The 288,358-nt window shown below is 44.3% G+C and overlaps 2 protein-coding genes, 1 long non-coding RNA gene and 1 pseudogene across 7 annotated transcripts; 3 read left to right on the top strand and 1 right to left on the bottom strand.

Annotated features, from left to right (window-relative positions):
* The first annotated feature begins 17,738 nt into the window (after nucleotides 1-17,738).
* On the top strand, nucleotides 17,739-19,013 carry LOC140215879 (uncharacterized; annotated as a pseudogene).
* A 52,070-nt stretch (nucleotides 19,014-71,083) lies between these two features.
* Nucleotides 71,084-192,706, top strand: LOC126539993 (tRNA-queuosine alpha-mannosyltransferase). 4 transcript variants are annotated; one of them, XM_055075773.2, is made up of 8 exons: nucleotides 71,085-71,495; nucleotides 95,951-96,016; nucleotides 102,056-102,286; nucleotides 112,408-112,517; nucleotides 137,783-137,954; nucleotides 142,905-142,975; nucleotides 172,428-172,519; nucleotides 192,495-192,706. In XM_055075773.2, the coding sequence occupies exons 1-8, from the start codon at nucleotides 71,143-71,145 to the stop codon at nucleotides 192,579-192,581; spliced, it is 1,182 nt and encodes a 393-aa protein (XP_054931748.2). In that variant the 5' UTR covers nucleotides 71,085-71,142; the 3' UTR covers nucleotides 192,582-192,706. The 4 variants fall into 4 exon arrangements, with proteins under 4 accessions (XP_054931752.2, XP_054931748.2, XP_054931749.2 ...); XM_055075774.2 differs by having other exon boundaries at nucleotides 71,086-71,495; nucleotides 137,810-137,954; XM_055075777.2 differs by lacking the exon at nucleotides 172,428-172,519 and having other exon boundaries at nucleotides 71,084-71,495.
* A 22,682-nt stretch (nucleotides 192,707-215,388) lies between these two features.
* LOC129387126 (uncharacterized) lies at nucleotides 215,389-217,530 on the top strand. Of its 2 annotated transcripts, XR_011892659.1 has the most exons (4): nucleotides 215,393-216,201; nucleotides 216,338-216,557; nucleotides 216,684-216,787; nucleotides 217,264-217,530. It is a non-coding gene; the product is annotated as an uncharacterized lncRNA (long non-coding RNA). The 2 variants fall into 2 exon arrangements; XR_008614429.2 differs by having other exon boundaries at nucleotides 215,389-216,201; nucleotides 216,684-217,530.
* A 45,667-nt stretch (nucleotides 217,531-263,197) lies between these two features.
* On the bottom strand, nucleotides 263,198-266,994 carry LOC140215878 (uncharacterized). Its single transcript, XM_072286226.1, has 4 exons — nucleotides 265,887-266,994; nucleotides 265,526-265,767; nucleotides 264,260-265,273; nucleotides 263,198-263,281 (listed from the first exon to the last, which is right to left on the bottom strand). Exons 1-4 carry the CDS (start codon nucleotides 266,992-266,994, stop codon nucleotides 263,198-263,200), a joined length of 2,448 nt encoding a protein of 815 aa, XP_072142327.1.
* Nucleotides 266,995-288,358: the final 21,364 nt, after the last annotated feature.

Raw genomic sequence — 288,358 nt, 5'->3', positions numbered from 1 at the left:
GTACAGTCCGATTTTTCAGACTCCCTAGGGGCCGCTACAATGTCCGAAAAAAATGAATGCATGTTTTTTACTGCCGTTAAGGGCCCAAATCGCCACAGGCACGTCCGAAAAAGCTCTGAAGGTCTGCCAGTACACTTATAAGGCATATAGGCGCTTGTACTGTGGCAGGAGACGGCAAGTGCACGTGTGTATAATAATATATGTGCTGTGTCCAATACACTTCACCTCGTAGCATCACTGTGCTGAGGCAAAGCTGCCTTTCGAAGACCAGCAATATGCAACGCGCCGTGCTTTACGAGGATTGCAGAGGCAGAGTGGGTACCATTGCTGACAGCGGTGAATTCTTTCAATCAAAAAGACAGCACCGAATGGCAAGAACCATAATAGCGTACCTAGGCCTAGCGTTCCCGCCATGGTGATTACAGTGGCCAGTAGATCTGCGTGTGAGAGTGTCAGTTCAAGGTGGTGAGATAACACGGCGGTGTTGGCTTTGATTAATGCCATTTCAAATCTGCAGTTGCAGCACATTTGGAGTGCGGATCAATGGTGAATATCTCGGTAACAGTGGGGGAAAATTACTAGTGATTGAGGACCCTAACAAAAAAGTGTTAGAGTGGGTTTGAAGATTAATATGCAGAAGACAATGTTCAAGAATTCACATCGCCAGTCAGCCTCTAGAGTCTGTACAGGAGTAATTTTACCTAGGGCAGTTGCTCGCAAGGGACCCTGATCATGAAAAGGAAATTTACTTAAGAATAAAAATGGATTGGAATGCATATGGCTGGCATTACCAAATAATGGCTGGGAGCTTACCACTGTCATTGAAAAAAATTAAATTATGGGGTTTTACGTGCCAAAACCATTTTCTGATGATGAGGCACGCCGTAGTGGAGGACTCTGAAAATTTCGACCACCTGGGGTTCTTTAACGTGCACCTAAACCATCGAAATGCGGCGGCTGTGGCCGATATTCGAACCTAAAACCTCGTGCTTAGCAGCCCAACACCACAGCCACTAAGCAACTAGGGCGGGTACAAAATTAAGTTCCTTGCCTACCCAAACAAAGATGTTTGCAACATGATGTGCATGGTATACCGTCCTTGGGAAGGCAAGTTTAATTGGTTGCTGTTGGCTTTGTGTCTTGCTTCACTCTTGAGCAGCACTTACTGACTGCACAGTAATAACAAGCTCCACCAAATGGCTAGATTACTTCTGTACTACTCCAAGTGTTCCAAAAAGACTTTTGGAACACGAAGCAGATAAAAAAATTCTGTTCCTAAACTGCTCCAGAATGACAACCTTGTGCTTGAAATCCTAAACTGTCTTGACCACCACTGAGGGGTTGATCTTCAACATCACGTATATACTTAAGATAAAATCTCGAGTAACACTTACTGGTTGTCTAAACATTTTGAAATGGTTTCACAGGTTCTAATTTAACACTTCTTATATGCACTTTTTAAAACATAACAGTGAATAACGATTTCGGTCTCAATTTGGGTAACATATTTCAGTATTCTACAGTTGATTTGGAGGATTATGCGCCATCCCTGGTCTGCAATTATGGAAGTTTAGAGAGAAAAATTGGGGGCAAGAATGCCTACGTTTTACACAATGTCGTTGTACAGAACAAAACCTATGCAACTTGCTATAAAACTGATTTATATAGTATTTGAAATTACCATAAAAGAGTATGTAAACAGCTGGGGTTTCATAGTTCTAGGTTCTTATGTTTTCGACTAGCACCTCCCTTTAAATGGCAGTAAAAGGCATGCATTAAGTTTTTTTTGGACTGCCTCATTTTCTAAATGTTTTGTTTTCGCAGTCCTCAGGGAACCACCCCCCCCCCGCCCCCAAGAAAAATCACGTTTGACTGTAGCAGTAATCAGTGGTTCGCCTAATTGGCAAACAGTTCAGGATGCCAAACAGTTTCGAGACAGTTGTACCTCTGATAGAAGGCACTAATACAGAGTGCAATGCACTGTTTCTGCACTCTAGACTGTGGGATTCTCACCCCGTACTCTTGGGTCAAAGGAACGACAGTACAGTAGTGCAAACAATCACAAAGGCATTTATTGCACCTTTCATAGACCAATGCCTGCTAGCCGAGTTGCTATGCACCAAACATGCCGCTGGGCGCGCGACAAATCGTGGAAATCCGACTCACCGCGACCGGATAGCGAGAGAATATGTTCGCCCCTTGCTGGATCCCAACGCCTGGTCGTTCGCGCGTATGGTCACGCGGACGGTGGCTCTTTCGCACGAGGCCTCACGAGACGGTCTTGCAGAAGCATGGATCGGCGCACGCGCGGCACGTCCATGCTGCTTGCCGTCCCGAACCAAAGAGGAAGCGTGTTGTCCCTTGCCCCCCAAGTAACTCTGCCGTAAGGCAGCGTTAGCAGCGCAACACTCGCGCCATCTCTCGCGTGGCCTGGGGCCCGCGGCGAAGCCGCAATGCAGGAGACGGAAGCTATGCGGGAAAAACAACATATCAGGGGACGCGCGACAGTCGCGCATCCCCACAAGACAAATGTGATAAGGGTTGTATTATGTGACCTATTATAACTGCGTGGTGACAATACAGGCAGGATATGCAGGGCATGTAGTGATGAGGACAGTAGCAATGGAATGATATCACTAGTGTACAGAGCGCTGAATTCATTCTTGCTCTGTTACTGATAATCGAGAAATGCATGAAATAAAAAATGCGAGATAAATTAAGAGAACAATCATGTGTGAAGGAATACTACTCATCATATCTATTGCAATTATTCTCAGACAGCATTCCCTCTTTTTTGCTTTTATTATTAATGCATTTACATAGTACTGCTCACCTGCTGTTTAATGTGTTCCATCAACGCATACACAATCAGTTCCAAGCCTCTTGAAAAGCGCCTGTTGTGGTGTGGTCATGATGACTAGCATAAAATCTCTGTCATCGAAAAGGTCCTCATTTTTTCTCTAAAAAATGTCACTTTTTGTCAGGTTGTCCTTGGTGTTTAAAGAAGAGCAATGGGTTCTCCTTTTTACTATGCATCCTCTCAACCCAGAGTTGCACGCTCACATAGTCATTATCACGCAGCCGCTCAGTCTTTGAGACTCTGGCATCCCTCATTATGTTGCGGAGATCCTGCTTGCTTAGCAGGTTAATGCGGTGGAATGTCTCATCCACGTTGGACCGCACATTATCCAATACTGCATCCATGGACACGCCTTCTCGCAGCTTGTCTTGAGAGAGTAGAGAGAAAGTGTATATTAGTTGAAGCATAAGTAAAAATTGCCGAGCATGCAAGGAAGTGAAATGGGCACTGATGAACATTTTTAATATCATTATCTAGAATTACTTTAATTGAATAATGAGTTACATTGACTAACAAAAACCTTTTGCAATGGTGTGTGTTAAATAGTTCAAGCTGTCGCAATTTTTGTTCTTTTTAGGTCAGCTCGTTGCAAGGACATGGTGCTATGCAGCCTTCAGCTGCTGAAGAGGCAAGATTACATTTCTGAATTACACTACACGATTACATTACATTTGAAGAGGCAAGATTACATATTTAAGTGTTTAAATGTTTGATGTCATTATTAAACCGTCATAGGGATTATCTGCGCCAGTGTTATCAGATACGTAAGTGAAGAAATTTATTGTGTGTACTAAGTTTACAGCTAGGCTGCCAATTTCATCCTTCACTGTTGGTAACCTTGTTCACACAAAATTCATTACTGAACCATTGTGAAAGCATTGCACTGGACTGGACATGTGAAGATTGTGGTTCAGATCCTACCCAGGGCAAAAATGTCTTCCACGTTTATTTTCTTTACTAAATATTGCCATTATTTACAATTTCTATCCTTCAGTTAGAACTTCATTTTCCAATTACATTCCATAGCATAAGTTATTGCCACTTCCATAGTGGCATGCCACAATAGAAGGTCAAAACAGAGTCGGCAATCGAAAACATGTTCAGCATTTCCAGATTAACTTAAATATAAACATCACTGTTACTGACTGCATTGATGCACATAATTTGATTAATGTCAGTATAAAAATTGTCAATTAAAGCTTTCAGGAATTATTTATATAGTTGATTTATCAGTCATTCATTCATATTTACGGAGCAGACACACCTGTGAACGTATGCTTTGAAGGCTATGCAGTCATCTGGGTTTTTGAGTTAAAGGTATTATTTCAGTCAAGTAGAGTACTGACTGGACACTTGAAGCTGTTTTACGAGTTCATGTCTAAGCTTAATTATCGTGATCGTTCCAATCATGTTTCATTCACATGGCTGATTCATGAGCATTCAAAATATTTAGGTACCGTATTTTCCAAACCATAGGTGCCACCATTTTCTTTTAATTTTCGTCCAAGCGTTTTATAGAACAGTGTAACTTATATATGCAAGACCAACATGAGACATTCTTTTTCTCCAGCAATGTACTTGCAGTTTATTTTGTCTGCTAGAATGTGCGGCTCATAAAATTTTTTTTACTGAAGTTTAGTGCCCTGAAATGGGTAAGTACATTTTAGGATAAGTGTATAAACATGCACAAACGCATTTCACGATGCTGACCCAAGTTAAGATAGATGCATCTTATACAATGAGTTATATACACATATTTTTTCTTTGAAAGTTGTGAAAAGAGGGGGGAAAGGGGGTGTCTTGTACAGCAGTTCAAATTATAGTCCAGAAAATATGGCACATGGTTTGTGAGCCCTACATATAGTAGAGTAAAATACAGCTTGAGCTGATGAAAGTTTCACATGGAAAGCACATCTGCTGTGGATGACCTACAGTAGTGGCGAGAGGTCGCAGTTTCATCGATGTCTGTAATACTTGCACCTCAGTTTAGGCAAAATGGCAGACATAATTATGTACAATTCACCTTAAGTAATCCCATGTGGAAATTATTCCAGCTTACTGCTATTTTGAGACATTGAATCCCACTAGGATCATAAGTCATACCAATCCAGTTAACTGCAAGCCTGAAAATTCAAGCAGAAAGAGGAAAAGCCAGTCTGCTGCGTGGCCTACAGTGCACCAGGAGGCACTACACCTTCCTGCTTGGTACATGAAGTGATGCAAACAAGTATAAAATAACTAAAGTCGTTGCCTGCAATAATAATAGCCATATAGGTCAAATAAAGGCCATTGGCTGTGCCAAGGTAGTTCTTACCGCTGGGAAAGTGGAGAACGGTTCCCTTTCTTCTCTCTCTCTCCCTGAGCCCTTGAGGCATTGATACAATGTAGCAAAATGATAAACATGTTTATGATGTGATTAACTATAATGCCCTGCAGTCTGTAAAGGTGGCCTCGAATTAGGTGGACATTATGTGGCATTTGGCAGCAGCGGCAGTGGAATACAGACGGCAATCTAACGTGGCTCTGCAACCTTTTACAGATTTTTCTCTGCTGCGCGCCTACCGGCTTGGGGCCATCTTTGTGATCTGAAGACAGTATTGCCGCACCACGTGGATGGAAAGAGCATGCGCAACATAATCTGCTACTCCTCGTGCCTAAAGACTGGTTCATCTACCTGGCGCCTGGCTTATCCTTCACCGTGAATCACGTGCATGCTGCGGATAGGTCACAAGGGTCCCCTTCTGCTGCTACTTAAATGGGTTGCGCTGTGTTCTCCTGGTCATTTGGCAGCAGCGGCAGCGGAATATAGACGGCAATCTAACGTGGCTCTGCAACCTTTTACAGGTTTGTGCTTCTTACACATGGTCTTTTTCTGTTAATTGTGTACACGTTCGGTCGTACTTTTTCTTGTTGTTGCTGCTGCTGCCATTGAACAATCTTTGTGATTGAAACTTGTGCCTTATTTTCCTGCATTTATATAATCACTGATTGCTATTTGTCATCATGGGTCCTTCAAGTGAATCGGAGTGTGGCAGGTGTCGCAGTGCCTTTAAGGACGATGACCAATTTATGGAATGCTCCGAATGTTCAGCCTATTATCATATTGGAACTGCATGCTCCGGAGTTTCTGAGAGCGCGTACCAGTGTAAAGGGGAAGACTATACGAAATCTTGGCGTTGCTCGTCATGTCGTAGGGGCAAAGTAGGATAGAGCTCGTCTGTGCCAAAGGAAACTGCTGGCAAAATAGCCACGATGCTGGTCGAGATAAGCAGGAAACTAGATGAATTACTGCCCCTCAAGCAAACGGTAAACGATATTGAGGAATCCGTGAGTCTGTTATCAACCAAGTATGACAAAATTCTTGAGGCCGTTGGGAAGCATGACAATGAACTAAAGGCGCTCAAGAACAAAGTTTGCAAACTAGAGGAGCAAAACATGAGCGCAGAATTGCTTTCAGTGCGCTCCTCGATAAATGAACATGAGTACCACAGCAGAAAAATAAATATTGATGTTCACGGTGTTAATCAAGGCAACAACGAGTGTCTTATAGATAAAATGAATGTCATTGCATCAAAACTGCAACTTGCCCCTTTGACTGAACAAACTGTTACCTCGATTCACCGGCTTCAGACCAGAGGCGACAGGCCTCCCGGCATTATCATACGCTTTTCCAACCAGTCAACAAGGGAACAATGGCTGAACAAAAAGAGAGTTTTGTCAGGTGCTCAGCATGGAATGTTTATTACGGAAAACCTGACTGCGCAGAATCGAATGCTCCTAAGAGCTGAGAAAGAATGGGCGCAGGTAAATAATTTCCGCTTTGCATGGCACCGCGCTGGAAAAGTGTTCCTAAGAAAGAGTGAGGGCGATCGCGCATACTTGATAAAGTCGCCTGCAGATCTGGATAAGATCGTTTTTGAGCATAGGAGTGAAAGTAAGTTGCAGTTAAATTGACGATGTTGGGTCACTCGAATAAAATGCGTTCGTCGGATCTTCATGATAATGCAAGCTCACAGAATGGTGGATTGATTAGATGCATACATATCAACTGCCAGTCAGTGAAAAATAAAAAGGATGAACTTGACATTTTTTTTCAGCAGCCTAAACTTACGTTTTCATTTCATAATGCTTTCTGAAACGTGGTACAGTGATTGTACGGTCCCCTGGTGTCCGCCAAAGTACGAGTGCTTTGCAAGATCAAGAATGAACTCGCGCGGTGGCGGGGTTAGCCTAATTGTGTGCGATTCATTTAATGTCAACTGTGTTCAAGAATTTTCTTGTGTTAACGATGACTACGAAGTATTGTCTGTGTTACATGCGCGCACTGTTTATTCTGTTGTCTACAGACCGCCGCGAGGTAGTCTCCAAGGCTTTTTTCTCTTTTTTGAGAAATTATTAAAATACATTGTTCAATTACAGTATAAATTCATTTGTGGTGGCGATTTAAATATAAACATGCTGGTTGACTGCAATATCACACGTGGTTTTGAATTGCTTTTAAAAACGTATGGGTGTTCCAATGTTATAAATACTCCTACCAGAATTACCTGTGATACGTCCACATGCCTTGACTTGTTCATTACTAACTACGGATCAAACAGTGTTGAATGTGGCGCTATTTCATACAGCTTGAGTGATCACATGCCTGTATTCCTCACTGTCAAACGGCAAGATAAAAGATCACCAGAACGAGTTTGCTTTTCGCAAATTATAACTCAAGAACGGTTAGAGTGTTTTCGCGATGACTTACGTCACGTAGTGTGGGACAGTGTTGTTGCTGCTACAAGTGCTGATCGCGCTTACGGTGCTTTTCTGGAAACGTTCATCTCTTATTATGTTAAACATTTTCCTTCCGTTCCTAAAGTGTTCGCTCCATAGTAACCCAGGATACGTAAACCCTGGGTTACTATTCAATTATTTAAAAAGATAAAAGAAAAGGCTAGGTTATTCAACAAATTCATCACATCTCGGGATCCTGATGATTTAAGAGTGTTTAAATCATTTCGATATGGCTTATCTAAGGAATTACGTGCTGCGAAAACTACATTTTATAAGCAATCCTTCGCATCTTGCAGCCATGACAGCAATAAGATATGGCATTGGCTTAATTCTTTGCTGAATAGAGTGCCCAATTCAGCGGCAGGATTGCGTATAATTTCTGATGTAGCGGAGATACCTGATGAGAAATTGGCCGACTGTTTTAATAATTATTTCACTAATCTGCCTAAACGCAATGTGAATGAAAACGCCTGCCGTTTCATTACAACGAACTGTGTGCATTCAATTCTTTTGCGTCCCACAAACACTCAAGAAGTAATTTTACTGTTCTCCGCACTAAACAATAGCAATTCCTGCGATGCTGATAACATTAAAATCAAGCCTGTGAAATTTGTAATAGATATAATCGCTTCAGTACTAGCCCATATTTATAATATCTGCCTTTCTACCGGTGTGTTCCCGTATAAAATGCAGATGGCAAAAGTAGTTGCATTGTTCAAGAAAGGTGACAAAACTGCCTTACCTAATTATAGACCTGTGTCTATTCTCCCTATATTTTTGAAGTGCTCGGAAAAAAATATTTTTTGCTGAATATCAGACTTTCTGGACAAGCACAACTTGATAACTAAGCATCAGTACGCTTTCCGGAAAAATATGTCAACACAGTTAGCTTTGCTTGAACAGAAAGAACTCATTCTAAATAATTTTGAGGAACGTTTGCTAACATTGGGGGTATTTGTCGATTTTTCAAAAGCCTTCGATTCTATAAATCATCATCTCTTGCTTAGTAAGTTAAACCACTACGGTGTACGCGGCAATACACTTGACTTGATTAGGTCGTATCTTGGTCATAGAAAGCAGTTTGTACAAGCAAATAGCTTTAAATCTGAAGTTCGGTCGGTCAATGTAGGTGTACCCCAGGGCAGTATTTTAGGGCCCCTCCCCTTTAATATCTTTATTAACGATTTAATAAACATTGATGTTGATACGCGTTACGTAATCTATGCTGATGACACTACGTTATTCTTTTCATCTAACCGCCCTGCCGAATTGATGATAAGAGCTAATGCAATTTTGAATAAACTATACACATGGTCATTTGACAACGGTTTGACTATCAATTCGCAAAACACTAAGGCGGTGTTATTTCGCGCTAAGAACACGCAAATTACTCTAGAGGAAGATTTGCTAATGAACAATTCTAAAATTGAACTTGTACACTAGGTAAAATCACTAGGTGTATTTTTTGATCATACTATGACGTGGTAGAGCCATATACATCTTCTTGCTAGTAAGCTTTCAGAAATCACTGGAATATTTTATTCCTTGAACTATCTTCCTCGCTCTATTAAGTGCTTCTTATGCAATTCACTTTTTCTCAGCCATTTAAATTATTGTTGTTCTGTCTGGGCTACCACTTCTGACTCAAATATCAACAGGCTGTACATAATGCAAAAGAAGGCTCTTCGCGCTATTTGCAATAAACCATACGATTTCTCTTCAGCTTATTTATTTCATAAACTTAACACACCGAAAGTACAGGCCCTTTTAAAGTATCGTTTAGTGCTTGCATATAAAAATGAATAGAAAAAGAACATAAACTACATTACTTTTATGGCTAACTTAAAACTACACGAAACTCCATACAGCACAAGAAAGCCAGAGTACTGGCACGTACCGAAATCGCGCACAAACTATGGATCACAAATGCTGTGCTCCAGGCTACCTCGGTTATTAAACGATCTTATTGTTAATAAAATTGATATTGCAACTTGTTCTCCTCCTGATATTCTTGATTTTATGTGAGTTGTACAATGCCTATGTGCTTTTGAAGTGCAGTGAGATTTTGTGTTTTTGCTTGCTTGCTCACATCTTGCTTTTGTTGTATTTTCTTCCTCGCCTGATTTGCGATGCATATGCATGATATGTTGTAGTGCTTGAATATGTAAGTACTTGGGAAAACTGTATTTCCGCTCTGCTGCTCCCTTATTTTTTTGTATTAAGGGTATTTGGGGCTGGTCAAGCTGCTACGAGCAGCTTTTTTCCCTACTTTACCCCCGTAAAGCTGTATTTAGTTTTTGTGGAAATAAAGCATACATACATACATACATACATACATACATACATACATACATACATACATACATACATACATACATACATATATATACATACATACATACATACATACATACATTATGAATTTCAAATGCACTAACATGTGCTCCAAGTTCATTGCATGGTCTGGCATGAGTACTGCCTTGTATTTAGGATGTTGAAAACTCAACAACCACTCTTTATGTATTATAAAGCAGAGCAAAAGCGGTTTCTTACCAGCAATAGCAGCTCTTTCCGACTTGGACAGAAAAACACGACCCAGTTCAAAGTCGTGGCCTCTGTGCTTGAATTGGAAAACCACATACACACCTGTGTTGTCTTCAGTCACAGCCATTGCCGCAAAACATCTTTTTCCACACTTAACACTTGAAGGCCGCTTCAGCTTTTGTTTACTTGTAGCTGTGGAAAAATATAATCGGGTGGTTTATTCTAACTTAAGCACTGGACTTCCAACACATGCTTAGTGGTGGTTCTACTGCACCATTTACACCATTTAGCTACAATTCAACTTGCCTGAAACCTGGCTACGCGAACTGCGCAAAGGTGCGGTATTTTCACGCTTTCAGGGCAACGCAGCGTTTTCAGCAGGGGTGTGTGAAGACTTAAATATAGGAACCAAATAGTGAATGTGCAACTAATTCAGTTTGAGATGGATCATCTACTAGACTTTTCTAATATTGAGTATTATTTGCAGTAATGCAATGGATTGCCCGAGGTCAATGCATTGCATGCAGCATTTCAAGGGCACTTGGTTTGTCTCGAAACAAGAACACAAATAAAACAAATCTGGGTTTTTACATGCCAATACCACGATCTGATTATCAGGCATGTCTCTCTCAGTAAAAGCTTCGTCCTGGCTGTCAACACCAATCGAAGCAATTACTATTTGCAATGCTAGCAGTGTATGGTGACAAAAGCAACATTCATAGCAAGCACAATGGCATGCGCTAAGATAAGACCCATTGACCACTGGAAGGCACACAGTTTGCATTGCATACATGTGTTCTTGCACATGGTTCAGAACTGTATGGCAATTTGTGATCCTTTAAGTACAGGAACTAACTTCTGTGCACAGTTGTGATAGTTGCTGACTTGTGAAAAGAGGGGGAGGTTACTTGTGCCAGGTTCAAATTATTGTCCGGAAAATATTGTATATGGTTTGTGAGCCCTGCATATAGTAGAATAATATACAAGTTAAAGTGACGAAAGCTTCCCATGGAAAGCAGATCTGCTGTGGATCTTGTGGACTCGTACAGCAGTGCTTCATCAGTTATCAAAAACCCGTACGAATGATCTCGGAAACAATCGCCAATTACCCAATCGTACCAATATATGAACACCAAGCTTCCTGCGACTGCTTGCAGCCCATATCACAATCACCGAAAGCTAATTTCATGGCACACCACCCTGACCATTGGCCCTAATCAGCACTGCTTCGTCAGGTCAGTTGGGTATCGGCAACTAAAGCTACAGTTAGCAGATGAATCGACTCATATCTATTTGCAGAGAAAATTGAGTGCATGGAATGGAGCAATGTTGTTTGTGTCCACCACTGCCATCTTTGCGTCCATTTGTGCTATGGCACCTCCTTCTGGACGCCGTTCATAGCCTCGCGGCAGTCTCTTGTCGAGCTTCTTGCATTGTTATCGGGTGTAATACACTTGTGCATATGCCATAGTGCATATGAAAGCACAAGTGTCATTTGCAATGCACATAAGACATTCACCTTCACATCTTTTCTTATGTGTGACAGAGCTAATTGTTCTAGTGCAGTTGTAACTTCTTGCCTCTCCGACGCCTAGGCACACAGCTGCTTTCATTAGCCCACACAATTTTTATTTAATTGTTTACAAAGGCTTTCTACCTACTCAAATAAAAGTATTCGCAACATACTGGCATGGTACTAATTGGCTGGTTCTGGGTGTTAAAATTTTCTTATATGTGTAAGCATTTCTATGCTTACCAAACGTCCATCACGCAAGACAAAAATGTGGGCCGATCCCAGAGATAGTGCAATACTGGGCCGACCCACGGCGGAGGTGAACAGCCTTCAAGCACTCAACAAAGTGAAAAGTGCATACAATATAGATAGAGCATGCAGCAGCGAGTGGCTTTACCTTTGTTCTGCCTGTCGCTAACACGAGATCGAAGCAGCGCTCGCACCCTGCCCCTTTCGCAGATCGCTTTCAAGATATGAGCCCGCTCTTCAAGGCAAAGCGACGAGGACACGGCCTTCAAGATATGGTCCACGCGGCTCATAATGGTTTGGCGTGGATGGATAAGGCACTAAAGAGCAGCACCAGCTTATAAAGATCAGAACGTCGTCAGCACACCTGGCGCCGCCGTCTGCAGCAGTCCGTGTTACTGCGACGCTGCTCTTTATACCGGTCATATTAAAATTCCATAACACTCTTTTTTGTTCAAGTACCCTAAAGAGCCCAGGAAGCATAGGGGTGGGGGATGTTACGATTGGCCACCGGGGATAGTGAACTTCTGGCTTCGCTGCAATGAATCGCTTCGTGAAGCCAACAACACGCCCCCTTCGAATAGCCCTTCGGAGCCAGTAAGGCTAGACACGTTTGGCGGACAGGATTGTTAGCTGGTTCGCTGTCACCTTCAGGGACCAATTGGAGCAAGAAAACGCCTGGAAATGTTTGTTCTATGGCGTTCCCCCATGTACTCTGGTAATAGTCACGGTCATGGCAGATTCAGCAGCTAACTTCAGAGTCAGCTCAGGAACCAAGACGTGCCAGCTTGAGTCAAGCGTGAGAACACCTGTCTATGAGGCCCCACTCGTTTTGGTGTGTTCAGTAAAACAAAAGTGCAAGAAAGTGTGTGAACCTTCGCCCTCAAAGGCGGGTTCTTCGACGACTTTGGGCACTTTGATTGGATGAAGGTTGGATGGCAGCTTTACCTGGCCTAGGGATCTAGTAAGGACAGAGAGTGTTTAAGCAGACATTTTCGGCTGTTCAGTGTGCATTTCAATCATGCTAGACTGATCAGATGTAATGTTCTCCACCCTTCATGTAGATATTGTAAATAAATCCCCTACTCCTTGTTCTTAATGAGAACAAGTTCCTCCCTTTAACAACATCCTTGGCATGAATGAGTCGGACGATGATATGGGCCAGGTACCCCTTTTTTCATGGCAGACACCAACTCTTACAGGGATTACAATGAAAGGAGCAAGAAATACCAAAGTACACAACTAAACAAGAAATATGAATTGGAACAATATGAATTAGTGCAAAAAATGACTTATTACAGGGTATGTACAATATGTGAAAAAACATATAGTAATGATAAGGTTCAAGGTTCCTAAAATACTTGACTTATCACAATGAGCTGTTTGACATTACAAAACAATGGAATAAAATGTAAGTATACATTACTAAACAGGAAAGCAAAATTGCATATTAGATAAGAACATAAAGAAATGCAACTGGAACGGAACAGCAAGGTAAGAGGTAGTTCAGATTTCTAGGAACAACTTCAAATTATGTACAAATGAGTCGTGACAGAGAGCGAGGAGGAGAGGTGAGTGGAAAAACGGATTAGTGTGGGCGAAGATGGGTGCGATATTAAGTTGGTGATCAAGCCGTCGAGACACATGTCACAACCTAGTCTGATATTTAGAGTAACGTGGGACAACCAATTGGAGTAAAGTTTATAAAAGAAGGACAATAGTGTCAGAAGCCTGATTATATTGAGAGGGGCTAAATTAATTTATTGTTTGATTTCCGTAACTCTAGATGTATGCGAGTAGTTTTTTGTGATGAAGCGAGCAACCTTATTTCGCAGAGTCTAGTTTGTGTTCGAGTTAGGACTCATGTGTGCATTCCAAATTAAGAAGGCATATTCGATTTTAGAGCATACGAAGGTGGTGTAAGCGAGAAATTTCGTCTCGGAGTTAGCCGAGTGCAAATAGTGCCTTATGAAGCCAAGTGATCTGGTTGCTTTAGTAGAGTGTTCTAGTTTGCTGTTTTTGCACTCCGCTAAGCAGCTGAGCGTAGCGGAAGCGCGAATGCACATGCGCCCTCCGCTTAGCTGCAAGCGGGCTGGCGGAGTCAGAAACACGGTCCGCTTACAAGCTGCCTGAGCAGAAGGTTACTGCCCTTTTTTCCTAGCAAGGGTGGTCGATGCACACACCCGCTCTGGCACGTGCATCGAGGCACCTTGCCTGCCTTGCTCTTTACAAGATAGATTTGCACAGACGAAAACTTATGTCTGCTAGAAGGTGCACATGCTGACCCATTTGAAAACCTCGCAGCGCGGGAGTATGTGATGCGTGCTGTGCAGCACGTTAGCATCAGAAAGGATCAGATTGGATGTAAAATGCAAGCTCACTGGCTATCACGTGGCATTCCCCAAGATGAGGCTTTATTTTCCACTGGATAAAATGGACAGGTAACGCATTACAAGTTCACGTTTAGATGCTTTGTGGACAAATAAGCTATATATATTCGTTTTACTTATAAAAGTGTTACCTATAAGCTTTACCTATAGGTGCTTTAATTTTGTTTCATTAACCTGAATTCGGCCAGAAGGCACTGCAAATACGAAAGCAACATCAAGCGGAAAGCCAGAGAGGCCTAGATAATCTCGTGGGTGGCGGCAATGGAAAATAAACCTGCTTTGAGTAACTACTGAAGAGGAAATAAGGATATCAGGAAAGAAACAATCTATTATAACTCAAAGGAAAGCTTATTACTTTCTGAAACGAGCTCAGGATGCCTTAGAACATGCACTTATACAGCAAGATATAAGAAGGAAGAAGAAGCATGTGCTTGCTGAGGTAAAGCTAGGGAAACAATGGAGCATGTTTTACTAGAATGTGAAATATCTCCCCGGCAGTAGATTTAGGCACCAGTGGCCTGCTTGAAGCCCTTGGGTTCAGCAAGAGCAGGGGGAAAGTAAAGATGTATGCAGTAAAGATTGGTAAGCGGCGAATGGAAGATTGGTGGACAAAAAGTTTGGAAACAACAAACAACAGAGGCTTGCAAAAACAAAGTTCAGAAAGTTTGGTTATGGGAATTCATCGTGGGTTTTCTTTTTCTTTGTTAACATAGGTAGAACATTAGGCAATACAAGAGCTTCATGGCGCAACCCACACCTCTTTCAAAAGGGGACACTCGTAGCACCTATCCATCCATCCCTCTGCTCCGCTAGGCTAGACATAGAACTAAAACGTGCAATCACCCACCGCTCCACCATGTGGCTTAGTGGGGCAACTTGGAGCGGGGAGAACCGTAAAGACGCTAAACTAAAACACTCTAGTGAAAATCACATCTACGCGAGTGTTCCATGGCAGATCGGATGACAAATGAAAACCCAGATATTGTGAATACAGAGGCTACGGGCATGTTTTATAATTATGTAATTGCATAACACGGGTTTCGCTGTAGTCCCGAATCTGATAGCTTTTATATTAATGTTGGTTTCCGCTTGCTTACTGCCCCACTTACAGAGATTGTCTAGGTAAGATAGAAGGTAGCAGGTATTCTCAGGGTTAATAGATCACGCAATCATCAGCAAATAGTCTATGAAACGCCTACCATTACTGAACTGAAGCGTGGCAAAGTTATCCCAGTTTTTAAAAAAGGCGACAACTCACAACTGCACAATTACAGACCTATTTCCATTCTGCCGTTCTTTGGAAAAGTTATTGAGAAACTAATTGAAATACGGCTAACAAAATATCTTTCTAAATTTAATATCATCTCTGCATGTCAGTTCGGTTTTCGCCATGGGTATTCCACAGAGCTGGCACTTATTCATCTTACGGACCAACTAAAAAAATTTATTGACGAGGGATTTATTGCCGCCTCAGTTTTCATCGATCTAACGCAAGCATTTGATAGCATTAACCATCTTATCCTGTTTTCTAAGCTCGAAGCAATTGGCATTTGCGGTCCTGCCCTTTCACTACTAAAAAGCTACTTATATAACCGGGTTCAAGTTGTTTCTGTTTCCAGTGCTTATTCTCGACAGCGAACTACTAACATCGGTGTACCTCAGGGCTCCATCCTTGGGCCACTCCTGTTTTTAGTTTATATTAATGATTTACCTAATTGTCTTTCTTCGACAAAATGCATTCTGTACGCTGACGATACCACTATATTCACTTTTGATAAAGATATCTCATCTCTCGTTAATAAACTAAATGCTGACTTAGAAAACATTCTAAGGTGGTGTAAGGTAAACATGCTATCTATTAATGCAACTAAGACTAAATTTGTTGTATTCTCTTCACATCAGCGAAACATAGCTTCCATTCCACCTATCAGTCTTGGTCCCCACTGCCTTCATCCCAGTTCGTGTTCATCTTTCCTTGGCGTTCTACTTGACTGTAATCTGAAATATCACAATCATATTGCTCACATAAAAAAGAAAATAGCTTATGGTATACGCATCTTAATTAAAGCACGCCCTTACTTCACACGTACCACAATGCTCTCACTTTACCACTCTTTCGTCCACTCTCACATTACTTATGGTATCATATGTTGGGGAAACACCTATAATATTCATATTACATCTTTACAAACAATTCAGAACCGAGCCATCAGAATAATTACCTATAGTTCATGCTTTTCTAATGCCACTTCCTTACTACACGAGAATAACATCCTTACTATTTCTGGGCTCACTAAATACAACCTATGTATTTTTTTCTACAGATTTCTACATAATGAGCTACCATCGATCACATTTTCATCATCTAACCTGACAACTAATAGTAGCACCAGATTCGCGTTGAATAACAATTTTCTTTTACCACGAATCCGTACTAACTACGGTAAACAAACCGTGGAATTCACTTCCATATCAATATGGAACACTCTTCCTCTCATTATGAAAAATATAAGATCTTTACACCAATTCAAAAGGGAACTCAAAATGCATTTATTAATGACAATCTAATAAGAAAATTTACTGTAACCGTTTTTTTTTTCGTTCTTTTTTTTCTTTTTTTTTCTTGTTTGTTTTTGTTCTTGTAAATAAACTACTGGTATTTTCTTCACATGCAACTCTTTATGTTATTCTTTGTAATGAATTCTGTATTTTGCTCTGTTAACGTTCATTTCCTGTTGCTTATGTAATACCTTATTATATGCTACTGTTGTTTGAGATGTCATTCATCATAACTATTCTTGTACAGGAGGTCCCGATACAGTCTTTGACTATGGGACCTCCTCCTGCATACTAAATACTTGTAATATGACCCAAATTCTAACAATAAATTCTGATTCTGATTCTGATTCTGATATCGTTAATATAATCTAAAAAACAAAATAGGCCTGAGCATGGAACCTTGCGGTACTGCAGATTTGACATGATTTAATGGAGACAAATTGTCATTGATGAAAACTGATTGCTACCGGTTAGTTAAAACGTTGGTAGTCCACCTAGTTATTCTCACATGTATGTTCAGATGTGACGTCATCCCGATACGCCCTGCGTGTGCCTGAGCCACAAACACGCGCTGAGATAAGCGCTATGCTTTCATTTCCTTTAATCAGTTCTCACACAAGTCATGTGACCATTCTGGCTGTATATATTTCACGACTGTACATTAAAAAGGATTCATTCTTGGTCATGGGACGAAGAGCGTCTGTCTGACTGTCTGACATGGTGTCACAAGTGGCTATCTCAAAGCTGGCTACGATGTAGCGCTGCAAGAGCCCGTCAAGAAGCGAACGAGCGCCTGCTTCCACAAGAGCAAGTCCTTCCGGTGACAATCGTCAAGCTACGCTTCAGCATGGCAGGAGTCAAGCCTCCTAGGCCTTTCGACTTCCAGAACGCTGCGGACTGGCCCGCCTGGATGGACGAATTCGACGACTACAGATTCGCATCCGGACTACATGAGAAGCCAGACGAAGTACAAGTAAGGACTCTTCTCTATACAATGGGCAGAAAGTCACGGGAGATTATTCGGTTGCTAAACATCAAAGACGAAGAGACCTCGTAAAGTCAAAATTTAAGGGCTATTTCGTCCATACCAAGAACACAGTCTACGAGAGTGCTCGCTTTAATCTGCGCCGCCAACAACTGGGAGAAACAGTAGACCAGTTTGCAACAGAGCTTAACAGGCTAGCAGACAGATGCGAGTTCAAAGAAATGAAGGAACGCCTAATAAGAAACCGCTTCGTAGTTTCGAGACCAGCTTTTCTCGGAAGAACTACAGATGGATCCTAATCTCGCGCTGAGCACTGCTTTGGCAAACGTGCGTACAAGCGAAACGGTAAAGAAACAGCAAGCCGAGCTAAAAGAGCACGAGGGCGCCATCCCAGAAGCTTGCGTCGCCGCAATACAGCCCGAGAAATCCCTTGGAAAGAGCAAAAAGTTTACAAGCGGCCACAAGCCAGCTTATTGTGGAAAGTTCTGCAGTTTCTGCGCCGGACCATTTCATCCGAGAAGCAGTTGTCCAGCGAAACAAGAAAGATGCAGCTTTTGCCGAAAGTTAGGCCACTTCGAAAAGCCGTGCAGAAAAAAGAGGCAAGCAGACGGGAATCGTGACGACATTGCCGAACCTGATAAATTTCTTGACACGGTCGAGCAATCGGCGAACACACCGTCTGAGCACTTCGTCACGGTACTGATAAACGACCATAAGCTCCGCATGAAAGTAGATACGGGAGCCGAAGTGACAGTCGTCGGGGAAAATTTTCCTTTACTTCCGCGTTCTCTGGACAAAGCAGGTGATCTTAAAGGACCGAACAATGCAAGCATCCGTACGATCGGAAAATTTGACGCTCAAATAGCTTGGAAAGACAACTGTTCGAAGCAGACCATTTACGTTGTGCATAACTTGCGCACACCCTTGTTGGGACTACCAGCTATCAAAGCCCTAGGAATCGTTCGCTTCCTAGATGACTTAGGAACTGCGGACGACATCGTAAGCAGGTATCCTAAGGTATTCCAAGGCACAGGTTCCATATCTGGAGAGCATACCATACGTCTCGTTCCGAATGCAACACCGTACGCCCTGTCTACACCCAGACGGATTCCTATTCCCACGAAGGAAAAAAGTTAAGCAAGAACTGGACAGGCTAGAACGAGAAGGAATGATACAAAAGGTCGAAGAACCGACAGAGTGGTGCGCTCCTATTGCACCCGTAATGAAGCCGTCTGGAGCGGTAAGGATATGCGTCGACTTAATTGAACCAATTTCTCAGACGTGAGCATCATCAGCTACCGACGGTAGAGCAAGTTATGGGAAGCTTCCAGGAAGCTAAGGTCTTTTCTAAACTGGACGCGAATTCTGGATTCTACCAGATACAGCTTTCCGAGGAGTGTCAAAAGCTCACCACTTTTATAACGCCGTATGGGCGGTACTGCTACCGCAGGTTGCCGTTCGGGATCACATCCGCACCAGAAATTTTTCAAAGAAAGTTCTCGCAGGTCGTCGAAGGCCTAGACGGCGTACTGAACTACATGGAAGACATTCTGGTGTACGGCAAGAACAAAGTGGAACATGACAACCGCCTTCGTAACGTGCTCGACCGACTGGAACAAACAGGAGTAACCCTTAACAAGGAAAAATGTTGTTTCGCTGTTGAGGAAGTAGCATTTCTGGGCCTGATCTTTGAGGCCAATGGTGTGCGCCCAGATCCTGAAAAGATCAGAGCAATCAAGGAGTTGCCTCGACCCCAAAACATCGCTGAGGTTCGTTCCTTATTAGGCATGATGAACCACCTCGCAAGGTTTCTTCCTGATGCTGCGTCTATATCTGCGCCTTTACGCAGCCTCCTCAACAAAAACAGCGACTGGTGTTGGGGAACTCAACAAGAGGAAGCTTTTGAGAAGATCAAGACTACTCTCAGCTCTAATAGATGCCTGGCAATGTACAACCCCATGTACTCGACAATCGTTTCGGCGGACGCGTCTTCGCAAAGACTTGGCGCCGTACTACTCCAGGATGAGCCATCTGGCGAAAGACGTCCAGTAGCATATGCCTCCAGATCGCTCATAAAAACCGAGCAGAGGTATTCACAAATCGAGAAGGAAGCGTTGGTTCTGACCTGGGCAGCAGAACGCTTCGACGAATTTCTGAGAGATCTTACGTTTTTAAGCCCCTCCTTCCGCTACTGGTTCACGATCCTCTCAATTCTCTTCCACCAAGAATCCAAACGTTCAGAATGCGTGTTATACGGTAATCGTTCACGCTCACACACGTCCCGGGTAAAACCATCGCTACAGCGGACACTCTTTCTCGAGCCAGAGGGATGAACACGGGACTGTCTATCGGGGAATTGCCTGAAGCTGACGTCTCGGCTCACGTGGATGTAGTCGTCAGATGACATGCTCGAGTGCATACGCTCAGAGCAGGCAACGGACCCCGAGTGCGCATCGTTGCTCGAAGCTTGCATGCAAGGTTGGCCCGCAAGGGATCGGCTACCGCAAGTTCTTAAACCATTCTGGGCGCATCGTGGCAACATAACGGTTTGCAAGCACTTGCTTCTAAAGCACGCCAGACTAGTAATCCCAAGATCTCTGCGGAAAGAAATGCGTCATAGAATCCACGAAGGGCATCAAGGCATTTCCCGCTGCCGCGCAAACGCTGAGGAATCAGTCTGGTGGCCGGGAATGAGCCAGGAAATTGCAACAACCGTAGCCAAATGCCAAACTTGTGCTGCAGAGCGCACGCAATTTTCCGAACCGACGATCCCATCTGAAACAACGGAGCTTCCATGGGAGAAAATCGGAATTGATTTATTTGAGATGAAAGGAGCTGTCTATCTTGTTGTCGACTACCATTCCAGGTATCCTGAGCTGGCCCTGCTGGATCAAGGGACATTGTCACAGGTGGTCATCGTGCACCTGAAAAGCATCTTCGCCAGACACGGGATACCGAAAACGGTAATATCTGACAACGGACCACAGTTCATCGCATTTGCTTTCATTGATTTTGCAAGAAAATACGGCTTCAAGCATGTCACAACGAGCCGTCGTTACCCGCAAGCTAACGGGGAAGCCGAGCGCATGGTAGGGACTCTCAAAAGACTACAGAAGAAAGCGCCGGACCCATACATTGCCTTGCTGAATTACAGAAACACACCGGGCCCTACCAGCTATAGCCCAGCGCAACTGCTAATGAGCCGCCGCTTACGCTCACGAGTGCCATGCATGCCATCCGCTTTACAACCGCGAGTGGTAACCGTTTCTTGGAAAAAGCAGGACGAAAAATGCAGACAGAAACAAAAGATATATTTTGACAGACGTCATGCTGCGACACCTCTTCCCAGTTTATACGCAGGCAACCAAGTATGGCTGAAAGACAGATGCGCCGAGGGCACAGTCCTTCATTCTTCCTCAACACCAAGATCCTACTGGGTCCAGACTGCAGGGGGGACCGTATGCAGAAACAGACGCCATCTGTTCCTCCTCCCAAACGGAGGAGAAACCAGTCCCGTCCCTGCCGAACAGCCTCAACAAAGCAGCCTGCCAACGGACACAACCGACAACGCGGACATCATGGCTAAGCAATCGTCCGACACTCAAAAGACCCTTCCACCGAACGAAACTTCGAGACCTGAGCACTAAACGACGCGATACGGTCGCGTCGTACGAGCGCCGAAAAGACTCGGCATTGATGACTGATTTGCAAAGTGCTTTCCTTTCTTGGTAGGCACACAGTGCTTGTAAAACGGGGAAGATGTGACGTGATCCCGATACGCCCTGTGTGTGCCTGAGCCACAAACACGCGCTGAGATAAGCGCTATGCTTTCATTTCCTTTAACCAGTTCTCGCACCAGTCATGTGACCATTCTGGCTGTATATATTTCACGACTGTACATTAAAAAGGATTCATTCTTGGTCATGGGACGACGAGCGTCTGTCTCACTGTCTGACATGTCAGTTTATGAATAAGCCAGAATTGAGGAACCTTGTCAAAAGACTTCGCGAAGTCTACAGATATTACATCGATTCGATAAAAAGAATGAGTGCAGTTATGCAAGTCATTAATTCAAATCAATCGTGTAAAAGTCCATGCCGATTGATAAAGAAAAAGTTATGTTCTATAAGAAACTTCTTTAGAGCAGATGAAATGATGTCTTCGAGAAATTTGCAGCACATGCTGGTTAAAGAAATTGGTCTGTAATTTGATGGGTTAGACGAATCACCATATTTAAATATGAGAATTATGCAAGCTGCTTTCCAATCATTTGGGACGCATCCCGTGTCAATACATTGCTGAAAAAGCTTGGCTAAAATGTGACATATTGCAGGTTTGGATATATTAAGAAGTTTAGGGCAGATGCCATCACGACCAGGAGCAGAGTTATTTGGAAGACAATCGATACAGGACTGTACTACTTCAGAAGCGATATCAATGTTGTGCATGCTTGAATGCAAAATAGGGGCCTGAAAGCTACTAGGTACAGGAGTCTCATCCGTGAAAACGGATGAAACAAACTTGTTGAATTCAATAGCAACACGTGCCGGAGAAAGAATGTTACCATCCTTAGATAATGGTACCGTCAAGTTTGATAAATAATTTGGGTTTCCTAAATTTTTGTATCATTGCTAAGCATGTCTGAAATGTCATGGTTGAAAAATTTATCTTTGGCTGTTGTTGTTACGGTCCTGCATAAGTGTGCGTGCTCACGATAGGGCCTCAAATCTTCCACAGATGCTCATAGTTTAGCTCTGCAATGTAAAGGTTTCACATGCGTCGCAAACCAAGTGCTTTCTGTACAGGCTGTTATATGCCAAACTGAGTTTTCCGAAAAGGCCGTTTTTTTTTTTGAATTTTGGAATATGCTTTTCTTTTAAGTGTGATCAGCCCATCATGAAGAAGTACCCAGTTTGTGTTTATGTTGCAATGAGGGAATGACTGCAAAAAGCCGACAGAAAAGGTGGAAAGGTCACTGACAAGCCCGCTGACATTCACGCGGGTGTAATCAAATATTACTTTCTATTTTCACGTTTTTTCAGGGCACCTATAAATTCACAATGCAAGATATTGTGGTCACTGATACCATCCAATACATTTTCCGTAACATTATTTGGTTCTGTGGCTAGTATGAGGCCAGAGTGAATCACCATGAGTGGGAACAGAAACAATTTGATACAAATCGAAAGTTGACAGCATGTCAGGAAAATATTGGCATTGACGTTTTTCTTGTGCCATACAGGGGTCGGCATCAATGCTATTCAATATTGGGATAGTTGAAATCGCCGACAAGAAATATTGGTGATATCGGGTGCCTGTTCTGGACAAAACTTAGACATGTTTAGATAATCCGGAAAGTAGTGGGATGAATCAAGTGGACGATACCAGACTCCAATGACAGAGGTAGAATGTGTGGACAGACAGAGACAAACCCTTAAAATTTTGAGGCAGGAATTAGTTTCAATAACGCAAGCTTCCAAACCAGATTTTACTGCGATTAACACACCGCCACCTCTCGATTCAGTTTTATGTTTTCTAAATAATGAAAACTGACGAGACAAGGACGACCCAAAATGTCGAATGACAACCAAGTTGCGGTGCCTAGAACGTCTGCTGAACAGGATTCAAGATAAGAACAGAGGTGATCTTGCTTACGAAATAAGCTGCGGAAGTTTGACACAAGAATTGACACATATGCATCACAGTGTTCATTTTTACATCACTGGGTTTTCGCGAGGACGTGACGTTTCGGGAGGGCACTTACTTCATTAGTGGTATAGTCAAAGACAAATCGTGTTGTCTAGTAGAAGCTTGTCAAACAGAAGTTTGAATCTTTCAGCGGGCTTCTGTTTGGAACATCCGAAATCTCGGAGTTTCTTCCTAATGGACTGCATCCTCATTGAAAAATCCTTATCAATCCACACCGGGACACGAGACGATTCAAACCTTTTTTAGTTTAAATGCATTTTTCAGTATGTGTTTTTTCTTTGAAGTTTAGGAATTTCACAATTATCAACCAAGTATGGCCTTGTCTTTTCTGTCCTATTCTATGCGCACGCTCAGTTTCACCAGCTGCAATGCCTAAATATTTAGAAACTAACTCAGTTACAAGCCCTTCCTTTTTCTGCCATGTCTCTGAGTCTTGCTCAATAATTGCTTTAAAGATAAGGTTGTTGTGACGCAATCTGTTACTGAGGTCGTCTACCACCAAATTTGTGTTGCAATTGTCCTGATTTTATGCTTTCCAGTTTGTCCTGGGTATCCTTAAGCATGTGAATTACCTCGTGACGCCAGAGGTTCCTTCCATTTTGGAAAGACGTTCAGTAACATTCGTTTGGACGTCTTTTACTTTCCCTAGGATGTCTTTCTGAAATTTTCCATTACAGGCTGCCGTATCCTTGAAAATGGGTTGATAATGACATTGGGCTGCGTGGAGATGAGCAAGTGGTACAATGCTTAAGCGTACTTAAGTCCCAGAGGAGTTTCTGCATAATTTTTTCAATTGTTTATGAAGGTTTCTTACCTATTCAAAGAAAAGTGTTTGCAACATACTGACGTGGTACTAATTGGCTGCTGCTGGCTGTTGGCCTTGTGTCTTCCTTTGCTGTCGAGCAGCATGTACTGAGTGCATAGTAATAATGAGCTGCACCAAATGGCTACACATGACTGCTGTACTACTCCAACTATTCCAAAAGGGCCAATTTTTCTGCTCCAAAATGCACCACGACTACTTATTTCCTAGTCCAAATCCTTAACTGGCTAGGCCACCACTGCATGCTGACACACCACCCACTGTGGGTGTGGGCTGTATTAGCTAAATCTCAGTAAGACAAAAATAACTGTGGCACTGTTCTTTTTGATTTTCCTTATTTAATGAAAAGGCTTTGAATTTGGGCCACCAGTGCCGCAATAAAGTATTACTATTCCAGCCGCCCCACTTGTTAGAGCTGCATGCCGCCTGCACTACTAGCTGGGCCAGTCACTTGAAATCAGTGGACTATAAGGTTAGAGTAGAATCAAACAGAAGAAATTTTTGTGATATACTGGCTTTGGACGTCCCCAAATTTTTGGGATGGGCCTGCTATAAATTTTACGTATTCATAACATGGGAAGGTTATGACGACATGTAACCCAGGCAGGCAATGCTTTTGGAAACGAACTTTAAATTTTGCCACTCCGACAGTGGTGAATAGTGTTCTGTTGTCATGTTGAGCAGTACTACTTGCATCTGACCGCTGGATGTATTGTGTCACTGTTCATTATTTATTACTTGGCAGTGAACATGTGCTCCAAAAAGATGTTCCAATCATTGGTGCAATCTACTAATACCAGCTACTTTCACAATGTCTCTGTAGGCATCTCTTTAAATCCTTTTATGTCTAACACGATACGCAACGACTCCCCTGCAATCACTGACACAGAAATAGTACAATGTAGTTATAAAACAAATGTGCTTAACTCATATTGGTGACAACAAATAGTTTAACATTGGTGCTGTCATAGGTCTGGTTTGTGATTACGGCCGATGTCTTGTGGTTGATTAAAGGAGTTCTTTAACAGCAAGGTCCAGCATTACCAGAGCTTTGTTTAAAGGTCAGACACTTGGACAGTTGTACGCTTGGACTCGGGTGTAAGTAGTTTAATATTGATGCATAGGCTTTGAGGTGACCAGGGTCAGGCTAGTGTGTACAATTTTTATCCTGTTCTATTTTCTTTCGCATCACTCACACTTCATTCAGTGTTACTGCCTAGATGGTGCGTTGAATGATAGGAAGGAAATAGAATGATATGTATAATTTTGGCCAAGATGGCCTTGGAGTATGTTTAAGCCCAACTTTAGGCATACATGATTCCCAGCGTGGGTGAGCATACCGAGATAACTGTCCAGGTTGAGGTTCATTCCGATATGCTGTTAATGCTTCTTTGAGTAATCGTATAAACATGACTGAACAGAAATCTCTGTAGTTTTTAAAAACCGATCAAAGCCAGAGACTCAGACTGGTGGTCGTGATACGGGCATTTCACGATGTCTTGTGAAGCATAACTTCCAGACCGGTGATAGACGAAGTAGAAATGCTTCTTTTTCAGGTGGCCGCATGTCTTCGTACCTGTCCTTGCAATGAAGTGACTGCGAGTGTATTTCTCCACCTTTTCCTTCTATGACTTGAAAGCTGATCAGGATAATAAAATAAAGCAAATGTTACATGTATGCAGTGTGTCAAAAGGGAATCAGTTTATTGTAAGCCCACGTTGGCTCTGCAGAATATCTTATGGAGTAATTTAGAAGAAAAAATAAGAATAAGTGCCCTGGACACTTGTATGTGCAGTATGCATTTCAGGATGTGTAATGCACAGAACTAGCGTTACAAAGTTGAATCATAGACATGTTGTGGAACTCAGTAGTTAGGAAGAAGAGGTTCAGTGACATCTTTTCTCTATTCTTGATGAGGATCAAGCATTTGTTTTTCTCAGGGCAAAATTTTAGAACGAAGCATAATGGAATTAAAGAAAAAGAAGATATAAAATGTAACAAGAATGATGTTGCTTCTTGTACATTTTTAAACTATGCTTTGTTTGAGTACATTTTGCAGCTTTCATACAGAGATCAAACTCCTTGAAGAAAAAAAACCGTCAGAAACACAAAGGACAACAGGAGAGGTTCACACCACAACGACTGGCCTTGCAAACTTGCCTCGCCATTGCAATGAATGTGGTTGTTATCCTTTGTTCTGCAATGTAACGATTCTTGGTAGGGGCAAGGGCAAAGAAGAGCGAGAAATCCTGGAAGCGTACTACATCAGTTTATTAGGTGATGACTGCGTTAGTACGACCTCGGTGAGCTTACTTGAAAAAGAATTTGCATTTCTAGGTCGGTCACGATAGAAGCGATTCTTGTCTTTTCATGCTCTGTGATTTACGATGATGCGGCCTTGCTGGGACTACACCGATTCTAATAAAGCTCAGTTGATAGTCCAGTCGTTGTGGTGTGAACCTCTCCTCTTGTCCGTTGTGTGTTTTGACTGGTTTTTTTTTCAAGTATGTACCAACTGGCCCAGACTTCAACCCTTCATCAAACTCCTGCGAAGGCAGTATGTATAGAAACTGTAAGCTAATTTGCTTTATTAATTTGAGGTTGACACTGTGACATGGCGTCTAATTATAGCAGCACAAAGTCACTGGCATCAAATTTTTTTTCATGAGCAACGCCAAGAACTGCATGAAATGACAACTGAAAATGACAACTCTACATCTTACAGTCAAATTTCCGTTCTGAACGAGAAAGAAAATACAGAGAATCATACCTTATCCATAAGTTCAAGGCATTGCAACAAATAGGCATAAACGTTTCAAAAGAAGCTTTAGAATCTATCCGCTATGCTAAACTTCAAGCTATATGCAACAACACTTAGTTTGGTTTCTTGGAGTATCCTTCCTTTTTTCTTTCCTCCTCTTTTTTTTTTCTCAGCCGGCGTGTCAGACGCCGTTGACATGCCGGCTAACACGCGTGCGTTGGCACGTGGTTGACACCATGTTTTCGCCGTGTTTTAACTGAACAATTAGTGAGATTTAAATTTTTTGCACATTGGGGATTCAGGAAATATAAAACTTCGACAGGAGCTATCATTAGAACTAGTGTACAGTACTTCTAGCACTTCTTTATTCAAACAATGCAAAATTTGCGCTTTGGTTGACTCAGCTTTTACTTGTGTTAAGATTGATATGAAGTGCTACTTTATTTTTTTCTGCTGTGTGTACATGTTTGTAGACGCAATCCTTTCCGTTGTATGGAGTTGTCGCTCACACAAAGCCATGCAGTCGATTGCAGAGCGACCTTAGGCAGAAGTGCGATCTCCTACCTGTGCATTTGCCTCTATTCATTACTGTGCAATACCGCGCAAGCCTGTGCATAACTATACGACGACTGTAAAGCATATGAAAGCTCCAGCACCATTTTAAGGCACAAGATTAGACCAGATTTCTTGAACAGAAAAGCTGATTTAACACATTATTAATGTACAAGGAGGCTTCTCCATGCTACCTAACCTGACAACTATTGCTTCTAGACCCTAAATAATGCAGTAAAAAAAACTAGGTGCTTGCCGCAATGGGGAGAAACAAATTTTTCCTGTACCACATTATAGGTGCTTACCCATTTTAAAGTTTGCAAAGCGAGTGCTTTCCTGCATGGCATGGCCACCACTATGGCTAATATTCATGCTACCAAATCTGAATATATTGTATCGCATGGTTTACCTTACAGAAGTTCGGAACTAGAAGCAGGGTTCATACTTTGTATATTTGTTTTCTTTCTTTCATTAGTTATAGTAAAAATAGCAAATCATTAACTTCATTCATGCTCCTCCAGTCACTTTTTTTTAAAAATGTATTCTAGGGTTTTATGCGCTAAAACCACGATTTGATTATGAGGCATGCCATAGTGGCGCAGTCCGGATTAATTTTGACCATGAGGGGATCTTTAACGTGCCACACAGGCGTTTCTTGCACTTCGCTCCCATTTAAATGCGGCCGCCGCGGCGGGTACATTTTCTTAAATCTTAAATATGCGATTACTAAAAAAAATCCGTCAGCAATTATTCTGCGTTGCTTCGATTCAAAACGGCAATGATCAGCATACAATTTAATGTATGACGGTATAAGTTGCAGCTAGTGCATGGTCAGATAAAATGTTAAAGCATGAAAGCACCATAAATGAGCACATTTCAAGCAATAAGTGAACAAGTGAATTGTTCACTCTGCAAGCCCGTAATGCAAAAATAACAGGTGCAGCGGTAATTGCGCGTTGCTTTGAGAGAATAAGGAAGTGTCTTACCTGGCATTGTCGGAAAGTGATACCTCTCATATTCCGGCTCGAAGAAATGCACGCTGATATAGTGGGACTCCAGTTCTGTCAAAGTCAGGGCTACTTCACACTCGTCGCAGTTGTACTTCGGGTGAGCGATTTTGTGCACAAGTTTTATGTGCCTCTGCAGATTGTGATTGTTCGCTAACCGCCGGTCGCAGTACTGACATTCAAAGGAAGCAACTTTCGCCATTGCGAGACCGCAAAGAGAAGCATGGGTTTCCTAAAAACCGATTACGTAACTATGCTCAGTGCGTGCGAGCGGGCCTTTTATATCTGCGGGTGCTTTGACCATGGAGGAAAGAAAAAGCTGAGAGATGCTGCCGTCACTCTTTTCGAAGCATGAGTGACGTCGGAAGGCGTGGCAGATATCCTCTCTTGTGCATATCTCTCTCCTCCGGCCCGCAACCGCGCACGAACCGCGTGGGCTGCGCGGGCGCGCGCGCGCCTGCAGCAATCCGAAAGCATCTACTATTCTGACAAAAGATGCAATCACGATGTAATTTTGGCGAACTCTGAGTATTCTGCCCTGGCATTGAAACAAGTTCAAAATAAACTCCTCACATTAGACCGTCACGTCGGACTCCGCATATTTTGCGGGATTTTGTGAAAAGCAATATGGTTTATTGGTCCAGCCAACTGTTCTGACGGCTTGTAGACCCACCATGTTGTATTAGTGGTTTTGGCGTTGCGCTGTGAAAGTGAGGTTGTGGGATAACATCTCGGTCGTGGAGGCCGCATATCGATGGGGTTCGACGAGGTAAAAATGCAACGCCCATGTACCGTACGTTGAATGCATGTTAACGAATCCCGCGCGGTGAAAATTAATCCGCAGTTCACCGCTACGGTGTGCCTCATTATCAGATCTTTGGCACGTGAAGTGTCAAAATTTATATGTTTGATTAACCGCAGATACGGTGGCTGGCTAGTTCCTGCGTCATTTTAGATTACCTTTATCGTTCATTTCTACCTTCGTTTCCTCTGTTTGGGCTCCCTGGGGCTAGACCATAGTGGTTATGGCTAGACGCGGTGATGAAAAAATGGACGAGTCTAGAAGCATTGCAAATTTCGGTTCCTTAAAGTCAACTTTGCCATAATACACTGCGGTGAAGTATACCACGAATGCAAAGGGGCCACTGTGAGGGGACACAGCACGAGTTCCTTCATTATACACGTGCATTCCAGTTTACTGTCACAGTATGAGCACGGAGACAACTAATAATCAGAACTTTATTTCTAAGAAGTTACAATTTGTTGGGGTCCTTCAAGCGAGAAGCTGTTGCAAACAGCTTGAAAGTGCTTGACAGCACAGCAGTCAGTGTAGAAGAAAATAAAGCACGCATATAATCATATATTATAATAGTGATATACTACATACTATATTAGCTCGTGCGTAACAATTGTAATTGCACAGTTAAGAAATAGTAAAGAGGGGTGGACAGTGCAACTCTATGTCTCAACCGAAACTAACATGAACGCTGTATATATATATATATATATATATATATATATATATATATATATATATAGAGAGAGAGAGAGAGAGAGAGAGAGAGAGAAAGAAAGAACAGCGCATTAGTAACTCCCAGTTACGGATATCCATACATTTGTTCCCGCGCGCAGGCATCATGTAAGGAACGATTGTAGACCAAAAATTATTTCGCGTTTCTTTCCAGATTAAGACATGAACATTAATAATGCCTTGGTTTTCATACTTAATAAGTGGTTAAGGAACATTACTGGTTAGCGATTGCATTAGATAAATTGTTAGCCTTTTGGTCACGAGCCATCTATCCTGGCTGTAGTCCCGACAGTGATTTTACAAGTGAAGAGACTTTGTTAGAGGAATAAAATATGAATACAGTAAAGGAAGGCCATGCACATCTGGCATCTGGATGGCGTTAAAATTGGTGAAAAGTGGTGATGTGTGGAGGAATGGAACGTTAGCAATAATTCCGACGTGCGCGTTTCTGAAGAAAAAGCTTGCGTTAGTGTTCACAGTGGTGCCCCACACACGCATGCAGTAGTTAATGTGAGACGCAAATAGTGCCTGGTAAATTTGTAATCTCAACTTTTCTGGAAAGAAATAATATTTTTGAGGCCGTTGTGGCTGGACCATCCCAAATGAAGTGGAAAGGAACGCGTTCGCTTTAGGAATGACATCGCAAGCCTCCAGACCAGAGACAAACAGGCTGGTATCATCCACATATAGAATGGTTGTTGCCTCGCTTTCTGCGAGGGTTCATCGAGCAATAAGGTTCCCGAAGAGCTCCAGCCGCACGGGAAGGTGCGAGGTGAAATCCGGCAACACTCATGCACGCGGCTGTTCCCCCACTCTTCATTACCCCCAGCCGTGCTTCGCTTCGCTGCACCGCTCATCCTTGGCTCAGCAGCCGTCCGATATGGAGGTTCCCATTGTTGATCCCTCCAAGTACGAGATTCGTTCCGTAATTCACTTTTTGCATGCCAAAGTGACTCCACTCGTGGATATTCATCATCAGTTGACAGAGGTGTATGGCGACAAGTGCATGTCCGTTCAACACGTCCAAAAGTGGTTCAGGGAGTTTAGTGCCGGTTGAAAGAAAGTACATGATGAAGAAGGGAGTGGAAGACTGTCAGTTTTGAAGGTGGTTATCAAGATGGCCCAACGCAAAGTGCTTCAAAAGAGGAGGATCAACATCCGTGAACTTATTGCTTAGATTCCTGGAAGTTCTTACGGTACAGTGGAAAGAGCTTTGACTAAAGTATTGGGGTATCAGAAGTGTTGTGCTCAATGGATACCGCGGCTATTGACATCAGACTACAAGGTGAAACGCCTTGACTGTGCTCGCCAGTTTCTTAAAAATTGTCAAGAAGATAAGGAAGGATTGTAGGACTCCATTTTTATCGGAGACGAAAAGTGGGTGTTTCATTTCACTCCTGATATTAAACAAAAATCCAAAGAGTGGCATCACCCAGAGTCACCAGTCGCAAAGAAGTTAAAACTCCTTCTACTGGCAAAGTCATGGCCACTGTTTTTTGGGATCATAAGGGCGTACTGCTGATCGATTTAATAGAACGTGGGACAACAATCAGCTCTGAAAGTTATTGTGCAACACTATGAAAACTCAGGCAGCTATCCAGAACCGCCGGCGAGGACGACTGGCAGCCAGTGTAACACTGCTTCACGACAACGTCCGACCTGACGTCTCCTGTCAAACCCAGGAATTTTTGACTAACTTTGGGTCGACTGTCATGCCCCACCCACCATACAGTCCGGACCTCGCCCCTAGTGATTATCACTTGTTCCCCAAGCTAAAGGAACATTTGAGTGGCCAAAGCTTTCGGAGCGATGAAGAAGTCGAAGAGGTGAAATGCTTCCTCAACGGGTCGGCGGCAGATTTCTATGACACTGGGATACAGAAATTGGAGCACTGTATACAAAAATGCGTAGAAAAAGATGGCGATTATGTAAGTTTCATCTTTCCAATAATGTAAATTTCTATGAGAATAAACAATATTGTCTATTTCTAAAATTGATGGGAACGTTATTTCTGGATCAACCCTCGTATGTCTATCATGTCATTAACGTGATGTCGAAGGGGACCTAAAATGCTGCCCTGTGGGACACCTAACAATATTGCCCTGTCGGAGGAAATACTATTTCCGATCACAACGCATTGCCTGCAATCAAGCAGATACGAACACAACAAAAGAATATGTCATTCCATGTACACCGTTGGCAGTCAACTCTGTTATAAAATATTGTGTTGTAGACTGTTAGCCTTGCTGTAGTCAATAAATATCCGGACTACTAGGTTTCATTTTTTCAACTTCTTGATTAACACCTGCTGAACAAGCAGTGCAGTTTCGGTAGAGCAGGTCATCAAAGCTGTTTCTCCATCGCCAGGGCTCGTGTCATGCTCTGCAACCATGATTCCTTGCTCCTTTGTGCCCTCCAGAGGGGCACGGTCATGGCCCCCCAAATAAGGGGCTTAAATCACAGCAATGAAATTGCAATTTTTCGCTTTTAATATGCTTCAATGCAATACATTGCATAAGCTTTCCTGCTTAACTCAACTGTAGTGCGGCAGAGGTGACTTTAGGAACACTTTCTAGTCATGCCAAACAATATGCGCATTCTGGTCGGAACTACACCTGACTTAACATTCCGACACGTCGGCATATGGATGGACCCTGTGCAGTTTAAGAGCACGAATACACATGCTGGTTGTGGCTTGAGGAAATGTAATTTCTTAAACAAGTTTCAATGCCAATGCCCTAGACTGAGCTTCACCGCAATGCAGTTGTGTTATGCACTGGAGCTTCTGTAATGTATTGTTGTCCATCACTGCAGCAACGTCAGAACCAGCTTTGAATGGGTGTCAGATGAGTTATTAGATGTCTCGGTGCTCATACTGTGATAGATGACGGCACATGTGTGCATGTATAGTCGGGGACATGTGCAAGGCTGCGTTGCACTCTCGTATACGGAGCTTGCAAGATGGGCGAAGCAAGGGCCCGAATCCCGATAACCCTACCAGAAATAGCTCTAAATCTCTGCCTGTACACTTCTTAAGGGTCTCGGTGCTTTTACCGTAACCAGAGATTGCACATATAATACTATATTTTCAAAACTGAGCTCAGTGGAACATCTTCCTGCTCATGCTACGCACACAAAAATGAGCAATAAGAGAAAAATTATGGAGATCCCACACCCTGGGGGAATTGGTGTAAGTGAAGTGATGCTGGATGCTCTGATTGACGATAATTAGAAGTGCTGACGGCTAAAGCTTAATTTCTTTAACGTTTAGGCTAACACGAGATTGGCGAATTGATGTTAAACGTTACCTTGTGGGCACCACTGCTGTTTGTCTACATAATAGGCAGAACACACAGGGAGAGGTGTTTGCATGAGGCATTGTTGTGGGCCATATCTTATAACCCCTGAGAGGGTAGAGTGTTGTCATTTCCTCATATGGCACATCGCGTTATGGCAGAAGTATTAAACTTGAATTGGATTATGGGGCTGTACGTGCCAAAACGACACTCAGATTATGAAGCACGGCATAGTGGCAGACTCCAGATTAATTTTGACACCATGATGTTCTTTAATGTGTCCCAAAATCTAAGTGTACGTGGGTTTTCTATTTCGCCCCCGTCGAGATGTGGCTCCCGCGATTGCGATCAAATCCATCACCTCTAGCAATGCCATAGCAGCAGAGCTAATGCGGCGGGCACAGAAGTGTTGATTGGACGGTCAACCACTTCTGTAGTGTTTCCTGGATGCTGCGGTGCGCTTTAATTAATGCGGCTCTGCTTCTGCACGCCCTGTGTGAGTTGCCCGCTTGACATATTTGCATGGAGTTTATTTTTTCAGAAATAGCAGCAACGTATTGTATTGTGCCTTGAACATAAGCACCCCACAACCGCTGTTGTATGTTAGTAGAGTTTCCTTGCCTTCTCACGTCACTTCCCCCGTCTTATATGGGAACTGCCTCTTCTCCTCCCTCTTCTTCTCTCTACAGTTCTATCTGTGTCCGCTCTCGCCTCGCACGTAAGCGCTGCAGTTTCTTCAGTGCTTCTGAGGGAAGTCACCGATAATTACAGCTGTCAGGTGGCTAATGTGACAATTGTAACCAGCGTGAGTAACGACACGCACACCAAGGCGAGTGCTGAACAAAGACTGACTTAATTGCAACGCACGCCGACGACTCGAGAGCGCGCAACAGCCTCTTGGGAGCTCAGGGTTGCCGGCTGGGCAATGCGCTCCCGCTAGGCTGGGCTACGTTACACCTCCCTCACTCCCACGTGAGGGTCCAGGTTCTTGCTCGAAGTTCTCATCGTAAGTTAGACGCACTCGCGGGTTCCTTGCCCGCACAGGGCGGCGCATGGGAGTTGCTGCGTCGTGCAGGCCAGAGGCTGGTGGACGTTCTGGGGTGCCTGCAGGGCTTGTTTCTTGGCCGCTGCCATTAGCTTTCTGAGGATGGTGGGGGCTGCCCGCTGTGTCACTAGGCGAGTGGAACGGCTCTGCCATCCGCAGGATGTGCTGCCGATTTTGACGCAGTAGGCTCCCGTCTTCGGTTTCCATCAAATATGATCGTGGTGTGACCTGCCGCGTTACTTTGGCTCTGCTAGTCCAACCCTGATCTTCTAAAAGGCGGGCCGTGTCTCCTGTCCTCAGTGGCGGTAGTTCCGGCCTTGGCCGGTGCCTTTGTGTCTGCTTCTTCACCTCGGTTGCCTGAGGGGTGGAGAAGTCTGGAAGACGGCCTCGAAGTTGTCTTCCTATCAGCAGCTGCGCAGGGCTCCTTCCATCCTCTAGTGGCGATGACCTGTAGATTAGAAGTCCAAGCCACAGAGGCTCATTAGCATGCTTTGTTTTCTTCAGGAGTCTTTTGAACACTTGTACTCCTTTCTCGGCTAGCCCATTTGCCCTTGGAAACCTCGGACTCGAAACCACGTGTCGAAAGTCGCATAGCTTGGCAAACTCTAGGAACTCCCTCGAGGAGAACTGCGGTCCCCCATCCGTGCACACTTCTAAAGGTATCCTATGCCTGGCAAACCACATTTCCAGTTTCTGGATGACTTGGTGGCTCGTTGTTTGAGTCAGCTGTTCTACTTCTGGGTAGTTTGAGTGAGCGTCATAGCCCACTAAGTAGTGCACTCCCGCATGCTCACACAGGTCCAACCCTATTCTTGACCACGGCGACAAAGGGACAGGCTTCATTAGCACTGGCTCTGATGGCTGCCGATACGCGTAGCGACAGCAGGTCTCACATTTTGACGTTTTTTCTTCAATGTCCTTTTGCATAGCCGGCCAATACATTAGGGCTCTAGCTCTCGCCTTTGCCTTGTTCACCCCGAGGTGCCCCTCGTGCACGCGGTCCAGCATTTCTTTCCGTAGCTTCTTAGGTATTATTACTTTAGCGCCTCTCATAAGGATACCATTCACAACCGACAACTCTGCTGCCACCGGCGATAACTGCCCTTGAATGGCCTCACGATTCTCGAGAGCGGTCATCACTCGCCTGAGGTCTTCATCTTCAGCCGTCGCTGGCTGCAGCCTCTTTACCATGGCGTTCCTGAAGAGGGATGAAAGTACGTTCACAGCATGTATGGCTACATCTTCATATTCCTCTGCCCGAATTGAGTCTGGTGGGATCCGCAGACGCGACAGCGCATCCGCCAGTAGGAGCTGCTTTCCAGGCACGAACTGCAGGGTGAAGTCGAACTGCATCAGACGCAAGAAAAAACGCTGAACACGAGGGGGCATTTCATTCAGTCCCATTTTCGCAATAGCTAGAAGGGGCTGATGGTCTGTTTTTATGGTGACATGAGACCCCACGATGAATTCTCTGAAGCGTTCGCAGCCGAATGTTATTCCTAGTGCCTCCTTCTCAATTTGAGAATACCGGGTTTCCGCTTGCGTTAGAACACGCGAGGCATACGCCACCGGTCTCCAACCCCCCTCATGTAGCTGGAGGAGAGCAGCACCCAAGGCAAAGTTGGACGCATCGGTTGACACTTTAGTGGGCCTCTGAGTGTCGAAAATGGCCAACAAGGGGGCAGAGGATAGCATGCCGCACAAGTTTTTCCATTCCTTGTTATGCGCCTCTGTCCACTCGAATTCACTGTCCTTCCTCACGAGGGAGCGTAGCATGTGTGTTTTTTCAGACAGACAAGGCAAAAACTTTCCGAAATAGTTGACTGCGCCTAGGAGTCTTTGCACCTCCTGTTTGCACGTGGGTGAGGGCATGCTGGCTACGCATCGCACCAGATCCGGATCGGGCCGTATTCCTTCTTTAGAGAGGACATCCCCTAAGAAGTTGACATGACATTGACCACAGACATTGTCCTTTACGCAGACGATACAAATGTTTTTTTTTACATCTAATAACCTTTCGTCTCTCACTCGTACTGTTAACTTATGGCTTCAAAATTTGTCCTGCTGGTTAGATGCAAATAAACTCTTATTGAATGTTAGGAAAACCAAATACATTGTCTTCTCATCCATTAATAAACCAGTTCACCTTGATAGTTCTATAACGTTTAGATCATGTTCATTAGAGCAAGCCTCAGAATACAAGTTTTTAGGGGTAATATTTCATGAAAAGCTTCGATGGACAAGTCACGTGAATTTTATAAAGGGTATCATTGCTAAATCAATTGGAATGCTAAATAGATTTCGGACGTTGTTGCCAATAAGATTAAAACGGCAACTTTATTTTAGTACTGTACATTCCCGTATACAATATTGTCTACTAGTTTGGGGGGTTACATCAAAGTATAATTTGGAACGACTATACATAATGCAGAAGAAAAGTATACGATTCATTCAAAACCTGTCCAGTCGTGATCATACATCCCCATACTTTGCCGAGAACCGGATACTTCACATAGAAATGTGATATAAATAGCGTTTGTTGGAATTGATATTTCTCGAAATAAAAGCAAATCGTGAGCTGTTTTTTCATACATATACAAATACGGAGACACCATATTGTTTCAGAAATAAGAACTTTGTAAAGATTAAAACGAGAACTAGATACGGTGTGCAATTATTAAAATGGCAAATTCTGAACCTACTGAATTGTTATCCATCGTTTTTAGATACAATGGAGAGTGCTCCCTCCTTGCTTGCTTTCAGAAAACTAACCAAAATGTATTTCCTCCAACAGTTGTAATTTTGTTGTACATTTGTTTTGTTCTCTTCAAATACAATTGTAGTCCATTGGCCTTAATAGTTCTGTGTCTTGTTGATGATGAATGTGTTGACGACTAATTCTGTCATTCTTCCTTATCTTCCTTTATCGTGTTTGATACTCTGTACATGCATTTTTATTTGTATGTGTTTGATATTATGCAGTGTGTTTTGAAGCATGTTGCGCTCATGTTGTGTGCTGCGCGTGCTGTCTGGTGTCAAAGGCCTAGTCAGGTGGCTTTTAATGCCGCCTTTTGCCTTGGCACCAAGACAAACCGCTCTTGAGCGTTGTTTTGTCAATAAACAAATAAACAAACAAAAACAAACTTGATCTTGTCAGCGGCCACTGCACACTTCTCCGGGTTAAGGGTAAAGCCTGCAGTCTCAATTGCTCTGAGCGCCGCCTTCAGTCGGGCGTCGTGCTCCTCCCTGGTTGCTCCCCATACTAAGATGTCATCTATGTAGACTCGCACCCCCGGGAGGTTGTCCAGGGCATCACTCATGGCTTTCTGAAAAACCTCCGGCGCTGAACTCAGCCCAAATGGAAGCCTCAGGAACCGGTACCTGCCAAACGGCGTGCTAAACGTGCAAATGCAGGACGTATAGTCATGTAGAGGTATCTGGTAGAAGCCTCTATTAGCGTCCAGTTTGCTAAAATACCTGGCTCCGGCCAGCTCTGCCTCAATGTCCTCTCTTCGGGGCAGCTCGTAGTGCTCCCTTCGGATACCCTCATTCACACGCCGCGGGTCCATGCACACTCTTAATCTCCCATTTTTCTTAGTTACGATGACAAGCGGGCTTACCCAATCAGTTGGGTCCTGCATCCGAGTTATAATGCCCTCCGCCTCCATGCGGTCCAACTCCTGGCGCAGGGGCTCCTTCAGTGGGTGTGGCACCCTCCTCGATGGTAGTGCTATAGGTCGCGCATCATCTTTCAGGCTGATCCTGTATTTCCGCCTCGTACATCCTAGGCCACGGAATAGAGCGGGAAACTCTTCAATAATCCGCTGCTTGTCCATTCCTTCCTCTTGTGACACTGACCGGACTCGTGCTATAAAGCCGAATTTCTCACATGCCTCAAGGCCGAGTAATGCCTGTTTGCCCTTCTTCACCACATAGAAAACCAGCTGTTCGCATTTATCGCCCACTTGAAGAGACAGCACCGTTGTACCAACATGCTGTATAGCATTGCCTCCATAGCCTGAAAGAACAGTCTGGCTGGGGCGCAACGGTGGCTTTCGCTTGAGTCTCCGGTATAAAGATAACGGCAACAAATTCGCCTGGGCTCCCGTGTCGACCTTCATGTGCACTGTATCTGTGTCAACTTTAACCGGGACGATCCAATCGTTCGAGCTGGCGACGCCGGCTATATGCACGTCTAATATTTCAAAATCATCTTATGACTTTTCTTCAGGGCACTCAACTTCTTGAACGCTTCTCTTCGCTCTGCAGCCCGCCGCGAAGTGGTTCAGTTTTCGGCACACCACACACCTCTTTCCCCATGCCGGACATTTTCGCGGCGGGTGACAGCTGCCGCAGAAGTTGCACCGCCGCAAAGTCTTGCTCCGAGCCGGCCCGAGCGAATTGTAAGATCGGGCCTGCGCAGCCGCGCCATAAGCAGCGGTCGCTCATGTACAGATGATAATGCTTTGCATCGAGAGGAGGCAGCATCATTGACCACATCTACGTATGACGTCTACCTAACTGTTCCGTCTACCACTGTTCAATTACGTCACGTAGAACAACACGCATTGGCCAATGCTCATCTTTCATGAAGCAGCAACATCATCCAAACGCACCATGATATAGAAGGAGTGAACAGTGCAACTACTGGCCTCTGCTTCATACTCATGCTGGTTGGTCTCAGTTTAACGTTTCGGTGTTGCAACTGCGCTTCTCCATTTCATGATTCTTTCGTGGCGTTTCTCGCAATTATATGAAACGCAGCAGCATATGACGACAAAACAGTAGGTGATCAGTAGCAAATGCTTATCATGCTTAAATTGCTTATGCTTAAATGCTTAAATGATGCTTATGCATCATTTAGATAACTCCCATAGGATACTCTGCATGCAATTTTATCTTTTTCCACTGTCAGTATGCTTCAGCGCTATGGTATGCTTGACCGCGTAACATTGCTATGTCCAGTGTCTGTGACCCTTTCCCACTGTTGGTATACTTCATCACAATGCTAAGTGATGGTTGAATGCGTAACACCACTGTATTGGGATGAAGCTAACTTATGGGTCTGACATTATACAGTTTTAATTTAGCGTACGCAACTATAGCGTATGCTATACGGTATAGCATAGCGTACGCTATAGTATATATAGCGTATGCTAAGCAGCGCACATTTTCTTAGTTTTAGTTGGCCTGTGAGATGTTCAGATCTCAGAGGCCATGTACCGTCATTGCGGCTATCTCCCGACTGTAGCTATAGGTGGTGCTAACATGTCGGATGTTTCTTTCGTTAGGCTTCGACTCACTCGAAACGAGAAGCGATCTCGAAAACATCACAAGGTTATCCATAATACTCTGTCGTCGAAGCAGCCTGAGACTAAGCGAAAGCCATTTACACAGTCAGTTGTTAAGAACGAAGTCCATTTTACAAAAGCAACGCCAAATTCAATTCGAAGCGGGCAGCCGGGGCCGCCGCCATGTTTCACGCAAATTTCGCAAACCACGCAAAGACGCTAATGCTAAATCTGAGAAATAGTGTGCGTACGCTATACGCAATGGGTCGTTTAGCGTTCTGCGCATGCGTATTGATGACCCGCTATTTTATAGCGTACGCTAAACTAAAACTGTCTATTATGCAGCACGTTTTAGATGCTTGCTGGTTTTAAAGTCCAAAAGCTGAGATACAACAGCGTCACACCCTATCACGGGAGGAAAACACACTATCACGTCCAGGCACGCTCACATCGACGGCCTACTCACCGCACTTTTGTGCATTACAGGGCGCTGTCATCAACGCTGGCTGCTCTGAACACTCGACGCGACTACCAGTGCCTGAGCTAATCACCAGGTTGCTGGAATCAGATCCCGCCAAACTGGAATCAAGGCAGGCCTCCTGCGTCACTACTGCTGCGCAGAGGCCTTCGATGATGCAACGGGGAGCATAAAAGCGTGCTTCACACTTCAACAGAACCATTGCTGTCGACGGTCCAGGCACGCTCACATCGACGGCCTACTCACCGCACTTTTGTGCATTACAGGTTTGTAAAACAAATTCATTAACTAAATATTAGCTTCGTGCCTGGGTCGTCCTGCAACTATGGGAGATGAAGGATCTGATGCGGGGAGCAAGAATACGGGCGAAAGGGTCTTCGCAAAAACGCCCACAACGGTGAAAGAACTTGCTGTGTTGTTTTTGAAGTTGAGTGCAAAGATTGACAACATAGATAAGAACCTAAACCGTGACCTTGCTTCCCTTAAGAAATCTGCAGATTTTATGAGCGAAAGCTTTGAGGAATTAAAGTAAGCACTTGGTAATGTGCTTTCCCAATAAAGAAAGGCGTCAGGCAGGGAAATACAATCTCTCCAGTGCTATTCACAGCGTGTTTACAGGAGGTATTCAGAGACCTGGATTGGGAAGAATTGGGGATAAAAGTTAATGGAGAATACCTTAGGAACTTGCGATTCGCTGATGATATTGCCTTGCTTAGTAACTCAGGGGACTAATTGCAATGCATGCTCACTGACCTGGAGAGGCAAAGCAGAAGAGTGGGTCTAAAACTTAATCTGCAGGAAACTAAAGTAATGTTTAACAGTCTCGGAAGATAACAGCAATTTACAATAGGCAGCGAGGCAGTGGAAGTCTTAAGGGAATACATCTACTTAGCGCAGGTAGTGACGGCGGATCCGGATCATGAGACGGAAATAATCAGAAGAATAAGAATGGGCTGGGGTGCGTTTGGCAGGCATTCTCAGACCATGAACAGCAGGTTGCCATTATCCCTCAAGAGAAAAGTGTATAAAAGCTGTGTCTTACCAGTACTCACCTACGGGGGAGAAACCTGGAGGCTTACGAAAAGGGTTCTACTCAAATTGAGGACGACGCAACGAGCTACGGAAAGAAGAATGATAGGTGTAACCTTAAGGGATAAGAAAAGAGCAGATTGGGTGAGGGAACAAACGCGAGTTAATGACATCTTAGTTGAAATCAAGAAAAAGAAATGGGCATGGGCAGGACATGTAATAAGGAGGGAAGATAACCGATGGTCATTAAGGGTTACGGACTGGATCCCAAGGGAAGGGAAGCGTAGCAGGGGGCGGCAGAAAGTTAGGTGGGCGGATGAGATTAAGAAGTTTGCAGGGACGGCATGGCCACAATTAGTACATGACCGGGGTTGTTGGAGAAGTATGGGAGAGGCCTTTGCCCTGCAGTGGGCGTAACCAGGCTGATCACGATGATGACGAATGTGCAGAGGGAATTAGGCGAGGTGAAGACGGAACAAAGTCGACTTAAAAGTGAAAACAGCTGCCTCTCTAAAGAGTTGCAGGTTACTAGACATGAACTGATGGAACTACAGCAATACAGTCGTAGAACAAATCTTGAAGTGAAAGGTATCCCCAGGGTACCCAATGAGTCACTGCCGGCAGTTGTTACCACTTTAGCAGCAAAGGTTGCTGCGCAGGTGACAATGGCTGATATTGATGTCGTACACCGTGTTCCAACAAAAAAACAAAAATCAATCTAACATCATTATCAAATTAAAGACCTGCGCCGCCCGTGACAACTTGCTTCAATGTGCAAAAAAAGCCCGTCTTACTGCAGCCGATTTTGGCCTGACAGAACGTACACCAGTGTTTATAAATGAGCACTTATGCACTGAGTACAAACTTTTACTGGTAAAAGCGATTGCCACAAAAAAGCAACAAACTGAAAATGTGCTTGGGTATCAAGAGGACGAATATTAATGAGGAAAGCAGAAAACTCCGATGTCCTCCGCATCTTCACGGAGGCTGACCTAGACCGTGTGGCATAATATCCCCAGTATGCTGACGACCTCTTCTGTTGATAACTTTCACAGATTACATAAACCACACTCACTGCTTCAATGCAATGTGAGAAGTTTAGGAAAAAATTTTGATGCTCTTCTTACGCTGTTGGCACAGCACAATAACATGTATGACGTCATAGCCGTCATGGAAACTTGGCTGAAGCCTGGCGAAAGTTATAACATTCCAAATTACGTTTTCCTCTCGTGTCCTAGAATTGCTGCAAACAGGGGGGAGGAGTGGGATTCTATATTAGGAACTCGCTCGGGTACAGGCTTTATTCTCTTTGAATAGACCTACTAGCAGACACTCGGAGATGTTTTTTGTAGAGTTGAACAATGTCATCATTGGTGTTGTATATCGTCCCCCGCATACTCATTGTAGCATGTTTTTGAATGACCTAGAATATGCTCACATCCATCTGACCGAAAATAATAAGAAAGCTGTTATAGTGGGCGACATGAATATTGACACTCTTAGTAGCAGACACACTGAATATTCAAACTTACTGTCTTCGTATGGGTTCAGTAATCTTGTCACTGGTCCCACGCGAATTACAAGTCATACCTCCACTTGCCTTGATCACATTTTATGCAACTTTAATGCAACTGAAAGCCTTTATGGAGCCTACGATACAGGTCCTGCTGACCACTTACCGATTGCGTTCCTATGTTGTCTTGACGATACATATTTTAACCAGACAAATTTTTCCGGTACAACAAAGCGAATTGATCAAGAAAAGCTGTCACTGTCACTTTCCAACATGTAATTCTCCGACTTGGACGACTTAAACGCTAACATGCACTGTTCTATGCTAATAGAAAGACTTAAAGGTACAATTGCAGAGTGCACTCAAATAAAAGTAAATACACGATATACGCAACCAATATGTCCATGGATGACACAGAGCGTACTGAACTTAATTAAAGCGCGAGATTACTGGCATACTAAAGTGAAACAATATGGAGGAAACACGTACTACTTTAATCAATACAAGGAGCACAGAAACAAAACATTGGCAGCAATGAGACTACAGAAGAAGCTTTATTACAGTAACCAGATCAACACGTCATCTCACAATCCGAAAAAATTATGGGCTACTATAAACTCTATTATTAAACCTACAGTTTCAAAACGAATTCTTCCATCAATAGCTACGGGATGCGATGCTTCATCAGTAAGTGAAGAATTTAATCATCACTTTTGTACGGTTGGAACCCAACTTCTTTTTGGCATGCAAAGTAGGTTCGAGCCATCTTTGCCTGCTTGGAATTCATGTTCCTTTGGCTACATAGATATTTCAATCCAGGAAATAATAGCAACTGCAAATCTATTAGATAGAGGAAAGGCACCTGGTTTCGATGGTATTGCGGTGTCCGTAGTGAAAAATAATATGAAAACCTTGGCACCTACTCTCGCTAAATTGTTTAACAAAGCATTTTACACGGGCACATACGCGGACGTATTGAAAATAGCAAGAGTGACGCCTATTTATAAAAGTGGAGACCCCTACGATTTCGGTAATTATCGACCTATATCGGTATTGAACTGCATAAACATAATTTTTGTGGAACTACTGGCTAGTAGAATAAAAAAAATTCTGTAGGCCGATCTAGCACAGCTGTTATCACCTTTGATGGCCCCATCCTCTCCAAGCAAGTTTTGTACTACGGGGGAGAGATGTGGTGTTATCCATACAGACCAACGCGGCAAGTTTGCTATATTTCTTGCCAGCAAGGTCACCGGTCAGACGTTTGCCCGACCCCCGGAATCAGAGCTTGCAAGCAATGTGGCCAGGAAGATCCGGAAGAACATCATCAATGTACACCCAAGTGTCTGCTGTGTGGGGGCTCCCACGCGGCGGGCACAAAGGACTGCAAACAACGCCTAAAGTCGACAAACGAACTACGATGGGGACCCCAGGGCCAACAGCGGCGGGGACGCAGCAGGAGCAGAAGCGGAGCAAGGCGACCGCGCTGGTTCCGGAATGAAGATCAAGAGCGACGGAGCGACTACTGGAGTGAATCCAGGAGCCGCAGCCGAGGGCGCAGCCACAGTCAAGGCCAGGGCCGAAGCCGGGAGAGGGACGAGTCCTACCCACCCCTGGGCGGCGCGGGCCAGCAGACCTGGTCGAAGCCAAATCAGCAGAAGAAAAGCGGAGGAGCTAAGGTGAGCTGGGGAGCCGGCCCTCCCAAAACGCTTCTTGCTCCGCACAACAACATAACCAATAACACAAGCATGCAGACAGAAAACGAGAAGAGGCTGTGTGCCGAAAACAGTAATCTTAAAAAGGAGCTTGAGCTCTGCCGCGAAGAAACCCGGCAGCTCAGGAAAAGAATAGACGACCTAATTCAGGAAATACAAGAGATGAGAAAGGCAGGTTTCTCACCAGTTAGGGCGCCATCACCGCCGCAGCAACATATAGAGAGCACGCAAACTAGCGAGGGGAACACCTCAATTGAAGACCTCAAAGCTTTCATGCAGCAAATGCAGCAGCAAATGCAAAAGATAGCCCTGCAAGACCAGAGCTTCCGCAACTACGTAAAGAATCAAACTACACAGAGAACAGTAAACGACGCCAGAGACGGCCTCTACAACGAGCGCAGGTTTGGATCAGAATCCCAGGGAACAAATAACAACACCAATACATCAACATGGCAGGACCAAACCAACTAGAGATTTGGCAGTGGAACTGCAGGAGCTACAAGCGCAAGCAAGGGCTCCTGCAACAGTTCATTAACACTAGAGGAAATCCACCAGATTTAATACTACTACAGGAAACAAATTGCATCCCAACCCTAAAAGGATATACGTGTCAGGAAAATGGACGAACAGCGACTTTAATAAGCAACAAAATAACAACCATAACACATAAGGAACTAGAAGACACACAGCTAGAACATATCGTGACCGAAGTGATTCCAAAGCGGAAAAAGAAAGCTAAGAGCACCTTCGTAATCAATCTATATAGCCCACCTAAAAAGAGAGGAAATTTCATTAAGCTTTTTGCGGAAGCGAAGAAGCTTGCAGGGCAAAACACCCTAATAATAGCAGGAGACTTCAATGCCAAGAGTCCGCAGTGGGGCAGTAGAATCGAAGACAAGAAAGGGCGCAGTATCTGCACAGCTGCAGAAAACATGGGCTGCGAGCTACTCACAGATGAAAGCCAACCCACCAGACAGGGCAATAGCGTAAACATGGACACGTGTCCCGACCTAACCTTTGTCAGGGGCGCTAAGCAAGTCGAATGGGAGAACTTGCAAGAAAACCTCGGCAGCGACCACTACATCATCAGGGTCAGCACAGAGGCAGAAATCATCAGGAGGAAGATTGGCAAGGCAAGTCTAACAGACTGGGATGCCTTTCGAGTCCACTGTAAACAGCTAAAAGGGGACATAACCTCGGCAGAGGATTGGAGCCATCAACTCAGACAAATAAGAGATCTCTACACAAAAGAAGTGGAACGAACAGAACAAGCACCAGAAGTGGACAAACGACTCCTCAGGCTATGGGAGGCACGACGACGCCTAACCCAGCGGTGGAAGCGTCAGAAGCTAAATAGAAAGCTTAGGAAGAAAATTGCCGAAATAACTCAGCAAGCAGAGGAGTATGCAACGCAGCTGGCAAGGCAGGGGTGGCAGCAGTTTAGTACCTCACTGAATGGCACCCTAAGCACAGCCAGAACATGGCATATCCTCAGAACACTCATGGATCCGAGCAAGAGCAAGGCGGAAAGCAGCAAATCCATTCAGAGAATAATCCACCAGTATGAAGGAACAGAAGAACAACTGCTCCAAGCAGTACGGGAAAAATGCTACGGAAAGATCTCGGTAGAAGGCTACCGAGGCGACTACCAGGGTCAAGAAAATTCAACTACAGACCGACCCATCACAAGAGAAGAGGTCGTCGAGGCTGTAAGGGCTACAACGAAGAACACAGCAGCAGGGGCGGACAAAATCCGAAACTCGCTAATTCGAAACCTCAGCGACGAAGCAATTGATCAGCTCACCCTCTACCTCAACAAACTATGGGAGGAAGGCAAAGTACCAGCGGAGTGGAAACACGCCGTAGTGGTGATGATTCCCAAACCCGGCAAAAAACTCCAAATTGAAAATCTCAGACCAATTTCGCTTACATCATGCCTAGGCAAGCTGTACGAAAGAATAGTAACCCGAAGAATCCAAACGCATCTTGAAGACGGAGGATGGTACCCCAACACCATGTTCGGCTTCAGGGCAAACTTGTCTACCCAAGATATCTTGCTACAGCTAAAGGAAGAGGTACTCGAGACAATGCCGAAACACGGGGAAAACGTGGTCATGGCCATCGACATCAAGGGAGCCTTTGACAACGTGTCCCACGCCGCCATTATGGAGGGGATCAACACCACTAATTGCGGGAAGAAAGTCCATGACTATATCAGAAGCTTCCTAACCGACAGAACAGCGACAGTAGGCCTGGGAGACCTACGGAGTGACGCCTTTCAAACGACATGCAAGGGCACTCCACAGGGCTCAGTAATCTCGCCAGTACTCTTCAACATAGCGATGGTCAACCTTACCAATAAACTTAGCAAAATCCAAGGAATCAGTCACGCAATGTACGCGGACGACATAACGATCTGGACTACTCAAGGCTCACTAGGGGATAAACAAGAGGCACTACAAGAAGCTGCCACCTGCATCGAAGAATACACAAAGCAAAGAGGCCTCAGATGCTCCACGGAGAAATCTGAACTCCTCAGGGTGGGCAGACACCCCACTGATGCCCCGCTCGAAGTAAGGCTAGAAGGACAGAACATCCCGGAACAAAAGATGATTAGAATCCTCGGCATGTGGCTGCAAAGAAGCCGGAAGTGCAGCCACACAATCTGCCTGCTAAACAAAGCAGCAGGACAGGTGGGCCGAATGATTAGCAGAGTGGCACACAAGCGATATGGCATGAAAGAGGCGGACACACTCAGGTTGGTCAACAGCCTGATAGTCAGCCGGGTCACATACTCACTGCCGTACCATGCAATCACCAAAACCGAAAAAGAGAAAGTGGAGATCATCCTCCGGAAAGCGTATAAAACAGCTCTCCACCTCCCAAGGAACACATCCAACGACAAACTCATGCAACTTGGAATCAGCAACACTTTTGAAGAACTAAGGGAATGCCAGCTCAACGCACAAGTACGAAGACTCAGTAATACAACAACAGGAAGGGCGCTCCTGACAAAGCTAGGTCGGGAAGTAGAAAAACCACAAAGTAGCAGGGCCACAATACCAGACCCACTAAGAAAGAAACTACGAATACAACCTATCCCTCGCAACATGGACCCAAACCTCCATGCGAGTAGGAGACAGGCTAGAGCAGAGTTTTACGAAAAGACGATGGGACATCGGGACAATACAGTCTTACCGACGCGTCGCTATACTCACAAGCACACAAAAACAACGCGGCAGCGGTAGTAGTAAATAATCAAGGAGAATTAATCACAGGACTCACGGCCGAGGTGGCTAACATAAACGAGGCAGAGGAAATTGCTGTCGCACTGGCAGCGGAAGGTTATAGAACAGGAATATCCCTCAATATTCTAACAGATTCACAAGAGGCGTGCCGGAGCTATATAAGAGGCAGAATTAGTAGCACGGCGCTCAAGATCCTCAGCAGAGTTCCAATCGCTGAGGGACAACCCACACATAACATTATCTGGATACCAAGCCACGCAGGGATCAGGGGCAACGAAGGGGCGGACAGCCTAGCTCGAGGGATGACCAGCCGAGCAGGAACGTCAACCGCCCCAGAGGGGCCACGGATCAACTGCGGGAACAGCTATTCGGAGCTATTAAACCTCTATAAGGGGCTAAGATATCAATATCCCCCACCACATAAAGCATTAACAAAGGAGGAGGCCGCAGGATGGCGGAGACTGCAAACGGGCACCTTCCCAAACTTACACATACTAAGTAGGATGTTCCCCACGCAGTATAGCGCAACCTGTCCGTGGTGTGGAGCTAAACCAACATTATACCACATTACATGGGAGTGTACAAGAAACCAGGCATTCCACAAACACAAAACACCAAGTGCGGAGCAATGGGAGAGCTGGCTCACCAGCCGCGAGCTAGAGGCTCAAAGAGCTCTAATAGCGCACGCGTGCGAGGCGGCCCGGCTCAGTGGAGCCCTGGACTAGGGGCCCATCCATGGCTGAAGAGGACCCAAGCTTCAAGAATGAAGACTTCGGCCTCGACCCGTTAAAACCTTAAAAGACCCAATAAAGTTTTCCATTCCATTCCATTCCATATACAAAAATACCATCCTTTCCCCGCGTCAACACGGCTTTCAGAAGTCCCGAGTCACAACTACGGCTATTCTGTCTTTAACTAATGTAATCAATGAAGCCTTCAACAACAACGAAATATCAATAGGAGTATTTTTAGATATAATAAAGGCATTTGATACTGTCGAGTATCGCATATTATTCATGAAACTGGAAAGACTTGGATTTCGAGGCATTTCCTTAGACTTTTTAAAAAGCTATCTCGATAACCGTAAACAAGCAGTGGTCATCGATGAGCACACCTCAAGTCTCTCTGACATTACTATGGGTGTACCACAAGGATCGGTACTTGGGCCAATATTATTTACAATGTACATAAATGACCTTCCGGACGGCCTAAATGAAGCACATGCCTTCATGTATGCTGATGACACAGCTCTTGTGGTCAGTAGCAAATCTTTAAATAATGCTGTTAAAACAATCAACAATGAACTTCAATATATTAGCAAATGGTTTGAAAGTAATCGACTTTCCTTAAATACAAATAAAACTAAATTTGTTATTTTTATGTCCCCATTTAAGAAAAAAACCTTTTTGAGGAGCCATGCCGCATTACGATTGGCCGTGATGAAATTGAAAAAGTCGACTCAGTGCTCTACTTAGGGGTAACCCTTGATTCCGCTCTGAACTGTAAGCCTTATATCGATAGGCTGTGTGGTAAGGTCTCTTCCGCATGCTTCGTACTCACAAAGGCGCGGAATAATTTCAGTTTCGAAACGTTGAGAACCTTGCATTTCTGTCTCGTTCATTCTCACTTAGCCTACTGTATTGAAGCCTGGGGATCTACATACAAAACATACTTGGAGCCTGTAGTACGGCTTCAGAAGAGGGATTTGCGGATAATCAACTACGCCAGCTTTGCTACACCGTCAAGAAATCTTTTTCTTGCGAACAAAGTCATGTCATTATCGCACCTGCGAGATTACCGCGTTGCATTATTAGTGTGCTCGATAACGAGATGCAACACGCCATTTCCTGCCACTATCTTCAATGAATCGACATTTAACAGTCGCTCAGCCTCCCTCGAGAAATTTCTCGTGCCGATATGTCACAACCAGTACGGCCAGCGACGCATGCATTATATAGGTGTCAAAATATGGAACTCGCTTCCTGCAAACATTAAGCAGTCAGCAAATTTTAATACTACTGTAAAAGAATTCTTTCGTTCCGATCTAAGCTGATTAGTCTTTAATGAAACGTATAATGACGTATAATGATAATAACAGCGTTGCTGTTAAGCTTTTTTGTTGTTTATACGTACGTATGTGTTTATGGATGTATAGTAACGTAAGTGTCAATGCCGATGTACCCTTGTTTTTACTCGACACACCGTGCATCAAATGTATATATGGCATATCGGTGTGCATTCTTGCTGCATTGAGTGGATGATAGTTGCATGTTGCCGTTTTGCTGACGGCTGGAGTCGCGGGTGTTCGGCCGGTTTTTTTTTTTTTTTTTTTTTTTTGTATGGCCGTTTCATGTGTTCTTGTCGCGGGCATGTATGTGTGCGAGCTGCCGTGGTGGGGAGGCCATGGGTCGTGTCTTCGATGCGTGCTGGCTCACTGGTGGTGTGGGGCTCCTGTCGTGGGTGACAGCAGTTTGGACAGAAACTGGGCCTTTTCGCTTCTGGGTGCCGCCGATGGCTGTGTCCTCGGCATGCGGGGAAGGGCGCGCGTAAGAGCCGGCGGGGGCCGTGGCTTTGTCCCTCCTGCGGTGGTCTGCGCCTTGCTTTATTGGTATTTGTTTGGTTGCATTTCCTTCTTTCTTTTTTCTGTTTTTGTTTTGTTTGTTTTATCCAAAACAAATGATTGGTCTGAATCGTTTACTTTTTCTTTGTATAACTGCATGGATCCATAACTAGCCTATGGCTAAGGATCCAGACGTTTTCGCATACCATTTTTGATTATCTGAATAACGTTACTGTTACTGTAAAAAAAAAACCGCTGCATGGAGCAAGTAGCGTCAGCATAAGCACTAGATTACAGTCGAACAGCTCTACAATGAAGACCACAATTAATTTGCGTGTAAAACAAAAACTTATGTGTACCTGGCGGCTGATTTATGTTTATAAAACAAATGCCGCACCAGTGCCGCCACTGCCCCGCGAAGATGTCACCAGGGTAAGCTGTGCGCTAGCGCTAACAGCAGCGTATTTGAAGAGCGTGCTATTACTAGTCCTGTTGCCCTGCTCCAGGATTCACTCACCTCGTATGCTACTTGTAACGGATCAACGGCTGACGAATGCATGGATAAGCCGCGAATGTCAATGAAGGCGACCAAAAATTTTGCAGCAAGGGAGGCTTAGGGGCACTAGACAATCGGGGGCTTTGCTTTGCATGGCTGCTGCATTTGGTTGGAGAGCAAGCTGGGAACCTCGATGGAGCATAGGGTGGCTACAGTAGACCATGGTGTCAGGGATATTTTCAAGTAAAACTCTTGCTTGGGCTAGTTGGTTCATGCTTGAAGTAGTAAAGGCAAGGCGCAGAAGACCAGGACTCAGGAAGAAGAACACCTGTTCCTGTCGTTTGTGTTCTTCTTCCTGAGTCTTGGTCTTCTGCGCCTTGCCTTTACTACTTCAGGGATATTTTGCAGAGAAAAATTAGCGGTCTATTTAATTAAGTCTCTCTTGAATTCTTGTTAAAGATTTTCTTTTGGTGAAATTGCTTAGCTATTATGAGCAGTGAGCTGCGCAACCTTTAGAACAAAGTGACCTGCATAGCGAAGGATTTTGAAGGTGTGAGCACTTTGTTAAAAGGCGTTTGACTACGTAGATACATTCAGAGCAGCGCTTTCTACCCTTTAGCCCATGCAGAATTTCTAGGTCCTATTTGCGCCACCAGGATCTGTCGATGTGTTGCAGTGAAGCCTTTAATGTGTCCCAATGTCCAGTGCTGTGGAGTTCAATATATCCATTTAATGTCTGAGCAAGTTTGATGTATGAAGTTTCATATACATGTAATTCTCTTGGTGATTCACCACCTGTTATTCAAGCAATAATTCTATTTATCATTGTTTCATATAACAAGGTTCAATTGTAATGAATTATTGCTATATGACATTCTTCCCATTATTATAACTAATACTCTCAAGCTTGGAACCTCCCAGCTTCCTCATACAGTTGGCCAATGTGACAGTACACCTGACACAACAAGCCATGTCGTACACTTCCTCTGTGCATATTCATAGCCCATGCAAGCTTGTGCTGAAAGCTTGTTGCTGCTTGCAGAGGTAAACATTTCATTTGACTGTTGTAATGATCTCGCTGACTATGGGATGGAATAAACAGTTACTCCACAAGAAAACATAGTATCAGGCCATTTTGTAAACATGAGTTTGAAGTAAAACTGTGCCATGCATCGTCGAAAAACACATTACAGGGAGCATAGTTATCGTGGGCTTGTGTCTATAGCTTTTATGTCTTGCTTTGTCCACATTATGCTGCACAGTTTTAGTTGAAGCGGTTATTGGCTGGCAGACGTCTTTCCATCATGTTACTACGAGTTTTGATTAAAGCAGTCTTGGCCAGCCTCTCTACCCCTGGTTCTCTGGCTTAGGTGCGGGTGCCTCCAGTAATTCAGATTTGAATGGGTGCAAATTAATTTTCCCTCTCAGTGAAATCATACCAACTTTCCCATGTTACCTGGATTCTACAGTTCCTCCTAAGTTGGACTTGTTCAACAGCTTTACCGAGTATTTTAAGTAGGCAGTGTATTCTATGTCGTAGGGCAAACAGAAGATTAGCATAAGCACGCTTGCTTTCAGGCTGCCATGGACTTCGAGTTAAAAGTGCAGTCCAGATCAACATGTCCGACCTTGATCCTTCCAGCCTATGTACCAGCCTTCCCTGTGAGCCACTACGTGTGCAGGTGAACATACTTTCTTTGTTCCATGCAAAAAAATTTGTTAACTGTTTCCAGGAAAAAGTAGTTCAAGCATAAATGGCTAACACATGCTCTTCATACCAGGGTGCCATGGATAATGGAGACGATAGGAAAGTACAGGCCAGCGTCACTGTCCCAGATCCATCCGGCAGCTTCTCTGTCACAGGTCCATGTGTCCTAACTGCTGGTCTTCAATGGGCGTTGACACTGTCTTCTTCTATAGGAGGCGTTTTCTGACATGCTCTTCTGTAGGAGAATGCCACACTGCTTTTCATTCAAGTGTGAGAAAAAAAATTAAAGTGAACATTTTTTAACACATTGAATGCAGTCAAATTTTCTTTCTGTTATGCTTTTCTTAATTCAAAGCAAAAATAAAACCACAAATCTAAAACAAGAAGCAAAACAGAAAGAAAAATATCTCAGTATAGGGCGAGCATCATTGCACAGTGTTGTGAAACCAGATGTGCACGCCTGTGAGGGTGATGATTGGCCAAGTGTGTGCACTATACATTCAGTGATGTTGCAGGCACGCACTCTGCTGTTTGCGTTTTATTTGACGCTGATAGTACATCCACACAATGTAGCCACAGGGACAAGTGAGCAGTCAAGTGAAGCTTTTTGAGATCATGTTTAGTTGGATCATGCAAATAAAATGCATTAATTAATCATAAGCCATGGAAGATACAAGCACAAGTACACAAATTACTGTGCATGACAGGAGTGGCTGCGAAGATGTATAAGGCTCACACAAAGGCTGCACAGCTGACAAGGGACGATGATATTTAACTAATTTCGCCAGGAAAAATGAGTTCGAAGTTTCTGCATTAAGTACGAAGAAAATCCTAGGACACCTAAGCACTTATGAGTTGTGAATACTTTAATGTCCAACTGAACGCCACTGAGCAGTCCGAGTTATGAACTCCTCACGGGCAAGCAGGCACGTTAAGACGCTTGGCACATATTGATTTAGCCTTACCGAGGCGCAGTTACAACACACACAAGAGCTTGTAAACAAGGAACAGGTGGTAACACAGGCTTGCGAGAGGGAAGGTGATGTGTTGTCATAGCAATGCACTCTCTCCTCGCAAAGTAGCGCGGCAGCAGACGTTCCCCTTCGCTCGCTTTCCTCTGCTGAGACACGAGCCAGCAAGTGCAAGCTAGTGTCATGAGCGCGCCTCGTGCGCTCGCATGGTGTCAGTCACAGTCAAGGGGAAATTAGGCACCGTTTTGCTGCAACAGATGCTGCCGGCTTTTTCACTGAAGGAACCATTTAACACTCTCGGATAAAAAAAAAAAAAACCTGTCACTGAGCACATAATAAAGAGCAATAAAGAAATTCAATTAAAAGTATTGCATCATATCAGCTCAGAGCACGAAAGATTGACCAAAACTGTCAGGCTTGGCTGCTGAAAATTAATGTATTGTAGCAAGGTTTAACGAGCACAAATGATATGCAAGAATACTCAGAATGGTGTGAATGCTGAGATGCTAAGCTCTGCTCTTGTGCAGGAGCTTGGTAAAGCAGCTGGCATAAATGCCAGTCTTCTGACTACTACTCTGGTTTCATGAAAAGTAGGTTATTCTGGCAATAGTATCACTGCAACATCACTGCAGTACACTTTTACTTCACTGTGTCAGATCAACAAGTCCACAGACGTCTGAAGTGGTTCAACCACAATTCACAGCCGGAGAACAGGATAGCAACCGTAGAATTTGGCGAGAAGATTAGACAACAGGCAAAGGAGAGTGGACAAAAGTGGGAGGTGAAAGCTGTTCTGTTTGACTGTGACGAGGTGTATTGGAGTCGTCAAGCAAGAGGCAATGGCGATGGTGCTTCCTAGCGTGCTGATATTGGTCTGGCTGCAAGGCACATAATGGTGATTACTGCATTTTATAGTGTCCCATTTTTCTTTAGATGACAAAGTATTTAAATTCGTGTATTGGTTACATTTGCAGTGACATCCAAAATCCAGATTCTTACTGGGCAAAGACAATACTTAAAAATTAAGTTCAGTGGTTTTACATGCTAAAATCACTAAATGATGATGAGGGATGCAATAATGAGGAACTCTGGATTAATTCTGACCACCTGGGTTTAACGTGCACCCAATGCATGGCGCACAGCATTTCTTGCATTTTGCCCCGATCGAAATGTGGCCGCAGGGGCTTGGATTTGATCCCACGGCCTTGGGCTTAGCAGCCAACACCAAAGCCACAGCACCAGTAACATTAAAACAAAGCAGTGATTTGATAAAGCGTGTAAGAGCACAACGGTTTTTAAGCATTGCTTCATGCTAAGGTCTAAGTTCGGTACTGTCATACAACAGCCACATTAATGAGATGAACAATGGGGGTAAAATGCCAAATTAAGCTGCAAAATTATGAAGCAAAAGCCTTTGAAGCTGTGAAGTTCTTTAGGAACTTCGAAGGTGTGGACATCTGGACATGCAAAGGATTAGTCTTTGGAAACAACTTGCCAAGTTAATTAGCTGTTTTTTACTAAAGCAATACTTCATCACAAAGCAAATAGCTATAATTTCAGTATGCTCCAAGACTGAATGCCCTATGATGAAAATTTCTATTGCATTTCTAGCAAGTTATATGGAGCAACCAAAGGTAAGAGACATTTGATGCTAGTGTACAATAAATTTCAGTTATTAGGCAGCACTCGTCCGGTGCCCTTCCGTGTGTGTTCCATTCTTTCCGCACTGATTAGTAAGTATGATGCTAGTGACTGCAATAGAATACGCGAAGGCCGAGAAAATAGCAATGGTAATGAAGAGCTATTGCTTGAACAAAAAAAAAAGCATAGGTGTAGTGCCAAAGCAGAAAGGAAAACATGAACGAAAAGTATATGCAAAGTCATGCAGACAAGAGAAAGCAGCAGGCATTCTGTAAGAGCCCACCTAGTGGATTGTCCATTTCGGCCGCTACTGATTGGCTAGGCCTGCTCGTCTCATCCCTCTCACACAGCTGCATCCAATCAGCAGTGGCCGAAATGGACAGTCCACTAGGTGTACTCTTACAGAATACCCCCACCCCCCAGTAGAAAATGATGAGATGGATTCTTGCCTTGTGAAGTGCAGGAACTGTTTTTTTTTTCTGTTCAGAGCGAACGTGAGTGAGACTGGAGATGTAATGGTGATATGAGGCTTTGATGTGGAGATAAGATGTCTGGGATGAAGCACAATTTTGGTTTCCAGCTGTAGATGAATTGCAGACCCTGCATATACAAGTTTTCTTTAGCAATTAATGATTCATGTATCTGGCGAAGGAAATCATTACAGTGAACATGCGGCATAAGCAATAGACAGCCAGGCACATATAGCAAAAGACAGTGGCACTGTAGAGGAAAGGCGGCAGGGAAGACCAACAAAAAGTGATCAAGCATGTGCAGGGAGAAGGGTACAGAAAAAGTACAAGGGATCACACGAAGGAGATCAGTGTGACAGTGACGACAAGAGCAGCACTTAAGAGCACAAATTTCAGAAGAAAGTAGCAAATCAATTGGGTCATCAGTTGCCAAAGAGCAAGCATTTTCTGTCACAAATGTTACTGATGCCAAGCATCAGTCCTGGCGCTGTTAAGGAAGTGAAGGCGCAGTTGTGGCAAGGGATAGCAGCAGCAGGTGTCTCATAAAAATGGCAGTACCGGGCAGCACTGGGCTACAGTGAGCCAAGTGTACCAGCCTGTGCTTCTGGAAGTCTGTCACCTATGTCGAGTTGAAATGTACTACTAAAGTGGGTGTACGTCGGAAAGACTTTCTCGCCCGTGCGGCGTGCGGAGTCGGTGATGGCGGATTATTGATTTAATGAGCCATCTTTCGTCTCATTAAAGATGTTTTGTGTCTCTTCCCGGGGGAGGAGTAGGGGCCATAGTGTAGACCAGGCATGCTCTCCTGGAGCAGTACCTTCGCTCGTGCAAGGCTTTTTGTATGCTGCTCTCCGTGACGTTTAAATAGCATTTTTGAATGGTCCCCTTCGATATTGATAAAGGTTCTTCAGCAAAACCATCTGCAATAAATCGGTAAGCGGGAGCCGCAGAGCTAGCGAAACGGAAGCAAAGCAGGCACGTCGGACGTACATACATTTAGACAGAGCGTTATCATAAGCTCAGGTGCTCTCGTGAGGGCTCCGTTTGCCGGTGACGTATGCCGTCCTGTCGCAGTACTGGTAAAAATCCATTATATCGTCGGGACGAAAAAAGCACCCTGCCACTTCTATAACACCAGTCGGAACACTGCGGCCGCCATCACCTTTTAGAGTGGTCTACGGCCATAAATTGCATAATGACTTTCGCTTTACCTAGCTACAGGGTGCTAAATGTGTTTCAACATGCAGACATGCATGTTCACGCGAATCTCTTGAAGGGTGCAGTATGCACTGATAACCAACACATTATAGACACAGCGTAATGCTTTGGCATTAAAGTTATCCGATTGGTCCTCGATATCACAGGTTCACTGATCAATCGTACAGAATCACTGATTCCGTCGCACGTTCCGTATGTTACCGTTGCGACAAAAAGTGCAACAAACCTACCAGCAACATCCAAGGAGACGCAGGAGGAAAACTTGTGGACGACGCACGGCCCGCACGGCTTCGTCAAGAAGGGAGACATTGATGTGAAGGCATCGCCAGCCGACACACGGCAGAATGCCGGCTCGCCTAGGGACAAACGCATACAAACCGAGCAAAGAAACTTCTCCGTGGTACCTAGGCAAAGGGAGAAATTTAAGGCGCAAACGCCCCCAGATTTTCTCTCTCACAGCACTGAAACGACTGGCGATTCCTCAAATGACCGTCTCGTGGCTTCAAGGAGGCCAGTGGTGCCTAAATCGACCGCTGGGTAGACGTCTTCACATTCTAAGAAAATATGCTCCGTCGTTTCCCTAGCTTTGTTGTTGTTGTTGTTGTAGCCTGTGGCACGTGTGGCTCCTACCCACGATGGGGGATTGGCCAAGAAATGGGTGGATTATTCCAAAATTATATAGAGCATAAATTTCCTAATATCTATGGGAATAGCATTGAATAGGGTTGAATTACCGGCTAAAATAAAATCAGGAAGGTGCTGTTGAATGAGTAATAATTAATTGAAAAGTAATAAAAAAATTGAATTTAGCAGGGCATTCGTTTAGATTCTGTAAGGAATGTTTGGACAGCGAAGCATGCATCCCTGTGGCTGAATCCCAAAGTGGACGCCCCGAACGAAAGAATTGCAGGTTCTGTCAAGTCCAGGCCAATTCTCCGAAAAAGTATCTCCAACAATCTTTTTCTTAACGCAGCAAAGCGGCGACAAGATAGAAGAAAGTGCTGTATCGTCTCCTCCTCTTCACAAAAAGAACAGAGGGGAGAGGGAACCAAACCCGACCTGTGTAAATAGAAATTTAGGGAGGGAATGCGGCAGCGTCATTTGGTGAGGCAGACCTCAAGCATCTTTGTGTAACAAGATTCGCTATGCCAGGGAAATGCCAGGTGTTTATACTCTGGAGAAGCTGTCAAATGTGGGTTTGATAAGGCTAATCTAATTGATCTCATCCGAAATCTTGCCGCCGTGATCTGTGCTGTCACTGGTAGAATAGGAAGAACAGGGCCGGATAGTGATGCATGTGCCAGTGAATCGGCAGTTTCATTAAAAAACAAACCTTTATGACCAGGCACCCAAATCAAATGAATACATTGCACATGGGCCGGAACTAGTAAGTGGAAGAGTTTTAGCATGGGTGACTCATTAGTCGCGGTAAGGCAAGAGCATACAGAAAGGGAGTCCGTAAGAATAGCAGCCGTTGTAATCATTTGGTCTAATTTACGTAACGCTAGGATTACTGCTAACAACTCGGCCAGAAAAATAGGCACAAAATCAGGCAATCTTAAAGAAAAAGACCAGTCGAGCGCAGGACAAAATATTCCAATGCCAGCTTTTTCCACACACTGTGAGGCATCTGTTGCAATGATAATGTTTGTTTCTAGGGTGCTTAGGTGGTCTTGCAACATGGCGTTTAAGATGCCGTAAGGGAGTAGTTTCGCGTGGTTCGGGAAAATGTCGTCGAACCTGATCTCTGGGTAACTTGAATGCGTATTATTAGGAATCACATCACGAATTTGCACGTTTAGTGGTTCAAGTAATGTTTGCACAAATATAATCTGTGGTCTATGAAACCTGGGCCAATGAACAGGAAGAAATGATTCTGGATCGGAGATGAAAATAATTTGAGGACGGTTTAATGGTGATTCATATAGCCTTAAGAAGGTCTGAACGGTCAGAAGGTGAAATCGGCATAATATGGGTGGGATTCTTGCTTCCATGTATAATACGGCATTTGCAACGTATTTTGGAAGGCCTAAGCACAGACGTAGTGCCTCTCGTTCTAACAAAACTAGCGGCCGAAGCTTGTATGATGGAACACCTGAGAATAAAACACATCCAAATTCTAACACCGGACGAACGTACATTTTATATACCATCAAGAGGGATTTTCTGCGCATACCTGTTCTTCGATTGCTTAACTTGCGCAAAATGCCCATTGTACGAGCTCCTTTTGTCGCAATATATTCAATATGTGGCCGCCAGTTAAGATTTCCGTTGTAAATAACTCCAAGGTACTTTAATGACTCTACTTAATTGTGGCATATCTTCGAGATGGTAGTTCAGCGATATGTATACTGGGTCTTTAACTGGAAAAACAAGTATAGCACACTTATTAGCATTCAGGTTTAAGTGTAAGCTATCCAGCCAGTGTTCCAGTTCCCTTAGATACGACTGCAAAATTTCGTAAAGAGAGTATATGTCACTAGCCATACCAAAAAAGGCAATGTCATCAGCATAAACGTAGGTACTGACTCCTGGGTGAACGGGGATTCTGCTCAGTAAAATATTAAATAATACTGGAGAGAGTACCGATCCCTGAGGCACACCTCTTGTTTGCTTATGTTTTCTAGAAGAATAGCCGCTTCGAAAACAATAGAATTCCCTGTCTTTTAAAAATTCATGCACCCATGCTACAATATAGCCTGGAAAACAATGGCTCTGTAACCGATTTGTTAAAATTGTGTGTTCAATGCTGTCATAGGCTTTACATATATCTAAGGTAACTAAAGCCGCGTATGGCTTTTTCCGTCTGGCGATGCTAATTCGACTTTCAAGGTCTACATGCGCGTGCCATATTGAATAGCCAGATCGAAATCCAATTTGGCAAGGACTCAACGATTGATTTTCGTCAATAAACTCTATTATGTGGCCGAGAAGCACTCTTTCAATAAGTTTCACTATGTTTGATGTCAACGCAATTGGTCTGATGTTGTCGATAGTGTACCCTGCGCCTTGCTTTTTAAGTAACGTAACAATTTTGGCGATCTTCCATTCTTGTGGAATCCATGCATTGCTAACAGAGTAGTTTACCAAGTTCAGAAGCTCACGTGGAGCTTCTTGAAAGAAAATCTTCAACATTGCATTTGTTATTCCGTCCGGGCCAGGCGCTGTAGTTGGCAACCGTAACATAACTTGTGCTACTTCCGAATAGGATATCTCTTTGTAGTCTGATAATGCAGGAGTAAAAACAGAAGCTTGAAGGCGCGTTGCGAACCGGCTCTCCAATCCTTTAGCCAATAGCTCTAAGGACTCCTGCATTTCCTGTGAGGTATAGACGATTGAGTCTACATTAACGCTCATTGGGTAATTAAATAAAGCACGTTTGTTTTTGAATTTAGATAGATAATCGAAATGGTTTTTATCGTACTCATCTTTTGCGTTTTTAATAACACGTTTGAAGGTTGCCGAAATAAATTGATAATCTTTCCAATTTTGTGGGCTCTGATTATGTAGAAGTTTTTTCCAAGCAGCTTTCCTTCTTCGATAAACTCGTGTGCACTCACCGTTCCACCAAGGACTAGATGGGGAACGCTTAGCGGTCTGAATTACAAATTCATACTTTTGTCGGGACATCTGTAACGCTGAACAAATATTCAAGCCAGTTTCTTCGTTATTACTATTAGTTAATGATGCAATGGTGGAGCGCAAGCAGTCTTTAAATTTTTTGCAATTCACAAATATTCTGTCGTGTCGATCAACTGATGTTAAAGGGCATGCAATTTCAAAGTATACTGGAAGATGATCACTGTTTGTACCGAAATCAATCGTAGTCCAAGATGTCACGGCGACGCTTGTGCTAGAAAACGTCAAATCTAACACTGAGCGAGATTGCCCACGGATAAAAGTAGGTCCTCTGACATTAAGGCATGAAAGATTTTTATCTATGGTCCAGTCCCATAGACGTGTCCCACATGCATCTGTTTTGTAACCCCATGACACGTGATGCGAGTTGAAGTCACCAGTAAGGACGACTTCATTTTTGCAGCTGGCAAGCGCACTATCCAATTGGTATGTACTGTGTACGCCCGTAGGGAAATAAGCATCTATAATAGAAAATGAACGGTAGCCTGGGATGCTAAGGTGCACTGCCAAAATTTCACATTCTGGAGACATTAACCTGAAAGCTATTTTCGCCTTATGACAGAATTTAGACGATACCAAAATCATTAAACCACCTCCTAGTGAAAGGCGATCTAATCGAAAAGATCGAAAATCTTTAAAATGAAAATTTTTCTCAGGAGTAAGCCAGGTTTCTTGTAAGATTATGACGTCAGGATTAAGTTCAGTTGTTAAGTAATTTAAGTCTGTTGAAGCAGAGAACAAGGAACGACAGTTCCACTGTAGCACTTTTAAAAAAGCTATGGTGATGATCTAATTGATATTCAGCGACTATAGTCGCGATGAACTTTCTTGGATGCCAGAATGAGAAATAGAATTACCCTTTTTGTTTTTGGTATAAGGACAAGAAGTAGTTACTGGAGACCCAGTTCGCTTTTGCGGCCTAATATCATGACCCGTTTCCATGTCGACCTGCGAGTCTGACTGACGCGAAGAACAAGGATCGGATCCTACAAATGTTGGGTCCGATGTGGTACTCGGCGCTAGAACTGAACTGGCTACCTGTTCTGCAGCACAAACAATCGATTTGGTGATTGGTGCGGCAGCTGTTTGCAACAGCTGTGTCATCTGCGCAGTAAACACTTGTGAAATACATTCGGTAACACTTGTGACAATATGTTGCATAGCCTTTGTCATTGCTTTTTCTACGGCTGATTCAATAAGTTTAGGCAAGTTGTCTTCATGGAAAGTAGATTGCCTCGCAGTGACGCCAGCGTATCCAAAGGCTCTTTCCTTGACGACTGCAATAGCTTCTCGCCGCGAACATCGTCGCCTGTCAATTATCTCTAGTAACTGTATTTCGTTAGCTCTAGCCGAGCAGCTTCCATAGTCAGCCGCATGGTTTTCTCCGCATAGGCAGCACGTCTCAGTTTCAGCTGTGCATTCATTGGGGGAATGATCGGCACCACAGGCGCGACAGCGTCCATTTGATTTGCAGCCTCCTGCACTATGGCCAAAACGCCAACAGTTTCGACACTGAAGTGGACGCGAAGCGAGAGGTTCCACTCTAAAAATAAGTGGCCACACTTTTAGTTCAGTTGGGCAGGTCATGCCAGCAAACGTAGCAATAACCGATTCTGTGGCAACTTTTTCCCCGTTTATGAGTCGGTTACATCGGTATACAGCTATCACGCCAGCATCAGACAGTTTCTCCAGAGTCTCAGTTGGGCTCAATCGAGAGTCTACGCCCCGGACAATGCCTTTAGTGCATGCTAGATGAGGAGGGATGAACGCACTCACCGGGACAGATGCGAAAGTCTTACACTTTAAGAGGTCTGTAACACAGGACGAATCTGATGACCTACAAACCATCCCACCTCTTCCAAATTGTCGGACATCGCTTATCATCTGGAAATGCTGTGTCATGGCTTGGAGCTCGGCCTGAACAGCTTGTGGGTTGTTCAGCCGGATGAATCCACCGTTCGAGGGCACCAGCGCGACAGGGATGCTGCTAACACCGCTGCGGAAGAAAGATTGCAAAGGCAAATCATCAGGAGAAAGGGAGGCTGACCAAGGGCTGGGCCCTTGCCCAGGAGAGTTTTTAGACATCAGTGCTGATTCAATCACGAAATAAGTCCTACAAAAATTGGATAACTGAGATAACTAGGTCAAATCCACCCAAAACTCAGCCAAACCACCAAGCAAGTTCCAGCTTGGGCACACCGGGGCGGAGAACCGAACGAGTCCACGGGGCTTGTCACAGGCACCGAAACACGCAGCCGTTCGAACGCCAGCAGCTTGAACGCAGCAGTTTACCACAGCAAGCACATGCTTCTTCTTCCTTCTTATATCTCGCTTTATAGGTGCGTGTTCTAAGGCATCCCGATCTCGCTTCGAAAAGTAATGAGCTTCCCTTTGAGTTATCATAAATGGTTTCTTTCCTGATTTCGTTTTTTCCTCTTAAGTAGTTACTCATGGCAGGTTTCTTTTCCATTGCCGCCACCCATGAGATTAACTCAGCCTCTCTGACTTTCCGCTTGACCTTCTTTGTTGCTGTGTTGCCCACTCCACAGGCCGCATACTTGCTGGTAAGCTGCCTAGTTCTTTACCTCCACTGTGAATCAATGTTTTGCCTGTACAGATACCTGAACACTCTCCCAGCCCATTTACTTTCTTCCATATTCCTCAGCCGTTCTTCATACACAATTTTACTGCGAGCTTCCCTCACTTCAAAACTAGTCCAGCCCATATCCCCCTGCACAGCTTCATTTGCAGTCTTCCCGTGAGCGCCCAATGCGAGGCGACCCACTGACCTTTGGTTCCCGTCGAGTCCTGATTGTACCCCTGATTTAAAGCAAACAACCGCATTTCTAAAGGTAAGTCCTGGAACCATTACCCCTTTCCACATACCTTGGGGGACCTCGTACCTATTGTATCCCCATAGCACTCTGTGTTTCATTATGGCTGCATTTCTCTTCCCCTTGACTGTTATGGTTTTTTCCTGTGTTTCCATATATCCATTGCCTTCGTTTATCCATATACCAAGGTATTTATATTCTGTTACCCGAGGTATTTCTTGGCCCTGTATCTCCACTGTCTGTTCATTGTTTTCATTGAATACCATAACACCTGATTTTCTAACACTAAATTTAAAACCTAAATTGTTGCCTTCCTGTTCACAGATATTAGCCAGACGTTGCGAATCGCTTGTTTGTTAGCGAGCAACACAATGTCGTCCGCATAAAATAAACCTGGGAGTTGCTGCTCTATTAATGTACCTGCCTGTTTGTATGAGAGATTAAACCCGGTATTACTTCCTTCTAGCGCCCTCTCCATCCTCACCGTGTACATCATAAACAGCAGCGGGGATAAAGGGCACCCCTGTCTCAGTCCCTTGTCGATATGAACTTTCTCTTCGCTTCTCATCTTTTCCCATTCAACGCAAACGGTATTTTTAGGTAAATCTCTCTCAAAAGCTGTAGACAATCGTCACCTAAGCCTTCCCCTTTCAGAATATCCCACAAAATGTTGGGGTCTACGTTGTCATAGGCTCCTGTAATGTCTAAAAAGGCCACATATAACGGTCTGCTTTCTACTTTTGATATTTCAATACACTGAGTAAGAACAAATAAGTTATCATCTAAACGCCTACCTATTCTGAAGCCATGCTGAAGTTCTCCCAAAATGCCATTATTCTCTGCCCAAGCTTGAAGCTTTAAATTGATTGTCTGCATTGCCAGCCTGTATATTACCGATGTAGTGCTCAACGGTCTATACTAGTGAATTCTATCTTTCTCCCCCTTGCCTTTATAAATTAAATTCAATCTACTTTGTCGCCAGCTGTCTGGTATTCGTCTATCTCTTAAAGTTTTTTCCACTGCTTTCACCAGAGCTTCCTTACTTTTTGGTCCCAATTCATTTATCAGCCTAACGGGAACCTCGTCTAGCCCTGTGGCTGTGCGCTTAGGAATTTTCTCTTCCGCTTTCTTCCAGTCTAAATTTGTCAGCACCAGCTCCTTTCCCACTTGGGTCTCTTTCATGCTCTTTTTTTCTTGAAATACAACCTCGTCCTTGCCTTGGAAAGATTCGGCTGTTACTTTTTGGATGTAATTTATTGCCGCTTCTCCTTCCAGTCTGTTTTCATCTTCGTCTAGGATATGTTGCTGTATTGTTGTTGAGTTCCTGCCTAATAATTTTATGTGATTCCAAAATATTCTAGGTGTGGCCTTCTTTTTCTCACGTATTTCTGACAACCCACGTTCACTTTCACCTTTTAATTTTGCTTGCACCAGTATTTGAGCCACAGACTTTTTCTCCCGGTATATTTCCCATTTACTGGTTACTTCATCCTGTGGCAACTGCGCCTTCTTTGCCTGCATGTGCTCTCGAGATGCTTTCTGTCGTTCGGCGATCGCTTCTCGTATCTCCTTGTTCCACCAGCTTTTCGGTTTCTTTTTTCCTTTCCAACGAACATGTTGTTTCTCTTTCCGTATTTCTGTCGTTATTACACTTAGAAGCTCACCATATTCCCACTCCTTACTTGGCCACTTGCCAAGTTCTTCCTCAACTCTAGTGACTATATTTGCTATTTGTTCAGTGTTCAAATTTGGACTGGCCATTGTGCTTTCCTTGCTCTCTTTCCCAACTACATATCCCATTTTCAAAATGATGCGTTTATGGTCACTCCCTATGCTGTTAAACCCTTCCTCATCGATGACCATTTCTCTCAACTTATCATGAATTCCTTCTGTCATCAGTCAGTAATCAATGGTCGATTGCCGGTTTCCCACTTCCCACGTGATCTGTCCTTCACACTTAGCCCCTGTATTCACGATCACGAGGTTATGTTGCTCGCAAAGGTCTAGCATTGACTTCCCGTTATTGTCGGTATAGCCATCTAAATCCTGTATGTGGGCATTCATGTCACCTAATAGGACAATCTCAGCACCATTCCCGAAACCCTTAATATCAGCGCTTATGCATTCCACTAACTCTTTATTCTTCTCTGTGCAATTTTTTCCGGTCCACAAATACGTTACTCCCAGCCAAGTTTCTTTCCCACTCATTGTACCTGATAACCAAAGATGCTCTTGACATTGTGAATTTACTCTTTTCCATTTGGCTCCCTGATGGATGAGCATTCCGCATCCCCCTCCCTCTCTTTCCGACTTAGTTCTGTTGCACCCTTCCCATACATTATTTTCAATAACTGGCGGCTCTTCTGAGTCTCTAAGGTGCGTTTCTGTAACCGCATACACCCCTATTTGTTCTCTATGTAACTGCTCCTCAATCTCTGCCCACTTTTCCTTTCTTCTGCCGCCCTGCATGTTTATGTAGCCTATTGCATGGCGAGCTCTTGTTCTTGCTTTCCACCTTTTTCTGTTATCGACGGCGATGCTCAGCTGATGTTCCCCTAGGGGACCTTCTTCATTACTACGTACTCTGACCTCCTGAGCGCCCGCGGGCCCCCTAAAAAAGCAACAGCGTGACCCCCAAGTCCCCAGCCCACTTCTCGTGCTAGCCTGTAATTGAAGTGGATCCCATCTCGTTTAAAACCACCACAACTTCTCACTTCCCTGTTTACTTCGACAACCTCGAAGCCTTTCTCTCGGCTCATTTCCCATATTGCCTCATTGGCAGCCATTACGGCTCTTTGTACGTGACTGTCACGCACAGGCACCTCCGGCACCGTGCACACCACGATCTGCACCTCAGAGGATAGCTCGCGCAAGTCGTCCACCCCCTTCGCCAAGCGCTGGGCTAGTCCTGGTCCTTTCCTGTTTAGGACGTCATTTAGCCCACCTGCTACTACGACAAGGTTGCGCACGTGGGCATTTTCCGTGAGCTTTGCTTTTGCTCGCTCCATGACAGAACTCAGTGTCCGCCCTGGAAATGTTCCTACCGCCACTCTTTCGTCGCCTTTCACCCTCTTCACAATTGCTTTTGAGCACCCAGCCATGTTTGAGTCGCCAGCGATAATCACCCTTTCACTCTCTCCTACCTCTCCCTGCTTCCCTGTGTCCTTTTCCGCGTGATTCGGACGCGACAAAGGGCATTGTCCCCTGGGCTCCTGCTTTTTCCGCGTGGCGGCCTGAAGGTAAGTGCCGCTCTTTCCAGCTTCCTATGGCTGCAGCGTCGCCTCACTCGGGGCGTGTTGCGCTGCTTCACTATAGCTACGCCGATTCACCGGCGGCGAGCTGGCGACCGCTTGCTTTGGCTCCCTGCCTCCCACTTCGTCTGTAGGGTCTACCCTACTTTCTGAGTCTTTGCCACCGCTTTGCTGTCCTGACCCGACATTCTCGGCTGCCCGCGTCTCAAGCGCGTCGAGCCGCTTTTTCAGTTCGGAGCTCCTTTCTTTTTCTTCCTCAAGCTCGGCCACAGTCCTTACTAACTGCGCGGCCTGGGCCGCCTCCACCTTGACGAAATTTTCAACTTTCGCCTGCAGTGCTACCCGCTTTTCCTGCTCCTCCCTCAGGTTTGCCTTAAGCTCTTCGAACTTTTAGCCGCCCAATTCCCTTCCAGTTTTTCGACGGCTTCCCTGACGCCCTCGCCCGACCTGCATGTGAAGCTAGACCCCTCCGCGTCTGCTAAATTCTGGAATTTAGTCTCGTCGAGGAAGCACCATCGCCAGCACTCGTCGCACTGCACTTGCTCCCCGTCCCCCTCGGCCTTCACGTTCTTCGATTTCATCGCTAGGCCTACGTCCCTAGGCCCAACGAGCAAGTTCGCCAAATCACTCACGCAAAGCCGACCTCGACCGCTATATCAAACAAAAATAAGGAATTATCACTCCCTACTCCATGTAAGAATCCGAAGAGCTAGCTGAAAGAATTAAAAAAGCCTATCAAATAGGTCCCTCCTACCACCTAGGCCTAACGGGGGAGCCGCCAGACCTAGACAAAGCCGGTACGTTTACTACTCCTACCAAGTATTGAAAATTTGCGCCCCTACTGCATGCAAAAGAAAACACTTCAAAACACTAGCTAATAAAGATAAAAGAGTACTTAGCTACGAACGAAGTCGCTGAAGCCTCGTACACAGGAGCGTCCGCGAGCCACGACCAACCACGACCACGACCAACCACGACCATTTCGAAATGGTGCTAAAAAGCGCCCTCTGTCCTCAACTGGGTAGTACCAAGCTCGGTCGTCTGCTTCGGAAAGCACGTTTACAATATGGACCCGCCACTTTCGGTTTTGTTGTACCGCGGCTTGCAGCGAATATCGGGCGCCGAAGATTTTTTTCAGAGGTGGCACGCTGCGTGAAGGCAATAACTTATGCAACGCCGAATACGTGTACGCCGTTCAAGAAATAAGCGGCGAAGTTTTAGCGCGGTGCCAATCACAAGTGAAGCGAGTCGCGTACGAAGTTGAACTTCAGGTAAGGTTTGCACGCTGCTAGATTCAGGCGCACAAACGCGAGGAAATGCTTGCTATAAATGAATTCACAGCAGCGATAAGCCGGCATCATGTGTACGAAACTGGTCGAGCGCACGACGGTACGCGCGGCGACGGCAGCGGTCTTTCAGCATGCCGCGATGTGCGAACTGCTCGAGCGCACGATCGTACGCGCCGCGACGGCAGCGGTCTTTCGACACGCCGCGAAACGGCGGGCCTCCTGCAATATTTGTTGACTGCATGCCGCTAGACAAGTAGTTATGCCTGATGCACTGTAGTAGCGGCCATCTGTCCCTTCAGCAATTGATAAATAACTGATGCAATGCTATGAGCTCGCAGTAACGTACGTGCGAATCGCGCGAGCTCGTGCGCTGCTCGCTTGATGTAGCTTTTAATGACAGCGCTAGAACATCGATGTGCTGCAATCAATACTACCTTGCTGCACTGCCTCAACGTGCTGGCTTGAGGTCAAGGATAAACACATTTAACTCTCTAACCTGTGTATTCAATTGTCACCGAATCAGCCCGACCATTTGTGCTCATTTGCACGCGCTACTTCGCACGGGTCGAATTGTTAATTGTCGCTGTGGCCGGGTCTCGAATCGTGAATCACCAGCCATGCCTGCTGCTATGTCGGTCTGCCATCGGGACTGTAGGTGCAAAAGACCGAATTTTAGAACGCAGATAAGCAAGGTTCAAGATAGGCGAAGCAGTCAGCATGGCGCGAAGTTTCACTTACCCAGCGCGACGAACTGCAGCTAACCAGCGCGCCCGACGCTCCGCTTCGTGAGGCCTTGAAGGAAAACGGTAAAATCTGATGTTGAGATCAGGACTTCTTGTTCATGGCAGCCGACGACGCAGAAGTAACGACGGTGACGCTTTTTCGAGGCTGAGCTAGGTCTTTTCGGATCGGCGTCGCCGATTCCTTCTGCTTCCAGCAATTGCGTCTCACGGAGAGTCCGTTTTCGTTCAACTATAGGCTGCGACGAGCTCACAGAGTGGTCTGTGAGAAGTGACGAGCCTTTTCGCACTCGCAACAGGACAAAAAAAAGTGCGAATCGACGCAAAACTCGGCCTAGAAACGTGCTTCGTCACAGCCAGGGCTCAATACGACCCAAGCTGGTACGACCCAGATGTCGTTTTCCGCGCCGCCACCAGGCGCCGCTACTATTGGCGGCGAGGAGTTACGGAGTCGCCATCTATCGGAAGCGCCTCGCTGGCGTAGTATGAGGGATCACGTGGCGCGCTCCTCATAGGTTTCGCTGTCAGCGCTCACTGAAAACACCACGCGCGAGCTCTCCCGGACATTTCTGTAAGTACTTTCGAAACGAGAGAAGTTTTTTACTGTCCAAATATTAATCTTGGGCAAACTGAAAGCACAGAATCGTATACAGACGCCATCTCTTTACCGAATGCGTACAGTGAACGCCACTGCGCGCGGTCGCCGCGATGGAGTCTCCCGAACCGACTTTTTGCGTGAAAGGTAGGTAAACGGCGCTGTGAGCACACTATGTGAAATATGTTCTTATGCTGTTTGCATAACTAAATGGAGCGTAATAGAATGAAGCCTCAATGCAGTGATCGCACAGATTCGCAGCGACCGACTGCGCGTCTGCATGCTTGTCTGCGCACTGTTTCGCTTTCGCCGCGTGCGCGTTTTCGCACCGTGCCATGTGCTTTAGGATGAGCATTTGACAGTATACAAGGAACCATTGTTGCGTGGGCGCTATCAGAGCGGTTCAAAAATAATTTCATTGTAGAGACTTCGACGCCTACGGGGACTGTGATGTGCCGTCGCGACGATTCAATCTTTTTTTTTTCTTCTAAATTCTTGGACGTTTCAATATTATTTCTGGAGTTGCGTCGCACTGTATGTTTCTCGGTGTTCTCAGCGTGCGATTTCCCGCTGCTTCTTTTTTGTAATCCAGTGCATTAATGCATAACACAAACATAGCCATATGCCATGCTTTTTTTTAATGTGCTTCTTACCGCTCCCTTTCCACTCCAGTGAACTTGCCAGTATCTATAGCACCGACAAGTTCATAGAACAAACCTTCATGACATATGTCGGGCAGCGGACTCGGGCGAGCGTCTCAGTGCGCGTTTTCCGAACATCGCAGACCCGGCGCCGTAGCAGAAACCTTCCTCACGTCTGTGCTTGCTGCATACCCGAGTTGTAGCCGGTGACTGTTTGCCGATGTTATGTTTCGCGAGCCAAGCTTCACGCAGCTTCTTCTCCTGCGGCTACATGTAAATAAGGATGACACCAGGCTCCGTTGCGTACGTCCGGCACTGCGGCACCGAGCAGTAGCCTACCATGTTGCGCACCTTCAAAGGCAGCCACTACCTATTGTAATGCTTTCAAGCGTTGTAAAGGAGACACTCGAAGCGTCGCCACTAAATGAGGACCGCAGCGTACGACGGAATTTAAACTCTCGTTTTCAACTCGCTTCGGCGCTCCCGAAGCAGCCGACGCGGCCGCTATGTCCACGTGATCCCTAATAGCACGTCACGCCGACGGTGGCGCCAGCTTTTCCAGTGGTGGAGCTCGAGGCCAATACCTCAAACTCCAGCGCAAGACGTCCATACTACCCAAGCCAGGTTTCGCGCGCCGCCACCAGGCGCCGCTACTATACCTCAAACTCCAGCGCAAGACGCCTATTACCCAAGGAGTTCATATCTTGCCAGAATTTCCTAGCTGCCTGTTTATCTTTATTATTGCTTACTTCTGACAGCCACTGGGACCCTTTTGTCTTGATTTTCTTGTTGATCAAATAGGATGCTGCCCTTCTGTATTTTATGTAGTTTACTCACTTTTTCTCTACTTCTGCTTCAGGTTCTCCCTCACTTTTGGAATACCTGTGTTCCCTGGAGGCTTCCTGACGTGTCTTTATGGCCTTAACTTGTTCATCCCACCAGCTCTTGAGTTTTCGTATCCCTTGCCTTGTTTTCCTGACTCGCACCTTACTTTGCTCACGCTCAAATAGTCTCATTAAATTTGAGTCCAATCAGTTTTGCCGCTTTCTGGTTAAGCAGCGTCATCTGGCGTCCGCCTTACTAAGTTCAATGCGCTGCCGCTGCTTATTTTCGTACCACTGCGGAAGGTACAGTTGCTCTTCTCTAATGTTAGTTCTTCTATGGTGCAGTTGTGCTGTCTGTATTGTATGGTGCTGTTGTGAAACGTCATTGGCCATGTCGGTATTGTTGCTAGAACCGTTCTATGGTGGCTCGCACCGCCAGCTGATGGATCTGTTAAGCGTGGAGTTGGGACCGGAGGGATGCCGTTTGGTCACGCTGCCAGCCAACAAGTGGCACTGGCGCGCACGCACGGCAGCCCTGTGGCTAGCCGAACGCATCGAACCGTCAAGTGACTACCGTGTGCTTATGGCCAGCGGCACGCTCAACCTGGCCGAGCTGCTGGGCTTGCGGCCAGACCTCTTGCCGCTGCGCAAATTGCTCTACATGCACGAGAACCAGCTCGCCTACCCATTGCAGAAAGAGAACCAGCGTGATTACCAGTACGGCTACAACCAGGTGGCGTCGTGGTGAGAATGTACGCTGTTTCTTGTAAACGACTTGCCCCGTTCCAAAGGGGACGCTCATAACATCCATCCATCCGCTGGGTAACCGGGTAACCAATGGGAAAATACAATGGAAAAGCAGGTTTCGAAGCCTGTAATTATTGGGCGATGGCCTAGGCAGGAGTGTCCATTGTCACCTCTGTTGTTTATGCTGTACCTACAAGGATTAGAGGCCAAAATACAGCAAAGTGGACTCGACTTCAACCTATTATTTTTCAAACAAGGAAAATTGATTGAACAGTCATTACCAGGACTGATGTATGCGGATGATATTGTAATAAGGCTGACAATACAGAAGATCTGCAGGAATTTATGGACATATATGGTGCAGAAGGAGAAAGATTAGGCTTGAAGTTTAGCAAAGAAAAATCAGCAGTCATGATTTTTAATGATAGCATTTGCGGCGAGCATAGGATACAGGAGGCCACGCTTGAGATAGTCGATAAGTACAAGTATCTTGTGACGTGGATAAATAATGGAGTTGAGTATCTGACAGAGTACAAAAAATATGGAACAACTAAAGGTAATAAGTGCAGCGATTATGAAGAGTAGGGCACTGGAACTACAATAGGTACGAGGTAGTACGAGGGATATGGAAGGGGGTAATGTTTCTGTGCCTGACTTTTGCCAATGCAGTTCTATGTATGAGAGCAGAGACCCGGGCACAGGCATTGTGGTGTGGGTAGGCTCGCTCTGGGAGCACATGGCAAGACACAAAATCTTGGGGTGCAGGGGTTCTGGGATGGTCTTCTTTCGAGGACATAGAGGCTAGTAGCAAGATAGCATTTGAGGGGCGATTGAGAAACATGGGAGAAATGCGGTGGGCTAGGAAGGTTTTCAGTTACTTATACACGAGGAATGTAGACACAAGGTGGAGGAAGCGAACTAGAAAATTGTCAAGCAAATACTTCGGCAGCAGCGGAGGGACAGGTAAGGAATCATCTGTCAAGAAAAAGGTTAAGGAGACAGAGAGGGGTATGTGGAGAACAGAGATGCAAACCAAATCAGCATTAGAGACATACAGGACGTTTAAGCAATAAATAGCCAAAGGAAATATTTACGATAACTCTAAGGGAAGCTCATTGTTGTTTGAGGCCAGGACAGGTGTACTGCGGACAAAGACATACTGAGCCAGATACCAGGAGATAACTTGTTGTGCGGGGCATATGGAGAGGAGGAAGAAACAGCTGAACACTTGATACTTTCTTGTAAACGACTTCACCCTGCAGTTGAACGTAACGGGGAACTATTCAAAGCTTTGATTTTAAGGACAGTGAAGGTAAAATAGATTTTGGACAAGTAGAAATAACTAAACGGAGGCTATCTGATTGGTGGATAATATCAATGCAAAAGTAAAGGAATGAATACATAGGTATGCATGCATATAGTATCATTCAAGGCTAGATGGAGTGTGCTGCCGCCGCCCGGTTCAAAGGGTTGAGCCTCATTCATCCATCATCCATCCATCCATCGCTAGATATAATGTCTGGAGAAAAAAATCTTCGGTTCAAGCACTGCCAGCAAAAGTTAAAGGTAAAAGTGGACGTTGTTTGTCTGAAATACGTTAGAAAAAGAAGGCCGCACCTTCAATATCTCGGAACCGCATTAACTTATTTGGCAGGAAGTCTGGAACAATACAACAACGTATCCTAGACGAAGGTGGGAACGAACTGGAAGGGGACGTGGCATTAAATTACATCCGAAAAATAACAGCCGAATCATTTCAAGGCAATGACGAGGTGGTTTCTGAGAAAAAGAAAGCATGAACTATAACCAGATGGAAAAGGAACTGGTGCTGAGGAAGTTCAACTGGAAGAAAACTGAGGAGGAAATTCCTAAGCGCACAGCCACAGGGTTATACACGGTTTCCCTTAGGCTGGCTAATGAACAAGGACCAAAAAGTAAGGAGGCTCTGTTGAAAGCAGTAGAAAGAAAATCTTACAAGATAGGCGAATATTCGACAGTTGGCGACAAAGTAGAATGGATTTAATTTATAAAGGTAACGTAAAGGTAAGATTGAATTCACTAATATTGACCGTTGACCATTTCATCAGTAATATGTTTACTATGTTGATAAGATTGTTGACCATTACATAGCAGTGCAGGCTATTAAAGCTGCAAACATGGGCAGAAGATAATGGCATATTGGCAGAACTTCAAAATGGCTTCAGAATCAGACATCTGGATGATAACTTAGTTCTTGCTCAGTGTACAGAAATATCCAGAAAAGAAAAAAGACCATTACATGTGGGTTTTTTAGACAATACCAGAGCGTATGACACTGAGACAACAACATCTTGTGGGACATTCTGGAATTAGGAGGTTTATAGCCGATGACTGTAACAGCTTTTGAGGGAAATTTACCTAGAAAATACCATTTGCGCTCAACAGGAAGGCATGAGGAGCGAGGCGAAAGTTGATGTCACCAAGGGATTGAGACAGGGGTGCCCTTTATCCCCGCTGCTGTTTATGATGTATGTGGTAAGGATGGAGAGGGTGCTAGCAGGAATCGATATTGGGTTTAGTTTCTCATACAAACAAGCGGGCACAGTAGTAGAGCGGTAGCTCCCAGTTTTCTTTTAGCAGATGCCAATGTGTTGCTTGCTAACAAGCACAGTGATATGCAACGTCTCGTTAATATCTGTGGACAGGAATGTGAGAATTTAGGACTAACATTTTTAAATAGTTTAGTAAACAGCACAAGAAATGGGACACCGAAAAGGGGCACATGACAGAGGCACTGACTTCCACCAAGTATGTTTATTGGGTGAGCGCGTTATATGTAGGCAGAGAAGCAAGAGTGAAAACATATGCTGTTTTCACTGTCGTGTGCCCCTTTTCTGCGTCCCATTTTTGTATGCTGTTTGCTAAACTATGTGTTTGTACCAACAAGCCCGATTAGCCACTATTCTGAAATTAAAATTTAGCATTGAAATATAAGACTTTCTGGTATTCAATGAAAACAGTGAACAGACAGTGTCACTACAGGGCCAGTAAATACCTCAGGTGAAACAATACAAATACTTTGGTATATGAATAAATGAAGGCAATAGATATCGGAAACGCAGGAAAAAACAGTAACGGCAAAGGGAAAGAAAAATGCAGCCATAACGAAACACAGAGCGCTGTGGTGATACAATAGGTACGAGGTGTACCAGGGTATGTGGAAAAGTGTAATGTTTCCAGGACTCACATTTGGAAATGCGGTTGTTTGCTTGAAGTCAGGAGTAGAAACGGTACTTGATGGTAAACTGATTAATTTTTTTTATTTAACAATACTGTTGGCCGAAGGCCGTTACAGGGTGGTTGCAAGACAAACAATACAAGATAGCAGCGCTGCCGCAGTCTAGAACAGACCAAATAAGGCATATACACAGGCAAAGGCACAATGCAAAATCAAGAAGCAGCAAAAACAAATTGCAATAGGGTGGTAATAAATGTACCACAACCACTGGATTAATCATGTATGTTACAACCAGGAACATAAGTAAGACAAAGTACCATTATTAAAGTAGCTGCTATGTACTTCTAGCTGAAGTAAAGAATTTTGTTAGTGTGGTTTCAAATTTATTTAAATTGTCTACTGTTAGCAATTCAGGTGGTAGCGCGTTCCATTCCTCTATTGTTCTGGAGAAAAACGAGTACTTATGTGCACCTATTCGTGCTGAAATGGGTTGAATTTGCTCTAGGTTGCTGCTTCGTACTGTTCGAGACAGACGCCGTTTTATGTACTGCTGTGTACCAGTGATGTGGGACGAACAAGCGTTAAATATGCAGCTAATTTAGTTTGTTGAGGAGCAAGTTTCAACTTTCGCCTCAAGTATCAGAGCTTTTTTTCAGCTGATGAGCATATGTTGTTTATGTGTGCTTTCCAGTTGAGGTCACTCGATATGGTAATTCCGAGATACTTAATGTGATTTTCGCGGCTTATGACCTTACCATCTATCTCATAATCGAAGGAGTGTATATTTTTTATCTTCTTGTTATCCTTATATACTTTGTCTTGCTGTAGTTTATTTTCATTTTCCACTTATTACACCGGTCACTAATTCTTTTTAATGCGGAATTTAGGACGATCTGGTCATTGCGGCTGGATACTGCGGTATACATTAAGCAGTCGTCTGCAAAAAGTCGAACTTTGATAACGGGGTTAATCTGGTCTGCAATGTCATTTATATAACTGAGAAAAAGGACAGGGCCCAGCACCGGTCCCTGAGGGACTCCTGACATTACAGGCAACACTCCAGATGTCGCACCATTCACTTCCACAAACTGTGTTCTTACTAAATATGATTGAATCCATTTCACAATGTTAATGTTAACGCCGAGACTAAGCAGTTTATCAAGAAGTTCAGGGTGTGGAACGCGGTCAAACGCTTTTGAGAAATCGAGGCAAACAGCATCTAACTGACCTTTTTCGTTAGGTATGCTTGAAAACTTGTGTATGGTTTTGGTGAGTTGGGTAACCGTTGACAATTTTTGCCTAAAACCATGTTGGTTAGGAAAAAGGATATTAGCATTTTCCAAATAATTGAACAAGCTTTTTGATATTAGTACATGCTCCATGATCTTGCAGCATGTAGAGGTAATTGAAATGGGCCTATAATTTTCGATGCTGTGTCTGTTGCCGGATTTATAGATGGGGACACCTCTAGCTGTCAGCCAGTCAGATGGCAATTTGTGCTGCTCTAGGGACGCCTTAAAAATGATACAGAGATACTTAGATATCCATTCCGCATATCATTTTAAAAATTCACTTGGGATGCCATCAGGACCGGGTGATTTTTTGGTGTCTATGTTAAGGAGTAGTGTATATATCCCCTCTTCAGAGAAAACGATGTCTGGCATAGGCAACATACCCTCGGTGCGATTATCGTCAAGGTCAGTGGAAGATGGCTCTGGTGGAGGGAACACAGAATGAAAATATTCATTATATTTTTGAGCAATTTGAGCACAGTCGTTAATTATGTTGCCATCAATACAGACATATTGTATTTGTTCGTGCGACGGGGCTGGATGACGCCAAAATCGCTGTGGTGAATCTCTCATGAAATTGGGTAGCGTTTGCAAGTAAAAGTGTTCTTTTGCCTTTACGAGCATGTGCTTAAGGGTTTGGGAAAGCTGCGAAATCTCCATTTTGTTCCTCTCTTTATTCCTACTTCTGCGTCTTATTCTTCGTTTAAGCTCTATTATATTGTGGTTAATCCAAGGATTGCACTTCTTTACTGCCTTGATTCGTTTTGGCACGAACTTTTCCAGACAGTAGATCACCGTATTCTTAAACCTATTCCACAATATGTTGACGTCAGTCGCCCCATCGAACGAGTACAGTGACATTTCAAGACAGTCCAAGTTGCTAACATTGTCGGCGTTGCTATAATCTCTTATACAGATAGTTGGCCTCTTTGAATTCTTCGTCAGGAGGGCTTCCTTTACACAAAGCAAAACCAGTTTATGATCAGAAATTCCGTCTTTGACAGAAACACTACAACCTGATACATTGCTTGAAATAAGCACAAGATCAAGTAAGGATTCCGAGGTCTGTGTAACTCTAGTACTTTCAGGAACTATTTGCGTGAGGTCGTAACTGAAAGTCGGGTTTAATAAAGCTTCACAATGTGCAACATCTGTAGTACCCACTGCAAGATCAGCCCAATCAATTCCCGGTAAATTGAAATCTCCTGCAATAATGACACGGGTGTTAAGAGGAACATTGTTGCACATATAATCTTGAAGGCATCGTAAAAATGAAAGAGGAGCATTCGGAGGTCGATAGACAGCTGCAATAATAAAAGGAACGCCTAGAAACTCTGTTCTGCACCAAATACTTTCAGTATTAGGGCAGTCATCCAGAACGATCAGCTCAATGTCTTCTTTACAAACAACTGCGATGCCTCTACCACGCATTCCGCGGTCCTTGCAGATCATGATATAACCCGGGGGGATTGATTCACAGTCCTTTATTTCAGGGCGTAGCCAAGTTTCTGTGACGACATCTGGCTTGTACTGCAAAAAAAGGTGATCAAATTCGACGGTCTTATTTGCCAGTCTATGAACAATGACATTAATCAAGTTGAAATCCCTGGGTTTGCTTTCTCTTTGTCACTTTGTTGTACGCGAGTTTGACCCTCCCTTACCCACCTTCTTTCGGCGCTTTTTTTCTTTGTCCCAGATAAACGTGTCGTCGATCAAAATCTTATCACGCACGAGGCGAACCTTCATTCCACTGTCCTTTTCAGCTTTTGCACTTTCCCAAAGGTTTTTACGCTTTCGTAGCATCACCTCGGAAAAATCATCTGCAACTGAGGTACTGCTGCCCTTTAGCTTTTTGCAGTTCTGGAATATTTTTGCCTTTTCGTTGTAGTAAAAAAATCTTAGTATAACTGGTCGTCATTTATTTGTCCGTTGTTTCCCAATTCTGTGAATTCTTTCAACTGTTCTGACTTTCACTCCAAGTTTCTCCTCAAGTACATCTCGCAGAACTCGCGTTTTTAATTCATCATTCGTTTCACTAGTACTCTCTGTTATTTCGAAGACAATTAAATTGTTTCTACGACTTCGATCTTCTAAATCAACCATTCTTTCTTGGCTTTACTGCAGAGCACTACCTATGTTGTTAATTTCTGTTTGAAGGCACTCTATTTTTCCTTCATTTTCCTTTACAGCCCTCATGGTCAATTCCATCTCCGATATCTTCTTGTTTATGATGTCTAACTGGTTAGAAAAGGTAGCCTGTGTTGTTCTTACTTGTTTTATATCCTCACTCATTAGTTTTTGCCCTTCCAAAATTTCCGCGAGCATTTCTTCAACTTTTTTGGGACCAGGATTAAGCTCAACATCACCAGACAGTATCAGCAACATGGAAATACGTTCCAGGGCACAAGAAGCACACAGTTCGAGGCATGGCAAAACAATAATAAATCGGTTGTCACTTCTGAAGCACTTCTCAAATTTACTAACCTGTAACAACAGAATGGCCGGTTCAGTCTTCATGACAGCACTTTCGCCATGCCCACGGGATTGCTGCGTGCCGACTGCACTTATATAGCTGCTGCGCTGGGATGTCACTGTCGTTATCGGTGCTGTTCCATGCGCATGCTCCAGTCCGGAAGTAGCAAGCTGCCACGATGTTCCTTGGATGCAACGTACCTCGCAGCTGGCGATGGCTGTTTCCTAGCTTGAAGTGTACGCCGAAATGGGTGCATTGCACAGGAAAACCTGTAACAACAGAATGGCCAGTTCAGTCTTCATGACAGCACTTTCGCCATGCCCACCAAATAAAGGTCGACGTGGGACACCTCGCATTGGGCGCTCATGGGAAGTCTACAAATGATGCTGTGCAGGGTGATATGGGCTGAAAAGTTTTGAAGTGAGGGAAGCTCAGAGTAAAATTGATTTTGAAGAATGACTGAAGAATATGAAAGAAAGTAAATAGGTTGCGAGAGTGTTCAGGTATTTCTACAGGAAATACATTGACTCACAGTGGAGGAAAAGAACAAGGAAGCTTACCAGCAAGTATGCAGCCTGTAGGGTGAGCAACACAGCAACAAAGAATGTCAAACGGAAACTCGGAGATGAGTAACTACTTAAGAGGGAAAAAATGAAATCAGGAAAGAAACAATTTATGATAACTCAAAGGAAATATCCTTAGTTTTCGAAGTGTGATCAGGATGCCTTAGAATGCGTAGTTGTAAAGCAAGGTACACCAAGGAAGAAAAAGCATGTGCTTGCTGTGTTAAAGCTAAGCAAATAATGGAAAAAGTTTGATTAGAATGTGAAGATATCTACCCAGCTGTTGGCTTAGGCTCCTCTGGCCTCCCTGAAGCCTTTGGTTTCAGAGACAGCAGGGTTTCCGGAATGTAAATGCCTCCACAATAGAGATTAGTTAGAGGCGACTGGAGGTTTGGTGGCAGAAAAATAGGGAGATCACAAACGGAGGCATATGAAAACAAATTTACCAGTAGTGGCTGAGAAAGTTTGAAGCTCAGAATTCTTTGTGTGTGTGTGTTTTCAAAAATAGGGGCAGGACATTAGGCAAAATAAGAACAGGAGCTTGGTGGCGGAACCCACCACACCATTTCAAAGGGGACAGTCATAGCATCCATGAATCCATCCGTACATGCTAGCTGTACGTGTAGTTATAAAGCTAGGTACACCAAGGAAGGAGAAGCATGTGCTTGCTGGGGTAAAGCTAGGAAAACAATGGAACATTTTTTTATTAGAATGTGAAGATATCTACCCAGCTGTCGGTTTAGGCTCCTCTTGCCTCCTCAAATCCCTTTGGTTCATAGATAGCAGGGGAAAAGCAAACATGCCCGCAATAGAAATCGGTAAGAAGTGATTGGAGGTTTGGTGGCAGAAAAGTAGGAAGACCACTAACAGTGGAAAAATAAAATAATGTTTGATGCTGGAAATTCTTTCTGTGTGTGCATGTGTTAAAATTTTTTTTGACATAGGTAGGACAGGCAAATAAGAACAAGAGCTTGGTAGTACAACCCATTTCAAATAGGATGCTCATAACGTCTATCCACCCAACCATCCATGCTGTCCCCAACCTCAGCGCTTATAGTTTTGTAGAGCCTGGAAGGAAGAAAAGAACTAGGAGGGAGCATATAATGGAAGGTCATTGGGAAGGTAAATGAGTGTGCAGTAGGTTTCAGTGATCCTGGTCCACGAGGGGCAGTGATGCAAATCCTAGGGACACTGTCGTAGATCTAGGTGTTATAAACCTTGTTTAGGAAAAAAAAATTGTAATCTAGGGAAACCTTTTGCTATGACATGGAGGAAAGAAAAAAACTTGGAGACTTGAGAAACCACTGGCTGCGATGCCGCGATGACCGACACATGGAACTGCTGATGTGGCGGTGTGTTTTGATTTCGGCAAGCCCAAGTTACTTTCACATTAGCATGTGAAGTATGACTTGTGGTCGTACTGCCTGCAGTGCTGTGAACACCTCTCGTCAAATAAATGACAAGGTGGGGATGTTCCCATTTAAATGAAATATTTATCTGCAACTGGTGAAACAAACGTTTGCTGCAGTGCCAAACAAAGGAGCACTTTAGCAGAGAAAAATCTCCACTTTAGCAGAGAAAAATTTGATGCTGTCCTTGTCCATCATCCTGTCTACTTCTTTCTGTATGATGGCCCTTTCTGTTGCAGAGACACGATATGGCCGCCTATGAATGGGGCTGGCATCACCGGTGTTGATGCAATGTGTGACAACAGATGTCTGGTCAACTGGACGGTCGTCCAAATCAAAGATGTCCCGAAAAGATGACAGGATGTGACGAAGAGCTGTTGTTTGCTCGGAAGGAAGGTCAGGGGCAATCATCTTAGAAACATTGTCTGCAGGCGTCCAGTACGGAAGAGTGGGTGACAAAGGTCTGTTGGTACTGAGGAAGGATTCAGAGGTCAAAGAAGAAATCTCAAGTTCTTCCAAAGGAGTGATATGCGCTATGGCGATACCATGTGGCAACACATGCGACGAAAATCCAAAATTGAGGATGGGCACGCGAGTGCAGTTTTCGCGGATCCGGATTAAGGTGCTCGGTAGGGCAATACTGTGCCACAAAACCACGTCAGTAAGTGGCGACACGACGTACTTGCCATCAGGTACGGGAGGACAGGGCGTCAGGAGGACATTTGTAGCCGCCTGTGGAGACAGCCTTGCAAACTCAGCAGAACATAAGCGGTGTGAAGCACAAGTTGTTGCGTCAGCAGGAAGCGGCAGATCCAACTGTACAACACCTGCGGAGCAGTCAATTTGGGCAGAGTGTTTCGAAAGAAAGTCGAGGTTGAGAATTAGGTCATGTGGACAGTGGTCAAGGATGATAAATAGAACAACGGTATAATGGCCCTCAATGGTCACACGTGCTGTGCACATTCCAAGGACAGGTGAAGTACTCCCATCGGCGACTCACACAGTGCACGGTACGGCTGGTGTCAGAACCTTTTTGAGCCTTCGGCGGAGAGCAGCGCTTATAACTGAAAGCTGTGCTCCTGTATCAACGAGAGATCTAACAGGAACGCCATCAACTTCAATGTCCAGTAGGTTTCCACATGTAGGCAGGGTCAACAGAGGATTTGTGGGCTGGGTCGGAGTTGCAGCTTCACCTCCGGGAGCTGCACTGCCTAGTTTCCCGAAGCGAAGCGACTGGTTGCAGAAGGGGACGAAGAGTGGTGAACGAGAGGCGAACGGGACCTACGACCTTGCGGAGATGGGGAGCGGCTGGATCCTGGTGGAGCACTGTCGGCGTTGATGTTCCTGGTCGGCGTATAGGGCGAGAAAGTACGATTGTCTGGTACTTGGCGGTAGTGACTCGGAGACGACCACTGAGGCGACGACCAATGGTTGCGGCAATGACGGGCGATGTGTCCAATACCGGAACAATTAAAACAGATAGGTTTATCATCCGCTGTGCGCCAGTCAGCTGGGTTGCGACGGAGGGGCGGAAAGCTTTGCGTCTGGGAGCGGGCGGCCGGAGAAATCTGGTAGATGTTTGTATGGCAGACCGAGCAGAGAGATGGGATGTCCAAACTTGCTATTTCCTCCCGAACAACCGCTTGTATAAGGGAGATAGCGGACACGCTTTCCTGGCACTCGGAACGAACTGGAGCCGGAGCCATGGCCTCAAGCTCACGGCGAACGATGCTCGTGATATCTTCCGGTCCTGTGGGCTGAACGAAGCGCGGCGGGTCTTCGCAAGAACATGTCGCAGCGGTATTGGACAATCGGTCGAAAGTTTCAGCGACGCGGCAGCCTTTCGCTTGTTCGAAGCGCCGGCACTCCTTTATAATTGCATCCACAGTGGCACAATCCTTACACATCAGGAGATTGAAGGCATCGTCTTGCAATACCTTTCAGTATGTGACCAATCTTGTCTACCTCGGTCATGTTGTTATCAGCCTTGCGACAGAGGGCCAGCACAACCTGTATGTAGACGACATAGGATTCTGTGGATGTCTGAGCGCCACACGCAAGTTCTTTTTTTGTTGCCAGCTGACGACCGACAGGTCTGCCAAACTGGTCTTGCATTTTTTCTTTGCAGACATCCCAGCTCGTTAGGTCAGCTTCGTGTGTGTCGTACCATTGCCTCGCAGTTCCTCAGATAAAATACCACGTTTGCTAGCATCATTGTTGGATCCCACCTGTTGTCGCACCCTCATTCGTACATCGTAAGCCAGTCCTCGACGTCGGCGTTGTCCGTGCCACAAAATGTCCCTGGGTCCCGTGGATGAGTGAGGATGACTGTTGGCATGGGCTGCTGAGGTGTTGTCACTTGTGTCGGTTGATTTGCCATTGTGGCAGCAGGTAGATGACGTCCGCTGCGAAGTTCTGTGATTCTACCCCGCACCTTCCACCAAAATGTTGCAGGAAGAAAGCAGGCCCACGAGTGTAAAATAACGTATATTTACAACTGGCGTATATGGCGTTCATGCAACTGCCAGACTTCGTCTACATCTAGTCTAATTCAACTTCTTCGTTCCCTTCACCGTAACAATATGAATTGGACATTATGTTCTATGTAGGTGATTAAAAGATGCACTAACAAACACTTGTTGTTAAAATAGTTAAAATTTTTAAATTGAAACTGAGACATAGCGAAGTTGTATCTGCCTAGCTAGAATCCTAGCTGACACTACTACCCAGATGTCAAAGAGGCATCCTAGGACATCCAATACGTTTGGACATTGGGGACATCCTAAGGATGTACCAAAATAACCCTGAAAAGCTCCCAAGTGAAACACTGAAAGAGCTCCTATGGATGTCCTGGTTGGGTTTTACCTTTAGTTGTCATTGGGACATTATTAGGGTGTCTTATCCCTGCATAGAACTTAGTCTGGATGTTATTACTCAATTATTTGTTTATGCTACCCTGTGGCTTTCCAAGCTGGTAAGGTGCCATGCAAAGCAAGTGTGAAAATTTTAATGTTACAGCAATAAATAACGATGTTCAATTTTCTTTAGGAATATGTAATGGTGGAACGCCAGTAGTGCAAGAAAAGCTGCTCCACCGCGAGGGTTTGCAGTGCACATGTGCTACGTGTGCTATAGACGTTGTGAATGCTGCTAGGCTACTTCGCGTGCAGTGTGTAGCATGCAATGCCTCACGTGCGCAAGAGTAGACACATTGTGTGCAGTCCTTAGGACCTGGCACAGCCGGGAGGATGTTTAGCCAACTAAAGTTCTCAGTGTGATCAGATAATGTGCATGCATGAGCTTGAGATGTTATAGTTTTGGGTGATAATTTGAACATATCGGAAAACCTGTTCCTTTTTCTCGAACATCCAGAACACCAACTAGTAATGTGTGGGCTATAAAAAGGTCAGGGTGTGACATCTTCGGGATGCCCCTGTTAAGATAAGCTAAAATATTGAGTAAACTTAAAGAGAGTGCTTATCTGGGAAGCAGACACACAGCCATGTCGCACACTTTTTCCTGATGCACGCACGCAGAAAATATTTTGCCTGCCGATTCCACATCCGAATCATGTCTGTGATGGAGTGTTTTTCAGATCTTGCTGATTAGGACGCCGCTTGGAAGTCCACTGGACGCCTCTATTGGGACGTATAAGTCTTTCTGGGATGTTGTGGGATTTTTTGCCTCGTCTGGGTATTGCAACACTTTAGAGATATCCATACCCAAAATGTGGAAAAACATGCATTGGTGTTGCAGTTATTGTTCCAAACTCTTAGAGGGAGGTCCTTGTGATACTGTTGGAAGGAATGCCAATTAAGTTCGTGGCACATTTTGCAGATACAGATATCAAAATTGGTGTTAGTCTCACAATCACTGCTAAGCATGGCATGACTTCTGAATTGCTCAATTTCGCTGTTTCAATACGTAATGTAAAGTGAACAAGAAGTTAATTGTTGAATCTTTTCAATTATAGGTATCTGGACATGGTGATTTGGCGTGCAAGTTATGGGCGCCTCTTCAGATAACGTACTTGAACAGATTAAATTGCACTTTCACGATGATCTATAAAGGGCCCTGTGACCATTTTATACCCTTGTGTACCTTATCTAATCTCGAGGTGAATGCAAAAAGAATTATGAAAATAGATGCGGCCAAACAAAAGTTATATAACTTACAAATTGAAAGTAAAAGCAGACGACAGACAGAGACATGAACTTTCACACTTCATTCATCGATAACTTGTAATTGAAACAAGGCTTACATTCCCAAACCGGAAGCTTTCTTCACGTTGTGGTCTTCCCACCATAGGCCGCAGCGGCAGTAGCCTATTTGATGGCATTGTTACCACGATTACAATAACCACATCCAGAACGAGTCACCAGTAAGCAGAGACGACGAGATGCAATTCAGGCAAGATGTACGATTGCATTCGACCTCGAAAGTCACTGGATATGGTGGCGCCATGTAATTAGGGCGTCTGCAATTGTGACTTCACATGCGCAGTAAATTTTATAAATATCCATCATGTGTTTATCAAAAATATACAAAATGAAGTGTACACACTATCTATACGTACTTCCTATGTGCAAATGCTTGTGTTTGCATTCTACTTCGAGTGTAGACTATTGGACAGTGCATTTAGTACCAGTTGCAAGTGAAATTAAATTGTATTGCACAAGTACAACGCATAAAACTTATTTTAAGCTGGCCATTGTATGTGTGACACATTGCGCCACATAAGCTGCCAAAAATTGTTCATGCTGCAGCCTGCACAGAAACTGACTTCAGGAGCAAATTAAAATATCAAATTCTCAGATTTCAGGGCTTTTTCTGGCACAGGAGGCATTGCCAAGTCCTATAAGTAGCAAACATGGAATGAAAATGAGATGCATAATTTAGGGTGCAGAGCCCTTTTAAAAAAAACCTTCTCTAGCTAAAATAAGGCACAATATACTGTATTGCAAACATGCCTGAATTTAACCTCGGCATATTGACACGTGTACTTGTTTCAACAAGCGTAAGACAGCTGACATAAGGAAGTATAATATGGATAGAATTGAACATGCTCTCAGGAACGGAGAAAGCCTAAAAACAGCGAATAAGAAACTAGGAATTGGCAAGAATCAGATGTATGCGCTAAGAGACAAAGCCAGCAATATCATTACTAATATGGATGAGATAGTTGAAGTGGCTGAGGAGTTCTATAGAGATTTATACAGTACCAGTGCCACCCACGACGATAATGGAAGAGAGAATAGTTTAGAGGAATTCGAAATCCCACAGGTAACACCGGAAGAAGTAAAGAAAGCCTTGGGAGCTATGCAAAGGGGGAAGGCAGCTGGGGAGGATCAGGTAACAGCAGATTTGTTGAAGGATGGCGGGCAGATTGTTCTAGAAAAACTGGCCACCCTGTATACGCAATGTCTCATGACTTCAAGCGGACCAGAATCTTGGAAGAACGCTAACATAATCCTAATCCATAAGAAAGGGGACCGCCAAAGACTTGAAAAATTATAGACCGATCAGCTTACTGTCCGTTGCCTACAAAGTATTTACCAAGGTAATTGCAAATAGCATCAGGAACACCTTTGACTTCCGTCAACCAAAGGACCAGGCAGGATTCCGTAAAGGCTACTCAACAATAGACCATATTCACACTATCAATCAGGTGATAGAGAATTGTGCGAAATATAACCAACCCTTATATATAGCTTTCATTGATTATGAGAAAGCATTTGATTCAGTCGAAACCTCAGCAGTCATGGAGGCATTACGGAATCGGGGTGTAGATGAGCCGTATGTAAAAATACTGAAAGATATCTATAGCGACTCCACAGCCACCTTAGTCCTCCATAAAGAAAGCAACAAAATCCCAATAAAGAAAGGCGTCAGGCAGGGAGATACGATCTCTCCCGTGATATTCACAGTGTGTTTACAGGAGGTATTCAGAGACCTGGATTGGGAAGAATTGGGGATAAGAGTTAATGGAGAATACCTTAGTAACTTGCGATTCGCTGATGATATTGCCTTGCTTAGTAGCTCAGGGGACCAACTGCAATGCATGCTCACTGACCTGGAGAGGCAAAGCAAAAGGGTGTGTCTAAAAATTAATCTGCAGAAAACTAAAGTAATGTTTAACAGTCTCGGAAGAGAACAGCAGTTTACGATACGTAGCGAGACACTAGAAGTAGTAAGGGAATACATCTACTTAGGGCAGGTAGTGACCGTGGATCCGGATCAGGAGACTGAAATAATCAGAAGAATAAGAATTGGCTGGGGTGCATTTGGCAAGCATTCTCAGATCATGAACAGCAGGTTTCCATTATCCCTCAAGAGAAAAGTAAATAACAGCTGTGTCTTACCAGTAGTCACGTACGGGGCAGAAACCTGGAGGCTTACGAAAAGGGTTCTACTCAAATTGAGGACGACGCAACGAGCTATGGAAAGAAGAATGATAGGTGTAACGTTAAGGGATAAGAAAAGAGCAGATTGGGTGAGGGTAGAAACGCGAGTTAATGACATCTTAGTTGAAATCAAGAAAAAGAAATGGGCATGGGCAGGACATGTAATGAGGAGGGAAGATAACCAATGGTTATTAAGAGTTACGGACTGGATTCCAAGGGAAGGGAAGTGTAGCAGGGGGCGGCAGGAAGTTAGGTGGGCGGATTAGGGAAAACATGGCCACAATTAGTACATGACTGGAGTAGTTGGAGAAGTATGGGAGAGGCCTTTGCCCTGCAGTGGGCGTAACTAGGCTGATGATGATGATGACTTGTCTTTATCGGGTGACACATTTCACCGCCTAACAAATATTATCGCACAGCGCAGGACACACCTGCACGTATCAGAAGTTTCTGGAATGTTATCGATGGTTCCATCCGCTGTGTGTGACCAAACCTTGTGTAATCTGATTGCATGTGTGCGCGACGCGAACAATGTAGAACTTTGTGGCATGCGGGTCACAGCGATTACTCTGGAACATTCGACGACTGATGTATAAAAGTCGACGCGCTTGACCCACTCACCAGATTTTCAATGATCGGCAAGTGTATTCGCCGCTATCGTTCTTTGAGCTGCCTGCTTTTGAGGGCACAAGTTCACCCAATAAAACGCTAGTTTCTTTAATCAAAGTTTTGCTGCCTTCTTCACCATCACTACCACGTGACATCTGGTGAAGGTGCTTTACGTTCATGTACCGGACGCCCCCGACAAGCTGTAATTCAAGCCCAGACCGCAAAGACGACACCAACGTCGCCCCGGAACATTGAGCAAGCCGCCAGCTACAGCAGCTGCCCCCGGAACACGGTCTTCTACCAGATACGAACAAGAAGATCGTCCAGTGACGACCAAGAAGATATCCACAAAGGCAGCCGCAGCGGCCCCAATAATTCTGAAGCAGCCCAGGGAACCACCGACGTTCCGCGGTTCCACATTTGAGGACCCGAAAAGCTGGCTCGAGGCGTATGAGAAGGTCGCTATGTTTAACAGCTGGGACAATGACGAACAGCTGCGACATGTCTATTTCGCATTGGCAGACGCCGGCAGGACGTGGTTCGAGAATCGAGAAGCCACCTTGACGACATGGGACGTGTTCCGAAGTGGCTTCCTGCAAACATTTACAGGCGTCGTGCGAAAGGAGCGAGCCCGGGCTCTACTGGAGACCAGAGCGCAGCTGCCAAATGAGACGATCACGATCTTCACGGAGGAGATGAGCTGTCTTTTCCGCCACGCCGACCCAGAAATGTCCGAGGAGAAGAAAGTCCGCCTACTGATGCGTGGTGTAAAGGAGGAACTTTTTGCTGGAATGGTAAGAAGCCCACCGAAGACCGTCGACGAGTTTCTTCGGGAGGTGACGAGCATTGAGAAAACTGGAAATGCGGAACCGGCAATTCGACCGCCGCGCCAAGTCAATAAACTATGCCGGAGTTCAATCACTGGCCACCGACGACCTGCGCGAGACTATCAGGGCAGTCGTACGAGAGGAGCTTCAGAAGTTCTTCCCTTCATCGCAACCTCAAGTGGCCTCAATCGTCGAAATCGTCAAAGAAGTCCAGCGATCGCTTGGAGTTCTCGAGGTGCAACGATAATCATCGCAGCCTCGGCCAGAAGCGATGACCTACGCCGCCGTCGTCCGCAGTCAAGGTCCCCCTCCATGACTGCGCCAGGGCCCTGTAACACCGCAATTCCGTTGACCGCCGCCACCAGCACGCCCACCCGTCACCCAGCGCAGCTACCCGAGGAAAACAGACGTTTGGGCACCGCCCGCTCTGCTACCACTGCAGAGAAGCGGGTCACCTCTACCGACGATGCCCATACCGGGAGATGGGACTTCGAGGGTTCGCCGTCAACGCTCCGCACCCGCAGCAAGGTGAATGCCCTCGCGATATCGCCGACTACATCGCCGCTACTCAGTGAAGCTCTCGACGACCGTCCTGTTCGCCATCACCAGGCCGCTACCTGTCGCCACGGCGCCGACCATACACTGGCCTAGCCCGGGGCCGGTCAGCGAGCCCAAAACTAAAAGCTGCAATGCGGTTGCTGTTCATCAAACTGACAAAAATCCTCTGCCGCCGCCGAAGAAACAACCTCGATGACATAACAAGATGCCGCCGTCCCGACGAAGTCTGGAAGCAAAGAATACGACGACGAAAGACGACCTGACGACGTCACATACCAGCCACAGGTCAACGCGACACAGCCGTGATCCGACGCCAAGACCAAACTGTAATGCAAGACAAAGAACCACCGACCTCGACGTGCTTCTCGACGACCACGCAGTCACCGCCTTAGTCGACACAAGGGCTGATTACTCCGTCATGAGTGGACACATCGCTGCCCAGTTGAAGAAAGTTAAAACTGCATGGGAAGGCCCTCAAATTCGGACTGCTGGAAGACACCTCATAATGCAGCTGAAATGTGCATGGCAAGAATTCACGACAGGACTTACCCTGCCACCTTCATTATCCTCCAGCAGTGTTCACAAGACGTCATTGTCGGCACGTACTTCCTGAACCAACACGGCGCCATCATCGACCTGAAGTCGAAGTCAATAACGCTGTTGGAAGATCAAGCGATACCACCGGAGAGCCTTCCTAGTCACTGCACATTGAGCGTGCTGAAAGATCAAGTGAGCATCCCGCCTCGCTCCGGCATTGTTATTTTGGCCGGCGCCGAAACACTTGCTGACATAGAAGGTGTCATCGAAAGTGACCAACGTCTACTGCTCGACCGTGAAATTTGCGTCGCAAGAGGGATCGCTCGACTGCATGGTGGAAACACGAAAGTGTTGCTGACAAACTTCCGCCAGGAGTTCAAGCACATCAAAAAGGGCTCGACGATCGCATGCATCCAGGAAATTCTGGACACCAGCAGTGCTTTTGTCCTCTCAAATTCTGCCGCATCTACCCCGACAACCGTAGTTCCTGAACCAGACTTTGACATAAATCCAATTCTACCCGTGATTAAGCAGCAACAGCTCAGGAAGTCTGCTTCGGCGATACAAAGAGTGCTTTTTGGCATCATCAAGGATTCGACGAACATCAGTCGCAAAGCATCGCATAATAACCGAAGAGTGTGCTCGATCACTCTGCCAGAGCCCTGCCAGAGAATGTGAAGCTATAAGGCACCAAGTCGACGAAATGCTGTGCGACGTCATCATCCAGCCGTCGAAAAGCCTGTGGACATCACCTGTGGTCTTGGTGAAGAAAAAGGATGGAACCCTACGTTTTTGCATTGATTATTGTTGTCTGAACAAGATCACAAAGAAGGACGTATACTCCATCCCACGAATAGACGACGCATTGGACCGGCTCTGCAACGCTAAATACTTCTCGTCGATGGACCTCAACTCTGGCTATTGCAAATAGAAGTCGACAAAAGAGATAGTGAAAAGACCGCCTTCATCACCCCAGACGGTCTCTACGACTTCAAGGTTATGCCATTCGGACTGTGCTTGGCGCTTGCAATATTCCAGCATGTGATGGACACGGTTTTAGCAGGGTTGAAGTGGCAGACCTGTCTCGTTTACTTGGAGGACGTCGTCGTCTTCGCCGGAAATTTGACGATCACCTCAGGCGGCTTGCGACAGTACGAGAGGCCATCAAGTCATCAGGGCTCACTCTGAAGCTGGAAAAGTGCCGCTTTGCTTACGATGAGCTTCTGTTCCTAGGCCACGTAATCAGCAAATCTGGTGTCCGCCGAGACCCGCAAAAGACAGCTGTAATCGCACAGTTCCCGCAACCCATCGACAAGAAGGCAGTGCATAGATTCCTTGGCATGTGGGCCTACTACAGGCGCTTTTTTAAGGACTTTTCACGCATCGCTGAGCCGTTGACACGTCTCACTAAATGTGATGTTTAGTTCAAGTGGGAAACACCGCAGGCCGACGCATTTGAAGAACTCAAATGATGCATGCAGTCGTCACCGGTACTTGCGCACTTTGACGAGTACACCGATACAGAAATCCATACTGACGCCATTAGCCTAGGCCTCGGTGCCATTCTAGTCCAGAGGAGAAACGGAGTCGAACAAGTGATAGCTTACGCTAGCCGGTCGCTGTCAAAAGTGGAAGGCAACTATTCTACGATGGAAAAGGAATGCCTCGCCATCGTATCGGCTAAATTTCGCCCTTATCTATAGGGCAAGCCATTAAAAGTCGTCAGTCGTTGTGTTGGCTAGCGAATTTAAAGGATCCTTCATGACGACTGGCGTGGTGGAGCCTCAGACTACAAGAATATGACATCACTGTAACCTACAAGTCCGGACAAAAACACTCTGATGCCAATTGCCTATCACGCGCCCCCATTGACCCGCCGCCACAAGATAACGAGAATGACGACACCTTCCTTGGAATAATAAGCGCGGAAGACTTCGCTGAACAGCAACGGGCAGACCTGGAGCTAAAAGGCCTCGTCGAGTATTTGGAAGGGAACACCGACGTAGTACCTAGGGCATTTAAGCACGGATTGTCTACGTTCACATTACAAAACAACTTGCTCGTAAAGAACTTCGCACCAGTCCACGCCAACTACCTTCTTGTGGTTCTGAGCACGAGGTCGCGGGATCGAATCCCGGCCACGGCGGCCGCATTTCGATGGGGGCGAAATGCGAAAACACCCGTGTACTTAGATTTAGGTGCACGGTAAAGAACCCCAGGTGGTCGAAATTTCCGGAGTCCTCCACTACGGCGTGCCTCATAATCAGAAAGTGGTTTTGGCACGTAAAACCCCATAATTTCATTTCATTTTTTCTTGTGGTTCTGTCGGTGCTGCGTCCAGAAGTACTGCGCGCCTTACATGTCGATCCGACCACCGGGCACCTCGGTTTCTCCCGCACGCTATTGAGGATACAAGAAAGGTATTACTCGCCGCGCCTAACCGCCGACGTTGCCCGTTACGTCAAGACATGCCGAGACTGTCAGCGACGCAAGACACCACCCACGAGGCCAACGGGATTACTACAGCTGATCAAGCCTCCTTGCCAACCGTTTCAGCAGATCGGGATGGACTTGTTGGGACCGTTTGCGACGTCAACATCCGGAAATAAGTGGATCGTCTTGGTGACGGATTACCTCACCTGCTTCGCTCGAACTAAAGCTCTGCCGAAAGGTAGTGCAGCCGAAGTGCAAAATTTTTCATCGAAAGACTTGGTCAAAGCCCACATGGACATGCAGCAATTTCTTTTTTTCTTTAGCAGTTTTCTTTTTGTGAATTCCTTTTTGATGTGTCATTATTTATCGTAGGTGAGCTACGAATCACAGTGTGGCTAAGGCTTTCCTGACATTGCTAAAATTTTCAGCCCCTGCTTCCAATATGGCAACACGATCCCTCACGCAGACTGCAGTGCCAGTCTGATTACGCTCGCTTCCAATGGCATACCACACTTGTAGACAACCTTCCGTGGCAACAAAGGGAAGGCTACGGAGGCACTTCTGAATAGCGCTTCTGAATAGCATTTTTGTCTGCTTTAGCTGGTGAAGAGAAAGCATTTACAACAACAAAATAAGTGCTCATCCTGTGTGGCTTTTCTTCTTGTGTCCTCGTTTTTTGTGCCTTTGTTCAAGGATGAACTCCCTCTAGAAAAAAAATGGCACTGGGCAGGTCATGTAATGCGCAGATTAGATAGCCATTGGACCATTAGGGTGACACAATGGGTAGAAAGAGAAGGGAAGCGTAGTAGAGGACAGCAGAAGAATAGGTGTTGTGACAAAATTAGGAAATTTGCAGGTGCTAGTTGGAATCGGTTGACGCAGGACAGGGGTAATTGGAGATCATAGGGAGAGGCCTTCGTTCTGCAGTGGACTTAATATAGGCTGATGATGATGATGAATTCTTACAAACTGGCCAAAATTTCAGTTCTTGTAAGAAACACCACTGATTGTTAAAGCTTATTTTGCTGCTTTTCTCTTGCCTGTTTTGGCAAATTCGAAATTGTCACATATGGAAGCAGCTCTGATTTAGTATCTGCTCCAAGAAACTAAAAGCACTGTCAAACACTGCTTGGCGCAGTAACACTGTGCAGAAGTTCTGCCCCTCTAACTTTGCCTTCATTAATTGCGAGTATGTAGTCCATGCTCTGCAGGCACAGCAGCCGAACAACTGTGCACCCAGTAAAAACTACCAGGAACCAAATGTTGCAAGTCTAGTGTTGGGTCGACTTTTCCATGGAAAAAGTGAAGGGAATGACTTTACGAGGAGTTGGCTGCATGACATTCCCTCCTAGTTCATTCCCTTCCTCCCTGGCTGAGAGAATGCAGCTGTGAATGCTACCAATCACGACTGTCTAAGCATAGAAAATAAAAAGGGGGGCAGGTTGACTGAGAATGCATCTAAACCGACAAATCCTAGCACGTTGTTGAAAATTTTTTTATTGTGCAATACGTAATCACAAATAAAATGGTGCACTTGGCAACAATAAATAGAGTCATGTCTGTCAGCTCATTCCACTGGTAAGCGAGTGTTCCAGCAAATACTGGTTAATGGGAGTGGTGGTGCTGTGTCTGTCCAGATGTCAACATCCTTAACATATTTCTTGTCATCATCATCGTTTGAATGGCAAAACATTTGAGTTGGTTTTATTAAGTCCTGGAATCCAAGAATTGGCATTGAATCACTTTGAACATGTGCAGCATAGTGCATTTCAGTTGCCAAATAAGAGCATAAATGTAAAGCGCCATTGGAGCATTAACTGAAAACGAGAGTGAGGAGTAAATGTGCTATGCTTGGCACACTCTGTGAGCGGCAGCACAAATGAACTACAACTGTAGGTAAGGCCATTGGGCAAGGTTAACTTTTGTTGATGCAATCAAATCTTGACATGATGCACCATTGCTGGTTGAACAAAAACAGGAGCGTTCATTTGTATTGTTATGCATTGCCAAGTGCTGTGGGTATGCACCATTAGGCAGTCAGCGCTGGCAATGAGAGCTATGCGATTATGCACCTTTATATTGGATATAAAACAGCACACTTGGAAAACCAGGACAAACAGATCATACTAGCTGTGTGTCATTCTGTCTGTTTCTTATATGTCTCATATATTTTTGTTTTATTTACATGATACTGCAGACCTTCTTGGTCCAAGCAGGAAGGGCAAATTCAGAAAAGGAAAAGTACTATGCATTGTACAAACAGCAATGTACATATATGTTAAGATGCACGCATGTGGATATAAAGCACTTCTAAATACATATAGAGATCTGGCACCTCCGAAAGGATCACAATGTAGCAAAAAGCTCTCTATTAGAAGTTAAAAAATATCGTTAATTTTAAAGTTTTTAATGTTTCCACACTTGAAAAGCACTTCAAGTAGTGAATTCCAGTCAATTATTGTTTTCGAGAAAAATGAGAACTTGTGGAAATTTGTTTTTGTGAAATGAGTCAAGCTATAGCTGAGTGTGCATCGTGTTTTGTGGGTGAAAGCTGCCGTGACTTATGGTGTGGCTGGGATGCTGAGCTTTCCATGTAACAAGGAGTGCAAAAATTCTATCCTTGCTATTTTACTGCTGGTACAGAGAAGTTTTATTTGATTAGTTTTCATGAGGAGAAATGGAGGGTCAGAATTCCTGTATTTGTAGATGAAGCGCACGGCGCACCGTTGAACCTTCTCAATCTGTGCAATATATTTTTTCATGTGAGGATCCCACAGCACGGCGGCATACTCGAGTTTTGGCCTAACAATAGATTCGTAAGCTAATTTCTTCACACTGGCAGGTGCTCCCCTTGTGTCTTAAAAACCTGGGTTTTTTCGTAGCAGATGAGGTTATAAAGTAAATGTGATCCCTCCAAGTAAGCTGGTTGTTAATGATTATGCCTAATATTTGTATCTTGTGTGCTGAGTCACAGATGTAGTGTTGAGGGTGTAGTTAAATGTAATATGGTGGTGCTCTTCCTGGTGATGCTCATAAATACTGTTTTTTCGAAGTTCAGTGACCTCCCCCATTTGTCACACCCAGACAAAACATCATTCAAAGCAGTATTCAGCAGGCTTAGAATTATTTCTTTAAACAACATGCAATCATCAGCAAAAAGGTTAATTTTGATATTTTCATCAATAAAGGAGACCATATCATCTATATGGACCAAAAACAATAGAGGTCCCAGCACACTCCCCTGTGGGACACCTGATGGGACCTCAAGTGGAGGGGAACCAAAACCGTCGATTTCCACACAAATGTATTGTGTTCTCTGCTTTAAGTAAGCAGCAATCCGTTTTATGAGGGATGCAGGTACTCCTGTTATGTTAAGCCTCAGAAGTAGTTTATCATGAGGAACCTTGTCAAATGCCTTACTGAAATCGAGATATATTATGTCAACTTGTCTGGAATTATCTAATGTGGCACTAAGGGTGTGAACAGCTGTTGTTAATTGTGTAATAGTTGAAAATCCCTTTCGAAAACCATGCTGACATGGACTGAGCGCAGAACTTGTATTTAGAATCTGCAATATATGATTTGCAACTATATGTTCAATGAGTTTACAGGAGAAACAGGTTAAGGGGATAGAACGGTAGTTCCCTACAAAAAGGTGGCCTCCGGTCTTGTGAATAGGCACAATTCCGGCTGTAAGCCAGTCGGGGGGTAATGCAGCTGACAGTGATTCATGAAAGATTTTGGTTATAAACTGGGCTAAGGATTCCGCAAAGCACCTTAAAGGGCCCCTCACCAGGTCTGGCCATCTTGAGCTGACAAGTGCAGAGCATACAATGCGTGCTAACGATCGTGTTTGCAAAAAATTACATTGCCATGTGCCGAGGAAAGGTCTAAAATTTCAATCCGAATGTCGTTTTCCCTTTCCCTCACGGCAACCGCGCTCCAAGCCGGACGGTGACGTACTCATGTCCGCAGTGTGACATTGCTCGGGGTGACACGTGACTTTGAGAATTATTCAAGGTAACATCTGTTATTTGTGTGATCTGTTGCTTGAATTGACAAATTGAAGTTTAGAGAAAAAATAAAACACACAAACAGAATGTCTCTGTGTTTTTTATTTTACTTCGCAGTGAAGCAAGCGAGATGTACTTCCGCTTCGTCTGCTTGTTCCCACGGTCGTGCAGTCACGTGCGTAGGTACCGAAACTATGCCATTTTCTGCCGTGCTCCAGCGCATTATCATGCTCTGCGATCCGCTTGTTGTGCCTCAGTATGCGTGTAGCACTGAATTGTACTGCTAGTGCTCTGTCCTTGTGCACAGCAGGCAAGAAGGCAAAATCATGCGCTGTGCGTAACCAGACAATCAGAACAGCTCGCATGTGACGCCGTCAGCAGAAGAGCGCAGTGCCACAAAAAAGGGGGGGGGAGAAATAAGAAATGAAGACGGGGCCTGTGACGTATGCGTCACGCGATCCTGGAAGTCCGGTATGGGAGAACGCAAGGGAAGAATTTCGCTTGCGGAGGCTAGATGGGGCAAATGTAGAGAAGGTCTTGCTTGGCAGTGGAGCTCGCCTCCTGAACTCATGGGTTTGCAGCACTGAAATATTTATATGTCAGCTATTAATGAGGCGATGTGAAAAATGTTTGCGGCAAAATACTCCCTAGAAGACACGTAACAACTTCCAGTATATAACTAAAATTTGCTATGGGGCCTGGTGAGGGACCCTTTAAGAAAGCATTGGGTATACCATCAGGACCAGTGGAACACTTCGGATCAAGTCTAAGAAGCATCTCCACGATGCCCTCATGAGAAACCAAAATAATGGGTTCGCGTAAGAAATCACAATGATTGTAATTATTAATATCATCATCGCTTCTGCAAAACACAGAACGAAAGTAGGAGTTAATGTGTGCTGCCATTTCTTCTGGACATGTGATGACATTGTCATTTACAACTACCTGTTTAATGGGCTGACTGTAATCCTGGAAACGATTGCAAAATTTACTTGGATTGTTCTGTATAAACTGTGGGAAGGTCTCAGTATAATAACGCTGTCTTGCCGAATGAATACTTGCGGACAATTTAACCGTCAATATTTCTAAGAAACTAGTTTTTGAGGACTTAGTTCTTTTTAGACGCATTATTTTTCTTTTCAAGTGGATAATGTGCCAGCTGATGCATGGATTTATCCCCTTCGTGCATATCTTTTTGTCAGGAATAAAATTACTAATGCAATAATGGCAGTGCTCCCTGAATGTTGCCCATAATTCTGGCACATTCTCAGCTTAAAACTTAAGTAATCCAGTACTGACTCGTCTCTTGCTTTTGAGTAGTCTTTTACGGTCTTATGTTTTATTGTGTTATTGCCTTTCAATAGAGCGAAGGATACTGCTACTATTTTATGGTCAGATATGCCTTTGTACACTGCAGTTAAAGTATCAGAAGTGCTATTGTTAATAAACACAGGTCAAGGATAGAGCCAGCAGATCCGCATACTCTAGTTGGCTCCATGACGAGTTGTTTTAGGTTATGAGCAAACATAATATCACAAAAGAACAACAGAGTCATGCATGGATTCGAAATTTCCATTACACTAATCAATGCTGGGAACATTGAAGTCGTCGGCAAGAATTGTGTTCTTCTTGCCAAACGACAAAATATGATCCTGCAACCTGCGCAGGTACTCATTTTTAGAATTTGGTAGTCTGTATAATGCGCATAGTATGAATGTGCGGCCATGGCATGTTGTCTCTAGAAAGACACTTTCATCGTTATCAATTTGTTGCAGGAGTGTGGCCTTAATGTTCTGTTTCAATAATGCAGTGATAACACCTCCACAAGATTCCCTGTCACGCCTGAAAATAGAATACGAAGGAGGAAAGACATAACCATTACTAATATCAGGTTGTAGCCAAGTCTCTGTTATGATCGCTACATGCGGATTGTGAGTAAGTGAAGCTATTTCAAGTGATTCAGCTTTATTAACTATGCTCTGCACATTTGTGTACAAAATAATGAAGTGTGAGGGATTTGGGCCTATAGAGGCAGTGCGACAGCTTGGGGTATGAGCATCCGCAGCAGGATGTGAAGAAAGCAGAACCCACTCATTTGTACCTTTGTTCCATACATATGTCTGATGGTTAACTGTCAGCTTGTCATTTATGAGCTTTACTTTGAGTTTATTTTTCCTCTCTGCTTTAGATGATTACCAAACTAACTTATACTTTCTTAAGGTTTCTTTGAAACCTTAAGAACCTTATTTATGAAATAGTCTGTCCCCTTTAGTTTTCTTACATTGGAAAATACATTTTTCTTTTTACATAGTCCTGTAAGCAAAGAATAACTGGACACTCCTTATGACTCGTTTTTCTCAGCCTGTGAATTCGAGCCACCGACGAAGTTTGCACACCTAAAATTTTGTGAAATATATCGATGAGCACCTTATCTTTGAGCATTTTTTCATTTTCTTTTTCGTCTTCAGGAATTCCACGGATAATCAGATTGGAATGATAGCTACGGTCTTCGATATCAGTAACCTTCATCTGTTGCATGTTAAATGACTGGTGAATAGATTTCACATGCTGTTCAATTGGCATTATCCTGTCAGTACTGATTACAAAATTGACAACACTTTTCTCTAATTGTTCGAGTGTAGTGGACAGAGTTTCAAGAGATGTGTCAAGTTTTTCTTGAGAAGCTTTCAAATCGGAAATATCTTTTTGCATCTGGCTCTGTGTTTCTATGATTTGAATGAACATGTTTTGAGCACTGGGAGCCGGATTGCTTACCACGTCACCACATAAGAGCAGTTTACATATGTGAACACACTCATAAGCCATTTCAACGCAACCCTTGGGCACAGTAGGACCAATAACATAGGATCCTCACTACAGCAAGAATAGAAACGAACCTGAATAAAAAGAGTGGAGGCATGTTCATTGCCAAGTCCTGGTGCGATCCACCCTGCCCAGCGAAGGCAAAGGTGTCCTTCATAGCTGCAGCAGATGGTGACGTCACGCCTGAACCGATGTGGCCGGCAGAGGGACAGCTGAGTCTTGGTGAGTCATGTTCACAGGCGGAGGTGGTAGTGTTTAGCGGTGACCAGTGGTCTCTGCTGCACGTGTCCAAGTTTATGCCGGCTGAAGCGAAGAACAGGGCCTGAATAAACAAGAGCGAAGGCATGTTCATTGCCAAGTCCTGGTGCGATCCACCCTGCCCACGTCGTTAAGGTGGCTTCTCGGTTCTCGAACCACATCCTGGCAGCGTCTTCCAATGCGAAGAAGACATGTCACAGTTTGTTGTCGCTGTTCCAACTGTTAAAAGCAGCGACCCTCTCATACGTCTCAAGCCAGGTTTCCGGGTCCTCGAATGTTGAACCACGGAACGTCGGAGGCTGTCTGGGCTGCTGCAGCACGATGGGGGATGCTGGGGCTGCCATTGGGATTGCCTTGGACACAATCTTCTTGGTCTTCTCAGGTAGAAGTTCGTGCTCCAGGGGCAGCTGTTGAAGACGGCGGCTTGCTCGATGGTCCGGGACTACGTTGGTGTTGTCTTTGCGGTCCGGGCTTGGGTCACGGGTTTGTGGTGGTGTCCAGTACATGAACGCAAAGCACCTCCACCAGATGTCACGTAGTGGTGACATTTAAGAACACAGTAGCAATACTGTGAAAGACAAAACTAACTTTTATTGCACTAACCTGTGCCCACAAAAACAGGCTACACTTATAGCACAACAATAGCGCTGAACACGGTCGGCGATCGTCGAAAATCTGATCAGCAGGTCAAGCGTGTCCGCTTTTATACATCAGTCATCGAATGTCCCCTTATAATCGCTGGGGCCCGCGTGCCTTCTACAAAGTTCTACATTATTCGCGTCGCGCACACGTGCGATCAGATTACACAAGGTTCAGCAACAACAGACAGCGGATGGAAGCATCGATAACAATCCAGAAACTTCCGATACATGCAGGCGCGTCCTGCGCTGTACGATAACATTTGTTAGGCGGTGAAACATGTCTCCCGATAAAGACAAACAAGTACACGTGTCACTATTATAGATACTGTAATTTTTGTAAATAGGCCCTCTCTACTTTTTGTTCCTCTTCTGTGCTTTCTCTAATTCTGTCCCCTTTTCACCACACCATCCTCCTCCTTTCTGGCCAAGTGTTAGGAGTGCAGCCAGCAAAATTTGTTCTTACTTCCAATATGCACAAATGTAGTTGCTTTTTTTCCGAATCAGACATGAGCTCATGTGGACACACCTTTCGTCTATTTGTTCTTGGCACGGTGGTGAAAAGTTTTGTCCATGTGCGTGGTAGAGGAGATCACCCCCGCCGTGACACTTCCCCCCCCCCCCCCTCAGACCGCACTTGCCCTCGACTTGCTTTCACATTCAAGCTTTCCCTTTCATCCATGTCACTCTTTCTGCACCTATCTCCTGAAACTTTTTTCCATGTAAAAGGGGGGAGGTGGTTCGACCTCCCCAGTCCCCCCCCTCCTGGCTATGCCAGTGGACTCTACTATACATTCCTGTGTACTTAGATGTAGGTGTACGTTAAAGAACACCAGGTGGTCGAAATTTCTGGAGTCCTCTACGGCATGCCTCATAATCAGAAAGTGGTCTTGGCACGTAAAATCCCATAATTTTTATATTATACATTGAACAAAGTCTGTTTAAATGTATGCAGTACATTTCAAATAGGGTGCAGGAGTGGGTTGTAAACGTGTAAATTCAAGGGGAAGAAACACTGACAAGTACTGTGCCATGCGGGGGACTCTTGGGTCCTTTGATGTTTTCCTTGCATGACTTTCGCATCTCCTAGGATTGGGCTTCCCTGCTTAGCACGTGTGTGGCACTCGTAGTCGGTAATTCTGCAGTAGCATGAGAGATAGCACAAGTGCTCCACTTCAAATGCCACCTGATGGGGGGGGGGGGGGGGGGGGGGGGGCGTCGTCTTTGGGTGTGGGAACTCACCACGTGGGCGACCAGGTGTGTGTTTTATGGAGTCATCTCGTAGACGCCTTCTTATTTGCTTGTGTGCACCTCCCTTCACATATCTGTCACATACCAGGACGGCATCGCTGTCTGGCAGAGGGCGAACATATTCGCTCAATATCCTGTTGTGGTGAGTCGGTCTTCCTCAATTCGTCAGCGCCCATCAGCATGCTTCATTAGTTATAATTTGGCTAGTTGGCCTTATTTTTTAAAAGGCATAATAAATGCCCCTTTCTTTGTTTCCACTACCATGTTGTCGATCCTTTGCCACAAGGGCACGCTTGAGATCCCACAGCTTACATCTATAGCAGCATAGCACATAGTCTAGATTGCTCCACAGTCTAATCGATGCATGATGAGTGAATACAAGTGTAAATGTGCTGACGTTGTGAAGGGCCGCTGATGTTCAAGGGAAACAGCAAGCATCAGAAGGCACTGGTACAGTGAAACCTCGTAGTAATGAAATCGTATCCAACATAAAAATACCTTTGTTACATTGAGTACACACTGATAAACATCTTATGTGTACTTGATTATATCGTGGTTCAAGATTCTTTTCGACCATCACAAGTGTGCTGTGATACTGTAGGATAGGCCTCAAAAAGGGCTCTGCTGACTTGTTCCAGGCCCAATATTTGTGTGTATAAATGTTTTGGTCATTCTTGTTGCGAGGGTACTGCTCCCCTAATTTTCGACCAGTGCACGTTGCTATATTCAGAATGAAAGAGAGGAAGGGTTGTTCAGTGCTAGCTGGTGGTTACATGTTGTGTTTTCTCTCAAGTGTAATTGATCAGCATGCTGAAAAGCTGGTCTAGTAGGTGAAAACCACAGGTCAGCAGAATAAGCGAACACTCACGTACATAGTCAACATTTGTGCAGTCGGCTATGTGCTCATTCACACTTGTGTACGCTCGCTCACTTCCTACTCCCTCATACTCGCGCACATAATCATGTTCACTCCCACTCACACACGCTCCCAGTCACGTACACTCACAACTCAAAATCGCAGTCATTGAATTTTGTTCGCATTCACGCAAACCATCACTCACTCCTGTTCATGCATCGCTCTCTTACACTCCATCTCATGCCTCTGAAATCAATATGTAGTGAGTATGAATCACTGTACTTGTGAGTAAGTGTGCTAACCTGTGGTAAAGACTCGTGACCCATGGTGATCCCACTTGTCGTCAGCGTGCGTAAGTATTGCTCTAATTGCATGATGTCCTGCTCGTTTGTGCAGCTTGGTAGCTGATGTGGTGCTGTTCAACTCAGACTTTAACCGGGATTCGTTCCTGTCAGCCGTGGAGCCATTCCTGAACCGCGTGCCAGGTGCAGGCCGCCTGGGGCCCCTGCGGTGCCGCTTGGAGACCAAGGCACGAGTGCTGCCCTTTCCGGTGGACGTGCCACCATGGGCCCCATCGCCGTGCAGAGACCCTGCAGCGCCCTTGCATATAGTCTGGCCTCACCGGTGGTCAGTAGTGCACTTGCTGGCATATCTGTTACTGAGCAGGAATTAAATGGACTGGCAAGATTTTCTGAGTGTAGCTATCAGTATTAGGCTAAACATGATTAAAAGGGATGCTTGTTTGGTTAGGTGTACTGGATAAGATAAATATACTTGCAGACGACTTTTCCTGGCTACGAAGGCAATGTTATGGAATGCATGTCATACTGATGCTGAAATTTGTCCCACAGTCTGTGATGTGAACACATGATTTTATTCATTTTAGAATGTAATCTGAAATGAAATGCAATATTCTTGAGTTAGTGCAGGCATTTTATTTTTCAATTTGATCTCGGAAGCTGTGGCACTAGAAAATTATTGCATGTGTAATCAAGAAATCACACTGGGGCAACACCACAAGCGGTTGTTCTGTCAGCTTCTTGCTCATCGCACAGCAAGTGGGTTGAAGTCTTGAAGCCTGCAACACTCAAGTTTCCCATTGTTTTGTCCATGCCTGACAGGACCATCCAACAAGGCACAGCCCGTTGGTTGTTATGCCCCATGGACTGCACCATCTTTAGTAGTCAGGATGTGGAGGATCGGTTGGCATCCTTCGAAAGGGTGAGCCCTTCAACTAGTGGGGTGATGTGCTACGAAACCGCACAATTCTGCCTCACGGACATAACAGACCATTGGTTTCAGAACCACGTATGTGAGCTTGCCACCTGAACTGCTTTTAAGAGTTCAGAAATATTCGGCAGCCCGATTGTGCTTTATGGGGAACAGCGCCTATGTAAGCATGGGTAACAGCAAGATGAGAACTTGACGAGTTACATACATGTGATTGACATACACAAGATCTCAAGGACTGAATGAGAGAAGATAAATCTCAAAAATAAACTTTTCCTCGTTTCCATGTAGTGCACTCCAAAACACCAGGCAAACCCGTGCGAACAATCTCTCCATTCCTCGTGTCCAAGTCTCTTACCCAAGTTTTTGGTACAGGTTATAAAGCATCCAGGATGGCAAGCGGCGATCTCCTCTTGGAGCTCCGCAACCAGAAACAATATGAAAATCTACCCAATCTAGTTTCATTTGGTGACGCCAAAGTAACAGTAACTCCTCATCGTACCATGAGTACCACCCGTGGCATAGTCTCCGATGATGATCTATTGGAGCTGACTGAGGCTGAGCTCTTGGAGGGCTTCAGTGAACAGAATGTTATAAATGTCAAAAGAATCAAGATGAGGCGAGATGGTAAAGAAATTGCGAACAAACACCTAATACTCACCTTCAATTCAAGTGTCCTGCCCGAGTCAATCGAGGCCGGGTACATCAAGCTCCGTGTAAGACCGTATGTGCAAAATCCTCTGAGATGTTTCAAATGCCAACATTTTGGCCACAGCTCGCTGAGCTGCCGAGGCCGCCAAACTTGTGCGAAATGCAGTGCTAATGAGCACACGTCTGAAGCTTGTAAGAACTCTTTGCATTGTGTAAACTGTGATGGAGAGCACGCTGCGTACTCGCGGTCATGCCCGTCTTGGAAAAAAGAAAAAGAAATTGTCACGATCAAAGTGAAAGAAAATATATCGTTCAAGGAGGCACGTAGGCGGGTGGCATACCTGCCTAAGAACACATTTGCCAAAGTGGCACGTCAGGGGGCAGCGCCACAACGGTCTCCGGCGGCTAACCATCCCACACCCAGTGAGGCGGCAGTGACGCCATCCGCCCCCCCTGGCGGCTGCAGCTAGCGCTGCTATGCCAACCCAGCAGACGGGGCCATCTACCTCCGGGCAGGTGACCTCAAAGGCCTCGTCCAATGTGCCGAGGCCTTCATGCCTAACAAAGTGCTCGGAAGAGCGCCTGTCCAGCGCCTCGCAAGAGGCGATGGACACAACCACCAGCAAAACGGCGCCACCAGCGCCTAAGCAGCGGCGAGGCACTCTCGATCGCTCCAAAAGAGACAATACTCCCGTCACGGCGCCTGAAAAAGGCCCGTGAATTAATCCTTATCTCTTAAACACACAGCACCCAACACATTATCATAATGGAAACACAAATATTACAGTGGAACGTACGAGGACTTTTACGTAACCTCGACGACAATAAAGAACTGTTACACAAACATAATCCAAGGTTGCTGTGTGTTCAAGAGACACATCTGAAACCCACACAGACAAACTCTTTACGTCAGTACATAATCTATCGCAAAGACCGCAACGAGGCTAACGCCTCCGGCGGTGTTGCAATATTTGCGGATAAATCTGTAGCTTGTCAACAGATTTCCCTCCAGATGCCCCTTGAGGCCGTATCGGTTCGGGCAAATTTTTTTAACAAACTGGTAACTGTGTGCTCTCTATACATACCGCCTAACTCTCACCTGAAAAAAAAACGATTTCCATAACTTAATTAATCAGCTTCCTGACCCCTACATACTCGTGGGTGATTTTAATGCCCACGACACGATGTGGGGAGATTCGCGATGCGACGCGAGAGGCCGATTAATTGAAAATTTTCTTTTGACCTCTGATGCCTGCCTTTTTAACAAGAAGGAGCCGACGTATTAGTGTCCAACACAACACATATTCAGCAATAGATTTAGCAATCGGTTCTTCTTCTCTTCTGCCTCACCTAGAATGGTCCATGATCAATAAATTGTATGGAAGTGACCACTTCGCCGTAATTTTAAACCTGACAACTTTGCATGAGAACCCTCCGCATATTCCTCGATGGAAACTAGCATCGGCGGATTGGGGACATTTTAAAGAATCATCTTATTTATCACCAGATTTTATAAATAATTTTACTATAGATGATGCCATTGCATATTTTACTGCTTTTATTATTGATTTAGCCGAGAAGTTTATTCCACAGACAAATGGTGGTTCACTAAGAAGATGTGTTCCCTGGTGGAACGAAAACTGTAGAGAGGCGCGAAAGAGACAGAACAAGGCATGGGGCGTATTGCGCAGATCACCTAATGCCGAAAATCTAATACACCTTAAACAAATCACAGGGAAGGCGGACACGACGTCAGGCAAAGACAGAAAGCTGGGTGAGGTTCCTCTCCGGCATTAATTCTTACACGCAGGAGGCAAAAGTGTGGAATGGCTTGAGAAAGCTGCAAGGGCAACAAATCCATCCTTTGCCTCTGGTGAATGACCAAGGGGATACCTTGCAAGACCAGGTAGACTCTCTTGGGGAACATTTTGAGCGTGTATCGAGCTCAATACACTATTCTGAATCATTCCTTAAATACAAAGAAATAGAAGAACTCAAGCCATTTGTACGTAAATGCAGACATGACGAGGTGTATAACCGCCCATTCAGTATTGCCGAATTAAGAGCTGCCTTGATCTCATGCAAGAGCACTGCACCGGGACCTGACCGAGTCATGTATGACATGATCAAAAACTTGCACTCTGACACACAAGTTACACTACTCGCACTCTTCAACACTATTTGGGCTGCCGGATACCTTCCACACACATGGAAAGAAGCAATTGTGGTCCCTGTTTTGAAGCTGGGGAAAGACCCATCCCTGGCGGCAAGCTATCGCCCGATAGCTCTTACAAGCTGCATGTGCAAGCTTTTTGAAAAAATGATTAATCGGAGACTCATGCATTTTCTTGAACTCAACAATATACTTGATCCTTATCAGTGTGGCTTCAGAGAAGGCAGGTCGACAACAGATCATCTTGTACGCATTGAAGGATATATTCGTGATGCATATGTACATAAACAGTTCTTCTTATCAATATTCCTTGACATGGAGAAGGCATATGACACAGCAAGGCATTACGGCATCTTGCGAGACTTGTCGGGAATGGGCATCTGCGGAAATATGCTGAAAATAATTGAAAGCTATTTGTTGAACCGCATCTTCCACGTGAAAATTGGCAACGTATTGTCACGACCTTCCACACAAGAAACAGGTGTACCCCAAGGAGGCGTGCTTAGTTGTACGCTATTTATTGTGAAGATGAACACGCTTCGTGCTTCATTACCACCTGCCATTTTTTATTCCATCTACGTAGACGACATTCAAATCGGCTTCAAATCCTGTAACCTCGCAGTATGCGAGGGACAGGTGCAGCAGGGCTTGAACAAGGTTTCCAAGTGGGCAGACACGAACGGATTTAAAATCAACCCCCACAAAAGCTCTTGTGTTCTTTTTACTAGAAAGAGAGGCCTTGTTCCAGATCCTTGTGTCGAACTGTGTGGACATCAAATACCTATTAACAAAGAACACAAATTTCTAGGTATTATACTTGACTCCAAGCTTACTTTTATTCAGCACATTAAATACCTTAAAGAAAAATGTCTAAGGACAATGAACTTGCTTAAAATTCTCTCCCACACAACATGGGGTAGCGACAGGAAGTGTCTGATGAATGTTTATAAGAGCCTAATTCGATCACGATTGGACTATGGTGCCGTCGTATATAACTCTGCCGCTCCAAGTGCACTAAAGATTCTAGATCCTGTTCACCATCTAGGTATCCGCATAGCCACTGGCGCTTTCAGAACAAGCCCGATTGAAAGCTTATACGCGGAATCAAATGAATGGTCCCTCCATCTACAGAGAACTTGCATCAGCCTTACATATTTCCTGAAAATACATTCCAATCATCAACATCCATGTTTTAACACTGTTAACGATATGACATGTACTACACTTTTCCATAACCGTCCCTCTGTAAGACAGCCTTTCTCGCTTCGTGTGAGGGAGCTTAGTGATGAAATGCGTGTCCCACTCCTCGAGCTTCACCTAATGCATCCAACCAAGTTGTTACCGCCGTGGGAGTGGCAGGTCATAGAATGTGACATATCCTTTTTACAAGTAACAAAACACGCACCAGAGATCGAAATACGAACTCATTTCCTAGAACTCAAGCACAAGCACTCCTGCGCAGTGTTCTACACAGGCGCTTCGAAGTCTAATGCCGGGTTGTCCTATGCTGCCGTCGGCCCATCCTTCTCAGAATCTGATGTACTACATCCGGAAACAAGTATATTTACGGCCGAGGCCTACGCATTACTGTCTGCTGTGAAGCATATAAGAAAATCAAAACTTCAGAAGTCAGCAATATATAAAGACTCCCTAAGTGTCCTGAAGGCGCTGATGTCACTCTATACACACAAAAATCCAGTACTTAATGAACTATATTCAGTCTTGTGTAAAGCATACAGATCTAACCAGCATATCATTATATGCTGGGTGCCTGGCCATAGGAGCATCGAGGGCAACGTTCTGGCGGACGAGATGGCCGCGTCAATCGCATTGCAACCTGTTAACCCTACTGCTGAGGTGCCTGTCACAGATCTGAGGCCTTTCTTGCGAAGGAGGCTGCGAGACCACTGGCAACGCATGTGGGATGCTGAAACAGATAATAAGCTCCACCTGATAAAACCACAGTTAGGATTCTGGCCCTCGAATACAAAATCGCGCCGAACAGATGTCGTATTCTGTCGTCTAAGAATAGGACACACATTTGGCACCCATAATTATCTGCTTACTGGAAGTGAACCTCCAACCTGTGGTAGATGTGGGGAGAGGCTGACCGTGCTCCACGTCCTTCTGGATTGTCGGGAAGCCGAATCTGAGAGAATGAGACATTTTTCCTTAGCATACGTACAGCACATTCCTCTTCATCCAGTAATGTACCTCATGCCCAGAACCGCTTTTTAATACAGACACAGTCCTAGGTTTCCTGAGAGATGTGGTCTTACATGTTATTAGCCCCATGCATTCGTAGCGCTTCCTCTCTTTAGAGGATGCCGCTGGGATAGTTGTACTGTATAGCACATGCCTCCAGGCCCTTGTGTTTCAAGGGCTCTAAGGAGGCAGTAGTGCTCTAGCATTTCTTACAATCTGATATATTTTACCTATCATATCATTCTTTTTAAATGCATATAAATGTTCATAGTACAAGTCATACGTCATCGCCATAATTTTATTGTACAGATTTTACACACTTTAGAGCGTATATTTTAAGGCCCCTTTACAGCCATGTCACACCAACTTCATAGTAATCATAATTACACTGCAAACCCATTACCACAGACATGGCGCTCTTTGGCCATACTTGGCCCTTGCGCCATAAAACCCCATACATCATCATCATCATCAGAAGATAAATCGCATAATGAAAGACAACTCTCTCCAATCGTTGCTGGCAAGAGTCTTATCCTGTGTCGTGAATTCGTGCTAGAGATTTCATGAGCTGTACAAACTTATCTCAGCAGCCGATATCAACAGACAATTGTTTCACCACCTTGGTTATTAGTTGACCTGGGTATGCTGGTGTCACAGATAAGGGAATTCATACCAAAAGTGGCCAGGCAGCTATTGCCTTTGCCAGCCATGCAAGCGCTTGCACATTATGTGACTCTTGCAATCCGACAGATGATTCAAGAGCAAGTGATCATGGCCTTGTGGCCTGCCTGTTAGTCAATTGACACAGATGCACAATTCTGTTGGCACGCCACTGTCAACTCCTGTTGGCACGCCACTGACATATGTCTTAGCAAAGGTATTTGCCAGTGTTAACACGGGGATGGAAAATCAGGACGATGAGCAAAACGAAAACAAAACAAAAGCCGGGGCCAATGTTTTGACAAGTGGACTTGTTTTTTTCAAGGCGACATATGCCTCCCTCGGCACAGTATGTACAAGTACGGTTCTTCTAAAGGGGAGGTGGGGTAATGCAGGTGGGCAAGGCAACAAACGAGGGTTTGTTAGCAGTGAGGGGGTAGAATTGAAAAGAGAGGTGTGCTATTCAATGTCGGTGGAGGAATGAGGTAGCGTCGTGTGTCAGCCGGTTGGTGTGTCACTGTGGGTACCTTTTTTCACGGAAGGGGCCTGGACGACGGGAGTGCGGGGGGTATTATCTCCTCTGTTGAAGGTATGAGCAGATAATCTGCCCTACAACGGAGCAGATAATCCCCCCCTCCCCTCCCATCGTTGAGGCCCTTTCCACGAAAAAAGGAACCCATTATCTGCTCTCATTTTTTCGCTAGTAAATTGCTTGGCTTGTGCCTGATCTTGTAGCATCATTTTTGGCAATCCGTAGTGCATCGTACAGCCACATGCCACTGCTGCCTTAACAAGTGGCCAGAAATCAAGATGCTGATTTCTCCGCACACTGCAGGCTGCACATACATTTACGCTTCCATTTTGAGATCTTTTTCCACAAAATGAGTATGATTACCACAAAATGTAAATAGCATTACAGAATTATTGACACTAAAACACGTTGTTAGCATGACCATGCACTCGTACATTGTCAATAGCATTGGACCACATTAAAAAGAACATGGCAGATGGAAGCAGCTTCCCGTGGATAATTTAATGCTGTTGTTCTCAATTCCAGATGTCAAACTTGCAGTAAAAATGCACCAATGTTCTCCTTACTTTTCTGTGCCGTTTTATGCATTGAAGCACAGAAGTAATTGGAATGCTAGTGCATTTCATTGCAAATTTTGGAAATCATTATCTGGGAACTGGTGTCGCTCCGAGAATTTGTTTCAGGAGGATAGGTCTTGTGAACTCCCCGGGTAAAATTTAGAAATATAATATGCCCTAAAGTAATTAGTCAGAAACTTAATTCATGTGATTTTGTTAATTAGTTGAGTATACATTTTCATTTGCCATGCATGTAATTAAGGAGTGGGCAATGGAAGTCGGTGGTAACTCCGTTACGCAGGATACCAGTAAACTATCGCAGGAGACGAAAGATCTGATCAAGAAACGCCAATGTATGAAAGCCTCTAACCCTACAGCTAGAATAGAACTGGCAGAACTATCGAAGTTAATCAACAAGCGTAAGACAGCTGACATAAGGAAGTATAATATGGATAGAATTGAACATGCTCTCAGGAACGGAGGAAGCCTAAAAGCAGTGAAAAAGAAACTAGGAATCGGCAAGAATCAGATGTATGCATTAAGAGACAAAGCCAGCAATATCATTACTAATATGGATGAGATAGTTCAAGTGGCTGAGGAGTTCTATAGAGATTTATACAGTACCAGTGCCACCCACAACGATAATGGGAGAGAAAATAGCCTAGAGGAATTCGAAATCCCACAGTTAACGCTGGAAGAAGTAAAGAAAGCCTTGGGAGATATGCAAAGGGGGAAGGCAGCTGGGGAGGATCAGGTAACAGCAGATTTGTTGAAGGATGGTGGACAGATTGTTCTAGAGAAACTGGCCACCCTGTATACGCAATGCCTCATGACCTCGAGCGTACCGGAATCTTGGAAGAACACTAACATAATCCTAATCCATAAGAAAGGGGACGCCAAAGAGTTGAGAAATTATAGACCGATCAGCTTACTGTCACTTGCCTACAAACTATTTACTAAGGTAATCGCAAATAAAATCAGGAACACCTTAGACTTCTGTCAAGCAAAGGACCAGGCAGGATTCCGTAAAGGCTACTCAACAATAGACCATATTCACATTATCAATCAGGTGATAGAGAAATGTGCGGAATATAACCAACCCTTATATATAGCTTTCATTGATTGCGAGAAAGCGTTTGATTCTGTCGAAACCTCAGCAGTCATGGAGGCATTACGGAACCAGGGTGTAGATGAGCCGTATGTAAAAATACTGAAAGATATCTATAGCGGCTCCACAGCTACCGTAGTCCTCCATAAAGAAAGCAACAAAATCCCAATAAAGAAAGGCGTCAGGCAGGGAGATATGATCTCTCCAATGCTATTCACAGCGTGTTTACAGGAGGTATTCAGAGACCTGGATTGGGAGGAATTGGGGATAAAAGTTAATGGAGAATGCCTTAGTAACTTGCGATTCGCTGATGATATTGCCTTGCTTAGTAACTCAGGGGACCAATTGCAATGCATGCTCACTGACCTGGAGAGGCAAAGCAGAAGAGTGGGTCTAAAAATTAATCTGCAGAAAACTAAAGTAATGTTTAACAGTCTCAGAAGAGAAGAGCAGTTTACAATAGGTAGCGAAGCACTGGAAGTGGTAAGGGAATACATCTACTTAGAGCAGGTAGTGACGCCGGATCCGGATCATGAGACGGAAATAATCAGAAGAATAAGAATGGGCTGGGGTGCATTTGGCAGGCATTCTCATATCATGAACAGCAGGTTGCCATTATCCCTCAAGAGAAAAGTGTATAATAGCTGTGTCTTACCAGTACTCACCTACAGGGCAGAAACCTGGAGGCTTACGAAAAGGGTTCTACTCAAATTGAGGACGGCACAACGAGCTATGGAAAGAAGAATGATAGGTGTAACGTTAAGGGATAAGAAAAGAGCAGATTGGGTGAGGGAACAAACGCGAGTTAATGGCATCTTAGTTGAAATCAATAAAAAGAAATGGGCATGGGCAGGACATGTAATGAGGAGGGAAGATACGGATGGTAATTAAGGGTTACAGACTGGATTCCAAGGGAAGGGAAGCGTAGCAGGGGGCGGCAGAAAGTTAGGTGGGTGGATGAGATTAAGAAGTTTGCAGGGACGACATGGCCACAATTAGTACATGACCGGGGTTGTTGGAGAAGTATGGGAGAGACCTTTGCCCTGCAGTGGACGTAACCAGGCTGATGATGATGATGATGATGATGATGCATGTAATTTCTGCCCCTTCCAGTTATATAATTCAAGGATTAAAATTGTGCTATCTCCTGCAGGCAATTTTGAAAGTTTTCTGTGTAGTGAAAAAACAAAAAAAAAACAGAAGGGGATTCACAAATAACAACCATTCACACTCCGTTGGTGTAAAAGTTGTCATCTGCTGTTAAAATTGTGTGCTCAACTCATCTGATTGCTTTTAAATCAACAGCACTTGTTTCGGGGCTCATTGGTTCAGAATTCTTAGCTGTGCCAAATGGATGAGGTGGCACAGACTGCCACTAATCTCGTCCACTTATGCAAGTTGTTACACATGTGCAGTGAAGCACATTCACTATGAAGCAAAGACACACCTTGTCTTTCACAGTCCTTAAAGATTGCTAAATGCCATACGCAAATGTGTCATTTCCCTTAATTCTGTGTTGTCCTTTGTTTCCATGCTATGCAGTTACATCACGGATTACTTTTAACTTGTAGCCCAGTGTGTGCTCATCACAACTAAGAAGCATGGACCAATTTGAATCAATCTGTGGTGCAGGGAGCATGACAAGGGTCCCGAAGAGTTTGTGCAAGCACTACTTGAACTGCACCGACTGGGCATGTGCTTCCATGTGTCCTTCCTGGGACAGAAGTTTGACGAGCTGCCTTGTGAGTCGCTTCAGCATGCTGACAATATTCCTCAAGCACTGCCATTGTTAATTTGTGTCCTACGCAGGCTCCATTTTAACACAGTCACATCACATCACAATTTTTCTAGACAGTGCACGAAAGCTGGCCTGCTGAAAGCGCTCCCAAAGTATAGTATGGCATCACTTTTGATTTGGCTGTAATTAATTGAACAATTATGTGCCTGTACCTTCATATGTACGCCGCTGCTTGATAGGCATCACTCAAGGCATGTATTGTTTTGTAAACGTTCCTGTCAACCAAGTAGACAACCAAGCTGTGATGGCATAGCATTCCCTTGAATACAGTCAAGTCCATTTGCCCACATCATCCACTCTGTATGCAAAGCATGTGGCAACTTATTTTTCCACAGCATTTACACGAACAACTCTAATATTGCTTTTTGTTCATGCAGCTAGCAGACTGACCATCGTGCCACTTGCTCCTCGCATGCTGCTTGTGTATGCTAGTGCAGCAATGCCTTGCCATTCCGATAGAATCACCGCTTGGGCTGTGCCACTGCATCGTTTGCCCTTGGCGACAACCAACATGGCAGCTGATGTAGGTCCACCACCATTTCAAGGTTCTAATGACAGGTTTTCCTTAGCTTTCCAAGTGCTTTTACAGAGGTGAACTACAGTTAAACTTCAATATAACAAAGTCGTTAAAATTGGCAGTTAGCTTTGTTATATAAAAATTTTGCTATGGAGAAATTCGGCGTTTTATGCAGTAAGTGTGGTCGCCAATGAATTTTGCTTACATTGAACAGGCTGCAAAAATTTTCTGAAATATTGGGCAATCGAAGAATGCAAAGTTATATTAGAAAAAAAAAATTTTTTTGAATTTGAGAGTCGGCAATGAAAAGTATACAATGTTTTCACGTCGGTGGTACAGAGTGAAGCCAACCACACTTTCGTGTCCACTTCGCCCCGGCGACTGATAGCGTCGCCTGCAGTGCGACGATTCTGCCCCGAAAAGTGCGGGCAGCGAGGAGCGAATGCCTTGTCTGCCTCTAGCCTTAATGTGTCTCCGAAAGTTGAGGTTATGCAATTTCCAGTACTGAACATGCGGTAAGATAGCACACATGACGCCACGCTATTTTGGCACGCCCATTCCAAAACAGGGCGTGCATGTTGCATATGTGCTCAGCTATGCTGGCAGCTGTGCACGGCTATGGCCGCACTAAAAGAGGTGCTTCAATCTGCCCCCAACTTCCTCTCACCCCCCATCGTGCACACACGCTTCATCGCGTCAAGGCTAGCTTCCTACCCTCCCACCCGTTCTCGTTGCTCATATGGGAAGACTGCGCTTATCAAGCCATCCTTCTTCTCAGCTCATTTACACATGCTTTCACTCTCACCCAAAGCATACAATATGCTGAGCGTGATAGCATTTTAACGTACTTGGACTTTATACGGAATATTACGCCGCTCCGCTTCGACGATCGCTCTTAGTTGAATGCTGCACGATTTGGGGCTGCAGCCACTTGTCATTCAACCACTTGACCACGTGCGTCCTCATGAAGTTTCTATTTATTGTCTCGGTATTCCTTAGTGACGGCAGTGAAATTTCATTATACAGTTAAACCTCAATAAAATGAAATCAGTAAAATTGGCAATTGGCTTTGTTATATAAAATTTTTGCTACATTGAAATTAAACCTTTTATGCAAATAAGTACAGTCGCCGGTAAATTTTTCTTACATGGAAAGTGCCGCAAGCTTTTCTGAATTACTGGCCAATCAGAAAAAGCAAATTTTAATGTGAAAAAATTCATTTCGTTGAATTTGAGTAGGCGACAAAAGATACGGTTTCAGGCCATGTCGACGATATTGACATGTTTACTTATTTATCTTTCTTGGGAGACCATGTTTCACCGGCTAGCAAATGTTAAATGTGATCACTCAGCGCAGCAAGTGCCTGCATGTGTCGAAAGTTTCTAGAATGTTATTGGTGGTTCTATCTATTGTCTGGTGGTACCGCATCTTGTGTAATTGGATTGTATGTGCAATGCGAATTGTGTAGAACTCTCTGGAAGACACGCGGGCACCTGCGATTACTCTGGAACCTTCGATGACTCATGTATAAAAGCCGACACGGTTTTCATTTCATTTCATTTTCATTTTATTGCTACTCTTGCCATACAAATTATCAAAACACTGACTGAACCCATAGCCAGAGGCTAGTGTGGGGTTCAGAAACAAAAATACACGATGGCAATGACACAGCACTTGTGTAAAATGAAAAGCCCAAAATCACGGCGAAAGGCCAAAGTACAGTATACAATGAGAAAATAAAATAATGTGCATTTTACAGCAGAATTAATAAAAGCCTGTCATGAACAACACGGCACAACAAACACAAACCGAAAACGACTGTCACATAGATTAAATAAGGCTCATAAAGTATGTTCTTAATGTTTTATTTGTTTCGTGGGACTGTTTTATTTCTGGGGGTAAAGCATTCCAAACCTTGGCTCCTGAAAACTGCACCAATCTTTCACTGTAGATGTTATGTAGTATTTGGTGGCAGATTAAAGTTACTATGTGTGAGGTTTCTTGTGAGTCGAGAAGGGGAGCAAAACAGGGAGGCATTGAAAGGTTGGTTATATTTTACTATGTTGTTTACTCACACCGCTGTATTTAAAGACCGCAAAAGGTCTAAAGGAAGGATATTTAATAACTGGAAAATTGGTTTACTTGATTCAGTATATACTTGCTTTGTGTTATAATTCAGATAGCCCGTTTTCGTAATCGCCAGATGGGATCAAGGTAAGTGTTGTATGTCAAACCCCATGATTCTACACAGTATGTTAAATGACTGTTAATAAGGGCAAGAAAAAGAGTACGCAGTGTATGCGTGTTAAAACAATCGCGGGCCTATAATAAGGCATAACAGCCAGAAGCCATCTTCGAACAGACGGCGCCAATCTAATTTTTCCAGTGAAGATGTTCATCTAGAATGACACCAAGATACTTAAATGAGTGTGTTCGTTCGAGTGAGTGGTCGTTAATGAAAATGTTCATTTGGAAGCTGTCAATGACTTTTGCTCGTGAGCTAAATACTATATATTTGGTTTTGCTTGAATTAATCATTAGCTTGTTGGTGAAAAACCAGCTTGAAATTTTTTTCAATTCAGCGTTTGTCTTTGCTTCTAAATCCTCATGGTTGTCAGCTGTAACTATGATCGCTGTGTCATCTGCATACATTAAAATATCAGAGCAACTTAGGACCTTCGGGAAATCATTCAAGTATAACAAAAATAACATGGGCCCTAAAACGGATCCTTGTGGAACCCCAATCTGTATATATTGAAGTGATGATATAATGTTATTGATAACTACAGCTTGTTGACGGTTTTCGATGTAACTGGAAAGTAAGCTGTAGACTTCACTGCAGAATCCATAGTGGTTTAATTTGTTGAGCATAATAGCGTGATCCACGGTATCAAATGCTTTCTTTAAATCAACAAATACAACGGTGGCCACTTTGTAATGCTGTATTACTTGTAATTAATTGAGTCAAGCTTAGGACTGCAGATGCCGTTGAATGATGTTTTCGAAATCCATGTTGCTGTTGACAGAGTAAGTTATATTTTTCTAAGAATTTGCAAATATTATTGGATAAAATCTTCGTAAATATTATTAATGACACTTAGGACAGAAATGGGTCTGTAGCTTGACGGGTTCCATCGGTCTCCATCTTTGTATACCGGGACAACTTTGGCAATCTTTAGTGCATAGGGGTACATTGTACATTTTAATGAATGATTAAAAAGTTTGCACAAGATGGGTACGAAAATATCAGTGTTTTCCTTAAGTATGCGTGGGTAAATTCCGTCCAGTCCGGCAGATTTATCGCCTGGTAAGCTGAGAATAATGGATGTAATTTCATCGGGTACGATTTCAAACATTCCAAAAGTATTGAGAACTGGATTGGATGCAGCATTTTGTTGTGATTCAGGGAGTTGAGCAGCCAGTGACAGGCCGATATTGGTGAAAAAGGAATTAAATCTTTCTGTAGTATTGCGATCTATTTTTTCCAGGAGAACACGGCGCAAACTGGCTTTGCCAGCAACTTCATTTATTATTTTCCAGACCTTATGTGAATTGTCAGAAGCCTGTTCAATGAGACGCGTGTAATATGCTTTTTTTCGTGCCTTCATCATCGACACAGATCCATTGCGCAGGTTCTTAAATTGGTTTAGATAGTAAACATTATCCTTGTGTTGCTTCCACTTACGGTACTATGAATCCTTCTCTTTTAGAACGGCGAGGATTGGCTCAGTCATCCAAGGGCATAATGGTGCTTCGTAAGAGCGAACACTAATATTTCTGCTGCAGGTAGTAACTATTTGTGAAAGCGTGTCTATTAGGTCTATTGTCTACCTGCAGATCAGATTTTCGACGATTGCCGACTGTGTTCGCTGCTATTGTTGTGCTTTGAGAGTAACTTGCTTTTGTAGACACAGGTTCACTCAATAAAAAGTTAGTTTCATCATTCACAGTTTTGCTGCTGTGTTCTTCCCCGTCGCTACTACATGACATCTGGTGGAGGTGCTCGTGCGTTCATGTACCGAACGCCCCCGTAAAGCCATGATCCAAGCCCTAACCTGGAAGACAACACCAACATCACCAAGGACCAGCGAGGTAGCTGCAGGCTGCTAGGACTGCCCCCAGAGCACTGACTTTTATCATCATCATCATGATCATCATCATCATCATTTATTGACCCTTAAAGGCCCCTATTGAGGTATTACATAAGGGGGGAGCATACATATGAAAAAGAAACGTACAAACAGTCATGACTGAAGTAAGAAACAATAATAATAAACATTCAGAAGGGCAAAGAAGGTGCAATCAAGTGAATGTGATGTAGTAAAAAGTAAAATCCATTAAGCATCAATACTCAGAAAGTTCGTTAGTATGTTTCGAAACTTGGTAGGGTTACGTTCGATTACTACGTGGTCCGGTAAACTATTCCATTCTGCAATAGCTACTGGCAAGAAAGAGCTGTTGAAGGATTTAGTAGAGCCGTGAAGACTTTGAGTACTGAGGTTGTTTGAGAGATGGCGTGAAGTACGGTTGGGTGGCAAGAGAAGTGTCTCGCGTAAATGCAGGAAATTATAATAGAGCTTTTGAAAGAGGCATAAGCGTGAGATTTTTCGGCGATGTGCTAATGATTGGATGTGTAGGGATGATTTGATGTTTCTAACACTTGGCCAATAGTAGCACTGGGATGTAATAAACCGGGCTGCGCGATATTGGATGGCTTCCATTAGCTCAACAAGGTGCGCTTGATGGGGATTCCATATTGCCGACGCGAATTCCAGTTTAGTACGGATAAATGTTTCATATGCTAGTTGACGGATCACAGGGGGTGATGATGATAGTGACCGTCTTATGTATCCTAGGGATCGATTAGTGGCAGTAACCAGATTTTGGATATGTTCTGACCATGTAAGCTTGCTAGTGAAGGTGATACCAAGGTACCTGTATGATTGAACCAGCTCAATAGGAAGGGAATGCAAAGAGTAAGAGTATGACATGAGAGAGTGTTTCCGCGATACGTGCATTAACTTACATTTTTTGGCGTTTAGCTGCATGAGCCACTCTGTGCACCATTTTTCAATTGTAGTGAGGTCATGCTGTAAAAGCAACTGATCATTGTATGAGTTTATACTGCGGTACAGCACGCAGTCAACGGCAAAGAGCCGGATGGATGACGGAATACGAGAGGGGAGGTCATTAATGAAAATTAAAAACAAAGGGGTCCAAGGACTGCCAGATAATACTTCGGTAATACTTCGGTAGAGTGACGGTGTCCAATCACTGTAAACTGTGATCGGCCAATTAGGAAGCACCAGATCCAGGACGTGATTAAAGGATGGAGACACAAGCTGTTCACTTTGATCATTAGTCGTTCGTGAGGTACACGGTCAAAGGCTTTCACAAAGTCTAGATAAATTACGTCTGTTTGGAAGAGAGAATCAAGGTTTAAATGGAGGTCAGTAGTGAATTCAAAGAGTTGAGTTTCACAAGAGTGACCTGGTCGGAAGCCATGCTGGTTACAGAAAAGGAAAGAGTTAGCTTCAAGATGAGAGGCAACATGAGAATAGCTTATATGTTCAAGAAGTTTGCAGGCAGTGCAGGTGAGTGATATTGAGCGATAATTCGATGGATCAGTTCTGTCGCCGCTTTTGAAAACCGGGACAACCTTGCTTAACTTCCAGTCGTTAGGAACGGCACTGGTAGTTATGGACTGCGTAAAGATGATTTGCATAATTTTACTAGTAAGCACCTTAGTGCTTTTGACGACTTTAGCGGGAATGTTATTCAGGCCGGGAGCACTGGAGATCTTGGTATTATCGATGAGGGCCAAGATGCCTTCAGATGTGACGTCAGTTGAAGGCATGCAGGAAAAGTTCCAGTCAGGAAGAGTACTGTTACCCAAGGCGGGTTCTTGAGCGTAAACGGAAGAGAAATAAAATTCATGACATCGGATCGATGATCAGTAGAGACAGGTGATCCATCAGGATATGACAAAGTTATATTGTGAGAAGCACTGCGGTTTGTTGGTAAAAGTTTTCAATTTAGTCTTGGGCTGAGCACATCACTTGGCTTTACTTTTTTCAAATCAAATCAAACATGTTTGTTTTGCAGAAAGAACACAAAATTTCCCTGCAGGAGGCAAAGACTAAAGGCGAGAAAGCCTGACAAGGTCTTGGCCCCCTGATCAACAAGACAGTCCAGAAGTTGACACGACTCAATATACACTTCGTCAAGTACGATGCGTCTGCTTCTCTACATTGGGTAACATACGTATTTGTTTATACATGTGTAATCAACGTGCTGTACAATACATTATACATTTAAAAAAGATACATCGAAATGGAATCTAACAATTTTGTTTAAATTTTCGTGATTATCAGCAAAAAGAAAATTCATCTCAAAATATACAAACATAATTTGACAACATTTATGTATGAACTATGAGGTTAGTAGTGAGAAGGAATGATTAATAATTGCATTTTAGTTTCTTGGCTTGTAATGTAAGGTCAGTATTCGATTCACGGAGGTTTAATAATTGTACTACTTTATATTCAATGGCCTGTTTGCCATAGTTCGTGCATATTTTTTTTAGTTTTTCTGCTAGCGCTTCTGAACCCATATTTCATGGATACAGTGCTTGGGAAGGCATCCTGTAATTTGTGTTTATGTAATGTGTTGCATCAACTTTAGATTATATACTTTTTTTGCGGATAGGATTCCATGTTCAAGAAAAAGTGGGTCAGTTGCTAGGTCCTTGGCATGACCTTTATATTGTTCTAGGATACGAAGCACGCACTTTTGCAGGATTATTAACCTATCATAGTTGGTTTTAGTTGTTGTTCCCATTTCGTATAGTAGTTACGAGTAAAATAATGTATAGTAGAGTGATTTAGTTAACCATGAAGAGAGAAGGGAAGCGGTTCTACTGGGACATCCTACAGAGTGAGCCAGATCAGTTAAGAGATGTTTCACGTGTGGTGTCCATGCCAGATGTTCATGGAACCAGACTCCTAGGAATTTCTGTGTGTTTACTTGTTCGATGCGTTGGTCGTTATAATAAATTATTATATATTATCGCGGATGTGCTTGGGGTAATTCCACGCCAACTGCCCCAACCTTGGCGCTAGACCATCAGCGATTTCTTTGAAAAAAATTGAGGACTATCTATTTAAAGCAAGAAGTCTTTCTGTAAAATATTTTTGTGAAAAAAATTTTTCCAGCACCACTAGGAACATGTGAAATTTTTTAGAAAGCTCTAAAGTACGAGTCGTAAAACGCATTGTCAAAAAATTTTCTCTTAAATTATGCGAGCACACGATTTTCCCTTGAGAATGAAGATAGGCTTTTCACTTAAAAAAAGTGTTATCGATCTTTACGTTTCCGTGAGTTTTTTATACAGCACTAAATATACAAAATTTGGTGCATATTGGGAATTTTTTTGCAGAAAGATAACTTTTGCCGAAAGGTTATATTTCATAGTAACTTATTGCCAGCAAGTTTTACTGTAAGTGAAAAATAATTTGGGACGAATATAATGTGAAATGGCCTGTACAGCTAGCAACAAAGTTGCAAAAAAGTAAGTTTTAGCCTATGTTTTGTCCTAAATTTAGCATTGAGCTGGTTGGGGTAAAAATATGCTAAATAGTGTATTTATTAGTAACATTCATTGTCTACAAACTGAGAAACTTTTATCAAATTAATTTTTTTTAAGCAAGAAAAACATTTTTGAATTTGTGTTATACCACTCTCCGTGCTTGCGTGTGTTTCCCCTTCATAGGGAAGCGTCCTAGCGGTAGGTAAAACTTGCGCGGATGCAAAATTTCCTGAGTCGATGGAGGAACAGCTAGACAAAATAATCAGCTCCTCAAGTTTTTACTTGAGTGCTTTATTAGAAATTACTAGCCTAGCCATTCAAAAACGCGCTTCCCAAAGGTCAATCCTGCGCTTCCCAAAGGTCAAGGGACTGCCTCATTTGGTCTGAATTTAACATTTAACAACAAGAAAGACAGAGAGGGCGAGCAACTAAATGTATTGATTTCTTTCCATCATTTTTTTAAATGCAGTAGTTTGAACTTATGCATGCCAAAACATTTAATGACGAGTCGACATCACTCCTCTAACATCATTGCCAACATGGTCGCTGGAACACGATTGTGTTGACTGATATTTGCTACATATTTGCCACAATAAAGCAACAGATTGTTTTCTTATTCACAAAGTTTTCGCCCACTTCTAAATCTTAGTGTACCTAAGTGCACCCTGTACTCACCGGCGTAACTTTCCTATGCCGCGTGACGACGCTATGCAGGCCGTCGGTGTAGAGCGACATCCGGTTAAACGCGCTCTATGGGGTTCGCGTTTTTTATTGCCTAGGCTAGTAATTTCTAATAAAGCACTCAAGTAAAAACTTGAGGAGCTAATTATCTTGTCTAGCTGTTCCTCCATCGACTCAGGAAATTTTGCGTCCGCGCAAGTTGTACTTACCGCTAGGACGCTTTCCTACGAAGGGGAAACGCACAAGCACAGAGACCGGTATAACACAAATTCAAAATTTTTTCTTGCTTAAAACAAAAAGTCATTTGATAAAAGTTTCGCAGTTTGTAGACAATGAATGTCTCTAACAAATACACTATTTATTTGTTTATTTAAATAGATACACTATTTAGCGTATCTTTACCTTGACCACCTCAATGCTAAATTTACGACTAAACATAGGCTAAAACTAACTTTTTGCAGCTTTGTTGCCAGCTGTACAGGTCATTTCACGTTATATTTGTCCCAAATTATTTTTCACTTACAGTACAACTTGCTGGCAATTAGTTACTATGAAATATAACCTTTCAGTAAAAGTTATCTTTATGCAAAAAAATTCCCAATATGCACCAAATTTTCCATATTTAGTGCCATACGAAAAACTCACGGAAACGTAAAGATCGATAACACCTTTTTTTTTTAGTGAAAAGTCTATCTTCATTTTCAAGGGAAAATTGTGTGCTCGCATAGTTTAAGAAGAGAAAGTTTTTTGACAATGTGTTTTACGACTCATACTTTCGAGCTTTTTAAAAAACTCCTAGCAGTGCTGAAAATTTTTTTTCCCAAAAATGTTTTACAGAAAGACTTCTTGCTTTAAATAGATAGCCCTCAATTTTTTTCAAAGAAATCGCTGATGGTCGAGCGCCAAGGTTGGGACAGTTGGCGTGGAATAACCCCTTGTTAATAGGCCTCAACATAACAAATTTAGTTTTTTGTGTGTTTAGTTCTAGTTTATTTTTTGTTAGCCAACCTGAATGTTTAGAGAGGTATAGATTTGCTGAAGCTTCTACTTCATGAATAGTAGATCCTGTGAAGAACAGGCTAGTGTCATCAGCAAACATTGTAATTTCAGGTGCATATTGAACATCCGTAATATCATTTATATATAGAAGGAAAAGCACCCGACCTAATATGGATCCCTGTGGAACTCCTTTTATTACGCTTAAGTATTGGGACACTACATTGTCTATGCCAATAAATTGATATCTTGATTATAAGTAGCTTTTAAATAAGTCCAGGACAACACCAGGAATTCCATAGCAGCTTAATTTCAGCAATAGGATATGATGGTCAACTGAATTGAAAGCTTTACGCAAATCAAGGAAGACACCTAAAGTGAACATCTTATTTTCAATATTTTCTATTATGCGGTTTTTAACACTTATTAGAGCCTCTTCCATAGTTTTGTTCTTTCGAAAACCATATTGATATGGCGATAATAGACTGTGTTTGTTGAGATATTTCGTGAGACGCTTGTTTATGCATTTTTCATATATTTTCGAGAAGACAGGTAGCACGGATATCGGTTGATAATTTGTTAATTCAGAAGTATTGCCGCCTTTATGGTTAGGAGTAACTTTTGCCACTTTTCGTCAGGAAAGTTCCCACCAGAAATAAAAAAATTTATAAGATATGCTAATACAGGGCTAAGTATAGATGCAACAGCCTTAACTAGAGCCACTCTTACGTCATCGCAACCACTTGAAATGTTGGTCCTTAGTTCTACTATGTATCTGCGGACTTCTTCTAGTGATACCTCGTTCAACACGAGAGAATTCACCTGGTTACCTAGTTCAATTTCACATTGCATTGTATCCTCATTGCTAACAGCCACATTCACAAAGTAATGATTAATTGCATTCGCAAGCTCCCTGCCTTCTAAAATAATATCATTAACTTTTATTTCTTTAGGTGTATTGCATGGCACTGTTCTTCCAGTTAAAGAATTAACTTGCTTCCATATTTTTGCAGGATCTGACTTTATGCGCGAGAACATTACTTCATAATAGGCTATTTTTGCTTTTCTAGTGTCACTATTTAACCTGTTGCGAAATTTTTTTAACTCTCGCAATATTGTAATATCTCTGGTAGCTAGAAATCTGTGAAAAAGTGAGTTTTTTTTTTGCTTGATTCTTTTCAAAAGGTTGCTATTTATCCACGGCTTTCTATTTTTACCCTTTCTTATTTTGAACTGTTGTAGCGGAAAAGCAGTGTTGTAGCATTGAACGAAGATCTCTAAAAAAGTGTCATATGCTTTATCTGGATTTTTTTGCACATACACACATGACCAGTCAGCTCATTTAATCAATTCGCTAAACTTAAGGAGAGTTTTGTCATTAATACTTCTGTATCACGGGAGGTTTTGACGTTTTTCTTTAATGAATACGTTTTGTGTACAATATAAATAGGTAGGGGATCACTAAGGCTTGAGCACAATATGCCTGCATTGTAATTGTATTTGTTTAGGCTTGGTATACAGACGTCGATAGATGTGGAGCTGTTGTGAGTAATACGGGTAGGCTCTAAAATAGCATTTTCACATCCATAGGATGCTATAAGATTTATCAGATCAAGCGCATACAAATCTTCACTCATCATATTAATGTTCACATCACCCATGATCAAATATGGTTTTTTATGTCGTTAAAACAATGCATAAGTTGTTCGAAATGGCTTAGAAAATGGCACTTGTATCCAGTTGGGGGTCTGTATACTACAGTAAGCAGAAACGAGTTCATTTCTATTGCTAGGCATTCTATGTCACTATTACTCCTAGAAAGACCATCAAGTACTTAAAAGGAAAATTGCTGCTTCTGGTATATAGCTAACCCTCCGCCTCTTCCAGCACAATCCATTTGCACTGCAGAATAATTGGTGAATTCTGGAGACATGTCAATATTACACAGCCATGTCTCTGTGAACACTATTGCATCAGGGTCAGCATAAAGAGAACTCAAAAATATATCAAATTCTTCCTTCTTATTCTTAAGACTCTTATATTTTGATGTAGTAAGGTAAAACCAGATCTAGAACAAGCATCACTACTCATCCGTGCTGTTTTTTCCATTGACAAGGAAAAATATTTTTTGTCCATTTTGTCCTCCCTTTTTTATTTATTTATTTAACAATACTGTCAACCCCTTTGCGAGGGTCCTTACAGAGAGGGTTATGAAGAAATATAAAAGAAGAGAACATGTGCAATAATCACAAACACAGAATACATCGGAATCAAACGGCACAGATAGTCAGCCAGAGTTTGTTTGAATTGGGACAGATCAGTATGTTTCACTACACACATCGGTAACTTCTTCCACATTTCAATTACGTTGGGGAAGAAGGAGTACCTGAATGTATCAGTGTGAGCAGTATAAGCTTGGATAGATCAATTATGGTTGGTTCTGGAGCTCCGTTTGCCAGGTGCCAGTATGTATGTTTTCTTCGTAATATTTATTTGGCCTTGGAGTATTTGGAATAGCAATTTCAATTGAATTTTTTGTCTGCGCATTTCTAGCAGGTCCAGCTTAGAAAAACTGAGCATTTCTGTGACTGAATCAGTCCTTCGATATCGGGAGCATATAAAGCACACCGCATACCTCTGAATTTTCTCTAGTTGTTTCTTCAAATAACTTTGGTGAGGGCTCCATACCTCTGACGCGTGCTCAAGAAGTGGCCTTACAAAATTTTTGTAAGCGGTAAGTCGTACATTGCATGTAGCATCCTACAATCTTTTTTTTCAAGAAAAATAACCTCCTGTATGCTTTTGAACAAAGATTATTTATATGTATGCTCCACGATAAGTTTTCTGTTATTGTTATTCCCAGGTATTTAAACTGACTAGTATTCAGACACTATCAGACACTTGTCACCAATAGTATATGGAAACAAAAGACTGCCCCTTTTTTGTGTGGTAATATGTGTATATGTTGATTTAGAATAATTTATTTCCCTACTCCATTTGTTGCACCATCCGCTTAACGCCTTTACACAGTTATTAGGTTTAAGTTGGTCTGCCGTGTTTTGTACTGTAGAATAAAATAAACAGTCATCCGCGAACAGTTTAAGATGTGCATCTGGTTCCATCACAGCAGAAATGTCATTAATATACACCAAAAATAAAAGCGGTCCCAGGACAGATCCCTACGGGACACCTGAGAGTACTGCCAGTGAGCCGGAGACATGACCATCCATTCTGACCACCTGGTTGCGATTCGTTAAGTATGGTTTAATCCATTTTATTATAGTGGCATCAAGGCCGGCTATTTCCAGTTTGTAAATCAGCTTTTTGTGCGGCACCTTGTCGAAAGCCTTGGCAAAATCTTTGGCGATTACGTCAATCTGCTCTCTGGCATCAATCGCCATTGCGAAATCATGGATTGTCTCTGCGAGTTGTGTGGTAGTGGAAAGGCCTGTTCTGAATCCATGCTGGTTGGGTAAAGTAAAGAATTATTTTCTAAATGGCGAATGATATGCTTAGCTATAATGTGTTCCAAAAGTTTCCAAGAAATGGATGTAAGAGATTTAGGCCTGTAATTATTCACTATTGTTCGATTGCCACCTTTAAACACCGGAATAACTATTGCACTGTGCCAATCTTGGGGTACAGAATGAGTTTGCAATGATTTTCAAAATATAAGTGTCAAGTAACGTGACGCCCATTCCGCATATCTTTGAAGAAACTGGGTCGCTATGTCATCTGGTCCGTACACTTTTTTTGCATCTAAATTCAATAGCTGCTGAAATACGCCCTCCTGTGTAATTATGATGTCATCTATTTGGCTAGGCTCTGTGCTTTCTGAACTAACATCGACGTCATCATCGTTCGTGGTGAATACGGACTGAAAGAAGTGATTAAAGTGTTCTACAATATCTTTTTTGTTTATCAGAACATGATCTTCTTTCCTGATTTCCTGTACCTCTTCCTTTCTATCACTGAAGTATCGCCAAAACTTTTGCGGTGATGTTCTGAGGAAGCGGCTTAGCGTGTCACTGAAGAATTTTTTTTTTAGAATCGTGCAGGGCTTGCTTCAACTCAGCTCGAAGTCACAAAACCTGAGTAGATTTATTTTTGCTTTTACATAGCCTTTTTAGTTTTATTTTCATATGAATTATTTTCCTGGTTAACCAGGGGCTTCGGCGCTTTGTCTTCTTTACGCGTTTAGGGATATAGGTGTCCTCGCAGTGTTGTACAATTTCGTTAAAGTTCTGCTATAACTTTTCTATTGTTTTAGTATGGAAATCAATTTCAAAGTCAGCAAACGGAGAATCCAGGTAGTCAAGGATGGAAACATCATCCGCGCGTCCATAATCCTTAATGCGTACAGGGATGTAGGACCTGAAACAAACACTTGTTCCCACTGCGATTGTAACAATAATCATCTTGTGGTCAGAGATACCATTCGCAACGTTAACTGTATAAGCACCTATCTTATCTGACACAAACACCAGATCCAACAATGACCGCGATGTGGCCGTTACTTGTGTGTGTTCCTGTACAATTTGGTTTAGATTATATATGAAAATAAGTTCCAATAGCTTCTCTACTCTAGATGAATCGGAGCCAACAGTACATGGGTTTTGCCAATCTATGTGATGAAGATTAAAATCGCTGGTCATTATTAATCTCGCGTCTGCTTTGACATTTGCACGTAGAAAAGTGTTTAGGTCTTCCAGCAACCCAGGCGAGGCAGAAGGTGCACTATACACTGCTCCAACGATGTAGGCAATACCGTGAAATGTAATCTTGCACAAAACCATTTCAGCAACATCGCAGTCAATCAGTACAGCAGATACAGAGTTTTTTACTATGATACAAACGCCCCCATCACGTGTGTCCCTGTCTTTCCTAAACATTCTATAGCCGAGAGAAACAATACAGTCGTCAGGTATATTTTTATGCAACCACGTTTGTGTTGTTACCACATCATGTGGGCTTTGTGAAAGGAGCAGATATTCTAACTGTGTAGTCTTATTTATAATACTTCGCGCATTCAAACTTAAAATGCATAGCTATATCTGTGATGATGAGCGCAAGGTGTTGCCTATGGTATCAGGATCATCAGTGCCGCTTGGCCGATCTGACCTGTGCTGTTTTCTGTTATCAGCCCTATGCCCTAAGCTTTCCGACAGCAGGCAGTGTTCATTGCGGTTGTGATCCCAAAAATAGGTATCGTTGTTTATGCGAAGTTTATCACGAACAAGCAGGACCTTTGCTTTCTTGGCCCTTTCTGCGGCTGCGCTTTCCCATAGTTTTCTGCGTATATAGTTCTGCGTATAGTCAGAGCTAATACGCCAAACAGTACCCTTTAGTTTTGCACCTTTTTTCAGCAAGCTTTCCTTTTCTCTGATATCGTAAAACTTAAGAATAACTGGTCTACATTTTGTTGGTTGGGGTTTACCAAGGCGATGAATTCGCTCAACTGTATGAACATGTACACCCATAGTTTTTTAAAATATATTGTCCAGAACAAGTTCTTTTAGTTTTGACTCTGTTTCTACACCATAGTCAGTCCCCGTTTCAGTGACGCCAAAGACTAACAAATTATTGTGTCAGCTTCTGTTCTCATAATCGACTAGCTTTGCAGCCTGTTGTTGAACTATACTTTCTAAATTCCCAATCCTGCTGTTCATTGTATCAACTGCATCAAATAGGCTCTGTATCCTGTCTGTCTTTGCGCTCAGTGTGACAATTTCACTTTTAATGTCATCCATCTTACGAGCGAACGCAGTCTGGTTTCAGATAGTTTCTTCTAGCATTTCGTTTACCTTGGGCCCGGGATTCTCCTCCACATCTCCTGCCATAAGCAAGAAGAGAAGCATTGACCAGCAGTCATACAAAATACCAAAACACTTGCGAGGGCACGGCAAGACTATCAAAAAGCGGTTGTTGCTATGATAAACAACTATATTGTCCATAGCACTTGCCTGCAAAAGCAGTAGCGGTGGCTTAGGCATCTTGTTCGTCAGCCAGGTGCCGTGCCCTCTGAAGTGGATGTCGCATCGAGGCTCCTTAAGTACGGTGTCGAGTGATGACGTCACACTAGCAGAACGATGATAGAAGATTGTGGAGCCCACGGTGTCATTGCCACGAGGTACTCGGAAGAAAGGCAGTAGTCCGTTATTCGTTGTTGTGGCGGTGAAAATCCACGGCAATACCTGCAAAAGCAGTAGCGGTGGCTTAGGCATCTTGTTCGTCAGCCAGGTGCCGTGCCCTCTGAAGTGGATGTCGCATCAAGGCTCCTTAAGTACGGTGTCGAGTGATGACGTCACACTTGCGGAACGATGATAGAAAATTGTGCAGTCTATGGTGTCATTGCCATGAGGTGCTCGGAAGAAAGGCAGTAGTCCGTTGTTCGTTGTTGTGGCAGTGAAAATCCACGGCGATACCTGCAAAAGCAGTAGCAGTGGCTTAGCATCTTGTTCGTCAGCCAGGTGCCGTGCCCTCTGAAATGGATGTCGCATCGAGGCTCCTTAAGTACGGTGTCGAGTGATGACGTCACACTTGCGGAACGATGATCGAAAATTGTGCAGTCCACGGTGTCATTGCCATGAGGTGCTCGGAAGAAAGGCAGTAGTTTGTTGTTCGTTGTTGTGGCAGTCAAAATCCACGGCAATACCTGCAAAAGCAGTAGCGGTGGCTTAGGCATCTTGTTCATCAGCCAGGTGCTGTGCCCTCACTTTCACTTGAGATCTAAGTCAGCAGTGCTTGTTATGCGGATTACATCTGAAGTTTCATCTTTGCAAGCAAGAATTTTTCCTCCACTCGTCCATACATATTTCCTTGTTGCGGATTTCTTTTTTGCTCTGGCTGCACCAAAGAGTTGCTTGTTCTGTCATGTCAGGCGCTCGTTAACATAGATAGCACTTTCTGTGCCTTTGTGGCCTAGGTCACTCGAAACCATCTTCTGTTTCTTTGCTTTTGCGAGTAGCGCATTACGTTTTGTACGTGAAATGAAACGGACAACAATGTTTCTTTCATTCATTTTTGCTGTGGATACCGTGTAGCAGATGTCGATATCATTATCAGAGATTGGCTCGCCCATGAGCTCACCTGTCTTTTTAACCACGACAGTTGAGTCAAGCTCCTCAAGTGCACCTTTTATTTCAAGATTGTTACTTCTTTGATATTGCTCCAGTTCTTCAATTTTCTTTTCAAGCCGTTGGTTCTCGGTCTTTAGTTTTTCGTTCTGGGAAGCTAGTGTTTTTATTTCGGCTCTGAGTGCCTTAATGTTGGTTTTTATTTCTTTCACATCATCACATGTATCGCTGCAGAATTTTAAGCTTTCTTTCAGCGACCTTATCTCGGCACGTATTTCCCGTTGATAATTAGAGATTAGTGTCGAGACATCTTTCTTGTCGCCCTTACTCATGGTAAGAACTTCAGGCAACACGTTTCAAAGTAAATTCAAGTCAGTTTTCCGGCAACAGTGCAAGAAAGCAAGGAAAGTAGCACGGGGATACGTTTTGCTTACCTGCAAAGGATTGCAGCTATACTTTTAGTCCCTTCGTACACTGCTGCCGGACTGCACAGGAGACCAGAATTCCAGTGCTTATAAAGCCAGCCATGGATCAGCAGCCAGCCTTCTGCGCCGACTCTGGGATATCTCGTTCTGTTGATCAAGTGATCCAAGTAAAACCAAGTGATGTGCTTGTCTGCCAACTTGTCTGCCAGAAAAAGTACCTAATTGCATTGGCAGCACTTGTGTTTGAAAATTCATGTCAATCCCATGGCGACTGGTCATTTCAATTAGACTAGTTAATAAAAAGACTGGTTTACAGACATTTGCGCGTTGCATGCTTTTGGTTGATTTTTATGCTGCACTGATTTTATCTGGCAAGTGCCAGATATGCCCCTTGCACTGACTATAGGTGCCCAGCACCTAGGCTTACAGGCAGTGGCGTAATAACGGCCGGGGCCGGGGGGCCGCAGGCTGTGGGCCCCGGGTGCCAGTTGGAGGGGTGTCATATATGCCTGAAAACCACCCTCTTTCTGCCGGCTTGACTGGGCGTAAAGGGTAAAGAATGCTATACTAACCAGCAGCCCGAGCTCGTAACCGATGTACCAGATGTGTAGTGCTGCAGAACTGTCGGTTACAGCTTTATCAACGTCGTACGTAAAGGTAGCACGAATGCCTGGGCTAAAAAATTAGCTGAATGGTTGCTGTGTCGTCATTATGTATACAGTTTTCCATGTAGCAGTTTTGTATTGTTTGTATTATTTTTATCAGTTTTGAAGTGTTGAATAAAAACACTGTCTCCTAGTCCCAGCTAGCCATCTCCTTATCATTTTGTTGTTGTGTGACTTCATGTCACAAATAGTACGGTGTGTTGTTACAGCTGCACGGAATTTCATAAGAAGGTGAATCTTGGGATGTCTTTTTTCGATATTCTATCAGGTTAGGTGTTTTTCTAACCACTAGGAACTTGGTAGCGTGCAAAATATGGCAGATAGTTAAAAAGGATATCTTAAATAACTGCTCCATTAACAAATAGCAGATGCTTAGAATGTGCCCTTTTTAGTTGCAACTGCTGCTCAGAACTGAAGCCGGTCCTCTGTATGTACCCTTCCAGTCCAACAAGTGCAGGTCTCCGGGAAAGCTGCAGAGTCAGCTAGCAGTATCTGCACAGCAACCCACTAGGCAGCACGCAGAATGAAGCTGCATGCAGGCCTCAGTGCGGAGGCCTTCCGTGCCGATGACATTCCTTTGATCTCAACATTGTTGATTCTAGAATATTGTTCCATCTCGGCTAGCCTTTTCTTAAGGGCTTCATTGTCTGATTTTTGAGCCTTGTTTGATGCCGATAACTCAGCTTGCTGGGTACGCGTGTTCTCGACAATTTCACTTAGCATGGTCAGACTGCCATCCATGCCAGAAACTTGGGTACGCAGGGTGCTGTTATTCAGTCCAGCTTCCTGCAGCTTCCCTTTCACGTCGGAAACAGGTTTCTTTACCAGTTCTTGCAATCTATCTTGAAATTGTGCCTCGAGATCATCGAGTCGCTTGGCCAACTCAGCATTGGTAGGCATAATGGAAAAGCAACTCGAAAAACGATAGAGTACCAAATGCCAATGCAGCGCAGCAGCAGCAGTTGAGGTCATAAATACTCTTATGCTATCTCCAGGGGAAATAAGTACCAACCTGTGAAACGTGGAAGAATGCTTTAGCAAGTGCACACTTGGACCACAACCGCTACTGCTTTGATGCCGGCATCCATCCGCTGGAAGCTTTTAAGGCCACAAATGATCTGGCGAAGGCGCTCTGGATGCGATCCCGTCGCCACGTAGCAGAACTTGGCCACACCTGGAGGAGCAGCGATTACACCCACGTGCGGTATGGAGCAGCAAACAGCTTCGCCAGCAGATGATAGCGCAGGGTCGTAGAATTCTGTGAAACGTGGAAGAATGCTTTAGCAAGTGCACACTTGGACCACAACGGCTGCTGCTTTGATGCCTGCTTTGATGATGCTGCTGGAAGCTTTTAAGGCCACAAATGGTCTGGCGAAGGCGCTCTGGATGCGATCCCGTTGCCACGTAGCAGAACTTGGGCACACCTGGAGGAGCAGTGATTACACCCACGTGCGGTATGGAGCAGCAGACAGCTTCGCCAGCAGATGATAGCGCAGGGTCGCAGAATTCTGTGAAACCTGGAAGAATACTTTAGCAAGCGCACACGGACTGCAACCGCTGCCGCTTCTGCTGCTCGGAAGTGAAGCCGGTGCTCTGTATGTGCCCTTCCAGTCCAACAAGTGCAGGTCTCCGGGAAAGCTGCTGAGCCAGCTTGCAGTATCTGCGCAGCAATCTTCTAGGTGGCATGCAGAATAAAGCCGCATGCAGGCCTCAGTGCGGAGGCCTGCCGTGCTGATGACAGCAGGAATCGCGAGATGGAAGCTACAGTAGAAATAGCAGACGCTTAGAATGCACCCATTTTAGTTGCAGCTGCTGCTCAGAAGTGAAGCTGGTGTTCTGTATGTGCTCTTCCAGCCCAACAAGTGCAGGTCTCTGGGACTCAGCTTGCAGTATCTGCCCAACAACCCGCAGACGGCACGCAGAATGAAGCCGCATGCAGGCCTCAGTGCGGAGGCCTGCCGTGCTGATGACAGCAGGAATCATGAGATGGAAGCTACAGTAGAAATAGCAGACACTTAGATTGCGCCCTCTTTAGTTGCAGCTGCTGCTCAGAAGTGAAGCCGGTGCTCTGTATGTGCACTTCCAGTCCAACAAGCGCAGGTCTATGGGAAAGCTGTAAAGTCAGCTTGCAGTATCTGCGCAGAACCCTAAAACCCTAACCCCTAAAAAATTGTCCACATTGACTAAGGAGGCGTTCTGAAAGGGCACTACCCCATGAAAGTCAATTGCATCATGGACTGCTCAAAACAACTCATCGTGTGACACAGAGTAGAAAAGTTACTCATTGTTAATAGAGACGCCTCATTAGTCAATGTGGACAATTTTTTAGAGTTGTTGAAGTGTTATTTGTGCTCCATGATTGTAAGCTATGACAACAATACCTATGTGCAAAAGAGGGGCATATGCATCAGCTCTTGTGTTGTGCCACCCTGGTTTGTGAGATTTTTTTAGCAAAATTGGACTGCCAGTTGCAACCTGAACTTGTAGAAAATCATGTTTTTAATGTGTACAGATACATTGATGACTTTCTTGTTTTTTTAAGTGTACTGAGTGACCAAATGCCCCCATCAGCAGCTAATAGCATGTTAGATCTTTTTAATAATACTTCCATGTTGTTTGTCTTTTACCCTTGAACTTCCCGCCAATGGCGCGTTGCAGTTTTTAGACCTCGCTTTGTATTTTAAATGGAATGTGACCATGTTTGTTGGGAATATTGTTGCGGAAGGATGAACAAGGAGAGGAAGAAGAAGATAGCGAGACGCTGGCTGCTGTTGGTTGTTGGTGGTCAGCCATCTTAACTACTCAGACTCATTTTGTATATATGTTGTAAATATAATCTTCTATACTCCCAACATCCCCGTAACAATATTTACCATGCTAAGAAAAGCCTTCTACCTTATGACTCCTCACACACTAAGTTCGTCAAATGAGGGATTGCTTTGTCGTGCCTAAATTTGGCTTTGAGAAAGTCCTGTATGCACAAGGTCGAGCACAGCTTCAGTTTACAGGTGTCATGTCTCGAAAGCACGGGTTTCCTTTCCAGTCTTTGGTGGCCAGGGGAGGTTCACTCTTAAAGAAGCTCAAAATGGCAAACCGCCACAAGCACAGGAAAAGCGGAAACCAGAAAAGGTTGTGGTGATGCCATACATACATGCAGTTTCACACAACCTAAAGAAAGTAGGATGCAAGCATGACGTGGAAGTAGTTTTCACAGCCCCCTGTAAGCTCGCGAGGTTGTGCTCTCTAATACGTAATAGGAGGGAAAAGAAAAATGCAAAAAATGCATGTGAAAAGAGACACGTAAACCCCCTTGTGACTTACGCCACTGAGGTCGTTTACCAGATTGCGCTCTGCTGCGGTAAAGTTTACATTGTCCGAACAGGCTGATGTATAAACGACCGACTCAGGGAACCTTCGGCGTTTTTAAAGGCTGTTGAGAGTGGTATGCACCTACCTGCACACATCATAGGTTGCGGTTCTGTATTTAGAAATGCATCCATTTTAAACAAGTCTAATGACAGACTGGCGAGAGAAATTATTGAAGCTGGCCAGTTATACGCACAATCTGCCACGTGTGTCCTGTCAATTGCCCTGACGGATGAAGAAATTGGGTATCTCCTTGGGCGGTAGCATTTTTTACAATGTTTGCATGTGATTATGCCTGAGTTTTGTATCAGCTTTCTGAATGCGCATGTGCGACCCTCCGCTTCATGGAAAACCTTACTTTAGTCGTAAGTGAGCGTGTGTCCTATCTACTCCGTTTCTTCCTGTCCATATTTCCGCTCAACAACACTACGCTTTATTGTTATTTAAATAGAAGTTAACAAGTTCAAATAAGGACAAGATGGCTGTTTCAGTTGACCTACCCTTTCTAAGCTCATGCTGACTAGGTGCAAGAATACATTGACGATCTAGAAAATACATAACTCGTTTGACTATTAGTTTTTCGAATATAATATTTATAGTACTTAGGATGTAGACAGGGCAGTAGTTTCCTGGAATGTTTTTATCACCAGCCTTGTGAATTGGGATTATTTTTGACAATGGGTAAAACGAGAACACGAGAAAAGTGGGAGCCAACGTTTCGGCAAGTGGACCTGTCTTTTTCAAGGTAACATGTGCTTTCCTTGACGCAGTATATATAGGTAGGGTTCTTCAAACGGGGAGAGGGGGTAAGGCAGGTGGGCACGACAACGACTGAGGGTGTGTTAGCAGCGAGAGTTTAGAATTGAAAAGAAAGGTGTGCTATTCAACATCGGTGGAGGATTGTGAGGAAGCATCATATGTCAACCAGTTGACATGTCAGCCAGCCATGTGTCAGCTGGCCGTGTGTTTTTTCATGGAAGGGGCATGGATTCTGATGGGGGAAGGGGATTATCTGCTCTGCTGGAGGTCAGTGAGCTATCGTCTCTCTGAAAGAGAGAATAAAAGAAGTGGCAGAAAATGGTGCTCGTGGAAGAAAAAAAAATTACTAAATGGAGTAACAAAAGAAAAAAAGAAAGGAAGGAAAAAAAAGAAAGAACAAAATACTAAGCAATCCAATGACAAACAAGTGCTGTTGTCTTTAGCTTGAAATTTAGCATAGCAAATAGATTCTAAAGCTCTTTATGAAACGTTTATGCCTGTTAGTTGCAATGTCTTGAACTTATAAATGAGATAGATTCTCTGTATTTTCTATCTTGCACCGAACTGAAATCTTACAGTAGTATGTAGAGTTTAAGTTCCTCAGAGTTGTGACCTGGTTGGTTGAAATGCTCAGCGATGGCTTTGGGAAGCATTTTAGCTGTGTCCGCATAATGTCTGTTTAACCTGACATTCATTGATTATCCTGTTTCATTGATGTATTGTTTCTTACAGACGGAACATTCAAATGTATAAATCGCATCAGAACCAGTGCAAGTAAAGCTAGTTTCACTTCGTGTCTATAACTACTTGTGGCGGTTTTAATTTTATAGTCACTTTGAAGGTGCCTGCAGGTTTTGCACCTGGGGCGATAGCATGCTTTCATTACGGAGGAATGATGTTGGCTGACTTTTGCATGCACTAACATGTCTTTAAAGTTTCTGTTGCGGCGATAGGTCACCCTTGGTACCGCTGGGAACACTTTTCTCAGATGCTCGTTATTTGATAATATTGGGGGATATTTTTGTAGGATGTTTATGTTTGAGAGGGCATTAAAACACTTTGTCATAAAGGCTGGAGGTCTCTCAGATTCTGAGAACCCTACCTATATATACTGTGCCGAGAAAAGCATATGCCGCCTTGAAGAAAAGTTCACTTGTCAAAATGTTGGCTCCCGCTTTTACCATGTCTTTGTTTTGCTCATAGTCTTTAATTTCCATCTCCCCCTTCCAATGTGTTTTCCCAGGATTACCTTTGATAACTTAAGAAGGTTCGGATATGTAGATGTATGAAATGACAAGTTAGATATTTTTTCTAAAGGTACACCAAGGATATCTATGCATTCCTCGAGCGCCAAAGAAGGTGTGTTCTCACAATTGACTGAAAATTCAACTGGCATAGTGCTAACTAGAGTTACAATTTCACTAGCTAATATATTGGTAAATTCAAATGTATGAGGATTGCAAGGAGGGTATGTAATGTATTGTTTGTGGACAGCCGTAGCCATTAGCTGAGAACCTACTGTGCAAAAATAAGTTCTAAACCTCAAGACGAGCATGTTTAATGATACTCCGAGAGCCTCGAAATCTGGCATAGTGCAAGAGTTTGCAGGTGTTTAAGAACAGAGTTTGTAATATTGCCATATGTAGGTAGTAGGTCGAGGGCAAGAGTGGGTCGAGCCCAAAAGAACAAAGAAGACTGCACGCCCTCCCTGCTTGCGAGCCAACCCCGATGGATGCGCTTTCGAAGAGCCAGCTGCTCTGCGGTTTATTAAAGCCTCATGACAAACTAGTGGAGCTGTTGGCTAGCCCTCGCGGATGTTGCAAACCCCTCCAAGGATCCACAAAACGAATCCAGTGCCAGTCGACACTCCCATGCACCGGGCCAGCCGCAGGGGATTAGGGGACTAGCCCCGGAAGTTGTCAACGCTACGGTTCCCACCACTCCAACCGTTATGACCAGCGCTTCCACTCAACCTGCCTCAACCGGTACAGAGAGCCCAAGGGTTCCGACGACGTTCCATGGCGCAGGGTTCGAAGATGTCGAAGACTGGATGGACATCCACCCAAACATCCACCCAAACGTAGCTAAATGCTACAAAGGAAACCCATATGGGTTCCTCGAAAGAAAAGCTTCACAGTTGAAGAAAAATTCGAACCCGGGACCACCGCCTTTCTGGGGCAGCTGCTCTATTATCTGAGCTAACCAGGCAGCTAGCAGATGGCAGGCGAAGTCGAATTTATCAACAACTCTGAAGCAAAGGCAAGTGTTTAACGTAATAATTTTGTGGAAAGCTGCAAGGTGGAGAGAAGTAATTAATGAAGGGAGAATGAGACATCCACCCAAACATAGCTAAGTGCTACAAAGGAAACCCATACGGGTTCCGGACGTGATAATTCTGCGGAAACCCGCAAGGTGGAGAGAAGCAATGAATGAAGGGAAAATGAGACATCCAGCCAACCGTAGCTAAGTGCTACAAAGGTGCTTCATTTCTCTTCATTAATTACTTCTCTCCACCTTGCGTATTTCCGTGGAATTATTACGTCAAATTCTTGCCTTTGCTTCGAGTTGTTGATAAATTTGACTTTGCCTGCCATCTGCTATCCGCCTGGTTAGCTCAGATGGTAGAGCGGCTGCCCCGGAAAGGTGGTGGTCCCGGGTTCGAGTCCCGGACCAGGACAAATTTTTTTTCAACTACGAAGCTTTTCTTTCGAGGAACCCATATGGGTTTCCTTTGTAGCACTTAGCTATGCTTGGGTGGATGTCTTATTTTCCCTTCAATAATAACTTCTCTCTACCTTGCGGGTTTCTGCAGAATTATTACGTCAAGAAGACTGTACATAAACCGTGCCTCTGTAGTAGTACTACTACGTAATGGTGAACTTGAGCTGTTAGCAGCACCTTACCTTACCTAACCTGTGAGGTAAGTGGTGCACGCACACTGTGAGTTTCTGCTAGTGAACACTCGGTTTTAGTTGTGTCCTGTCTGCCTTAATCTGCTTGGTTCTCATTTTAAGCGCCCTGGTTAAGATGTATAAACTCCAGCGCCCTTCCTTTGTCTGGGTTCCTTATTGTGGTTTCTTTCCTTTTTACTGGTATTTCCTTGCACGATACCATGTGCTATCAACTTTCCCACCAGGCCGTTCTCCATTACCGTGTCCTGCAGCATCCTTGGTCGGAGTCCGGGAGCAGCTGGGAGACCGCATCCGGCAGTGGGGCCCCCTGCCGGACCGAGAGCAATACCTGGCCCTGCTACGCGAGGCTGATGTGGTGGTCTCGACGGCTCACCACGAGTTCTATGGCGTTGCCATGCAAGTTTACCGAGCTTCGGCTTTGGTTTTTCACTTATCCTGAGCACACTTTGTGTTTAAGAGACCTAGATGAGCTAGTTCGCTGCTGGCTTGATGAAACATGGTTAAATCGGTGCATGGAAGGACAATTCTTTCCTTGTCCTGTCCTTTCACATGCCTATTTAACTGTGTTTTGTTCTTTGTGTTGCCTCAGGCAGGTAGGCTAGGTTGTTCTGGATCATGGACGAGCAGTTGCGCTGCATAGTTCTAACGAGACAAACTCCATCACATTCACTTGACAGTGCACAAACTAGCAACTGTTTTATCTGCCTTCACAAGGCGCATATATATAAGTGTGTGTGTCCACAAAGAACAAGCAAGAAAAGGAAACACCACCATTAGTTTGACTTCAGTTAATCCACTTTTTTGGCTAATTAAATCCTGACCAATTTCTGATTCTAGGCTATTTTGATCCTGAAATTGGATTTCCCCAGATAAGTTGAACATGTCAGTGCAGATGCACATGACCCCAATGATGACCTCAGTAGTGGCAGTGTCTTTCTTGGTGATGCTTAGGGTAGAGCGAATGTATCAAACATACCTAGTCTTCCGTCGAAAATGCATATTCTTGGCCTGCTCTAGGCAGATATTCAAATGGAGTTGGTACTTCACCATGAATGATTTAGGTATTTTTTTCCAAAAAAATGGGTATGAAATTAATCTGCATGGTTTAATTGGATACGAAATGAAATCCGCTATCTCAGCGTTTGCCTCCCATCAGAGCCAGCCTCATTACTATGGCAACAGAACAAGCTCTCAGGTAGAACGACAATGATGCACCACTTTCAGTCTTTGGTCACGAAGGCTCATTCAAAATACCAAGGTATTTTATGTGTTAACATAATGAAAACAATTTTTGTCACATGTTTCTCGCATTCTGGAGAATTGCACACAGTGGTGTAGAAACGAGGGGGGGGGGGGGAGGCGGAGGCACGGGCCCCAGGTGCCAGTTGAAGGGTAGGGCGTGTCGTATATGTCTGATGACTCCCCTCTTTCTGCCAGCTTGACTGGGCATAAATGGTAAAGAATGCTCTGGTAACCAGCAGCTCAAGTTCTCATACCCAATGTACCAGATATGTATTGCCGCAGAATTGTCAGCTGTAGCTTTATCAACATCCTACGTAATAATTGCACGAATCTACAGGCTAAAAAATTTATTCGCCAAGTGGTCGCTAAACTGCTCGCCTTAGCGTAACGTTTCATGTACGGTGCGCTCGTGCTTGGAGTGGGCATCGCTAAACATAGTCTAGCGATGTGGCTCTTGGATCCCTCTTCCATTCAGTCTGCGCTATTTTAAAAGAGGATATCTTAAATAACTGCTTAATTTGTGATTATAGCGGAAACATTGCATTCCGGGAATTGAGGACCCAAAGTCATATTGATAGCTCAACAAGAACTTCTTCTCCAAACAAAATCGTACTGGGTGCTAGAGCCTGCAGTACTTTGGCATTGCCCAGTATGGCGGTACCGAAAGCAATATGAAATAGACTTCAGGGTGTCCACCAACCGGGAAAATCGGGAATTCTCAGGGATATTGAATAGTCTAGAAATATTCAGGGAAAATTCAGGGAATTTGTGTTTCTATCATGGAAAATTGGCTGTACTTTTATTGAGAGGGAATGAAAGTCACGCTAATGCTGGCCCAAGTAACAGAGAGGAATCGTAACGAATCGTCTTCGACGCTGTGGCTGGAGGAGTTTCCAGTGTACAAACCGATGTGCACCAGCTGATTTTCTGGACACCCGATTTTTTGGACATACCTGACAATGCGGACAGCTTCGTGGCACCACCACATACCCCATAGAGTCAATGTACAAGATCTATGTTCGATTCGCCTGCAGCACCTGAACCAGCAGGCAAATCAAATGGACCTAAGAACGTCTGAAATTTCGGATGCGAGAACCCTTCGGCATCCTATTTTCTGGATTTTTCGCTGTGACCGCAGGTCCAAAACGGCATTAATCAAAGCCAACACCACCGTTTTGATTATCTCGCCGCCTAGAACCGGCGCTCTCATACGTAGATCTGGTGCCAGCCGTTGCCACCACCGCGACAATGCGAGACCTAGCGCTGCTTCGACGTTCGCTATTAAGGGTCTGTTTGATTCGGTCGCACCACTTGAACCCAGTTCACGGTGGTTCACGCCGAGTTCCACACTTTTGCAGCGCGCCAGTTCAGTGGTGCAGCTGGTGCAACATCAACAAGTGTAAAAGCATGCGAATATCTCGACGGGGCCACACTATTAGGAGCGAGTATTTTCTTGACGGCATCTGACTAGATCCTGTGACATCATACAATTAGTTCGGCATCCACATCAGTTCTGATCTTTCTTGGTGCATACATGTTACCTATGTTACTAACAACGCAAACGGCATGCTGGGATACTTGCGACGAAATTTTTTCCTAGCACTGTCGCCTGTGAAACTACATCTATATAAAACTCTTTGTTCGCCCTAAATTAGATTGTGCATGCGCTATCTGGGATCCCAAAAACACCACACTTTCAGAAATTGTTGAATCCACCCAGAATCCTGCAGCATGTTTCATTCTATCAAAGTGCTCTCAGCATGCCCGCGTATCATCAGTGAAAGCAACACTTGCCTTACCTGAACTATCTTTGCTCCATAAATGCTCTCACTTTTCATTGTTCCACAAAATGTATAAATATAGTGCGATGTTAAAAGACATTCTTTTTTCTGCTCCCATCTAAGTATCATCGTTTTCAGATCATAACTATAAAGTTGGTGTGCATCTTGTCGGACTAATTTCTACAGCGAATCTTTAATTCCAAAGACTAGCAAAGAATGGAACCACCTTCCTGCTTCCATCGCCGCCATTGCCGACATCCACAACTTCAAGACTGTCATTCATGAAACCTTTTGCTAACTTGTTTTTTTTTACTTGTTATAACTGTATTTTTTCTCTCTTTGCTGTGCAAATATTTTTAACCACCACTCCTTCCTGTAATGCCCTCGGGCCTTGGAAGCGTGCTAAATAAATATCTGCCTTTTGAACGTCGCTATAGGAAATGACAAATAAAGCTTCAGCTTTGATTGATATTGGGAACAAATATTGGGAATAACTCGGAAGCAATATTTTTTGTGACTTGTATGGGAACTAACTAGCACATGTAGTGCAGTCATATCTGGTTTCCTGGATGATCTCGTTTTGTTCTTGCAACTAGCCCAGACTTTCTCGTTTGAGTGCCTGGATAATAGCTCTAGCTTTTGGCTCAAGGTCACGTGAAGGTCGCCGACAGCGGGAGCTAAAAGCATTTCATGCTTAATAACTGTGCACACAGCGGGTATGGCGACTGCTGACCATCGACCAAAAGTGAATAAATTAAGACATTTCAAAAGTGGTTGTCATTGCTCAAGCACAATCTGCGAGACTCTTATTATGTCGCATATAGCTGAAGAAACAAAAGTCCTCCACAGATTACCTCTACGAATGACCTCTGCAGATGTTAAATAAACCTAACTTCATAAATACAGTGTGTCGCTACCTTGCTCGAACGCTAATCGCAATACCACCGACAGCTGTCATGAGACGAGTTCTGCAGTAATTTTTTAGCGCTTCCCGTTATTGCTTCGTCATACTGTCATCATGACGCCATCGTCATCATACACTCTTCATAATCCCATCATCCTTGCGTCATCATCATTATATTGCCTGTATTTAGAGCAATCACTTTGTACAGGTTTTGTCCCTTGTGTTCTGCAACTATGGGTTCTAATAAAAGCAAGTAGGAGCAACACAGCTTGTCTTATGTGTGGAATTGTTATGCAAATGACTTTTGCTTTGCTGGGGTTGAATAATATTTATTTATTTAAAATACCAAACTGGCCCTATGGGGCATTGTGTAAGGGGGGCTACAAAATCAAGGCATAAAATTAAAAAAAAGAGTAATCAGCCTTCTGAAGTCTAGTACAAACGATACGCCTCAATGCAGGGCTCATCAACATTACTACAAAGATCAAAACATGAAAAAGGAAAAACTGAAATAATAAAACGCCACAAAGGCACACTTCAAGCAAAATACATGAGTAAAATTTAACGTAAGGAACTAATACTAGAAAGTAAAATACAGGAAAATGAACAGATCAAGGAGTACAATGCTTCAAGGGATATTTTGAGAGAAAGACGCAAAAAAGTAATAATATATTCAGGGCATACAAGTGAACATGTGACGCAGCATAATATACCAATTCATAAGAGCGTGATAGCAATGCATCAATAGAAATAAAGACATGGCAGGAAGTTCAAAGTACATTGCCAAGTACAAGAAACGAGATAAAGTGGCTTGTAAGTGCTATTATGAAAAATGTTCGTGTAGGAGATGACGAAATTATTCTTGATCTGACTCGGAAGCAATGTGATCAGGCAGATTGTTCCACAAGCGAGTGGCCGTAGGGAGTGCGGAAAAGTTAAAAGCATGTGTCGTACCGTACGTGCGCGCAATACTTAAGGGGTTATTTAGTCGGCGAGACATGTTTGAGGCGATCTGGATATGTAGTATCGACTGTGTGGCATTATAAACATATTTGTGAAACAAGGATAACAGAGCGATATTACGGCAAAGAACTAAAGGCTGGAGGGAATGATCGAGTTTCATTTGCGTTACGCTGGAGTGGTGGCTATAATTACATGAGATGAAACAGGCAGCTCGGTTGTATTGGATGTATTTAATTGCAATATATCCAATCAAAAATGTTGTCTTGCATACATGTCACTGCCTTCTCATGTGACCTATCATCAGCATACAAATAGGAAGACAATGCATTCAGGTGTAGATATTGACAAGCTCATTAAGGGTTGCCTTTGACATTGCCTATTTTTACATCTTTAAAAGCAGTTTGAAAAAGCTACCTTGCACAAAAAGTGGCTGCCGCTCACTTGAATTATGTGCAGGTTGGAAGCAAGCCTGCTCGGCTGCTACCCACTGTGCCCAAATCGGCTGGTCTACCCAGAGATCTATCCTCGTGAGTACTGTTCCTCTCTTCGCATTGCTTCAGCACTAATAACATGAAGCTTCCACAGAATTGTTGTTTGTGTTGCCATGCCCAGTTCATGCAGGTTCATCTGTATTTGCCTCTGACTTGAGAAATAAAGACTATGATGGAAAAGTGCCAGGACTATCTGTTTGTTTATTTATTTATTTATTATACAGTCCCACATTCACTCAGAGTGCATTACAGTGGGAGGGGGGGGGAATAATACGAACGTAAAACAGTGGTAATTAAGGTTACATAACAAAAAACACGGTGATGAATAATTCAGTGCAGGCAGCATAACTATCTCCAAAACAAAAAAGGAAAATGAAAGTAAGAGGACTATATGTACATAAGTGCATATATACACATACATGAGCATACATAAATATATAAACACGAAAACTAAAAAATCAAACGTGAGCAAATGCGAAAAAGAAAATATCAGAACACATGAACTGATCACATGTCAAGCAGTTCATTGAAGAAGGCTGAATTTGATGTTTTAAAAACGGTGTCCTCAGGCAGAGCATTCCATTCATTCATGGTTTTTGGAAAAAAAGAATACTTTAACAAGTTCGTTCTTGACTTCATTGGCCTTGCTTTTAATGTGTGTTCATGGTGATGGGATATGTAATGCGGGTTAAGCATGTATTTTGATTTATTAATGCCAGTATTGTTGTAAAAGACCTTATGAAAAAATTTGACACACAACGCCGGCGTTCGGCGAACGTCGAAAGCGCTAGGCGTATTTTCATTTCTGTTCTAAGATGTATTTAAGGTTGTCCTGATAAGAGTGCCATATTGTGCACGCATACTCAAAAATAGGCCTTAAGTATGTCGTGTATAATAACTTCTTGATTTCCAGAGGACAGAGGTGAAAATTTCGAGCCAAGAACATTAGTGTGTTATTCCCTTTTGCGGCAATCTCAGCAATGTGATCCTGCCAAGTAAGATCGCTTGAGAAGTGAACGCCGAGGTACTTGGCCCCTGTTACGCTCGCAATGGTTGAATTATTCAGCCTGTAAGAACGGGAAACGTCAGTTTTTTTTTCTAGAAAAGCACACGTAGTTGCATTTTGATTTATTTAGTGTCATGCACCAAGTGGCACACCAGTTCTAAATTCTATTAAGGTCTTCTTGAAGGATTTTGCTGTCACTTGGATTGTTTATCGAGTGGTAAACAACGCAGTCATCTGCTTACAATCGTAGGTTCAACTGGATGTTTTTAGCAATATCGTTAATAAAAATATGAAATAATAACGGGCCCAGAACAGACCCCTGCGATACTCCGGATGTGACTGGAACAGCTGATAAGCAACATCCATTTACCACTGTTATGTGTCTGCTATTTATGAAGTAGTTAATTACAGTTCATTAGGTCAGTGGGAATTTTTAAATGCCCAAGTTTGTGTATTATACAATCGTGTCGAACCCGATCAAATGCTTTTTTGAAATCTAAAAACAAACAGTCAATGCTAGTACAGTAATACCTCGTTAACTCGAACTCGCATATTTAAAAAAATTGGCTAATTCAAAATTTTCTGCAGCACCGTACCATTTCCTATACGTCCCATGTATTTGTTTCACTTTATCTCGAAGTATTTTTCGACCAAACTGCAGATTTCTTGAAATCTTGAATGAGAGTGGAACGAAAATTCCGCTGCCGGACTGTTTCATAAGATTTGCGCGATGCTGCCACACCTAAAGTTCCTCGGTTTATTTTCTCTTTTAGCCACACCTACCACAAAGCTGATGCATTCCCTGAACATGAAGCCGGAGCCTAGTAGCATATAAACTTTGTCAAGCAGCCCTATGGCATGTCATGTGACCTCTGTGCTGGAGCCAGTGGATCAAGGTGTGATTGAAGAGCTGTTGTTGAAGAGCTGCTAAGTAGTGATTTTTGTTTAAAGAACTTGATTTTTCACGGCAATTTGCGCAACTTTACTTATCTCGAAAATCTGCTTATCTCGAAATTTTTCCTGGTTTGTACTACTTCGGGTTAATGGGGTATTACTGTACCTTGATTTAATGCAGTTGTTATGTCAAAAGAAAATTGCGTTAACTGTGTGTCGCAAGAAAATCTGGCGCAAAAACTGTCCTGTTCTGCGTAAAAGAAGGCTTTGCAAATTCAGGTGCCTTATTAGGTCATTGTATACGATGTGTTCCATAATTTTCGAAGCGCCACATAGGAGAGAAATTGGGCGATACTGTTCCAAGTTATTTTTTGCTCCTTTCTTATGGACAGGAACCACATGATCAAATTTCCATTCGTCCGGCATGATTCTTTCAGATAATGACGTCATATACACTGTAAGAAGATTGCTAAGAGAGCTAGCACATTCTTTCAGCACGCGATTGGGTATGCCGTCAGGACCTGTCGCTTTGTGTCTAGGCTGGTAAGGATTTGAAAAATATCATGAATTGATACAGTGATGTCGGGCATTTCCCGAAGAACTGTGGCGCATGCTGGTAAAGGAATATTGTTCATCGCTGAATTAGCAGAAAAGGTGGACCTGAAATAGTTGCTGAAACCAGTGGCTTTCAATTCATCATTTGTTATCGTGCCATTGTCAGACGTGATGCACTGTATACCAATTTTCTCTTTCCTGGTTTTTTTGTCAAGCTTCCATTTAATTTTCTTGTTGTTTCCAATCTTTGCATCTAAAGTACTGAAAAAATGACGCTTTGCTTCACTAATTTTCGATTTACAAATTTGCTGGACAGAAAATAATTTTTCAAAAGTGACTGGCATTTTGCATTTCCTGAGGTTCTAAGGAGTTGACAGATTTCAGGGGTGATCCATGGTATATCTTTCCGACGTTTGGCAGTTAGAAATGTTGATGGTATATGCTCCGAAATTAGTACAAGTATTTTATCTTTCAGTACGCTCCAAGCAATGTTAACATCTTTTTCTGAGCAAACCTCTGAGAAAGCTGGAAGAAAATCAGTTAATTCACTGTTCATTGCTCTATAGTTTCCTTGATCGTAAAAGTATGTCAGTTTTGGAGTAAGCCGAGCTCTATTTTGGTGTGGATAAGAAATGCTGGTTAAAACGACAGCATGGTCTCTGATATCGGGAACACAGATAGGCGGAGACACCAGATCAGCTTAATTTGTGAAGAAGAGATCGAGGGTGTTGGATGACAGAGCAGTAACTCTGGTTGGGGACTCGACGCACTGAGTAAGGCACAAGCTACTTGTGAGGTCCAACAATGCAGAATGTAACAATGAGTTTGATAAATTGGTCAGCAGGTTCATGTGTTATATGTGTGTGAGTTAATAAAGTTGTACAGTGTGAGTGTTACCTGTCAGTAGCAGCCTTCCCTGGTCTATTCGCGATATCCAAGGCTGATGACGAAAAACTTTATTGAATCTAATGCACATGTTCGAGCCTATGTGAAACGTTTTATGAAATGCTATACAGTTGAACCCACGTATAACGATCTGAGATATAACTATTTATCGGTTATAACAACCACATTTCACTGTATTTACAATTTTCCGACCCTGCCTCATGCAACTGTGCACAGATATAATGAATGGTTTCACAAGCCGCGAGGGAAGTCACTTGCTTTCAACGCATTCAGGCATGCTAGGGTAACCATGCTTTCAAGGCATGTCTCTAGCATGCTTCAAGGCAAGGCACAACATCGGCTGTGGCCTCCGCAACAGCATGCGCCGGTGCTATGGTGGAAGCCACAATGGTGGCACATTAGTTTTTGCGTAGTTCTCCATGCAGCATCGCATACAATCGGCAACTCCAGAATCCATTACTTGTGATCCAAATAAACAAGGATGGCTACAACATCCATGTTCAAGGCAGCTCTTTCACTTGGTGCTGCGCTCATGCATTTCTCATTCGTGACGTCAAATCAAGGTGTTTGTTAAAGCCAAAACGGTCCTTGCGGCTGATTATCTTATTTTGATTGGTCTCAAGGATTTCTGCTACGAAACTGCAAAAATCATTGTGCTGTGTGTGCCAACGTCTGGCCTGCCCAGCAAGTTTCACCAGATATATTTTGCAAAGACAAAGAGCCTTTCAAGCGAACCGGAGGTTTAAAAAATGGTGGTGTTTGTGTGTAACGGGCCTAAAAAATGTGCAAGCACTTGTTCACCGCGTTGCTTCACTGGTACAAGTTTGGTACTCGACTGTTTTCGACCTTCACAGGCAACTCCGCACGGCAACTCATGCTGCAGTATATCACATATAGCACCTCCCAATATATAGGCAGTAATGTCTGTCTTGCTTTCAGAAGCTGCACTGCAGATTCTGCACTGTAACATTAAGAAAAAACCATCCAAAGAAAGGTGCACACAGGAAACATACAAGAAGACAGGAAAGAGGCTGGTTTTATCTTAATGCATTGCACCAACTAGCCCAACAGCGCGTTTTACTATAAGTCTGTAACATTACCTGGTCAGTGTATTTTGGTATAAAAGCAAATGAGAGTTCCATGTGTGAGTTGGGGCTACACCTTTCTTTTTATAGTAAGCTGATATGTGTGATAAGGTCGTCTGTGTTTGATGAATGGTGCTTGTTCACGCTTGCAGTACATAGTGTTCGTGGTAGGGCTCGGGCGCTTGCCAACACAGCAGACGCCCGCTGCCCGTAGAAATTTTCAAACCCTAGTGAAACACGAGAAGTGAGTAACAACCAGTCAGACCGAGCTGAGTTTCCTCCAAAAGGTTTCCAAAATTTAGCGAAGATATTCTTTTGGGCAAAGTCACTCGTATTAGCATAAATTCATGACTTGGAAGCGAATTGAACCAGTTGTAATGGAATGTAAGTGTGTGTGCACTGTGTTGGAAAGCAAACTAGCGGCACTGTGCGCAGGTCGAACACTCCAAAGCTGGAATGAGCACTGTTCGCTGCTGCTTTTAAATTTCTTAGGAGCAAATAAACTGTCAACTCAACGCGTTGAATTAGAAAACAGCATCTTCCACTTGCACCACTAAACTAAAGCATGCTATGAAAGCAATATGCTGCCCTGTGGTGAGGGTTTGAGTGTCAAAATTGCAGAAATAGTTGTGCTGTGCATGCAAACATCCGGCCTGCCCAGTGAGCCGCACAAGACCACGTTAAAGAGCCTTTCAAGCGAGCCAGAGGTAAAAAAAAAATGGAGGTGTTTGTGCGTATCAGGCCTCCAAAAGGTGCAAGAACTTGTTCACGGGATTGCTCCACTGCTAAAGGTATGATACTTGACCGTTTCCGACCTTCATGGGCAACTCCACACTGAGACTCGTGTTGCGGTATATCACATATAGCATCTCAGAATGTATAGGCAGTAATGCCTGTCGTACTTTCGGAAGCTATATACGGATATTGTGCACTGATAGAATGAAGCTAAAAGCTGTAACGTTACATGGTCGGTGTGTCTGTATAAAAACAAATGAGATCTCTGTTTGTGAGTTAAAAAATTATGGGGTTTTTGTGCCAAAATCATTATCTGGTTATGAGGCATGCCTTAGTAGAGGACTCCGGAAATTTCGACCATCTGAGGTTCTTTAACGTGCACCTAAATCTAGGTACATGCGTGTTATTGCATTTTGCCCCCATCGGAATGCGGCTGCCATGGCCGGGATTCGATCCCACGACCTCGTGCAAAGCAGCCCAACACCATAGCCACCCGTTTGTGAGTTGGGGTGCAACTTCTTTTTATAGTTAGCTGACATGGGTGTCCAAGTCCAACCACTGGCACTTCTCTGTGCTCACAGTACACTGTGTTCAAGGTAAGGCACAGGCTTGGGAATACAGCAGACACCTGCTGCCCGTAGAAATTCTCAAACTCGGCGAAACATGAAAAGGGAATAACAACCAATCAAACTAAGTTGATTTGCCTCCAACAGGTTTCAAGAATTTAGCGAAGATTTTCTTTCGGGCAAAGTCACTTGTATTAGTGTAAATGCATGACTTGGAAGCAAACCGAACCAGTTGTAATGGAATGTTGGTGTGTGCACCATTGTGTGTGCACCACATTGAATGAGAAAACAGCACCTTCTGCTTGTACTGCGAAACTAAAGCATGCTAGGAAAACAATGTGTCACTTCGTGGCCTAACATGTTTCATGATCAACATCAGACATTCTGAGGCAGTTGTCATTCCTACTACTGTGCCTGTAGACAAAAATACATTAGCAGGAATATTCTTGCTGCTTAAAGCAATAGTAACACTAATGCTCACTAGCTAGTGGGCGCACCGAGATGCGGATAATCCAGGATCAGGTTTGAAGCGAAAGGGGGCATCCTGTCACGGCAAGCGCTGAATGCCTCGTTGTTCTCAAATCGTCATGCTGCCACCATTCACAAGCCCAAAAATGAAGAAAAGGCCGATGTCGAAAAACTTTTGCTGTGTGCTATCATGCGTGTCATCATGGTGGAAAGCCAGCATGGTATGATTTCATCGTTTCTAGAAAAAAGCAGATGACGTGCTTCGGAGAGCGACTTGGTTAAGAAACTACCACATGGGGAAAAGGTGTCTGATAATATACAAGTGTCAAAGCGCTTCACTCGGGTCGACTTCTTTATTCCAAGCAGGTAGACCATTCATTCTTTATGTTTATTTTAAATATCCCGTTGGCATTTCGAATTGTGGAGGGTACTTTGTTGAGGCAAGCGCTTTGGTAAATTATTGTGATGTACTCTTGTCTGCAGGCATGGTAGCAGGAATGATAACTGCCTCAGAAGGTCTGAAGTTGATCATGACGCATGCTATGCTGCGAAGTGACATATCGCTTTCACAGCACGCTTTAGTTTTGCAGTACAAGCAGAAGGTGCTGTTTTCTCATTCAATGCAGTGATCTGCCAGTTTATTTGCTCACAAAAAATTTAGAAGCAACAGCAAACAGCGCTCTTTCCACCTGTGCACAGTGTGGCTAGTTTGCTTTCCGACACTGTGCACACACTAACATTCCATTACAACTGGTTGAGTTCGCTTCCAAGTCATGCATTTACACTAATACAAGTGACTTTGCCCAAAAAAAAATCTTCGCTAAATTTTTGAAAACCTGTTAGAGGAAACTCAACTTAGATCGATTGGTTGTTACCTAATCACTTTTCATGTTTCACTGTGTTTGAGAATTTCTATGGGCGGCAGGTGTCTGCTGTGTTCCTGAGCCCGTGCCCTACCTCAAACACTGCGTACTGCGAGCACGGAGAAGCGCCAGTGGTTGGACTTGGACGCCCGTATCAGCTAACTATAAAAAGAAGTTGCACCCTGACTCAGAAACGGAACTCTCACTTTCTTTTTTAACCCAAGACACACCGACCAAGTAATTTTACAGTTTTTAGCTTCATTCTATCAGTGCACAATATCTGTATATAGCTTCCAAAAGCACAACAGACGTTACTGCCTATACATTCTGAGATGCTATATGTGATATACCGCAACACGAGTCTCAGTGTGGAGTTGCCCATGAAGGTCAGAAACGGTCAAGTATCATACCTTTAGCAGTTAAGCAACCCCGTGAACAAGGCCTGCTACGCACAAACACCTCCATTTTTTAAACCTCTGGCTTGCTTGAAAGGCTCTTTGTCTTTAAAGTGGTCTGATGTGGCTCGCTGGGCAGGCTGGACGCACAGCACAGCTATTCCTGCAATTTCGTCACTCAAATCCTTGAGACCGATCAGAATAAGGTGATTGGCTGCAATTATTATTTTGGCTTCCGTAAAAGATCTATTCGATGCCACAAAAAAGTAACATGACCACAGCACCAAGTGAAAGAGCCACCATTAACCTAGATATCATAGCCATTTTTGTTTATTTGGACGGTGTTGCCAGCTCAAGTAGCAGATTCTGGAGTTGCCAATCAACGAACAAAACCAAATGAAGCTTAATGTACATCACTGTAACTTATTAAAGCGCCTGCCTAGACAAAGCACACTCCGCAATTTGAAATGCGAGAAAGATGTTGAAAGCAATGTTCTGCGCACCGGGAAGAAAGAAGTCCTGAATGAAGTGTTTCCCTTTTTCCAAATGTGAAGTTTCTCATTCAAGTCGCTGTCCGGAGCGCGTCGTCTGCTTCTTTCACGAAAAGATGAAATCATGCATTGATGTCTTTCCACCGTGATGACACCCATAATGGTACACAACAAGTCTTTCGACGTCCATATTTTTTCATTTTTGGGCTTGTGTGCAGCTGCATCACGACGATTTGAGAACTACGAGGCATTCAGCACAAGTTATGATAGGATGCCCTCTTCCACTTCAAGCTTGAACCTGGATTGGCTGTTTCTTGGTGCGGCCACTAGGGGGCGAGCATTTAGTTGGAGTCACATAAGGTGGTGCGTGGAATCTGGAAAGGAGTCGTGGTGCCAGCACTGTTGTTTGCAAATGCGATTCTGTGCCTAAAATTGGATATTTTGTCGGGATTGGAAGTTAGCCAAAAATCGGTGAGCCGGTTGGCTTTGGGAGCCCATATGGCAAAACCACAAATGAGGCAGTGCAAGGTAACAAATGGGTTGGGCTTCATTTGAAGTCGGACAAGCGAAGAGCAAAATTAGTTTTGAAGATGGATCAAAATAAATTTGTGGCTAAAGTGCACAAGTATCTGTACCTAAAAAGTGTGGACACAGAACAGAGGAAGAAGTCAAGGAAGTTGGCAACCAAGTATCGGGTAATTGAAAGTGTAGATAGACAACCAGGAGTAATCAGAAGGAAAGTGAGATAAACAGAGACTGCAAATTGGATGCAAAGAATGGAAATTAAAAAGACCATGGAGATTAACAAGAATTGGAAATAAGAAATTAGAAGGGAAAATCTTTACAATAAAATGAAGGGAAGTGCCACGCTATTTGAGACTCGAGCTGGTTGCCTAAGCACAAGTACATACCAAAGCAAACATTCACAATTAGTTGAGGCATGTGTATGCTGCAGCAAAACCATTCAGCGCATCCTGATTGGAATGCGGTGGCATTCACCCAGGCAGACCAGTACGTAATGTACAACTTCCAGAAGCGCTTCGGTTTAAAGTAGGTGGAAATACCAACTGGTCAGCAGTCAAGACAAGGAAGAGGTGTTTAGAGTATAGGTGGAAAAAAAAAGCAGGGAAGAGACTGATATGACCGGGTCCATTACAGGCATCGGCAGTGGTACAAGGTAGATAGAGAAGATTAAAGAAATGTATACACAAGACTGCTTGAAAGAAAAGCATTGAGCAGCTCAGACCTCGAAATTCAGATGTGGGTAGTCCAGCAAGCCCGTGAGGCTGCGTTGAGGCAGGGCCTTGACGTTCCCCCGTGGGAGACCTGAGCCCGGGTCGCGTTAAACCTTGCCGGACGTACAAGAAAGTTGTATCCATCCATCCATCCATAGCATACCTGAGTAACTCAAGCGGGATAGGTGACGATTTCCCCCGCATTGTTTCAAAGGGGATGGCAATAAATCATCATCATCATCATCATCATCATCATCATCATAGCCATAGCTGCACTCTCGTTTGAAGTCGGCAAACATTACTGTTACTACACCATTATCGGGAGATCGGGGTTCATCAAAGCTTTGTTTACGTCATTGCCAATAAACATGGTGATGGTATTCAACCTTTCAAACCTCTTACTTTTTCGAGGAAAATAACAAAATGCGCAAGTTGGTTCCTCTCGGCATGCGTGCAGCTGACGCTGCAGCTGTTATGGCAAGCCTGTATGCCACAGCAGTTTCTGCTTCCAGCCAACTAGAATGCTTCACTATCATCTACTCCTGTCCTGCTGATAGCTAAATGTATAACAAGCTCTTGAAGAAAAAATGGCCACTGCGCTCACAGTATTCAAATGACATATGATTGGAACCAGCCGGGCACCATTTTTAATGAAAACGTTCAGGTAGATGCGGTAAAGTGTCAGGAACAGAAAGTAAAATACTAAAAATACTATTTTCGGGCCCAGATGGTGTAGAATTGTAACTGCCGCTGATAGCTTCGGTGACATTAATTTTTGCTTGTTTTGAAGGGCAAGTCCACTTATAATCTCGTGCGAACAAAATTGGAATATGCTTCACGGATTTGGAACCTGCGACAAGCTTATATTCAAGACGCTCTTGAGTCACTTCAAAACCGTGCCACTAGATTCATTCATCGTTCGTATTCTTATGATGTAAGTGTGTCATCACTAAAATTAGAATCTAATTTACCCCTTCTCTCATGTCGCTGCCGTATCGCCAGTGTTTCTTTATTCTATAAACTTTTTATTAGCTCAATGGGTATCCTGCCATACATTGTTCCACCAACGCGCATATCTAATCGCACTGGTCATCCTCTTCAAGTCGCGGGCCCACGTGCATGCACCGTTACCTTTTCTACATCATTTTTTTCTCATACAGCTGCTGACTGGAATGGCCTTCCGGGCGACACCGCTGCCATCTCTTGTCCATCCACCTTCATAGAAAGCGTCACCAATCGTCACCTTTCCCCACCTTTCCCCATAGATTAACACATGTAGTTTAGAAGAACTTGTTGTTGGGTGAGTTGGTAGATATTAGCGAACATTGTTTAACTGCGTGAACAAACGAACCACAAAGACAGCATGGGACATGGACGGGCGCAGACTTGCAACTAATGTTTATTCCACAACGACCACATATAAGTACACCCCCAACATACACCACTGCGCGTGCGCGAACAAAGGCAAGATAAAAGAAAAGTAAAACCTTGTATAAGCAAAACGCGACCTACCTATGCTCGTCAATAAACCTCATCTCACTGTTGTGTAAATAAACTGACGTGTCACTGACACATTCTTGTCCCTTCTTTCTAATATGGTACACCTCGAGTAGCTCTCTGGTTCGGCTATCTCGGCAGCAGCACAAAATCTTTACTTCCTTCATGATCGGCTTGCACATGCACGCCAAGCAGTGGACAGGCAGGTGCCCATTCATTTTATTTCTAATTGACAATTCAACGGGTTCAACTGTACAACTAAATGCAGTGCGTACAGTTTTCTTTTTTTATCCTCTGCTATGTGTAAGCAATTTTAGTGTCTGTTTAATCTCATGCAGTGTTTATGCACTTTTACAACAAGTGTCAAAATGCAAACACCAAATAAGATGGATGTAATGTTGCAGCAAGGCCACAAACAGCTTAAGTTTTTCAAAAGGCAATGCAGCTCACACTTTAAAAAGTTACTGGCCATGAAAGACACAGACAATTACATACAGGAAACATGCTTTTTTGATAAGTGCTAAGCTTATAACACCCTTTTCTCCTTTCATTTCATTTTATTACCTTAAAGACCCCATTTGGGGTATTACATAAGGGGTGGTTAACATGTGGACATAAAAAAAGGCAGATGTTACATTGAAATACAAGTTTGAACAGTTTCTAGAAATTGTGAATGACATGGGTGATGGCAGCAACATTGAAAGGTAGGTCATTCTAGTCTTTGGCAGCTTGAGGAAAAAAAGAAGATTGAAAAATGACCGTTCGAGAACGAGAAACTTGGAGTTAAGGGCTGGTGCGCTGTGACATGCATGAAGATGATGGCGTGATGTAAGGTGGGCGGTTTAGCGAGCTGTAAAAAAATTTGGGATAACGAGAGAGCATGGCGATACAGCGATGAAAAGCAAGAAATGTCAAGCTAGATTCTGCCTTTAAGTGTGAAATGCTGATGTTATATGAATGTGAAGAATCTATGAATCTGGTCGCACGATTCTGAACTGACTCGAGTGCATTGATGATATATGTTTGATGAGGGTTCCAGATGGCGGCGGCATATTCCAGTTGTGGTCTGACGAATTATTTGTATGCGAGTAGTTTGACGTGCTGTGGAGCATGACGAAGATGATGCTTCATGAACCCGAGGGTCTTGTTCGCTGACGAAATTACGTTAGTCACATGCGCATTCCAGGAAAGGTCGTGGGACAAGGTTACGCCTAAGTACTTATAGGCTAGAACTGATTCTACTGGGGTGTTTGCAATTGTGTGAGTAGAGAGATAAGGACAACAACGGCGGGAAATCGAAATAAATTTGCACTTCTTAGGCTTCAAGGTCATTTGCCAACGGTTGCACCAGTCATGCACACTATTAAGGTCATTCTGGAGAGATGTTTGGTCAGAGATGCTGGTCACAGTACGATAAATCATATAGTAGTCGTCAGCGAACATGCGAATAGGACAAGATACATGCAGCGGAAGATCGTTAATGTATGCTAGGAAAAGAAGCGGTCCTAAGACTGGGCCTTGAGGGACACGTGAAGTGACAGGGAGGGGTTCAGAGGAGAAGTTATTGACAAGGTGACAAGGACAAACTGGGAATGATTAGTGAGGAATTATGTTATCCATTGTACTACGTGAGGGTCCAAGTTCAATCTGGATAATTTTATTAGCAAGCGGTTATGAGGCACTGTGTCAAAAGCTTTAGAGTGATATAGAAAGATGGCATCGGTTTGAATGTTATCAAGATTAACGTGGAGATCATTAAGGAAGATAGCTAGTTATGTTTCACATGAAAGCCCTTTACGAAAACCATGTTAAGAAGGATAAAAGAAGTTTACAGAGTCTAAAAAAGTTCATAATATGCCAGTATATGACATGTTCCATGATTTTGCAAGGAACGCTAGTTAATGAAATGGGGCGGTAGTTTATGGGGGAGTTTTTGTTACCTGCTTTGACTACTGGAACGACCTTTCCCAGTTTCCAATCACCGGTAAGGCACCTGTAGACAATGATTGCGAGAACAACAGAGTGAAACATGCCGCGGATATATGCTTAGTATTCATTAGGATCCTCGGGTTAATTTTGTCCACACCAGAAGAACTACATAATAAATTCTTTTTTTAATGATTGATAGTATACCATCTATCGAAAATACAATGGGTGGAATATGCGATGTTATGCTAGTAGGTAGAGGAAAGTCTGGAGTGGTAGTTTCTTTTGTACACACGGAAAGAAATGCTGTGTTGAATATATCAGTGTACTCGGCGTCCGTGACGGTGTCGCCTGCTGTCGGTGTCGGTGATGGTGTCGCTGATAGTACGAGGTTCTTGGGGATTTAAAATGCACCAGAATTGCGTCAGAAATGCGCCGAGGATTTCGAGTTAGTAGCTGGGGTAGGTCGTCGTTATAAAAAAGATTTTTTAGCAGTGGTGAACGGCACTGAGGTAGACGTTCTCTGCCATGTAGTATTTTGACCATGCCTCGGTGTTTCTAAGACGCGTGGCTAGCTGGAAGCGACATTTCTTTTGGTTTTCAAGTTTTTTGGAGCTCTGGTGAACCATGGCTTATTTTGATTGGTGTGCATAGTTATTCTTAATATGTGTTTGTTTATGAGTAAATTAATTTTGTTTGTAAATAGTGTCCAGTTTTCTTAAGGTGAGTGCATGTGGAATAATGTCCCAAAGGTTGAAAAGAAGTCATCTAACTCTTAATTAATAGCTTTGTAGTTCCCTTTATCATATAGGCATATAGTTTTGTTGGATTTTTTGTTGTCGCATGGATTGAAAGGTGAAGGTGGCATGAATTACTTTGTGATCGCTTACCTCACGGAGGTAAGTTATGAATCATAGACTGTCAGGATGGCTGCTTAGTATAAGGTCAAGTATATTAGATGTGTCTTTTGTAACATGCGTAGGCTCTAGCACAAGTTGAGTTAGACTGAAATTAAGACACACATTAACAAATTCTTTAGCAGCATAATTCCCTATGATTGAAGCACTATTGTTAGTCCAGTTGATTTGCGGAAAATTAAAGTCACCAGAAAGCAGGATCTCTGCATTAGGGTGTTTTTCACTAAGTTTGCTCAAGATGTTATTAAGTTTATGCGAAAAATCAGGAGTGTTATGTGGTGGTCTCTAACAAACGCCCAAGAGAACAGTCTGCGGTGAAGCACGGCAGATTAGCTGTTATTTCCAAGTCAGTCTCAATGGTTACAAGGGAGCACGATAAATGATGATGCATGGCGATTAGCACACTACCACCTCGTGAGATTTCGCAGTCTTTTCAGCATAGGCGGAAATTCTGCAAGTCAGCAAGAACCTTGATATCGGTAATATTGACGCGAAATAAGTTTGCACGTGATGACGCGGCACCCTTAAGGCAAGAACGACGAAGTTCGTGGTTGCGCGCGCGCTCTCCGAGGACCAGCCATCGCTAAAGGCAGACTTTTTTTTTCCAATCTGTCGGTGGTAGAACTGTTCTAGTTGTAATAGCTGTATGACATTTCTGGTGGAAGTGCGGGGTACGGTCGATGTTAAGATCTCCGGAGCATACCTCAGACCTAAGCCTGGCGAGTAGTTCAACCGAGCTTACCCCTGTGCACGTACGTGCCAGCCGACGTCTCCAGGAACTCTAGCCACAGCACGGTTTGCTACCCGAACGAACTAGAATGACGAACCAACCACCTCCTGCCACTCCTGCAGCATCGCACGTTGTCGTCAACCACATCCGGACGCCGAATCTGTTCCACGGAAGTGCTTCAGAGGACGCCGACGACTGGCTTGACCATTTTGACCGGGTTGCCAACCTCAACAGCTGGAACCATGAGCGTAAGCTACGCTACATGTACTTCGCTCGTGAGGATTCCGCGAAAACATGGTTTGAGAACCACGAGGCGACACTGACGTCATGGGAAGAATTTCGTCGGCAGTTCCTCAATGCCTTCGCCAGGGCGGACAGGAAGGAGAGGGCAAAGTTAGCGTTGGAGGCAAGAATTCAACGCCCGAACGAGCGAGTGACGGCGCATGTAGAAGACATGAATCGGCTTTTCAGACGTGCGGACCCTTCTATGACTGAAACAAAGAAGGTGCGCCATCTCGTGCGCGGCGTCAAAGAGGAAATCTTTGCTGGCCTCATTCGAAATCCGACGACGACACTTGCAGAGTTCCATGACGAAGCCACTACTATGGAAAAGGCCCTTCAACAGCGGTCCAGGCAAAACAACCGCGACGCCATGATTTCAAGGGAGCTCGGTAACGACATTGGCGCCTTGCAAGAACTCATCAGGGCAGTCGTCAAGGAGGAACTGCAGAAGATGCGGACGACCACTGCCCCTGTGGGACAACTTTCCATTGCGGAAATGGTGCACGCCAAGGTCCGACAGGCCGTCCATATTCCTGGACAGTACGAGGCAACACAGCAGGGACCGCACGCCGAAATGAGTTACACTGAAGCAGTACACCGTCCGCCACCCTCAAGTGCGTGCAGCATGGTACACCCCACTCAACAAATGGACGTAAGCTTCAGGCCGCCTCGCAGCCCACCGCACATCGCCGAAGCAAGGACTAGGAAGAGCGACGTCCGGCGCACCACAGACTACAAGCCCCTTTGTTTTCATTTTGGCGAAGTTGGACACATCTACAGAATGTGTCGTTATCGTCATGTGGGGCTCCGTGGATTCTCGCCGAATGCACCTCGTCCACGACCTGGTGAGTGGTCGCCGGAAATAGAGAGTTTCATCGCGAATCATCGCAATGTTGATCAGCGATGGCAAAAGCCCCGCTCATCGTCTCCTGCTCGTTACAGGTCACCATCACCAAGCCAAGCCTTTACTCGTGGCGCTCTGAGACGCCGCTCGGCTAGCACAGTGGGTCGGGAAAACTGAGTTCAGCGACCTCCGGAGGTGCGGCCGCTGACGACGACCGTACGGAAGTTCCTCCACTACGACAACAACGACGAAAACAGAACGACGCAGACCTACAGACAGAGTCACACACCTTACGAGAGGTAGTAACGTCGAACATTCCCATCACCATAGACGACGAAGAAATAACAGCGTTAATCGACACTGGAGCGGACACCTCAGTTATGAGCATGGACCTTGCCTGCAAGCTGAAGAAAGTTTCTACCGAGTGGACTGGGTCGCAGATTCGCACTGCAGGAGGCCATCTGCTAACCCCGGTAGGAAGATGCACAGCGCGAGTGCGCATTCGTGGGTTTACGTACCTCGGGGATTTCGTTATCCTCCCAAGCTGTCACGGATCGATGACGCTTTGGACCGTCTGCGTCATGGTCAGTTCTTTACTTTGTTAGACCAAGGTCAGGCTACTGGCAAATCGAAGTGGACGAGCGTGACCATGAAAAAACTGCCTTCGTGACTCCCGATGGGCTGTACGAATTTAAAGTGCTGCCTTTCGGTCTCTGTTCCGCTCCTGCTATGTTCCAACGAATGATGGACACTGTACTCGTTGGACTAAAGTGGCAGACCTGTCTAGTGTACCTAGACGACGTTGGTGTGTTTTCCAGCACGTTCAATGATCATCCCGCCCGGCTACGAAGTGTCCTTACCGCAATATGCAAGGCCAGCCTCACCATCAAGCCTGAAAAATGTTACTGTGGCTTCCAGGAACTCAAGTTTCTAGGCCACGTGGTCAGCTCTCAAGGGGTACGACCAGACCCAGAAAAACTCACTGCCGTTGCCGAGTTTCCTCGTCCTAAAGACAAAAAGGCTGTTCAGCGGTTCCTGGGCCTCTGCGCTTACTACCGTCGTTTCGTTGAAGGCTTCTCAAGGATTGCTGAACCGCTCACGAGACTGACGCGACAAGATGTGCCCTTTGCGTGGACGGAAGACCAAGAGCAGGCCTTCACCGAATGCATAAACGCCTTCAATCCGCTCCAGTGCTGGCGCATTTTGATGACACCGCGACAACTGTTCCTTCTCGTCGTTCCGACGGCACTGCGCGAGGAAGTTTTACAGGCGTGTCACGACGATCCCTGTGCCGGCCACTTAGGCTTCGCGAGGACATTAGCGCGCATACGGCAAAAATACTATTGGCCACACCTATTTTCGTCGGTTAAGCGCTATGTGCGAACGGGCCGTGACTGTCAGAGGCGTAAAGTTCCACCCGTCAATCCTGCCGGCATCTTTCAGCCTTTGGATCCGCCTCCGGCGCCGTTCCAGTAAGTGGGAATGGACCTTCTTGGGCCGTTCCCCACGTCATCCTTGCAAAATAAGCGGATAATCGTGGCAACTGACTATTTAACTCGCTATGCGGAGACGAAAGCTGTGCCGCGGGGAACTGCTGCTGAAGTCACCAGCTTCTTCGTCCACAACATCGTGCTTCGCTACAGTGCACCCGCTGTACTCATTACTGACCGCGGTGCAGCGTTTACAGCGGAGTTATTGCAACAAGTCGTCACACTGACGCACACCGACCACCGAAAGACCACAGCCTATCACCCCAAACTAACAGCTTAACAGAGCGCCTAAACAGAACATTAGCCGACATGCTCTCCATGTACATTGATGTGGAACACAAAACATCGGATTAAATTTTGCCATACGTCACGTTTGCTTACAATACCGCTGTGCAGGAGACCACCGAGTTTACACCATTCGAGCTTGTTTACGGACGTCGCCTTACAACCCCCTTAGACGCCATGTGGTAGACCACGGAACCACAAGGAATGACAACACTGAAGATTTCGTCGAGAAAGCTGAGGAAGCTCGCCAGCTTGCTCGGAATCGCGTCCACACCCAGCAGAATACCGACGGCTACCGTTACAACCAGACCCGACGGAATGTCCAGTACTTACCAGGCGACCACGTGTGGGTATGGACACCTATCCGACACCGTGGGCTCTCAGAGATGTTGTTGCACCGCTATTTTGGCCCCTATGAAGTTGTATGCCGCCTCAGTGATGTGAACTACAAGGTGGTGCCCCAAAGCTCTGATCCTGGTTCGAACCTATGCCGTCCCCGTGCTGAAGTCGTCCACGTAGTACGGATGAAGTCGTACTACGCACGCGAGGGATAAGCAACCCTCACAAGCCGCTTCAGCATTGTGTACATTCCTGTATGGGTTTTTTTTGTCTTTTCAGGTTGCTTGCCCATAGTGCGTTCCCGCTGCCCTTGAAGCGACCGGGCTGGTCACTTTTGAGAGGGGAGCAATGACGCGAAATAAGTTTGCACGTGATGACATGGTACCCTTAAGGCGAGAACGACGAAGTTCATGGTTGCGCGCACGCTCTCCGAGGACCAGCCATCGCTAAAGGCAGACGTTTTTTTTTGCCAATCTGTCGGTGGTAAACTGCTTTAGTTGTAATAGCTGGGTGACAATATCGTCAGTCAGCCAGGTTTCAGTTATTATGAGCAAATTACTGTTAGACGACAACATGATGTTAGACAAAATATCGCACTTAGGAAGGAAGCTGCGTGCGTTGGCAAAGATTACGGAAAAGCAAAGGTTAGCTCATGTCGATACCATAGGGCAAGGGGCTTTCCTGCATCAAGTTGGCTGCTATTGCAATTCTCTCACACTCTGTGTTTGTTCTTCAAAAACATAGCACTTATTGCCCATGAACAGAGTTTTAAAGCGCAGGGAGTAAGGTGCCAATTGGCTTTTTGCAAATGCAGCAAGGTGTCTGCAGGCAAATTGAACAGGACTTGTAAAATCCTCGCCAACGCTGAAGTTTGTTCCTTTAAATTTGCAGCCGTTAGAAAGAACAAGATCTTTTGTTTTATGAAAGGTGAACTTCACTATTATGGAGCGGTTACGATTAGCTGCAGGATTGCCCAAGCGGTGCATGCGCTCGATTTCTTTCGGGTCAAGCGTGATGCTCATATGTTTGCGACAGTGGTCGATGATTACATCCTCCAATTGCGCGAACAACTCTGACCCTGAAGACTCATCAATACCATAAAAAATGAGATTGTTGCTCCGAGAATGGTTCTTGGCATCATCAAGATGCGCTTCCAGCCTCTGTATTGTATGTGCTGCACGGGCAGCATCACTCTTCCTATATCAGTACGCAAGGGGGCTAGGTTTTGGTAGTGGGTCTCCAGGTTAGTCATGTGCACGCTCAGATCGGATATTGCTTTGTCAGTTGTTGGTAACTGAGACTTGAGGCATTGAATCTCGGTGATCAGTCGGAATGGACCTGTGGATAGGCTCTTAAGTTCTTTTAGTGCGGCTTGACTATCAGGTCCAGGGTTAGTTTCGATGTCACCCGCCAACAACAATAAAGTGCGAATAACATCACAACACTGGAAAGGCAGCAATGTGGGCCTGGCAGCTGCAGGAGAAAGTAATTACTTGAACGCTTTGTAAAAAGACTGCATGATTTACTAACCTGCATGAAGAACATCAGCGGATTAGCGTGGTGTGTTGAAGCACAGCAGCCGGGCCCACAAAATGCCTCCGTCCACGCCTGCTCTTTTATAGCTGATGGGCGAATTGGTATCGGTGGCGGTGAGTATTAAGGTCGCAAGTTAAGTGATTCTGTTGGGTACAGTGATGCTGCCAGGCACAAGAACGGTGTCAACGGTCTGGAAGTGATACTGGCATCCATGGGGTGGTAGAAGACAGTTCTATTGTAGTCGACGTGCTAAGCAGGATGCGGTTGGGGGACATCTGGAGAAACCGTAGCCAGGGAAGGGAGCAGAAGGTGGACGATCGTGTGAAGTGACACCTGCATGACGAACATTGGCAGATTAGCTTGCTGTGTTGAAGCACAGCAGCCGGGCCCACGTATTCTGCATACAAGGATGTAGCTCTTCCAGGGCACTGCAGCAAGGTTTTTAAAAACCTTGCTTTGCCGCACCAACCAGTGTTGCCATTACAAGTGACAAAAGTTGTTCCACACTGTACAATATAGCATAATAAAAAGAATTTAGTGTATCATTATTATCCAAGTGAGCCTTTTCGTGAAATATGTGGCATTAAAAAGCAACAAATCTTTTGTAAGGATCAACAGCCTCTACTGCACTTGAAGCTGCACTGATGCAAAGCAATGCTCAGCCACCCTTGTACTCACCTTCAGTATAAGCAGCAGTATTGTTCTGCACCATTAGTTGGCACCACTGTAGTCATGAGGCCTTTTTTTGTTGTTCTAGTGAGAGCATCTCTATTAATGTCTATTCAGCCAGTAGTCATTGCGATGCTTTTCAGTAAACATGAAGAGTGCAATAAATTTCAGGAAGGATAAGGCAGGTGAAGAGCCCTACTGCATATTCGCGAGAACATTGTTTACCAGCGGGCAGGTTTATTTGCCACATTTAAAAAGTATTGCAGGGCCCCTTTAAAAATTTGATTTCTAATGGGTAATGACTACAGTGACGGGGCCCGGTACTTTAACATCTGCACTACAGTGATGGGGCCCGGCACTTTAACATCAGCACTACAGTGACGGGGCCTGTCACCTTAACAACAACAGTGTAGCGACGGGGCCGTCACTATAACGATATCGGTATTGGGGGCGAGGGCTTACAGAGTCGCCATCTGTCAGAAGCGCCTCACTTGCGTAGTCGGAGGGATAACGCGGTGCGCTCCGCATAGGTTTGGCTATCGGCACCAAATAAACCTACTACGCCGGAGCTCTCCTGGACATTTTTACAAGTACTCTCGAAATGACAGTAGCATCTTACCTTTAAAATAATAATCTTGGACAAACAGAACGCACAGAATGGTTTACAGACGCTATCTATTTACCTACTACATACGGTAAGCGACTGCGCGCGGTCACCACGATCGATTCCCCTGAACTGGTTTCTTGCGTTAAAGGTAGCAATCGCTGAGAGAAAACTATGTGAAATATGTTCTTATAGTGGGACGTCTGTGTAACCAAATGGGGCATCACAGAATGAAGCTTCAATGCAGCGATCGCACAGGTTGCAGTGACCGACTGCGCGTCTGCATGCATGTCCGCGCACAATGTTTCGCTTTCACTGCGAGAGCGTTTTTGCACCGTGCCGTGAGCTTTATGCCACAGTATATGAGCATTTGACCGTACGCAAGCAACCATTGTTGCATGTACACTATCAGAGCTGTTCAAAAATAATTTCGTTATGGCTAGGGACTTCGACGTCTATACGGCGACTTGTGCTGTGCCGTCGCGATGATTCAGTGTTTTCTTTTTCTTTTCTTCTAAAGTCTTCGAAGCTTCAATATCATTATTTCTCAAGTAGCATCGCACTGGATGCTTATCGGTCTTCTAAGCGAGCAATTACCCATCGCTTCTTTTTCTTAATCCAGTACAGTATTCATTGTCTGGTGCTACGCAAGCTTCAACATATGCCATGCCTTTTTTCTTAGTGCGCTTTGTGCCGTTCCCTTTTATTCCAGTAAACTTTCTTTCTTTCTTTCTTTCTTTATTATCATCATCATAGGTGTTACAGTGCATATGCAAAAGACTGTTGGACCCAATAGCCACAGGCTAGTGGATGGGTCTGGATGCGAAATATAATACACATTCGGTACAAGCATAGGGCGATCAATGCAGAGGATGAATGCAACACATTACATTAGCAGATTAAAAACAAAAAAAAATAATTCTTTTACAGCATGCATAAAAATTATCACCACTTACATAAATTATCAAACCATCAAGACCCCGCAGGGGCATCTGCGTCAGCAGGCGTTTGGTGTGTTGCGACACCACGTACCCGAGCACACGAGGGTTGGACCCTCCCGCGTGTAGTCGTGCGCGGCTTAGCCGTGTCCAGGGAAAAGGGGATCCTGGGAGTTGAGTCAATGCCGGGTGCTTGGACCTTTACGGCCCCCCAGCAGCGGCAACACACTCCTTTGGCCTCTGCTTCGCGTAGACGGCACCTCCGGCCTGACCCGACCGGGGGAAATCGGCAGTCGCCTTTTCCTGTCCTCCCCTATATCTTTCACTTTCCTGTCTCCTTTCTCACAACTCTCCTGTCTCCTCATCTCTTCTTGCATTTTCCCTTTTTTCCTGGGTGGCTAGGGTTAACCTTGTGTGGCGAGCTGTCCTGAGTTCAGCCATATTTGGTTATAGTTGCGCTGTACAGCTGGCGTGGCCAGGACTTGCTTACAAGTTCCTCTCCCGTCCCCTTGTAGGGCTCCATGGTGGGTGGCTGGCACCGCGGCCGAATTATACGTTTTTCCCATGGCACCTCCTCTCTCCAAACCAGATCGCCCTCAGAAAAGAGGGCGCACCGATGTCACTGCTGATTTTTTCCAAACAACCAAAGAAGTCTTCCCTAAGTATCACGTGATACACAGTGAAATGCCAGAAAAACCGGCTAGAAAGATATCTCCGTTCTCAGTTGCAAGATGTCTGAAAGAAGCCATAGGCAGTAGCTATAAAGTAACAAAGCTTGCTAGCGGTGACCTACTGCTAGAAATCCAAAGCAAAGCTCAAGTGTGCAAACTTGCTAATATCTTGTCGTTTGAAGACATCCCCATCTCAATTTCAACCCACAGATCGCTGAACACAGTGCATGGGGTGATTTCTGAAATTGATTTTCTGGATCTCTCCGAAGAAGAAATGTTAAATGGTCTTTCCGAACAAAATGTGAGCAATGTTCAGAGAATTAAGATAAGAAAAGAGAACAAAGAGTTACCTACCAAGCACCTAATTTTGACTTTCACCTGCTGCACACTTCCAGAGACAATTGAAGTTGGGTATACGAAAGTTGCAGTTCGCCCATACATACCGAACCCTCGACGTTGCTTTAACTGTCAGAGATTTGGCCACGGCTCCCAGAGTTGCCGTGGGCGCAAAACCTGCGCGAAATGCGCATCCAAAGACCATACTTCCGAAATGTGCGAAGCAGCACCTCGCTGTGCGAACTGTGAAGGAGACCATGCTGCATACTCCAGATCTTGTCCCTCATGGAAGAGAGAAAAAGAAATTATTACATTGAAAACAATTGAGAACATTTCATTCAAAGAGGCTAGAAACCGCATCCTAGTTAAAAACAAGTTTTCACTCAAACCGAACATGAACTTCGCCGATGTGGTACGACAGGGCGATCCACCACACCGGCCTCCGGCACCTGCCCAGACCACACATAGTGAGGCTGGGACGGAGCCATCCTCGCCCCCGGTGGTAGCAGCTCACGCTGCTCCACCAGCCGCAAAGCAGGCTATGCCATCCCTCGAGTTGGCAAGCCTCAAGGCCTCTGCCCACGAGGGGAGGTCTGAAAAAAGTGCCGACGTGCAGTCTGCACGACCCTCCAGCGCCTCTGATGAGGTGATGGAGACGAGCCAGGGTGGTTCCGTGCCGTCAACGTCACAGGGACGGCAGAACTCCTTGGACACTGCGTATAAAGAAAACCCCCGAATCACGGGGCGAAAACCAATTAAACGTATCCCAACTCCACACACAAAAATCAATATGGCGTTCCTAATACACTGAAATTGCAGAGGACTCCTAAATAATTTTAGCGATATAAAAGAGATCATACATTCTTTCTCTCCTGTAGCAATGTGCCTACAGGAAACGAACTTAGGTCCTCAGCATACAAGTGTACTGAAGAAATATAAAGTCTTTCGCCGTGACCGAGAGCAGGCAAACAGGCTCTCAGGAGGGGTAGCCATCATTGTACAAAGTGGCATTGCAGCTCGTGAAGTAAAAATAAAAACTAAATTTGAAGCTGTGGCAGCCACTTTGCTCTCTTACAAAACGATTATGGTGTGCTCTGTGTATTTAGAACCACACCTAAAAATAGCCCTTCATGAGTTAGAGGACCTGTTCCAACAATTACCAGAACCCTATCTGGTAGTTGGGGATTTTAATGCGCATTCCGGTTTTTGGGGAAGCGAGAAAACAGACATAAGAGGCCAAATTATAGAAAATTTCATTTTGAGCAATAATGTTTGTTTGTTGAATTCTGGCAAATCAACATACTGCTCCCCAAGCTCAGGAAAGATGAGCTGTATCGATTTATCTTTTAGTTCACCTTGTATTTTTAACGATTTTAAATGGGACGTCATAGATAACCTATATGGAAGCGATCATCTACCAGTCATAATCACTCTTCCATCCTCACCTGCAATCATTCCAAACAAACCACGACGATGGAAGCTCCAAGCAGCTGACTGGACACTGTTTAGAGAAAAGGCCAATCTAGATGAAGTCTTTTCTGAAGACCTTAGTGTCGATGATCTAAATGAAAAATTCACAACCTGTATTTTAGCCGCTGCCCGTTTAGCTATCCCCCAGACTTCAGGAGTGGTGAGACAAAATCACAAGGTGTGGTGGACTCGGGAATGCAAAGAAGCAAAGCGAAAACAAAATAAAGCCTGGGGTGTCCTTCGCCGATATCCAACTCAGGACAACCTCCTAATCTTTAAAAAGGCACGAGCTAAAGCACGATACGTCCGCCGTAATGCCGAAAAGACGTCATGGCAAGCATACGTTTCATCAATAAATAGCACAGTCACATCAAAAAAAATGTGGGAGCAGGTACGTAAGCTCCATGGTAGCTACTCCCCATTTACAATTCCTCTCCTGACAACCCCTGGCATCCAAACAAGTATAGAGGAACAGGCCAACATATTAGGAGAACATTTCGCTGCAGTCTCTAGTTCTTCACACTACACCGAGTCATTTTTAAAATATAAAAACGTGGCTGAAAAGCAAAGGCTTCCGATTAGTGGCAGCATAAATGAGCCGTATAATAGTTTAATCACTCATCAAGAAATCACTAGAGTACTGTCTGCAGGGAAACAAACTGCACCAGGGCCTGATGAAATTCACTATGAAATGCTGGCACATCTTTCCGAATCAGCTATAAATGTACTTCTGCATTTTTTTTAACAAGATACTGTTACAAGGGAAAATACCGGAGGCCTGGAAAAATGCTATTATTGTACCCTTTTTGAAAACCGGAAAGCCACCGACATCTCCCGGTAGTTACAGGCCAATAGCCCTTACCAGCTGTCTGGCGAAATCTTTCGAAAGCATTCTGAATATTAGATTGATGTTTATTTTAGACTCCCGTGAACTACTTGACATCCATCAGTGTGGTTTTAAAAAAACGTGCTCTACAACTGATCACCTCATTCGACTTGAAAACACAATCCGAGAGGCATTCATCCATAGACAACACTGCCCTGCCGTTTTCTTCGATCTAGACAAGGCTTATGATACTACTTGGAGGTATGGCATTCTCCGCGACCTAGCAGACCTGGGTATTCGCGGCAGGATGTTAAATTGCCTGCGTGACTTTTTGTCCAACCGTTCCTTCCATGTGCGTCTCGGTTCAACTCTCTCAAGGAAGTTCAGTCAGGAAAATGGGGTACCACAAGGTTGTATCTTAAGCACTACCCTCTTTATTGTAAAAATGAACTCCCTAGCACAAATAATTCCGAAATCCATTATGTATTCAGTTTACGTTGATGATCTCCAGATTGCTTGCACATCATCAAACACAGCAACATGCGAGAGGCAACTACAGTTAACAATAAACAAACTATCAGCATGGGCAGATAAAAATGGATTCCAGTTTTCCCCACAGAAAATAGTAGCTGTTATGTTCTCGCTGAAACGAGGTTTACAGCCTGATCCCACCTTACACCTTAATGAAACCCAACTCCCAGTAAAAAACGAGCACAAATTCCTTGGCATTACATTTGACAAAAAGCTCACTTTCCTACCCCACATAAACACTTTGAAAAACAAGGCCTCTAGAGCACTGAACATACTTAAAGTCCTTTCACGGAAACGCTGGGGCTCTGATAGGGCATGCCTTTTACAAATATACCGCTCCGTCATACGGCCGTCCTTGGACTATGGGTGTATAGTGTATGGGTCTGCCAGATCATCTTATTTGCAACGATTGGACCCAGTACACAATTTAGCTTTACGCTTGTCAACTGGTGCCTACAGGACGTCGCCAATAACCAGTTTGTATGTAGAAACTAACGAACCCCCTCTTGCCGACAGAAGAAGCATGCTGACATGCTCATATGTTCTAAAAATCCGTTCCTTGCCAAAACATATATGTTACCCAATAGTTAACAAATCCCCATCTAGAATATTATTTACAAACAAACCCCAGGCTATCAGACCACTCCTTCTCCGTTTTGAAGAGAAATTACAAGAGTTAGATGTAACGGACACACTGCCTAATATTGCCCAGAAACCCAAACCGCTGCCACCATGGTACTGCTTGCCTTCTGTTTCTGACTTTGCATTAACACGATTTCAGAAAAACCTAACGCCGCAGGAACATATATTACAAGAATATTTAGCACTAAAAGAAAAATATGCGGAATATAGAGCATTTTACACCGATGGTTCCAAAGCTGCACACTACGTGGGATGTGCTGTGATACAGGATAGCTGGGAAAAAATCGTACGGCTGCCGCAATGTGCATCAATTCTCACTGCAGAGGGTCATGCAATTTCCATGGCAGTGGAAAGAATACTCCATGAAAACATTGAAAACAGCATCATTTATACAGACTCACTAAGCATACTTACAGCCCTTCAGCCTAGGAATGCAGTTCTGCCAATAATCGGTGACATCCTACATAACATAACAGGAGCCATGAGGCGGGGACAAAACATCAAATTTTGTTGGGTGCCGAGCCACGTAGGAATCTGTGGAAATGAGAAAGCAGACAAGAGTGCAGCTAAAGCTCGAAAGAAGGCAATAAAAAACATAAGAATCCCTTACAGAGATTGCATGAAATTAGTGTGCCATAAACTGAAAGAAAAATGGCAGTCCGCATGGAACAATCAAACGAACAATAAGCTACGCCTTGTTAAACCCATCATAGAAGAGCGGAAGTCATGTTCACACCAAGAACGTTTTATTGAAGTTGTCTTATGTCGCCTCCGCATTGGACACACACACACTACCCATAACTACTTGCTGACAAAAAAAGACAAGCCAGTTTGTGAGAAATGCGGAGACGAACTTACAGTGACCCACATTTTACTCTCCTGCAGACAACTTGAGACATTAAGAAAAAAATATTTTAAGCCATTTTACAGCGAACGTATTCCTTTTCATCCTTCACTGATTTTAAGTGAATATGCGCTGGTTGGGACAATTCATGTATTTAGCTTTTTAAAAGAAGCCGGTTTTCTTGAAAAATTGTAAAGCGTGACCTTGTTCTCTTTTACATCCAGTGACACACCTCATCCACCTTCTCATGTCTGAGAAGAAGGCTGAGGTGTTTATTTAATTTGTTGGAATCCTCGGGGTCCTCTATCAGAAAAGGACCTTCTGAGGTTACCCAGCTTTTTCCTACATTATACCTTGCGATTGGCGCATGATAGCCTTAGTTGCTTATGCGCCATTAAACTCAACATCAACATCAACATCAACAAACCGTCAAGAAAAGAATGCCAAGCAAGAATACAGGCACCAAATCAGTGTTTTATAGCTAATAAATATGGTTGTAGTGCTTTGCCGAAATTTTAGGCTTTTTTTGGAGGGTATGTTGTTCCATGTCTCCAAAGGGACACAAGATTGGTGAAAAAGAAATTGAAGTCGCCCCTGAGAAAGTTCCTTCAGCAGTTCTGGACGACAGAGTTGAGATAGGTGAAATCTGGAACTATTTCACCGAGGATGGGTGGGCCGCGCTCACTGCGACAATTACTCAGAAGCGTAATCGTAGTTTTTGGACATGTAGTGCATGTTGGCAAAGGGTTCATGATAACGCCATTGGGTAGGACGCGTGCCTGAAGTGGCTGCACTTTAAATGTGTGTCTGTCACATCAACGCCAAAAAGTAAGGTGTGATTTTGTCGGAATTGTGTGAAATTTTCGAAATTATGCAAAGTTTTCTCAATATGGGCGTATTCAGATTACGCTAATCAAAGTCCCATTACCATTTCTTTGTTTTCTATAGAATCTTATATGTGATGGGCGAATATGTTGACACAAAGGAATAATTCTTAGCTCTGCATGAAACGCTCTAGTTTTCTGGGGAAAACATTTTATATGACAAGAAATGGAGCATGCTATTTTTGCGATTTCGTAATGTTCCAAGTCTGGGGCCCTCCTGCATGCACAATTTCTTTTGTCATGCTTGAGTATTTTCTCATGTAAGGCTAACAACTGGTATTGTTTCAAACACTAACCCACATTTCTTTTGTTGTCTTCTTATTCTGGGAAAAATTCCAAAACGTTTCTTCACGAGCCACGCGCTAGCCACTTTTCAGCCCAACCTTCACGCAAGATGTTCCGAGATTTGATCACTGGTCGCTGAGAAAATATTCATGCGCAACAAGAATGTATCGTGCATGCAGGGGGGCCCCAAACATAGAACTTAGCGAAATCGCAAAAACGCTCTTCTCCACCTTTTGTCATATACGATCATGGTCATGGGACCTCGATTACCGTTCTTATATCAACATGTCCATATATATGTTCGTATTTTCGTCATATGTCAATGTGGGGAAAGAGCCGGACCCCGTCTCTGTAGTGCAGATGTTAAAGTGCCTGGCCCCATCACTGTAGTGTAGATGTTAAAGTACCGGGCCCGTCGCTGAAGTCACTACCTTTCTAATGTGTAAGGATAATATACACTTGAATTAGGAAGGAACAGCACCAACTAAGATGACGAACGACACAGGACAAGTGCCGTTCTCCCTCTCGTGACCGTCTTAGTTGACGCTGTTCCTTCCTAATTCAAGTATGCACTATCTATCCCAAATGAATGTGTTCCTGAAGTAATATACACTTGCCAAGGATAAGGTGCAGACCCTTTGTTCTGACACTTTGGTGTATCTCAAAACTCTAGTTACCTAAGAAATGCTTCTAAATTATTATTTCGTAAGAACATGGGTTTCGTGTTGTAATACTATCTTTATTTATTTATTCTCAATACACATAATATAATACACATTCGGTACAAGCATAGGGGGATCAATGCAGAGGATGAATGCAACACATTACATTAGCAGATTAAAAACAAAAAAAAAATTTTTTTACGGCATGCATAAAAATTATCACCAGTTATGGCAGTTGTTGTAACTGCCAGTCCCATCAGGGACTGGCAGTTACAACAGTTACATTTGTTGGATATTATAAAGCATAGCTGGGTGCTTGATATTACAGGTCATGAAACATTGAAGTCAGTCACAGTTGCTTTGCTGCTGCACTGTGGGTTGCACGTCATACATGTGGCAGCAAGAGCCTATGTTTTGGTGCATCCACTGTGGCAAATGGTGTTGACTTCATTAGTGTATGCCAGCCACTGCAATGCAGGCTGCATAGTCCTGGCCACTTAATGTGGGTACACAACCCCAAACCTTTGTATTGTTTTTAATCAGTAGCAAGCATTGCTCCAAGCTCTGGCAAATCAACGCTCAGAATGTGGTTTCTTGATGCACTTGTACCCACATTGCAACTTTTGCCCTGCATACTGTTATGCTGTTGTTTACTTCAAATGCAGTTTGGAAATCTTATGGCCATAACATGATGGACAGCTCGTGGTAGCAGTCTACCTTGAGTTATGTTTGCTTAGGATTAGTCTGTTCAAGCAGAACAAACAGTCAACAAAAAGGTCCTCTTGTGGTCTTACATAATCAGAGAAGTATCAAGGCAAGAGCTGTGCAAGACTCACAACCGGCAGTGAAATGTGTCTAAAAAAGCTCAAGCTGCAAAAAAAAAAAAAAAATTGTAATCTTGTAGTATTGGGTCAGGGTATAGTGCTTAAAGCATGGTCTCTCAGGTTGCTTTGTGTAGAGGCTGCATCATGCCAGACATAACATGGTTGTTCCATAGTGTTAGCTGTTCTTAGCGTGTAGTGCATCCATACCTGCACCTACAAATAATTGTCACTGGAACAATCCCTGTTGTCACTTGCAGCATGCTGTCGCTACAACACGTGGCGTCAGCTGGTCAAGCGGCTACGCAGCTTCTGCCTACGACCCGAGGCTGCCCGAAGGATGGCCCCCAAGGTATTGCATGCACTTGCAAGTTAGGTCAGGGAGGGCTGCCTTCAGTCATTATCAGAATAACAGCATGGTTCAGAAGTTACAACACCACATTTGATAACCTGCTGACAACTTTAAAAGAACCACTGCTTTGGTCTCGCACTAGGTGGGGTCTATAGTAATAAGCAAGGGTTTGACAGAACACCATCTCGTCAGGTCAAACCATCATTAGTACAACAGGTCACTGACCAATGTAAACAACACACAAAGCTTGAAATTTTGGAATCTGTGCATATTCCTTGTTTAATATGAGCCAATCATTACAAGGTTCATTTATATATGTTAGAGACCTCGTCCCAGGGTTCAACAGTACACACACAGTGTCCAAATTGCCTTGTGAACTGTTGAGCATGTTGTCTGTCATTTGCATAACCAGCGATTCCAGACGCAGTCTTGCTGTTAAGCTCCTTTCTCTGATGATATTTTCCTTGTCCCAGTCTATCCAGTTTATCACATGATGTATGTTTTCAATGTGCTACGTGATGGCATTTGAAGCCATGTGGTTTTGATGTCATTTTTATGTTGTTTTAGTTGCCTTTGGAAGTTTCCCATTTCTCCAATCTAGGTAGATTCACAATCTGCACAGGGAATCTTGTAAACCACTTCGGGATACTTTTCAGCAGGGAAAGTGCCTTTCAGGTTGCCGGTTCTTTCCTCAGCTTGCTTGTCAGCACATGCACAATCTAGACGCCATCTTTCTTGCACCTTCAACAGGATGCAAGGCAATCTGGACAATGTGTCCTCTTGAACCATGAGACAAATGCTCAAGCATATTGTGATAAGTCACAGTTTCAAGAGAATTAATACAGCACACATGATCTGACTTGTTAGCATGAAACCTGCCCAACTTTATGCATTCTTGTCAGTCCGTTGGCTGGCATGTCTCAGGACTGCACAGTTATGGTGAGTAGCAATAAGGATGACTAACGAGGTGGGCCAGCAGAGTACATAATATGCCACCCTGCCTGTCAACGAGAAGCTGGACACGTTTGGCCTGCATACATAGGAGTGGGTGGAATACCATGAGTGCTTCAAACTGTACTTTACCATGAACAACATTCCAAGTGATAAGCAGACAGCTGTGTTTATGACATGCTGCGGTCCACAGTCTTACTCTCTGCTTCGTAGCCTTCTGGCATCAGCCAAGCTCACCCAAACAGGACTGACTGAAATCTTCACTGTACTAGGCAAGCACTGTGCCACTCACTTGTCAGAAGTGGAAGCGAGTTTTGAGTTTTTCTCGAGGCACCAAAAAGAGGGGGAGACTGTTAGCGACTAAACTGCGTCGCTGAAGAACTTGGCCAAAGACTGCAATTTCGCAACATTTCGAGAGTGTATGTTGCGCGATCAGATTGTTAGTGGCATCAATATGCCCGTGCAAACTCATCTGTTGAAGTCGATAGATTCAAACTTCAAAACACAGAAGGACTTCGCGGGCTTCGTGAGCTTCACGAAGACGATAGATTCAAACTTCAAAACACAGAAGGACTTCACGGGCTTCGTGGGCTTCGCGGCTGTGCCACCACACAGACCGCTAACCAGTTCATCCTGATCATGCAGATTTTCGCCCACGTCATCGTCGACCTGCTCGTGTCTGCCTTCTTGGCAGCCTCTTCTGCCACTTCGGGAAACTTCGTGCCTGCTGCCAACGGAAGCGAACCCAGCGTCTGCCTCCACCCTGTCACCCATGCTTTATGACGTTTGGCAGCGCCTCCAGCCCCGCTGTGGATCATCGAAACTAATCCAGCTACCGTATCGCCGTCGACAACATCATATGCGCAACCTATAAAGCTGCAACCACCGTCCACCGTGCACTGTGGGCTTCGCGGCTGTGCCACCACACAGACCGCTAACCAGTTCATCCTGATCATGCAGATTTTCGTCTGCATCATCGTTGACCTGCTCGTGTCTGCCTTCTTGGCAGCCTCTTCTGCCACTTCGGGAAACTTCGTGCTTGCTGCCAACGGAAGCGAACCCAGCGTCTGCCTCCTCCCTGTCGCCCATGCTTCAGGACGTTTGGCAGCGCCTCCAGCCCTGCTGTGGATCATCGAAACTAATCCAGCTACCGTATCGCCGTCAACAACATCATATGCGCAACCTATAAAGCTGCAACCACCGTCCACCGTGGGCTTCGCGGCTGTGCCACCACACAGACCGCTAACCAGTTCATCCTGATCATGCAGATTTTCGTCTGCATCATCGTTGACCTGCTCGTGTCTGCCTTCTTGGCAGCCTCTTCTGCCACTTCGGGAAACTTCGTGCTTGCTGCCAACGGAAGCGAACCCAGCGTCTGCCTCCTCCCTGTCGCCCATGCTTCAGGACGTTTGGCAGCGCCTCCAGCCCTGCTGTGGATCATCGAAACTAATCCAGCTACCGTATCGCCGTCAACAACATCATATGCGCAACCTATAAAGCTGCAACCACCGTCCACCGTGCACTGTGGGCTTCGCGGCTGTGCCACCACACAGACCGCTAACCAGTTCATCCTGATCATGCAGATTTTCGCCCACGTCATCGTCGACCTGCTCGTGTCTGCCTTCTTGGCAGCCTCTTCTGCCACTTCGGGAAACTTCGTGCCTGCTGCCAACGGAAGCGAACCCAGCGTCTGCCTCCACCCTGTCGCCCATGCTTCAGGACGTTTGGCAGCGCCTCCAGCCCTGCTGTGGATCATCGAAACTAATCCAGCTACCGTATCGCCGTCGACAACATCATATGCGCAACCTATAAAGTTGCAACCACCGTCCACCGTGCACTGTGGGCTTCGCGGCTGTGCCACCACACAGACCGCTAACCAGTTCATCCTGATCATGCAGATTTTCGTCTGCATCATCGTTGACCTGCTCGTGTCTGCCTTCTTGGCAGCCTCTTCTGCCACTTCGGGAAACTTCGTGCTTGCTGCCAACGGAAGCGAACCCAGCGTCTGCCTCCTCCCGGTCGCCCATGCTTCAGGACGTTTGGCAGCGCCTCCAGCCCTGCTGTGGATCATCGAAACTAATCCAGCTACCGTATCGCCGTCAACAACATCATATGCGCAACCTATAAAGCTGCAACCACCGTCCACCGTGCACTGTGGGCTTCGCGGCTGTGCCACCACACAGACCGCTAACCAGTTCATCCTGATCATGCAGATTTTCGCCCACGTCATCGTCGACCTGCTCGTGTCTGCCTTCTTGGCAGCCTCTTCTGCCACTTCGGGAAACTTCGTGCCTGCTGCCAACGGAAGCGAACCCAGCGTCTGCCTCCACCCTGTCGCCCATGCTTCAGGACGTTTGGCAGCGCCTCCAGCCCTGCTGTGGATCATCGAAACTAATCCAGCTACCGTATCGCCGTCAACAACATCATATGCGCAACCTATAAAGCTGCAACCACCGTCCACCGTGCACTGTGGGCTTCGCGGCTGTGCCACCACACAGACCGCTAACCAGTTCATCCTGATCATGCAGATTTTCGCCCACGTCATCGTCGACCTGCTCGTGTCTGCCTTCTTGGCAGCCTCTTCTGCCACTTCGGGAAACTTCGTGCTTGCTGCCAACGGAAGCGAACCCAGCGTCTGCCTCCTCCCTGTCGCCCATGCTTCAGGACGTTTGGCAGCGCCTCCAGCCCTGCTGTGGATCATCGAAACTAATCCAGCTACCGTATCGCCGTCAACAACATCATATGCGCAACCTATAAAGCTGCAACCACCGTCCACCGTGCACTGTGGGCTTCGCGGCTGTGCCACCACACAGACCGCTAACCAGTTCATCCTGATCATGCAGGTTAGTAGTTGGTATCAAGCTCCTTCTAAAAAATCAAGTGATTACTTTTTGGTGCAGCTGCCAAGCCCACAGTGCTGCATTTTACTTATTTCTGAATGTATTGAAGTCATACGCGCCTTGCTACTGCTATCAGGGGACGTAGAGAGAAACCCCGCTCCTGAAAAAGCTGTCCTCGACGAACTAAAAAAATTGTCTACTGGCCAGGCTACACTAATATCCGAGATGCAGAGCCTCAAAACCCAGGTAACGAGCACAAACCGCACTGTTGCTAATCTAAGCACCCGCGTCACAGACTTAGAAAATCTCTGCGAAAATCTTTTATCTCTCCGAACAGAAGTCGACGCCATTAGCACTAAGACCGGTCAACTAACCCATCGTATGTGCGACATTGAAGAGCGCTTTGACGACCTCGAGAACCGTTCCCGGCACAACAATTTAATATTCTACGGTTTTCTTGACACTAACCCGAAGGAAACATACGTTCAATTGGAGCAAATAATCATAAGCCACTGTCTTGAACGCTTTGGTCTTATAGTCGAGCCCAAAGATATAGAGCGAGCACATCGACTAGGGCGTTACACCACTAACCGCAAACGACCCATCATAGTGAAGCTTTCATCCTTCAAAACTAAAGAATCTATCCTCTCAAACGGTCTAAAACTAAAAGGCACAAATTTCAGCATTGAGGAAGACTTCACGCGTCCAGTTCGAACCGCCCGAAAACAGCTCATTGCCTCAAATCCGTACCATTTTCATTACGTTACAAAACATTGCATATTGGAGCCCAGCGATACATCTTTGACACTGCACCAGGAATTGTCAAAGCCATATCGTAGGGATCATGTAACCGTCAGCAACCACGCCATCAGCACCATAAATGCGCAAGAGCGAATCTTTCATTTTCTGTACTTTATACTAACATACGTAGTTTTCTTCCAAAACGCGTGCTCCTGTCTAATCTAGTACAATCAACCGGCAGTAGTATACTGATACTAACAGAAACATGGCTCAATGACGACATTTCAGATACGGAGGCACTGACTGACTTGCCGAACTGTAACATTTTTCGCCATGACCACAAAGATGCACGTGGCGGGGGCGTACTCATCGCCACTAACAAAGAACTATCATGCTCTCTAATCATTACATCTTCACAACTGGAATCGCTATGGGTAATGTGTGGTGCCCCTCCCGAAGCAATAATACTTGGGGTATGCTACAGGCCCCCTCGAAGTGATCCAGATTTCGCCCTCGAACTTAATGAAATATTATCCCAGCTTACTAAAAAACACCCCAATGCACACATCCTCCTTTATGGAGACTTCAACTTCCCTAGCATTAATTGGCTCAGTCAGGCTTCACAGGAAATACCGAAGCAAGCGAATTCATCAATGTTTGTCTCAACTTTGACCTCATCCAACAAGTAACAGAACCGACGCGCGTCACTTGTGAATCCTCAAACATTCTAGACCTTGTACCAACGAATAACCCCGAAAGCTTAAAATCTATCGCATATTTACGAGAAATCAGCGATCACAAAGTCATTCATACCACTTTTAATTTCGTCCCCAAAACACGTCCCGTCTTCTGCAAAACAATTCACTTGTACGATAAGGCTAATTATGAAGCAATTAATAATGAATTACGAGATTTTCTACCTGTTTTCCAATCCAATTTCGGTTCCCGTTCCCTCAATGACAACTGGCTAGTGATTAAGGACAAAATTACTGACCTGACTAATAAATTCATCCCCACGGTGAGCTTTCTTGCCAATAAAAATAAACCATGGTTCTGTAAAAATTTAAAAAGACTCGAAAATAAGAAAAACCGCCTTTTTCGTACTGCGAAATATGATGGAAGTCCGAGCGCATGGGACAGGTACTATTCTGCGGAAGACGCTTATTACACTGCAATTCAGAAAGCGCAAGAAACATTTTATCATAACGACTTAGCTAAAATTCTAAAAACTAAACCTAGAAAATTTTGGGAAGTCATAAACCCGCAACAAACACATGACGTCACACTTACAAGCGATAAAGACGAAATTATAAGTGACGCTGTTTGTGCTGACACCTTTAACATCGCGTTTTCATCCGTGTTCACTGAAGAAGCCAACCTGCCTCTTTCCACGCCACCTACTGCGACACTACGAATGATGGCCCCCGTTGAAATTTTTGTCGCTGGCATTTCATCACTCATTGACAAATTAAAACTTTCATCATTGGCTGGTGTCGACGATATTAACTCAAAACTGTTAAAAAATACTAAAGAAATTATTGCAGTGTATTTTTCGATGCTCTTCTCACTTTCACTTGAAACAGGAATCTTACCAGACGACTAGAAAGAGGGCAAGGTTATTCCAGTCCACAAATCAGGTAACAAACAATCCCCCTTAAATTACCGCCCCATTTCTCTAACAAGCGTCCCATGCAAAATTATGGAACACGTCATATACTCTCACATTATGCACTTCCTTGACACTAACAATCTTTTTCATCCTTCCCAGCACGGATTCCGTACATCTTTATCTTGTGAAACCCAACTTGCCACATTTCTTCATGATCTACACTCTAATCTCGACCTCAACCTTCAGACCGATGCAATCTTTCTCGACTTCGCAAAAGCATTCGATACAGTACCACACAAACGCCTTATACTAAAACTCTCTCAGCTGAATTTGCACCCTAACGTTTTCGCATGGATCGCAGCATTTCTCAACAAATGCTCCCAGTTTGTTTCAATTAAAAGTAGCTGTTCCGGCTCCCTCCCTGTAACATCCGGCGTCCCCCAAGGATCTGTACTCGCACCCCTCTTATTCCTCATATATATTAACGACCTGCCTGTACATGTATCCTCCCATATCCATTTATTTGCCGACGACTGTGTCATCTATCGCACAATTACAAAGATTTCTGATCAAACTGCACTCCAACATGACCTTAACCTTGTACAACAGTGGTGTGATCTTTGGTTAATGAAGCTTAATCCTACTAAATGCAAGCTTGTTTCCTTTCATCGCAAACTTAATCCCTTATCATTCTCATACCTAATCTCACACTCCACTGTCGAACAAGTTCAATCATACAAATATCTAGGCGTCACCTTATCCTCTGACCTTTCATGGAACGCACCCATCAGCAATATCATATCATCCGCGAACAGATCCCTAGGTTTTCTAAAGCGTCATTTGCGTTACGCACCATCAGACATAAAACTTCTCGCGTACAAATCACTCATCAGATCGAAACTAGAATATGCAGCGCCCATCTGGAGCCCGCACCAGGCATACTTAAGAAACGAACTAGAATCTGTACAAAATCGTGCCACTAGGTTCATCCATGCTTCATATTCATACGACATAAGCATATCATCCCTAAAACGTAAAACTGATCTTGCTAATCTTTCTGTGCGTCGCCGCATCGCCAGTTTTTGTATGTTTCACAAATTATTTCACAGTCCGCTCAATCAAGCACCATATATCATCCCACCGGCGCGCATATCCCCCCGTACGTCCCATCCTTACTCAATCGCACGCGCACATGCTCGCACCACTACTTTTGCAGCCTCATTTTTTCTTCGCACAGCAGTGGACTGGAATGGCCTTCCCCGTGACATTGCAGCCATCACATGTTCATCAACTTTTGCGGACAACTTAACTACATTTGTTTCTCATGAAGATCACTCTCTGTAACCTTGATTTGTAAACCCACCCCTTATGTAATACCCGCTAACCGGGGTCTTTAAGGTATTAAAGTGATGTGATGATGTGATGTGACACCTTCATAGCTATGGAGGCTGCACATAAAAATCCCTGCTCAATAAACTGTCAACAAGCTTAGGCTCCAGGCAAAATGACAGTAGCAAAATGACAGTGGCTGCTGTTCTTGTTGTTGGGGGGAGGCCATCTTGCATGTCAGTACAGGCACGGGAGCACCATTTGTCATAACTGTGGCCGGATAGGGCACCTGGCTAGAGTTTTCAAAAGTTCAGTCTGGAAGAAGAAACGCCCAGAGCAGATACAGTCGTGTACACAGCCGACCTGCCGGTCGCGTGAGGAGCACGAAGTTTACTACCTATGGAGGCTTTGAATGCCCAACTCACAGCCAATGCACATTCAAGTGGTAGTCAATGACATGCTGCTCAATATGGAGTTGGATAATGGTGTTAGTGTTTCAACCATTAACCAGGGCAAGTTCACTGAGCTTTTTCCGTCGAGTGTGTGGCTGAAAAGTTTTTCCGGTGACACGAAACTTGTCATGGGAAAGCTGGTAGCAGATGTACAACAGTGAGCATCAGCTACCCCTGTTTGTCATGAAGCGGGCGTATTCTGCACTGTTTGGAAGAAGCTAAATGAAGGCTTTCAAGCTGGGCATCGTCTGGCCAGAGGCAGTCGACGTCATGAAGTCTGCTAAAATGTGGTTGGTCACTATGACGAAGTTTTCTCAGAGCAATTGGGTGCATTTCACGGTGCTTCCAATTATTTAAAACTTCTTTGGTGTTAGCTAAATTGAGCTTACGCCACATGCAGACATTGCGGCGATGCAGCTAGATGGCACAGTCGGTGCAATGTGAGAGACGAGCCTGGCTGCATGCACGTTTCGGCATTGGCAATATGGTGTGTCACTACATTGCTTCAGTGCTAATCACATTAACGTTGATATTCATCATGAGTTGGGTTTTGTCAGAATTTTTTTATGTGAAATGTGTATGGAATGTTGCAGTCGACGACACCTGATTATAATTCTCATTTGGTGCAGGTGCGATGAAAGCTTCGCTTTGAAGTGTGGAACGCCTTAGGTGCACAAGCAGTTTCCAAAATAGGGTCCAATAAAGTGGCACAAGTGGCAGCAAGTGCCAACAAGCTTCCCGCCAGCAGACCTTTCTGATAAAGAACTTTCATATCCGGTGCGGTCTAGAGAGTTAGATGTTCACAGTGTGTCTGGGTGATGTTGTCTTTCAGATTCCTTCCTGAAAATCCTTTTGACGTGTCGGAGAAAAGGTCAGTTGTGTTAGTTTGAAGCAGAAATCAATGAAATCGTCCTGAGTGCTGGATTTTCCTTTGGTTAGTGCCAAGTGATACCATGATCTCTCGCTAAAATTGCATATAGTATTAGAGGTTTGTATGACAGGATAATTGAGTTTGTGAGATTTGGAAATGAGCGAGACATGAATGTTAGGATGACTAACACTACAAATACCATATTTACTCGAATCTAGGCCGACCCCGATTCTAAGCCAACCCCCTAAAGTCCGAAGCCAACAAAAAAAATATATTACCTCGAATGTAGGCCAAACAAAAAAAGCGAGGACAGCATTCACAAAATGCAAACAGCATTTATTGAATCTGAACGTGCAGAGCTCATTCAACGTCGTCGTCGCTGCTAGACTCGTCGCTATGTTCCTTGTCCCTGTCACCTTCAAACAGTGCACTATCTTCGGTACCGTCAAGCGCATTAGATATGCTGCACTTTTTAAAGGCGCGCACAGTCAAAGTACCTGGGATGTTGTTACACGCTGCAGCTACCCAGCCCGCCAGCTGCAATAGCGATGCACGTTTTATGCGGCCCATTGCCGTTAGCATGTGGTCTTCGTCAGTCAACCAGTCCGTGTAATATTTCCGCAAACAATCCTTGAAATGTTTTGTTGATGCAGACATCAAGTGGCTGCAACTGGCCCGTCATGCCGCCCAGTATGACAGCGAGGTCCGTGTTCGCTTGGGCAAACGCAGCCTTCGCATTGTCGGTCAAGTGCCCACAGTAAGATTCAACGACAAGGAGTGAGTTCTTTGTCAAAAGGGCTCTTGGGCGCCGTCGCCATCCAATCTTAACCCACTCTTCCACCATCGCACCTGTCTTCCACCCGTTCTCATTTGCCTGCACAATGACATTTCGTGGGAAAATTTATCGAGCAGGCAGTGTCTTCCTTTTAAATATCATATAAGGAGGGAGTTTATGTCCATCAGCTGTGCAGCACTGCATCGCAGTTGCGCGCTGCTTCTCGTAGCCCGCAGAGCGCACCTTCACCTCCTTGGCACCCTTTTCATTCACGGTGTACACCACTGGCATATCAAAATACACAGCCGCCTGGTCAGCGTTGCCGATTTGCCCAAGGTTTTAGCCTGCCGCTTCTCTCTTTCGCAGCACATAGCGCTGAAAAGCTATCAGCTTTTCTTCGAAATCGCTTGGCAGCTTCTGGGTGATTGAAGTGCAATGTCGGAGGCTGAAGCTGAAGTGCTTCATGAATTTCTGAAGCCAGCCCCGGCTCGCTTTAAAATCCTTTGGCGTTAGGCCTCTAGCTCCCTGGCTCCCTAAAGTTCCCTAGCTTTCGCTTGGAGCACTTCTGTTGTCACTGGAAGGGCAGCTGCTCTCTGCGTCCGAACAAAGTCGACCAAAACTGTCTCCACTTCATGGTGACGGCCTTTCTTTGGTCCGTTAAATGCCATCCTCGTTGCGGCACATGCAAAAAGCTGCTGTCATTGTCCCCTCCAATGATGGACATTTTTCTCGTCAATGCCAAAGTCCCGCCCGGCTTGAAGGTTTGACAATACCTCTGCGGCTATCGCAACTTTTCGCTTGAAAGCGGCACTGTAGTGGCATCTCAGGCTCGGTGCCATCGCGATAACACCACGCCGCACACCGATACGGCCGACACGACACAGGTCAAAATGGCACCTTCGCTTGTGTGCGGTTGGCTACTGGCACGGCTAGTAGCAACTGCGATACTGACTTTTCTAGATGGTGCTAGCTATGCACCATATTTAGCAGTTTCAATGAAAAACTGCCGCATTTCTTAAAATCCTCGAATCTAAGCCAACCCTAGAGTTTGGAATATGATTATTTGAAAAAAATCTGTCGGCCTAAATTCGAATATATATGGTAATAGGTGGACAGCACAACTAAGGATGTTACATCTATTGCACAGCACTGCACTATGAGCAGCTATGAATATCCCTCTTTCTTGGGGGTGGTCAGGACCTAAGTTGGCAGAACAAGAAACAAATTCAGAATGGTGATGAGCAAGATGAGAACAAGGTAAAAATGGAAGCCAGTGTTTCGACAAGTGGACTTGTCGTTTCCGAGGCGACATACTATGCTTTCCTCGGCAGAGTATATATATATATATATATATATATATATATATATATATATATATGTATATATATATATATATATATATATACTCAATCAATGTATATATATATACTCAATATATACTCAATCAATGTATATATATATATATATATATATATATATATATATATATATATATATAGATAAAGAGATATATAGGTAGGGTTCCTCTAAAGGGAAGAGGGGGTAAGGCGGGTGGTTGCGGCAACGACTGAAGATGTGTTAGTGGCAAGGGTGTAGAATTGAGAATAAAGGAATGCTATGCATAAGACCGCTAACACGACCGTGTGTCAGCCGACGTGTCAGTGGTGTGTCAACGGCCGTGTGCACAGCACTCAATTCAGAATGGGTTGCATAGAGCAGTATGTGAATAATGTTATGAAGCATATCGGCATTTGGGCAAAATACTTCTTATATAGCACAAATGACCAACAAAAGAAGGTGCATCAAGTTATGGTGAGGAAGAGTATCAATAGTATGATCATGACAGTAAAAAGTACAGTCAAACCTCTTTTTAAAGAAATGGAATATAACGAAATTCATAGACGTACAGGCAATAATGTATGTAATTAAGTAATGACTATAATAAAGTAATGCAGTCGAACCCGGCTATATCGAACTCGCAAAAACACACCTCTCAGTTCAATATAGAGCATAATTTAATATAAGCCTGCTAAATAAGCTAAATAATATAAAACTAAATAAATATAAGCCTGCTAAATAACTTGGCTGATATGAATTTCAGTGTGATACAAATTCGTCAAACTCCCCCGCCGAAATGCATTGTGTACAATGGGCCAAAATTCGGATGTTCCGAACACTTTTCCGCGTCGCGCTGGGTGATACGAACTTTGGTACCGCTTTCGTCGAGCCGCCACCGGCGCAGCATGTGCCAGTGCCGGTTTGGGATTCCGCGGCAGAAGGGAGGCTGACGAGGCAAGTGAAGCTTTCTCTCTCTCTAGTTTTTGTGGGTGGCCTCTTCGCCTTTTTCTTTTTACTTTGTTGTTGCCCGAGGCTAACGGCGCTGTTTATTGGTCTGTTCGCCCTGCGAACCAGCCAACCCAACCGGTCGGGCGCGATTTGTCCTCTCCACTTTTCTTGCGGCCCTGTGCGCCCATTCTCGATGTACGCTCTCGATACTCTGCAGCGTGCTGTGACATCCGAGACTGTGCGTGAGAACACTACAGCCCAGTTCTTCAGCTCAAAAAATTCTCTGTTAGCCGACCTTGCGGAGAAGAAGACTCAGAAGGACATGCGTGACTTCTTTCCACGTAAATAAATGTTTTTTTTTTTGTGTGTGTGCATGTCTCATGGTTTCGGGACGGATTTCGCTCGTTTATTGGTGATACGAAATTTCGGGTGATACGAATATTTTCGCCTCCCCTTGAGATTCATATCACCGAGGTTCTACTGTAATTGGATGTTATAAAATCACTTTATTGATGAAACTAGCTTAGTTTCACATGTAATAGTCCTGCATTTTCTTCTGCTTGGGCGATTTCGGTGCCTGCGATGCATGCACTTCCCCACATTGTCTAAGGAGTCAGAGCAGCTGAGGCTGCAACCTCCCGCATTTGCAAAGAAGCACTGGACTAGCGCGAGCGCACCAATCACTTCAGAGGATGTGGGCAAAGGACTGTCATTGCTTTGCTCATTGTGCCCACTTTCACTTGTGCTTGGTACGATGTCAGCAATGTAGTCTTCATTTTCGGGCTCTCCCGTGGTCGTGACGCCATCATTTGCACTCACAAACTCGTCCACCGTTGATTCGTCAACAGCTTCCGTAAATTCTGACCGCTTGCTCCAAACTTCGGCAATACTGGCAACGGCTGCGTCGCATTCATCAGAATTTACAGTCATCACCGAGCACGCGGAAGCCGGCATGGCTGAAGCAATTTTGGATGAACCACTCGTACACGGCCATGCGTACGCGTTGGGCACCATGGGCACCGGGTCGCGAGTTTGGCTGCTTTAGCCCTAATTTATTTATTTTATTTTACCTGCCGTGGTTGCTTAATGGCTATGGTGTTGGGCTGCTGAGCACGAGGTCGCGGGATCTAATCCCGGCCACGGTGGCCGCATTTGAATGGGGGTGAAATGCAAAAACACCCATGTATTTAGATTTAGGTGCACGTTAAAGAACCCCAGGTAGTCGAAATTTCCGGAGTCCTCCACTGCGGCGTGCCTCATAATCAGAAAGTGGTTTTGGCACGTAAAACCCCATAATTACAAATATTTATTTTATTTTATTTGTTTATTGATACTGCAATCTCGGTATCGGTATTATAGCAGGGTGGGAAAAAAGAATTAAGCAGTTTCACAAAAATGGCAAAATGTAAACAAGAGAAATAAGGGTGCAGGCTGAAGCTCTGCAGCCAGCATCGTGAAAACAACATTTGAACAAGATATCAAACAGTAAAAAATAAAATACACAATAAGAACAGTAAAGTTATGAAATGCAGTAACACAGACTAGGTAATATGTTGTGTGAATAACGTCAGTGACGTTATCTCACTAACACTTCATTGTTAGTGAGATTATTCCAATCCGTAATAGTTCGTGGTAGAAATGAGTATTTAAAACAGTTATTACGGATGCGAAAAGGAGTTAAAGCTAGTTGATGTCGTTGTCAGGTCCCATACCCAGACGAAAAATTAACTAAATGGGTGAGTTCAGTTCTGTAGTGTCCTTTAATTAATTGGTACATGAATTTAAGTCTTGCAGAACGATTTCTCTGATTTATTGTTGGCAGACCAGCTTTGATTAAAAGATGTGTTATCGATGTACGTTGGTAATAATTATATATGTATCGAGCAGCCCTCCTTTGAACTCTCTCTACTTTGTTTATGTTAGCCTTAGTGAATGGGTCCCAAATGATAGCAGAATAATTTAAGGTAGGCGAAACAATACATTTGTAAGCAAGGAGGCGGAAAAATGGAGTGGATAACTGCAATGCCCGTCTTAAGAAAAACAATTGACGAAAAGCGTTACACGTTTTGAAATCAATATGTTTGTTCCAGCTGAGATTGTTAGTGACCCAGAGCCCTAGACATTTATATTCTGTTACTTCTGCAAGTGTGACATCATTAATACTGTAATCAAATGGTAAGGCATTCTTTTTTGTGAGTAATCCTCATCAATACAGTTTTTTCAAAATTAATGGACGTTTGCCATTATTCACACCATGCAGAAACCGCTCTCATACCAAACAAAGTTATTCGTGATTACTAGTGACTGATTCTTAGCAGCTCCAGGTTATTAATCTTGAATCATCATTCGAATTACGTATCATTTGACATGCATGACGCTATGCTACATAAAAATACAAGAACACCGAACAGAGCTTATCGCTAGTGATCATTAATGGCTCTGTGATGTCAATTGACAATGTTGACTGATTAAACTCTCATTTATTGACACATTTATACCATTGACGCTGTGCATGAATGATCGCTGTGACCATCACATTACACAAAGTTATTCTCCATCACTAGTGGTTAGCGTAGCATATATAGCCTATAGTTAATAAATAATAGTTATTGAATTGCCGTCTGAATGACATTTCATTTTATATCTATGATGCTATTCTGCATGAAAACTGGAGAACATCGCAGTGAGCGCATCACTAGTGATCACTAAAGACTCGGCGGTATCAGTTAACAGTGGTAACACAAAAGTGCTCATCTTGCTACAGCTTGATTGATACTACTGACGGCATCAACGAGTGAGAGCTGCCTCAGTGATAGTAAAATAGGTGAATAGTATTCACCAGTGACTTAAGCACACGAGTTTATGGTAGGCATAGTGAGTCACTCGTTTCATCGCATTTCATTCGATATATATGAAGTTCTGTTGTGCAAAACACCGAGAACCCTGAACTGCGCATTATATTTCACTTGTGCTCACTAGTGATTCGACCATATCAGTTAGGTGTATTATGCAAATAAATGTTATTCATGAGTGTCTTAGTGGTATCGATGATAAGGTTTTCGATTAGAGGCTTTGGATATCGCAGTAGAATAGTGAATCGTATTCGCTAGGGACAGAAGCCTCCCAGCGAGGGCCTAGTGATTATCACCGAATCACTCGTTATTGTTCCGTTTGATAGCCATGACCAAATCGCGTGTGTATCATTAACTCATCATACTCATGCTGACGTTTCCTCTCAATCTATTTCGAGAATTGTCATCTGCTGTGCCACTCTCATAACAAATTAGAAAATAAAAACTTCCAAAGGTTGTCGTTAGTCACATGGCAGGATAGCTACTGTTCTCTCACCTCACTCTTTCATTTTCAAGGTATTAACTGATAATATGTTTGCAAATTTTCAGAAGTCGTGAAATTCAAAGATTCTTGAATTCCGTTATGCCTGGATTAAATTCACTGGCGTTTGTATTATTTCGGCTGGCGTTTGGATTAAATTGGGTGGTGCTTGGATTAAATTGAGTGGCACTCGGATTAAAATCACTGGCACTTGGATTAAATTGATTGGCGCTTGGATTAAATAGAGTGGGAAAACCTGTAGTTTTACCTTGGCTCCATTAGGCTTTTCTTGCACGGCACTCTTCCACAGGTGCTTTCGCATTTCTCGCGTTCTGGTGGAAAAGTCTTCAGAGATTGGTATTTAGGAACCCTTTAGCTTGTGCGTGGATTTCAATGCTGATGCCTTTTCTCGGTAGTCTATAAAAATTTGAGTATCAGAGGGTGCTTTTTATCTTTAAGTTTGCGACCAATTCTATGACACCTCTCAACGCCAGAGACAGTTAATCCTAATTTGGCCTGAAAGACCTGTCACTACCTTACTTTCAAGCTCAGCTGCTGTCTCTTCATCATCATCAGTTAGCCCGTATATAACTAAATTGTTTCTGCGACTCCTATTTTCTAAGTCATCGACTTTTGAAATGAGAGCAGATTTCATTTCATTTCATTTTATTTCCTTAAAGACCCCGTAGTAGGGGCATTACATAAGAGGTGGAAATACAACATATACAAACAAGTGTCATAATGCATTCAATTCTTTAGATAAAAAGTTGTTACATCTTGACCAAATTGGGAAGAGCAGGTGATGGCAGCGATTTGTTGAGGAAGGCCATTCCAGTCTTAGGTGTTCGGTAGAAAAATGAGGCTGAAAATGTATTTGTGCGTGATTGTTGCTGTGCTACCTGCTGGGGATGGCCAATGCGTCGTGACCGGCGCGTTGGAGGAACAATGTATGGTATTCGATTAAGCGTCGAATAGTAGAACCTGTGGAAGAGGGAAAGGGTGGCAATGCGGCGACGAAGGGATAGAAGCGACACGGAAGATTCTTTTTTTAAAGATGATATGCTGACGTTGTAAGAGTAGGTGGAATGAATATACCTAATGGCGCGGTTTTGAAGTGCCTCGGGGGCATTGCGAGATATGCTTGATGCGGATCCCAGATGGCAGATGCGTATTCGAGTTTCGTTTTTACCAATGATCTATAGGCTAACAGTTTTATATGCAATAGAGCGAGGCGAAGGTGATGTCTTTGAAATCCCAATGTTTTGTTAGCCGATGAAATAACATTAGTAACATGCACATCCCAGGTTAGATCATTAGTCAAGGTGATACCTAGGTATTTGTAGGATTCCACTGATTCCACGGTAACGTCACCAATCCGATGAAAAAAAGTGAAGAGGATGAGGACGACGGGTAAATGAGACACGTTTGCATTTATTAGAGTTGAGTGTCATCAGCCAAACATCACACCATTCTTGTACGCGGTTAAGGTCAGATTGAAGAGTTATTTGGTCAGTGATGGTATTGACTGCACGGTAAATAACGCAGTCACCAGCAAACATACGGATATGGCAGGATACATGCAAGGGTAAGTCGTTAATGTAAATTAAGAAAAGAAGGGGGCCAAGGACGGACCCCTGTGGTACGCCTGATGTGACGAGTGTAATGTTTGAATCGTGGTTATTAAATGAGACATACTGTGAGCGGTTAGTTAAAAATTGCTCAAGCATTTTAGGATATCAAGATGCAAATTCAAACGAGAAAGTTTTAGTAATACGCGTTGGTGAGCTATTTTGTCAAACGCTTTCGCGTAATCCGAAAATATGGCGTCTGTTTGTATGTTACCGTCAAGATTAGCATGAACGTCATGAAGAAATAGTGCGAGCTGGGTCTCGCAAGAACGCCCCCTGCGGAACCGATGCTGTGAATCCCCTTCGTCATAAGGAGATTTTATTGTATAACTTCCTGTGCACAAAAACGTTTATGCATTTATGTTTTACACACTGCATAGTGAATATACCTTCAGGCCCATATACAGCCATATACCGTCAATACTTTCCACTTCATTGTTCCATTAAATACTCATAACCACTTGCATAGCGCTCTTTGGCCACACCTTGCCCTTGTGCCATTAAACATCACATATCATCATCAAAATCATAGGTTGTCAGCTTATCATAATCATCAGCCTGGTTATGCCCACTGCAGGGCAAAGACCTCTCCCATACTTCTCCAACTACCCCGGTCAGGTGCTAATTGTGGCCATGTTGTCCCTGCAAACTTGTTAATCTCATCCGTCCACCTAACTTTCTGCCAACCCCTGCTACGCTTCCCTTCTCTTGGAATGCAGTCTGTAACCCTTAATGACCATCGGTTATCTTCTCTCCTCACTACATGCCCTGTGCATTCCCATTTCTTTTTCTTGATTTCAAATAAGATGTCATTAACTCGCGTTTGTTCCCTCACCCAATCTGCTCTCTTCTTATCCCTTAATGTTACACCCATCATTCTTCTTTCCATAGCTCGTTGCGTCCTCCTCAGTTTAAGTAGAACCCTTTTCGTAAGCCTCCAGGTTTCTGCCCCGTAGGTGAGTACTAGTAAGACGCAGCTGTTATACACTTTTCTCTTGAGGGATAATGGCAACCTGCTGTTCATGATCCGGATGTGTGGTCACTACGTGCCCTATGTAGATGTATTCCCTTACCACTTCCAGTGCCTCGCTACCTATCGTAAACTACTGTTCTCTTACAAGACTGTTAAACATTACTTTAGTTTTCTGCAGATTAATGTTTTGTCCCACCCTTCTGCTTTGCCTGTCCAGGTCAGTGAGCATACGGTCCAGGGAGATACGATCTCTCCAATGCTATTCACAGTGCGTTTACAGGAGGTATTCGGAGACCTGGATTGGGAAGAATTGGGGATACGAGTTAATGGAGAATGTCTTAGTATTTACACCTAAAATAAATGACTCTGACAGCATGAGAATACTGTAAGCAAGATTGACCAATTTAGCTTGCGAAAATACCAGCGTTGTCCCATGTTTGACAGGACAAATGAATTAGCTGATGGTGAAAAGGACGGAAAGAAGGTAAAAATAATTGAAGCATCTTTTATGACTGAGCAGTTTGGCCATATGTGTCAGTGTACCTTGAGTAGTTTTAGATCAAGACACTGTCAAATTCTTAAATGAAATTTTCACACAGGATGATAACTTGCACCATGTCTTTAAGGCATATGTTCCATGTATCATGTACACTTTCATATGTGGCTTCAGGCTCATTACTGAGGCATGACATACTTTTTAGTTACATCTTTGTATATATGTTCTTTTATTATCTGTTAAATGTGTAAAGGGTGCTTTTTTTAGCTGCACAATATTTTTTAATATTGCCCGTGTCAGTCAGCATAATTCTATTCCTTGATCTAAGTTACTTGGTGAGGTGGCCATACCTGTATGAAAAATGAAATGGCTTAATGTAATATTTAATGTAATTAGACCAATTAATGTTGTAATAATTACGTTACTGTACATACTTCAATCTACAAATTGTAGCTGGTGAGCTCATGGGGCATGTCCACTTGGAACGAATTCTCAGCATTCTACAAGTTTTGAGATACTATTTTTCAATGTGTCCCACGATATGTATTGGTTTTCCAGTCACTTTTGTGCTTCAGCGCATAAATCAGCATTTTATTACAAAAGTAAGTGGAACAACCGTGTCTTTTACCCTAACTTTGACGGCGCATATCTCAAAGCCGGTGCCGTCCTCAGAATTTGTTATATATGCCTTGCAAGCTCACTAGCTCAATTTGTAGATTGAAATATGTGCTGGGAGATAATTAGTTAGAACAATAATTAGTGAAATTATGTTAATTATTCAGTTAAGCATTTCAATTTTTTGTAGAAGTAATGGCCGCCTAATTGAGTAATTTGGATTAATGGTTAGAATTCTACTATTTGCCACATGCAATTTTTAAAAATTTGGTGCAGCTAAAAGAACACCATATATATATATATATATATATATATATATATATATATATATATATATATATATATATATATATGTATGTATAGTGAGAGAGAGAGAGAGGGGGGGGGGGGACGATAGCTCGTGTGTATCTACAAGATGAAGAATGCCGAGGACGCCAGCCCGGCTTCGTTCTCCGCTTCATCCAAACTCCGTTCGCACATTTCATTATGTATAATAAGCATAAGTGAATAAATAAACAGCTAGTGCACAAACTCCATGTTCATATTGCGTCAGTGCCTCTGTGAACCACCTTAGCATTCCAACCATAGAGACATTATATCACTGGATTCAAGGCATGGTCCTGAGTTAATACTTGCACAAAGAAACAAGTGTACAACAGACTAGGCTCTAGCAATGAGTCCAGCACATAAAAGGAGCAACAATTTTTCACCTGCACGGTGTGCAAGTGATTGTTGATTCGCTGCCTGTTGTAAAGTGGAAGCAATTTCATCGAGGCTTTTATAAGATGTAAGTGATTATTGGGTGTCATAGCAACAAGGCAGCCGGAGTGCCGCAGAAGGCTCAGCAAAAACCAGATGCTGTGCGCATTGCTGGTTAGTATGTGACAGGTTGTTACGCAAACAGCCTAATCAAAGTATAGTGGATGGTTGGTATACTTCAATTATTTCGTTGGTGGTTCATTGAATAATCAGCACATTTTGAGCATTATGGGAATTGCCCACTGATGAACTTGTGCCCTCTGTTTGGCGTTCCCTGTCTTGGCCTTCCACATACAGCTGGAGTTATTCTTGCGCAGCTGGATCGCAGCCGTTTTAGTTGGGAGTCACTGCGACCATGCTATCGGGAACTGCTGCTGCTACCACCTGAGGGGTCCAGCTGCTGATCATGCTGACCTTTGGCCATGTCATGTGACCTGTGTTGATGATTTGGGAAGAACGGTGCCATCGTGGTGACCTCGTCGTACAAAGAAACACAATTGTAAAACCCAATAAAGCACACTGTCAAAGATGTAGTTGTCATGAATGAGAAGGAGCAGAACCGAGGGGCATAATGTTTGTTAGCCACAATCACGTAAATGTGGCTGTAGGTAAATCTGAGGCAAGCGGAAATGTGCCGTATTCAAAGATCCAAAATCATAATTTAAGATTGCAACATCTTGCCAGCATTAGATGTTTGCCTCGTAATGTATTGTGCTGTTTTTCATACATTAATCTGACATACTCATGAGACAGCAAAGGCCGATAATAAATTTTATTCAATTAATGCAATTCCCACTCGTATTTATGAGAAAGTTACTTAAAAAATTGTTCCAAGTCAGTTCACACTTACTGTCCTTTGTTGCAAAAGGAGCTTTTACCGTTCAATGCTTCCTGCTGCAAATTTCAGTGGGTGTGTGGCATTCATGTGTCTGGCGGTGGCTATGGTAAAATCTTGCCATCATAGGATGCAGGAAAGTTTCAATATTCAGGTTAGCCAGCAACCGGATGTCCCAGCTCTGTTGTCGCAAGTGCCTTCCTTCAAAAAAAATTCAAAGGAAAAAGGACAGTAGTTGTGCCTTAGTTGCATAAGGTTGCACACAACCTTAAAGACATGGGTAATAGGTACAAAATACCTTTGGTTTTCTCTGTACCAAAGAAGTTGGCCGGTATGTGTGTATCAGAACTGACAGTGCTCTCCTCGTGCGGGAAGAGGCACGCAAGGCCACACATTACCTGTGCAGTGTAGGAAATTGTGATCAGTTGCAACAGGATTCACATCGGTTAAACAGGCCTATGTATAAACAACAGAGCTAGGGAACATGAATTTCTACTAAAAAAACTTTCAGCACAGCCACCTATGCATTGTAATTCCTGAAAATGTGAGGCAAGGTTATTCAGTATCAGCACTCTTGGTAAGAGCAATGATGCAGCAGAGATCTTTGTCAGTGATACATCTGTATTTGCGGTATTTGCCGGGCTGAATATGAATTCTTTCATTCTTTTCTAAATTATTACATGTCTCAAAATCATCCGATGTGGCATGGTGCAATGCACACAACGTTTTTGCACAGGCTCTACATAGCTTTATATTACGCACTTTTTCTGAGAACAAAGTTAGTTGCAAGTGACGTCCCGTCCTATTGTTGGTTTTAGGCATGAAATGTGTGACGTCAGCCTGCAGATAAAACACGAGCACACTTCTTTGGCTGTCATCCCGCACTTATCACAAAAGTCATGTGACTAGTGCTTCTGTATATATTGCACATCATCGGAATAAACGGGGTATTCCCTTTATCACCGCCCTACGATGCGTGTCTGACATGGTGTCAGAAGTGGGATCGGCCGCTCCCGAAATAGACCGTCAGGGGCGTATGCAGTCCGACAGAGCGGAGCAGTAGCTTGCAAGTGGTGCAAGTCCTCACGGAAGGCACGGTAGCAACGAGCGTCCAGCAACGAGCAACAATGGCTGGGATAAAGCCTCCGCAGCCATTTGATTTCCACAACGCAGCAGACTGGCCCTCTTGGATTGAGGAATTCGAAGACTACAGCTTCGCATCCGGTCTCAGCGAGAAAACGGAGGAAATTCAAGTAAGAACCCTTCTTTACACAATGGGCCGGAAGGCAAGAGAGATTCTTCGCTCGTTAGCGGTAAAAGACGAAGACCTGAAGACTTTCAAGGTCGTAAAGGCAAAGTTTGAAGCCTATTTCGTTCACACGAAGAACACAGTGTATGAGAGCGCCCGTTTTAACAGACGTCGTCAACAGCCAGGAGAAACTGTAGACGAATTTGCAACCGACCTCCACAAGTTAGCAGAGCGATGCGACTTCGATAACGTGAAGGACCGTTTAATAAGGGATCGCTTTGTAGTTGGCCTTCTAGACGAAGCGCTGTCGGAAGAGCTTCAAATGGACCCTAAGCTAACATTGGCCACCGCACTAGCAAAGGCCCGAACAAGCGAAACGATAAAGCAGCAGCAAGCAGACTTGAAACAGCGGGAAGGTACGAGCGCCGAAACATATGTTGCAGCGGTAAAGAACAAGAAAACGGAACAGAAGAGAGAATGGAATGCTACACTTGCGCGTCGCAAGAAGGCCGCTTCTGTAAAAAGCTGCACTTATTGCGCAGGTTCGATGCACCCGCGAACTAGTTGCCCAGCGAAGCAGCAAAAATGCTTTTACTGCCAGAAGCTAGGGCATTTCGAAAAGGCTTGTCGAATTAAAAACAGAGAAGGAAAACTTGACGGGGTAACGGCACCGGGCTGCCCAGATAACGAGCGCCAATTCCTCGGCACAGTTACACCGCGACAAAGCAAGTTGTCTGCGCACTTCGTGACAGTACAGATAAACGGCCATGAAGTAAAAATGAAAGTCGATACTGGAGCAGAAGTCACGGTCGTGGGGGAAAATTTCCCAGGAATGCCAAGCTATCTTGAGAAAGCAGGAAATCTAAGGGGACCAAGTGACGCAAGCATTGACACGTGCGGAAAGTTCCAAGCCGAAATCGCATGGAAGGACAATCGCTGTGAGCAGACAGTGTATGTCGTAAAAAACTTGCACATGCCTTTACTAGGGCTACCTGCAATAAATGCCCTTGGGGTAGTTCGATTTTTAGACGAACTGGAAACGTCCGAGGAGGTCGCGAGACAGTACCCAGGGCTATTTCAAGGAATCGGATCTATAGCAGGAGAGCACACGATACGGTTGACAGAAAATGCAATCCCCTACGCTGTGTCAACCCCGCGCAGGATTCCTATCCCGATGAAGCAAGCGGTTAAGGAGCAACTTGACAGGCTTGAGCGGGAAGGCATGATTAGGAAGGTCGAGGATCCGACGGAATGGTGTGCGCCAATTGTGCCGGTTTTGAAGCCATCCGGCTCAGTCAGGATTTGCGTCGACCTCACTCAACTAAATAACTTCGTAAGAAGAGAGCGCCTCCAATTGCCTACCGTAGAACAGATCATGGGAAGCTTTCAGGAAGCCTCTGTGTTCTCGAAACTAGACGCAAGCTCAGGATTTTACCAAATCCAACTTGCGGAGTCCTGCCAAACACTCACCACTTTCAAAACACCATACGGCAGGTACTGCTATCGCAGACTACCGTTTGGTATAACCTCGGCACCAGAAGTTTTTCAGAGGAAGTTCACGCAAGTCTTGGAAGGATTAGACGGTGTTTTAAACTACATGGACGATATTCTTGTGTTCGGCGCAAATAAGTCAGAGCACGACTCTCGCCTACACAAGGTGCTCGGAAGACTACAGCGGGAAGGAGTGACGCTGAACAAAGAAAAATGCTGTTTTTCAGTGCAAGAAGTATCCTTCCTTGGCATGATCTTTGGCGCTGGTGGCGTGCGGCCGCATCCTGAAAAAGTGCGGGCCATCGCAGAATTTCCGAGGCCGCAGAACGTAACGGAAGTTCGCTCTCTTCTGGGAATGATGAACCATCTTGCTAGGTTTCTTCCAGATGCAGCGTCTATGAGCGCGCCTCTACGCAGCCTTCTGTGCAAGGACAATGAGTGGTCGTGGGGACCGCTACAGGAACAAGCGTTTTGCAAAATCAAGGAAACCATCAGCTCGGACAGGTGCCTCGCCATGTACCACCCTCTCAACGAGACAATAGTCTCGGCTGATGCTTCATCGTATGGTCTTGTTGCTGTATTATTTCAGATCCAACCATCCGGGGAACGACGACCGGTTGCTTATGCCTCGAGATCGCTGACAAAGACGGAACAAAAATATTCTCAAATAGAGAAGGAGGCGTTAGCTCTGACGTGGGCAGCTGAACGTTTCGACGAATTTTTAAGAGGTATGAAATTTTTGTTCGAAACAGATCACAAGCCTCTACTTCCGTTGCTCGGTCGTGATCCTCTGGACGCTATGCCGCCTCGCATCCAAAGATTCAGAATGCGTTTGATGAGGTACTGCTTCACACTAACGCACGTTCCCGGCAAAAGCATTGCGACAGCCGACACCTTATCAAGAGTACGAGCGAACGCTACTAACCAAACTCTAGGCGCCTTGACAGACTCAGACGTATCTGCTTTCGTCGATGGAGTAGTTCAGGGCCTACCGGCTACAGAAAGCATGCTTAATCTCATACGAGCTGAGCAACAAAAAGACCAGGAATGCTTGTCATTGCTGAAAGCCTGCCACCACGGGTGGCCAAGAAAAGAAAGGCTCCCAGACGTTTTGAGGCAATTTTGGCCCGTCCGTGCTAACATTTCAGTTTGCAAGAACCTGTTGCTGAAAGATGCTCGCATTATTGTTCCGCGAAGTCTGCGGAAGGAAATGATCGAACGACTACATGAAGGGCACCAAGGTATCGTTCGCTGCAGAGCAAAAGCAAAGGAATCTGTTTGGTGGCCGGGGCTCAGCAAAGAGATAGCAAAAGCTGTAGCTGATTGCCATGTGTGCGCGAGTGAACGTGTTCAGTTCGCGGAACCAATGATTCCCTCGGAAACGACAGAGCTACCGTGGCAAAAAGTCGGCGTGGACTTATTTGAAATAAAACGCGCCGTGTATCTTGTTGTTGTGGAATTATCATTCCAGATATCCAGAGCTGGCCTTGCTGAAAGGCGATACGTCATCAGAAGCGGTTATCAACCATCTGAAGAGCATCTTCGCCAGGCACGGCATCCCAAACACCGTGGTATCCGACAACGGACCACAATTTGTCTCGTTTGCTTTCAAGCATTTTTCAAGCGTGTACGGGTTCAAGCACGTCACAACTAGCCCGCTCTTCCCGCAAGCCAACGGCGAAGCTGAGCGCATGGTAAGAACGATAAAGCTACTTTTGAAGAAAGCAGAGGACCCCTACATTTCTTTGCTGAACTACCGGAACTCGCCGGGTCCCACAGGTTACAGTCCAGCACAACTTTTGATGAGCCGTCGATTGCGCTCAAGAATACCTTGCGTTCAATCTCTGCTAAAACCCTGTGTCGTTAGCTCTTCGTGGCAGAAAATGGATGAGGAATACAGAAACAGGCAGAAAAGATACTTTGACAAGCGTCATGCTGCCAGGTCTTTGCCCAGACTTTCTGCAGGAAATCGAGTGTGGCTGAAAGACAAGGGGGCTCCCGGAACTATCCTGCGGCCGTCCCAAACACCACGGTCCTACTGGGTGGGGACCGACAAAGGCGCCGTTCGCCGGAACAGACGCCATCTCCTCCTACTGCCAGAGACGGGAGACGATGACAGTGTTCCATCGGCGGTTCAACGGGATCACCATCAAGAAGAGATCGACGTAACACCGAAGCCACAAGTTCCCGAACTGCCCGCCAAATCGCCGGCTACAACGCCAGTGAAGTATGCCGGTGTGCAGCAGCCGTCGGATGGTCACGCCAGCGAAACCACCGGACATCGTAGAACCACCCGCTGCGGTCGCATAATCAAGACGCCGAAACGACTTGGAGTTAATGATTAACTATGAACTGTGTTGTTGAGTTATTGTGAATGTACTTAGCTTGCAAAAAGGGAAAGATGTGACGTCAGCCTGCAGATAAAACACGAGCACACTTCTTTGGCTGTCATCCCGCACTTATCACAAAAGTCATGTGACTAGTGCTTCTGTATATATTGCACATCATCGGAATAAACGGGGTATTCCCTTTATCACCGCCCTACGATGCGTGTCTGACAAAATGCATTTAGCTCTTGTAGCCAGTGACCTTCATGTGCCCTTGAACCAAAAGCAAGAGCCGTTAACCGGGCACTCAAACGAGATTATCTGGGCAACCAGTCAAAACTTAAGAAAATGTCATCTCTGGCCCGCAAACCTTTGTACAGGACCGCATTACATACACTTGTTAATACCCAAACAAGTTACAAAAAATATTGCTTCAGAGTTCTTCCTAATATTTGTTCACAATGTCACTCAAGCTGTAACTTCTAGGACGCTGTAGTTTTATTTGTAATTTCCAATAGCGATTTTCAAAAGGCAGACACAGGGCACCATACACATCATTGTTATCTTTTGGCGCAAGAACGGTTGCCTGCCTGTGTTCCTTTGAATGCCAGTGGTCCTCGAGTTCTGTGGTGCAGGTTTCGTGTTGCATCAAGGCATGGCGTTGTGCTGTGTGGCACGACGCCACACAGCATGACGCTGGCACTTCAGGTGCTTCTACCCGCCATGGTGGCGTGGCGGTTGTGGTGTTGCGATGCTGAGCTCAAGGTCGCAGGACCGAATCTCGGCCACGGCGGCCGCATTTCGATGGAGGCCAGATGCAGAAACACCCGTGTCTTGGGCATTGGGAGCACGTGGAAGATCCCCATGGCGGTCAAAATTAAATCCGGAGTCCCCCACTGCGGCGTGCCTCATAATCAAATTGTGGTTTTGGCACGTAAAACCTCAATTCAATTCATTCTTCTTTTTATTTTATTCTTTATTTATTTAGTAATACTGCAGGCCAATACTGTGGCCCAAGCAGGAGGGAAATTACAGCAAGCAAAAAGAAAATACAGACAGGCGTAAATAATGCTGCATAAAATGTACCTAATGCATAAAAAGAAGCAGGGATCACACTTCGACATCACTAAAATTCACAATGCTTTTCCAATGCAGCCATGAAATCGTCTGACTCAAATACACCAATGGGAAGTAAATTCCACTCGCTCACCGTTCGGGTGGAAAAACCGTACTTGTAAGCGTTTGTTCTAGCGAAAATTGGCACAAGCAAATATTCGTGACTGTGTCATGTTCTTCTCATAGTAGACCGACGTACATATGCAGGTAACGCCATATTTTTTCCAGAAATAGTATTCTGGAGTAGTACAAGGCGATTAATTTTTCTGCATGTTTGTAGTGTCTGTATTCTGTTTTGTGACATATTAATGAGGATGGGGAATCTTTCCTGCATATTTTCCACATATAAATCTCGCAGCTTGGTGCGAGATTCTGGACTCGCTCGAGTTCCATAATGACCTTTTTATGAAGTAGTAAAACGATGGACACTGACCAACAGAAGTGCTAAAAAATGAATCAATCTAAAACACGTTTCGGCTTCGCTGTGGAAGCCTTGTTCACAATGGGATGACAGAAAGTTCATGGAATCCATGATGAATCCAGACTTCAGCAGCATATTCTAATTAATATCTCACTATTTCATTGTAGGCTAATATTTTAGTTCTTATAGGCGCGTGTTTAAGCTTTCTCTTTACGAACCACAGTTTCTTTAATGCTGCTGAGCAGATATCCGAGATATGTGTTGACCATGTGAGTTTATTGGTAAGAGTAACGCCAAGATATTTATATTTTTGGACTTTGGTGACAGCTTTGTTTTCAAGCTGGTAATGAAATTTGCTGGGAGATTTTTTTTCTTGTTACGATAAAAGTACAGTTTTTTCTGCATTGAGCTGCATTGCCCAATTCGAACACCAGTCAGAGATTGCTACAAGGCATCTCTGCAACACATCGTGATCATCATGGGGCAAAATTTCCTTGAAGATAACAGCGAATAACCAAATGGACACATTAGCAGGAATAACATCAATCAAATCGTTGACATAAAAATAACAGAGGCCCTAACAAAGTGTCTACCAAGTTGGCATTTCCTAAGTTTTCCAGGTTTTCCCTGAGTGCCTTTACAAAGTTCCCTGAGTGATATAGAACTTTGTTTTACATCAAGACAGGCTGACGCCATGCCGCCCGATGCTGTCACTTATAGTAAACATGCCAAAAATTAAAAAAAAAACTAATCTAGTTTAAATAGTCAAGAGCAGCATTTATTTCATTCAAAATAAATCAGAAGGGAGGGGTTAGTGAAATGCACAGCGAATAATATATATATATATATATATTTGAAAAAAAAGGTAAAATCATTACAAATCGAGTGGAACATTCTCAAATACGAATAAAAAGGCGGTGGATACAGAATCAAATGTTTCGAATTTGTGATATTTTTTATCAATTGATAGCAAGCTAATTGGTATAAGGCCCGAACTTTGTCACCAGTGAGATGCTCTCTCAACAGCTGGTGTGTCAACCTCAACTGTCCTACATACTCTCAGCCCGCGCACAACGCCTCAGTGTTGCGTTTCACAGCTTTAAAGTTTATTTTGGTTTGGATGAGGGACACCTGCATCTCGGCGTCAGCCAACACTTCGTTTGTTCAACTCAAGTATGGTGTTCTAGAAGGGCCCCCCTTCTAGTTCACTATAACTCAAGTTCCTTGAAAGAAGCGGCGGCACGCCTCCTTTCCCGTTCATTCCTCAATGCGTAGGTTTTTTCTGTTCTCGTCCTCCTTCCACCGCGCGTTAGCTCCACGGACCGTTTGAAGCATCCTCTTCGTCAGTTGTACAGTCAACGCCCAATTTTTTGGGCTCCCTAGGGACCACGAAAACGTCCGTAAAATCGTGCAGTTCGAAAAAATTAATGCATGTCTTTTACTGCCGTTAAGAGCTCAAATCGCCACAGGCACATCCGGAAGGGCCTACCAGTACACTTATTAGGCATATCGGTGCTCGTACTGTGACAGGAAATGGCGGGTGTACGCGTGTATAATTAAGGAATAGATACCCTGTTCCGTGACAACTGCCCCTTCCCACGCTTGTTACTTTCTTTTTTATTGCGATAAAGGCTTGCCCTTAAGGCATAATTCTTGGAGCGTATATGTGTATTATATGTGTGCTGTGATGCCTGTGTTGTGTATGAATTGAAGCAGTGTTTTGTGGAATCTGTTGTCATGTATCCAGCGGTCATAACTGGTTGTCACGCTGTAGCGGAGGCCGGCTTGCAGTTAGAGACGCGAGCGTTCCGATTGTAAACCCGTACATGTCCATATTAGGTGGTATGCATCTGCTTCCACCACAGGAACGGAGCTTGTTACTTCACTGCAAGAGTTTTGCGTATGTTTCACCGCGTAACATTTCCGTATTGAGGCGAAGCTGACTTTCGGGAACCAGCATTGTGTAACGCTTCGTGCTTTCTGAGCTTTGAAGCCAACCGCGAGGACCACAAAGAGAGAGTTGGGGCGAATTCTTTCAACGAAAATCACGGCGCCGAACGGTAAGAGCAACTAGGCCTAGCGTTTACCGCGGCGGCGAGGTGGTTTCGGACCTGCGGTCACAGCACGAAGTCCGGAAAATCTGACGGTGAAGGGTCCTCGGGTCCGAAATTCCAGACATTCTTATACATTGACTCGATGGGGTATGCGGTGGAAGGCAGGGGCTGGGTGCACGCGCGTGGAAGCAGACGACCCCAAGTGGAGTGTCAGTTCGCGCGCGCTCCCCTCCGCCGCCGTGTGAGAGGGCACGCGCATCGAGGCACCCTCGTCAGAATCCGGAAAGTCGGTCGTTGACTGTGCACTGGCAACTCCTCCAGCCGACGACACGGCATCGAAAGACCTATTCGTTACGATCCCTCTCTGTTACGCGAGCCAGAATTACCGCGACTTTCGTTCCCTTTCATTGGAATTACAGCTAGTTTTTCCAGATATAAGCACAAATTCCCTGAGTTTTCCCTGAGTATTTCCAGACTATTCAAAATCCCTGAAGATTCCCGGTTTTCCAGGTTGGTAGACACCCTGCCTAATACACTAATGCCTTGTGGAACTCCTGAGGTGACCTGACATGCACTAGAACTACAATTTCTAACTTCAACAAACTGTTCCCCATCTTTAAGGTACGCAAAAATCGGCTGTATAATACCAAAAGGAGGTCAAATCTTTTCTAATTTATATGTAACTTACTATCAAATGCTTTGCTAAAGTTCAGAAAGAGCACACCTATTTGTCCGGATAAATCAAGTATTTGGGAAAGTTCATGTATGGTTGTTACTAGCTGAGTCACCGCCCAAGCAACCCTAGCCGATTGCCAATGATTGGCCGATTGTTGGGAAATAGTCGGCAGCCGGCTTCACTGGCCACCCGACTTCCGAAAACAGTCGGCCCGACGCCTCCTTCCAGCTACATCGGCACGCGGCCGGCCGCGCGGGCTGGGCCTCCGTCAGAGCACGACTGAACGCCGAGCGCGCCAAACGATCGTCGGTGCATCGGGCCGGCTTTAGTTGCCGACTGAACTTTGGCTCCGCGTATTTTTTTTTTGTTAGACAGCATAAAATGTATGTATTGTACTAAGTACATAATTACAATAATAACAAGCATTTTGCATGCTGCCACATGCTGATGCACACTGCAGAAACAGTACCAGACTGCAACTCTGGACCTTTTTTTAAAATTCTTCTTTAATGAGTTTGCTCGTGTTGCTGCTTGGTTTCAACTCACGTTTCGCTAAAAGGCGGCATTTTTTGTTTCTCCGCATTCGTGAAACGCTTTGCATTGCTTTTAAGCTGGTCCGATCGCAGCTGGTTCGGTTCGACTGGGTAGGAGGTGTCTTTTTCGCATGAACCGTGGCAAGCAGAAATACTAATTAAACACTCTCTGAAAAATGCAAGAAGAAAGAATGCGATCTCATTGCGAAATTTGAGCGCGAACGAACAAGCAATATAAACGCGCATGCCTACTTCCAACGACAAGCTGATATAGCCTCTGGCGACTCGGACTAAGGGGGAAAAAAAAGTAAAGGAAAATAGTCCAGAGGCGGGGAAGAATGCGGGCAAGAAGGGAGGAACGAGCCCGAAGCCGAGTAGCGTTTTCACGTATAGCGCTTTGATATGAAGTCGAGGTTTTGACGGAAGGCATCATGAAGAAGGGTAAAAAGGACACCGACCATTGAATGAATACAAGATGTTTCGGCTCCCCTGACGGGAGCCTTCACAATGAAATCAAGGACGTGCGATACAATGATAATATGGCTTTAAAATATGACGTAAGCAGCGCGTGTAGATAGGGGGGAGGGTTCCGTATATCGCTCTTGCGCAAGAGGAAGGGCCTTCTCGACAATGGCACCACTTCCCAAATGGCAGACTGCGCGCTGCATGGAAGCACCCACGTAACCTATAGCTCTCATCTAAAATAAAGCTTCGTCATTACAATATATGACTCATGCAATTGTACTGCCTCAGTATACGAAATAGCATCCGTCGGAAGTCTCATTTGTGGGTATTTTATATATGAACGTCCGGTAGATATCCCGCACTTCTAGCTGCCACATATATGAAAAAAAGAAAAGAAGAAACTGTCGTTTGACGTGATCGAACTTTCGGTTTCCGCGTTCGAATATACATGTTTTCTGGTTTTTATATGGAACTATGATGCACTTACGTGACAAATCGAGACCACCGAACGTCCGAAATGACGTCTAATTGATAAAGACAGATACCATAATGCATAAACGAGGTTTACGCCTAAGTGAGTATTTGTAATTAATGACATAATGTAGCGAATGGGTACAACCACACACAGAGACACACGTAGCTGGAGTGCCTGAATGCTGGCGTAAGTTGACCATTGAAATTATGAAATAACATTACTATGAAAGGAGGTGTTCTTTACTTGCTGCTACCAGCGTGAGCCAGAGAAGAGGCGATACTCGAGAGATACGCACTTAATATTTGCACGAATATAGCGAGAGCTTTTCCCCGAAATGTCGAGCCTTGGAACGCGCCTCGCATTATATTCGGGTTCGTGACATGAACATAACGTGTGCTATTTTTCTTTTACTTTATCGAACGCCGACATTTCACCGTGCGCAAGAGCGCGCGAGCTGGGAGTTCTCACTGTTCATTTCGCGCCGCCTTTATCCTCCCGGTTTAAAACGCTCTTAGTGCCGCGTCAATAGACCGTTTTTTCGTAGGCGCCGCCATATTGTGAACGCAGTGGCGCCGCCTATGAGCAGCGCCATACTGGCTTGGGTGAAAGCGGTCTTTTGCATGGCAGGTATACGCTCGGCGGTAGGTTCTGGCGTTTGTTTTCGCGGTCGTGCGGTCTGTTTAGTATGACGTGCGTCTTCTACGTGGTAAACGGTTCTGTGAGACGTGCTGGAGTGGTTTAAGGCGTCATGGCCGGAATTTCTGCTGGCGTTGAGGTGTACGGAACACGCAGCGCGATATGTGTGCTCGCATATTTGAGCCTACAATCAGCCTCGGAGATCAATTGTGTATTTCTAAATGTTCCAATCACTAATGTGACCTTATTGCAGTATTATCCTCTATTTCTAAACTGCGGTTTAGGAGCCGTAAAACATACGCGACGATCGTAACAGCATGGGTACTGTTCTGCTACGATAGGAGCTGTGCTGTTTGACAAGCGTTCAAACTGTTCACTGCAGGTTACATTGCGTGACTACTTGGTTGGATGGATGAGGTTTCCACCCATTAATAAAATAGTTTTGGCTAGTAATAGCAGCATACCTTACAGTCTGAATTAAGCTTGTCCAGCAAAGCGACCGTTTACGAACTGCGCGAGCGTCCTAAGCAGTAGTAGGTGCTGGATTACAGATATCTTTGTTCTGTATAGCGCATGGTCCAAGCATACGGCATCAGTGGTTATATATTTACAAACGTTGTGCGGCGTTAGCCCGTTTTCTCTGGCTTTTTAGAGAAAGAGGATGATAACCGAATTTTTTTTGTCGGTTGTGTTCGTTCAGTTCTCTACGACGCACTCACACGTATTACGGAAATTTTGCGCTCAAAAATAGCCATCGCATTCTTTTTATGCGAACCCTCTCATATATTATGGCTGTATACAGGCCAAAAAGGCAATGCCGAAGCACACAGCTTATATGTGTATCGTGCTGGCTCAGCAACCGCAGTGGTCGCTGTGTTGAGCAGCGCCATGGCCCTCATGCAGCAAGGCTAGCGTAGACATATGGTAATTTCAAGCATACTAGACTTGAAATGCGTGAGAACGATGCCAGTGTATCAAAAATATTTGATAGCGCCTGCCGCTCAGATGTTTCGTGGTTGCCTTAGGTTGGCCGTGCACGAGCATGCGCTCTTATGTTTTATGTTTTACTGCCTACGCCAATCCATCAGACAGTGAGCTGATTTACCATTTAATGTTGGTAATACAGAGACGCCGGTTTTCTTTGTTGAATTAAAATCGATATAAGCAAAATAGTAAACAACACATACACGCACCGCGACTGATAATGCTCGTACACCGCGGCTGATTATGCGTGTCACATTTTTGCGTCCCCAAGAAATATTTCTGCCTACAGTAGTTACCAATGCACCGAAAGGCTTCCCTGACGACCTTGTATCAACGAACATGGCGTAAATTTCACAAAGTAAGATCTTAAACATCTCGAAGTCGTTCCGCAGCACGCGACAGCAATACTTTCAAGCAGCGCCGCGCCGGATCGCCCAAGCCAGAGAGGAGGAAAGGCTCTCCGCGTGCCCTTTCCTCCTCGCCCGATGAAACGGTCTATGGTTACGGCATATTCATCGAAACCTTGTGCAAGACGATCGGCGGTGATTTGCAGGCGCGCCAAGCGAGCGGTATTCGAAGTCGCTCGGACAATCGTCGCACATTGCCTTCGCCGCATTCGATTCTATTACGGGTATGTCTGAAGTGCTGCCTGCCGAATAACTTTGGTTGCATGGGGGGCAGAAACCGCGTGCGTCTATATATTAGAGAGTTTTAGAATAGGGGCCCCAATATTTTGGGGCCCCAAAGAGCTTTGCGGGTGTTAGCGTTGGGGCACGCAGGTGTGAAGAGTTTTAGAATAGGGCTTTGCGTTTGCAGATAGCGTCTTGCGCTGACAGCGCCACTACGGCGTCTAAGAAAAACGATTAAAAATAATTAAATAAAATATACCATCTTATGATATGAATAGTAATATTGACTTGCGTGTATTCGCGTTTAATTACAATTTAGAGGTTATTCTTCAAGCAGCAAACAATTAGTTGTGCTTAGTTTGGAGCAACAAAACCAACTTTACGTGCCTTCACCAGCCAAGCTTAGCCGTGTTAGGCCTACGAGCCATAAAATCCACACTCGAATTCGGAATCAGCGGCGTCTAATGAATCAATCTTCATAACACACGCTAGTTGAGAGAAAGCGATAACTGCAGTCACTTCTCCTAGCTTGCGCATTACCGCGAATCGAACCCAGTTTGGTGCTAGGTTAGAGCCGTCGCTTCGATGGGTGCCGCCATGTTTGTTGACGCAAAGCTTTTGGGAACGCTATTTGAGCTCCCGCTAAATCGGTGAAATAGCGTTCCCAACGCAAAACCCAAACGCAGTTTGCGTCTCGCGCATGCGCAGTGGCTTCGACGCTATTTCTTTGGGGCCCCAAAACGTTTGGGGCCCCTATTCTAAAACTCTCTATTTTGTCGCACAAAAATCCCTCACGTGACCTGATCCTAGGTGCCTAGGGACAGCATCATTTAGGGATTTTTGAGAAGGCGCGATGCTGGCGCCGAGCGACGCCGTGGTGTGTTCGTCCTCGGCGTGATCGTTCTCTGGAGCGCGCGTTGTTCAACATTGCTCATGTAAGCGTGCGTGCGTTGCTTGTGTGTTGGTTGTAGGTTCTGTGTTACTTGGCGGAAAGCCGTGAGTAGTGGCGGTGCGGCAATGCGGCTTTGGCCTCGATGAGCTCTGGGAGTACAGAATCTGCGTTGTGTGACCCGTGCTTTCTTGGGAACCCGGCGGTGGTGACAATTGAAATATCGAAGTTATCTAGCCACCATATCGAAGTGGCCTAGCGCCTCGGCAGCGAAGTTCTGCGAACCGCGATGTGGCGTCGCCGTGTCCGACTTTGCTTAGCGGACATCGAGGCATGTGCTGCTCGCTGCAAGTCATGTAAATGCAACTGCGTCGACCGCACACTGTTCAGCGCTGAATGTGTGTTTGGTGTGCTGTGCATGGAACGATTGATGCAGCCGTGCAGCGGGGGTGGCGGAGGAGCAGAGTGGCTTAGGGTTTGCGCGTTCACAGACATGTACTCCCGTCTTGGTCTCATTAGCGGCTGTCGCGGGATTGTGGTGTGCTAGCTCGATCCTTGCCTAGTATGAAGTTTACGACGCTAACACACAGCATGTTCACGTTTTTCCGCGCTATATGTCATTTGCATGACGGCCGAGTTGAAAACGAGACATATAGTGTTTTTTGCGTTTGTGTTGTAAATTACTTTCTATTGTGGAAGTTCTGGGAGTCTTATTACGCAAGGAGTGCGAACGTAAACATAAACACATATGTGTGTCTGAAATTTCGAATTACCCATAATGCCCTTTACGACTGATAAGTGGGCTACACGGCCTGTGTGAATCAGCTACCGTATGTTGCGACGCTCTTTCGTGTGGTAGAATGATGCATGGTGCGCGTTTATTTCTGTACAGTTGTAAAAACCATTTGTTTATTCACTCAATACAAATGTACGGCTTCTTCGCCGCAGTACAGCTTAGTTGTGCGGCGAAGCATACTAAAAGTGTGAGGGGGCCGCTATCAGCCAGCATAGTATGTCCACTTAGGCGACCTCAGAGGCGGCGGGTGCGCGAGTGTATAATTTAAGAAGTCTTATTATGTCCAGTGACACTGGAGATCATTAAGTGTAGCACCAAATAGTGGACCACTACCAGAACAAAGGCATGTAGTATGCCCATCTCAATTCTTCTGCTTATGCCAGTCTTCTTTTTTACAGCAATAGCTGCTCTGGGCTAACTCCCCTGGTTGTTCCGATGTCTACTGGTGTTGTCACTGGAATTCCCGAATTTCTTGCTAGAATATTGCAAATAATGTTCTCATTGTGCTGCGAGGATTCAAACATACGATCAAAAGTGTGGCAGTCCACAATTCTACATTTCAGCCACTCTGCTGAAGGTACAATCGTGGTGAATACTGATACCGGAGAGCGTGATCTAGCCAACAGGTGCCTAGATTGGCTAACACCTGCTCAATGTCTGCGTACTGTATATAGAGCTGGCATCCACACCTTCAAGTTCTTACACATGACCTTCCCACTTGTGAAGGCAGTCCTATGTTAAGTTTTCTTCTTGCATGTGATGACAATGATTGAGTGCATCTGCTTCATTAATCTCCTTCTAGTGCTTGGCTTCTCAGATTTACTGGATGGAGCTGTTGGTGTCTTGTTTTCCTCAAGCAAAGCGAGAGGCCTAGCAATGGGTAGCCCAAATATAGATTTGAGAAAACCAAAACGAATTCAGCAGTAAGAAGCTAAAGGGTTGTTTTGGTGTGGATCAGTGGCTAAGTCCGGATATGAAAGAGGAGGAAGAAAAGCCAAGTATTTCCACTTCAACACTGAGGCACAACTGCCACAAATAAATACGACTCTTACTTATTTTACTTTTTTAAGGAGATTACCGACTTGCATTGGCAAGTGTTCACTTCAACAAACACTGCATGAAGTAAGCTTCCTGCGCATATTTCACCAGCTACTGCATCATTGTTTCACATTATGAGTGAAATTGCAATTTTCTTTATGCCACAACTTGCCCAATTTTGTGTTTTGCAGTAGGATGTTAGCAGTGCTATTAAGGCACTTAAATACTCATGAATAGTAGTACAGAGAAAATAAAGAAAGGAGTGGCTTTTTGTGCATAGACTATGCATACACCTGGTGTTCTTATGGTAATTTTTTCCCTATCCGCTAAACCATTCTAAACAAGAAAAGTTTATACACAATTGGTTTATACACAGACCACAACTAAACCACAGGTATCGTTGGTAAGCAAAGTATATTTATTCGGTGACATTTTCTGCAGCCCTGCTATTGGGCTTTCCTTCCTTCCTTTTCAGCTGTGCAGGTTCATTAAGAAGTGATGATACAGTTTGACAATTTTAATCGTTGAAAGACTTAGCGAAACCTTTTTCGGGTTGTTTTTTCTTGGTTTCAGACTCTTCACATTGCATTTTAAGGCGTGCTTTCTGTGTTTGTTGCTTTTTCTTTACGGGTAGGGCATGTCAACATATTTTACACCATTTCAAGTATGTGGTACCATAGACCGTTCTTAGATGGAGTCCTGCCCTTTCATTCTGTACAATATTGTGTCGGTTTTTTGTGTCCAAGGCCGTTTTACAGCGTGATTGTAGCATTTTGCTAAGTTTTGCCTCTGTCACCCAAGCTTGAAAGATTGCTACCCACTGGTGGTGGCATGACACATGTCGCGTTTCTTCTTCAATAAAAGGAAGTCTATCACTCATCCTGTGCACTGGTTGTCTTTTGTGTCTTTGAATTGCAATTTGTTGCCTATATTTGCTCTTTTGTTGCATTTCAGATTAGGAATGGCTATCATAATTGACATTTAACCATATTGCACACAATGTGGATATGTAATTGCAATATATGGCCACCATAAATATAATAGAAGTTATTAATTCAACAATAGTGCCTTTGCATGGTGGTGCAGCCATGAATTGTGGCTATAAGGTACCAGCGCTGCAGATAGCACTGCTTGTGCAGAATGTAGTTCAACTCTACTACTTTCAAACATCATTGTTTTTATCTGCATTTGTATAGCTCCAGTTTCTGTGAACAACACATATCTGGTGGAAGAGTGGCTTGCACCTGCAGTTGGGTCCAATGAATAGCCAAATTTCTGCCTGTTTTCATGTTATTAGCATATTAGTAAAGGCAGTCGTTTTTATAGTAGCCTGTTTGCCCAGTGTAGAAGCCGCTGCAGGGTCAGGATCTCATACACATCTTCAGCTTTGCAGGGGACACAGCATCTGGCACATAGTTTGTCACAGGCCATGTATTCGGGGCAAGTTGAGTTCACTCACTAGCAAAGAGAGAACCAAGCTTCTCGGATATGAAGTAAACCGCCTGTATACTCAGTGGCCTTCATTTCGTGTGACATATGTGGTTATAGCGACCCTTGTTTTAAGCACTTCTTGTCCAGCAGTGGTCGTTTGCTTTTGAAACACTCAGGATAGCTTTCAGCAAGCTGGACAGGAATAACACTGAAAAACCAGCAGATGTTAATTGTCGCACTTATCATGCGAAGCTTCGTACAGTATGATGAGGGCGTAAATAAATGAGGGTGTTCCTCAAGGCCTTGTAGCACATGTCACGAGTTTGGAGCAACATGATGTATAGCACTTTTTTGATCGCATGCTTTTAGCAGGTGTGGCCATGGTTGAAGTGCAGTGCAAGGTCAAGAAAACAGATATCTATGAGCAGCACCCTGGTAAAGGAGACTCTGGGAAAACTAGTGGGAAGCCTGTTGAACATCTGGTTGACCCACTTGCTGGCTCCATCAGGCAAAGTATGATAAAGAAAAGGGAGTCATCAACACAGAAGGTTTTTACATATAAACACTGCTAAGGTCATAACATGCCAACAAGTCTTAGTGCGCAGGCTATGCACGACCAACTACATATGCCTTCTGTTCGGACATTGCTCATTGTAACTAACAAGGATGGAGTGGACAAAAAAAGAACAGCAGCTCCATTAATTTGGTTTCACTGGTATCAACAGTGTTTTGTAAGTGTACATTGCCATACTCCCCAATGCCTTCTTGGGTGACATCAGCAAGGACCAGCTTGAGGCAAGGGGTTAATAGACGTCCTTACAAGCTAAAAATGCATGCATGCATGGAGAGCACATTGTGTCCAAAAAGTAGGCACTTCACAGGAGCACTGGAGAAGGAACAGGTTATTAACAGTGGGCAAAGACAAGCTACTAAACACCCAACACTGTTGCCATGTAACAACCTCTGAAACAATCCCTCTTAAAGAGGAAATCATCTTTGTGTATCCATAAAGAGGGCAGATGGGCAAAGCCCCTTCAGTAATGCTGCCAGCTTCAAAAGCCCATTTTGCACATCCTGAATGCTTCCTTCTTAAGACTTTGCTGGGTACAAGCATTCTACTGTCCAAAAGCTCTCATTGAGAGCACTGTTGGTTTGGTGGCAATAAAGTTCAGAAGCAATTGCAACAAACCTCCCTTCCTAGTTGGCCTGGATGCTCACGGTGCTTATGAAGCAGCACCATGAGGCAAGCAAGGCGAACCGATGCCTCCAAGCCCTTGTTCGTTTATCACACTGTTCTGTTAGTAACAACCATGAGACTTGAAACCAACAAGCTCAAGCTCAGCACCCGCATGGTTACTGCGGAGGATCCATAAAAAGCACAAAAACAGAAAGAAAACTCAAGGGAAAGGATAAAGCACCATTTAACACTTAGTATTGCTACAGCCCACCCCCTTCTTTTATTTTGTCTGGTCGTGCTACATCTTTTTACTATATATAGGCATGAACTTAGGTGATATTCCCAATCAGTGTCCAATTTTTATATACACTATGTGCTGGTTCAAAGAGGTTTGAAACACTACAATGGAAGCTTCAAGTAGAAAAGGTGCCTGGAAGAAAAAAAAAGCTGTGCTGCAACCATCTCGGCAACATCTTGTCCCTTTAATAAAAATTGTGCTTCCATATTAACTTGAGCCCTCCAGTTTAGAGTAAAGTACCAGTGCACTTATGAACAATGAATCAATTCTCAATGAGCATGTGCAGTCCAGCCAAAAGCAGGGGCAAGAATCCACATTGTGCTCCTGCATTGAAGGTGAATAACACATACCATAATGGCGAATGTGCTTTAGTAAGCTTACCTGCAATATGAATTTGTGATGTACAAAGAATTGTCAATGAAGCTTACCACGAGCACAGATGCACTTGCAAATTAGGTCACAATTGAAAATAATGAGCACAGTGTAAACCTATGTGCCCTTTCCACTCTTAGTATGCTTTACTGCATGACGCTAATTTTCACTCACGTATTGCGGTGTAGCAAGCTACAATAGAAACTTTGCATAATTAGGCTTTTTAGGATTATCTTTCTCGCAATACACTAATATTTTGCGGTGAAGCCTAAGCAATGTACGGTGAAGCATACTAAAAGTGAAAAGGGGCCACTGTCACTGGACATAATAAGAGTTCTTTAATCATACGCTCGCGAACCCGCCGCCTCTCAGGTCGCCTAAGTGGACATACTATGCTGGCTGATAGTGGCCTCCTCCCACTTTTAGTATGCTTCACCGCGTAAGTAAAATGTACTGCGGCGAAGAAGCCGTACATTTGTATTGAGTGAATAAACAAATGGTTTTTACAACAGTACAGAAATAAACGCGCACCATGCATCAGTCTACCACACGTAAGAGTGTCGCAACATACGGTAGCTGATTCACACAGGCCGTGTAGCCCACTTATCAGTCGTAAAGGGTATTATAGGTAATTCAAAATTTTAGACACACATATGTGTTTATGTTTACGTTCGCACTCCTTGCGTAATAAGACTTCCAGAACTTCCACAATAGAAAGTAATCTTATATGTCTCGTTTTCAACTCGGCCGTCATGCAAATGACATATAGCGCGGAAAAACGTGAACATGCTGTGTGTTAGCGTCGTAAACTTCATACTAGGCAAGGAGCTAGCACACGACAGTCCCGCGACAGGCGCTAATGAGACCAAGACGGGACATGTCTGTGAACGCGCAAACGGAGCCCGTAAGCCACTCTGCCCCTCCGCCACCCCCGCTGCACGGCTGCACCACTCGTTTCAAGCACAGCACACCAAACACACATTCAGCGCTGAACAGTGGGCGGTCGACGCAGTTGCATTTACATGACTTGCAGCGAGCAGCACATCCCTCGATGTCCGTTAAGCAAAGTCGGACACGGCGCCGCCACATCGCGGTTCGCAGAACTTCGCTGCCGAGGCGCTAGGCAACTTCGATATTTCAACTGTCACCACCGCCGGGTTCTCAAGAAAGCACGGGTCACACAACGTAGATTCTGTAGTGCCAGAGCTCATCGAGGCCAAAGCCGCACTGCCGCACCGCCACTACTCACGGCTTTCCGCCAAGTAACACAGAACCTACAACCAACACACAAGCAACGCACGCACGATTACATGAGCAATGTTGAACAACGCGCGGTCCAGAGAACGATCACGCCGAGGACGAACACGCCACGGCGTCGCTCGGCGCCAGCATCGCGCCTTCTCAAAAATCCCTAAATGATGCTGTCCCTAGGCACCTAGGATCAGGTCACGTGAGAGATTTTTGTACGACAAATAGACGCACGCGCAGAAACCGTCATCGCCGACGGTGACAAAGAAGTCAGCAGTAACAACGAGTAATTGTGCAGGCACTGGTCCTTTCACGGCATGCGACGGCAGTTCGCAGTAACGAGGATTAAATTGCGCCTGGCGATCACCCGCTTTTATACATCGTTTCCTGTTTCCTTGCAGCATCACTTCGTGTAATATATATATATATATATATATATATATATATATATATATATATATATATATATATATATATATATATATATATATATATATATATATATATATAGTTTTTTTTTGTGAGACCGAAAGTCCCCTCTCACGTTATATTAGTGGTCGCGTCATTTTGTGCATATACGCTAAGTGTTTAATTGGTTTCTTAGTGACCTGCCACAAGGGACCATGCACACTGTCCGACAGCCGCTGAGCCAATTCGTATATTTAAGAAGCAGTGTTGATGCAGCTTTGTATTGCAGAGGCCGCCAAATTTAATGTCTTGTCATCGGTCACAAGAAAAGCGAGCATAATAAAGTAACGTGGCGCGAAAGGTCTTCACGAGTGGTTCAGGCAGCAATTGAACAACACTTTGAAATTGAGCCTTCAGGCCATGCATTCACCCGCGCCAGTGCGTTCCGACAGGCTGCGCAGTGCTTTGAAGAAGTGAGAGGCAGCAATTTTTGTTGTTGTTGCTTTTGCGTAACAAATGTTGACGGACGAATATATATAATGACGGTATATATACCAGCTATACAAAAGCGATGACGGCGGTTCATCACACGGGGAAAAACAGCAACCATCACACACAGACGTTAGTGACAGTTCATCTGGCAGTTAGATCAGCTTCCGGCTAAAGGATGGTTCTGTGTTTTATTCTGGTCTGATCGAACTCTAGTAGTTAGAGTGAATAATGAAATCAGAAGCAAATGTATTTCCGCCATATATGCGGGTGCGCATGCAACGACCACTATTATGAGAGCAAGAGTACGTGGCGACCAGTGTGCAAGTCGCAAGAAGAAGACAAATCGCGTAAGTATTACATTTGCTTTACCAAGAAGCACAAGATTTCAATACTTCAAAAACGGATATGTTTGCAACACTATTGTATCGTTCATTATTGCTTTCTTCTTTTGTAGTTAAACTATCGAGAAAATAACTATTTAACGGGGAACAAAATTTAATCAAGTGGATATTGCATTAGACAGTTCTCGTAATAGTCTTGCGAACTGCGGAAGAGTCAAGCAAAATTGTTCGCGAACGGCGTGTTAATTGTAAACGGCCCTGTCGCGGCACAGCAAAAATCGTCAAACGATCTAAGCGCAGGCGACTCGTGGACTGTACAGTTCTAGGAAACATTTCAGTTGGATGTTTTCACCGGGGAGGGTGAAAGAAGCGATTATACGAAGCCGAATTGTAAAGAGATGTAAAAATTTGCAATTTTTGTAGCTATTGTCGATTCGTCTAAGAATAGTCAAGGCTGTATGTAAATCATAAGATGGAGCATTTCTGCTGTCGACGTGATTTTGATTGTGAAAAACGAGTTAGATCAAATTCTTCCAATTTTTGCTCAATGAACCAATGACATTCAACAATCAAGCTGTTAAGAATTAATAATTCATGGTATATCATGAGTGTTTTTTCAAGCGCCGTCTCCTGTGAAGCATACGTACCATTTTCGTGCAAAGCTCCCTGGAAAGCGTATTGACTGTGTATGCATGCACGCACATATCGAACTTCGTGCACATATAGACGCGATGCTTTGACGATAAATATTTGTTACAATTCAAATTATTTATATCAGCCTTGTAAAGGCACAGATGGCGGAGGCGCAGAAGAAGCTGTCAGATACAGATTGACAAAGCCGCAGCCCCCTTTCGCTTGGCAGAGCCTTTACAGCGAGACTTTAAAACAAAGATAATTGCACACGGTAATAACAGTTATACAATAATGAGCAAGTACAAAATGCAACAAAACAAGATTATTCAATATTTAGACAATACTCCCCAAAAAGAAAACAGAACCTACATGCTAACGTACATAGCACCCAAAGTACTGTTCGACGCATTGAAGAGGCCAAATTATTGTATACATAAGCTATATACATATTCGTATAGAGCTACCAATCCCTGCAAAATATAGAACGCAGATTTCCATTACACAGACGCACGCAAGCACGCACGTGCCCAATACACACACCAAAAGGAAACGGCGACGCGCTCATAGGAGGCGCATAAAAAAAAAAAAGGAAAAGACTGAGGGAACCGCAGTTGTCTTGCGCGGTCGCACCTCCCTCTCCCAGAAGGAATGAAGAGGTTCTTGGAAAGCAGCATCAGCTCCCACCAGCGAGGACAGGGCGAGAAAGCGAAGCGGGGCTTTCTTTGCTATCTATTTTTTCTTCGACAAGCGCAACGCCGTCTGCTCGCAGGGGCGCAGGCGAGTTCCCGCCAAATGGCGCGGAGGCGCAAGCAGGGACGCGAGTTGCCGCCAAATGCTAGCTCTGGATGCCAGCTCGTTCCGCGTCTCTTGGTAGACTAGTTGGACCATTTCTGTTATCATGAACTGCGCATATAAACGCAAACTACACAAAAGTGACATGGACAAGAACAGCGCAAGCCCTTTCCATGCAGTGGAGCCGCCGTATCTCGCCGTTCAAGATATGCGTACTCGTAAGTGGCATTTTAATTTCACGTTGTGTAATGCATAACCGTCTTTTTCAAGTGAACAAAATTCGCTTTGTATTGCGTAAATGGTTTTGCAACGTATCATAAACTTCTTGTTTTTTGTGTTTATTTTTTCTGACAGGAAGAAAAAAGAAAGAAAGGCGTTATATGAGAACGGATCAAGCGTTCGAGAGTTGGGACAGGGAAATGTGCGGCGTACTTTCATGTATATATTTCTAATAATACTTTTTCGTCTTGTATTTTCCTTAATTTTGCTCTAGGAAACACTGCTTAAATTGAAGCACAGTGTGCTAATGACCTGCTACGTTCGGAACTGTTATCACCATTCGGGAAGAAATCAGGTACGACGCTTGTCTGGTTGTCATGGCGGAAAAGTCATAATTAATTAGAAGTTGCTTTCGTTCCTTCCCACAGACGAAAAAACAAAACTGTAAATACCTGTACGATATACGTCTGGTGCATTGCAGGTAAGAATGGATTGTGTGTGGCGCTTCACCGCATGTGGACTAGAGTAGATCTAGGAACATCAGACAAGAAGACACGTATGTGGGACCCTGCTGATAGCCCATACGTAAGTTGTGCTCCAATTTTTCTGTTGTTGCTATTTCGTAGTTTACGTGTAATACTTTCTCACCGCGGTCTCGACGTTATGTATAGCTATACATTTGTCTCGTGGCAGTCTGCGTGCTATTTTGTTTGTGCAACTATGTGTTGTATTCATTTATCGCACTGCCTGGATGTTTCTTTTTTTTTTTTGCAATGATATTCTGAGCCAAGTCAGTAACTCTATCCTTCCTGTCCTCATGTTTCCTTGGGCGGCTCTAAAGCGTGAATCACGTGGCAGAAGTTGAACACACTAATTTTCACTGAAAGTGCACAGTATATGTTCATTACATGCATGTGCTACGACAAAATAATTATGTTGTGTGTGGGTATGTCAGGATCGGGATTTCTCGCACACGACTGTGAAAAAAGTCCACTATAAATCATCTGCATGGTTCACAGAGTTATTCATTACTATATTATTTGTTTGTTCGTTTGTTTCAGTTTTTATGAGCACTGTAACTATCCAAGCTTCACACTCGACGGTGACAGAGAAATGCCGGATGCTATACCGTTCAGAGCCAAGAACATGGGAACGGCTGAAAGAGAGCCTCCCGGGCAGTATGGGAAACTCTCACAGCAGACCAGCTGTGTCCGTTAACTGTATCGTACTATTTCAGGGAACAAAGACTACTTGCAAATTGTTAACACTGCTGCACGAAAAAATTTATGTATTTGATGATTGCAAAATAAGCACCTAAAAAGAGAAAACATTGCGTTCACGTGTTTCTTTTGTTGCGTGTTGCGTATTTCCACTAACGAGTACGGATAATTAGAGGCGTTTAATTATGTTTCACTTGTGAATTACGCGCATATCGCGTATATTAATTGGCAGCGCGAGTTGAACGCCTCGAATAAACTGTATATCGATGACCTGAAAACGCAACACACAGCAAGAAAAGAAAAACCTTATGTGTTTTTTAATATAAAAAATAAAAACCGTCCACACCCGACCGATGGTCAACGGCAAACCGGTGCATATTGGGCCGCAGTCGGCCCTCACGCAGTGTGCACCCGGCCACGTCGACTACAGTGGTCGGGCCACTTGCCGATGGTCGGCGGACGCGAGGCCTGTGTCCCCGGATACCAGCCCTCCATCGGGCGCCGAGGTAGGGCCAACCGTTTTGCAGTCGGTCAGAGACGTCGGGCCGATATTGCAACGGGGACTTTCTGTTGCTTGGGCGTGGAGGGTCCTTTTCTGAAACCGTGCTGAAAAGGTGATAGTATATGTTATTATCTTTCAAGAACCCTTGTATGAAACCAGCAACAATATGTTCCAATAGCTTGCAACTCGTGCTAGTAATAGATACAGGCCGGTAGTTTGAAACTGAGATGGTCTCCATTCTTGTGTACCGGCACAACACGCGCTTTGTGCCAGTCTGCAGTGATTTCTCCTCATTTTAAGGATAACTGAAAAAAATCTGAAATCAATTACGATATTTGTTCGGCATATCGCCTCAAGAAGGCATTGGGAATATTATCAGGACCAGCAGATTTTTTCATATTGATATTTAGGAGCTTCTCCAGGACACCCTCGCGAGTGATTAAAATGTCATATGCCGATGGGCTATATGTGCTTGGAAGCTCAGTCTGATCGTGATCCGCAAACACACTTTGAGGATAAACATTGAAATGTTCTGCAATGCTATGCTCATCTTCTATTTCAATTCCATTAACTTTAATGCTCTCTATCTGCTGTTTTGTTTGGCTTAGGTGTAAACAAAACTTTTTCAGATCTCTAGAAAGAAATTCTTCAATATTCGTGCTATAGAACCTATCTCTGGCCAAATTTACCTTTATCAGAAATTCTTGTTTCAGATGCTCAATCTGCGGGGTCGTCGTTTTGTTCCTCTTTCTCAGTCGTTTAATCTTATGTTTGGCTTGGATAATTTCCCGATTTATATCCACGGATTCAGCCATTGTTTTCGGACAGCTTTTAAGGGCACAGACTGTTCAGTACAGTACTTAAGTATCCTGAAATCGTTGCCATGAGAGCTCAACATTATTGTGAGCTACTTTAAGATGTGTATCTAGATATGTGTATCTACATAATATATGACTGCTACATCACCGGCCTTAGTAAAATCTCTAATTTTTTTTACAGTTCTATGACTTTGGTGCATTTCTGCTGGAACATCCCAGCAAAAAGATATAAGCTTATGATCAGATATGCCAGGCTCGACCACTGCTGTTCTGCCAAAAAATATTTCGCTCAGGAGCAGAAGATCCAGAACATTATTTCCCTGGGTATCATTATTAATAGGTAGTGACTATACAATGACGGATCCCGGTACTTTAACATCTGCACTACAGTGACGGGGCCCGGCACTTTAACATCTGCACTACAGAGACGGGGTCCGGCACTTTAACATCTGCACTACAGAGACGGGGTCCGGCTCTTTTTAACATCTGCACTACAGAGACGGGGTCCGGCTCTTTAACCACATTGACATATGACAAAAATATGAACATATATATGGACATGTTGATATAAGAACGGTAATCGAGGTCCCATGACCATGATCGTATATGACAAAAGGTGGAGAATAGCGTTTTTGCGATTTCGCTAAGTTCCATGTTTGGGGCCCTCCTGCATACACGATACATGTTTGTTGCGCATGAATATTTTCTCAACGACCAGTGATCAAATCTCGGAACATCTTGCGTGAAGGTTGGGCTGAAAAGTGGCTAGCGCGTGGCTCGTGGAGAAACGTTCTGGAATTTTGCCCACAATAAGAAGACAACAAAAGAAATATGGCTTAGTGTTTGAAACAATACAAGTTGTTAGCCTTACATGAGAAAATACTCAAGCATGACAAAAAAAATTGTGCATGCAGGAGGGCCCCAGACTTGGAACATTACGAAATCGCAAATATAGCATGCTCCATTTCTTGTCATATAAAATGTTTTCCCAAGAAAACTAGAGCGTTTCATGCAGAGCTAAGAATTAATCCTTTGTGTCAACATATTCGCCCATCACATATAAGATTCTATAGAAAACAAAGAAATGGTAATGGGACTTTGATTAGCGTAATCTGAATACGCCCATATTGAGAAAACTTTGCATAATTTCGAAAATTTCACACAATTCCGACAAAATCACACCTTACTTTTTGGCGTTGATGTGACAGACACACATTTAAAGTGCAGCCACTTCAGGCACGCGTCCCACCCTATGGCGTTATCATGAACCCTTTGCCGACATGCACTACATGTCCAAAAACTACGATTACGCTTCTGAGTAATTGTCGCAGTGAGCGCGGCCCACCCATCCTCGGTGAAATGAAGTTGAAGTTGAAGTTGAAGTTGAGGTTTATTTTCTTTCAAAGATGAAAGAGGGAACTGCGACAAAAGGCGGTAAAGCCTGACGAGGTCACAGTTCCCCAAAACAGCCAATACAGCAGTGAGCAACACAGAAATAAATATTAACATAGTATGATAGTGAAAAATACATTGCATCAAAACAACATTGCATCAAATACATTGCATCATAGTATGATAGTGAACAAACTACATTTCATGAAACGACAATATTACCGTGAAAAAATATTACTTTTAATACAAAGACAGTGCACCATAAATCAAAGGCAGTGTATAAACATGGCATGAGGTCGATAAAGAAAACACACACATAAACAACTTGATACGAAAACAAGAGACGCTTCGCTAAGTGAAAAACTGACATCATATTGAGTCAGTGCTAATTAGTAACTTCTTTATGTCTTTTTTAAATTTGTTCTTAGAGAGATCAAACATGACGCTTAAAGATGGGTTATTGAGAACAACTGTAATTTGGTAATCGAGCTTTTGTTTGCCGTAATTTGACCTCGTTTTAGGGACCAAGTTTCTGTGTTGCCGAAGGGGATATTTAGAAGGAGGGCGGTTTGGAGCAATGGAATACAAACGATTACGATGGATGTACTGTAACAGGCGATATGTGTAAACATGGTTTGCTTTAAGTAAATTATGCTTATGATAGAGTGGTAATGTTGGTAGGTTTTCGGGCCTACCATGGTAACCCTCAATAGCCCGCAATGCCTTCTTTTGTAAAAGCAATAACTTCTGTAAGTTACTTATTGTTGTAGTGCCCCAGACCAGTGCACAATAGGACAATTTGGAAAAAAATAGTGCATAGTATATGGACACCTTTAGGGAAACTGGCAAGAGATCGCTGATCCGGTAAAGACAACCTACAGTTTTACTAAGGTCCGTAATAAGTTTTGAAATATGTGTGTTCCATGATAAGTGCTCATTAAACCAGACACCAAGAAATTTCTGAGTTGTTACCTGTTGCAGTTTTGTGTTGGCGTATATTAGGTTAAGTGTGTAATGAACTGAGGCATTAATGGGTCTGAAAATTATGTACCTCGTTTTTGACAAGTTTAAACTGAACTTATTCGCCTGCATCCAAGCGTATAATTTTACCAAATAAGCGTTCACGATAGTTTCTAATTCCGGCAGAGTGCGTGATGTGAAAAAAATATTTGTATCGTCAGCGTACATAACCAAATCTGGGGAATCAGGTATGTTACAGATGTCATTTATATACAATAAGAACAAAAGTGGACCTAATATAGACCCCTGCGGAACCCCTTGGGTAATGCGCAAACGGTCCGAAACAAAATTATTCCATTTAACGTATTGTATTCTGTTATTTAAGTAACTTTTCAGCAAGTTTAGAGCTATTCCGCGTATACCGTAACTGTTCAGCTTACTCAAAAGAATTGCATGCTGTACGCAGTCAAAAGCTTTCCGGAGGTCTAAGAACAGACCGAGAGTGTATGCTCTGGATTCAATGTTGTCAATGATTTTTTCTTTAACGGCGAGTAGTGCTTGCTCAGAAGATTTATTTTTCAAAAAACCATACTGAGAAGGGTTAATAATGTTATGTAGGCTAAAGAACTTTTCTAATCTACTATTAATAGCTCCTTCAAATACCTTCGATAACACTGATAACACGGAGATGGGACGATAGTTTGTGATTTCATTTCTATTTCCTCCTTTATATATAGGACAAACACGAGCAATCTTCAATTCATCTGGGAACGTACCACTTGTAAACATCAAATTTATAATATACGCTAGAACCTCGCATATTAATGCAGACACATACTTCAACGGTATTGCTTTGATGTCGTCATGGCCTGCTGAGACATTGTTTTTTATTTTCCCAATGTAGGTAGCTACTTTCTTGCGATCATTATAAATTCTGGAGAACCGTTTTGTATAGTAAGCTGTTTTTGCAAACTTGAGGTCTTTATTTAGTTTATTCCTGAATTTTTTGAATTCTCTAAAAAGGACTGCATCGCGAGTATGTACAAAGTCATGATACATTTTATTTTTAATACGTATCCTGTTATATAACATCTTATCAACCCATGGCTTTCTAGATTTTCTGAAATTGTGTTTCACCTCAATTGCAGGAAATGCAGCATTATAACATTCCATGAACTTGGCAAGAAAAGCAGTATACGCCGCGTTGACGTCAGATATGCTGTATACGTTCTCCCAACATACATTCTGAATAAGAGTCATAAATTTGATGAGATTTTCATCGGAAATTACCCTAGTTACCCTCGTGGCATTTTTCGATACTGTCTTAATGCGTTTCACAGGAAGAAAACAAAAAATCGGGATGTGGTCACTGATTTCACAAGATAACAGGCCAGACTCCGTTTCTGGAGACACCATATTTGTGACGCAAACATCCAGCAGGGAAGCTGTAGCAACGCTAATTCTGGTAGGCTTGTTTATAGTATTTAAACAACCATAAGATGCAATAAGGCTATTAAATTCTCGCGTACTGCGATCATCGTGCATGAGGTTAATATTAATATCACCCATTATTACAAAAGGCAACCGGGAATTGGCGAGGTTCAAGAGTAAGTTTTCGAAAAATTTGAAAAAAGGTAGTTTGTTCCCTGCGGGAGGTCTGTATACTACAGCTACAATGACACTGGACAGTGATACGGCTAAACACTCAACATTGGAATTTGTTACAGAAATTTCGTCTAACACACACTGTGGATAACAACTTTTTACATACACGGCAAGACCACCACCCCTCATATTCGAACGAAGGAGGCCATGATACTGGTAATGTTTGAATGGAAGATGATCATCGTGCGTTGTAAGCCATGTTTCGGTAAACAAAAGCACATCAAACGGTCGGTTTATTGATCCAAGAAACATATCTAGACCGTCGCGTTTGTTCTTCATACTGCGGACATTAATATGCATAGCAGAGAACATTTCTGTGAGAGGAGTAAACTTACTGTTAAAGTAAGAAGCATCACAATGAATACAGTGGGGCGGGCAATCCATGATATCGACTGGCTAGTCACCAGCTGACAAAGATGTGGACGCCTAATGGGTCATTTTACTGAGGTCAGATCGCGCACAAATTTTTATTGTGTCAGAAGTTTCATCCCTGCGTGCAAAGATTTTGCCTCCGTTCGTCCAAACAAATTTCCAACCAACTTCTTTCTTACGGGCAATGGTTGCTCCCAGCAGTTGTTTGTTGCCGTAAGTCAAGTGTTCATTGACATAGATGCGCCCGCTATCATTGAGACCAAGGTCCCTGTTAGATAGCGTGTGCTTTCTAGCCTTAGAAAGAAATGCATGGCGCTTATCTCGGCGGACAAAGCGGACCAAAATGTTGGTTTCGCCTTTACTACTGATGGGAAGTTTGTGACACGTGTCTAAGTCGGCGATAGAAACTTCTTCATTGATGGCCTCGCCAAGTTTCTCAATTACTTCTCTGGGTTCAATATCTGACTTCACACCTTTGATTTCTAGGTTGTTTAGGCGGCTGTATTGTTCAAGTTCTTCCACTTTTTGGGCCAAGCGTTTGTTTTCAGATCGAAGATTTTCATTACAGCTTACAAGATCGCTAATCTCCTTTCTTAGCGCCTTGATATCAGAGCTGATAACTTTCGTCTCGTCACAAGTGTCGCTACAGAACTTCAAGCTATCCTTGACGGAACGCAACTCGGCCCTCATCTCACGTTTGAAATCTTCTAAAGCCTTCATGATTTCTTTTTCTTTCGACATGGCACAGGAACGGCAGAAAAGCAAATACGCAAATGATTCAAGTTTTCAAGTTTGGCAGCAGTGCGCTACAGTGCAACAAACTATGCACTAATAAAAATCTGTTCAAGTCGCTCACCTGCAAAGAGCAGAGGGAATTAGCGACGTGCTTTCCGTTTGCGCACCGCTGCCAAACTGTTGCAGATCCAGAAGTGTCGCAGTTTATATGCTCGTGGAAAACAGCTGTCGGGCGCCGATTGGACGCCGATTGCGGCCCAGGTACTGCAGGAAATCCGCTGTGTCCAGGCAGGAGTGGTTGCGCAGTGTAGTCCGACGGAGCTCAGGCACGTGTGACGAAATGCAGACGTTTGATGCTGCAAAGAGCAGAGGGAATTAGCGACGTGCTTTCCGTTTGCGCACCGCTGCCAGATTTCCAGATTTCACCTATCTTCCAGATTTCACCTATCTCAACTCTGTCGTCCAGAACTGCTGAAGGAACTTTCTCAGGGGCGACTTCAATTTCTTTTTCACCAATCTTGTGTCCCCTGATAGCCTTTGGAGACATGGAACAACATACTCTCCAAAAAAAGCCCAAAATTTCGGCAAAGCACTTCAATCATATTTATTAGCTATAAACCCCTGATTTGGTGCCTGTATTCTTGCTTGGCGTTCTTTTCTTTGCGGTTTGATAATTTATGTAACTGGTGATAATTTTTATGCATGCTGCAAACAATTTTTTTTTCTGTTTTTAATCTGCTAATGTAATGCGTTGCATTCATCCTCTGCATTGATCCCCCTATGCTTGTACCGAATGTGTATTATATTTCGCATCCAGACCCATCCACTAGCCTGCGGCTATTGGGTCCGCGTTTCAGTGCCCGGCAGACGAGCGCTACAACAATAGGCCGCCGCCGCGAGCACACCGTTCCGCCGCCACCTCAACCGGGCACTCGTCCACGGCCGGGCTCGACCGGCAAGCGCGGCCCCCATCGCGCGTTTCTTCGCGGTGGCCGCACCGCCCGCATTTGTTTTATGTCTAATTTCGCAGCTCAGAAGTACACACACATATATGTGGTTTGTTCCTTGCTGTACGAATTGCGAAGTGAAAACGGCAACTTGTTATGCGGCGCCGCCCAGCAGTGTGCGTGTTCGCTTTCGGTTTAAAGGAAAAGCCAGCACACGCGTTTCTGGGGCTGCCTGCGTAGTAATGTATAACATGGTGCGTACGAGAAATGACAGCAGCATTCATTATATTGGCTGTTGTCTCAAAGCTTGAGGCACTTCCTTGAAAGGGGCTTTTTGGCGAAGTATCTATAGGCATCATACTTGTCCGTCACGGAGAATGCATAGTTCGGTATAAGAGGTCGCAGGAACCGCACAGAAATCAATTCCATGAGTTTCAGCCTGTGCGGCTCGTCACTGTCCTCGCATTTCAACAGGTTGGAGCCACAGAGAGCAGGAACTGCACGTTCTACATGACTAGTGAGGGGTTTCTCAAGGGCACGATTTTCCTTCAGTGCGTGTGCAGCAAACGTCCGCAGGATGTCAAGGACAAATAGGAGCTGGTACGAAGGATAAAGCAATCCACCTCGATCTTGGCTGCGAGTGAATGTCAGGAATAGCTGATTTGTTACTGGCTTTGTGCAAAGAGCTGCACAGTTTTCGCAGTTCATTTGCTCTGTTATAACACGAGCAATGCAGCCTCCAACGTACACTGTCGCGGAAATCTGAAGGGTAGGCAAGTGCAGAGGTAGAAGCGTAGTGTTCAGTCATTCTAGTACAGTCATTGCAGTTTTTGCAATTTCTGACCGCAGCTGCACTTGTTCTGCCGGTGTCTTTCGAAGCAATGCACTGGACATTCCTGCAGTCTCGCTGTGAGCAACGTTGGAAAGTGCATTTGAGGCAGTAATTCCTGTTTTAAGCACTTTGTCAAGTCCTAAGAGGGCTGCACGGACATCCAAGATATCATTGCAACCCGAAGACATACGCAATGTCCCAAAGAGAGATTCTATGGGGTCACTGTTAAGTTTGCGTGTAAGCACGAAGGAAAGCTTCTCAATACTCAGCAGGTACTTGATGCATGCCACAGATGAATACGTAGTGATGAGAAATGTGTCGTATGTTTCATTGCGATTCAGCTCCAGGTTATATCTGTCAACTCTCTGTCGAAGTTGCTGGATTTGTATCTTGAGGTCTCTTTCTTTCGGCTTCCATTTTGTCCTTTCCGCAATAAACAAGCTTGGTGGCGCCCTGCTATCCACTTGGACGCTTCGATCACGCTTCGCCTTGTATCTCCGCAATACCGGGTGTCGCACTGGCCCGCCGGCTCATGCGCGCAAAATGACACCTCCATGGAAGCGTCTTCTTCCTCCTCAGCCATTGGTTTGGCAGAGATCAAAGATGGCAGCAAGATCGATGGGGACGCGACAGCTTGAGAAGCATCCGTTTGTAGCACAACGTCGAACACGGACGGCACAGTACCCTTCTTGAGCCTTCGTCTCTTGCCTTCGATAAAATCTTCTTGCTTAAAGTGCCGGCTACAAACCTTTGTGTAGCACGATGAGTCGTTTGGGGTCCATCCGTGCCGCCGGACTGCAGCAAGCCATTTTTGCCTCAACTCCAAGCCCGACGGCACCTCGTGAAACGATATTCCGGCGGTTTTCTTTTTCTCGCCAGACTTGCACAGAGGCACGCAATGCCATAGATGTCAGACTCTGGAGTTTTGCAAGACGCGTAGCGCCACCTGCCGGTGCGAAGATGCAGTAATTGAGTAGTGCGAAGCCCGACACCCTTCCTAAGTTGGCTATGCAGCCATAGCGGAACGACAATTTAACTAGATTTTGGTCCACATTGCGAGTGTTTTGCGCATTCAACACCCAGACAGAGAGCTATGAATTTATCCGCTAGTCAGACAAGCCGTCGAATAGGGGTGTGTGGCCGAACCAGGGCCGAACTGCCAAGCGCTTGCTGGCTCACTCGTCAGACTGATGGAGGAAACGGCAGTAACCTCGATAGCTCCGCGCGCTACGAAGAAACGCCGCAATCGACGCTACTGTTGTATTGTAAATTGCCATGAACGTGAAGGACTGAATAACAAAGTTCAGTTTTACCGATTCCCATCGCGATCGTATGAAGGAGAAAGGCGAGAGCGCTGGATACGGGCCGTTCAACGTGTTCGGTAATCGAATTACTTGCATTCTCCACAACACAGCGGCTCGGATGAGAAAGTGCGATAATGTTGTTCTGCTGTAATTGTGCTGCGTAGCCCTGACGGAGGACCACGGCAACCAAGCGAAAACTCAAGAATCTGCTTGACGTCACCTCCGCTTGACTCAACAAGTGGAATGGAGAGATTTGGCTGGTCACTTTAACCAAACATTTTGGTTCGTTATGAATTCAAAATCATGTTCTAGAGCATCATTGTATCGCGAACTCATTTCTACAGTTTCGGTATTTTGTATGTCCTGCGCCGATACAACAAGCGCATTTCGCGATGTGCTGAGCCTGCTCGACTGCGTCTTTCACATGAGAGCAATAACGTTGCTGTAGGTGCACTGGATGAGCAATTAAGTAGATTAGATTATGGGGTTTTACGTGCCAAAACCACTTTCTGATTATGAGGCACGCCGTAGTGGGGGACTCCGGAAATTTCGACCACCTGGGGTTCTTTAACGTGCACCTAAATCTAAGTACACGGGTGTTTTCGCATTTCGCCCCCATCGAAATGCGGCCGCCGTGGCCGGGATTCGATCCCGCGACCTCGTGCTCAGCAGCCTAACACCATAGCCACTGAGCAACCACGGCGGGTTAATTGCGAAGTAACGCACGTGTGTACAAATATGTCGCGGTTATTTACATTTATTTGTGCGCGTATGTTGCTTGAAGCGTCTGCGAAAAGTTCAAAGGCACTGCGCGATGATGTAGCTCCTGCGAGACAGAAAGACGCGGCGCGTAGGCGCTGTAGGAAGCTTACTTTCGTTATGTTCGCACGCTGTTTGCTGCCCTGAAAAAGGCTATGGAAGGATTTACGCTCTGTAAATAATTGCGAGAAAACACATTACGATAAAATGCATAAAAATATAGGAGATACTTAAGTCTTGTGTCCAGAACACTTTCAATATGAACCAATTTGAAATGCTTAGATTTATATGCTGATATGCCTACAAACAAGCCTGATACTCTCTGTACTTGTGAGTTGCAGCACGCCGAAAGAACACCTGAGACTTCTTTTATATTGCACAAGTACTTTGCCCTGCTGAGCTCCGAAGCGTGGATGGGCGGAAGAAGCTTTGCAGGTCCTTGACTTTTAGAAAACCGTGCCTCGACACAACCGAAAGAGGAGGGTCCATTGTGGCCTATGTACCTTCGCTTGCGGACAGCTCTTTTTGCACTACTCAGTTCGTGCCAAGGCTGCGATTCGGGCGCTGGTGACGGGTTTTTCCGCAGCGCCGCCTGGGCTGAATCTGTGGTGTATTTCAGATGAAATGCGTTCACACAGAAAAAAGCGCACAGTGAGGACGCACTCGAACAGAATCAATGCCCTCCTCTGACAACGTATGAGAAAAAAAAAAAATGCGAGAGGATCGCGCCAGCAGCGGGAGCTGGATGGATGGATGGAAGGTAGGAGCGTCCCCTTTGAAACGGGGTGATGGCAGTTGCCACCATGCTCAGGTTTTTATTTTTGTTTAACTGTGTTGTAAGTCATTCAAATTCGGCATTTTCTTTAAATACGTCTTCCTACATCTTTAACCTTATGTCACCTCTCTGCTTTTGAGCCAACAATCCTCCAATCGCCTCTTGCTAATTTCCACCGCGTACTATTGTTATCTCTGAATACCTAGGGCCTCGGGAAGCGTGACTGTACCCGCATCGACATCGGGATGGATACCATCACATTTTAGTATGAGGTGTTCTACTGTTTCTGCAGGTTTACCACACACAGCACATGTGTCTTCTTGTTCGTTAAATTTCTCTTTATAGCTCCGCGTTCTAAAACATCCTGACATAGCTTCAAAGAGTAGGGCACTGCCTCTTGAGTTATCATAAAACGCTTCCTTCCTGATCTGCTGTTTCCAGTATCGACACTATGCTTCTTTTCCATTGAATTTATCCCATTTTGTACCTTCCGCGTTTTTAACATGTCGTTTAATTCTCTGTCTTTCTCCATTCTCGTGTCTGGCATACTTACTGGTTAGCTTCCTAGTTCTTTTCCGCCATTGTGAGTCAACGCTCTTTCTGTATAGGTATTTAAATACCTCAGATGCCCACTTGTCATCGTCCAATTTCCTCAGGTGCTTTTCGTGTAGGATCTTACTCTGAGCTTCCCGTGCTTCGAACGATGCCCAGCCCATATCCCCCTGTGCTGCTTCGTTCGTGGTTTTCCCGTGGGCACCTAGTGCTAATCTTCCAACAGCTCTCTGATTTACTTCTAGTCTCGACTGAACTTCTGCCCTTAAGCACAGGACCGCATTCCCGAAAGCAAGCCCCAGCACCATTACTTCCTTCCAAATACCTCTCCGTACCTCATACCTATTGTACAAGTAAATCTCTTGCTTGGGCTAGTTGGTTCATGCTTGAATTAGTAAAGGCAAGGCGCAGCCCTAGCAAAGATTCTAATACAAAAACTAATAGCCGATGAGGTTATTGACACTAGTACAATCTATTATGACTATTAGTACATTAGTCTAATATATATATTGGTGTATTGGCCTATTAGTCTGATAGATCTATTGGTGTATTAGTCTAATAGGTATATCGGCGTATTAGTCTAATAGCTAGGTCTATTGGTGTGAAAGAAAAGGTTGCAATGCACCAGTTACAGAATGAAAAACAGGCATAATTGCTAGAAGCATTTATTAGCACATCAAATATTTTTACGGATTTCTCTTTCGAGATCTTCGTCAGGTCAGCAGTCTTGACTGCCAGAGCTCCACCACTTCGACCAGAGAACGTCCTTTTGAGGAGGTTAAAAAAACCCGGACAGAAACATACACACATATAGAAACATTTAAAAGCAGGGGTGCTAGTTCTACCACTAAATGTTTAAGCTGGCAATTTTGCTTCTAAATTGGAATAATATGGCCCTCTAATTTCCAAACTAATTTTAGGACAAAGTGTGATATGCTTAGTTCGACATGTTTATCATAAAGAAAAAAATGACGTCACCTGATACGCCAGAACAATTAGACAGCACATAAAATGAACCTAAGATGTTCTTTGTGTTACATCGAAACTGTAGGCAGATAAGGAACAACTCTAGACAGAAATCTTGCACAGCATTGCCGGAAACAGGCATGTTATTGCTGTTATGCGCACAACAATCGGCCCAATGACACTGTACTGAAGTGCATCGACCATTGGGATAAAAAGAAAGAAACAACTTTATACTATACTATAGAAGCATAAATAAGTACAATAATTATCTCCAAATGGTAGGGAATCAGCGCCGGCGAAAACACATCACATCGATGCACGCTGATATATACACAAAGCCACGAAGCACAGGGGTAAAAACAGTTGCCTTCCGTTGTTTTGAAGTCACACAACACCCATATCCAAACATACTACTGCAGGAATAAGATTGCGCAGACACCAACACCTCGGGTTCCGTAAAAACACATAGTTCATTCACTAAAAATCACGCACACCTCGCCTTGACATTGCTACAGTACACTGCAACTAAAGCCCCTCCATCCACGCGCCACCACCGCTGAAACGTGTATGGAGGGGCTTTAACTGCAACATGGCAGCCGCCAATGCACACGTGCTGTGCGCAACTACGGCTGACTACGGTCGCACTTTTGCGATCTTCCCGCCTGCCGTGTTCCCTTCTCTGCGATACTGCTCTTTGATGTCAACAAATATTACGGCCTTTTATACGCGGTATTAAGTTATCAGCTTAGGTTACAAGTTTAACACTAATTTATACGCACTTCAACAGAAGATACGGGACCATCATGTACGGGACTAACGAAACTTCAATGGCAAACTTGGCAAACAAATATGGTTGCTGCGATTGCACCATCGTTCGTAAACCCACCGGGCCATCGCGACTCTGCCTTGCAGGTTACGGCTGGTTGTTCGATGTGCTTTTTTTTTTTCGTGGCGAAGTATTTGCTGTGTTGTAAACACTAGCTTTCCTTACGACTCATCGCGACGAGGCTGAACAGAGGCCTAGTATCGTGAGACGTCGCCAGTGAAGCAAAATTGGCAAGACCATGCAGGCGCGCGTCGATCGCTTTCGTGTATATCGCCGAGAAATAGGGGCCAGTTTCACTAGCTTTGTGCGATGAAACTAATACAAACGTGCGAATGCTGTGTGCTGCACATTTTGTACAGCAAAATTCTTACTTATTCAGCGAATAATCAGATACCTCTCTGCAAATGGTCCCCAATACAGACTTAATTTTTCATAAAGTTTCACGCTCGCATTAAACAAGCAGCAAACAGGGGCAACGGAATTCAACAATGCATGTTGCATAACAGACCAGCAACAATCTGTATAAAGTCAATATGACGTATCAGTCTCATAAAGAAACTAGCAGACATGCAGCACTTTTTGTATAAGACTAATACATCTAATACATGGGGTCTATTGGTCTTATAGGTAAATCAATACAACTAATAGAAATTTCTATTGGTCTAATACAAAACTGTATTAGACTAATACAAACTTCAATTAGAATTTTTGCTAGGGTAGACCAGGACTCAAAATGAAACACAGACGACAGGACCGGCGCCACTCACAACTAGTGGCGTTTTTCACTGGTCGATCTGGAGCGGCCGCCGAAATCCTCGAGCGAGCGCTCGGGTTTCACAAATCCAAATCGGACAGCGGAGCGCAAAACGCTCCGCGGGGGATCACACGAGAAGTCTGCGTACACGTCGCACAACCCGGTTCCGGAAACCATGCCCGACTTCCGCTCTGTACATTTCCACGGCAACTAAACTTTCCGTCCCCCGTACGTAATTTGACTGCGGCAGTCGCAGAGTCATTTCCATGTCGGGCCCGCAAGGATTGTGCATAGACAACGTGCATAGAATGCTTCGTACAGCACTTGCGTCACTTCGTAATCGCTGTCGTCCGAGCTCTCATCGCTAAACGCGAGCTCTGTAGCAGCACCGAACGCAGCCATTTTGCGAAGCAACACAATGTTGTGCGTACCAACCGGGTACCGATTTCGCTTGAAGACGGAAGTGACGCGAGCTATTTCCGCCCGAATCCGCGCTTCGGTGGCGGAGCAAAGGAGAGCGATCCGGCGCGGAGCGAGTTGATCCGAAACGACCAGTAAAACGCGCGAACCCGCTCCATATCTACCAGTTAAATTTATATTCCTTGCCGCGGAGCAAGAAATCTTGCTCCGAATCAACCAGTAAAAAACGCCATAAGTTTATTTTCGCAACAAGCCTGCCTTATGTAGGTTAATCAAGCCGAGTCACACACGAAACTTTAGAAGTAAAATACAGCAATCTATCGACCACTCAGAAATAATATCTGGCACAAAATATCAAATGTGCAAACAAGAACCACACGTGGAGCAACATGGGAAGCAATTCATCGAGCATAGTCTTTTCCAAACCAACGGGGAGAAAAAACGAGACATAAAAAGTACCGACTACGCTTCACTATCAAGCTATCCACAACATAACACACTTCAAACGCCTAAGGCCCAGTCAGTGATAAAACCCGCCCGACTACGGGAATAATGACCAACGAATAACACGGAAAAACATGAATAAAGGCGTCTAAGTACAGCGTCTGCGTCAAAACTGAGATCTCTAATAGTCACTCAACTAAAAAATTGATAAAACATGTGACCACGCGAGAAATGAACTATGTGACAAACAATGAAATGGACAGAACAGTTGAACGATAAAGGGTCTAAAGAACAGTGTCTGCGTCAAGAAAAAACGCAACAAAAAGCTTAAGAGCCACTAGAAAATCGTCAACAAAATAAAAACTAGTTAAATAAAAGGAACACATGGAAAAATTCTAAATGAAATCACTCTAACATGAGGCCTAAATGAAATCTTCTAAAAAAGTAGTCTCCTTGTCACTAAGCACTATGGACGGCCTGCTGACGCATTTGTTTCCTTTTTTCTTGATGAAATAGGCTTCCACAATTTCCCGCTCGAACCTGTCTTTTCCAAACTTCAAAAATTTAGTTTTGTCGAACTGAGGGCGGCAATTAGTGCAGTCTCTGCAATGCTCTGCAAGGAAGCTCCCTTCAGTGTTGCGCAGATTACAAGAATGTTCCATTGCACGCTCATTGAAACATCGACCTGTTTGTCCGATATATAGCTGCGACCACAGCCTGGAGGGATTTGGTAGACGACACGTGTCCTGCATTCAGTGAACTTCTTCTGATGCTGAATTGATCACAAGCCGGGCGTTTCTCTCGGTTCATGGCACAAAGCTTAGACAACTTCCCACGAAACACAGAACCTCTTAAAAACTTCTTGAAACGGCTACAAACGGCTACAGACGTCTTGGTCTATGATAAGACTGAAAATATTATTTCTTCTAAACATAACCTCAGCACTTGGAATATGCTAGTATATATTCTATCTGCGGCAAAACCCACTACTGGTGTCACTAGAGTTTATTTTGGTAAACACATTCAGAACGTTTAACTCAAGAACTTTTTGTCGAAAAGTGCATAAAATGCCAGACGACGTGTTAAAGCGCGGTTACCGTCGGCGTTAGCAAATAAAAGACGCCACAGACAAGCTGAACTCGTTGGAAGCAACACAATAAGTTGGCTTTAATGTTACATTATTTCGCACCAGAACTTCAACAATCGAGGGCGTGTTATTGTTTTCCATACGGGGCGCGCACACGATGCCTGGAAGCCGTTCTATGCTCGCGCAGGTACTGACAGCAGCAGGAGCGAAACGCCGGTGTTGCAGTGACCGCACGGTGACACAGAGCCACTGCGCTGCGATCACTTCGGCGGCAGTCAAGTATAGGCAAGCTCCAAATTTGTCAAACAACTAATTCCGTGCTGGAAACACTGGGAGACAGAAAGTTTGAAAAACTCCGTGCATCGCCACTAGTTTCTATTCTGTGTGGGAGACGGAGCCGAGACGGACGGATGCCGACAGCTAAGTTCTATTTCTATTTTTATTTCTAATTGCAGCGGCGGGAAATCTAAATGGAGATAGGGTCAGCATAGAAACGTAGGTTGCAGAGAATTGGAGCGCGCTGCGAAGCCAGGAGAACACTTAGCCAAAGTAGGGCGATAAAGTAGGTCGTGGCCAACACATAACAGTTAGGACTAAAGGTTTAATAGTTAGGGCTAAAAGTGAGCTTTTTCTTGGCCTTTTTTTTTTCCTTTTTTTCTTTGTTTTCTTTTTTTCCCTGGTTATTGGTTTGGTTATTTTACTAGCTCTCTTTATTATTCTAGAGATTCCCAGTGGTCTTTATTATAGTTAATTTTTTTCCTCGCTTTTACACTGTTAAATAGCAGTAGGACAAGAGAAAAGCCAAGGAGGAAGGAGGGGACCTCATCCAGTGTGAGAGGTGTGAACGATGGTGTTATTTGGATGAAACGACATTCAAAACCGTGGCGGAGGCGGAAGGGAACGGCTTCGTGTGCAGGCTGTGTAAGGTGATTGAGAATTTGGAGAAGCAGCTAAAGAGTGAAATGGCGAGGACAAAGGAGGAACTTGAGAAAAAAAAAAACGAAACGCGCAGAGTTTGAGGAAAGGGTCGAGAGGGAGTGGGCCTCAAGAATGGAGGCTGTAGAACGGAAATGGAGTGAGGAGCGAGAGAAAGGGCAGCAATTGGAAAAACAATTGAAAGAGATGAGAGAGAGCGAAGCTGAGAGGGAGGCACAGCAGGAACTGAAGGAAAAGGAAGCAGGAGGATCACCCAGTGGAGCAGAATTGGGGGCGGACACGTTAACGTGGGGACCGCGGGAGACACAGGTACAGAGGGATGAGACGACAGGAGGCAGAGAAGGCGAGGAGGCAGGGAAGAACCAGCCGACAGAGACAGGAGGGAGGCAAGATTTGCTTGAAGACAGAAAGGTCTGGGTCGTTGGAAGCTCCAACGTATCGCGAATGCAAACAGCACTCCTCAGAACAGTGCAGTATGACAGACGAGTGAAGGTTGAATGCATGCCGGGGGCTCGATTCGAAGCTGTGGCGGAGAGAGCCAAAAGCAAACTGAGTGACAACAGAGAGGGAAGAAACCTCGTAATTTTGCACGCTGGGGTGAATGACGTCCTGCAGAATAGGGGGCGAGTGCTGGGCAGACAGATTCAAGAGGGAGTGGCGAAATTAAGGGCGACCTCTGAGGCGGTGCACATTGCCCTGTGTACTGTCCCAGAGGTCAGGGGACAGGGCCCTTTCATTGAAGAACAGGTGGCAAATGTAGTGATTAGGGAGTTGGGGCGAGCCCTCAGGTGTGATGTGGTGGAGGTGAACAGAATGATTGGGGGGAAAAACTTCCCCCCTTTCGGCCCGGATGGCATTCACTACACTACACCAGCGGGATGGCAGGTAGGAACGAGGGTGGGTCGTAGGGCTCAGGCTTTTTTGCAGGCACGCAGGGCGACCCTGCAAGCCAAAACGTAAAAGATGAAGGACAGAGGAGGGGGGGCAGGACAGGAGCACGGAGGAGGAAGAGGAAGAAGAAGGCAGTAAATGTGGGGTTCATCAACATGCAGGGGGGAAGAAATCGCATTAAGTGGGCCGAAATAGAAGAACAGTTACAAACGGAAAATTTTCAGGTATATGGAGTTGCCGAAACCCATTTCAGAGATGAGGAAGAGCCACCATTCATTGCGGGATACACCTGGGTTGGGTGCAACAGAAAAAGGAAAGAACGCAGAGGAGGAGGCCTTGGGGCGCTAGTGAAGGGACAGGACTGGGAAAGGGTAAGGGAGAGCTGCAGTGAGCACATGTGGCTCAAGGGCACCGTAGGGAATGTTGAGACAATCCTGGGAGTTGTATATCTGAAAACGGGGAATGAGTCGAAAGAGGAGAATGCAAAACATTTCAAATGTATGGCCAAGGACATCAGGGAGTTAGCTATGAAACGGGAGATAATCATCCTAGGGGACATGAATGCACATTTGGAATACTTTGACGGGGCGACAGATGCAACAGGGCAGATGTTAGTAGATTTTTGTGAGGCTCATGATTTTGTGATAGTTAATACTGAAATTAAATGCAACGGGAAAATAACATGGGAAAGAAATAACACCCACTCGACAATCGACTACTGCCTAATGTCCCACAAGCTGTATGAACGGTTGGGATGGATGGAAATCGATGAGGAAGGTACAAAAAGCCTGGGGAGTGACCACAAACGAATCAAAATCAGTTTTGGAAGGACAGTACCACTGGTAGAAAATAAAGAAAGGAAACGTATGAGCAAATTGAATGACAGGCAGCTACAAGAAGTGGCGAAAAACATTGAAAGCATGGTATCCAAGCAACCACAAAGGGCATGTACATACGACGAGTTAATAGGTATTTTTAAACGAGAGCTAGAGAAGGGACAGATTAGGAAACTAGGAAGTAAGCAGGGAAAATATAAACCGAAAAGCTGGTGGGACCGAGAAGTTAAGGAGGCCATAGAACAACGCAAAGAAGCGTGCAGAAAACACAGAACAGCGAAGAAAAGGGGAGCCACACCAGAAGAGGTGGAGACAAAATGGGAGGATTACCTTGCAATGAAAAGAGAAGCATTGGCATTAATTCAAGCCAAGATAGCAAAAGTTGGGGTACAGTGGATGTTAGAGATACGAAAAAAAGACAGAAATGCCTCTAAGAAATTTTGGGAACACATAAGGCAACAGAGTAAGAAGACAGAGGTGGTTCAGCACTCACTGACCACACCAGAAGGAACAAAGGTAGAGGGAGAGGAAGCTCAGGAATATATTAGGTTAACAATAGAGACAGCATTTGCAGAGCCAGTGGGTAGCGAAATGGAGAACAATGACAACAGCAGGACAGAATTAGAGGAGCAGTACAGAAGGATGACAAGTAAGGAATGGTACAGAATTGAACACAAGGTCCCAGTGGGAACAGCGACAGGACCTGATAGCATACCTATGAAATTGATAAGCATATTAGGCCAGAAAAGTAAATTAAAATTACGACAACTTATTGAACAAATAGTAGTAGGGGGAGATGTTCCACAGGACTGGAAATCAAGCAGAATGATATCAGTTTACAAAGGTAAGGGAAGCAAGGACAACAGTAAATCCTACAGGCCAATAACTATCACGTCAGTCATATACAGAGTAGCAATGCAGATGGTGAAAAAGAGAATGGAGGAATGGGCAGAACGTGAAGAGATCTTGGGAGAACTGCAGAATGGATTTAGAAGGAACAGAAGGCTAGATGTTAATTTATTTGTTATAACACAGTGCATAGAGATAGCGACAGCCAGGAAGAAACCGCTATGGATAGCTTGTTTAGACATTAGAGGAGCCTATGATAATGTAAACCGAGAAAAGTTATAGAGCCAGTTGAGGGAATATGGTCTAGATAGAAAGATGATTGAGTTCCTACAACAAGTTTATACAGATAATGAGGTAGAGATAACATGGGAGGGGGAAACTACAAAGCCAGCTAAAATAAGAAGAGGTCTCAGGCAGGGCTGTCCATTGTCGCCTCTGCTTTTTATGATTTACATGAGCCAAATGGAAAAGAGACTAGAACAGAGCACAATAGGAACTGACATAAGCTATATGCTGGAAGGGCAGAAGGTAACTCAAGTACTAGCCGGACTGATGTATGCAGATGATATTGTACTGCTTGCTGACACCCGAGTAGGGCTACAGGAACTAATGAGCATATGTGGAGAGGAGGGAGAAAAATTGGGACTGCAATTCAGTAGAGAGAAGTCTGGGATAATAGTATACAATGAAGAAAGGGGGGAACCATTGGAAATACAAAGCACTAAGATTGATCATGTTGAAAAATACAAGTATTTGGGCATATGGCTAAACGAAGGCAAAAAGTACTTGGAAGAACAGGAAAAAATTATGATTGAAAAAGCGAATAGGAACTCAGCTGTAATGAAACACAAGGCACTTTGGAACTATAATAGGTACGAGGTGGTTAGGGGCGTATGGAAAGGGGTTATGGTACCTGGCCTCACATTCGGAAATTCAGTACTGTGCATGAAATCGGAAGTTCAGGCATGCATGGAAACGAGACAGAGAAGTGTAGGCAGGTTGGCCTTAGGAGCACACGGGAACACCCCTAATGAGGGAGTGCAGGGGGACATGGGATGGACGTCATTCGAAGGTAGAGAGGCAATAAGTAAACTAAAATTTGAACAGAGACTCACAGCACTGGAGGAAAAAAGGTGGGCAGGAAAAGTGTACAAATATCTGTACATGAAAAGTTTGAACACGAAGTGGACACTCAGAACGAGGAAGCTGAGGAATAGATACCTACAGCCGAGGGAGAGGGTCCAACGTGGTTCTAGTGTGGGAAAGGGCGTGAAGGAGACGGAAAGAAAAATGTGGGAAGAAAGAATGCTTGGAAAGCCAGCGCTATCAATGTATAGGTCACAAAAACAGGAGATTAAGAGAGAGCTCTTATTTGATAACTCGTGGGGCAGCTCACTATTATTCGAAGCTAGGACGGGGGTTTTGAGAACGAAAACATACAGGGCTAAATTTGAAGACGTGGACCTTCGGTGCACAGCTTGCGGAGCCGAAATGGAGACCACTTAGCATATAGTGCTGAGATGCACAGACCTTCGCCCGACCCTGGCAGAGGGAACAGTGGCAGATATGGAAGGGGCATTAGGTTTTCCCGGGGAACGAGGGCAAATAGACGAGAAAAGAGTGGCAGTAACGAAGGGGAGGCTAGAGGATTGGTGGAGGAAGTCAATGGAGAGATAATACCATAAATCGGGGGCTAATGGTTTCTATACTGTTTTAGATAGTTATTTTGGGCGGAGGAGGGGAGTGAAAACTAGGTTAAGGAAAAGAGGATGTAAAGAAAGAAAAAAAAAGAATAATAATAAAATAGGAGGGGGCCGCCGCCCGTTACAAAGGGTATAGCCGCCATCCATCCATCCACCCATCCATTGAAAAAACGGCCACTGCCGCCCGCATTGCCTCCGTCGTGAGTTCGTCATGCCAGTTGTGCATCATTCTAAGCCGTTCTGCACATTTATGCTGGATATTAACTGAAGTCATTTACCTGTGCTGATGCTGTCTGCCATGTGTTTTGCATCAGTGCTTCCTGACATCGGCTGTATTGCGTGTTTTCGCCGATGGCTTACTACCACAATGGCAGTATCTGCGTTCGCCGCCTTCGTGTCACGGTGCGTCTCTGTACGTCGCACGTTCCGATAACACTTTTTCCGGTAAGTGATTGCATTGCACTTCGTTTTTCGTCAACAATGGGAATATATTTAGGTGTTACCCACGACAATTCTTGATGGATGGGCTCTTCCGCTCTGCTGGTTTTCGTCATCTTAACTTTTATACAAGGGTTCTTCTTGTGTTCAGCAGTTCAGAACTACCGCGCTCCACGACTTCCGCGACACCAGTCAGAACTTTGCCCTGCTTGTTAGTCTTTGTGGTTAACGTAGCACGAACCAATCGAAGTGAGTGCATTCGAAGACGACGCGCTGGTTGTAATCCTGAACCAGGCTGAACTCGCCCTATTTTGTGTCCTTTTGTTCTTGCATGGGTTACAGCGCTGCGAGCGCGCGCACGTGTGTCAGCGACTATGCAGCTTGTAGCGTTCCCACTTTATGGCAAAAGAAAAATATAACTGCATTGTTTACTTCATGTATACAATTCCAAATGCAATCGTCTGCTGATGTACAAATTTCACTTGTGTTCTAAATAAGCAGAAAAAGTTTAGCCTAGTAGGTGCTAGTGAAAAGGCAAATGTGGCAGGCTAATGGGCTAGGGCAAATAGATTGCTAAATTCTGATAACACCTCCAATGATATTCTTGAAATAGTGATAAAAACAGCACAGATAAAATTACACTTGTGACAAAATTTTAAAAACACCTCTGCAAACTGCTGGAACCCTCAACATCATGCCTGTTCGACACGCACATATGTTGCAGCGCTATCTATATCTCAGACGCAGGCGCCTCCACACATCACTGTGTGATCTCCTCACAATAAGGTTAAAAAACAGTCTGGCACAAGCTACCTGGTGTGATTCATTTTGCAAGCGCCAGCCAAGTGCTGACGGTGGTAGAGCGAAATTGAAGTTCGTCCTTGTATGGAAGCCTAGGCCCATGTATTATCACTTCTAGCGGCAAAGCACACCTTTTACAGCACACATAAATTTTAAATTAGACTGCTTGCTGATGCTGTACAGTAAATTCCTGTAAAGAAACTAAATCACACAGAAAACATTTAGAATACCAAACTAATCAAATACTGGCTTGAATACATTTGTGCATTAGGGAAGCAAGGTGTAATGTACACTGTTGTAACAAATTTTTGCTCATGTATGGAATACTTGTATGACACAGCAGAGTTAATTTTTGAGTTCTTACATAGCAATGACTACCTACAGGTACATTTTGTAAGGCTTAGGGAAACTAATTATTAGTAGAACTGCGTATGTACACTGACACTGAGAAATTGGTTATAATAGTGGCAGCTTATAATGGACCAGTGCAAAAAAATACCCGTTTGTGAGACACCAACTAGCTATTTTACCACGAAGCGCTCCCTGGCCTTAACCCATATACAAAGCACTGGTAGGACCAGAGAGGGTAGAGTACATTGGCTTACACTGATCATGATGAGGTCCCGTCATCCAACTAGCGCCAAGATACAAGAAGGATGTCCAGCCGTCTATAGAGTAAAAGGAACAAAATATGAGAGCATTAAGCTAGTTGAAAGACAGATTTGCAATGACAAATAAAGTGACCCAGTCACAGTCATTCATTAATAAATGCCAATCTGTCGTGATTGCACTCCCAGATGAAGCACCTGCTAGGCTAAAGGTATTGCTGCTTATTTCGAACAAAACACAAGTGAAATTTGTACATCAGCAGACGATTTAATTTGGAATTGTATAGATGGAGTAAACATTGCAGTTATATTTTTGTTTTGCTATAAAGTGGGAACGCTACAAACTGCACACTCACTGACACACGCGCGCACAGGCAACGCTGTAACCCATGCAAGAACAAAAGGACACAAAATAGGGCGAGTTCAGCCTGGTTCAGCATTACAGCCAGCGCGTCTTCTTGGAAAGCACTCCCTTCGGTTGGTTCGGGCTACGCTAACCACAAAAACTGACAAGCAGGGCAAAGTTCTGACTGGTGTTGCGGAAGTCGTGGAGCGCGGTAGTGCTGAACGGCTGAACACAAGCAGAACCGTCGTATAAAAGTAAAGATGACGAAAACCCGCAGGGCAGAAGAGCCCATACATCAAGAATTGTCGCGGGTAACGCCTAAAAATATTCACTTTGTTGACAAAAAACGAGGTGCAATGTATTTCACTTACCGGAAAAAGTGTTATCCGAACGGGCGACGTACAAAGGCGCACAAGACACGAAGTCGGCGAATTCAGATCAATCAATCAATCAATCAATCAATCAATCAATCAATCAATCAATCAATCAATCAATCAATCAATCAATCAATCAATCAATCAATCAATCAATCAATCAATCAATCAATTTTTGTTATTGCATAAAAATAATATACAGGTAGAGGTATACAGAAGGAGATCCCATAGTTAAAACTTAATTGGGACCTCCTGTTCATGGTTAACAAAAAAGTTCATTTGGCAAGCAACAACAGCTCAATTGGTAGAATTCCAGTAATAACAAATAATGAGATACAAATATAAGTAGATGAAGTAATTGATAGGCGATATAACGGCACTAAGCAATATTTCGAAGCGGGATAAAACTAAAGTAAAACAGGAAGAAATAAAAGAAATTAAAAGAAGAAATTAATTATATGTTGGAGTACATAAGAATGGCAGGTGTAAAACCAAAATGGGATCATACAGTGCATAGTGTCACTTACATATCACATAACAGAAAACTTTTCAGTTATCACAACATCGATGGGGTTTCAGGAGTTTTATGATAAATGGTAATGTATTCCAAGATGATATGGCTGCAAAGTGAATTGTCTGTTTCGTATAATTAGTGCGCAATTTGGGCAGAATGAAGTTATTGTGCAGCGCGAAACGAGTTGAGTTAATGTTTGTTAGAGATGATATAGGAATTAGCGATAATGCTATTTTGTCATTTATTATTTTGAAAAGAAGAGTGGCAAGGCTGCACTTGACAAGGGCTGCAACGTCTAGAATGTTATTTGCTTGTAGTAACTGTTTAGCATTGGCGGTGTGTGGATTCGACGTGATTATTCTAATTGCCTGGTTTTGGATGGTTCGTATCGGCTTTAGGTATGTACGTGTTACCCCAGGAGGTTACGCAGTAGTTAATATAACAGTGTACAAACGCGAAATAGAGTGAGAGCAACACAGGTCGAGAAAAAAATGGACGCACCCTGATGAGAATGCGTATTCCATGTGATACCTTCTTTTAATATGCGTTATATGGCGATGAAATTTTAGGTTACAGTCAACAAACTGCCCTAAGTACGCGCATTCTTCATCATCATCATCATCAGCCTGGTTACGCCCACTGCAGGGCAAAGGCCTCTCCCATACTTCTCCAACAACCCCGCTCACGTACTAATTGTGGCCACGTCATCAATGCAAACTTATTAATCTCATTCGCCCACCTAGCTTTCTGCCGCCCCCTGCTACGCTTCCCTTCCCTTCGAATTCAGTCCGTAACCCTTAATGACCATGTCAGTTATCTTCCCTCCTCATTACATGTCCTGCCCATGCTCATTTTTTCTCGATTTCAACTAAGATGTCATTAACTCGTGTTTGTTCCCTCACATAATCTGACCTTTTCTTATCCCTTAACGTTACACCCATCATTCTTCTTTCCATAGCTCGTTGCGTCGTCCTCAATTTAAGTAGAACCCTTTTCGCAAGCCTCCAGGTTTCTGCCTCGTAGGTAAGTACTGGCAAGACACAGCTATTATACACTTTTCTCTTGAGGGATAATGGCAACCTGCTGTTCATGATCTGAGAATGCCTGCCAAACGCACCCCAGCCCATTCTTATTCTTCTGATTATTTCCGTCTCATGATCCGCATCCGCCGTCACTACCTGTCCTAAGTAGATGTGTTACCTTACCACTTCCAGTGCCTCGCTACATATTGTAAATTGCTGTTCTCTTCCGAGACTGTTAAACATTAGTTTTCTGCAGATTAATTTTTAGACTCGCTCTTCTGCTTTCTTCTGCAAGTGCATTCTTCACTTGCTGGTAATAAATGATCACGAATGGAAATGGGCGGAATGCATAGTGATGATTTATTTTGGGATGAGAATAAAATAAATTTAGTTTTAGTAGGAGTAATCGTAAGTCTATTCATTTTGCACCATTCTAACAAGTTATAAAGATCACTATTAATCTTGGTTATACCGTTGACAGACATTTACCAGAAGTCGTAATTGTTGTATCATCGGCATATAGTATACATTTAGAAGATGTGAGGCAGTTGTAGATCATTTTTATAAAGTAAAAAGAGTAACGGGCACAATATGGACTCTTGTGGGACACCTAAATTAGTCATTTTAGGACTAGAATGAGCATCGGAAACACTAACAACCTGGTATCTGTCTCGTAAGTAGCTGCGTAATAGTAGTAAAGGAGGACCTGTGGTACCAATTGAACCTAGTTTAAGATAAAGAATCTCGTGCCTTTGAAATGCCTTTGAAAAATCTACAAGTAAGGATGCTGCGAATTTACCGTTATGAATGGCTTTCTTTAATTGATCAGTAAGAGATGCAAGTGCTAGGTCAGTAGAGTAACCGGATCGAAGTCCTAATTGGTCAGGTGAAAAAATGTTAAATTTGGTTATGTATTTGATCAACCGTTTTTCGATTATTTTCTCGATGACCATGCTAAAAAAGGGTAAAACACAGATTGGCCTGTAGTTAGATAGTAATGAGCGATCGCCTTTCTTTAAAAACTGGAATAACCCTACCACGTTTAAGCTCGCGAGGAAATGTGCCTGCTTTAAACATGAGGTTAATAATTTCAGACAGTACAAATAATATTGGTTTAGAAATTAATTTAACATGACCAGGATGAATGTTGTCCAGTCCAGCACTAGTTATTTTTAAGTTGTTGATTACTGATACCACCTCATCAGGAGTGGTTGGAAACATAAAATGAATGTGGAAGGCGTTTTGATGCGTATAAGTTGTGTTGAGTTGGAGTGGAGTTATTAGCAAAAAAGAAATTACTGAAAGCATCCGCAATCTTAAGAAGTTCGAAATAAGTATTACCATCGTGGGATATTTTAGTTGTGCTATCCGCTCCTTGTTTCCTATTCAAAAAGGAGTTCACTATTTGCCATTGTTTCTTTACACCAGGACCACATCTAAGTATATTTTCTTCGTAATATTTGGTTATAGCTTTTTTAAGCCGTGGAGAAAGTGTGTTGCGAAATTTCTTGTACCGCACATGTAGGTTTATATTGAATGGTTGTCTTTTAGTTTTTTTATACAGGTTTTCTCGTGTGCGCATGGCCTTTAGCAAACTATCGGTGACCCAGGGATTTTGAGGTGAAGCCACTTTCTTTCTGCATTTACTTATCTGAGAGTAGATATGCTAGTATGATATCAATTTTGTTATAAATCGCCAGAAGGCTACCTGCGGATAATTTGTGTCAAGAGCGAAAGACCAGTCAATGTGAGATACAGCTGCTGAGAACAATTTTTTATCAAAAACAACTTTGGTGTAAGAATTGCAATAGGAACAATGTGCAGATGTAGTGCGCAGAAAAAGGGGAAAATGGTCAGTAATGTCACTTTCAAATATTCCTGCATCACGTGGATTCAAAAGATTAGACAATGCATGGTCGATTAGAGTGTTAGAACCGCCCAAGAACTGAACGAGTAGGGATATTATTAAGACATTCGTAACCAAAACTCTAGAAACAAGACGAATAATTGACAGAGCTCGGGGCTGACTCCATTAAATTTATGTTCATATCACCCATAATTATGACATTTTTTGTCTCAGCCAATAACTTTGCCATTATTTTTTCGAAAGAAATACAAAAGTCTGTAATTGAAAAGGAAGGTTAACGGTAAACGCAACCAAAGATAAAGTTTCTATCATCGGTGAGTTTCTATCATCTATCATCACAGATCCCGCCATTGTGGTAGTAAGCCGTCGGCGAAAACACGCAATACAGCCAATGTCACGAAGCACTGATGCAAAACACACGGCAAACAGCATCAGCACAGCTAAATGACTCCAGTTAATATCCAGCATAAATGCACAGAATGGCTTAGAATGATGCTCAACTGGCATAACGAACCCACGACCGAGACATTGCGGGCGGCAGTGGCCGCTTTTTCAAAATTCCTGCCTCCCAGTGTTTACAACACGGAATGAGATGCCTGACAAATTTGGAGCGTGCCGCCGAAGTGTTAGCAGCGCGGTGGCTCTGTGACACCGCTGTGCAACACCGGCGTTTCGCTCCTGCTGCTGTCAGTATACCTGCTGCGCGAGCATAGAAGAATGCTTTCCAGGCGTCGTGTGCGCGCCCCGTATGGAAAACACTAACACGCCCTTGATTGTTGAAGTTCTGGTGTGAAATTATTTAACATTAAAGCCAACTTATTATGTTGCTTCCAACGAGTTCGATCTGCCTGTGGCGTCTTTTATTCGCTAACGCCGACGGCCGACGGTAAGGGCACGTTTAACACGTCGTTTGGCATTTTATGCACTTTTAGACAAAATGGCTTAAAAAGGTTCTTGAGTTAGACGTTCTGAATGTGTTTACCAAGATACACTCTAGTGACACCAGTAGTGGGTTTTGCCGCAGATAAAATATATACTAGCATATTCCAAGTGCTGAGGTTATGTTTACAAGAAATTCTATTTTCAGTCTTATCATAGACCAAGACGTCTATAGCTGTTTGTAGCCGTTTCAAGAAGTTTTTAAGAGGTTACTCAAATGATATTGCGCAACAAAACACGACACGGACGTAAGAGAGGACGACACGCCAAGCGCAAGCTTTCAACTAAGTTTATTGTACCACTGAAACCGATTTTATACATGTGAAGCAGTGTAGACCGCGCATGCGCTTACATGAAAATGAACTGCGCATTCATGTAACACAGTTACGAGTCATGTGATGCCGCCTCAAGAAACTTAGTTCTTTTTCTGTGAGATCCAGAGAAGGGAAGCTAACACACTTATCACCCAATTTTGCGATCATCTGCGCTACAGGTATTTCACGGATGAGCTGTGTGCTGCCACAGGAGGCAATCGTACATTGGCCCTCACGTGGTTTGCAGCCATGATCGCGACAATGAATTGCCAAGAAACCACCGGAGCCATTTTTACATTGTTGCTGGGTTCGCGGAGTCGATCATTGAGGCAACGCCCAGTTTGTCCGATATATTGCTGCCCACATGAAAGCGGGAGGTTGTAAACCACCCGGTGGACACACTCGACGAACTTTTTTGCGGCAATGCTTTCTGCACTTAACGGAAGGGACGGCGATTCATTGTCGCGATCATCGCTGCAAACCTCTTGAGGACCAATGCACGATTGTTTATCGTGGCAGCACGCAGCTGATCCGTGAAATATCTGAAGCGCAGATGATCGCAAAATTGGGTGATAAGTGTGTTAGCTTGCCTTCTCTGGCTCTCACAGAAAAAGAAGTAATTTTCTCGGAGGCGGCATCACATGACTCGTAACTGTGTTACATGAATGCGCAGTTCATTTTCATGTAAGCACATGCGCGGTCTACACTGCTTCACATGTATAAAATTGGTTTCAGTGGTACAATAAACTTAGTTGAAAGTTTACGCTTGGTGTGTCATCCTCTCTTACGTCCGTGTCGTTTTTGTTGCGCAGTATCATGTGAGTAATGGGTTACCAACTTGCCCGGAATGCTGCTCTCATTTTTAAGAGGTTCTGTGTTTCGTGGGTCCTTACACTGAAAACATTTAAAATTTTTAAAAAATACTTTGTACGTTTGTATAAATCCGTACCTGTACATATTCCTCTGGTTTAATCTAATTATTGTGCTACCTTCTTAATTTACTCACGCAGCACACGTACCATTGCGAAATTTGCTTTTTTTCTGGAAAGCACTCAGTTATTTAACTTTGCGAATACAAAAAAAAAAGAATTGCAACCTTCATTACAGACGCACTTCCTAGGTTATTAAATAGCTACAATGTTCAGGGAACACACTGTTTCCATAAGTGGTTTACTCACGCAGTAAAATGTACTGCTCCTACACTTTGTAACAAATCAGATGTATCGACATGTAGCAGTTGACATTCTTGTTTATTTTCTCATCACAGAGATAGATATGGCACATAAACCTATATGATCATACAAATCAACCTGACCAACTACTGTGGAGACAGGCAACAAATCCTTTGTTCACTTTATACACCACAAGTGCGCGGTCTATGCATTCATTTGACTTCATGAAACCCTATTTCTACTGCAGGCTTGCGTGCTTGTGGCAATGCTTGCGTGTAGTGCGATGAAGCGCTCGACAAAACTGCACATATTATGGTCTGTGTGATATTAACTCCAGATGCAAACATTTGCGCAGGCAGGCAATGCTTTCATTCACGCAGCGCACCACAAGAACGTGGTATATGCATTCATCTGGTTTCATGATATCACACTTTTGCCACTAGCTTTACGGCAATGCTTGCGTATAGTGCTGCGCTATATGCTATACTATATGCTATACTATCTATACTACAATACTGTAGCGCAGTACTAAATAGTGCTGCGAATCACGCAGTACGCAGCACGCAGTACCACGCAGTACTGCCACCTCAGCACCTTTGCCTTGCCTACAAATACCGCTTCCGATTTGGGGCCATTCGGGGCACGCCGCTGCGACGAACTTGATCATGCAACCGCTCCTTTTTTGCGCAGGCTTTCCTGCTATGCACCCTTGCTCCGCTACATACCGGTTTCGGCCTCATCGATCCCGCCACCGCTCGTCAACCCGATGACGCTACTACATAGCCTCCTTTGGATGACGACAGAGCAGCAGAAGACAGGCTGAATCCTCCGCATCCAGCTACAGTCGAGTTCTTCGCCTGGTAACCACGCAGTACTGCCACCTCAGCAGCTTTGCCTTGCCTACAAATACCGCTTCCGATCTGGAGCCATTCGGGGCACGCCGCTGCGACGAACGTGGTCATGCAACCGCTCCTTTTTGCGCAGGTTAGTTGCCTCCCTCCCGCTTGTTGCCTCCGAACCAGTAGTCCTTTTCTGGTCGCAATGTCGTGCCCCTCTGACCTGCTTGACTGCTACCGTAGATTGTTGCGTTTTTCATGTTATTTTTGCCTCAATGTCCATCTGGTATCTTTCTTGCTAGTCATGTAGGAGGATGTCAAACTGAATCCCGGACCTTCGAACGGTGACGAACTTGTATCGCTTGTATCTATTTCACACACACTGTCTCGACTGGAACAGTCCCAAACCACTATTCTCGCAGAACTTTCCCTAATCCACGCTGCCCAAACTAATATAGAATGTTTGGTCGGCCGCCTGTCTTCGCGTGACGACGCACTGGAAAAAGTTGTCCAGAATAATCAGCCGAACGACTCGTCTTCTTGCGCCTTGAAAAGAAGCATTGAGAAATTATCCACGGAAATCAAAGCTCTTACGAACAAATGTAATGACGCTGAGAATCGCCTTCGCCGGTGAGATTTGATTTATTTCGGAATAAAGGATAATAAAGGTGAAACCTGGGCAGAGTCCGAGACCCAGATTATTTCCTTTTGCTCAGAGAAACTTGGCGTTACCGTAAATCCTGACGACATTGAGTGAGCGCACCGACTGGGGCGATTCCAGGCAGACAAAAAGCGCCCTATATTTGTAAAATTTGGGCGTTTCAAAGTTAAATAAAAGATTCTACCAGCGGGACCCAAGCTTAAAGATACGTCTTACGCTATTCGTGATGATTATTCAACACGCGCGCGAACAGCCCGAAAAATGCTTTTCACTTACGCCCAAGAAAGGAGCACTAACTTTAAGATCCGATTCGACAAGCTCACCATGAATGACAGATAAATCATATACAATTCCGAAACAAATTCTGCCGAGGAAGTGCAATTATAGCAATCGCCACCCACTTGTGGGTCGCCGCCACGCCCCCGGCCGCAGTCACCCTGCGTGAGATACTTCGCACCCACTTATCATACTTTGGCGGTTCGTCTAGCCAATATTCGCAGCTATCTGCTGAAGAAAGACGCTGTTGAAGCCTTCCTAAATGATAGCAGTACAGACAAAGCAATATTTACTGAGCCCTGGCTAACTTCTAATATCTCGAATGATGAGTTGCTACACGATGTGCGATCTTTCACGGTGTACAGACGCGACAGAGTGGGGCGGAGGGGTGGCGGAGTATGCCCTCATTCTGTGTCTTTTTAATTATTTTAATCATTTAAATTGCATGCTATCGTGCCCCGGACGCCGACATTTCATTTGTTAACCAACTGTATTCAATCCCACTGGATCTTCAGGCCCGCTATTACCGCGCGAGGTGCTTACTTTGTGGTAATTTCAACTTCCCTGACATTAACTGGCTTGACTTATCGGCGCACAGTGGCCAATCGAAAGAGTTTATTAATTTAGTTCTTACCTTCAGTCTTACACAAACAGTTGGCATTCCAACCCGCCAAAACAATACTCTTGACCTTGTTCTTGCTTCGAACCCCGAATCAATTCAGTCATTATCATGCATTCCCGGTTTCAGCGATCATTGCTCCTTATTGTTCAAACTGTCTGTACCCATCCCTACTCGTCAACCATCTGTCGAATATATCCGACACTATAAAAAGGCTGACATTCAGAATATTATCATCGAGCTGGACAAGTTTTTTCAATACTTCCGCATGTCGTCCAGTTCCAGAACAGTAAATGAGAATTGGCTGCTTTTCAAACAAAAATTGTTATCACTCGTTTGACCGATATGTACCCCTTGTTTGCATTCGAGGCGATGCCAGCAGGCCCTGGTTTTCTAATGCCCTCAGAAAACTTCCAAATAAAAAAAAACGACTCTTCCGGGCAGCAAAACATTCGGCTAGCGCTTTGCGGTGGGAAAGGTATTTCTCTTGTCTTCGCGATTACACAAAACTTTTGCGATGCTCCAGAAGAAAATTTTATCATCTGGATCTACAGGACATTATTCGCTCCAATCCAAAAAAATTCTGGAACCTTTTAACTCCCGCCATTAAGTCATCACATTTCATTTAATCATCACCTGCATTCCTTTAATAATACAAATGGCATCGCTGCGCGGAATAGCGTCTCTTGAAGTTTCCAAACAAGAGCCAATGCCGCCGTGCCTGCTGCATACACGCTTACCTTTCCTAACGCAGTTAAAACGCGGCACCAGCTCTGCTACTGCGTGATACAGGGTCACTATGATAAGAAAATTAGAAAGAACAAACTAAATTAATGCAGAAAATGTCAAACGTTGCCAAGCGTGATAAAAGGACCTGCCTCGCTAGATGAGTTGAATAAATCAGCGTCCTGAAGTCAGCTTCGCCGCAGTAGGCGTGTTACGCAGTGAAGCATATCAGAACTGAAGAGTGCCGCTTTCACCGGCACATATAATATGCGTTCCTTAATGATGTACGCGTGCACCTGCCGTCTCCTGTTACATTACGCGCGCCGAGGCGCCTAATAAGTGTACTGACCGGCTTTCAGCGCTATTTCGGACGTGGCTGTGATGCTTTGAACCGTTGGTTTGTCGACCTCGTAAGCCAGTTAATGTTTACACGGCCATTTTTTTCTGAGCTGTTGATTTCTTCCATAATAGCTACGTAATTTGGTAGTTTCCTGTCCAACTGCTTTGGTCATATGCGAGTAAAGGTGTTCTCTTTAGCCGAGCGCAGTTTTTGAAAGCGAAACGACGCTTTTGCATCAGCATATAGTGCCGTCGCCCATTTACAACACAGTCAATCAATGTAATTTTGTATGTCACTGGGAAACCGCCGAACGCAGGGAACTCACTCGCATGCGGGGAACTGCATAACTAGCCACGGGATTACCGTGCCTCTTGGGAAGCTGCTTTGCATCAAAGGCCAGGTACCCTTGCTATGATTCAACGCAAAACATTTTGTATGTGTAACCGCTTAACATATTTGTATTGCGGTGAAGCTAACCTTACGGAACCGAATTTCGCAACGCTTTTTAGACTCCTGCATCTCTACCAGCCACTACCAAACGCTTGTCGGTACGTCTCTTGGCAAAGCTCCAGGTAAATCTCCCCTGTTGGGAGTTGGAGGGACTCACGTATATGAAAACTACCAAGGAAAGCAGTTGTCCTGTTGAAGGCACGCCCCCCTGTCGAAACATTTTCACCAGCCTGTTCGACCACCGTTATCACCGCAACATATTTGTGTGCTGCGGTGAAGCATGCCGATATTGGGAAAGATTTACGAGAATCTGGAATGTATGGTTTCAGTTAGCGACTAACCTAATGTTCTACTCTCAACAAAGCAGATTTTCGTGGCAGGATGCATGATGTCTTGAGAACTTTTGTTGGCTAAAGCCATACATGCCAGGTTAGCTCTTGTCACAATGATACGCTTTACCGCAATACAGAAGAGGCATCACTGCAGGACACGCCCGCCGTAGCTAGCCAAAACCTTACGTGACCGTTCACTGCAAAACACATCCTGTATTGCGGTGAATCGTAATAACGCGCATTTGCCAGTTTAGAATGTAAAGACCCTTGCCCTTCGCTTTTGTGATATTATGACTCAGTTTAATGAGAACATGTATTCACTGCTAAAAACATCGACATTGAAATGGAGATATGAACACTGATGGCAGCCTGTGTGATGTTTTATCCCTTTACTTTTTTGTGTACCTGTCATGCTGCCATTGTTAAATTTTCCTGTACTTTGTAAGGTGCTGACGTACATAACATTACACCACAAGGAGCCATTGTAATTAGTGTTCAAGGACCAGTGTGATGGCTTTTCTCAAGAAAGGTTTGCGTTATTTTGTTGTGAAGGTTTTTTTTAGAGAGGTAGCTTTCTGAGAAGAAATCACATGTCAGGAAATAGACCTCAGTGGCACAGTAATCTTGGCTGCCTTTTGCTCAAACGTGCCCTAGACATGATTGATTTGCACTTGCTACCGGACAGCAGCCTTAGCTTGGGATACCAGTGTTATGGCATATTTTATCAAACTAGGCGAGACGTAGCATTACCAGTCCGAACAGAGACCTGTTAAAATGTTTGTCACCTTTAACACCTAGATTTTCGACCATGAATCCAGAAAAAATTTGTAGCACATATAGAACCTAGATTTTAAATGCTGTATGAGTTGGCTTCTTGTTCACTGCAGATGTGCTCGGCTTCCATCCAAACGGGAGAGCACTTCTGCATAGCTAATTAGGGAACATTCTTATGTACATACCTTCTTTTTAGTTATCTCGACTACAATCACAATCAAATGTTTATAGCACATAAATGTGCTGTGCATGAATCTAACTTACAATGCCATGTTCAACAGCACAGTGCATGTAGCTTGTGTTGGTTCATTCAAGCTAAGCATTACCATAGCCTTTAACTGTAGGTATCATGGTATGAGAGCAGAGAAATGGATATGCAAAGACAGTTGGGCGCATTGAGACATCTTTGTTGTGTGTGAAAAGGTGACAGATACACAATATGGGGAGAACACATGCACTTTCATATTTTCTCGCGCAAAAAAAAAAGCCGGAGGAATAAGGTTTCTTCACTGTGCCATAGAAACTATATGTTTGCTCTCAAAGGTAATTCTGATTCATTGGATATGTTCCTGTGCTGTGTTTATTTTCTTGAGTGCGCTTTAGTTTTTGCACGTAATTGTTTCAAACTCGTTTTTATATTCACAGACTGAACATCCCACGTCTTGGTTTGACTTCCTGGTACAGGATACTTGCACTTAGCATGGAGTGATGAAGCAGAGCAGTGTACTTTTATTAAATGTGCAGATTTTAGCAGTATAACAGCAGTTCATTAACAGAATGTGTGCTGAAAATCAAGTGGTCGTACCCACATTCGTCGTTGTCTATTTATTTATTTATTATTACTGTCAACCCTCATAGGGGGTCATAATAGAGAGGACAATACAATTACATAAATCAAATATGGACAATGTCAATGTACGTAAAGTTGCCTAACACTTGTCAATTCACAGTGAATAAGATGTTCACTTGAATGCTGTTCAGCACACTTCTGACATTTATCAAAATACGTACAATGAATATCAAGCCGCACATATCACTTGGCACTTCAAAACTAAATCGAAAACTCCCATAAATATGCCTCGGCAGCATTTTCAAAGTCGGTGACATCTTTTAGGCTAACAATAGCGTTTGGCAATTGGTTCCACATTTATATCGCATCCGAGAAAAATGAGTATCGATATGTATCACTGTTGGTACGGTACGGCTTTATGACGTAGTCGTGGTTAGTTCGCGGGTTTCTTTTGCCTGGAGCATGTAGATATTTGAGCTTATCAATCTTAAGTTGATCCTGCATTATTTGATAAAGCACCTTCAGCCTATATTTTTTCCTTCGTACCTGAAGAAGATCCAAGTTGCAACGCTGTAACATAAGCGTGACCGATTACTTCCTTCGGTATGTCGAACAAATAAAATGCGCCGCCAGTCTGTGTATCCTTTGCAACTTCCTCTTAAGCGTCGCTTGATGGGTACTCCAAACAACGCTGAATATTCTAGTATGATCCTAATGAAGGCGGCGTATGCAATAAGTTTTACATTACGCGATGCACGTTCCAGTTTTTTTTTCTAAGAAAATATAACTTTTGATAGGCAGTCATGCAGACGTTATTTATATGTTGGTTCCATGTCAATTTTGCTCATATTCCTGTATTCTCTTCAGCAAAGCCACTTATTTGGGGAACTGATCATGATAAGTGCTCATGAGCATTTTAAAGAACAGCCTTGAATCCTACTCATGCACTGGTAAAATGTATAGATGCAGTGAAATTGAAACAGAAGGCAAAATAGCAAACATGATGCAGTATTTGTCCGACAATTATGTCAGCAATTCTTGCATAAAACGATTTACTTAGAGCATACTAGCACTACAAAGCACCCATCTTTCTTGTTAGGCATACATTACTACAAGGTCTTTAAAGGTGGCCACAAGAGAGATACAGGCTTTAATGAGGAACTATAGAGGTTAAAGGCAGACATGAAAATGTATTAAGAAATTATGCAATGCATAGCATTTACTTAGTTCAAAGAGCTTCCAAAGTTACCATAAGGCCTTTATAGCTGTGGATGAGGGAACAGTTGTAGCCCTAATTGGAGCATGAGAAATGAACATTAATATCGAAACATAAGTAACAACTCGCAATGCAATTAAAAAATCTTGCAATACCTTTAAAAAGACAGTAAAATGAAATTAGTGTCACAATTTTCATTTTCTTTTTACTTCATTTAGGTTTAATATACTGATTTTAGTAATACATAAACGCAGAGGGGTAAGGCACAAAAGAAAAATGCTTGTCTGATTTTATATTCTGCCTTCTCTAAATTCAAACTTCAGTAAAGTTAACTTGGAAAGCTACGGTGAAGCCATTGCTTGAGCCTGTGTGGTGCATAACAGCAGCAACCGCCAGCCTAACTGCTTGGGTTTACAGTGCCTTATTTGTATTGTATACCTTTTAAGTGCTGAGCTATTGTAAGATTGATTAAGGTGACCAACATGCTGAACCAGTAGTTTGCTGAGTAAAATACATGGAGAAGGGTGGAAAGATAGGACAGAGCACAGGGGATGTATTCCGTGCCCACCTAGTGGAAATGTCTATTTCATCCGCTGCTGAAGTTCTGATTGGCTGGGCTGCGGTATGCATGAGGAGACATCCTCCCCCAGCTAATTTGCACTTCAGCAGAAGAGGATATGGATATGTCCACTAGATGAATACTTACTAAGCTATTTAATAAAGTACTTCTGTAACCAACATGCCTGCTATGCCATCCTTGCTTTCAATGTCTGTCTTAGTAAAAGTGTGAAAGAACCAGGCTTGTGCATGAAAAGTTTTCCTGAGGGTGTGTGCCTTGAAGCCCGTAGTGGTAATCACAGGAAACGGGGGTGGATCCAGAGTAGCACCAAAGGGCAAGCCTTCATCGAAACAAATATGGAGGGAAGTGACTGCATGATCAAACTTGTCAGCTCACAAGTTTGCCAAGACCAAGTGATGTATGAAGTTGATGAAGCCTACATGGTTAATGTGTAACCGCTCAGGCCAAAATTATTTACATACTTTTTATGAGGACTACATATTTACTGGAAATCTCAAAATAATTGTTAGTGCAGAATACCTTCCACTAGTTGTGACGTCCTTGAAAGAATAAAAATGTTTCAGTTGTACTTGTGTGGTGCATGAACTCAGCAATGGAAACAAAATGCAAAGAGTAGTATTCGCAATATATTGCCACTTCTTTAGGGCTAGATGAATTCTAATAATAATAATAAGCAAATGAAGATCGAGCATAAAAGATAGATGTTTCGACTCCCACTTGAAAGCCTTGTTCACAAAGGTTGTGAACAAAGCTCCAGTTGAACCAGCTCTTTTTTTTCATTTTTATGGTTGGCATGAAATTTTAAACTGCTTACCGTGCCTCTTTTGACCAAACCAGACAGGCTGCCGTCAAACTCTTCACTACTTCACTGCAAATAATTGGAGTTTGGCAAATACATTTTTCTAATAGGAATAGTAGGTATCGAATATTCAAACACTGATGCATACAGTTACAGCAGGCATATTTATCTTGGAAATGAAGCACCATGCTTGTATTGTCTTGTAAAAAAAGACAGCTATCAAGGAAGATTTTGATTATTTTTAAACAAAAGTAATTATACCAGATATACTTGAAGCAGATCTAGTGCTTCTCAAGAACCACGTCCAAACTGCACACACTAAAACATTAGGCTGGGATATTCAAAAAGACAAGTACATGTTTTGCTCGCCAAGTGACCTTGTGTGTGCTCAATTATGCAAAGTGTGCTATTATATGAATAATGTAATTTGCTAATGTAAAGAAAGAACAAGCCAGGATCTCTTTCTTCATATATACGCGCTGAATCAAGAAAGTAATTAAGGAAGAAGAACACCAGAAATAAACACAAATATTTGTGTGCTTTCTGGCATAAAATAATTCTCATGTAAGCCACGTAACATGCTTTCCAAAGCATCCCCTACCTTAACTTATAGCTGAATCACATGAAGTCGCTTTCTAAGAACACACATGATTCATGATCATTCACTCTGTTAGTGACTCCCACTGAAGTAGACTGAGAACATATCTGGGCATTGCATTCAATAGCTGATGTAGAGTGAGAAGACTGCTGCTTGTAGGTATGAATGAACCAAGTGAATAACAAATCTAGGTTCTCAAACTTCTAGTAGTAAGTGTGGCAGAACTTAAGAAAAACATATTGCAACTAAAATTGCAACACATGATGAAATAACTGAAATAGCTAGAGAGTTTAATAGACCAATAAATAGGAAACTGCAAATTCCCAACATTTCTGAATACTTTTCTTCACATGTGTTCACCTCATAAGTATGACTTCCCTTAATGCTTGAACCTCTGCCTTAATTTCATAATTCCCCATTCTCGCTGCTTTGCTCATGCTGATTGACATCTAGCACAAAGGTTGGCAAAAGTAGCTGAGCATGTGCACGTGTTGCGAGACAAGCTGCCCACATCTGGTAGCCACATGCCAATTTCTCAGAGTAGATGAAAGGGAAGCCTTGAGGGTAAACCATAGAGAAGACGGATACCTTGGTTGAATGATAACTGAAAACACCAACATGGAAAATTTGGACAGCCCACAGAATCAGCAGAATTGACATAGTTTGGAAAAACTGAAAAGATGCATTATGATATTTATGTTACACAGGTTCCAGTCAAGTTGAAGATTTTCACTGTCTAATAAACTTATAAGACAATACATGACCAGCAATACTGTATGGAACCTAAACAAGTTTAATAAAGTCACCTAGAAGTCAGGATGGAGAAGCGAGTGAATTGAGGATGCTAAAATGGATGAGGTGGAGGCAGATTGTGAAGACAGGTTTTAAAAAATTAACATTCAACACACACTTAAGTTGGCAAAAATTGGACTCAATGTTCAAGAAGAAATTGACTAAGATAATTTATTGGTATACGTACATGAGAGAGCAGCAACAATACAGCAGAGATAACTGTCATGCAAGAGGAAAGGACGTCAGTCTAAAAATTAACATTTGATCAGAAGAATGGTTATGCTTGGGCTCAGGCTCATGTACAATTCTGTATGGTACGCATGACGTCAGAGCTGCATCGCATAAGGAACTGTGGCCTTATATGCTTCGATTATGAAATGAGTGGGCCAAGAGTGGAACAAGGATAGCATCAAGAGGGGGCCTCCTCCAAAAGGAGAACAGGAGGGAAACGGGGCGAGAGAGATTTTCTACGCAACAGATACAGAATCATATGAGTCATAGTCATATGAGTCATAGTCATAGGAACCATGACCCAAGGAGCTGCACAACAAGGTATATACATTCCAATCTCTACACAGTTAAACCTCAGTGTAATGAAATTCTCGATATAACGAAGTATTTAACTTTTCATAACCTCTTCTCTATAGAACACCATGCATTTAGAGCCTCAATATAACGAAGTGTGCTTGTGTGCAATTTCAATATAACGAAATTTCGCTTCTGCCGCAGATGAGTGCCAAGACAATCAATGGTAACTTCCGCGGACGCAGATAGTCAACTGATTGAATTACAAGCGGGACCCCACGCGTGTGCTAGTTAACCTGTTGTTCTATACCTAAGAGGCACGGCAAAGGTGTGGTATAAAAACCACGAAGAGGAGCTTACCAGCTGAGACCAATGCAAAGAGAAGTTGACAAAATTGTTTGGCAAACTAGCCGGCCGTAAAATTGACGCAAGACAGGAACAGGCCTCCTGTGCCCAATCCCCCACGGAGTCCTATCTCTTGTGCATCCAGGACATACTGGCACTTTGTCGTAAAGCAAAACCGATCGCGACATGAGAGAAGCTAAGAAGGTCGGGCATGTGCTTAAGGGCATTGCTGACGACGCCTTTAATCTGCTCATGTGCAAAAGCTGCTCTACAGTTGATGTTATCTTTAAAGAGTGCCGACAATTCCAGCACGCCAAAAGCTGATGCGCCTTGCAACCATTCGCCAGACTTCCCCCTACTGCCGCAACGCCGACGTGTGAAGATCAACCCGCACAGCAGCATGCGTCGACGTCAGAGGATGTGGTGCGAATCGTTGGACATGAACTGGATCCGATGGCGCCCGCAGCTTTCGGTTCGCGTAGCCCTGATGCTACGACATTTTCAGTTCCTCTCGTACAAGCCATCGTTCGCCAGGAACTTGAAAACATTGGTTTACGCTCTGTGTGTGCTGTCGCCCATCCCAGAGCTAACGAACGCCCTTCTACTATTTTCGCTCCACCCCGACGCTTCTCTCCGCGTTATGGCAAGCCGATTGAGCGGAGAACCGCGGACGACCAGCCGATATGTTTCACCTGTCGCCGCATTGGTCATGTCGCCAGATACCAGCTGTCGAAACTCGTGGTCCTCAACACCTGGCACGCCGACTAACCTGAGCCGTTTTAATGGAAATGCCCGCAATGTTTCGCCCACCGCCGAGTCTAATAGCGACAACTCAGCTAGAAACACGTGGTACACTCGCTCACCATCGCCGCGCGGACACCAGTCTCGTCATCGCAAACACGTCGCCCATCTTTCCGTTCGCCACAGCCACGTCGCCTTTCGTCCCCTGTGGCGTTTGGCCGCACCCGTTCGTAAAACTAAGAAATGCAGCCTTCGGAGGTGGTGCTGCATTGCCTAATGCTGCAGCAAATCCTCTGTCTATGCACACAAGGAGAAGTGTAATTGGTGTTAAAATAGACAGCATAGTTGTCCAAGCACTCATCGACAGTGGAGCCCACATACCTGTGGCGAGTGCTAGCCTGCGTAGTCGTTTAAAGAAGGTCCTCACCCCAGCAGCTGCCCGAGTGCTTCATATGGCTGACGGTGGAATGCTGGTTCTTGGAATGTGTACTGCAAGTATAGCTGGCCGCCCTACTTCTGTTCTCTTTGCTGCGAGCAACATCTTCCCTCACAACGTTATCCTAGGATTTGACGTTTTATCCACTCATTATGCTCTCCTCGACTGCACGGCCGGCATTATTCAGTTAGAACTGCCTCAACTCGCCGATGCTCCGAGCACCGCCCCACCGCACTTGTGCTCGCTTCGTGATGTGCGTCTGTCACCCGAAGCAGTTACTTACGTCACTTTGACCGCCCAGCCACAGGTTCCTGATGGTGAATATGTGCTTCGTCCCATCATCGATGTGCTTTGAACCGGTCACGGTTACTAATAATGACATCGGTTTACCGCTTCTGAATTTCAGCCTGTGCCCTCAAGTGGTTCCGGCCAGCATGTTCTTGGACAGCATTTCTAGTGGTTCTGAATTTGATATTGAGAGTCTGAATTCTGAGAGTGGTTTATTAATGCCAATCGCAGCTCCCAAAAAAGCTCTGGTTCCTTAACTGACGACTTTGCGAAAATGACTGCACTTAACCTCGCCTCTGCACAGGCCAGGGACATATGTCTCCTGCTTGAATCGTACAGTGGAATCTTTGATTTCGGCAACAGGCCTTTAGGCTGAACATCTGTTGTTCACTACCTTCTAAAAACTGGAGACACAAATCCTATTTGTCGGCGTCCCTATCATGCATCGCATGCTGAACGTCGAGTCATCCAATCAGAGGTGGGCAAAACGTTTCGCAAAGGGGTCATCGAGCCATCAGCCAGCCCTTGGGCTTTGCCTTTCGTCCTTGTGAAAAACAAAGATGGTACCTGGCATTTTTGCGTCCATTATCGCCACTTAAACAAGATCACGCGCGAAGACGTCTACCCACTACCATGCAACGATGACGCCTTGGACTGCTTCCACAGAGCTAAATACTTATCGTCCATCGATCTTCGATCCAGCTACTGGCAGATTTCGGTTGATGAAATGGTTGGAGAAGACAGCCTTCATCACACCGGATGGCTTATATCAATTCAAAGTTATGCTCTTTTGCCTATGCAATGCTCCTGCGACATTTGAACTCGTGATGGACTCTCTTCTGCGATGCTACAAATGGACCACCTGTCTTTGTTACCTTGACGAAGCTGTTCTTTCTCCCATGTTCGGCAGCCGCCTTGCCCGACTCACTGCCATTATTGCGGTCTTCTGAAAAGCCGGCCTCCAACTCCACGAAGTGTCAATTTGGGCGCCGTCAGATTACAGTGTTGGGGCACCTCATTGACGCATCCGGTGTCCAACCAGATTCGGAAAAAGTTCGTGCCATACGCAGTTTCCCTGTGTCACATTCTGCTTCTGACGTGCGCTGCTTCGTCGGCCTGTGTTCTTACTTTCATCGTTTCATCAAAAACCTTGCCAACATTGCTCAGCCTTTGACAGATCAAAAAGAAGAGCAGGCCATTCTCATGGGGCCCGGAGCAGGCTCATGCGTTTGCCGCTCTCATCAGGTTTCTGACCACCCCTCCCATACTTGCCCACTTTGATCCATCTGCACCAACCGAAGTCCACACTGGCTCAAGCGGCCATGGCATCGGCGCTGTTCTCGATCAACAACAGAATGGTACGGAGTGCGTGATAGCTTGCGCCAGCCGCCTGCTGTCACTTGCCGAGAGAAATTACCCTATCACCGAATGGGAGTGCTTCGCTTTAGTTTGGGCTGTCGTCAAGTTCCGGCCATACTTGTACGGCCGTACATTTTCGGTCGTTCCAGATCACCACGCACTCTGCCGGCTGTCTTCCCTCCGGGACCTGACAGGACGGCTTGGTCGCTGGGCTTTGTGGCTCCAGGAATTTCCATTTATTGTCAGTTACAAGACTGGATGCCTCCACAAGGACACTAACTGCCTCTCGTCACCCCGTGGATCCACTTGATCCTTCTGTGCATGATCCGGTGACCTGCGTGATGGCTTTCACTTACATGACTGACATGCGCACCGAACAACAACGCGACGAATCCTTGCAGTCCATCATTACCGGAGTGCAATCACTCCGGCAGCACTGACGGCACATGCCGCATGTTCTTGCCGCACAACGGCATCCTCTACCACCGCAATATGAACACTGATGGCCCTGAGTTGCTCCTTGGCCTTCCTCGTGATCTGCAATCCGTTGCTCTTGAACAACTTCACGATGCACCGACGGTGGGACACCTTGGAGTTTTGCGTACATACGATCACGTACAACGCTGGTTCTTCTGGCCAGGTCTCTACTGCTTTGCGCACTGTTATGTCGCAACTTGCGAAGTGTGTCAGTGCCGGAAGAAACTTCCCCTACCACCTGTCGGATGATTCCATCCAGTTGAAGTTCCCTGTGAACCGTTCTCTCGCTTAGGCCTTGACTTACCTGGCACTTTTCCGACGACGACTAGAGCTAGCAAGTCGATTGCCGTCGCTACTGATTACATGACACGCTATGCGATAACAAAGGCGTTGCAGACTAGTTGTGCAACAGACGTTGTCGATTTTCTCCTCCACGACGTCATTCTCCATCATGGTGCACCTCGACAGTTATTACAGACCGCAGCTGGTCATTCTTGTCTCTAGTTGTCAGCGACCTCGTCCGCTCTTGTGCCACTGAGCACCAAGCTGTCCACCGCCTACCACCCACAAACAAATGGTCTTATGGAAGTCTCAACCGAACAATCACACAGGTGCTGTCGATGTAGGTCTCCAGCGATCACCGCGACTGGGACACCACGCTGGCCTACGTGACGTTTGTGTATAACTTGTCCCGACGTGACACTGCAGGATATTCACCCTTTTATCTTTTGTATGGTTGCAACCCCACTTTGCCCTTTGACATCATCATCCCTTCTGTGCCACGTGTTGCAACTAACCATGCTCATGAAGTCATCGATCGCGCTCACGGGGCATGTCAAGTCGCCCGATCTCGTTTATTAGCCCCGCAGCATATACCAAAAGAGTTATGACTGATGCCATCGCGATGTTAAGTTTGCACCAGGTACTTGGATGCTCCTTTGGTCACCATGTCGTCGGGTTGGCCTCTCCCAGAAGCTTCTCTCTCGCTACCCAGGGCCTTATGAAGTCCTAAGTCCAGTTAACGACGTAAATTACGAGATTCCGCCACTTCAGTTTGATGCATCCTCAAGTATGACGCCTGTTGACGTTGTCCATGTTTCGCGGCTGAAGCCATACTTCACAGGACCCCCACACGCTTCACCAACCGGGGGTCCTGTTACGGAAGGATGAAAAAATTAAGAGAGGAAGAAGACTGCAGGACGCTGGCTCCTGCGTGCTGTTGGTGGTCAGCCATCTTAACTACTCTGCCTCATCTTGTATATATATTGTAAATACAGTCTTTCTATACTCCCAACATCCCCTTAGCAGTATGCTTCGCCTCTGGCATGTTCATGATCTCCGATGGTATATTTTATTTATTTATTCATTTCCTCAAAGGTCTCTGTTGAGACATTACATGAGGGAGTGGGGAGTTAGTGACAAAGATAGGTACTACAAATTACAAAGGGATATTTTCGATGAGTCGCTTGAATGCAAGTGGGTCGATGATAGTGGCAACTTCGGCAGGCAGGCCATTCCAGTCTCGTGTTGTGCGCAGAAAAAATGATTGCTGAAAAGTAACTGTATGGGCTTGTGGGGGATATGCTGTATTAGAGTGACTGGTGCGGGCAATGCGATGTGCTCTTTTTATGTACGGGTTGTCAAAAGGCAAGGAATGAAAGAATTTATGAAAAAGCTGAAGACGGGCTATTCTACGGCGTGAGGCTAGAGAGGGTAGGTTTATTTGGGCTATTAGTGCCGAGATACTTGAATTGTATGAATAAGTTGACAGGATAAATCGTGTCGCGCGGTTCTGAACCGACTCGAGGGCTTTAATAAGGTTATTGTGGTGGGGGTCTGTAATAACCGATGTGGACGCAGCAGCAGCCTTTGCAAGATTCCTATATTGCACAAAAAACAAGGGTTTATGTAAGCGCCACGTATCGCTTATCGGCACACGCGCGACGGGTTTAACACGGAAGACATGCGCACAAGATAGCCAACTCAGTCACGTCGCTCTGTTATCACATCCCTTCCCACCTAGTAGTCAATGCCGTAACGAAGCACTGGGCGACGTACACGAGTAGACCTACGGCATGCTTGCGGATCTTCTGGGCTAGGCGATCTCTGCACTGCAGTTGGCGTCGCTGGAAGGATAGGCGATCTCTGCACTGCAGTTGGCGTCGCTGGAAGCTTGAAGCTGGGGTTAGCGTGAGAGACTATCGGTATAGCATCCCATGCTCTCCGCACGTGGTTGCGATGACGTCGGTGTACTGAGCCATCGGAAGTCTGTACTTTGTACATGACGTGGCCCAAGCGACGCAGTATCCGTGCGGCCAGCCACTTCGGACCACGAGAGAAGTTCCGCACATACACGGAGTCACCTTGCAGAAACTTCCTCGAGGATGGCTGCTTCGTACATCCAGGGCCTTTTACGCCAGGGTGAAGACTCGACAAGACAGAGCGGAAGCTCCTGCCCAGCATGAATTCTGCTGGCGTCCTTCCGGTTTCCGAGTGGGGCGTGGAGTGCTGCTTGAATAAAAAACGAGAAACTTTACATGCCACTGTGCCCTCGCTCTGCTTTCGAAGCGCACACTTTAGCTCGCGAACCATGCGTTCAGCCCTTCCGTTGCTTGCGGGATGGTAGGGAGCGGTACACATGTAGCGCACGCCATTTTTCTTCAAGAAAGATTGCATTTCGCTGCTCGAGAAGGCTGTGCCGTTATCAGAAACAACCAACTCCGGCAATCCGTATGAAGCAAACATTCTTCGCAGTTTTTCGATCACAGCTGAGGAATGAAGCGATGGCATTATCTCGATCTCGGCCCAGTTTGATAGCGCGTCCACGACAACAAGAAAGAAAACGCCCTTAACCGGCCCTGCAAAATCTATGAATTCTGCTCCACGGGCTTTCGGGTTTCGTCCAAAAATGCACAGGCGTTTTAGGTTCGCTTTGCCTGTTATCTTGACAGGGTTTGCAATGACGCACGAAATCTTCAATCTGGGCATCGATCTTCGGCCACCACACATATGACCTTGCCAGAGCTTTCATGGCCGTTATGCCAGGGTGATTTGCATGCAGAATGGAGAGGACTTTTTCTCTCAGCTCTTCCGGCAGTATGACCCTGTTACCCCACAGAAGGCATTCACGGTGAAAAGACAGCTCTCCGCTCCTCACCTGATAGGCAGCATATTCTGGGGGCACACCTTGTTCTGGCCAGCTAGTTGCAACCCATTTCTTCACCCGCGACAGGCAAGGATCACGCATAGTGGCTGATGAGACGTCTGCTGCGCTCACAGGAGGGTACTCCACTGCTTCCAACAAAAGCACGTCGCCAGGAGGCTCGATGTCCCTCCTGTCACCGGGTATCGGTAGCCTGCTTAGACAGTCAGCGTTTGCGTGATCTTGCGTCCTTCTATACTCCAGTTTGTATTCGTAAGCAGATAACAACAAAGACCATCGCAACATGCGCGGTGACAAAACAACGGGAATCTGCTTGTCTCGTTGAAAGATACCGAGTAGGGGCTTATGATCTGTAAAGATGCGGAATTCTCGCCCACATAGGTACTGATGAAATTGACGGACGCCATAGACAATAGCTAGAGCCTCGCGGTCAATCTGGGCGTAATTACGTTCCGCCTTAGTGAGTGTTCTCGACGCATAAGCAACAGGTTGCTCGCGTCCTTGAGCATCGCGGTGAGCTAATACAGCTCCCACACCCCCGGGTGATGAGTCACAAGACAGAATTAAGGGTGCATCAGGGTTAAAATGCACTAAAAGTGACTCGGACGTCAGCAACGTCTTTAGTCTTTCGAAAGCTAGTTGCTGTTCTTCACCCCAGTTCCACGTACTCTCGCTGTCCAGTAGGTGGTAGAGCACTTCTGCAACTTCGGACCGACCCTTTAGGAAACGATTGTAGAAATTCACCATACCTAGAAAAGCTTGGAGCTCCTTCTTGTTCTTTGGTACAGGTGCTTTGTGAATCGCCTCGACTTTAGCCTTTGATGGGCAGATGCCGGTGGCGTCTATCCGGTGTCCCAAATACGCCAGGCTCTCTTTGAAGAACTGACACTTGGCGCCTTGTATACGCAGTCCCGCTTTTGACAGTCGGTTGAGAACCTCCATGAGGATTTCATGGTGCTCCTCTGCTGTTTCGCTGGCCACAAGGATGTCGTCGAGGTATGCCGCCACCTGGCATAGACCTGCAAGCACTGTATCAATTGCTCTTTGAAATAATCCGGGTGCTACCGAGACACCAAATGGCAAACGTCGCACTTTGTACAGGCCCTGTACTATATTTATTGTGAGCAGTTCTGCTGTAGCGTCATCAACTGCAAGTTGCTGGTGCGCTTGCGTCAAGTCAATTTTAGAAAAAATACGGCCTTTCCCCAACTTTGCGAAAAGTTCCTTGCTAGTAGGTAAAGGATAAACGTTGTTCCTTACCGCTTGGTTTACTGTACTTCGATAGTCGCCGCATATTCTTAATGACCCATCCTTTTTACGGACGATGACCACAGGGGTGGCCCATTCCGAGTACTGCGTCGGTTGCAGAACACCTTGACGTTCCAGTTTTTCCAGTTCTGTGATGACGTCATCCTTCAGTGCGAACGGAATGCTGCGGCATTTTAGAAACTTGGGCTGGGCATATTCCTTCAGCTCGATGTGTAGGGGTGGCAGAGCAGCGCCTGGAAATGTTTCGTCAAAAACATCCGGAAACCTTTTGATAAGGGCTTCTGCGTTTTGTTCGATGCTGTGAAGCCCAGTCACATTACCTTGAACCAATCGCGACCCAAAAGCGTGCTACCTTCGTTTCTTACAACGAGAATCGGCAGCTGGAAGTCTTGTTCCTTGAATTTGACCGGAAGTGTGGCTTTTCCGATGACGTCCAATCCTTCCTTAGTCCAAGTTACGAGCTTGGTGTCCGATTCTTCAAGCTTTATGCGCCTTGCCACTTTCAGTTTGCTGAACGTGTTTTCACTGATAATCGACCTAGCTGCTCCTGAGTCGACTTCCATGGACACTATTTCACCGCCTATACTTACGGCCACCATAAACTTGGGACAACCGCTAGTCACTTGACTAATATTTAGCATGTCATCATACTCAGTTTGCTCCGAGTTTGACATATCTTCTAACTGGTGGTTAACCTGACCTTTTTGTTTCTTGCGACACGCTTTGGCCAAGTGCCCTTTCACAGAACAGTTGAAGCATACTGCGGTTTTAAACCTGCAACGGTATGCAGCGTGGTTGCCGAAACACCGGAAACACTGCCGTTTCAACTGCTCGCTTGAAGTTTCTACATCTTGCCCATTCTTATGCTGCTTCATGGTTTGCCTGTCCACTTTAGCTGTCAAATCTGGGACGTCCTGACATAGGCCGCCCATAACCCTTTGATGTTTTGCAGCAGCCTCTGCCGTCACTGCTAGATCGTAGGCAGTCTTAAAGGTTATGTCTTTCTCGGCCAACAAACGTTGCTGCACAATGCTGTCAGAGATTCCAAAAACCAACCGGTCCCTTAGCATTACGTCGAGAGGAAGCTGGTTGTCGTTGAACCCGCAGTTCCCGGCTAGCTTACGTAAAGCTGTAACATAGTCTGCGACAGATTCGGCGTCGTGCTGATCTCGCTTCGAGAAAACGTACCTTGAATATAACTCGGATGGCTTCAGGTTGATGTGGTTCTTCACAGCATTCACGATGGACTGGTAGTCAGCGTTCGGTGGTCGGAGAGGCTTGACGAGGGTAGCTATCAGGGAGTATGTATCCTCCCCACAGCAGCTCAGCAATACTGCCCTCTTGTCGGAGTCTTCCTTGAGCTTGTTTGCAGTGCAGCATAGCTCTATACGCTCGACGTAATCCTCCCATGAAGAGTTACTGTTTAAGTGAAATTCGCCGATACGGACGCCGAAGGCCATCTTGCTGGAAAGGCCCTCCCCGCATGGGCACAACCGTGCCTCGTCGCCAGTGTAATAACCGATGTGGACGCAGCAGCAGCTTTTGCACGATTCCTATATTGCACAAAAAACAAGGGTTTATGTAAGCGCGACGTATCGCTTATCGGCACACGCGCGACGGGTTTAACACCGAAGACATGCGCACAAGATAGCCAACTCAGTCACGTCGCTCTGTTATCACAGGGTCAAAAATAGCTTCGGCATACTCAAGCTTGGGCCGCACAAAGGTTAGAAAAGCAAGTTGTCTAATAGAGGGAGGAGCGAGGAAAAGGTTACGGCGTAGATAACCTAGAGTACGATTAGCAGAGTTTATTATGTGGTTAACATGACAGGTCCAAGTTAAGTCACGCGAGATGTACACACCAAGATATTTGAATGAATCCGTTGTTGCAATCTGCGTGTTATTGATGCTATAATTAGGGATATCGTAATACGACGACGATGAATAGACATTAACACGGTTTTAGCTACATTTAAAGACATGAGCCAAGTGGTACACCAGTTTTGTATGCGCGATAGGTCATTTTGTAACGCCAAATGGTCGCTGGGGTTAGTAACTGCTCGGTAAACCACACAATCATCAGCGAAGAGTCGGATATGAGAAGAAATATTACAAGGTAGGTCATTGATGTATATTAAGAAAAGGAGGGGACCAAGTACGGTACCTTGAGGTACGCCTGAAAGCACGGGTGTTAAGGATGAAGACTGTGAGTTAGCGTATACGAATTGCTCACGGTTAATTAAGAACCCTCGAATCCAGCTTAGAACACAAGGATGAATGTTAAGACGCGATAACTTTATTAAGAGACGACCATGAGGGACCTTATCGAATGCTTTTTTGAAATCTAAATATATTGTGTCAGTCGGGATGTTACGATCTAGGTTTAAATGTAAGTCGTGCAAGAAAAGAGCAAGTTGAGTGTCACAGGAATAATTTTTGCGGAAACCGTGTTGACTTGGGTGAAAAAAATTGACGGGTGTTAGGAAGTTAGCAATATGCGAATATAAAATATGTTCCATTATTTTACAAGACACACTTGTTATGGAAATAGGGCGGTAGTGATTCGGTGATGATCGGCTTCCTTTCTTGAAGACTGGGATGACCTTGCCCACCTGCCAGTCATGTGGAATTGAAGCGCTGTTAAGTGATTCCTGGAATATGAGTGATAAAAACAGGCTTCACACATGTTTAGTATTTTTTAGAACTTTGGCATTGATACCGCCTACTGCTGTAGATGACGAGTTCTTCAATGATTCAATTACTTTGACAATGCCGATGGGATCGAATGTGATATTTTGCATGAGCGGATATGCGAAGTATGGTGGATCGGGCAAGCCATCAAGTAATTCATTAGTAAAAAACTGAACTAAATGTTATGTTAAGATCCGCAGCCTCAGTCTCAGGGATCGGAAGCCCGGAGTTATTGATAAGTGATATCTCATTCCGCTGATTAGGATTAATAGTTTTCCAAAATCGCTTCGGGTTAGTTTGTAGCATAGCTGGTAAAGTGGTAGAAAGAAACTTGTGTTTAGTTTGAGAGGTTAACTTGTCATATTCTTTCTCGACTGCGTAATACTTCTGCCATGTGCAAGAAGAATTAGATCGTTTGGCTGATCGAAACAACCGTTTTTTCTTATTATTTAGTCGTTTGAGGGATACATTAAACCATGGTAATGTTGTTCTTTCTGTTATTGTAATGGTGGGGATGTAAAGACGTATAAGGCGATGCATCTCTGCTTTGAAAAGCAGCCAGTTCGACTCGAGAGAATTTAGTTGAAAGTTAGCGACGAAGGTATCGAAGTACTCAGATAATTCTCGGTTCATGCTGACATAGTCCCCTTTATCATAGAGTGTGTTTTCCGATTTTTTTGTTTCTTTAGTACGTTGCAATGAAACGAAATATGTACTGTCAGGTGGTCGCTCAAACCGCGCAATGAGGTGACAGGAGTAAAGTTATCAGGGTGAGTCGTTTATACAAGATCTAAAACGTTGGACGAGTGAGCAGTGACGCGTGTTGAGTCAGTGACGAGCTGCGTTAAGCCGAATGTTATACGCGTGTTTAAGAAGTCACTAGCGGGGCTGCTTTTAGGTAATGTAGAGGCAGGATCGGACCAATCAATAGTTGGAAAATTAAAATCGCCAAACAGAAGGACAGGACTGTTAGGATATGTTTTTGTCAACGTATTTAAGGCTTCATGAAGTGAAGGCGTGAAAGAACTGTCGGTACTAGGAGACCGATAGCAAATACCAATCAGAATGTGCGGGTGTGTAGCAGTGCATCGAATCCAAATCATTTCCAGTTGTGAAGAGAGGTTTACAAGTGAACAATGTAGGTTACGCTTAGTGGCGATTAATACACCCCCCCCCCCCCCCCCGCGTGAGTTATCAGGTCTATATCTTTCCGAAAAATGTCAAAATGCGAGAGGTAAAGGAGAATTTCGGTATCATCGATTGATGTGTTAAGCCATGTTTCTGTTAGTAGTAAGACATCGCAAGAAGATGAGCCTATTAGACTGCACAGTGCATCACGCTTGGGAACAACACTTCGAATGTTAGCGAGCAGGAATGATAAAGGCTGACTATTCTGTGGTTGCGGTGTACATTTTGGTCTCAATGATGGCTAAAGGTGTTCCTCAATGACCTGGTTAGTAGTGTGGTCGAAGTAGTAGGTTTTTTCACCTACTATAAGGTTTTCATGTCGCAAGTTGAACTGCAGTTTACGGGCCCTTCTAAACTCGATGAGGCGTTTCTGGGCAAGGCGCGTGCTTGGGGCGAGATCTTGCGCAACGGCATAGCACGTACCTTTGAACTTACGAGCCGAAGAAAGGACAAGATCTTTGCTTTTAAAGTGAGTGAACCTCACAATTATAGGCTTGGACTTTCCAGTTTGGAAAGACCCAATGCGATGTGCAAGTTCAATATCACGCGGTTCTATTTGTACATCTAAATATTGTGAACAATGTGCAATAATAATTTTCTCAGAATCAGACTATGATTCTTTAGGTTTATCGGTGATGCTGTAAAAAACAAGGTTATTTCTTCTAGATCTATTTTCAGCATCGTTTATCCGGGCAGACAGTACACCTATCTGTGCCGTATTTTCAGTGCTTATCTCATGTAGTCTGCCTAATTCACTTTGCATGTCATCGATACCAGCACAGGCTGTCTCAATTTTGTCTAGCCGTGTTTTGATTTCCCTGAACGTTTTATCATGATCAACTAGTTGTCATATAAAACAGTGATGCAGACTAAGCTTCACAAAGAATTAATGTCCATCTCTTCCTTACAGGCTGCTGTGTTTCAGCTAAATCTGCTTTTCCTGTGTCCAGTGGTCTTGTCGCTCAATTAGTGCTTGCCTATTTGTGTTACACTGCAACCCACTAATGTTAAAACGCGATACTTCTCCTCTCTTCCCTTGTCCTCTGCAAACTTTTAGATTTCAATACTCGAATGATTAATACAAAGATTGATGCTACCATATTATATGTGACGGCTGTCATGACGGCAATAATTTAGGTGGACCTGAAACTAAATGAAAAAAGAAACAAAAAACAAAACAGGCATGTGTGAGTAGGAATAACTTCCTTGTGACAAAATTGGCTCCCTGCTAAACTTTGCCTCAAGGAAATTGGTCTTAACAGTCTCAAACCCATTTGCCCATACTGCATAAGCCAAGTTTTCCACTCGTCAAAACAGCAGCCGCCACAAAGTGTTAGGAAAGAGGTAAAGAAACCATGCCTTTGCATTCGTACTCTCCTCACAAAGCTTGTGTCATATATGCAATCACTCACCATACACAAAAACATTGGTCAACACTGCAATGTTTGGAAGAACCCGAACCAACACTATGTAGCCATTTACCTGCAGTATGCCTCCTGTAACATAAATCCCCACTGTGCTTGGAATCTACATAACTTTATTTTTTATTTCTCAGGCATTTGGTGGTAGAGGCCAGTGCATTAGACAGAAATCCTGCTAGACTGCAGCAATGTTCAGAATGTAGTATGGGGTACTCTGTCTGGTTGGAAGTTGAAGATAGAAATTATATTAGTCGTTAAAATATAGTAGCCGAGCAGATACACACGGTGGTCACTTGAGCTGGCATTGTGTAGCTTTACCAACAAGCCCAGCTGTACACTGAAGTAAGGCATGTTTTGGGCTAGTCAGCTCGTAGCTTCAGCAAAATTTTAAACTCTGCGAGGAAGACAGGGCATGAACAAAAACATAGATGCATGCACAATGTGTAGACTTCCGACTGGCTTTGTTTGGTGAAGGCAGAAAGTTTATAAGGTTCTTCAAAATAGCAAAATAAAGAACATTCGCAGAGAAATTGTGCACGAGGCAGTGACGAAAAATAGCAAGGCCACCTGTGCATTAAGAGCGCAGTAGAGTCCCAATGTGCCCATCTAAGAATTCTATTTCTTTCCTTGATAGGGATCAAGAAGGTGAGCTAACTTAGTTGTGACACCTTTTAGCGATGTGGAATGCCTTGATGACTTCTCTTTCTATTCTTGAGTTTGCCTTCGAAAGGAATTTATTCTGTTCCTCATAAGGCAGGCAGCTTTTGCTGTCGCAGCTCCTGCACTGCAAGAGGAGATTTTCAAGGAAAGAATTAAAGTCTTCGATGGGGCACATTAAGACTCTCCTGCACTCTTAATGCATACATGGCCTTGATATTTTCGTCAATGCCTCGTGCACAAATTATTTGCTATTGCTCCTTGTGTTGCTATATTGAAGTACCTTATATATTCCTTGCTTTCACGAAATAAAACCAGTTGGAAGCCGGTGCTTTGTGTGCGTCTATGTTTCAGTTCATGTCCTGTCTTCCTCGCGCAGTTTAAAATTTTGCCTAAACAGTTGTATAGCTTGTGTATACGATGAGTAATTAATATTATGATGACTGCAGCACGGCAATGTTCTGGTGGCATAGTGTCGACATAGTATAGAGATGGTACTAAGTTAAAAATTTGGAAATGCCATAAATTGTGCAATCAACCCTTATCCCTCGGTTTCCTACAGCTGCAGAGCACTTGACCACTGCAGCAGTCAGGCATGCTGTATATTGGGGAGTGCCAGGAATTGCGAGATCGAGACAGGCTGCCACTAGAAGTTCCTTGGGCCACGTGATAACTCAAATACATCCAAATATTTCTATATTTCACTATATAAACCTTTGTGGAATGAGGAACTTTTCAAGGGTGAAGTTGTTTCACACAAAGGAAAACTATTACTAAATAGTGACCAGTTTCTTTTGTTTTGTAAGCCAGATTGCATGTGTTTGACAATTATTCTCGCTGTCCGATACAAGCATATGCACTCACATATGTTTTCAAACAAAACTATTGTGTGGAGCCATGTTTGTGGTGGAATAAAATTGGTCCCAATACAGAGCTTTGTGGCACACCAGATCTTACTAGCGATCACGGAGAAGAAAGTTAATTAGTAGTTGCAAATTGGTACCGGTTAGTTAAGAATTTACTAATCCAATTCGTAGTCCTGCCAATTCGAAGGTTACTGTCGTTTGTGTATCGGACCAAGCCGATGTCCCCTGGCCTGGGCGGTCCCTGGCGCTTCACCTAGTGGTGGCCTTTGAATATAGCAGCGTGGCACCAGTGGTTGCATCAGGATCTAGGCTCATGAAGATAGACAGCAACGTGCACAGGGCAAGGCGTTCGGTGGCCTGGTACTCGTTACATTTGTGGAGAACATTATAGCTTTGCGAGTCCTAGCCCCTACCTAGGGTACCAGTCTGTGCAGTGCGTGTATATATATATATATATATATATATATATATATATATATATAATGTTGTGCAGGATTGCTCGTTGGCAGCACGTGCTCATGCAGCAGCTGACGGGCCTTCGATGTGTTTCGCCCTGGTAGTGCGATCGTCTTTGTGGTTATAGAGCTGCGCTGGCATTGCCCAAGAATAGGATATATCGGCATGGTGCAGAATTGCAGAGTGGGGGCGCTCCCATTCTATTGCCACTTCATTCCTTCAGAGTTGTGATTTATGTGATTCCAGTCCTTTTAATTCGTCGGAGTTCTGACAGTTGAACCATTCCCACTCCTTGAGTGGTCAAACTAATCTACTCCAATCCTCCAATTACACTAAATAAAACGCTTTCTGTATAATTACTTACTACTTGCGCCCCGATGCAGCGATAGCGCAGAGGTAGAGCATCTGCCTCACCTGCAAAAGGACTGTGGTTCAAATCCCGGTGCCACGCAATTTTCCACTGGATAAAAAAAAATCCACATGTTGATACAGATGTGTAAACAGGCCTGGTGGCCTGACCCCGGTGACCAGAACCGGTAATGCACTCCCTCACCAGAGCAGGATTGGCCACCTTGGTGCAGTACTTGGCCACAACCTTCTATATGAATAGAACAATCAAACCCCAGCCCTCAGTCCCCAGCAGCTACAAAGCAACTGATCATTGCGGTGGTCAGACCTGTGACGCAGTAGCGGGTGCTAAGAATCTCTGGATCCAGACAGGCCGCCATTGGAATCTGAACCTGGCAATGTTTAACGCTAGAACGTTTTCTAGTGAGGAGAGTCTAACAGTGCTATTGGAGGAATTAGTGGGCATTAAATGGGATATAATAGAGCTCAGTGAGGTTGGGAGGACAAATGAAGCATATAGAGTGCTAAAAAGCGGGCACATCCTGTGCAACCAGGGCTTAGCGGAGAGACGAGAACTAGGAGTCGGATTCCTGTTTAATAAGGATATAACTGGTAACATTCAGGCATTGTAAAGCATTAAAGAGAGGGTGGCAGGTCTTGCTGTGAAACTTAATAATAAGAGGTACAAATTGAAGGTGGTACAGGTCTACGCCCCTACATCTAGTCATGATAACCAGGAAGTCGAAAGCTTCTATGAAGATTTGGAATTGGTGATAGGTAAAGTCAAAACAAAACACTATACTGATGGACGACTTCCAGGGTAGGCAAGAAGCAGGTTAGAAAAGTCAGTGGGGGAATATGGCAAAGGTTCTAGGAGTAGTAGGGGAGAGTTATTAGTAGAGTTTGCAGAATGGAATAATTTGCGGACAATGAATACCTTCTTCCGCAAGCGGGATAAACGAAAGTGGACGAGGAGGAGCCCTAATGGCGAGACTAGAAATGAAATAGACCTCATACCTTGTACTAACCCTGGCATCATACAAAATGTGCACGTGCTCGGCAAGGTGCGCTGCAGTGACCATAGGATGGTAAGATCTCGAATTAGCCTAGACTTGAGGAGGGAATAGAAAAAACTGGTACATTAGAAGCCGATCAATGAGTTAGAAGTAAGAGGGAAAATAGAGCAATTTCGGATCAAGCTACAGAAGAGGTATGCGGCTTTAACTCGGGAAGAGAACCTTAGTGTTGAAGCAATGAACGAAAATCTCATGGGCATTATAAAGGAGTGTGCAATAGAAGTTGGTTGTAACTTCGTTAGACAGGATACCAGTAAGCTATCGCAGGAGACGAAAGATCTAATTTTAATACCAACCCTTATACATAGCTTTCATTGATTACAAGAAAGTGTTTGATTCAGTCAAAACCTCAGCAGTCATGCAGGCATTATGGAATTGGGGTGTAGACGAGCCATATGTACAAATACTGAAAGATATCTACAGCGGCTCTACAGCCACCGTAGTCCTTCAAAAAGAAAGCAATAAAATCCCAATAAAGAAGGGCGTCAGGCAGGAAGATACGAACTCTCCAATGCTATTCACAGCATGTTTACAGGAGGTATTCAAAGACCTGGATTGGGAAGAATTGGGGATAAGAGTTAATGAAGAATACCTCAGTAACTTGCGATTCGCTGATGATATTGCCTTGCTTAGTAACTCAGGGGACCAATTGCAATGCATGCTCACTGACCCGGAGAGGCAAAGCAGAATGGAAGGTCTGAAAATTAATCTGCAGAAAACTAAAGTAATTTTTAACAGTCTCGGAAGAGAACAGCAGTTTACGATAGGTAGCGAGGCACTGGAAGTGGTAAGGGAATACATCTACTTAGGGCAGGCAGTGAGCGCGGATCCAGATCATGAGACCGAAATAATCAGAAGAATAAGAATGGGCTGGGGTGCGTTTGGCAGGCATTCTCAGATCATGAACACCAGGTTGCCATTATCCCTCAAGAGAAAAGTGTATAACTGGTGTGTCTTACCAGTACTCACCTACGGGGCAGAAACCTGGAGGCTTACAAAAAGGGTTCTACTTAAACTGAGGACGACACATCGAGCTATGGAAAGAAGAATGATGGGTTTAACGTTAAGGGATAAGAAAAGAGCAGATTGGGTGAGGGAACAAACGCGAGTTAATGATATCTTACTTGAAATCAAGAAAAATTGGCATGGGCAGGGCATGTAATGAGGAGGGAAGATAACCCATGGTTATTAAGGGTTATGGACTAAATTCCAAGAGAGGGGAAGCGTAGCAGGGGGCGGCAGAAAGTTAGGTGGGTGGATGAGATTAAGAAGTTTGCAGGTACAGCATGGCCACAATTAGCGCATGACCGGGGTAGTTGCTGTTTATTCAAGCATTTTCCAAAAGTGGCTCGCTTTTAAGCACCCCTTCTTATGTTTAAAAAAAAACAGAAATGAACATCCAGTATTCTTTTTTAACTTTCACTAAGCTTATCATATAGCTCAGTGTTGACATACAGGTTAACATACAGTATATACAGGTGAGGTTACAGAAAGCAGTAATAATTGACAGTAAACACTGCTTGGATGGTGAAAAACATGGGAATCAGGTCAATATATATTTTGACAACCTTTTTTGGCATAGGAGGCTAAGCAAATGGTGATGTAGCAACACTGTAAAGACTGAATAAGATGGATGTGGAATGCCTTGATGACTTCTCTTTCTGTTTTTGATTTTGCCTTCGAAAGGAATTTATTCTGTTCCAGATAAGGGAGGCAGCTTTTGCACCTGCAACAGAACATCGGTGGATGCAGTGTGAAGCACTTTTTCCATGCTTTTTCACTACGTGAGCAAGGTAACTTTCTTGGTGCTTCATCATGCAATTTATACAGTCCACTTACATTAATTCTACCCTCATGAGACTGACGGGTCGAATTAAGATGCAAAAACCTGCTGAAGCACCGTTGATTCATTTGGCAATATGTGCTTGAGTAACACGCCTCTGAAACGAACGTGCATTATATTTCTATTTGTACACAGTATAAAACTAAAGTAGAAATGACTTAACTCCAAACCAATGTAGAAACCTACGCGTACCTGATTTTTTAGAATGGCAGCTGATTTTCTAAAGCCAGCTTCGCCATATTACAGCCATGATATGCGGAAAAGCATATGAATGCTACAACCACGGTTTTAGTTTCGCAATCGATTGCACATCTAGGCAATTCTTGTCTCAATGTCCTTCGAAAACAAAACGTGTTCGTTAGAATCAGATAAGTACCACAATCGGACATTGTCAGCTACCGTTAGTGCTTGAAAATCTTTCTCGGGTGGGTCAAAAATAGGCATTTCAGAGAGGAGATGGCATTTGTTTAACGCATTCACTGTCCCCTAAGCTCTACTGAGACATACACTGCCACTAAAAGGGGTCATTATTGGGGTCTGGTCAAGTTCGCATTAACCGGCGAATGCCAGTTTTAGGATCAAAATAATGAATGTTTAATCCCATAGAAATGCATGGGCGTCGGCCAGGATCAAATTAACTGAAAAAATTTATTTAACCAGAGTCAGATTATTGGAAGTTTACTATACACCCTTTTCTGTTCTTCAAGAAGTTGCCATTTTAATGCGTAGTTTTCTTCGATCAGTGTGGCAATGGTGCTAAATTTAGCATTTGTTTGAATCATCCATTGTTCCAAGGACAAGCTACAAAGTAGGGGCACACTTTGAGACTTGAATCATTTCCACATATAAAGGCAGGGCATGTTAACATTTGTACAATTAACATAAGTTGGCTGTATTGTCTGCATAGCATGTGGTTGCTTTTTTGGAATGTGGTCTTTCTGTAAAACAAAGTAGCATTTGTTTCAAATAAATTGCTGAACTATTGCTTGGGTGTTTTCCTGTGCTCTCTGTGCTGATTGCGCTTTTGAAAGTGCAGTGAGCAACTGCAGACTGAAATGCACAAGGCTTCACTTTATCATGCCAGGAAGCATTTTGGCTTGAGAAAGGAGCCTTAACCCCTTCCATGCACACACTTTTTTGTATAAACACATCAAATGAAAGACAGTGACCTCTTCTCATGTGTTTTAAAGCCTTGCAGTGTTAAAGACAGAGTGAAGTTGTACAAATACAATTTACTGTTAAGTATTGCTGCTAAAACCTCATGCTTGTGTATAGTATGTGCATACAGTGCTGGCTATGCCGTGGTAGAGCCCTGAAACAGCTTTCACCACACTGCTTGCCATAGCATTGCTGTGTTCTGCAACCTGAGGTCAAAACTATAAATCTCTAGAAGTTCAGCAGCACAATTGACAGCTATTTCCGTATGTTTGATGCACTCCTGGCCAGGGACTTTTCATCCTGTAGGCAAAATAGATGGCTGCCTCGGACACTGTTTTGGAAAGAGCACAGCGTACCTCGAAAGCTTCCTCAACATGCTTCACCAGCAGGTTTTGCCAGCGAGAGTGGAGGGGGGGCATTAATTACTTAACCAGATTAACCAGATTAATATAAAAAAATTCAGTCCAAAGGTTTAATGTCAGTGCTCCTTTACATGTAAGCATGAGGGACACATCTTTAAAGGCATCATCTAAATCCTCTGTAAGTATTTATTGGTGAATATCAAATGGCCATATATCTAAGGAAGTTATAGGGTGTTATGATAACAGGAAGCCACAAGATTTTTGTTGTGCACTCTTCCTATAGAGACAATATAGGGCAGCAACAAAATAGTTGGGCCTAGTGAAGAATTCATTCAATATCTTTGCCAATTTGGCAGGCTCACTATTATTAGAGATAATGAAGGCCAATCACCTTGAAATGCATGCCCAAACCTCATCAGCATTGCATCACTTATTTCAAATAACTTTCATTTTGTCATTTTGCCAGATTAAAAGTTCTCAAAAACCTGCTTGACTGGTTTCAAGAACTTTTCGAGAACAGTTTGGTTCCATTCGTATGCAGCATTGTCAGTCTTTAGTGAACTAAACCCATCTTTACTGATATGCAATTACGTAGATCAAAGCAGATGCTGTCAAAGTGCATGTGACAGAGTGTTTGGAGTGGGCCTTCCTGGGTGATGTTGCCAAGAAGGGAGTTTTGAGTTTAATGCACACAGCAGCTATAGCATATGAAAACCGGCACTTTACTCATTTTTTAGATACCGGAGGGCTTGCGCTAATGCTGGTCATGGTCTACTATAATTTCTACCATATATGGGCCTTGTCATGACAAGTTATTTTTATTGTCCTACAATATATTCCCTCTGTGTACAATCAACATCTCTGCCAAGGGCAACAGAAACAGTATGATTGGAAACTGCAGAATTCTCCATCTGCGGAGGTGGCTGGCTGATTGCCGTATTAGATGCTTTGTGAGCTGGCATTGATGTGTAAATCTCAACTCATCTGCAAGCATACAAAATAGGCTTTGGGATACTTTTACCACAAGAAGAGAGACTAGAATGACTGTTGCCTGTGACATATGGCACATACACATGACGAGGGATCGGCTAGGATTCCCCATGAATACATCAAATAGCTTTATATTCCCACTAACTTGATAGTACATAATACTGATATGTAAGAAAAATAAACAACAAAGTAACTGAAAAACGAACAGGTATACTACGATTGAGCCACAAGGAAAAGATGGAAACATTTGTGTTAATTGTATGAAAAAAATGTGCCTAAGATGTCATCTTCCCAGCAGCAACAATATGATCATGCACAAACTAGCATTGCTCTTCAGGCACACCCCAGGCTGCTCACACCATTTTCTACAAGATTTGAAGCCCAACAGGCAAAAGGGGTGAATACCTTCAGCATAAAAGAAGAAAGTTATTCTATTCCATATCCTCACATGAAACAGCAATATTGTTACAAGCCATTTTCACACATTGAAGGCGCGCATCAGCAATGTGATGAAGACAACTGAAGAAGCACTCATGTTCTTATTTCCATTGCAATACAAACCTACACTTGGTAATATGAAGGTGCATGTGCCAAATTCAACCGTGTACTGTTATGAGGCACATGGAACAGACATTCCAAGGAAGTGAAATATTTGTAATGCAGTTACTTAATTTGTCCAGTCAGAAGGGCAATGCGCTAAATACAAAAAAAATCTACAGGCCCACTATGCAATGCTTTTGCCAAACTATCCAAAACTTCAATGTGTGCAAGTCCACAATGACCAGGAAAAGAAGTAAACAAATTTCTTGAAGACGGAATGAAAAAGAAATGTTGCGACAATTGAGAAATGAGTTCTTTACTTTCTAGTGGCACACGGATAGACAGTCGGTGGGCACAATTTGAACTTGAACTCATGGCAGTGTTGCAGGGGCAAATATCACTCATACTTCCGAGAAGCTTCGGTTACAATGCTGAGTTGGAAGGGAAACTTTGCAAATACTTCTTCGGAAGTTCAAGCATCTGACCAGTAAGTAGTTGAGCATGACTAGGGGAAATATAATCAATTTCACAAATAGCACAATTCCAAAAGAACTGGCACACTGCATTGATTTCTCAGGTGACAACTATTTTTCTAAAGGCCTCTGCGCGCGTTAATACAACCTGAGGCAGCTTAAATCTAGGTCACATGGAATCGAAAAATACAGCAGCGGGTGTAACACTTGAATTTGCTATCTCGCGAACATGAGCGAAAAGTTCAATTTGAAAAGGTTTGCTCGAAAGGAAAACTCACGGCCGTAGCTGCTGCCCATCGCCAGTTGTGTGAATAAAAAAAAAAAAAATCTGCACGATCAATAGACACTTCGTCGATATTTGAAGCAGATCGTTAGTGGATATCAAGAAACGTGCACTGGATAAGAGCAAAACATCTAACCGACTGACTGACAGAAGTAAGGCTCACAGGATAAGTTTTTTCTATCTGCACCGATAATGCAGCACGTATTGTGCAATTAAATCGCCCGTAATGCGCAGCAATTACCGCACTTGATTGAAGTCGCCATCGCAGTGACGCGCTATTTATTTCAGGACCACGAAAAACAAGGTATTCACCTAAGTACAGCGGCGGTTTACCTGTCGGCAAGCCCCTAACTCGCATATGACGAAAGCAAATGTCACGGAGTCCAAGCCCACGATTACTCAAGTCAAACTGCGCTCGCGCGAATATCGCGCACGTTATACGCTTATTTCGACACGCACAAAAGCGCGCCAAGCGAGCGCAGAACGTCTTGCAGCCGACACGACGGCAATGACTAATCTACGTTCGAGAGTAGCTCTTTCAAAAAAGTAAGACAGGGTGTCTACCAAGTTGACATTTCCAAATTCCCTGAGTTTTCTAGGTTTTACCTGAGCACCATTGCAAAATTCCCTGAATGAGCCAGAAGTTCGTTTTATGTCAAGACAGGCTGACACCATGTTGCTCGATGCTGTCACTCTCTAGTAAGCATGTTGAAACAAAAATTACATAATCCAGTTTGGATAGTGAGGAGTAATATCTATTTTATTTAAAAAGAAAACAGAAGGAACAGCGAAAAAAATGGTAAAGCCCATTCCAAATTGAGTCGAACATTTTCAAATACGAATGAAAAGGAGAAGCATACATAAGTAAATATTTTTGAGTATGAGCTATGTATATCATCTAATAGCAAGCTCATCGGTATGAGGCCTGAACTTTGTCACAACTAACATTCTCTCTCAGCAGCTGGAAAGTCAATCTCAACTGTCCTGACATACTCTCAGCCCGTACACAACATCCCAGTGTTGGGTTTCACTGCTTTAGAGCTTATTTTGGTTTGAATGAGGGGCACTTGCATCTCGGCGTCAGCCAACGCTGTTTTTTGAGCTCAAGCTCCTGCAAAGAGGCGGCGGCACGCTTCCTTTCCCGACAATTCCTCAGTGCATAGGTCCTTTCTGTTCTCATCTTCCTTCTGCCACGCGTTCACCCCATGGATCATTTGAAGCATCCTCTTGGTCAGTTGTACAGTCAACGTCCAATTTTTCGAACTCCCTAGGGGCCGCGAAAACGTTCGAAAAATTGGCCAGTTGGAAAAAATAAATGCATGCCACTTACTGCCCTTAGGGGCTCAAACCGCCACAGGCACATTCGAAAACGCTTGAAGGCCTGTCGGTACACGTACTAGGCATATCGGTGCTCGTACTGTGACAGGCAATACCGGGTGCATGCGTGTATACTTAAGGAATACATACTGTGACCCGTGGCAATAGCCCCTTCCCATGTGTGTTATGCTTCACTGCAATACTTTTGCGTATGGTTCACCAAGCAACATTTCTGTACAAAGCCGAAGCTGACTTTCTGGAACCACCATTATGCAACGCACCGTGCTTTCCAAGGTTCTCAGTCAATCGCGAGGACCACATAGGCGGAGTCCATGCCATTGCTGACAGCAGCGAATTATTTCAATAAAAATGAATGCATGTCTTTAAGTGCCATTAAGGGCTAAGATTGCCACAGGCACGTCCGAAAAGGCCTGCAGTACACTTAGTAGGCATATCGGTGCTCGTACTGTGACAGGAAACGGGGGTGCACGCCTGTATAATTAAGGAATGCATACTGTGTCCCGGTACAATTGCCCCTTCCCATTCTTGTTATTCTTCGCCGCGTAGCACTGCTGTATTAAGGCAAAGCCAACTTTCGTAGCCTGGCATTGCGCAACGCGCGGTGCTCTGCGAGCTTCGAAGCCAATTGCGAGGATTACAAAGGCGGAGTCGGTGCCACTGCTGACAGCGGGAATTCTTTCAATGAAAAACACAGCACCGCACGGCAAGAAGCTTAATAGCGAACGTAGAAGCAGCTAGGCCTAACGTTGCCGCGGTGGTGGCTACGGCTGCCAGCGGATCTGCGTGCGCGAGTGCCGGTTCGAGGCGGCGAGATAATCAAAATGGCGGCGGTAGTGGCTTTGATTAATGCCATTTCAGATCGGCAGTCGGGGCAATATACATTGACTATATGGAGTACGTGGTGGTGCCGCAAAGCCGTGCGAATTATCGGGCATGTTCGAAAAATCGGGAGTCTGGAAAATCGGTTAACTACTCTGGCAATACCCCGTGCCGATGACACGGCGTCAATGACGATTCGTTGCAATTCCTCTTTTACTAGAGCCAGCATTAACACGACTTTCGTTCCCTTTCAATAAAGTTGCAGTTAATTTTCCCTGATAAAAGCACAAATTCCCTGAGTTTTCCCTGATATTTCCAGACTACTCGAATTCCCTGAGAATTCCCGGTTTTCCCGGTTTTCCCGGTTGGTAGACACCCTGTAAGAACAAGCAACAATGTGACGTCACATCCTGCGAAAAAGAGTTCTTTTCCTTTCTCACCTTCTCTCAGCTCACGCATGCGCAGCGATCACGGAGGCCTCGGGGGCGATGTTCAGTCCCTAGGCACCTAGGATCAGGTCACGTGAGGGATTTTTGTACGACAAATAGACGCACGCCCACCGTTATGCTGCCGCCGTACCACGCAGAAAGGCTAGCTTTACAGTTTGAAAAGAGTTCCGTGACACGATTTAAGGCCTGCAGTGCAGCACGTTTTAAAGCACTGGGATCGCTTAATTTTTTGCAAGCTTTCTACTGAGCTAGACATCCAACGACATTAAAAACAAGATATGCTCACCTTCCCTTGAAACAGAGTCGATCAGCCTATTGCCCATATCGGGCGGAGGACTTAGTCGTGAATACTTTTACTATACTTTTATCAGATCATGTGCCTTTCACTACGGCACACAGCGGTAAATCCTAACGTCATCTACGACATTAGGCTATCTGTAATCAACTAGAAAAAGCTAGAATATCCTATGAATCTTTTTAAACACTTTTTCCATTCTCTTACGGAGGCTAGAAAAGGGAAATTTATGCCGTCGATCTAGCATTGCAGCTGCCACCTATGCTAGTTGTTTACATTTCTTGCACCGCTCCTCCTCTTCTAGTTTCACTATTCAAACGCAAAGCATTCGCAAATATGTTTTCTTTTGTTAATTTGTGAATTTATTAATTTACCGCCAATACCAGCGCTTTGTGCCTTCCGAAATGACAAGACAAGCGCTGAACAGATGGCAGAAGCAGACGACAGCGAACAGGCTATAGGCTATAACTAGCACCACTCTGCTCGTACGTTCTTTCCCTAGCGGCGAAAGGGGGGAACTAGAGCAGGCGTGATGGAGGAGGGCGATCTGTGCAGGTCTGGAGTTCAGTAGGTCGTGCCCATAGATGGGTCGTGCCATAAAGAACGATGATGCTGAACGCTATTTGCGTTTATAATAACAACGAAACAATAAATTTACCAGCAAAGAGTACAATATCTAATTAGCAATGATAATTTTGCCCTCTTATTATGCAATAAGAATGCTTCGGTAATTGTAAGAGAACATTCGTAAAATAAAATTTCGCTTATTACGGCGCCTGTAAAATGGAAACTAGCGGCGCCTGAAATTACTGCGCCTGAAATGGAAACTAACGTAAGCATTTTGAAGTAAGTTTACTATGCTTGTTTATTAGCAGCGGCGCGCGGTCAATTTTTTTGCCCTCTGTGGTCATTTGTGCGGGGCCTGAGTGGGCTCTCGCTCTCCTTCAGTTTATTACGTTGTTACGATCCCAGGGTCGGCGGTGTAGTAACAAGTTCAAGAGATGAAGCCCGGAGTAGTGGTCGCGGACGAGATGTTCCCTGAAGGTGCTGGACCGTACACCGACCTCGAAGAGGTATAACTTCTGTGTGCGAGTTAAGAAGTCGTCGTGATTGCCCGTTTCACTTCTCCTGAGCGCTGTGTGCGTCTTTCGAGCGAGCCTGACCTGATATTCCGTGGAGGCATAGCGATAAAAGCCGGGAACGAAACTGGAGTGCCGTGCTCAGTGAAACAACCTGGCGAGCTTATATGGGATGGCACATGGATCGGTAGATTCCTCGCTGGCGTTGCATTGTTCTCCTCTCACGGGCGCGGTAGCGCTGCAGAAATCGCGGGGCGCCTTTTTCGGTGCGGGGTGCTTTTCTCGTGGCTACGATAGATAGCGTTTTTCATCAGTGCTGCTCCAGGAGGGCACGTGTAACCGGCGAACAGAGGCCCCAGGGGAGCGCCTGATATTCTAAAGAGACTATGTCTTTAAAGCAGGTGGCATAGGATCACTAGGGTACCCAAGGGTCAGTGGGGGGAGCAAAGCTGGAAGCAAGGCTGTTCCGATTCCATGGCGCGCGTTGATGTAGCAGCTACTCCTTGGACAGTGTGGCTGCCATGGTGGAGATCGAACCCGTGACTTCAAGGAGTGCCATATCTGCAAAGCTAGCCTGGAGGGCACAGAAGTGTTCAAGTGCGATGATGTTCCCTGGACACTGCAGTGCTTTAATGCCGCTTTAAGTCTGCTCGCCGTGCGTCAGTTGTCCGCTTCACAAATTTGCCTGGTGTTTATCATAACCAGCAGAAACTCACCGTACCTCAAATTTATCCAGTTTGACCGCAACCGTTGTCGTGTCTAGTAGGATGCCTCGGGGGCGCGCGCATCCTCGTTTCCTCGCCTTCTCATGTTACCTTTTCGCACTCCCGCCCTTCCCCCGTGTATGCGAGTTGCGAGCGAAGACTGCCAAGGCCGTTATTTAATCATTTAGTGGCTGCCACGATTCTTCCCATTCTTTCCTCCCTACCATTCTACATACTTGCCCTCTGGATGGTTGCATGTTAGTAGAAAGGTAAACGCTCAGTAATGCTTTTGGGGGGGTCACGCCATGGAGCTCCAGAGGGCATTGTGCACATCATTCAACTTGGTGGAAAGCTCCAAATGAGTTTCTTGCATCGCCTTTCCTTTCTGCCACACTCCTGCCATGTATATACCTGCTCTGAACCACCCCGACGCAGTGTGCCAGACAGCCAGAGCAGCAGAAGTGGGAAAGTCGGAAGGAAGAGGCAAAGAAAGCTTCGCTTTAAAAACTTAAAGAAATATAATCATGCCCAGGCACCAACATGTGGCACATCAATACCGTGCCTGTGCAAGGAGAATTATGCAATGCCAACGAGGAATCTACCTGGCACATGCCAGACGCACTGACGACACATTTACGTGGGCAACCCAAATTGTAGAAGCCCTACACTCTCAAAAAAGTTTGCACCCTTTGGGGCTTACCTTGTCAAACAACAATAATTTTCTGTCTTGCCGACATTTCCTTACTTTCACGCTGCACACCAGTTAATTCCGGGTCAGGAACAACATGCATGTTACCGGAGTAACTTAGCATTCTCGGCAGGAAAGTAGCTAGCGCTGAGTTTTCGAGAAAAGAGACGCAAGCAAGGCAAATGACGATTATTGTTGTGGGACAAGATAAGCCCCAAAGGGTGTAAACTTTTAAATTTTATGAGTGTACTGCATGCGTCCTGCACACGATCAGTACTGGCACTTGTTGGAAAGCACGTTAAAATTTGTTCTCCAGGTGCTGTTTTTATGATGCTCCCACGCACACAGCTAGCTCTGCTAACAGTGCTCGCAAATGATGCTGTGCACATTGCACTCATGTGGCAGCATGAGTGGAGTGAGCTACCTGGTTTGTGGGGTAAATTATTCAGACTGCTCTCATACTTTATATAGCGTGCACCTTAAAGAACCCTGGGTTGTCAACATTATTTCACAGCCTGTTCAGGAATGTAAATCCCACAATATAATTTACACAACTGTCATCATTCTTTTGGTGCTGCTTTTCTTCACGGCATTTAGTTTTTCAGGCAGACCTGCGGAACCTGTTCTCTGTATATATTCGCAACTTTGGCACTGTTGTCACTGAATCATGCCCCTTTGAAAAAATTCAAGATTTATTAGATCGAGGAATTCTAGTGCAGTCTGAACAAAGGCACATGAAGGCAGAACATGTTGCTGCCTACTGTAATAGGTGCTTTGTACAAATTTATTGTTTGCTAATGCAAATTGAAGAATGTTGCATTGTTTACGATGGCTTGCTATGACAGCATCTTGTCATTAAGGACCTCTGTATTGCATAACAGCAGTAGCGGTTCTCAAGATTAGGGCTTAAAGGTGTTCTTACAAAAAAGTCTGTGTCCCACTTGCCTTTTTAAGTAGGCGTTGACTCCATATTTACACTATGGAGCCTCAATGCCCTGAGGTCACAGATAGAGTACCTTTTTTGCAACCCGTTCAAAACATTTACTAACTGGTGCACAGTGGTGAAGGTGGGGCTCCTGTGTTATCATAACTCAAAAGTGCACCAGCCAGCCTAGTGCAGTGTTAGCAGGCCATACATTGACTGAAAGGTGTTACATTTGCCCATAAAATTGTGGGTTCCTCTTGGAAACCCAGAATAATTAGTTTTATCCTCATGAGTGCTGAGTGGACTGCTTTTGGCAGTACTGTCATTGTGCGTCTGTACGTGCACTGCCGCGGGATAAGAAAAAATGGTGGGTCCTGCCGCGTCTGGCTGGGTGCAATGTGAGCGAACGTGACAGCCATAGTTGCATTCTCAGCTGCTTGGCTGGGCCAAATGGTGCTAGTTGCAGGGGACAGTTTGCGTTGGGCGATGGTGTTCCAAGCGTGTTCCTGACGCATTTTCTATGCCGATCCCAGACAAACAGTCCCGGCTGGTGGATGGAGGACAGCGTTTTCGATACATGTGACAGGCTGCACCTTTTTTTCTATTTTTTTTATGTAGCAGCCGTGGTACGTGTCAGTGGTATTGTTGAGAGATCAGGTTTTGGTGGCATTCTTTTTTCACACTTGAAGCTGCACTGCACTTGGTATACACTCTTAACTGGTCACATTAATAGGTAATTATCTGTTGTGCTCTCGAGGAATTAAGGTTTCATAGGGTAATTATGGGATTGACAGATATTCAACAAAAATAAAAATTAAGCACAGATTTTCTGTCTATATTTCTTTAGTAATGTGCAACCTTTTCTGAGCCCAAACATGTTTGGTCACTACTTATTTTGCTGCATGTCCATAAGGATGGTGTTTTTGCTTTTGATTTTGTGCCTGACACGCAAGAGCTTTTTAATGTGGCCTTGCCTCTTGCTATCATTAAGGGTGCTGTGCTTCCATTGGGCTTAAGAGGCAAGAAGTGGAAACGCAGATGAGCAGGGGGGAAAAAACTGAACAAAATGGGACTTATGACAGTGAACACAGGAGCAGGTGCTGCACGGTATATGTTGAGCAGCTAGCACACTCGTAGTTTGCAGGTTTGGTGGTCGCACTCCCTCCCAGCGCTTGTGTGTCATCTGCTATGGCCACCGTCGCGTGGAATCCGGACACGAGAGATCATGCGCATTAGTAATGGTCTGGCTGTAGAGGCTGTAGAATTTCACAGACAACATGCCATTGCAATTGGGGAGTGCATCCGCTAAACCTGCAAGCTATGAGAGTGCACTACCGGAGTGCTTTGCACGTGGCTGTATATTGAGCTTTAAGAACCATCTAGCTGCACAAAAGGGAAGAAAAAATTTCATTTGTTTAAGCAGTATTATGTTTGCATAATATTTGCCTTAACATCCACTCAAATATTTAACATACCTTTAACACTGATTCCCACGTAAGCGTGTTTTTTTTTCTTCCTCACTTTCTATCAGCCTGCTGATGCAGAAAGGTGAACCAAAGCAATATGGTGCTCTTCTCACCATGACCTTTATCCAGTAAGGTTTCCAACAGATGTCAAGAATGCCTTCAATTTTCTTTAATTGCACATTCAAACTAATTTGGAGTATGTCTTAATAGATGGAATAATCATAAGGCATTTGTTGTCGATGAGATAATCTTCTCAGTATGTGGTGCTAGCAGCTTTGTTTACTTTGCATGTATTGTGTTTATGGGAATGTAAGTGCGAATTGTAGTCTTTAGGATGAGTACAGTTGACACCTCTACAATGAATGGCTTTACAATGAAAGGACTTGTACAATGAAGGAATAATTCTGTCCCAGTCATATTGTGAGCTGCACAGTACGTGATCCTTACAATGAATGATTTTGGAGGAGGCCCCAAGCACTACTTCATTATACAGCCGAACCCAACTATATCGAACCCATTCACATCGAATTATTCTATATATTGAACAATTTCTGGACACGGTATAGTTACAATGAGTATATATAGCAAAAGTTACGCTTACATCAAACAAAAATAGCAGCGACCCCGATATATCGAACGTATAGCAGTGGAAAAGTGCCCCCAGAAGTTGGCTTTCCCTCGCGGTGACGGGGAAACCTGGTGGTGCGGC

This window comes from Dermacentor andersoni, chromosome 2 (assembly GCF_023375885.2).
Source record: "Dermacentor andersoni chromosome 2, qqDerAnde1_hic_scaffold, whole genome shotgun sequence".
Lineage (NCBI taxonomy): Eukaryota > Metazoa > Arthropoda > Arachnida > Ixodida > Ixodidae > Dermacentor > Dermacentor andersoni.
Note: the sequence above shows the minus strand (reverse complement) of the source record. Positions and strands in the feature narration are given on the sequence as shown.

Coding starts and splice junctions, on each gene's coding strand:
- LOC126539993 (XM_055075773.2), top strand. CDS start 71,143: ATGTCGGTATTGTTGCTAGAACCGTTCTATGGTGGCTCGCACCGCCAG. Junction 112,518..137,782: donor GAAGTTTGACGAGCTGCCTT/GTGAGTCGCTTC, acceptor CTTTCCCACCAG/GCCGTTCTCCATTACCGTGT. Junction 172,520..192,494: donor CCCGAAGGATGGCCCCCAAG/GTATTGCATGCA, acceptor ATTCTTGCGCAG/CTGGATCGCAGCCGTTTTAG.
- LOC140215878 (XM_072286226.1), bottom strand. CDS start 266,994: ATGGCCTTCGGCGTCCGTATCGGCGAATTTCACTTAAACAGTAACTCT. Junction 265,768..265,886: donor TCTCGTTGTAAGAAACGAAG/GTAGCACGCTTT, acceptor AAACATTTCCAG/GCGCTGCTCTGCCACCCCTA. Junction 263,282..264,259: donor CAGAATATGCTGCCTATCAG/GTGAGGAGCGGA, acceptor CGCTAACCCCAG/CTTCAAGCTTCCAGCGACGC.